At 38.8% G+C, this 218,399-nt stretch overlaps 15 protein-coding genes, 1 long non-coding RNA gene and 2 pseudogenes across 26 annotated transcripts in view; 11 read left to right on the plus strand and 7 right to left on the minus strand.

Annotated features, from left to right (window-relative positions):
• LOC110061734 (uncharacterized) overlaps nt 1-1,705 on the plus strand; it is a 10,828-nt gene extending 9,123 nt beyond the window's left edge. For both annotated transcript variants that reach the window (XM_089298120.1, XM_089298125.1), the window contains exons 21-23: nt 71-337; nt 517-571; nt 1,015-1,705. In XM_089298120.1, coding sequence (XP_089154246.1) covers nt 71-337; nt 517-571; nt 1,015-1,148 — 456 coding nt within the window. In that variant the 3' untranslated portion in view covers nt 1,149-1,705. The remainder of the gene's footprint in view (nt 1-70; nt 338-516; nt 572-1,014) is intronic.
• Nucleotides 1,706-3,588: 1,883 nt separating this feature from the next.
• On the plus strand, nt 3,589-17,472 carry LOC110061774 (NACHT domain- and WD repeat-containing protein 1-like). The gene is made up of 15 exons (XM_020768623.2): nt 3,589-3,765; nt 5,281-5,407; nt 5,551-5,789; nt 6,269-6,354; nt 6,632-6,748; nt 7,281-7,617; nt 8,027-8,208; nt 8,544-8,852; nt 9,008-9,232; nt 9,484-9,696; nt 10,110-10,353; nt 10,801-11,820; nt 12,253-13,501; nt 14,038-14,195; nt 14,522-17,472. Exons 2-15 carry the CDS (start codon nt 5,340-5,342, stop codon nt 15,100-15,102), a joined length of 5,028 nt encoding a protein of 1,675 aa, XP_020624282.2. The 5' UTR covers nt 3,589-3,765; nt 5,281-5,339; the 3' UTR covers nt 15,103-17,472.
• Nucleotides 17,473-17,860: 388 nt separating this feature from the next.
• On the plus strand, nt 17,861-20,656 carry LOC110061773 (uncharacterized). Its single transcript, XM_020768621.2, has one exon. It carries the CDS (start codon nt 18,759-18,761, stop codon nt 19,260-19,262), a length of 504 nt encoding a protein of 167 aa, XP_020624280.1. The 5' UTR covers nt 17,861-18,758; the 3' UTR covers nt 19,263-20,656.
• A 5,449-nt stretch (nt 20,657-26,105) lies between these two features.
• LOC110061748 (fibroblast growth factor receptor 3-like) lies at nt 26,106-28,752 on the plus strand. The gene is given in 4 exon segments (XM_089288263.1): nt 26,106-26,166; nt 27,238-27,519; nt 27,522-27,559; nt 28,555-28,752. Coding segments are annotated over 4 exon segments (579 nt in total).
• An 11,125-nt stretch (nt 28,753-39,877) lies between these two features.
• On the minus strand, nt 39,878-60,205 carry LOC110061814 (uncharacterized). Of its 5 annotated transcripts, none has more exons than XM_089298173.1 (6): nt 59,961-60,205; nt 56,824-56,876; nt 55,707-55,759; nt 53,291-53,343; nt 45,092-45,169; nt 39,878-42,755 (listed from the first exon to the last, which is right to left on the minus strand). In XM_089298173.1, exons 5-6 carry the CDS (start codon nt 45,115-45,117, stop codon nt 40,676-40,678), a joined length of 2,106 nt encoding a protein of 701 aa, XP_089154299.1. In that variant the 5' UTR covers nt 45,118-45,169; nt 53,291-53,343; nt 55,707-55,759; nt 56,824-56,876; nt 59,961-60,205; the 3' UTR covers nt 39,878-40,675. The 5 variants fall into 5 exon arrangements, with proteins under 5 accessions (XP_089154299.1, XP_089154311.1, XP_089154316.1 ...); XM_089298185.1 differs by lacking the exon at nt 59,961-60,205 and adding an exon at nt 56,968-57,000; XM_089298190.1 differs by lacking the exon at nt 55,707-55,759.
• Nucleotides 48,131-48,777, minus strand: LOC149118563 (uncharacterized). The gene is made up of 2 exons (XM_089288332.1): nt 48,756-48,777; nt 48,131-48,648 (listed from the first exon to the last, which is right to left on the minus strand). Exons 1-2 carry the CDS (start codon nt 48,775-48,777, stop codon nt 48,131-48,133), a joined length of 540 nt encoding a protein of 179 aa, XP_089144458.1.
• Nucleotides 60,206-66,488: 6,283 nt separating the features above from the next.
• Nucleotides 66,489-68,422, minus strand: LOC110061799 (uncharacterized). Its single transcript, XM_020768655.2, has one exon. It carries the CDS (start codon nt 68,213-68,215, stop codon nt 67,295-67,297), a length of 921 nt encoding a protein of 306 aa, XP_020624314.2. The 5' UTR covers nt 68,216-68,422; the 3' UTR covers nt 66,489-67,294.
• Nucleotides 68,423-69,392: 970 nt separating this feature from the next.
• On the plus strand, nt 69,393-70,970 carry LOC110061800 (uncharacterized). Its single transcript, XM_020768656.2, has one exon. The coding sequence runs from the start codon at nt 69,789-69,791 to the stop codon at nt 70,311-70,313; it is 525 nt and encodes a 174-aa protein (XP_020624315.1). The 5' UTR covers nt 69,393-69,788; the 3' UTR covers nt 70,314-70,970.
• A 2,975-nt stretch (nt 70,971-73,945) lies between these two features.
• On the plus strand, nt 73,946-76,938 carry LOC149118564 (uncharacterized). The gene is made up of 2 exons (XM_089298212.1): nt 73,946-75,236; nt 76,241-76,938. The coding sequence occupies exons 1-2, from the start codon at nt 74,976-74,978 to the stop codon at nt 76,292-76,294; spliced, it is 315 nt and encodes a 104-aa protein (XP_089154338.1). The 5' UTR covers nt 73,946-74,975; the 3' UTR covers nt 76,295-76,938.
• Nucleotides 76,939-78,873: 1,935 nt separating this feature from the next.
• On the plus strand, nt 78,874-80,247 carry LOC149118565 (uncharacterized). Its single transcript, XR_016209897.1, has 2 exons — nt 78,874-79,365; nt 79,985-80,247. It is a non-coding gene; the product is annotated as an uncharacterized LOC149118565 (long non-coding RNA).
• A 2,326-nt stretch (nt 80,248-82,573) lies between these two features.
• On the minus strand, nt 82,574-101,661 carry LOC110043161 (tumor susceptibility gene 101 protein-like). Of its 3 annotated transcripts, XM_089298230.1 has the most exons (12): nt 101,502-101,661; nt 99,891-99,975; nt 98,277-98,342; nt 95,468-95,631; nt 94,605-94,845; nt 93,810-94,120; nt 93,311-93,403; nt 92,479-92,615; nt 91,209-91,311; nt 88,012-90,672; nt 84,103-86,920; nt 82,574-83,320 (listed from the first exon to the last, which is right to left on the minus strand). In XM_089298230.1, the coding sequence occupies exons 1-10, from the start codon at nt 101,538-101,540 to the stop codon at nt 90,580-90,582; spliced, it is 1,332 nt and encodes a 443-aa protein (XP_089154356.1). In that variant the 5' UTR covers nt 101,541-101,661; the 3' UTR covers nt 82,574-83,320; nt 84,103-86,920; nt 88,012-90,579. The 3 variants fall into 3 exon arrangements, with proteins under 3 accessions (XP_089154356.1, XP_089154363.1, XP_089154351.1); XM_089298237.1 differs by having other exon boundaries at nt 84,122-90,672; XM_089298225.1 differs by having other exon boundaries at nt 84,103-90,672.
• Nucleotides 101,662-102,146: 485 nt separating this feature from the next.
• On the plus strand, nt 102,147-117,016 carry LOC110061789 (TBC1 domain family member 15-like). The gene is made up of 15 exons (XM_089298244.1): nt 102,147-102,375; nt 102,510-102,608; nt 104,328-104,439; nt 105,447-105,660; nt 105,798-105,909; nt 106,683-106,898; nt 107,759-107,887; nt 108,818-108,921; nt 109,667-109,761; nt 110,296-110,412; nt 111,234-111,334; nt 111,866-111,965; nt 113,072-113,169; nt 113,631-113,747; nt 114,780-117,016. Exons 1-15 carry the CDS (start codon nt 102,310-102,312, stop codon nt 115,224-115,226), a joined length of 2,127 nt encoding a protein of 708 aa, XP_089154370.1. The 5' UTR covers nt 102,147-102,309; the 3' UTR covers nt 115,227-117,016.
• A 2,884-nt stretch (nt 117,017-119,900) lies between these two features.
• LOC110041421 (uncharacterized) lies at nt 119,901-144,029 on the minus strand (annotated as a pseudogene). Its single transcript, XR_016209900.1, has 4 exons — nt 143,889-144,029; nt 123,046-123,130; nt 121,006-121,038; nt 119,901-120,805 (listed from the first exon to the last, which is right to left on the minus strand). The product of XR_016209900.1 is annotated as an uncharacterized LOC110041421 (transcript).
• On the plus strand, nt 125,395-130,768 carry LOC110061769 (ATP-dependent helicase wrn-1-like; annotated as a pseudogene). The gene is made up of 3 exons (XR_016206827.1): nt 125,395-125,406; nt 126,240-128,611; nt 129,784-130,768. The product of XR_016206827.1 is annotated as an ATP-dependent helicase wrn-1-like (transcript).
• A 1,022-nt stretch (nt 144,030-145,051) lies between the features above and the next one.
• LOC110061805 (EF-hand calcium-binding domain-containing protein 6-like) lies at nt 145,052-164,436 on the plus strand. Its single transcript, XM_089298262.1, has 24 exons — nt 145,052-145,895; nt 148,400-148,476; nt 149,259-149,356; nt 149,451-149,525; nt 149,776-149,842; nt 150,620-150,834; nt 152,250-152,387; nt 153,228-153,301; nt 153,458-153,648; nt 153,760-153,825; nt 154,135-154,217; nt 154,691-154,801; nt 156,338-156,448; nt 157,174-157,356; nt 157,850-158,033; nt 158,368-158,421; nt 158,526-158,596; nt 159,010-159,161; nt 160,048-160,277; nt 160,433-160,519; nt 160,772-160,857; nt 160,954-161,053; nt 161,266-161,334; nt 162,455-164,436. The coding sequence occupies exons 1-24, from the start codon at nt 145,652-145,654 to the stop codon at nt 162,668-162,670; spliced, it is 2,982 nt and encodes a 993-aa protein (XP_089154388.1). The 5' UTR covers nt 145,052-145,651; the 3' UTR covers nt 162,671-164,436.
• Nucleotides 164,437-166,141: 1,705 nt separating this feature from the next.
• LOC110061795 (adhesion G protein-coupled receptor L3-like) lies at nt 166,142-186,370 on the minus strand. The gene is made up of 24 exons (XM_020768648.2): nt 181,998-186,370; nt 181,568-181,644; nt 181,431-181,476; nt 180,417-180,718; nt 179,936-180,071; nt 179,072-179,320; nt 178,152-178,189; nt 177,335-177,538; nt 176,407-176,593; nt 175,923-176,075; nt 175,623-175,713; nt 175,356-175,458; nt 174,927-174,979; nt 174,483-174,612; nt 174,279-174,382; nt 171,673-171,778; nt 170,917-171,067; nt 170,069-170,135; nt 169,911-169,977; nt 168,992-169,077; nt 168,192-168,318; nt 167,924-167,965; nt 167,403-167,522; nt 166,142-167,301 (listed from the first exon to the last, which is right to left on the minus strand). Exons 2-24 carry the CDS (start codon nt 181,616-181,618, stop codon nt 167,119-167,121), a joined length of 2,796 nt encoding a protein of 931 aa, XP_020624307.2. The 5' UTR covers nt 181,619-181,644; nt 181,998-186,370; the 3' UTR covers nt 166,142-167,118.
• Nucleotides 186,371-191,105: 4,735 nt separating this feature from the next.
• Nucleotides 191,106-207,911, plus strand: LOC110061771 (TPR repeat-containing protein DDB_G0287407-like). Its single transcript, XM_020768618.2, has 27 exons — nt 191,106-191,472; nt 192,978-193,235; nt 193,547-193,720; nt 193,890-194,033; nt 194,197-194,479; nt 194,629-194,736; nt 195,296-195,543; nt 195,762-195,923; nt 196,457-196,561; nt 196,948-197,015; nt 197,137-197,221; nt 197,338-197,477; nt 197,708-197,819; nt 198,178-198,314; nt 198,607-198,766; nt 199,528-199,623; nt 200,096-200,250; nt 200,458-200,551; nt 201,376-201,531; nt 202,599-202,717; nt 203,084-203,225; nt 203,722-203,833; nt 204,351-204,472; nt 205,507-205,628; nt 205,806-206,013; nt 206,291-206,515; nt 207,145-207,911. Exons 1-27 carry the CDS (start codon nt 191,467-191,469, stop codon nt 207,178-207,180), a joined length of 3,777 nt encoding a protein of 1,258 aa, XP_020624277.2. The 5' UTR covers nt 191,106-191,466; the 3' UTR covers nt 207,181-207,911.
• Nucleotides 207,042-216,603, minus strand: LOC110061788 (neuropeptide FF receptor 2-like). 2 transcript variants are annotated; one of them, XM_089298281.1, is made up of 5 exons: nt 215,176-216,603; nt 211,287-211,475; nt 210,470-210,914; nt 209,872-210,030; nt 207,042-208,166 (listed from the first exon to the last, which is right to left on the minus strand). In XM_089298281.1, the coding sequence occupies exons 1-5, from the start codon at nt 215,357-215,359 to the stop codon at nt 208,064-208,066; spliced, it is 1,080 nt and encodes a 359-aa protein (XP_089154407.1). In that variant the 5' UTR covers nt 215,360-216,603; the 3' UTR covers nt 207,042-208,063. The 2 variants fall into 2 exon arrangements, with proteins under 2 accessions (XP_089154407.1, XP_089154409.1); XM_089298283.1 differs by lacking the exon at nt 207,042-208,166 and adding an exon at nt 208,317-208,682 and having other exon boundaries at nt 209,873-210,030.
• Nucleotides 216,604-218,399: the final 1,796 nt, after the last annotated feature.

The raw sequence follows: 218,399 nt of genomic DNA on the forward strand, positions 1-218,399 counted from the left end.
ACAGAAGTGTCCCTGCTTATGCTCATTAGTGGTTAATGAAAGTGTTCTTACAAAATATTGACATTTTCAGCAAGATGCGCGTGACAGAGAGGAGGCTGAGGAGGAGGAAGCGCGCCGTCAGGAGGAAGAAGCGCGCAATCAAGAGGAAGAGGCACGACGTCGGGCGGAGGAAGAGGCTCGGCGACGGGAAGAAGCTGAACAACAAGAAGAGTATGAAGAAGCCGAACCAGAACCGGAAGCAGTATACGAGGAAGCAGGTGAACCAACCATGCAAGAGTCTGAGCCCACAGATTTGTATGAGGAAGTTACTCAGCCGCAGGAAACTACTCAGGAAGAGGTACATCTTGACACCACTGTCCATGTTTTTCATTGGATGTTATTTCTTTATTTTGAATATTCAGGATTGTAGGGTTATTTAGAATCGCTCTTCCAAGTATTGTCTCCCATCCTCCAGTGAAGGCCACGTCATTCATAAACCCCAGCATCCAAAAGAACTATCTCTTGTTGTTTTTGCAGGCTGAAGAACGCGGTACCGGGAAGAGTGCGACAGCATTGTACGACTATCAAGCAAGTAAGTTTCCATTGATGTTCTTCGTATCCATAACGAAATAGTGTTTCTTATAAGGTAAGGTAGGTTTGTTTCTTCCGTTCAGTGGGCTGCCGACAGCTGTCTGCATCGGCTAAACAGGCCAATTATCCCTGTTGCCAAATAAATATTGTGGTCAGGTTTCTATGGGGAGCAGGGATGGCGCAGCGAGAGCGCTCGCTTCCCACCAATGTGGCCTGAGTTTGATTCCGGCCCGGGGCCATATGTGGGTCGAGTTTATTGTTGTTTTTCGCGCCTTTCCTTTGTTGTTTCTCGCGTTTTTCTCCCGGTTCTTCGGTTTTTCGCCCTCCACAAAAACCAACATCTCAAAATTCCAGTTGGACCAGGATATAGATGATGTATCTTCCTGTCTAAATATATCGATTTAAATGCTCAATAAGGAGTGACTCTTGTGATTTATTTCCTAGCTGCGGAGGACGAGATAACATTTGATCCCGGTGACATCATCACCGACATTGAGGAAGTAGATGAGGGATGGTGGATGGGCTCGTGTCATGGCGCTCGAGGTCTCTTCCCTTCTAATTATGTAGAACTTAATTAGAAATTTCCTTCGCTCAGAAGCATTGTTAAATCCGCTGAAAGAAAAAGCAGTCTAAGATGGTTGAACTTTCATTAGGGATGATTTTGCTATTTAATGGACTAAAGATTTTGAAACTAAAACAAAATGAAAGTTGGAACTATGACTAGTCAACGATTACACGGGTTTGTCTGTTGAAACCCACACATCACAACACGGATGCATAATTCGGGAACCTTCAGTGCACAATGAAAAGTTCTCCTGTAATCATTCTGGCAGAGTACTAGCATTGCCAGAATTACGACGAGCATATTTTTCGCTCTATCCATAGACAGGTATTTTTAAACGTGGCGTATCGTAATAATATATTGAATAAGGATTCATTAGTGCTGCATATGGCTGCTTAGAATGTACTTTTTAATAAGTAGGACAGTAGTTAGATCTAATTGGTAAAGTAAAAAACCGCGTCGTTACTGGTGATATCAATTGTCAATAATCGGTTCGCAGAATAGAGTAATAATTAACTACGATATTTTGTAACGGCGATAAGTTTTTTTTTGTAATAAAAGAATGAATCACTTGGTTTGTCTCATGGTATCTATCACATCCTCTGAGACCTGGGCATGTGGCAATGAAAGTTGAAGCGATGGAAACAAAATCAGCTTACTGAAAAAAAGTGCAGTGAAATCCCGATTTTTCGAACCTCCAAGGGAAACGAAAATTGGTTCGAAAACTCGGGATAAAAATATAGTGTTCGACTGAGGAGAGGGAAACGACTTTTGGTTCGAGTTATCGGGAGGAGGGTTCGAGAAATCAGATCGCGATTCCACTGTAGATAAATACTTCATGTTAAGGGTTGAACAGTGCGGTCCTAATTGGGGATACAGTAAATATTGCAGATTGATCGGAAGGCTAACCAGTTGGTAGTTTACAAAGTCAAACACTTGGCTCTACTAGGACTTCTGTTGCCCAGCTATAAGCGAATATTGCATGGCTGGTCGATACTGGCTGTAAAGTCTAATGCTCCACCTTGCGTCGGAATTATTCCTATTAAGATGTGAAGAAACCAGGACGACCGGCTACACACACAGGAACAGATAGAGATGTTCCTCCCCCACTCCTACCCCACTCCTCTTTACAATGGATTATACCCATGTCACCAGTGTGTCAAATATTCAGTTGTTACTCAAGAGTTACCGAAATTTTTGTTGTTTACATGAGACCATGAGATTGTAAGAAATTTGCATATATTGCTCTACAATGCAGAGTTCACACCATTATATTTCTAGTGCTGTTGTCCACCAGCTAGACTTGCGTATGGCCTTACAACCTCCCGATCTCCCAATCAAGAATGGAAGTCCGGCTGTCAGAAAGATGACTGCTACTTTGTACTGCAAAGAGCTCAAGTGAAGGTACAAACAACATGATTGAAAGGAAAGAAGAGAGGTGGACGAAGAGCTCGAATATGCCCCTGAGCCAAACCCTATTCGATAGGGAATCTCGTCCCGGTATCCTGCATTGTTGTCAGAGGTAAAGGTTAAAATTATTTCTGTTTGGTGACCGCATATACCGCATTCGAAAATAATTCCACAGAGCAAGGGTTTGTGTCAGAACTTCAGCCAGTTTGTGGATCACCGTCTCACGAGGAATGATTCGCTTAGTCAGCTGGAAAAACATTATGCTCGAATTATACGGGGAATTTCGTTTTCTAGTTAATCGACCAACAGGTTGAACGAATTGACGAATCAAGAAATCAGAACTAATTACTTTCTTGCTCTGGTCTAGAAGAGTGTCAGGATGGAGTTTAACCGATAGCTGTATGAGAATTTGAACTGTCACCTGAAAAATGATGCGGTTTTTTTTTTTTTTTTCAATGATTTCTTGATTCTCGGATTTGCAAAATTTGCTGATAGCTAAGCAAGAGCCGAATGGTTCGTAGGTCATCGGCTGAGAAGATCTCATCCTCAGTGGGAAAACAGGTGTGAGTCCACAGTTCTGTCAGAGAGTTTTACTAAGGAACAGCCCGAGATAAATAAATACCACATGCTTGCTTTTCTTATATGCAATTATTTTCGTTATTAACATATGCGCGAGAGAGTTTTACATAAGTAAATTATAAACCATTTCAAAATATTGCCCGTTCTCTGAGTCTCTTACCATCCTATCAAAAACCAATGTTTTTCACCTTTTTTATATTAAAATAACAATCTAAATCAGTATGTCACTACTTCTCTATACTTTTTTCAACGGGAAAGTGATGAAGAATTATGTGCTTTTTACTACATTACTTTCACTGAAGGTTGACCTCACTCACAATGTACAAAAACTATCAAAAATTTTAATACGAGTAGCTTTAGCGATCCAAAATTTCTTTGTATAATTAATTCAGCACCACAGGCCTCTTGCGTCAAAATACCTTCAGTACGTGATAAACACTTGATATTGCCAAGCAACAGGTCTTGTGTTCAGAAGTAATCTGACATGCATATATTTGCATAACGCGAGCGCTCGAATTGAATAGGCCTGAATGCAGTGGATTACTATATACTACGCATATGAAATGCTGTACTACTCCGGTACAGGCGGAGGGCTGGACGAACAGTTAAAGATCTGAACACCCGATGGACATCGACGCCTTCTGGTAAGAGATTTACTTGTAAAAATTAGATTATTCATTCAGTGTCACTTCTCATTGTCTGTTTAGTGGTTGATCAGTGTATTTACATTTAGCTTTACATGTTTAATAGAATAACCGGTCGTTCCCAAAACCCATTGGCATCGGTAGGAAGGTGAAGATGTTATTAGGACACACAAAATCTAAATACACACGATCATACATATGCTAGATCGTGACACGGGGCATGCAGTGCAACTCCAACCACCCGTAACGCCCAGATACATCTATACTAATATTACATCTTATCACCTCTCTCGGCCCTGTCAGCTTTCTGAAATGTCTTGAAATCATGCCCGTTTCCCCTGATAACTGTCAGTGCTGACTTAACGTGCGTAAATAAAACACTTCATCGAAGGCAAGCAATAACAAAAAATGAGACCATTTTTATTTTTTCCGCAACGGCAGCGGTCCAAATATTTCCTTTATGTTATTTACTCGCGTAAAATCTCGTCCACTTTAAGGGTGCTCAGAGTACGCGAACAAACAGAAAAATAGTAGAATGGCATTCAATATTTATGTAGAGTGTTTACACGTCCCTCCTCCGCACCTCCCACCTACCCGTTGATTTTCACGATATTTTATACGCCTTAAAACAATACATATAACTCAAAACCTGGTGGATATCAGAAAGCATTTGAAGTAATATACAGGCTTATATTAAACACTGGACAGCTACGCAAGATCGGCTCTTGCTTATTTAGAGTTCTCATTCCTGCGGACAAAATGATGCATAACGGAATGGTAACCCCGGGTGTAACAAACAAGGTAAATTGTCACGGCGGTCAGTTTGCATCATCTCTTTTTGTGATCAAGAGTTTGATTTGCATGAAAATGAAGTCAGATGAAAACTCATTTGTGCTCGATGTTTCGCCCGAAGTTCTATAACCTGCCCGGGAAAGTGATACTTTAACAGTAAAGCAGGATATGGCTGTCTCGACAATTGATATTCATAATGGTATATTTGTTACTGTTTTTTTGCTGTTGTTTAAGGGACCCTAGTCAGCCTCCGTCATTTTCGATGCCATCGAAATTATTGCCGGATATGTCATGGTGAAGCGAAATCTTATTGCTTTACTCTAAGTTGTGTTCCTGAAAGTGTGTTTAATTATCTTTTGTTCTTTTACAATGATTTCCTTCTCCGAATAAAATATAATAGCCAAACTCCCACATGTAAACAAAACCAAAGGTATGACTGACTAAGGCCGTTTAAGTGGACTGAGACAAAGTTGAGGTGCACAGCAAGGAGCATACCATCCAGCTAGTAGGATGAGAGTAAATAAAGGAATAAAAAGAATGAACTGTTCACCTGTGACTCTTTCTAAAGCCAAAGAAATTTTTGTAAATCGCGAGGGATACAAAGCAACGCCAATACCACTTTTTCAGTTCATCTTGACAAACCACTTAGCATACAAATAATTTTATAAACGCTTTTGTACGATAAAAACAATACGTTAGTAAGTTTGTCCTTCTTCTCTTCAGAACTTTTCAGTGAGAGAAAAAGTATGTATTGCCTCATATTGATATAAGGAACACTTCAGATGGGTGCAGTGTGTACGAAATCTCTGAAGCAGATTAAGCTTGAAAATGCACCTGTCATCACTACAAGGTTGGCCGTTTTCATTTGTTTTTAAAAAAGAGTTCAATAGTCACATTGATTTCCCAACTTAAAACTTCATTTTTTTTTCTCGGACATAAATCTGTTAAATCGTTCACTTACGAACGTCATTTGGGTTTATCTATTTCCCCTAGGGTGTCAGTTGATTCTGACAGCAGAACAAATGAAGACTCGACCTTGTCACCAGGCTCAGTCATATTTGATGACAGTCCATCCTCAGGCTCCAGGGTTTCCTCGGCAGCTACAAAGAGCACTTTACACCAGTTTCCCGAACTTTCGGCTCGGCATAGGAGAGTCATGCGTGGAGACTTGGAACAACGTTTAACTGCTAAGGCCAAGATCATTCGGATATTTACCAGCTCTACGTTTACAGGTTCATTCTTCTGACATCAGATATCTATATATTTAGATTGAAAATTATTTATCTATTTATTTTGTCTACTTCCACGAGCAGGAAATGCAGAATAATGATTTCTCTGTAGGATGTGGACTTAAGCGGCAATCATTGGAAATCTTCAAAAAAACATGACTCAGCCACTGGCCGAAGTGTTTACAATAGAGGATTCAGTGGCGGATCTAAGGGAGGTGCCCGGGGTTCCCAGTTCCCCCTCCCCGTTATTTTGGGTAAAAAAGAAGAAATCACAGAAGGAAGAAAAGCCGGCAGGGTAAGCAAAACAAAACCGCCCCCCGTCCCCACCTTTGCTCAAGGTCTGGATCCGCCACTGGGATTTACATCAGAAAGGAGGCAAAATGGAAGACTATTTTGCCCCAGAAATTTCTTAACTCGAAGCAAGGTGGCAAAGTAGAGATGAATTCATTTTTGCGAAACTTTGATATGGTTTAAATATTTAGACATGGCGGCTGAAAGAAATGCCTTGATGGAGAGGATCTACCCAAGACTGAAGGAGTTTGCACAGGAGAAAGGTTACGAGTTTCAGGTCGGTCGAAACGACGGGAACTTCTTCTTATTTACCTAATTTTGTTCCCGCTGACATTCCTTGTGTTTTGGACACTGGCACGGTAACAGTCTTGTTCAAAGCGTTAGCTAACAAACCATGTAAATCGATAGTTTGACCTTTTTTTGTGTTTTGAGACTACGTAGTTGCTACTTTCTTTTTAAGCGTCTTCAGTAGCTCTTCCAGTCACTTCATTTTATGAAGGTGGTTGACGGCATCATCAGTAATTGGTTGTTGTGCATTCGTATTCTGTAATCAGGTGGTTGACATGCGTTGGGGAGTACGTGATGAGTCCACAGATGATCATTCTACACTAGAGCTGTGTTTAAAGGAACTTAAGGCGTGTCAGGACCTTTCCACTGGACCTAATTTTGTGGTAAATAGACTAAATTTGCTTCGTTATTGAAGGCCGTCGAAAAGGGTGCCCTTTTAGATAGCCCTACATGTCCTGTATCTTCTGGCGAGGCCAACTCTTAGACGCTCAGCAACTGGTACTACAGCTAGAGGCTTTTGGGACAAAATAAATAACGTCCTCGATTAGAGATGCACATTATTTGTCTAGTATATAGCGTTAAGTCAGTACTTTTTCATCGAGTTTTTGACTCCTTTTCCCCATTTTTTAAACAAATTTTGACAAAGATTCTTCAAATGACACACAGTCAAGTAAAAGCGCGCATTCAACAAGTCAGCCTTTAGCCTCATTGCGTTAGAAGAAAGCCACCGGCTTGAAGGATTTCTACTCTCCTCAGAGGACCATAGCTGTAACGTTCGTTCATTTGGTCCTTGAGAAGGGAAATTATTCTTTACAAAGTTTTGTCTGTTGTGTATATAACTTATCGTTTTGCGACTGAAGTTTTCGCTCCCCCTTGCCCTTCAAGACCCTGAAATGTTTTTGCTATTTTTATCAGACCTTTCTGGGCCAAAAGTATGGTTTTCGTCCGCTTCCATCCAAAATACCTTCCACTGAATTTGAGAAACTCCTCAGCAACATGACAGACCAGGAGGAGAAAGCAGTTTTGGAGACGTGGTTCAAATGTGATATGAACGCAGTACCGCCAACCTATGTCCTTCAGCCAGTAAGCTCTCACATCCCTGACCACCTCTGTCGCGATGCTAAACAAAGGAAACTTGCACTACAGCAGTGGAGTCAAATTTTTGCGCAGATTCAAAACATCCTCAGGCGAGAAGCTAGAAAGATGTTTGAAGATCAAGAAGAAGAGTGGCTGCACAAGTATTTCATGTCAGGTAACACGCCCTGCGTTGGAGATAAGGCAGCATTTTTTTTTTTTATTTTTTATGAACTATCCTACTTACATTTGTACAATGTGGGTTCCAATTTGCTTGATCAAATTGGACGATACGAAATGGAGAAAAAAGTTTTTACTTTTTTACCTCAACTCACGGCTGCGACAAAGCTACAAACTATATTATTTATTTGCAAGATACTACAATAACATAATATCCTTAACACGGTGTTTAAAAGTGAAAATTACGTTTTCCTTTTACTGTTTCTTTTTTTCTTTTTTTCGTAAAACACGATTGGCTGATTATCGTTTTTCCATAAGGTATGAAGTACGTTGTTTGCTGGTTACAAAAGGCTGGCACGAGCATTCATAGAGAAAGGTAACCCCAGTACATTCTGTATATCTTTTAGTGACAGAAAGTGAGATCCGCCATGGTGTCCTGGGCGAACCACATCCAGAGGAACAATGCTTGTGGATCAGCAGGAATATCCAGGATCTTAAGAACCATTTACAAAATGAAAACGTTCAGTACTTCATTGATATTAACGCAGACACAAAAGAGATTGACACTGATGCTCAACAACTATTGCAGGTACTGTGACCAGATTTATCCTAACCCTAAGTCTCATAAGAACACACGCGATAATCATCTTTTTTGATAAAGCTAAGGAGATAAAAAATACAATGACACAAGAAAACCTTCCAGATTAAAAGTTAAAGGTTTCGCATGAGGTTAGGAGAACTGAAAAAAAAAAAAAGGGTTTATCTGCAGGCTTTACCTTTCTGTAGCCAGTAACGATTTGGGAGTTTCCTGTCTGTGGTAATAACCACGGGTTCTAAAGTGTTCTTTTCGGCAGAAAAGAAGCCCGGTGTTAGGTCCTTGCTCATCCAGCTTATTTTTTATCCTTATTCGTTTATCTTATCTAGAAACTGATGGAAGTCGTTACAAACGTCGTTCCTACTTCAAATATCAGGAAATTTGAGATTAAATGGAGCACACAGGGAATATGTCCTTCCATGGTGCCTGAGCATGCCGGCTATATAGATGATTTGTGCAGAGAGGTTGAGTTTCTAATGAAAGAAAAGATTACTAATTCCATACAGAAGAGAATCAAAGCTGATGTTAGCGATCCACTGTATGAGGAAGTCGTTCAACATTTGTTGTTTTGTCAAACCAAGTGTGACACGTTCTACGGAAGAAAAGAAATCTTGAGCCGATGCAATGCTTACATTCAGGTAAATGCATGTATTTTTTTAACTAGCAAGAGAGGACTAGATTTACATTATGAATTTCGATTGTTACACTGATTGCACCCGAAAAGTCCGTCACTTTCAGGAAATCTTCTCAGGTTACTTGCTGCAGTGTTTCTAGTGTTTCTTTTTTTTTCTAGAATGATGCGCGTCGTCCTCTTGTAATTCACGGGCAGTCAGGCTGTGGCAAGACTTCGGTGATGTCCATGATTGCAAAAGAATCGTGTCAAAGTTTCAGCCAATCAAACATCGTCATTCGATATATCGGAACCACTCCGAATTCCTCGCAAGTTCGTCTACTGCTTCACAGTGTCTGTCACCAAATCTGCACTATCTATGGTCGTGACTCTACCAAAGTCAGAAAGGTTTGTATGTATGTAGTTGGGTTATCTGCCCAGAGCCTTCCTCTTTCTAAACTGCACTGCGCAGGTAAACGGGTAGCTGGCATTGTCAGGGGGCAAGTCAATCTACAAAACAAGTTAGAGGGGAAGTAAAGACATTTTAGTTTTCATGGCGATGAAACTGCCGAGTATTATTAGCTTTTAAAGGAAAAGATAACGATACAACGTCTAAGATGGCTATACAACGTCTAACCATTCTGCTTTCAATTTTACAGGAGATGAAGGAACTTCAGGAAGATTTCGCCAGTTGCCTTCATTTTGCCAGTGCAGAAGAGCCGCTGTTTATTTTTCTTGATTCTCTTGATCAATTTGGTCCTGAGGATAATGCCAGACAACTTGCGTGGTTGCCTACAGTTCTCCCTAGCAACGTTAAGCTAGTTGTTTCTACATTACCCAATAGTGAATACGAGTGCTTCCCAATTCTACAGGTTCGTAAAGAATTTGTTTCGTATTGAAATTTTAACATTTTTGCTTCTAAAAGAGCCCAAATTCAAACTTGAAAGAAAATTTCCATTTTATTTTGCAAAATCAATAGTTCAACAAATCAGAACACAGCAACTGCTCTTCAGTTTTCTCCTCCAAAGGACTCACCCGGTGTTAGATTCATTTGTTGAAGTTTAACCCTAGGAATGAACGTATCACTTCAGGATATAGAGGATGAACAGGTTGGGCTTGTACTTCTTTATAGTAGGAAAAAAAGCTGTTCTGACATTATTCGTGTTGAGGAGCAAATGGACATACTGACCGTTCAGCCTCGAATGGCCGCAGCTATTCATCTTTCAAGTTGATTAGTATCAGTATTGAAAGTAGCTTGTATTTTTTTGTCTTTCTCTTTTTGTAGTCATTATTTTCTGAAGAAGACTTTGTAGAAGTTCCCAAGTTGCCAGAAGATGACGCATTTCAAATTCTAAGTAACTGGCTGAGTATTGCTGGAAGAACCCTCTCGCCATCGCAGGAAGCCATCATCAATGACGCGCTTCAAAAGTGTTCCCTTCCAATCTTCATAAGAGTCGCGTATGACGAAGCCATAAGATGGAAGTCCTACTCTCTACCCAGCGAGACTGTACTTCAAGACACAGTTAGAGGTGAATGAAATTGATTATCTTTAGCACATAGATCTATACAAACATCGTAGCAGCCTTATTTTCCTCAGTCCCAGGTGATAAACATTGGCAACGGAAGTCCTACTCTCTACCCAGCGAGACTGTACTTCAAGACACAGTTAGAGGTGAATGAAATTGACTATCTTTAGCACATAGATCTATACAAACATCGTAGCAGCCTTATTTTCCTCAGTCCCAGGTGATAAACATTGGCAACAATGGGACTTCAGTGACAAACATGTTAAACAAAAGTTATCATGTGCAGCCTGTTGCAATGAAAGTTATCTTTTAAAAACCATCCCTTTTCATCTCAAAATTTCGACGGCTTCTGAGGAATTAAGCAGTAAAAAGAGTCTCAAAAATTGATTGATGTTTCAAACAAGAGACCGAATCACATTTTCAAACCTGCTTTTTATTGGTATTTTTCAGGCGCTGTCAACGCATTGTTCGAGAGGGTCGAACTTCAACATGGAAGAGTCTTGGTACGTCATGCTCTTGCGTACATAACTGCTGCAAAGAGTGGCCTGACTGGTACTGAAATAGAGGATTTGCTGTCATGCGACGATCACGTGTTGGATGACGTGTATCAGTACTGGACACCACCAATTAGGCGCATCCCTCCACTGCTCTGGGTCCGAATAAGGGGCGACTTGGCAGGTTATCTAGTGGACCGAGGAGCAGACGGCGCGACTGTGATCACATGGTATCACCGACAATTTATTGAGGCTGCAAGGGTTCGATACCTATCATCAGATGAGGAAAGAACATTCACTCATCAGGCGCTGAGCAATTATTTTCTAGGTGTGTGGGCTAACGGAAGAAAGAAGCCCTACAGGACTGCTAAGGGAGAGGAATTGGAAGCTGACCGCTTTGTGTCCCATCAGCCGTGGAGATTCGAAGGAAGCACAAAGGCAAAGAATTATAACTATCGTAAGATAAACGAACTACCGTACCATTTAGTGCTGTGTAATGACACAGAAACACTGAAAGGGGAAGTCTTGTGTAACTTCACGTTTCTTCTCACGTGTTTGGAGTCATGCTCTCTCCGAGATCTTATAGACGAATTTGATTTTGCTCTTGAGAAAATTGCCGATAAGGATATTCAACTTGTTAAAGAAGCTCTTCAACTATCAACATTTGCTCTTCTTCAGCATCCTGCTCAGTTATCGTCTCAGCTACTCGGGCGCATTCAAACTTCGGACTCGGATCATATCAAGGTTTTGTTGAAACAGGCTCAAAACTCCTGGCAACCCTGTTTGTTGCCAAGTTCCGTTTGCTTAACATCACCCGGTGGACCGTTGGTACACTCGATGTCAGGACACCAGAAACCATCGTCCGCTCTCAGTGCTAGTGCAGATGGCAAATTTATTGCAAGTGCCTCTACTGACACAACTTGTACAATATGGGACGTCAATTCAGGAAGATTAGTACGGACTTTGGAAGGAGTAGGTAAGAGATAGGCATTTACTCTTCTCTGCGTTTACATTTATACCAAAAGCTTTTGAAATTGAGTTTTTCATTCCTTTGATCTGCTAATTATTTTTAAGCTTTGTTACCCCCCCCCCCCCCCTTTCCAACCCTAGTTGTCAAAATGAAGCTGTAAAGGAGATCTCTCGGTCTCCTCACTTAGTTCTTCTTGGAAGGTGGCAACGTCTGTGGTTGTTAGAACAATAAACTAGCAATAGATCACACCAATTCCCCGACTCTGAAACGCAACAGTGGTGCCCTGTAGTGTTCTAAGACAGTTACTGAACGTTGCTTGAGATAAAACATGTTTATTCCATTTTACAGCTAAACAATCAGGAAACGGTGTCAACAAGATACACTAATCAACGTTTTACCAGGTATACGCGTCATGTATCTTTTTTTGTCATCTTTCAGGTGATGATGTCTGGTTCGTGGTGATATCTCCAGACAATTCAACGGTTGTGACTTCGCAAACCGGTTCCATATCGGCTTGGAGGCTTTCTAATGGCAAGCGGGTGTTTTCCGTTGAGGAGCGTGGATTAACAGCTGCACCGATATGTGTGTTTGAGAAGGATAATACAGTTTTACTTGCTTCGATCATCAAGCAAAATGTCAAAATATATAACCTGCAGACAGGGCATCTTTTTCAAGAGCTTCATGACGAAAAGTTACAAAAGCACAATGCCATGTCGTCGCCCTTATTCATGTGTTCACTTGAGCACCACAGTGTTCTCTACGCGGGAAGAGACAATGTATCCTCAGCCTCTCCCTTCAGAGGCTGGATCAGAGCTGCACATTTAGACACTGGAGAAGTCGTTGAGAGGTTGCAAGTCAGTCCTAACAATGTGGTACATTTCATTGGCGTCACAGAGCCCGATAAGCTGCTTCTAGTTTTGAGTGAAGGAGCCCAGGATCGAAGGAAGGGAGAAGCAGTGCAGACAAAGTTTTTCAAACTGGAACTTTGGAATATTACACAGAAGATTCTATTTCGCAAGCTTGCAGACCTCCCTGATAAGGTGCGATGCTATGCATTGTCCTCGGACAAGTGTAAAGTTTTGACGTTGGGAAATTCAAGGTTTTTAGCCAATGCCAACGTTTTCCGAGCTGAAGTGAAAATGTTTGACTTGAAATCGGGTGACATCATCCAGCGTATGCTGACTTACCCAAGCACTATTCATTTAATGGAATTTATAGACTCAAACCACGTTATTACTGCATCACGTGACAAGATTGTTCGACTCTGGGATTTGGAAAGAAATGTCACTTCACCGAGTGAAGGGAGTGAAGAGGAAGCAGAGCTGGAAATTGTCGACCTGAGTGGGTATCATGCCATCTGCTGGGAGAAAAACGGAATACGTCTGGTAGATCTTCAAGCTAGACGCTTCGTCCAGTTCAGGAATGGTTTACAGCCTCAAATGGCATTTGTAAACGACAGCGAAGTCATCCTTGCATCTTCTGGGAAGTTGCATCTCTTCGACATGAACCAAAGGCAAAGAATTCGTCAATTTGACGGAGACGTCTACCAAGCAGGGCTAACGAACAGCATTTTCGTTTACAAACAAGCTCAGCTGATTGCAGTGTCTTGTGATCAGCGATCTCTGTGCGTGTTCGACATCAGCAGTGGTAGAAGAATAGCGCAGATGCAATGTGAACACGTCCGAAGGTGAGTGCTTAATTCAGTTTTCAAAGCTTTATTACCAATATCTTCTGCTGGTTAGGCTTTATGTAAGCGTCAGCTAACTATAGCATTCCCTTTCTTGTAACAAGAGCTAAAATAGGGTATGTATGATCATGAAGTGGAATTGAATACCAGTGTTGCTCTGGCCTTATGGCTTTGATAAAGGGGACCAGGTTTCAGCCCTGGCGGCGTCACTGAGATGAATACTTGGACGAGACACACGGCACTCTCACAGTCTCTCTTCATCCAGGTGCATATACGGTATAATGAACTAAGCATCCCATTCAAGGGGGAGCTTAGATACTCCTAGTCAGTTGATGCGACAGCTCCAGTAGTAGGTGAATCTTTGGCTAGACGCAGTGAAATACCAACACGACACAGTTACCTGATTTTACAGATAAAATTGCGTAATTGGAAATGATCGATATCAGCATGATTGTTGGTATCGTTTGGCTCGTTAAACGTTCCCTAAAGAATCGGAACATTAGCCTTTTGATCTTAATTTGTCTTTTACGTTTCAGGCTTGTACACACTCTAAATGGTGAAATCTGTGTTTGTGGGCACAGTATAAACTATGAGGACGAGGCCAAATGTCGTTACTTTTACTCCGTGTGGGATCTGAATGAAAAGACGTGCATCCGCGAGATTGATGTAGAGGAATCAGAAGCAGACTTCTACGGTGAGTTTGGGCGTGTCCCGATAGATATGAATGGCTAGGATGATTTAAGATACGCCACTCAATTTCTGTGATTTTGACTGTTATTTCGTACAGCTGTCTTTGAGAACTAAATTCTTAACTTAATAAGAAAACCTGTTCGTATTCTTAATGCTAATACGTGCTCGGAGGAATGAAAAAAAGCTTTTTACTCAATCAGATATGACACTTGTTCTCAGCCAGCCAAGACAAGCACAGTATGCAATGCAAACGGTATCACTCTCTATCAAATGAAAAGTTAAGTTCCTTATCTTTTTTCTATGGTTTTAACGATCTTCTTGCTTTTCTAGAAATGCAGTTGGCTAAAGATGGACACCACCTGTCAGATATTCTCTACGACATTGGCGTGAAGTTGTACCGCGCAGTCGTGTATGATCTGAAGACGGGGAAACTTTTATTCATCTCAGAAACGGAGCACCATGTTCATTCATCAGCGATCATTTCTGAAACAAGTACCCTACTTCTGGGCCTGTTTGATGGCACCATGGAACTCTACAACATAGAAAGAGGGACATGCTTACACAGGCTCAAGCAAGCACATCTTGGAGCGATCCATCGGGTATACACCACCGATGATGGATCAGTTGCTATGACAACTGCAGGGGGCTTAGACTCGAAGGATCGCTCGATCCGCTTTTGGAGAATGAGAAAAAACAGAATTACACTGTTAACAGTGTTCACTCCTGACGCAAAAGTGTCGTCGATGAACCTCTCAGGCGATGGCCATCTTGTAGCTCTGGAAATAACAGAGGTAGTCCCTTTTGTTCTTGTTAGAGAAACGAATAGAGAGACACTGCGATTTAACGATTTGGAACGATTTACTTGCAGCTTCACTGTAGATTTGTTTGACTTTAAGGTTCTTCATTCATAGTTTGTCAGCCCATAGTTAATGGTGGGAAATTGTCAAGAAGGCTGGCAAAAATCAAAGAAGCAAAAAAACCAGGCTAAGATTTATGTTGGAAGGCCCTTGACCCTGCACATCTTTTGTCTTACGCTCATAAACCATGCATAAATTACATAACCGCAATGCTTCTATTGGTTAGTTGTATGAGGACACATAACCACCTATTGTCTTTGCCAGATTTAGTGCAGGGTCAACCCCCAAAATAACCAACTAAAATATACAACAAAGAATTTTGCCACGTTTTCTAACCATTTCTATCTTTTAACTATGGTCAGCCGTAGATATCTTTTAGCAGGTGGCAATTAAGGTGCCAAGTCGTCTTATGAGTTAAGTCCTCTTTCTACATGAGCATTTTTAAGATACAGACATGTGGTACGATTTCTTCCTGGAAATTGTTGCATGCGACATCCTTACGGAATCCCTATTTAATCATTTCGGTTTGTAAAGGACCCTACCTGTAGTCGATAATAAGACTCTTCATTTTTTAAGGATATTCTGTTCCAACATTAGCAAGTAACATTATAGTTTCAATGATACATTGTGGTTAAATGAGTTTATAAAGCTTTCTAGTTTACAGGACGTTTGACTCCACAGCACTATGATTGTAAAGTACAAATTGCATTTTGGTCCCAAAAGGTGTGAACTGATATGGAATGTACTATCCTTTTTTAGTACAATTCCACTAGTATACTAATGCAAATGCTGCAATCTGATTGCCTGAGCTACTCGTTTACTATCATCCATTAGTGTGCAGTGGCTGGACGTCGTCTGCAAAAAGAGACTTTTTTTCGTTTTTGCGGCGAATTTACGGAGGAATATTTAGATACAAATCGATAAATAAATTCCCGAGAAGACTAAAAGAAAGACATTCACGGTTTCTTGACTAGAAAATGTAAGTAAGAATTCTGCTAAAACAATTATTACGATTCCTTCTCGATTTCTATGGGGTGATATAGTTGATTCGGCCTTCGCCTCATCAACTTCACCTCGTAGAAATCTCGAGCTCATAATCTAAGCAGAGTGGCCGGTCTAAGCAAGTCGCGTGCGACGTTTGGAAGAAAAAGTCATAACTCTTGAACAGGCCCTCAGCCGAAAGTTTGTAAAAAAAAATCCCGAAATATATGTAAAATAGTTAGACAATATTTTTAATATATATATTTTCAATCATAGGAAATTTTCCTAAAATAAGCTTTATCGCTATTTATTAAGAGAATTGTATAATTTTTTAAACTACCCTACGCTAAAACTTTAAAGTTTTGTAGACAATAAAAGTGTTATTTTTAAACCCCTTTTGAACATCTCAGGTATTTACCAAAACATACGAACTTGCTGTTGTTTGAAGTCAGGGCACCCGAATTTTAATATGTGTTCCTATTTTCACTATTAATAATGACTAGAATACGTCTTATGTACATGGCATTGAGTTCTTTGAGGAGTTTTCACTTTTCAAAATGTTTTATAATGGAAAGCGCTTTATTTTTTATTGATATGGTTAAAAACGTCGTCAACACTGACAATATCTAAACCTGAACAAACCATAATAGCTTATATCTGCCGGGCCCGAAGCTTCTTTTTCAGACATACATTAACGGCGAGACAAAGCAAAGATTAAGCTCTTGCGCAAGAAAGGTACATTAACATCTGGGCCCAACTTGTAAAATAAATGTAAAATAGTATTCAAGCCTAATGGCCTGTTGGGTTTAAAACATAATTTTCGTCTCGGCTGATGTTTCCGTATACGGTCACACCGGTAAACAAGAGTTATAAAAGTTCTACCGAGCAGTGTAATTAACAAACACCTTCGAAAAAAAGTGAATTGAATTTATGAATATCTGTAGGGATTATGAACGGTGCGATAAAAATCCCAATGATGATATTTATAAAAAGTAAAATAAAACAATGGATTAGGAATAAACCGAACCATTAATGAAAAGTGAAGATAGCAAATAATGAGTCGGGTATATCCACTGCCCTTGAAATCATTGAACAAAACGCAATTACATGGTCTTACATTACTCTTACTCGGACGATATAAAACCAGATACGCTGACTGCTGAGTCTTCGAAGGGGGTTTTGAACCAAAATACAATACAATTTTGAGTTTAAATTCAGATTATGCTCAGCTAGACGGCAGTTTATATTTTTGTGTGGACATTTCAGTGCAAATGTTTAATGACTAATTCACTGCATTTTTTCTTTTTAGCGCTAGATATTAAAATAGTATTTTTCAATATTTTACCAGAAGATTCACCTCTCAGCTTAACTGACTGATAAGTTTTTCACTTTTAGGAGAAAATTAATGAAATGAAGTGAAATAAAATTTGCTTCATCGGTAAAGATGGTCATACTTCTTTTCAGTAAATTTTGTCTTTCATTGTTCAGGCTCAAAAGCCTGGTGGGAACTTGCTGACTTGAAAACCGAGTAAACGTTCTGCTATGACAATGAGAAATTTGCATTCTTCCTTATCCGCGAGTAACATAAGCTAAACGCCAGTTAGTGAGCATTTATTCTGACAAATCCGTCACAATAACAAAACATTTAAAGCAGGTGAAACTATACAATGACCAGTTTTTCATTGTAAAGAAATTTCACAAGAGAAAACAAAAGTGTACTTCTGCCATACAACCAAGTAAGGATTTGAATATGATCGCTTCTGAAACTGGCTAAGGTTTTTAAAGAAAAAAAAAAACATATCTTCTTGCTTCACAGTAGATTTTTCTTCAATGTCGATGCGACTAAACTGGCTATTGCAAACCCTGTTTTGTGTGCCAGTTTCATTTAAAAATGCTGCTAAACTGAGGCGAAACTTTCTCCATGTGATGGTTAATTTGTGTGAATAATATATGAGACACAATCGCGAAAAACAAACAACGGTTTATAATTTCGGATGCAAAAACGTGGGAAATCTTAAATAATCCCCAAAATAACCTGCTCCGAACCACAAGACTTACAACCGAGGCTGGCATGCGACATAGTCAATATAAATTATCTAGCGTCACCCAAATCATCATTCACTTAGTCTTTAAGAAGCTAATTTATCTGTGATACTCGGCCAGCGAGAACAAGACAAAGACGGTCAGAAAGCGGACTCTAAACAATAGAGATGGTCAGCCAATAACACTGTTGCTTCAAGCAGATGTTTAGCTAATGACTCGATTCGACTTTCCTTGTTGTGTTTCAAACAGGTACCATATGTTTCGCGGTTACTTTTTCTCATGGAATACAACGATAACAACGTGCTAGCGATGTCCACCTCGACACACGCGAGCAGATTTGTACAACAGGAGCAACAAACTACGGTACAATTCGCCGTCGAGCAAGTCGTCAGTGGAAAATTGCAGTGGAGTGAGCCGCTAGTCAAAAATTGTTGACTTCTTACTTTCTGTTTACAGTGTTGATCTTGTCGCACAGTGGTAAACTTTAGGCATATGTATAATAGCTGAATTTCAAACACAGCATCCCTTACCTCGTGGTTTATAAAACAGCAGCTAAAGACAAGAGATAAGTTTATCATATCTAACAGTAAGAGGGAGGACTACTTTGCCTAAAGTACTCTCTCTGAGTTTCAGCTGATAACCGAAAGTTTCAACTATACTGCGGATTTATAGTTCGTATTTGTAATATGGCTCTGCGATTTGGAAACACTACGAGGCTTCATCACATTGACTTTCCAGCAGCTTCTACAGAAAGTGGGAGCCAGACCTGGGAACAAACGGTTCCAAAGACTCATTCAGAATTGAAACCAGCTCCTCAAGGTAATCAGACACATAAAACAGGGAAGGTTAACGTGCGAATCCGCAAAAGACAAGAAAAGGAAAGCACCAGAAAGGCTCGGCAGGACAGGAGTACGCAATCTGCGTCTTCAACAGAACTAAAAAGCGAAATCTTAAACAACAGTGGCAGTTGTGGATTCACCCAAGAGGTTCCAATTCCCAACCGGACGACTTTCAGCGCTATAACTCAACAATCCACGGCGATGTGCTATATGAATTTAACTGTGGAGTGGGACGTTTTAGACTCGTTCTCGGAGTTTGCGACGTTTTTAGAGTTACAAAATCCTATCTGTCCCGCGCATCTTATTGACACTCCAGAGAAGCTTCTAAGTGTTTTGTCGTGCGAGCTTTAAACATGACTGTATTCGGCCTGATAAGTGCGTTTGGTGGTTTTCAAAACATTTGTCAAAGAACAAAAAGACTTGGGTCAACGGTGAAAACCGTCTGAAGTCTGCAATCAATTCCGGTTGGAATAATAAGACAGAAAATCGAAATAAAACGACCTTCACCTTTAATATATTTATTTAAATGCCCTGTTGACAAAGAAAGCAAGCGAAATGTTATTTCTGTTTTCTCCAAATTAAACGAAGTTCTCCTTCACTGACTAACAACAGCGTGGCCTGATCTAAGTTTATATTAACGAAGCGCTTAATTCTAAAAACGGTTTATCGTATATTAGGCTTAGTAATTTTGCATAGATCTGATTGCCAGTGAATATTTAAACCATTTGTAATTAAGCAAACAACTTGTGTTAACGATGGTCGAACATCAAGCGAGCAAAAACGGCATACTGAATCTAGCCTACACACTTGTCCTTGATCACAGTCGAGCTCGGCGCACGCTCGAGTTTGCGGTCAAAGTGTCGCGTGTGTTTTTCTCTTTGAAAATATCGTACACCATTAACTTTAACGCGCAAGATGATAAAAATCTCTTTTGAGATACCACTTTCTTGTGAAGTCATTAATATTCCTCTATGCTTGCCACCTGTACAGGAGATATTCACCTACTGTATTTGATCTACAGTTAAAAAGTGACGAAATATCTTTGTTCGTTTAACATACTTTTGCTGATCTTGGTTCCATTTAAGTCTCTGATTTCTCATCTCTACTTGATTGTGATTTTTTTTTTGAGTAGCTCTTGCTTTCAGTTCGACTGCCAAAAAGCACATCATACTTGTAAATATCCGAGGAACTGACTGACTAATCGTACAGAGGAAACTAGAAGAACTAATTGTCTACAGAATCGTGAACCGTTTGACGTCTGTGAAACACCTAAGAAACACCCATGAAAGTTCCATGCGTGAAAGTGTGAATTTAGTTCAACGCTCTTATTAGGATATCTTAGCAACTTTTTATACTCTAACTACGAGTATATATGACATATTAAAATTGTATTTAAGGCATGGTAATCACATTGACGTGTACATACTCTTTAACTCCTTTGTAGCTACCACTACAAAGGTGTTAAAACTTGTCCAAAATAAACGTTTTCGTTATAATAAATCACAAATTCGTAGAAAATGATCGAGCCTCATTCGATGCTTCCGTATGGTTTTCGTGTTTTAGGATTCATCATCTTGAGTTTTTTTTAATTTCTTATTTTTTTAAATGATTCGACTTTACTGCCATTGAGTTTACTCGCTGCGTGTTTTAATCATATTTATAGGTCTCATCCACGCGGGCCATTTTGTGAGAGGAAATTAAAAATCAAACCAGAGTTTTATTAAAGATTGTAGTCTAGCATAGCATATCTTTTTATCTGTTATATTTTGATGATCGATGATAACAGTATTTTTCTAGCCCTCAAAAGGAGCCTTACACTGAGAGCACATTGATGTGCGCGGATGATTTCTTGAGCTTGTTAACGCGACATAACCATGAGTGTGGTAAAAAAAAAAAAAAAAAAAAAAAAAAAAACAGGAGCGGGTAATTTAACCAAAGTAAAAGACCCTGTGGGCATTATATCAATTTAAAATCGGTCGTCAATGCAGCTCTTTTCTTCATTTTGGACCGGAAAACTCCTTGACTTGCGCGCATGCAGCAAGACAATGGCCAGCTGATTCCCCAATAGATGTTTATCCAGCCTTCCTGTTTTTGACACAATGGCAACCTCATGATCATGGATTCATGCTAATGGAAGTCCTAAAGAAAGTTTTTGTTTTTAGTCTTTTAATAATCGCGATTTGCATAATATTGAACCCAACTATGATATCGCAGCGAATATCAAAATTAATGACTTCTGGTTGATAAGAAGCAAAACCGTCTATGGTAGTTTTCAGAAAAAAAGGACACTTTTTTTTGAGAAAATAGATTATTTATCTTAGCGTTCAGAAGAAGACCGATGGCTTCGTTAGTATTCCAGTGCAGAGAAAGATAATATTTCCGCAGAAGCGCACTTTGGGAATGTAGAGTTTTTATCTTAGATTTCATTAGGAGACCGAATGCTTCGTCAGTATTCCAAGGTAGAAATCTTGCCGCCGAAAGAAGCGCAATTTGAGACAGTGGATTTTTTATCTGAATGTTCGGCAGAAGATCGAGGGTTTGTTAGTATTTCAGTGATGATGTTGCCTCGTCTTTTTTCGAAAAATTAGCGTAGTACACTAGTAAAATTGGCTAAGTAAAGTAAACAAAACAAAATGAACATCTATCATATTTTTTCCTCTATAATTTCGTTTTTAATTTCGTCTATCACCGAAGAAGAATGCCGATATTACAATACTAATAATACACACGAAAAAATTACTCGATTCTGATTGGCTAAGAGCAGTGCAGTTCAAGTGTAACACCAGTGCAAATTACACATCGAAATTCTGGATTTTGATTGACTGAAAGAAAATAGGAACTTTTCTAAGAAAATGATATCACGTAAAATGATGACGAAAATTTTGTGCTGAAACTTTGAAAAAAATTTTCTCAAATGAGAAAAAATGGCTTCAAGAAAGGTCTTCCGGCACTTCCTCCGCACGAATTTTTTCACGTTTATATTATTAATAAGTAATCATACGGTTTTTCTCGTTCAATTTGGAGGTAATTTGCACTTGCGAGTTTTTCAAAAAGTTGAAATTACACTCGCCGAAGCGGCTCGTGCAATTTCTGCTTTTTGAAAAACTCACTCGTGCAAAGTAATTCCAAATTGAACTCGAAACCGTATGATTACCTATACAAAACGAGCTGAATTGCTTTTAATTGAATGGTCAACGCTTTACATGTTGAACCAACACTTCTCCTATATAGATTTGAGCGACGCGAAAGGAGTTGCCCGTGTGAGGAAAAGCCTCAAGTGAAATTTTATTTTAACCACCTCTAATTGTTGCTATTTTGAGATGAATGAACGTTTCCAATTATTGTTCCCTCATAACTGTTTTGATCATCCGGAACTATTGTTTCCGAATTGTTCGTGATTAAACTGGTACGCTAGGTGTATTTTTAACTTTTTGGGACTTAAAAATCGTTTGTTTCCGCTAAAGTACCCAAAATTAGCTACACTGCAAAACATCATTATCAGATATTTAGTAAACACGTCGGTGATTCATGCTTGCGAACGGAAACTTCCACGCCCAACAGGTCAACAATCTGCAAAGAAAACAAGGAAACCTCATTTTTCCGTGTAAAGAATCAGTTACTTTGTCCGATACTGAAATCGCTGGTTTTGACTGTCAAGTCAAAATAAGTATGATGGTAACCATTCAATGAGTTAGGCCAGGAATCTGATATGGGATAGATGACTGATATATAAAGAACCTCGCCAAGAATTTAGTCTCTTCAATTTTTTATACTTGAGTTATTCGGAGAAACATTGATGTTAATTTAGGCACCATCCACATGTATCCGGATGTTTTTAAATCCGCAACTTTTTCTTTCCGGATTCAAAAATTTCCCCTTCCACACGTAGCGTATTCAAATCGAATTCGCCTGTCCACACGCATCCGATGGTATCCGAATTCACTCTAGAGAAACTAGGCCTACACGTTGTGCCGGCATATTGGTTTATTATTCGGTAAGAGACTGGACACGATTTTACTACGTTATCGGATTCAAAAAATATCCGGATTCAAAGTCCACACGTTATCGGATTCGTTGCGATTTATTTTTCCACTCTGGAGAGCCGATTAAAAATATCCGGATTCGCTGTGGAATTCGCCGGATGCGTGTGGACGGAAGCCGTATCCGGAAAGAAAAAGTTGCGGATTCAAAAATATTCGGATACGTATGCACGGGGCTTTATGGAGCTCCCGGCCCCAGCATCCCCAGGGGGCTATGGCTAAAAGTAAATTTAAAGAGCTTTGCACGGAGACGAGAAGTTGGTGTCTCTCGGAGAGCACCAGCATGGCGGCCGTAATGTAACAAAAACATCTGTTTTGCTATTAAAACGAAACGCTATTGCTTTAGCCCCTTCATTGAAATTAATACTTCAGTTAATCCAAGGACTGTTAAGTTAGCAAAAATTTAAAGGATTAGTCATCTTTTGACCTACGCGACAGCCTTATCGGGTTTAATTTTAATGCAATTTTTAAAGCTTTGAAATTCACATGTGCTCAGTTAAAAAAAGCAAACCCTGTCGAAAGGACATAATATCTGAGAGGGCGATATATCTAATGAAACTAAAGCCTGGTTCATACTGTGACATAAGCATAAGTACAAGCATGAACATAAGCATAAGCACACGCATAAGCATAAGCAGTGTAAACCGGGAGTGACATAACCATAAGCATAAGAAAAAGGAATCTTTTCCATTTTCTTACGCTTATGCTTATGCCTATGTCGCTAAAATAAGTTTGTAAACCGGGTGTAACGTGAGCATAAGCAAAATCCCAAGGAGCATCTGTGTTTGATGCCAGCGGATATTCAAGTTAATAGTGTCCAATGCTACTCCACGGTCCAAAATGGCGTCTGAGAGTACTGTTCGCAATTATCCCTGCCTCTAGGATGAATCCTCAGATGATTTCAAGGAAACAAATAAAAAAAGCTTTGCCCGAAAGATGTTGCAGAAGCGGTTGGTGTTAGCACTGGTAAGTGAACATTATTCAGGTGTGTTCTTGCCAGGGTCATTTGAAATGCAAGTTTTCACATCAGTAACTTGCCCTCTCCCACAGTCTTCAGAAATCTCAGAAATAAATACAGCCGTGATATGAAGAAAATCGAGGGTGAAAAAGTATCTGACGCAGGCACCGATGAAGTTACACAAGCCGTGAAAACGTGAAGCCATTTTGGCTCGTCCCATACTTCCGCGGCTTCATTCTGGAGCTCATTGCACTTGCGTCTGTCACTTTCCTTGTGCTTATGCAACAAGTTAAGTGTGCACGTTCGTCATGCTTATGTTTATGCTTGTGATTATGCTTATGTCGCAGTGTAAACCAGGTTTTTAAAACCTTTGGAGACAAGATAACCACATGCATGCATAGAAATGCAACTCTTTTTTCATGGTCAACCCGGTTAGCGGCATGGATCACGGGTGCGTGTTCAATGTGATTATATCATGGCTTGCTTTCCCTCTTCTGTAGTAGGATCAAATGCAATCCGAAAGTCTGATGAACCGCCACTAAGTACAGGTGCCCTGGTGGGAATTTCCATCGGTGTGAGTCTTGTGGTGCTTGCCGTGTTGATAATTTACTTGGTGTTGTATCGCTGACAGAAGAAGCAGATCGATGAGCAAAAGGAAATATACTTCCTGAGGCAATCAGAGTACCAGGTATTTTGCAAAGAAACTTGTAATTTAGCTTACTGCAAATTTACGAGTTTCTAATTCAACATCAGTTCCATTTCTCCGTATGGAGAGTGGGAAATGTTTCTTCTCCGGGACACTCTGTCAGCCAACGCTAGCCCTGCCTCTACCCAAGAATAGCAACCCATCGCCATTCGTTCCTTCTCCACCATCCAACGCCATGTTTCTCTGGGCCTTCCTCTCTTCCGCTTTCTTCCGGTGCCTACGTCAGCTTCTAGTTACCTGGTATATATACCAGCGTCTTCCTCCCGGACTTCGCTGATCGGTCTTTCAGTTTTAAATAAAGCTTTTGTTATTATTATTATTATTATTATTATTATTATTATGATATATCCGTTTTTGTTTGTTGGCCTGTATGCACTGACGTATTTTCACGAAAAATCTGAATGTACCATGTAAGATGGAAACACGGGGCCTGGCTACAACGTAAAAAAATGGTTTTTTGGTGAGGAACACGAAAGATCGTTTGAATATGTCAGCATAGTGAAATAAAGTCATTTATCGCACTATTGATAGAATGGCAAATGAAGAAATGTATAGAAAAAATTGTATATTTAGTATTTGTATTGATAGAGTATATACAGATAAAGTAAATGTGGAGTCTCGAAAACAGAAATTCAAAGGTTAACCCATACACTCATATAAGCCATTTCTTCTCACTCTATTCTCGCACGAGAACATATGGATTAGGAGTTTGACCTGCTTCCAACGTGATGGCTTCAAGGTTTAGTTGATAGAGCATCGCACAAGTACATGAGCATAAGGGGCCGTAGCCTAAAAAAATTATAACTGAGGCAATGTCAATGGTTTAATTCTCTTTCTTGGTATTTAGAGTGTCTGTGATGGCTGTAAACAACAAAAACAATAGATTGAGACAAGTGCCTCGGTTTACCTGTTACTAGCTCATCCCTAGACATGTATGCACTACAGATTTCGTGGGTTGAAATCCTGTCGAAGCGCCAAGGCTCCTTTGAAGTTGGGCTAAAGACACTATTGAGTCAATTCTGTTCTTCTCACACAGTATTACTTTACAACTTGAACTCGTGGAATGCTCTTTCTGCAGCTAATTCTAAACAAGATAACGATTCTTTTGTGTTCAAATTGGCCCAGATCGCAGCCTCTTGGAACAATGTAACGATCTCCCGTACGACCCAGACTCGGACTTCCCAGAGGAGAGACTCATACTGGGGGATGTCCTCGGCGCTGGGACCTTCGGACAAGTTGTCCGAGCGGAAGCTTTCGACATCCTAACCCTCAATCCACGAGACAAGAGTGCAGAGTCCTTCAAACGACGCTCAAAGATCCGCAGGTCGTCAAGAGCCAAGGACCTCAAGTAGGAAGATATTGGTGGGAGATGGAAGAACATAAAGGTGCCTGTCGCAGTGAAAACCTTGAAAGGTGACGGTCAGCGTTTGGGATTTTAAGGTTCCTTGTTAAACATGTAGCTCAGTTATAAGTTCAAGAATCAAGTGATGATGGATGGCTTCACCGAACAGAATGCCTGGACATCATTAATGATACACAACCGAAGAAGCGGTAAATTCGAATACGAACGTTTGTTGAAAAGGTCAGAATAAGAGAAGAAAGGGCCCAAACTGGCCAAGTTGGGTTGACAAAAATCGCATTTCAGATTTCCTGAAGTTCTGACAGTGTCTTCAGTAAACGGCTTTGAAAGAATAATGATTGTTAATTAAACTACAAGTTGAGCCTGAAATGAAGGATATTTGTAAAGTATAGGCAGTTGAACGCACGCAACAGCGGATCTTTTTAATATGCAAGCCATTTTTAACATCGATTTATTGCAAAATTGAATGCCTAATGAATTAAGTTCCTGCGTGGAGAGTGCAACTTATCATAATACTTCTTCTGCAACTTATCGTATTGGAGGATTACCAACATCAACGTACAAAGGGAAGTTCATTAAAGCCAAGTACATGCAGCTTTTTTTTTCATCAACCTAGAGTATTCTACAACGACTACTTTAGACTACGAGTAGTCCCTCTTTCGCTTAGTCCGTCGTGCGAGACGCGAAAAAAAAACCGCGAGAAAAAAATGGCCGCGCGAAATCCTAGCCTCCAGGATTTCGCGCGGTTATTTTTTTCTCGCGGTTTTCTTTCGCGTCACGCACGACGGACTAAGCGAAAGAGGGACTACTGAGGCCCCGTCCACACAATGCCAGAGGAATTTGAAACTGGAGCTTTATTTCTCTGGTTAGGCCTACCGTCCACACTAATCCGTCACGAAAACGGAGCTTTTTGAAAACGCCCTTCAAACCGAAGGAATTTGAAAACGCCGGCTTTGCGTTTTAGCGCGGACAGAAAACATTTTGAAGCGAAGCTTTTCGAAGACCATAATGTGCGATGGTCATGTTATTTCCCTGCCCGAGGTTTACACACAAATCCAAAATGACCGGTGATTAATGCGTTTCAAATTACTCCGGCGTAATATGAACGCAAAACATTTGATGCGTTTTCAGAGTGAAACCTCCGTTTTCAACATTCTCCGGCTTAGTGTGGACGGGGCCTGTTGCAAACGGATCTTTTCTGAACGATTTGACACAGGTAGCACTTTTCTCTCGTCAGTTACTTTCTCTCCTAATCTTCTGAGCTTCCTTTTCCTTTTCAGAGGGTGCTACTGAAGCGGAGTGCAAGGACTTGGCCTCAGAACTAAAGATTCTGATCCACCTTGGTCAGCACAAGAACATCATCAATCTGCTGGGAGCCTGCACGCGGGGAAAGCGACTGATGGTGATCATGGAATTTGCCCCTCATGGCAGCTTGCTATCTTTTCTTCGAACAAAGAGGGACATTTACGAACCCGATTGGATCAAGACAACCAATGATCCAGAGAAAGAGTTCACTTAAGTTGATCTGGTGATGATCGGTTATCAGTCAGCCGAGGCATGGCATTCCGGCTGGCATCCAAGAAGGTAAGTAACAAGTTTCAAGTCGCTTGTTAAGATTCTTGACAACATTAATGTAAATTACATTGTTCCGTTGGTTTTCAAATCTCTCAGCGGATCCAAAACAGGACAAGGCGCGTGAAACGTGAAAGATTTATCTTCCTCTCAGATTAGCTTCCTTTGCGACTGAATATGAAATGGAAAAAACGATATTCAAAGGGGCATTGTGAGCCTTGTTTCGCAGTAGTAGGGAGCTTAAGCAACGAGGACGGCGACCTCGAGGACGACGCCTGCTAAAAAAATGAATTTATATTCTATCAGCGAAATTCGCATCTGTCTAGATCTGTCCAGTTCGCCAATGGCTCTAAAAACATGCTCATGCTAAATATGTAATGACAGCATTCAATTCCACGTGGAAAAACGGAAAATTAGCCGTCTTCGCTCGCGTTCCTCAGGCAACGCAGAACTTGGTCATTTCACGTTCTTGTTTTCCAGAGGACGGCAAAGAAATGTTCAAAGGTTTATAACGCACGTGCACAGCCATTGTTTTGCTCATTAAACCTTTTGTTTGGTGACGTTCCCATTGCCGTCGTCGTCGTGATTTGCTTAAGCACCCTAGTGGTAGCTCGGAGTAAAACTGGACAGTATAATATGACTTACATATAGCAAGTTTTGAGGATGAGGTAGAAGAAGTTGATCCTGTGTACATCGTGATTTCCTTTTTGACCTTCTAATTTGCTATCTCTCCTTGCTCTCAGTTTTCGGGTAGCCCTGGTTTTGTCTCGAGAGAAAGTTTTGCTCTTTTAAAAGGAGTTTTCATGTCGAAATTTACTCACTCTGGATTTCAACTGGATACTCAATAGTTACAGCACTGTAAGTTACGTACTAGTTTTACTCCCCTGAGCCTAAAAAGATTTATGCAATCAGTCTCCACACAATACATAAAGACTAGGACCGTCACCAGTTAGGAGAATTTGATTATTGAATTTGTACTGACATAAACTGCGCATCTTCCTCTTCAGTGTGTTCATAGAGACTTAGCTGCAAGGAACATTTTGGTCAGTGACGATTATGTCATGAAGATAGCTGACTTTGGTTTGGCCAGAGACATTTACAAAAATGATCTTTATGTGGAGAAGGCGCAAGGTTTGCTTCCTGTAAAATGGATGGCTCCTGAGTCACTCTTTGACAGAGTTTATACAGAGAAAACTGATGTGTAAGTTTTCAAGTTCAGTGCTTTCAAAAAGCATGCAGTTGTCTCCATTAAGGTTACTGTAGACTTTACGAGGTGCCTTCCGGAAAATACTTTCTTTGCGCGCTGCTTTAAAGGAAACCACGGTTAACTATATATCATTGTAAAGCTAATAAACTGTAGATTCCGAAAATAACAAAATATTGTGCTAGTTTTGTTTTGGTAGGCAAGCGCAAGCCTTTAAACGCGAAAATGACCGCACTTGCTAAACTGAATTACCAGCCGTTGTGTTACCGCGGACATCAAAGCAGATTGGACAATATCACTCGGGAGATGATGGGCTAACAAAGCGTGCGAGGCTTTTTCGATATTTCTGTTGGTTGCTTAGCAAATCCCTTTTGAAGCTGGACAATACAGAATTTTCGGACTGCTGCTACTCAGTGGGACGTCACAGGAAAGATATTTCGACTTTCGTAAAAACCTCATACATTTTGGTGCGCTAATATCTGAGGAATGTTCTGGCCAAGTTTCGGAAAAATCCGATAAATCTACATACCCCGTTAATTCAGTTGAATAGTGGTAATTCGTGCAAAAATAAACCTCGAGTTTTCGGCCTCGAAAGAAATTCACAGTTTTTTCACCTCACTGAAGCGGTTGTCAACGGGGTCATGCCGCCAACCAATGAAGCGCAACTTAGAACTCCCTGGCGAGTCTCGTGACAAAGAAGGTTACAGGAACGCTTTCCAAGAAATGTACAATGTTTATATTCACTGTAAATTTTACATCGGTAAAGCGATGTCTGCCGTGAAACATTCAGCAGTTAAAAAACCAAATCAGCAGATAAATGAAAAAGATGGAGAAAAGAAAAGGAGAAACGATAGTGGAATAGTGAACAGGCCCATTCGGCGAGGCGAGCCGAGTGCGGATATTTATACATTAACAACTAAATGCGTAATTTATAAGTCTGTTTGTTGTACTAGAATATGGAAAAACACTCTTTGAAGCAAAGGAAAGGAGCGTCTGAAGAGGCTGCCATGTCAGATATCAGCGATTAAAATTTCGCCGGTAATTCCGCGGCAAACACCTTCTGTGCCAGAAGAGGGCAGCGACTAACTCATTAGCTTCGATTTGCGCTTGCGCTCAAATTTAGTCACGCGAAGACGTGCAAAATCTTAAGAGACGAAAATAATCAACAAAAGCGAAGATTTCTGTGCGAGAATTTGCAAGTTTAAACAAAGGAAATCGAGACCGTTACGGATATCTGATCTTAATTAGGGTAGATTTTGACATTTACTCTTGGAGGTACCCCCTACCCTGGCCTGCCCACTGAGCAGCTGTTTGACTACCTGAGTGAAGAAAAGCGGATGGGGAACCCAGCCAAGTGTCCGTTGGAATTGTACACTATTATGAGGGACTGCTGGTTTCATGAACCGGACCAGAGACCACACTTTATGACCCTGAACGAACGGCGGGGCAAGATCTTGGAGCGAAACATGACAACGGTACAGGACTATCTTCCCTTTTTCTCTCCGTTTAACGTCGTCCGACTGACCCAAAAGTCTTGCTCCTAACATTCTTTTAAGAACGTAATATTTATTATTATTATTATTATTATTATTATTATTATTATTAGTCTAAAACTTAAACATTGTTTGTGCAGTTGCACGTTTTTTACCACAGTTCACGTCCATGTTGATTTTATTTCTTCGTCTTGTTGTTTCCAGTCCAGTCTCGTCTTTTGTTTTTGGCGTTTATTTTTTCACTCCGACTGAAAGAAAGATTCCTTGAAGATAAGAAAATGCCTTGGAATTTGACCTAATGTCTCTGTATGTCTGTCTATGTTACAGGAGAATCCATACCTAGCGCTTCAGATGGACGACGATGATGGAGCTGCCAGTCAGGGCTACTATCTCCAACCATGTGATTCTGGCCTCAGGGACTCCAAGAATCATTTTACAAATAAATTCGGAATGTTTCTTGTTTGGGAGTGCACCCTAGTCATGATGTCAGTAGTAGTTTTACTAGTTCTTCGCGGAGTCAGAACCTCGCGCCTCCCGTAACCTGCTCTCCCGCTTCCCGTACCTTTATCTCCCGCCTCCCGCCCTTTTCCGTGCTGCTCCTGTCCCCTGTAAATTGGCAGAGTCAAAACACATTCTAGTCATTTAGCTTCGCAATTCTTAAGAGTCCCTGTCCATAAAAATGGAAAATAACTCGGCAAGGATCGAAAATTCGATTTCGCTCATATTTTTATGGTAGATAGGCTAGGGCTTGACAAAAACTACTGGATAGCTTTTTTGGCAAAATATCCTTTTATTTCAAAGAAATATGCAAATTACCAAATTCCGTTAAAATCGTCATTTGACGCACCATTTTATTAAACAAGTTTGAGAGCCTCGCATGCAAAACCACATCATTCTTCCGTCTTTAAAACACTCAAATATTTTTGTGCAATGTCTAAATGTGTACTGGGTTGATTTTAGGGAATGTTGTGTTGTGTGTTTGGGTGCAAAATAATTAAATTTCGAAGACATGTATTTCATTCACTTAAAAGTACTTCGTGAATATAATTAATTTTCACCAAGTGCGAAACCTTCAAATAGACCAAGTTTCTGGTGGTTGAATCGCAGAAGGATGGTCTACAGATTCCTGTAAAAGTTTCTTTGGGCAAATGATTGTGAGCAACGCGAGAGCTTTTCAAAGTACGTCAAAAATGCAAATATTTGACCACCGTCGTCAAATTTCAATTTACGGGTTAGACGTATATTTTAGCATGGGCCATATGACTTGACCTATGTTAAGCTGAAATAGACACAGAACTGATAATTTCGAAATGTTCTAACCTTATTTGCTGTAAAAAGCAGGTCCAAAGCCGATTTGACGTGTTTCTCTCACCATTCGTCGCACATAAAGCAGATGTTTGCTTTTGTTTACACAAGGTTAACGTCCTATGCACATCACCTACTGTCAACCTATTATTGGTCGAATACTATGAATCTGTGACCATCTTTCTGCGCATATGAACATTACTGCATCTAAGTCTAAAACGGCTGAGTCATTTGTAGATAGTTTCTTGCTTTGCGCTGCACAAAAATATTGCGTTTGATCGATTGCTGACCATTGCTGATAAGCGTGTCGGCACAGTACAATCTTACAGCCGTTATTGTTCGTCACGCAATGCTGTCACGGCATATGCTGCACATTTTGATCTATTTTGTATAGAGTACTCTCAGGATAAGTGAAGCAATTTAATCATTGTTCATCTGTTTTTTCATATATATAATAATATATGTGTGTATTTATTTAATCGTATTCTACAGTGTACGTGGCCTCGGTCCAAATCACGTTTGTTGTACGTTCTGATGTTTCAGACAACAGCTGATAAAGCTAGTGTCTGTACTCCCTAGGATTTTAAGAAAATCGCCATAAAAAAATTATAGATTAATGAAGCAAGAACTAGCTGAAATAAAAATAGGAAATCACAACGTGTCTAATTCGTGAGAAAAACAGACTAAATTTAATTAGTAATTACGTGAGTGAATGGCCCTGGCCATGCCATTTTATTTGGCGTATTTTGTTTGCTTAGCGGCGAGGCATTGGTATGTAACAGAAAATAGAGGACTGTTGTCAATACAGTCCAAAATTATCGTCAGTAAAATATTGTAAATAAAACACCTATTGACCGGTTACCAGGGGTGGGGGGGGGGGTACTTTGGGAATTTCTGGGTGGGGATGTGTCGCTGGGACCCTGGAACCCTTAGCCTATACCAGAGCTAGTTCAGCTGAATTTTGCTACCCTATACTAGAGTAAACTCCCCAAATCCCCCCATCTATCAACACTGTTGAGGCTGATTTGCCTAAATTTAAACTTACCGATTTGATTTGTTTTATATTTTTGAGTGGCAATTCCTGGTTTCCTTACTCAAGATAAAATCTTCAACCAACCAGTCAGTTTTGTGAAAAATGATACCCTACTCTAGACCCAAACGCTCTGATTTATATACCCTATCCTAGGGTAAACTGCTTGAAAACCATACCCTTCACAGCGGCACATACCTATATCACCCATATATGGCAGTGTCCCCCCCCCCCCCGGGACCGGTTACCTCCACGGCCATCATTTGGTCATTCCGATAAGGGTTTCATTATTGTCTTTACCCCTATTAAGCGGCCACCCAAAATTTAAGAACTTTGTTTTGGAAAGGGCGATGGCAGATAAGAGTCTGAAATTGAAGGTGCATGACGAGTGATAATTCAAACACACGTCTATCATGATTGTATTGAATTGACTCCATGTTCACCAAGAAATTTAAAGCCCGATAGTGAAAAATTAAATATTCAAGGTACACCAACCTCTATTTAAGCGGCTAGCCCCATTAAGCGGTCACCACCCATTTCCCCGAGGGTAGCCAACTGTATTACATGTAAACCAAAAATAATTGCATAGCGCGAAAAGACCTAGGTATGAGTTTAGCGTTACAGTATTACGCAGGGGCATGTAGGTAGCGGTGGTCGAGTAAAAGATAACAACGGGTGCAATGGTAAATTATTCATTCTTTTCATTTCTTAATTTAATCTCTTCCTACTCGACACGATTGTGTGCTCCCAGTGATTCCAAGCCTTAAGGAGCCTTACGTATTAGGATAGAAATTGTCCCACCCCTACCCCTTAAAATGGGATGACAGATTTGCGTGACGAACAAGGAACCGCTGCAAGCAAGGATTCAAGCCATCAAACCATGATGATCAAACATAATATTTTAGTGTAGTGCAAAGCAAGCAACTATCTACGAATGACTTAGCCGTTTTTGACTTAGATGCAGTGGTGATCATATGTGTCTAACGAGGCTCACAGATTCATGGTATTTGACCGTTAAAGAAGTTGACAGTTGGCGATGTACATCGGACATTATGTAAACAAAAGCAAACTTCTGTTTTATGTGCGACGAATGGTGAGAGAAACACGTCAAATCGGCTTTGGACCTGCCTTTCACAGCAAATGAGGTTAGAACATTTCGAAATTATCAGCTCTGTGTCTATTTCAACTTAACATAGGTCAAGTCATGTGGCGCATGCTAAAATATACGTCTAACCCGTAAATTGAAATTTAACGACGGATGGTCAAATATTTACATTTTTGACGTACTTTGAAAAGCTCTCGCGTCGCTCACAATGATTTGCCCAAAGACTTTTTTACAGGAATCTGTAGACCATCCTTCTGCAATTCAACCACCAGAAACTTGGTCCATTTGAAGGTTTCGTACGTGGTGAAAATTAATTATATTCACGAAGTACTGTTAAGTGAATGAAATACATGTCTTCGAAATTTAATTATTGTGCACCCAAAAAGATAACGCAACATTCCCTAAAATCAACCCAGTACACATTTAGACATTGCATAAAAATATTTGAGTGTTTTAAAGACGGAAGAATGATGTGGTTTTGCATGCGAGGCTCTCAAACTTGTTTAATAAAATGGTGCGTCAAATGACGATTTTAATGATATTTGGTAATTTGCATATTTCTTTGAAATAAAAGGATATTTTGCCAAAAAAAACTATCCAGTAGTTTTTGTCATGTCCTAGCCTATCTACCATAAGAATATGAGCGAAATCGAATTTTCGACCCTTGCCGCGAAATTAAGAATTTGTCTGATTTTTACGGGCAGGCATCTTAATTTCCTTTGTTTTTAAATAATTTAACAAGATTACCGCTGCCATATGTTTCAATGAATGAGTTGCCAGTAATCGGATACCCGTGTTTGCGCAAAGAACTTTAGGATCGTCAGGGGGCAAACATTGCAAGTCGCTAGAAGGAAATGTATGGCAAAAAGTTGTTTTGACGCCCAAAAACATGGTTTTGGGGAGAGATCAACGCTTTTTCGCCGTTGTTTTATCGCAAATGGATTTTGGCAATGTTGATACATGGAAAATGTAAGATTTTGTTTGAATAACCGTGAAATAAGTGAAATTAAACTCCCTTTTGCTTGCGTGAGGTTTATTGTGAAATACATTGAAGAGAATATTGAAAATTTCAATACACGCCTGATCTCGAGAGGCTACCCGGAGCAAATGGTAGAAAAGACACTCCGAGAAGTTAAATATAAAGACAGAAAAAAGCTGTAAAACAGAAATCGAAAATTGCAGAAGGAACTACTACCCTTTGTGTCGGGCAATTTCACTCAACCGTCAATACCAAACTTTGGAAAGCATAATCACGCACAAATGGCACTTTTAAATACAAATACTCAGAGATGTATTCAAGGAGCCACCCTTGATCTGTTATAGAAAAGGAAAATCACTGAAATACGTGCTTGTAAAAGTAAAACAAAGGCTTTGAGCAACACAGCAGCCACACAGCATGAGTCACGCGGACTCATTTGTCATTAAATCAACCCCAGACAGTACAATGATCGCGACCGGGCTTATTTCCGGTATTATTTGTATGACTGAGCTTTCAAATAAGCCAAAAGTAGCCTGTACACAACTTAAAAGGCCTTACTGGGTTATTTCCTCTCGATTTTCACCTAATTAATTTTGTAATATTTTCAGACCATTACGCGATGTAAATTTCACAATTAAACCTCACGCAAGCAACGGAGTTTATCGGTAGGTTTTATCACATATTTCACGGTTATTCAAACAAAAACTTACATAGTCCACATATCAACATTGCCCAAATCCATTCGCGATAAAAACGACGGCGAAAAAGCGTTGATCTCTCTCAAAAATCATTTTCTTGTACCTCGAAACAACTTTTCGCCATACATTTCCTTCCAGCGACTAGCAGTGTTTGCCCCCTGACGATCCCAGAGTTCTTCGCGCAAACACGGGTATCCGATTACTGGCAACTCATTCATTCAATGAAGTTTTGACCTACTTGTTTATCTTCTGTGAGTTTCACCATTTCAGTCCATTTTCATCGGCTCTTCAGATTTGTTTCTGAAGTCCGTTCTGATTCACGGTCGTAAGGAGCAAGCTTCCAAGAAGGTCTTCCATGCACGGACCTTTCACTGCCGCACCGAAAAATACTGAAACCTAATAAAATTGTCTTGGACGACATTGATTTGAGATCGCCTGCTCGTCTCACCTTTTTGCAATTTGACAGCTTACGCGACACATGTGCACTCATGCCGCTCGACATTTCATGACCTATGACGTAACCACTGTAAACGGGTTTACTATTTGACCGGAAGTAAGCCTGTTTTTCAGCCCAAGGGCAAATTTTCATTTGCTTGTTTGCTCAGAAGTGACTGAGAAGACGTTAAATGCAAGTCAAATATATTTTGGGTTCTTGTTTTTGAAAGTATTCTAACGCATTGTTGAATTAAAAAAAATTAGCGTTTCGCATTTCTCTCCCGCTTCCCGCCCTTTCCTCTCCCACCTCCCGTACCCCTCCTGCCCCCTATTCTCCCGGGCTTCCACCCCCCTGTTCCCCCCCCCCCTCACATTAGCTGGTTTGTTGAAAATAGCGGAACCGGAAATGCCCCTACGGTCATTTAATATGCAAAACGATGTCATGTGACGAAAATTCATTCGAGCATGACAAGGAAACAAGCAGTTCTGAAGTCACAACGAAAACAGTCTACTTCATGCATAAAAGTTCCATTCTCGTCGCCTGAATCAATTCAAAGTTACCCGCAAAAAGAAAATAACAACAACCTCAATAACCCATCGGAGATGGGGGCGGCTCAGTGTTTTAGGGGTCAAAAACCAGTTTTGTTACAACTTAGGGTCCACAGGGAGGTCTTTTGCAGTACCTTTTAGGGTGTTGAGCCGAAAAAATATGACAGGACCTTAAGTGTTGTTTTAGAATCGGTACCTCTTAGGGATAGAAAAAAATTCAAGCCATGCCCATGAAACAGGATTTTGGTCCCAAGAGGGGAGGGGGGAGGGTAATATAGGTATGTGTGGTCTATCTTTTTCAGGTGGCTCGAATATGCTGATCATCATTCAGAAACTGTAATTAGTAGTTTTTCGGCATTAATATTAAATAATAAATGATTGAAATAGGGATCAGGTTTACTAAAGGCATCTTCAGTCAATCAATACCAGTTGGTTGACCCTCGATCAACCCCCAGTCAATACTTGATTGACGCTGGAGCAATACCTCAGTTGACACTCAATCGACACTCGATCAAGTGTTGATTGAGATGTGGATTGAGTGTTGATCGATGGTCAATCGCGGGTATCAGCTGACACTCAACCACAGATACCTATAGTGCACATGATCCAGAAATAGCATCGACTGAAAACTTGGAACCCATGACCCTCCATGATCTTGCCAGAAACTCTAACCACTGAGCTACTGGAGATTCTATGGTGAGCAAGGGTGAAATGTGGTTCCAAAAATTTTGCTCTGAGTAAAATACAGAAATAAATAAATAAATAACACAGAGACAAGGGGTACTTACCATTTACATGGGAAAACTGGAAATTCCAGTTGGAAAATCAAATGGTTTGCACCCTTCTGTTTGGGAAGCTTTGGAAAGTATGGGCTGTGATTTGAGGTGATGCTATTTTCCTGCTCTTTTAAGTCTCTCTAGCTGATGTGGATATACTTTATAGTGATTCCCTCTCCCACAACGTCGCATTTAACTGTTTAATGTTTATACCTGAAATTTCCAGCTGGATGGTTTTTGTAAATGGTAAGCACCCCTACAGTAGTGAAAAGTTTGTCCAGTATCATTTATCCTTATTTACATAATTAATAATTAATTATTATACCTTTCTTAAAAACAATAATAATATTAGTGTCTGTCACTTGCTTCAAATAATCCTTGTTTAGGTTGCTCCACATTTTTACACCACAATAATGTAAGGAAGCTGGCAACTGGCAGCAATTCTACAAGATGGAATATTAAGGCTGCCCCAACACAAACTTTAGTGCTTGCAATGCTTAAAGTGCTTCTAAAACATTTCCTATTTCTTACCAGGTAGAAAATAGAATTGACAATTTAGTCTATGTGTTGAGTCTTGTATCATGGAAAAAAAAATTCACTTTGAGACATGAGATCTCATATAAGGTGAGATCTCTTTGTTTGGTTAGATTGGTTATCAATTAGTTCTTATTAACCAAGCAGGAGGTCTGTATGGGAGAATCTTGACCGAGGTTGTGAGTACAGACCGAGGTCAAGATTCTCCCATACAGACCGACTTAGCTTGTTTAATAAGATGTTTATTGTATGGCAAAGAAGAAAACTTTAATTCGTTCAATAGAACTGGTTTGCTTGCAAACGGAGATGGGCTTAACTTAAACCTGCCAAAATTTGCTCATCCTCTTTACTTTTTTTTTTTTTGTCGTCAGGCTTTTTGGCACTTCCATAAATGATTGAGAAGAAAACAAAAGAAAACGGTGAACATTTTTGTATTTTAGTTTGGTACTTTTTCAATGCAAAATGAAACCGGTCTAGATGCCGGTCTAGATGGGAAAATCTAGACCGCAGTCAATATCGATTTCAGCCAATCAAATTCGTGAATTCGGTAGTTCCCAGTCCTTGTGAGACACAGCCATATAATAATAATATATAGTACTTTTGCAACATGTACCTGAACTAGGAATAATCATAATTTCCTCAAATGTGATGGGTGCATAAACTGCTGTATTTTGCACTAATTAATCTGCAAAGTTGTAACTGGACAGCTGGCTGTAATCGGACACCTGTTATCAGACAGTTACATGAGCCAATGATTTTAAGTCCTCCACTAAATCCACCAATCACAACATTGATTACAATCACTATGGTAACCAATTTACAAGACTGACTTTGTAAAATTGTGGAGGTTTAGTCTTCAGTGACTGTTTTGAACGAAACTAAACAGCCATTTTGCAAGCTATTTTCCATATTTTTCATTATATTTTAAAATGACTATGAAAAGCTCTTTTTCAATTGAAAATTTTACTTTTGTGGAAAATTATAATTGTTACGATTAATTGGTAACAGGACATCATGTCGTCCAATTCAGTCTGTAATCATACTCGTGATTAACAAATTAGACTCCCGCTTCGCAGTCGTCCAATTTTGTTAATCACTCGTATGATTACAGAATGAATTGGACTTCAGTCAGTCCTATTACCATTATTAATAAGACACAAATCTAGCAAAAATGAATTGAACAGGAAAGTGGTTGTATCACTGTTGACTTGTTCAGCTGTTTCAAGAATCTTTTGTTGCATGGATGTGACGAGATAACCTAGCACTGCCTGGGGTATCTTGTTGAAGAATTTTCATTTGTGGGGGAGGGATCCAAATGAATTTCTTTCCACTGCATGCACCAGACTTCAATCTTTGACCATTTAGCTTTGGGCTATTTAGCTCTAATTTGTTATTTTGGAAATGGATGAGACACGGTGGTCTCAATGAAATTCAATTCAATTTTAATTCAAACTCTCACAAATGGTTGGTGCTCTGGACTGTACATCAAGCAGTCTCATTTGGTTTGTTCTTGGGCAAGACACTTGACTCTCCCAGTGCGTCTCACCACCCAGATGTACAATTGGTACTTGGTGAATTCAATGCTGGGGGCTAAATACTGTGTAGTAGACCAGCATCCCATCTAGGACTGCAAGGAGAGCTCAGGAGAAATACTCTTTCTCATACTACTCTTCCAACACCAGCATAAGCTGCAGTGTTTTGAATAGAATCACTTGGCTGGGCACAGATTCTACCTTACCTTCACTGTCAAATGTCTCCCCTAGTAGGGTTGAAACTTTTTTGAAAAAATTTGATTACTTATTTTTAAATGTGTAGGTTGTAAAATATCTATTAGGCCATGAGGCCACCTACTAGTCCATGCAAGCACTTACAACTGTTGTGGCTTGCCAAAAGAGTTTTGCTATTCAAGTTTGCTACCACCTTCTACCAATAGACCCTCTATAACGATGGCATCACAAATCCACTCAAAGATGACTTTGAACAGAAAGTCAGCATAGACCGGTACTCGAACCCAGGGCCTTCATGGACTCCATGGAGTAATGTTGTAATCAGCTGGGCTATTATGTGTTACAAACCTACACAGTAACTAAATATACATAAACGTATCTGGTTTGCTAGTATGCTGAGCTTGAAGGTTTTTGTCCTACTAATGCACAAAAGACATGCTTTGAAAGCATGAATTTTTTTATACGTTTATATGTACCTATGAGGAATTGAACTGCTAAAAAGAAATGTTGACTTTTATTGATTTATTATTAGTTCATTATTGCAACAAAGTGACTAAATCTGCTATGATCATACTGTTAATCTTCTTACTTAAATTTTACTCACAATTTGTTGTCACATAGTGTAAGCTCTTAGGCAAACAAAATAAGCAAGTACACATGGATAAAAGAGAAATAATAAAAAAGCCAGTTTCTAAAAGCTTATGGTGATTGAAATAGGCTAAAAGCATAGGGTTTGATGTTTTCCATATCACGAAGGCTATGATTAGTAACAATATTGTCAAAATTGAAATAGTGCAAAAAGTGCAGCTCGTTATTCGGCAAACTTTATAAGCTTTACATGCTAATTATACACTTACTAAATTTTTGATACTGCAGTGGTGGTAGAATTTCAAATAAAAAAAGCTACAGGTATAACAGTGAGTACATAAATAATTCAAACTTTTACTGCATGTTAATATCATCTATCATCTACTGTAGTTGGCTAGCAAAAAAAACATGGAAGATTTTTTCAGTTTTCATAGATCTTGAAGCAATGCAGATAAGAATAGTCTCCAATGCTGAATTGAATGAAGCAACTTTTATAGTAAGAATGCATCTCAAGCACTGATGCTTTAAAGTAGCAAGGATTAAACTTTCTTGAAACTAGAAATGCGCCTAATATAAACTTTCTGATGGTACGTACTAGTACTTAATGCTGACTTGGTGATAATTTTGTCCAAAAATTGCCAGTAATAATTGAAAATTGATAATGAACCACGCTTCCCTCTTATGCTGGATTTTATGTCTTCACTCTTAGTTTTGTAAAAAAGCCCCGACAATGCGAAGTGAAGGTTTTTGCTCACCAGGAGCATGTCTGGCTTTTACCGGTGCAACAGGATCTTTGCCAGCGAGCACCTCTCTTTTGTACTTGCCAGCCAACCGTATTGCATATCTGGCTTTTACCGGTGCAACAAGATCTTTGCCAGCGAACACCTCTCTTTTGTACTTGCCAGTCAACCCATCCTTGTGCACAAGGTGCACCTCTAGGTTCTGGGCGTCGTATGCAGCTCTGTCATCTGCTCTGATTGGAATGGAGATGTGAGCCATACTGCGTCCCTGGCAGTTAGCACAGTTGCTTCTGTTCCACCTGGACAGAACACCACCCTGTCCCAGATAGTAGAGCTTTCCAGAGGCTCTGTAGAACACTTGCACAAGGAAAGATCCTGAAATCTTGTCCTTGTTGACATCCTTGACCTGAACAAAATTTTGGAAGTTGATAGGCACTTCCCCAGTTGTAATCTTGTCCTTGTCGACATCCTTCTTCAGAACAAAATTTTGGAAGTTGATAGGCACTCCCCCGATTGTATTGTCGGTAGGAACAGTTGGGCATATGGCGATGTGACAACCAGGAAAAGCTTGAGGTGCCTGCATTGCGGAGACAGCAGATGAAGTGAACTGAGTACGGTCAAATATCATTTGGAGGCGTTGGCGACCAGTTGCGGCAGGGGCAGTGGGAAGTATGTTTAAGGTTTCCTCTCCCAGCTTATCAAGAATGTCCTGCCAGGGTGTGCTTGGCTTATCTAGCAGGAAGACTTTCTTCACTTCTTCAGGTTCAGGCCAGGTAGCTTGATCCAGCGAGCCAATGGAGTAATCATAATCAAGCTGAGAGACAATGTCGATGCAATCCCTGGATGTTCGAGGGACACCGTACTCATCTTGAAACGGGTAAAGAATGGTCTTCTCGTTTAGCTTTTGGCCCCATGTCTGGTTGGGAGTAGCACCTTGGTTGCTGTTCGAGATGCCTTGGTCCTTTTCATCACTGTTGTCAATGGTGAATGTGAACGGATCTGTCTTCTTATGCTTCTTCTGCCAGATCCAAAGCATGCGATCAATGTTGCAGTGATGCAAGAAGAAAACTGGGTCGAATGAAGCCACCTCATTTGCACCCATGTCACCATTTGCTCCCTCAATTGGACCATTCCAGCTGATGTTGCCCTGGGCATCCTGTTTGACGCTTCCATCTTCATTAGTGTCCGGTTGTGTGAATCCACCTATGGCCAAATGTAGGTCATTATGTGGCTGCTCAAGTGAAACATCAGGACTATGAACAGATGACGTGTTTGAGAATGGATTGTAATCTGTTGTATCAAGGCAATCTTCCAACTGCTTGGCAACACCTCTACGATTTCTACCACCATTATTTAGCCAGCCGATGATGTTTGCTTGCAAAAGGGATTGCGGTGTTTCATTTCTCCCATCGATCTTGTCGTTGTGATCTAAAGCGGCCGCCTTAGCTTCATCAGGACTTCGGATGCCCGAGTATGGATACCTGCAGGTGTCATAGCCAGCTTCTTTCTCATAAAACTGGCTATTTGCATCATTGGTTGAAACAACATCTTTGATGGGCAAGGGCAGCTTGAATTTGAACAGGGGATTTGGCACATACTCTCCATCAATGTACACATACTCGGCTGTGACTATGTGGGGCAGACCCTCCGACTTGCTTTCTTTGCTTGATGCATCCCAGTAGTGCAATGCCACTCGTTCTTTCCCCCTTTCCAGTACTGACTGCAGTGCCCGTTCTAAACGAAGGCAATAAAATCGGTGCCAAAATGGGAAGAGAACATTGCCATGTTGGCAGTAGCCACCCCACGTTGTCGGTTTTTGATCCTCATCCTTACCAGTGCCACTGGAGTTCTCCTCACTCTCATCCCCACCCAGTGCAACTCGACGGTGTTTGAATGGCATGCCATGGTATGATGCTATTGACCAGAATGAGTTCGGATTACTTGGTGGCAGTTCCTGAATTAGTTTCCATGCCTTGAGAAAGTCATTCCTCTTCTCAGCATTACATTTCTTATCTAGTTCACGAAGAGACAGGCGAATAACATTTCTGTAAGAGAAATGGAAAGTCAAAGTGAGGATAATAGGTACTTGTTTTCTCAACTGATAGTAAAGTGCTCATGCAAAGATGAATTCAGTGGCTCAACTCATTGTATGGCAAATTACTCTGAGCATCAATATTTGAGCAACTGAAAGCATGTATTCAATCACACAGGGTTAGATAAGATGGCACCAGAGTGATTGAGTGGTCAAACGATTGGCAGTAAGAATGTTTTTAACATATGTAGACATCGCCCTTTTTTTTCGCGAGGATTGGTCAACACAGTAAAAAAATATAAGTGCTGTTTGATCATCAAACATATGCACATAACGGGAGTTTGTATGATTTTTTAACACCAGGAAAAAAATACATCAACATTAATAAAAGATCCAAAAAGCATTGGGGGAATAATGGAAGATGATGCTGGATTGCCCAAATGGTCAAGCAATGGTCGCACATCGTTGCACACAATGGTCCTGGGCAATGCTCAGCGTGCTAGGCAATGCCAGGCAATGCCAAGCATTGCCTTGAGCATTGCAAGCATTTACTAAATTCTGGTCAGAGTATAGCTCTGAGCAATGCTCAGCGCTGTCTGAAGCATCAACATTTCCACTGATTTTAACCTGTGCTTCAGTCAATGCTTGACATAACACCAAGCATTACTTTAACCTTGGTGTCTTAATCTTCTGGTTGGTTTGCCTTCTACACTTCTCCGAGCATTGACAAGCATTGACTTTCTACTGCTCCCCACCATCAAGTACACAGCATGCTTGCCAATGTTCTGAGCATCAGAGGTGTGCGACAGACAAGCTTTACCTGCCTGTGTCCAGCCAAACACTCAAACTGTCCATCTGTGTCCGACCAAATGATTTAGTCTAATATTTTCGTCTATCTATAGCTGTCTATGCATTTCACATGTCCGTCCATACCCTCCCACATAATTTTGCAGTCTGGTCTGTCTATGTCCGTCCAATACATATCCTATGTCCATCCATGTCTGTCCTGCATATTTCCATCAGCATTTGTTGTCTGCCCATTTCTGTTCAATACATTTTTAATGTTTGTCCATGTCTGCCCGGCTAATTGTCATCGGCATTTTTTGTCTGTCTGTGCATGTTTCAAATGACCAATTTGTCTGTCCATGCCCGTCTGGATGGGCAGATAGACGTCTGTTGCACACCTCTGCTAGGCATTGAAAAGCATTACCAAACGTTGACAAGCACATAATGTTATTTGTGAGTGTCCAATTTTCCTGGTGTAACAAAAACCCCTTCCTCCCACCCTGATTAGACAACCCCCTTCCCAAGTCCATCTTTGTTCTTGTGCTACACCTTAGCCGATTCTCCACATTCACACAGAAAAAAAAATTAATTCAAAATGTCTTCCTGTTTCATGCACCTGGCTCCTAGCTTGCATCTTATCCAAGTGTTATTGCCAATTAAATAAAACACACAAATGCTGCTCATAACAGGTATAAGAAAAAACATTGAAAAAAGACTGTAGCATTCCTCCATCTTGCCTCTGCATAGGCCACCATGTTGATCTTATGACCATCATATCTAAATGCTTGGAGTAGTGCATACATTTTGCTACCTATCTAACAAAGGAATTTGAAAAAGTTTCAAACTAGTGAGTGAGGAATGAGCATTATTTTGTGCATCCTATGCAATCCTTGAGCATTTACTTCAGTGAGTGCAATTGGTGGATCAAAGTTGCAGAGCCAAACAAAGGTGGGGTAGGGAAGGGGGGTTTTAAGGTATGGTAGGAGGAAAGGATTTTTGTTACACCCAAAAAATTGATTAGTCCCAAATAACATTATATGCTTGTCAATGCTGGCAGTTTTGGCCAAAAGGTTGTGTACATGGCTGTGTGGAGCAGTAGAAAGTGTAGAAGGTCATGGAATCACGAGATTGAAACACCTACGCTAAAGTGAAAGTAATGCTCATAGCAATATCAAGCATTGACTGAAGCACCGGCGAAAATCAGTGGAAATTTTGATGATTAAGACAGTGATGAGCACTGCTCAGAGGATTACTCTGTGCAAAGGTCAATGCTCTGTGCAGTATTGACAGCAATGGACAGCAATTACTCGCAACTGAAGCATTGCTGAGCATTGCCCAGAAACATTTCCCAGGACCATTGCGTGACCATTGCATGAACACTGAGCGACCATTATGCCACATTGGGGAAACCTGATAGTGCAAGGCTCTTGATTGGTTGGTTTGTGCTGGATTTTTTCGTTGTGTAGGTGAATGTGTACAAGCTATTGGCACACAGGTTCAATGGTGTAAACTAAATGTACAATAAAGAAATCAGAATCAACATCAAATTAGCCCAATACTCACGCTTTCTTTTTATCACTGCTTGACATGTCGCTTCAAGTTTCGTGACCTTCTGGTGCAGCCTCTACATTGAAATATGCCCTGCAAAAGAAAAATTACTATTTTCAGTTCGCCTCTCTGTTTGTTTTAGTACTCTATTGATATATTGAGACACATAATGCAATTTGCATACACAAACATAAAAAAATGTTAGTGCTTTCAATCAGCACTCATGTATGTACATGTAGCTGCTGAAAAGTAGTTTACAAACACACCGAAACAAAAATCACGGCACAAAACTAAAAGTCGACTTTGTGTGACCATTCCAATTGGTGAGAGCAGCTTCATCTTTGTTAAGAAGAAAACATGTCTGAAAAATATTTGCACAAAAGCCCAGGAATATTTTTCACACAGAACCACCAGTATTTTGCAGTCTGTTCTCATCTGTTTTCAAACCTGCGATTGTTATGAAATTATGAGCTGGTTAAAAAAGTGGTGCAAAATCTGGCTAACTCAGAAAATTAAATTCCTGGTAAAATGTTCTAATTAGCATAACTAACTAGCTTTCCTTTGCACAAACATTGTTTTATACTGATTCGCCATCTCATTTTGCTAAAAAAGTATTGCCAAATTTAATTTGATGACAATATTATTCACGTCATCAGAAAATGAACTTGTTCCTGTGCAGTTATTAAGTAGCTCTAGAAACCCATCAACATGTTGATTTGGAGGTTGATAAATGCATCCAATAATCTAAAACTGCAAGTTGATGAAGATGTACTCCGGCATCATACGCCATGTGAATACAGATAAAAATAGCAGATTTATAATGGGAGAAGAGGGTGGACGATTGCACTCATTCTAGGACTTTTACCGATGCCACATTCTTAGGCAATTTACATAATTATGAGCCTTGCAGCCGTTCCAGAGACTAACCCAACAATGTAAGTCACTGAAGGCAAAATGTCCCTGGAGTAAAGATCCTGAAGGATGCTCCTAAGGAGAAATCTTGATCTCTTGAGTAGGTCTATTTTTTTGGCAAAGGCTTTTTGAATTCCAACAAGTGCCAATCTCGTACCCAGAGTCCTCTTTGGTCAGCGAGCAGTCGCCCGGAGAGACTCTGGGAAAATGGACTCAATTTTACCAGAAACTGTGGTAATCGAGTCTTAGTGAGCATGGTTGAAAACGGGAAACGGAAGTTGTTGTGTTAAATGGCATGTTGTTTTTCAAGATTTATTTTTGAAAAGTTCATGGCTAGGAAAAACAAAAGTGGTAAAAATGAGCACAGCCATTCAGATAAAAAAGGTAAAACTGAAAGAAGGTTTTTTTACATTTCAAATCTCCCTCCTAGGCCATCGATACAGTTGGTTCCAGCTCTGATTTGGCTAAGTTGCTGTCAGACACCTATTGTTATGCAGGTCACCCATGAGAAAGTAAAATACAATTATTTTCACTTTCCTAGAGTCCCTTCCAGGGCACCACCTGCTGACCAAAGAGCTTGAGGACTCCAACTACGAGAGGGAGCCAGATTTGTTTTGCATTTACTATCATCCCTAGGAGGCATGACTCGGCCATTTTAATTTCAGAGCTACCAATGTTCTACCAATGTAGATCGATGGCATATGATCCAGATGGCTTCTGGTCATTCACACTTTTTTCACTTTTGCTGGGGTGGGGATGGAGCCAATTGATTAGACACCATTCATACATTTCGTAGTATGCTGTGTAGTATTGTATGTTAGCACTGGGCTCTAGGCCCATTGCATGCTGGGCCGACGCAGGTCCGGTTACCATTGTCGTTGTAGTTTCGTAGCAAGTATGGCAGCCATAGTCTATTAAATTGGTGACGAGGAGCAACGAACAATGCCAGACAAAGCTGACACTAGTTAGAAAGGAAAGTCAGGAGTTCTTGCCAGCGTACGAGCAAGCGTGGGTGCTTTCAGTATGAGTGGTGAACCAGGGCTACGCAAGAAAACATGGAAGTTATGGAAAGACCACTTCGAACGAGCCACTCGATGGATGGCAGTCAATGATACCGACAAGTTAGACTTACTGTTATTAGTAGGAGGAGAAGAGCCCCAGAAGCTACTCCATTTCCCGAACAGCCCACAGATTACAAATTGCACATCGAACTGCGGACCAACACTTCAAGGAATATCGCAACAACACTTTGGAGTTGTACAAGTGGTTCAACACAGAATGGTCACCCGACATGTACTTTGATGACTTCAAGACGAAGTGCAGAGAGCAAGCGCTTCATTGCGATTTCCCCATCACACTGGACAACGCAATCATCATGATGACTGCGGTCAAAACCAGCAACGTCGAGCTTTGGAATGAAATAATTTGGAAAAATGGAGACTTGAAATCAGTAAGAGAAACAGTTAAAGCTTTTGAGATAGCAAGTGAAGGCAGTCAGATGATGAAAAGCGCAGAGGAAGAAAAAAGCCAAGATAAGGGCGATCCAGGGTTAAAACGAGTTGACACACCAGGACGGTTCAGCATGAGAAATAAAGGGCCAAGCCATACCGCTGACCATTCGCAGGCACAGGCCAGACCGCCTTGCTCCAAGTGCGGGAATGAGGCACATGCCAACAAGGATCCATGCCCAGCTACTGGAAGGAGATGCCTCAAGTGTGGGCGTCTGAATCACTTTGCCCGCATGTGCAAGGGTGCAGCCAACGACAGGAAAGACAAGCGAACCAACGCAGTGGAGTGTGAGCAGCAGACCAACAAACACCGTGGGTCTCAAGAAGAGGGGTTTTTAGAAGATGTGTACTTGTACCAGCTGCAGGAAGGAAAATCACAGAATCCAACTGTCGCCATTCACGTCAATGGCATTCCCATCAGTTTACACTTGGACACGCAGGCCGACATCACAGTAGTTACTGAAAAGCACTATGGAAAGCTTCAGGCCAACTGTCCCCTACAGCAAACCAGTGTAGCGATCAGGAGCTACTCTGGAGAAGGGAAAGGCCCGGTGCTACCCGTGGTTGGAAAATTCACCGCAACACTTGCTCGAGGAGAAAAGGAGATAGCAGAGCCAGTGTATGTAGTTAAGGGTCAAGGCGACACAGCACTGCTAAGCTGTGGGACCGTTGAACGTATGGGTCTTGTGGAGTACCACCTGGACCTGACCACGAGCACACCACTGCCAATCATGGGGGAGACATGGCAAGTGACCGTTGACCTCCGAGCTGTGAAGTTCTTTGGAAAGGTGTTCTCAAGTGAAGGAATATCACCAGACCCAGATAAAGTAGCAGCCCTGAACGCAGCAGGTCCCCCACAGTCAGCAGCAGAAGTACACTCCTTTCTATTCTTTGCTGGAGCAAACACAGACTTCATGGAGGGATTTGCACAGGCCACTGCACCGCTGAGAGAGCTACTCAGGGTGAATGCTAAGTTCCAGTGGACACCAGAGTGCCAAAGGTCATTTGATCGGGTCTGGGAAATGCTGACAGACGACACAGTGATGGCATACTTTGATCCACAACGGAAGACAAGGCTGAAGACTGATGCAGGACCAGGTGGAATGGCAGCCACCACGAAGCAGTATGACCCCGAGGCCAAGCAATGGTGACCTGTCACTTATCGATCAAGAGCATTCACTGACACTGAGAGCAGATACTCACAGCTAGAGAAGGAAGCCAAAGCTGTGGAGTGGGGTATCTTTGCCAATCAGATATACCTTTATGGCATGGGAGACACATTTGAGGTTGACACTGACCACAAACCACTGGTACCGCTGCTTTCAGGCTACAGGACAACTGCACCACTCTGTTTAGAGAGGATACGTGTCTGCCTACGAGGCTTCAACTATCGCCTCAATTGTGTACCTGGAAAGAAGGAGGGAGCAGAGAATAATGAAGCAGACTACCATTCACGGCATCCAGAGCCACTGGCTATGCAAAAGAGCCAGGCCAATAAAACCCAAGCAGAATTTGAGCTAAGAGAGACAGCGGAAGAGTTCAAGAAGGATATCATTGCTATTGTGAAATCTTCAGTGCCTGAAGCAGTCACCTGGCAGGACCTGCTTGAAGAAACGCATTCAGACACTGAACTGTCGGACTTGAAGGAAGCCATAGCTAGAGGATACTTCACGGCGCAAGAGAAGAGAGCGCTTGGGCAGCAGTACGACTCCATTTTCACCGAGTTGGCTGTTTTAGGAGGGCTGGTAGTCCAAGGTCCAAGAATTGTAGTTCCCAGGACTCTCTGGAATAAGGTAGTCAAGCTTGCGCACGAAGGCCACCAAGGTATCACCAAGACCAAGGAGTACCTGTGTACCAGAGTGTGGTTTCAAGGGCTAGACAAAATGGTGGAGGCACACATCCAGCACTGCCACCTGTGCCAAGTGGTAAACGTGTCACCGGAGCGAGAGCCCTTACGCATGACACCCATGCCCAGTGAGCTTTGGAAAGATGTTGCTGTAAACTTCTGGGGCCCCATCCATGCTGGAGAGTATCTGCTGGTTATGGTGTGCAGGCAGTCTAGATGGGCGGAAGTAGAATTTGTCACCTCCACCAGTGCCAGGGCTGTGATACCAAAGATGGATAAAACCTTTGCCTCGTTGGGCATACCAGTGTCGGTAAGCAGTGACAATGGACCTCCGTTCAATTGCCAGGACTTCAGTGACTTCAGCAAGTACTTGGGCTTTCGTCATGAGCGAAAGACGCCACTGAATCCACAAGCCAATGCAGAGGCTGAGCAGTTCATGAGAGTACTGAAGAAGCTGTACCAAATAAGCAAGTTGACGGGATCAAATTTCAAGCAGGAGGTATACCGATTCCTTTGTGCCTACAGAGCGACTTCTCATTGCACCACTAAAATTGCTCCGGCAGATCTGATGTATCCCAGTTGCAATTTCCACACCAGGCTTCCCATTGGAGTAATTCCTCGTAAACATAACTTTGAAGAACTGTTCCAGAGGGATCTTGAGAAGAAAATGCAAATGAAAGGGTATGCAGACAACAAAAGGTATGTCAAACCTTCTGAAATACAGGTGGGAGACTTTGTACTAGTCCAAAAGGAGGCAATCAACAAGGCCACACCTGCCTATGAGGCAGAACCATTACGGATGCAGTGCAGGAAAGGCACCAGGGTGGTAGCCAAAAGGCCAGATGGCAGCTCCATCACAAGGACCACAGCTCAATTTAAGAAAGTTCCCTTCAGATCGATTGAGGAAGCCCACAGGTGGTCCAGTGCAGAATGGCCAGCAGAGCCTGTCAATGAGTCACCACCAAGCACTGGAGAAGATGGGCCCTCTGGTTTGGAGCAGACTGATGGAAGCATGATTGGGACGGGCGCCAATGAGTCCATCCCTGTCGATGCTGCCTTAGCAGCCGGGTTGACATCACCACTTGCCCAGGATCAGGGACCAAGGAGAAGTGAGAGGCACCGAAAAGACACTGATATGTATTAAAAGGAAAAGTACCCAGACTCCCAGCTATAATGCTGAAGTTAGATAACTGTTCCGGGTCTATAATGGACTTTAGACACTGACTTCTTTCATGATAAGTTGTTGTTTTTTTTTCTGGGTGTCACCCCATGGAACTATCTGTAAGCAAGGGGGGAATGTAGTATCGTATGTTAGGACTGGGCTTTAGGCCTATTGCATGCTGGGCCAACGCAGGCCCGGTTACTGTTGTCGTTGTAGTTTCGTAGCTAGTATGGAAGCCATAGTCTATTAAATGCTGTATTCAGTTGCGCGATAGCCTTCTTTGCAGATTGATTTATCCAATAAATCGTCATCGAATCATCCACAACATACCCAGGTGTTTGCCAGAAAAAAAGTGGTAATGTAAAACACGCGACTCACCTCTCTCTGGTAGGGTAGTCTGTGTAGGTTGCCCCAAAATGCGTGGGGTACTCAAGAAACAAATTATTCCCATCAAGAGTCCCATTCAAATTACAAAGACTTCTTTTCAGTCCTGTTGTTAAGGTTTAAAGTTTGTTTTTTTTTATATTTGGAATACCCAAAAGATCCTCGAATGCTCATTTTATCCATTTACAGACCAGTGATTGATACAATTCAGTCTTGTTTCGTATCAACTCTGACACAAGAAATTGATGGTAATTGATTGATTCACTCCCTTGTTTCTTTCTGTTTTTTGTTTGTTTGTTTGTTTTTCTTTTGCATTTTATTCCTTTTACAAGAGATGTAAAGTTGGTCAAGTTGGTCATGGTTCCAGTTATAACAAGATCTGTCAGAAAACATCCATATTTTTCATAGTCCTTATTTTATAACCTTCAAATCGATGTAAGGTTGCCACAGTTTGTTAACATAAGTGCACAAATGAATGATTGATATGGAAATTGTTAACCCCGGTTGATAAAATGAAGAGATGATATTTTTCCAATAGTGACTCAGACATACTTGGAAATATCTGAGTGCTCCTTTGCACTTCGCTTTTTTCCGAGCAGTCCTGAATCCTGAGTCACAGCAGAAAAAAATATCACCTCTTTATTTCTGACATTGTTAAATTTCTAAGAAAGAGATTCAGTCAAAGAACAAGTCATGTCAACGACAAAGGCACTTTTTACGCAAGGACGCCTTGAATCCCACTGATGATTTGACCATGTTCTCAAATTATGGCATCATCATCTACAACACACCGAGGGTCAAGAACAGAACTCTGGAAATATTCAGGCACTCGTACGATTGTCATTTAAGTCTTAAATAAGTATATTATACAATGCTCTTAAGAAGCTGTCCAAGAAAAATTCAGTAGTATAGAAGTTGAGGGTACAAATGTAAATTTTTTTAATTTTCACTCGTACAATCAACTTCAATACTACTTTCCATTTTATGGAATTTTTTCAATGATTCCACAGAATTTTACAATCTACATGTTTCCAAATTCTGGAAAACTATATGGAATCATAATACTGCTTCATGAGGGGGGTATTAATGCATGATTCCACACAAAAGCAATGCTTCATGAGGCGGTCTCCGGTGTGATTTCATAGTGTGACATTTGTTGAAAAACAAGAAAAAAGTAGCAGTGTGGCTTTCTCACAAGCAGGAAGTTATAAGATGGGATTTTTCCCTAATTTTAAATACAGTTTTTGAACCAATCATGAAGCTCACATTTTTCCTTCACAATTGTGAAATTTTTCAGTGAAAAAATTTTTATTTGTGACGTCTAAATTGAAGGGGGTTTATCAAGCATGATCTCTTCGTGTGACAACATTATCAGGTTTTTATGTTTTTGAAACATTACATTTTATTACAAGTCAGGTTCCATACATTTTATAATTTTCTGGAAATTCAAAAATGGGGGGTAAAAAAGCAATGGTTCATGAGTTGGCCTCATGGCGTGGTAGCAACATAAAAATATTATCTTATTCAACAGTATATGAACAGTGAAATAGCTAAAGTAATGAAGGAATCAATGATCATTTTACTTGAAAAAAAAAATGAATAGACACGAAATATAAAAGGCTTAATTTTAGTGTAATGCTCAACAATAGTTATTCTAATGAAATTATTCACGATGAACTCAAGGATGTGGATCAGATTTTTTGCTTGCTTTGAGATAACAAAATTAGTGAAAGCAACTCATATAAGGAATCATGCCGTGAAAATATTCAACTTGAGGAAAACTATATGAAGATCCTCAAAAATATATAGTATATGAACAGTGAAATACCTAAAGTAATGAAGGAATCAATGGTCATTTTACTTGAAATAAAACAAATTGATGCGAAATATAAAAGGCTTAATTTTAGTATTATGTTCAACAATAGTTATTCTAATGAAATTATACACAATGAACTCAAGGATGTGGATAAGATTTTTTGCTTCCTTTGACACAACAAAATTGGTGAAAGCAACTCATATAAGAAACCATGATCTGAAAATAATTTGAGGAAAAATATGAGGTTGTTTGTGAAAATGTGGTTCAGTAGACAGATATTGAATAGCTCCAAAGAAGTTTATAACTGCCTTTAGAAACCAAGCATCTCAAAAATTAATGACCAAAATTGTGTTGTGATTAGCTTGCCTAGCGTCACGGTCACATAATGCGACTCTTCTGGAAAATTCAATTCATCGAACAAGAGTGAAGAAGGCTAAGGCTTCATCCTCGAAAAGCCAAACTTACAGCAACTCCAGATTCGTCCATAAGAATGCAAACACATCCCTTGCGGCTAAAGTATTCCGAATAGATTCTACTTTTGCATACTGCAAAAATTTGATCCTTCCTCTATTGGTAAAATGATTACCTTCAATTGTGTCGTCTTGTTTCCAGCCTCAATTTCTGATGTGAACTGTAGATCTAAGAATAAAGATGAGCAAAATAAATTCAATACAACGTTTTGATGTCAAGTAATAACGAAAAAACTTACAGCGACTACTTTATACAAATGGAGGGTGATAGAGTAAATTAGCATATCCAGTGTTCTATTTCACACGTAAGCATCTTTAAAATGTTAAGTAAATACTTTTGCGTGGATAGAGTGCAATTGCATGTTCAGGCTTGGCTTCTTTAATTTTATAGATAACACCTCATTAATTAAACAACGCAATCGGACCACAATAATCAAGGCGATTTGTTGTGGGCAGCCTGTAGGATAATGGATACAGCGATAAAACAGAGAGCCTTAAACCCTTGATTGATCAAGCCCCGCTAGAATCACAAGGCAGTGTTTTTATAATTATAATAACCTCTTAACTACTATCTTTGGGTTTACTCTACAACTAATATGAGTTCTGGAAAACGTAGGAAATGCTGGCGTACCCCATCTACAATCAATAACAGATCGTCTGTAGGTGAGTTAACCAAGGTGTAGGCGAGAATGAGTGTAGCTGACTTGACCGGATACCTTCCTTAATTACAAGTGAACTACCAAGACTAAATACGATCGCTCTCTGTGCATTCCCTGTAACCAAACTAACCTACCAAATGAAAATTAACGCTTTTTGAAGGCGCTTTGCTTAATTCCTGTGCAAAAAAGAACTGGTGATTGCATAACTATGGGTCAGAGCCTGTGTGGTATGCTTGTTGTGAACAATACATCTTTGTTTGAGTAATTACATGTATTGTGAAGCAAGATTCCACCAACATTATGGGTTAAACGAAGATGCAGTGGTGGTTAGGAAATTCAGTAAAACTACGGAAAATCTCAGAAAACAATGTAATGTTGAACTAGTGAATGATGAAAAGAAACTATTAAAATAAGCCTCAAAACTGACTTATATTAGCAGTAAAATATTCAATGAAAATCTGGTGACAGTGCATAAGATCAAAGAATTTTTAACTCTCAAAACACCTGCTTATGTAGGAATGTGTATTCTTGATCTTTCCGAGACATTGATGTATGATTTTCACCACAACTATATTAAGTCCAAGTATGGTGACAAAGCTAACTTGCTATTCACAGACACCGACTCATTAACATACGAAATCGAAGCTGATGATGTGTATCAAGACTTCTGGTAAGATAATGATAAATTCGACAATAACGACTATCAAGAAGATAGCCCTTACTTTAATAAAACCAACAAAAAAGTAATTGGCAAATTCAAAGAGGAGGCTGCTGGTGTTCCAATAACTGAATTCATTGGTTTGAGAAGTAAACTGTATTCATATGTAAAAGACAATGACAAAGGCAGTAAAAACAGCTAAAGGAATAAAAGAAGAATGTCATCAAAAAGAATGTCAAACATGAAGACTATAAAGACATGCTAGTTCATGCGAAACAAATGCATCATACGATGAAAACTATCCAAAGCAATAATCATCAACTAGGAAGCTATGAGCTTAATAAAGTATCACTAAGCTGCTTCGACAACAAACGATACAAGTTTACTAGAGGATGGCAGAAATTCATTCGCTTATGGCCGTTACAAAATCCAACTGTAAATGAACTTCACACAAAACAAAATTTCACTCAAAAAATTTCACAATTGTGAAGTGAAAATGTGAGCTTTCTGATTGGTTCAAAAAGTATTTAAAATTAGGGAAAAATCCCATATTACAAGTTCCTGTTTTTCTAAAAATCCCACGCAATGCAAATATTTCCTGTTTTTCCAAGAATGTCATGCTGTGGAGATCACGCTACAGAGAGAGATGCCGGGAAACCCCCTCATGAAGCAGTGCTTTTTTACCCCCCTTGAATCTTGAGCAGTTTTCATAAAATGGGAAAAATAGATGGTTTCGGATTATTCATAATATTTAAACGTACTTTTTAGTTTACGAAACATATAGATTACAAAAATTTTGGAAACATATAGATTGCAAATTTCTTTTGATTCCCACAAAATTATTTCCATGAAATGGAAAGCACTATTGAAGTTACGTTTGTACCCTCAACTTCTATACCACCAAATTCCCAAACATTTTTTTAGAAATGTAGAAGTTTATATAAGTGCCTTTAGAAACCAAGCGTCTCAAAAATTAATGACTGATATTGTGTTTGCCATGGGTCGATGTCACATAATGCGACTCTTCTGGAAAATTCAATTCATCGAACAAGGGAAAAGAGGGCTAAGGCTTCATCCACGAAAAGCCAAACTTACAGCAACTCCAGATTCGTTCATAAGAATCCAAACACATCCCTCGCAGCTAAAGTATTCGGAATAGGTTCTATTTTTACATACTGCATAATTTGATCCTTCCTCTATTCGTGAAATGATTACCTTTGATTGTGTTGTCTTATTTCCAGCCTCAATTTCTGATGTAAATTGTAGATCTAAGAATAAAGACGAGCAAAATAAATTTAATACAACGTTTCGATGTCAAGTAATAACGAAAAAACTTACAGCAACTAAAACAAAGCTTACTGAGTACAGCACGTCACCGAAAGGAAGTGCTCTTACAAAGAACAACGGTGCATTTATACCTAGACATGATTACGGGTGTGACCAATAGAAAGCTGCCATGATGCAGATCATATTGTGATAAGACTAGACAATCTTTCACAACACTTGACACTATAACACACTTAAGGATCTCACTTGATCTCTGCGGGGGCAAAGCATAATTTGACAGCGTTCTTACATAGTTAAATACAATAAACAACTGTTTCCGAGGTTTGTATGTCACGCTCCATTAACTGCATGTTACTGCTTGTGCCGTACAACTTTCTTTATACAAATTACAACTTTCTTTATACAAATTAAAGGGTGATAGAGTAAATTAGCATTTAGTGTTGTACTTCACGCGTAAGCATGTTAAAAATGTTAAGCAAATACTTTTGCGTGGATAGAGTGCGATTGCGTGTTCAGGCTTGGCTTCTTCAATTTTATAGATAACATCTCATTAATTAAACAACGCAATCAGACCACAATAATCAAGGCAGTTTGTTGTGGGCAGCCTGTGGGATAATGGATACAGCGATAAAACAGAAAGCCTTAAACCCTTGATTGATCAAGCCCCGCTAGAATCACAAGGCAGCGTTTTTATAATTATAACCTCTTGACTACTATCCTTGGGTTTACTCTACAACTAATATGAGTTCTGGAAAACATAGGAAACGCTGGCGTACCCCATCTACAATCAATAACAGATCGTCTGTAGGCGAGTTAACCAGGGTGTAGGCGAGATTGAATGTAGGCAACTCGACCGGATACCTTCCTTAATTACAAGTGAACTACCAAGACTAAATACAATCGCTCTCTGTGCATTCCCTGTGACCAAACTAACCTACCGAATGAAAATTAATGCTTTTTGAAGCCGCTTTGCTAAATTCCTGTGCAGAAAAGAACAGTTACTGGTGACTGCATAACTATGCATGACGCCGCGTGAAATGATTACCTTTGATTGTGTTGTCTTGTTTCCAGCCTCAATTTATGATGTAAATTGTAGATCTAAGAATAAAGACGAGCAAAATAAATTTAATACAACATTTCGATGTCAAGTTATAACGAAAAAACTTACAGCAACTGAAACAAAGCTTACTGAGTACAGCACGTCACCGAAGGGAAGTGCTCTTACAATGAACAATGGTGCATTTATACCTAGACATGATTACGGGTGTAATCAATAGAAAGCTGGCATGATTACCTTTTTAAGCTTTTTAATTTTTTAAACATTTTAGCGTATCTTTTAAAGTAGTTAGTTTTTATAGATATATATTATTTATACATGCTCTTTTTATTTTACGTTATACAGGGCCCCCGTTGATACCAGTCCTGCGACTGAAGGGGTCACCCTGTTTAAATATCGATTATTATTATTATTATTATTATTATTATTATTATTATTATTATTATTATGCAGATCATATTGTGATAAGACTAGACAATCTTTCACAACACTTGACACTATAACACACTCAAGGATCTCACTCGATCTCTGCGGGGGCAAAGCATAATTTGACAGCGTTCTTACATAGTTAAATACAATAAACAACTGTTTCCGAGGTAAGAGCAAAACTATAAAGGGGTCATATATTACATGGTACAAAAGTTTCCATTGTTAGAAGTTGTGCAGGCCTGTCACTCCTTGCTAATTCCTACCTTGCTTAAAACCACAAATTGCTTGCTGTTCTGATCATATACAATATCAACCATCAGTGCCCAACCTCAAAAATGTTTTAATGGAAAAATGGCACTTGATACAAAATCAGCCTTCTCTACGGCAAATTTTCAAAGAGCCACCACTAATATCGTATAAAAGAGGTAAATCCCTAAAAGACATACTCGTAAGAGCAAAACTATAAAGGGGTCATATATTACATGGTACAAAAGTTTCCATTGTTAGAAGTTGTGCAGGCCTGTCACTCCTTGCTAATTCCTACTTGCTTAAAACCACAAATTGCTTGCTGTTCTGATCATATACAATATCAACCATCAGTGCCCAACCTCAAAAATGTTTTAATGGAAAAATGGCACTTGATACAAAATCAGCCTTCTCTACGGCAAATTTTCAAAGAGCCACCACTAATATCGTATAAAAGAGGTAAATCCCTAAAAGACATACTCGTAAGAGCAAAACTATAAAGGGGTCATATATTACATGGTACAAAAGTTTCCATTGTTAGAAGTTGTGCAGGCCTGTCACTCCTTGCTAATTCCTACTTGCTTAAAACCACAAATTGCTTGCTGTTCTGATCATATACAATATCAACCATCAGTGCCCAACCTCAAAAATGTTTTAATGGAAAAATGGCACTTGATACAAAATCAGCCTTCTCTACGGCAAATTTTCAAAGAGCCACCACTAATATCGTATAAAAGAGGTAAATCCCTAAAAGACATACTCGTAAGAGCAAAACTATAAAGGGGTCATATATTACATGGTACAAAAGTTTCCATTGTTAGAAGTTGTGCAGGCCTGTCACTCCTTGCTAATTCCTACTAAACCCTTGATTGATCAAGCCCCGCTAGAATCACAAGGCAGCATTTTTATAATTATAACCTCTTAACTACTATCCTTGGGTTTACTCTACAACTAATATGAGTTCTGGAAAACATAGGAAATGCTGGCGTACCCCATCTACAATCAATAACAGATCGTCTGTAGGCGAGTTAACCAGGGTGTAGGCGAGATTGAATGTAGGCAACTCGACCGGATACCTTCCTTAATTACAAGTGAACTACCAAGACTAAATACAATCGCTCTCTGTGCATTCCCTGTGACCAAACTAACCTACCGAATGAAAATTAACGCTTTTTGAAGCCGCTTTGCTAAATTCCTGTGCAGAAAAGAACAGTTACTGGTGACTGCATAACTATGCATGACGCCGCGTGATATGCTCGTTGTGAACAACACATCTTTGTTTGAGTAATTACATGTATTGTGAAGCAAGATTCCACCAACATTATGAGTCAAACGAAGATCCAGTGGTGGTTAGGAAATTCAGTAAAACTATGAAAAACCTCAGAAAACAATGTAATGTTGAACTAGTGACTGATGAAAAGAAACTATAAAAATTAGCCTCAAAACTGACTTATATTAGCAGTAAAATATTCAATGAAAATCTGGTAACAGTGCATAAGATCAAAGAATTTTTAACTCTCAAAACACCTGCTTATGTAGGAATGTGTATTCTTGATCTTTCCGAGACATTGATGTATGATTTTCACCACAACTATATTAAGTCCAAGTATTGTGACAAAGCTAAATTACTATTCACAGACACCGACTCATTAACATACAAAATCAAAGCTGATGATGTGTATCAAGACTTCTGGTAAGATAATGATAAATTCGACAATAACAACTATCAAGAAGATAGCCCTTACTTTGGTAAAACCAACAAAAAAGTAATAGGCAAATTCAAAGAGGAAGCTGCTGGTGTTCCAATAACTGAATTCGTTGGTTTGAGAAGTAAACTGTATTCATATGTAAAAGACAATGACAAAGGCAGTAAAAACAGCTAAAGGAATAAAAGAAGAATGTCATCAAAAAGAATGTCAAACATGAAGACTATAAAGACATGCTAGTTCATGCGAAGCAAATGCATCATACGATGAAAACTATCCAAAGCAGTAATCATCAACTTGGAAGCTATGAGCTTAATAAAGTATCACTAAGCTGCTTCGACGACAAACGATACAAGTTTACTAGAGGATGGCAGAAATTCATTCGCTTATGGCCATTATAAAATCCAACTGTAAATGAACTTCACACAAAACAAAATTTCACTAAAAAACTTTCACAATTGTGAAGTGAAAATGTGAGCTTTTTGATTGGTTCAAAAAGTATTTAAAATTAGGGAAAAATCCCATATTACAAGTTCCTGTTTTTCTAAAAATCCCACGCAATGCAAATATTTCCTGTTTTTCCAAGAATGTCACGCTGTGGAGATCACGCTACAGAGAGAGATGCCAGGAGACCCCCTCATGAAGCAGTGCGGAGTGCCATGCATAATTCGATAGCGTTCTTACATAGTTTTAAAAAAGAGGGAAAAGAGGGCTAAGGCTTCATCCGCGAAAAGCCAAACTTACAGCAACTCCAGATTCGTTCATAAGAATCCAAACATCCTTTGCAGCTAAAGTATTCGGAATAGATTCTCTTTTTCCATACTGCATAATTTGATCCTTCTTCTATTCGTAAAATGATTATCTTCGATTGTGTCGTCTTGTCTCCAATCCAGTGTCGTCTTGTTTCGATTAGTCTGCGATGCAGGGGTATTTTGGCTAGCGATCGAGCGAATTTTGACCAAGCGAGCGCCATCTTGGATTCAAACTCGGAAGAGGATTGGGGAGAGACGAAAAGGTGTCCTAGGGAGTGAGTGTTAGGATGAAGGAGGAGTAACCGGGGAGGGTGAGGGGAAGAAAAAATCAGAAAAATTTTTGTTTTTTAAAAATTTTTTCCTCTTCTTCCCAACTCCTTCCGCCCACTTTTTCTAAACCAACATGGCGGCGAATCTACTCGATCGCGAGTTTATACCGCTATAATTCGTGAAGAAACGGAAAACGCCTGCACTGCAGGCTACGTTTCAATGTCATGTAATAACGAAAAAACTTACAGCGACTAAAACAAAGCTTACTGAGGACAGCACGCCACCGAAGGGAAGTGCCCTTACAATGAATAATGGTGCATTTATACCTAGACATGATTATAGGTGTAACCAATAGAAAGCTGCCATGATCCAGATCATATTGTGATAAGACCAGACAATCTTTCGCAACACTTGGCACAATAACGCATTCAAGGATCTCACTCGATCTCTGCGGGCGCCATGCATAATTCGATAGCGTTCTTACATAGTTTTAACCATGTAAGAACGTTAACATTAATTGGGCACGCCGGGATACAATAAACAACTGTTTCCGAGGTTTGCATGTCACGCTCCATTAACTGCGTTTTACTGCTTGTGCCGTAAAACTTTCTTATACAAATGAAAGGGTGATAGTGTCATAGAGTAAATTAGCATATCCAGTGTGGTACTTCACGCGTAAGCATGTTTAAAATGTTAAGTAAATACTTTCGCGCGGGTAGAGTGAGATTGCGTGTTCAGGCTTGGCTTCTTCAATTTTATAGACAACAACGCAATCGGACCACAATAATCAAGGCGATTTGTTGTGGAAAAGCCTGTGGGATAATGAATTCAGCGATAAAACAGAAAGCCTTAAACCCTTGATTGATCAAGCCCCGCTAGAATCACAAGGCAACGTTTTTATAATTATAACCTCTTAACTACTATCCTTGGGTTTACTTTGCAGCTAATATGAGTTCTGGAAAACGTAGGAAACGCTGGCGTACCCCATCTACAATCAATAACAGATCGTCTGTAGGCGAGTTAACCAAGGTGGTGTAGGCGAGATTGAACGTAGGCAACTTGACCGGATACCTTCCTTAACTGAAATAGAAGTGAGCTTCCAAGACTAAACTGATACGCTAGCTGTATTTTTAACTTTTTGGGACTTTTAAAGTACCCAAAATTAGCCACACTGCAAAGCATCATTATCAGATATTTAGTAAACACGTCGGTGATTCATGGTTGCAAACGGAAATTTCCATGCCCAACAGGTCAACAATCTGCAAAGAAAACAAGGAAGCCTCATTTTTCCGTGTAAAGAATCAGTTACTTTGTCCGATACTGAAATCGCTGGTTTTGACTGTCAAGTCAAAATAAGTATGATGGTAACCATTCAATGAGTTAGGTCAGGAATGTGATATGGGATAGATGACTGATATATAAACAACCTCGCCAAGAATTTAGTCTGTTCAATTTTTTATACGTGAGTTATTCGGAGAAACATTGATCCTAATTTAGGCACCGTCCACATGTATCCGGATGTTTTTAAATCCGCAACTTTTTCTTTCCGGATTCAAAAATTTCCCCTTCCACACGTAGCGTATTCAAATCGAATTCGCCTGTCCACATGGATCCGATGGTATCCGAATTCACTCTAGAGAAACTAGGCCTACACGTTGTGCCGGCATATTGGTTTATTATTCGGTAAGAGACTGGACACGATTTTACTACGTTATCAGATTCAAAAAATATCCGGATTCAAAGTCCACACGTTATCGGATTCGTTGCGATTTATTTTTTCCACTCTGGAGAGCCGATTAAAAATATCCGAATTCGCTGTGGAATTCGCCGGATGCGTGTGGACGGAAGCCGTATCCGGAAAGAAAAAGTTGCGGATTCAAAAATATTCGGATACGTGTGCACGGGCCTTATGGAGCTCCCGGCCCCAGCATCCCCAGGGGGCTATGGCTAAAAGTAAATTTAAAGAGCTTTGCACGGAGACGAGAAGTTGGTGTCTCTCGGAGGGCACCAGCATGGCGACCGTAATGTAACAAAAACATCTGTTTTGCTATTAAAACGAAACGCTATTGCTCTAGCCCCTTCATTGAAATTAATACTTCAGTTAATCCAAGGACTGTTAAGTTAGCAAAAATTTAAAGGATTAGTCATCTTTTGACCTACGCGACAGCCTTATCGGGTTTAATTTTAATGCAATTTTTAAAGCTTTGAAATTCACATGTGCTCAGTTAAAAAAAGCAAACCCTGTCGAAAGGACATAATATCTGAGAGGGCGATATATCTAATGAAACTAAAGCCTGGTTTATACTGTGACATAAGCATAAGTACAAACATGAACATAAGCATAAGCATACGCATAAGCATAAGCAGTGTAAACCGGGAGTGACATAAGCATAAGCATAAGAAACAGGGATGTTTTCCATTTTCTTACGCTTATGCTTATGCTTACGTCGCTAAAGTAAGTTTGTAAACCGGGTGTAACGTGAGCATAAGCAAAATCCCAAGGAGCATCTGTGTTTGATGCCAGCGGATATTCAAGTTAATAGTGTCCAGTGCTACTCCAAGGTCCAAAATGGCGTCTGAGAGTACTGTTCGCAATGATCCCTGCCTCTAGGATGAATCCTCAGATGATTTCAAGGAAACAAACGAAAAAAGCTTTGTCCGAAAGATGTTGCAGAAGCGGTTGGTGTTAGCACTGGTAGGTGAACATTATTCAGGTGTGTTCTTGCCAGGGTCATTTGAAATGCAAGTTTTAACATCAGTAAATTGCCCTCTCCCACACTCTTCAGAAATCTCAGAAATAAATACAGCCGTGATAAGAAGAAAATCGAGGGTGAAAAACAATCTGGCGGAGGCACCGATGAAGTTACACAAGCGGTGAAAACGTGAAGCCATTTTGAAACGTGGCTCGTCCCATACTTTCGCGGCTTCATTCTGGAGCTCATTGCGCTTGCATATGTCACTTTCCTTGTGCTTATGCAACAAGTTAAGTGTGAACGTTCGTCATGCTTATGTTTATGCTTGTGATTATGCTTATGTCGCAGTGTAAACCAGGCTTTTAAAACCTTTGGAGACAAGATAACCACATGCATGCATAGAAATAGAAACCCATGTAACTCTTTTTTCATGGTCAACCTGGTTAGCGGCATGGATCGCTGGCGCGTGTGCTAAACGACGACGTCACACAACACGGGTGGCCATCTAGCTAATACCAAGTCATGCAGTCTTAGTTTACAGCATATGTCTTTGATATTGGACATCCATGTTATGGTCAATTGCTGGTTTTCAGTGTCACGCCATTTAAAATAGATCAAAATAAAAATCAAAACAGAATCTGGGAAATGAAAGAGAGTAAATATGCAAAGACTTTCGCCAAGATTCTGGTCACAGCAATTTTTCTTATGCAAGATATGCGGAGAAATTTTTACCCAAATTTATAGAGATTTGTATGGAGACGCCATGCTGGTGCCCATCCGTATGGGTACCACCATGACGGCCGGAAACCAACAGAAACATCTGTCACTGGGTTTTGCTACAAAAGCGTGAATTTATCCCTCGAGGAACTCTAAAACATTAAAATAATACTTTTTCTAAGACATGAACTGTTCAGATAGCCAAATTCCCCGAAATAAGTCACTTTTTTAACCATCATGACAGCTCTCTAGGTCGTCATGTAAATGCTGCGTCACGCAAAAGCTTAGAAATTCAAGCGTAATGTATCACAAAACCAAGAACCCATTCGGAGCGAAAATTTGTATGAATTCTACTTTTCAGCTGCTCTTATACATCTTGAAGGAAAATCTCAGGAAAATCAATAGTTTTGTAGTTGGAATTTTAGTGACGTCATGTGAAAACCAGCTATTGACACCTGTTATGTTAAAGCAAGCTATCCACTGACCAGTATCAGGTGACCATATCGCAGGCTCAGGTTAGGAACTCATCGGGGTCATGTTTTTTTGTTATTGACCGCTGATCAAGTACTGACTATCGATAGGATCGCGGGCTGATGTCAGGTTTATTTGGGCGTCGATGAGGGCCAGGCTTTTCGGAAGGGGATTAACGCTAACCCAGGATTAAAAGTTAACCGAAGTATAATTTTTTCTTGGATACAACTGTTTTTCACTGCTTTTGAGTCATGGGCTTGGTTTGTGGTTCAGTTGAGATCATTCAAACTCAAAACAGAAGGCCAAACAACATAAACAGAAAACCTCACAAAAACTCATCAACCTTGCAAAACTCAAATCAAAACTCTCGCTTATCCTGTGTTAGCTTAATCAGTCTTTAAACAACCCGACCCAGGAGCTCTGCTTTTAGGCTTGGCTAAATCCAGAAATGATCTATCCACAAAAAAAATCCCAAGCTAACTACATAAAATGTTATTAGACCACAAAAATTTCAAGATTGCGGCCATAGTACACAAACATGTCCGTTCTTTGAACTTCATCCTCTTTTCACCCCTTAAAGAGATGGGATTCTAATATTGAGAGATGAAGTTTCAGGCGACAGTAGACTGTCTTGATGTAAAGAAAAAACTACCAAAATACTAAGAAAAACGTTATTAGACTTGAGATGTTGGGCTTCGTTTCATGAAGACGGCCATATTAGATCAACATGGAAAAAAGGATGATGTGAAACATCGGTTGTTGTTTGTACTTCATCCTCTTTTCAACCCGTTGAAGAGATGGGATCCTACCATCCAGAGACGAAGTTTTACGTCGAATTTTTTTTTCGTGATATCGAAACAAAAACTACCAAGGTACTACATAAAAACTTATTAGACCAGAAAAGTTGCACTTCCTTTCAAGATGGCGGCCGTAGACATGACTGTTGTTTGACATCACCCTCTTTTTAATCCGTGAAAGAGATGGGATTCTAATATCGAGAGATAAAGTTTCAGGCGATTGTAGACTCTGCTGATGTAAAGACAAAAACTAGCAAGGAGCTAGGAACAACGTTCTTAGACCTGAGATGTTGGACTTTGAGATGGCGGCTATATTAGCGGAGCTCCGTTGGCCCGAAGAGCCGCCAAGCTTAGCACCATAACTATAGTAACAGAACCATATGCATGCATAGAAAGAGAGATCCATGCAACTCTTTTTTCATGGTCAACAAGGCTAGCGGCATGGATCGCGGGCGCGTGCGCCTAACTACGACGACGACGTCGCGCATACTCCAGCTAATACGAAGTCTTGGTTTACAGCGTACGTCTTTGATATTTGACATCCATGTTATGGTCAATAAGCACCTGTCAAAACAAGGTATCCGCCGACCAGTATCATGTGACCATATAGCGGGCTCAGGTTTATGGCTCATCAAGGTCATGTGGTTTCGTAAGTTAACCGCTGGCCAAGTACATGTTTTCGATTGGGTTGCGGTCTCATATCAAGTTAATTTGTTGTAATTAGGCCTGGGTTGTTCGGAAATTGGGTTAACGCTAACCCAGGATTAAAAGTTAACCAAAGTATAAATTTACCGTCTATACAAGTGTTTTTCACTGCTTTAGGGGTAGGGCTTGAGATTATTCAAAATCAAAACAGAAGGTCAGAAATATAAACAGAAAACCTTACCGCTAAGTTACAAAACTCAAATCAAAATTATCGCTTATCCTGGCTTAGCTTAATCGGGTTTAGAACAAAGCTGCCCAGGAGCTCCGCTTTTAGGCTTGGCTAAATCTATATATTATTTCCGAATATGATAGCGTCATATGTCCGGCAATACAAACATTCTACCTACATACATACATACATACGGGCTAAGTGATACATCATGAGACGTGATTGCCATCAATGACCCGGTTTTGGGATAGAAGTATTTTCGTGTTGAGATCTTAAAGGAGCTCAGTCTCGAGATTTTGATTTATTTTGGCCACGTTATCTTTAAATTGAAGGAAACCTGAAAATAGAATTTTTCTGAGATGGAGAAAAGCCAAAGAGATAATAATCTATAGAGGAACAAGGATGGTTAAGGATGGAGAAGATTAACACGGTTACGAACAATGTACTTGAATGATTTAGAGTAAACTTTTCAAGATGGGCAAACCGTAATGTGGCTCCTTAGAAGTGCGGATACGAAAATTTCTGGTCTCGTGTTATTTTTTGCAAGACTCTTCTTGTCACCGTAGATAAATCGGGGAAATGGCAAGCACATGGTTTGCTTGAACATGTTACCTGCACACAACATGGAAGTGGGTTGACATAACCATTGTTGACTCCTCCTCATGAACCAGTGCAACTCAATATGATTGAAACAAGAATACAAGGAGAGGAGATAGAAAAATTTTATTTGCCGGCAATATTTTATGTCATGTTAACTCTCCGAAATGTTTCTGATCTGTAGTAATTGGAGGGGGTTGACATAACCATCATTGGCTCCTCCCCAATAACCAGTGTAACTCAATATTATTGTAACAGAAATTCAAGGAGAGAAAATACAAAAATTCTATTTGCAGGCAATACACATATTCTATATTAACTCTCCGAAATGTTTCTGATCTGTAGTAACTGGTATTCCTCCAGTTATCAAAGCCCAAGCCCAATCACTCAATCCGGGAATGCCCAATGGCACATAGGGCCTCAATAAGGATCCGAGCTGTACCATAAACACTAGCGCGTCAAGACTCGCCCAGGCTATCGATCATTCTGTCGAAAAGTGATCAAAATGATAACAACGAACGTAAAACTTTTGCCAATCAATGAAAACCACAAGAGATCTTGATAACCACTAATCCTATAATCTTTTAAGTTGTTTTGATGAAATGAAAGTGTATGTTAAACCACTAATCCTATAATCTTTTAAGTTGTTTTGGTGAAATGAAGGTGTATGTTAAGCCTTAATCCCTTAATATACATATTGAACATTTAAAAGTCATTTATGATTTAGGTGCAGTGCTATAAATAAACCGCCTTTAGTTTTGCGTGTGAGGAGTTGAGGTACAAGGAAGAAGCTGAAAGCACCTTCAAAATACAGTTTACATATGTGATCATTGACATCATGTAATCGAAGCAAAAGGAAAATCTACAATTAAAACGTGGCACCACTTGACAAGGCTTACTAGTGGACTTAGCTTCGGACATCATCTTTCCACCTCTTTGCTTTTTCCGTCTTTTCTTTCAATTGTTTTATCTGTTTTTCTCTGGCTTCTATTTTTTTCATCAGATCGGTATTTTCCTTTAATTGTTTTTGGTAAAGAGTCTCGACTTGTGTCCTTTCCTCTTCTGTATTCTCCAAGGTTTTGTCTTTTAAAGCGAGAGCTTCGTTCATTTTTTTCATTATCAGCTTATATTCTATGAGCTTTTCGTCCCTTTCTCTTCTTAAAGTCTCCACTACACGGGCGATGTCTCCTTCTTTTTTATTTCTCTCCCTGATGTATCTATTTCTTTTTTCAATCTTTTCCTTAAGATTTCCAATCAGATCATGGGCTTCTTGTAATGTCTGTCTTGATGCCACGTTGTCATACTCTAGCTTTCCTATTTCTTTCTTTTGACGATAAATTAAGCTGAGGTTTTGGCGAAACAGTTTACCTTGAGGAGTATCGGTGTCCTCAAGAGAAGACGGCATGCCGGGTTCGGTAAAGGACCTTGCTCGCTGTCGTATAAGCGGCATTCTTGGCAGTTCGGTCGTCGTGAGTTGATTTGCCTGATTGCGATAAGGATGATCTAAAGAAGCAGTGTTTAATTCTAGAGATTTGCTCGCATTCTTTGGAAGTTTCATGTCATCTTTGCCGTGACTCTGATCTTTAGGCCGCCTGGTTTTGGTTGCTGTAGATGTGTCGGGAAGAGCAACTTTCCTGTGATCTGCACTTTTCACATTAATTATCTCTGGTTCGACCCACTCGATGCCGTCCGCAACTTCCCACATCAAACTTTTCTCGAGGTAAGTCTTACTTTCTGTTGGTCTGTCCTTAGATAAGAAGTCACTAACTTTGTAATTGTCCTCTTGCTTTACAAAGGGCAAAGAAGTTACCATTTCCTCTGTTGCCATATTGGAATCGCTTGATGATGATTTACAACACGTTGTTAAATACTGCCTGAATTTATAAATAGCAGCAGGTAAGCGCTGTTTATGTGTAGTGACCTTTACGCAGTCACTCGATAATTGAAATCCAGTTATGAATCGATATGAACACTCATTTCGTGGCTGTTTGGTCCGTGTTGTAACACTGCAAGCAATTTTCACTTTCTGTTCTACGTTGGCAACGCCACAAAAAGACAATAATGTTTACTTCTTAAGAAAATATCGCATGTAATTAACACGTATAGACGTCAATTTATTGAGCAGGGCATCACAAAAGAATTAATTTCACTCCAAAAGCTTCAAAAGAATGACAAGTCAGTTTGAGTGATATGAGATTTGTTGTCATTTTGTAGCCAACACGATAAATGTTCGTAACTGTTATTATCTTGAAATCGTACTTCACCGGCTATCAGGTTGACAAATCTCGTGTCAATGTCCACCTTATTGGTATTCGTAAATTGGGGCACGACTAGCATGCAACAACGATGTTCAGTCTTACTCGAGTCTTAGTCACGTCTTAAGCTTACACAAAACGAAGCTGTAGCATTTCATAACACTCTAGTGTGGTTGGGCTCAATAACTCCAAGGTGAAATCAACCTGTCTCGTCAAACAAATACTTTATTTAACACCAGACGTATTGATTGCATAATTTAAATTCCGTTATGTTATATGCCCCCCAGTAAGCCGCGGAGCTGATTGGCTGGTCAAATGTTACAATCGTTTTTATCAGGAAATGTTAAGCGAAACGTGCTGCTATACACACTCCAAAACTGTTCAGTACTTTGTACAAGAAGTCATACATTCAAAACGCTTTATATGTACGTTTTGCACAGTTTACATGAGACACCAAATCAACTCCGCAAGCCGAAACAAAACTCACGTGTACGATATGAACTTTTTAATTAACGTTCAATTATGGAAACTTTTGTTAGTCACAGCAACGTACAAACGAAAACAAATTACCCAAACGTTGTTAACAACAGGGATAGTGGTAAACCAAGCTCGGGAAGAATAACACTTTCTCGCGGACTAGAATAACAGATGATGATGTTTCGACTAAATGGAAGGCAAGTTCAACAAACACATCAGCTATATTGTTTGTATATTTATCTATATTTATATTGTTTGTATATTTATTGTTTGTATATTCGTCATGGGAGAATTAACATGGTGTCATGGCATTGTGGAAAAACAAACACATGGCACAAACTAAGAGCTTTTCTCCGGGGATTAAGATTTTGTAGGGACAGCTGTAGAGAGTGTTTTGTAGTCCAATAAGAAGATTTAAGTGTGAGCTAATGGACCATTTATTGCAGTTGTAAGTGGAATGACTTTATAGATTCTTTTCTGCAGTCGTTGGTGATAAGGAGTCCTGAAATCAGAGGTCAACGCACAATATAGCAATATATCACTGGTCAGTAGCAAGGTTTTACGAACGAAGCTGCTGAGAAACCACAACCTCCCGACTTTATAAACGAAAACAAAAAGCTGTGAATGCTTTTCTAAAAACCACTAGAGCTTTTGTCATGAATTAAAACGATGAAGAAAACAACATTGAGTCAGCAGCATAGAATAATGAAAGAAAATGGTGACACACTGCTTTCACTTGAGAAGAGTAAAGTCGACATCATGAACGAAGTCGCCAGGGCGTACCACGAAATAGATGAACTGAAAGCAAAGCTCGCCAAGAAAAACAACGCATTAAAGAACTCCCAAGACTTCCAAGACACTCTCTCGCTTCAGGCAGAGAAACTGAGATTTGAAAAGGAGCAGCTCAATCAAAGATGCGAGAACGCGATCCAAGAAATGATGGATCGTTTGCGTGTTAAAGAGGCTGTCATCGGACTGGTGAGGGAGGAGATTGAGAAATACATCAAACTGCGGCAGGAGGTCATGCATAGGAATGAAGTGCTAAGGGAACGGTTGGAAAAACGGGAGAAAATAGCCACTGGATTAAAGACAAAATTGACAATGCTAAGTAGTTGGACAGTGCGAACTACAAGCAGTGCGCAACTCAGTATGGGCAATCAATCGCCAAGTGTACATTCGAAAAGTCCAAAGTAAGCTTTGATGCTGGCATCAAAGCCAGCAAACCAGTTTTAACAGGTTTACTCACCGACCAGCCCGTTCAGGGTCTCCCGCTCAACTTCAGAAGTTACAAGAATGAGACGAAATCGAAGCTTTCCCCTAAGCGTTCAATTGTTGATCCAGTCTAACTGAGTGACTATAAAACGAAAGCGTCCCAGACAATGTACAATTAATGATGAGTACTGAGAGTGGATCAACTAATGCCCGGGTATTTGACGCCGATATTTAAACAAGAGAATAATACATACGTACAGTCTCTCAACGTCTAGATGATACATTAACGGACAGTGTATGGCTAGACAGGATGTAACCAGTTGATTTGGATCCAAAATAAAGCATTTGTACCACCTAATGAACCGTTTATAACACTTCCCATCGTAGACTACATAAAGTGTTCGTGAATCAACGTAAGACATCCTGATAATACGTTTTAGCATATCAAAGTTAGAGACAATAATTGTCAAGAACTCCGTCGTTCCTAGGTAAATTTATACTGATTTTTCGTTGGCTTAATTACCATGTTTGCGTCAATTTTCACGCCTCGACACGTTTGTCGACTCGCTAATCGGCCGAATCAAACCTTTCTGACGAAATAATTTATTGATCATTAAAACAGAGATTGAGTTCACTCCATGTTTTAACACTGATTTAGAGCGGCGTGGGATAAAGATGTTTTATTGACAATTCAAGGGTGCAATAAAATCGCATAGCAACCAATGGGCAAAAACAAAACGCCATGACGTACGAGGAAGTTGTAAAAACGAAGGAAGTCATATGACTCTGACGTCGCATTATCATTCGACTGTCGTGAGAAATCTATACTTAGGACAAATGAAACATCACTTTTATAATTGTATTTTTATGTTATCACGGGATCTCCGTCTTAAGATCATTTAAGATGCAGATAATGACAGTTCAATTAACTGTGGAGCCCACTCTCTAAGCACCTGTCTGGGAATAACTCCGCCCGCCATTCTCGCCCCCTCGGGGTTTAGGCTCTATCCATTCTACGCGCTTTATTTCTCCGGTTAGGCCTTTCATCCACAATAATCCGTCACGAAAAACGGAGTTTTTCGAAAACGCTCTTCAAAACGGAGGAATTTGAAAAACGCCGGCTTTGCGTCTTAGTGTGGACGGAAAACATTTTGAAAACGAAGCTTTTCGTAAACGATGACGTAACGATAATCACGTGATTTCCCTGCCCGAGCTTTACTCAAACACAAATGCAAAATGACCGCTGATTGTTGTGTTTTCAATTTCCTCGGAGTATGAGCGTAGGCTGTGTTGTGTCTTTTTGTGTGTGTGAAATTATTTTGGTGTTCTGATGGAAGAGAGTCATCCTGTCTCGAGTTAAAATACAAAATGGAAAATTACTGCGCTGAGATACACATCATGCACAGGACTGAAACTGAAATGTTCATTATGAAAAAAAATAAAACTCTCCTGGTCACTAGACGGAAACACTCATTATTAATATTGAATTTAAACTGCCATTCGTCTTAAATCGGAATTATACACGAAGAAAAACAAGAAATGCTGCATAGGCCGTGCAGTCCAGTATTTTTTCATGTCTTCTAAAGTTGAGTGAATTTCAATTGGAATTTTGTGCAACTCAATCAACAAAAATTTGCACGACTCATACTCTCTTAAAAGGTGTTACTTACATTGGATATTGCATTTGTTTTTAAGATTTCACGTATTTCAACATTCTTTGAGTCACATAAGTGCAATTTGCAATATTGGCTGTACAAACGGAAAATGTTTTAAAGGAACTGGCGAGGACACTGTTATGAAGTTGACGAGAACTGAAAACTCTGGGCTATTATAGCTCTTCAAACTATTGTTCCAAAAGATTTTCAGGGTTGTGCCACTCACTGTTATCTAATACGGTAATTAAAAATCAAAACAATGGCATCTGGTCAAACACGAGAAACACAAACAGCGAAATAAACCAATCAGAACACAAAACAAAGGCATGCAACCAGTGCCAAGCGCAGGAAAACGTGAGCCGGAAAAACGTGGCAGTTATGACTCCTTAAATTGTAAAGCTAAAATAGGTAAGGTACTGAGACTGCATACGAGCCAAGTGGACCTTCAGGCCGGAGCTTATCCCGGTTTCTCTAGCATGAAGCGACCAGGAAGATCTCTACTTCACCATAGATTGGATGCTAGTTCATCACAAGGTTACACCCTGTTCCCTGCATTAAAATCTCCGGTACCCATTTATACACTTGGTTGGTGAGAGGCACTGTGAGAGTTAAGTGTCCTGTCCATAGTGTCTTGTTCAAGAACACAACTAAATGTCTCCAGCCAGGGCTCGCACCTGGACCGCTCGATGCGGAGTCGAGCGCGCTAACCATGAGGCCACCGCGCCTCCTAAAATTAAATTATAGAGCATGTAGAATTTAGCCAGACCAAGTATCACAAAACACTAATCACAGAGCTCAGTGAGCAAAAGAGGAGGAATATTTTGACTACTCCCCTCACGCGGGAATTACGAAACAAAAGTGAAGTGACACTGATTCACATTGTCTATGTTCGGATATATTCGAAAATTTGGGTAGTTCTGCAAACTGTGAGTTACTAAGTATAATATAAGTCATATAAAATATTCTGGTAGAAGCACGTTTCATTCCCGCTGTTTTTTCCTATTTTGAGAGAACTGTGGAATATTACCGTTCAAACCACCAGTAATAACAGTTACCTACGCATCTCCAAGTCGGTAAACAGTATTCGCGGTGGGTGGATACTAGGTGACTTTTTTCGCGTTCTAGCACTTTCTATGACGTTATCATCAAATATTATTACACGCAGGAAACAGTATTTGAATCTTTGCGAATTAAGTTATTGATTTGGTGATTAATGAAGTCAAGTCTGTAGACATTTCGTTTTTTGAACTGCTTGGTACATGTAGGAGGAATAAAAGGCTTTTTCGTAAATATTTCAAACTCACTGTCATTATTACACGATTGACCACAAGACGTCATCACGGTTTTTGTAATATTCCGCTGTCTTGTTTGAAGAATGGCTGATGATCAAGATACCGTACCGCCCAAATCAACGCGCCTTTCGTGACTTTTGGTAGTTTCCGAGTTCAATTGTCTCACATCATTTAACACCTTAGTTTGAATTGCCTGAAGTTTGGAAAAAAAAAAAAAACTTTGCACTAGTATATAGATATCAACGATCCAGACATATAATAGTTGTACAGAATGACAAACGTTGACGACAACTACTTGGAAATGTTCTTTTAGTCCATAAGAGAAAGTTATTCATTAAAAAAATCCCAGATCAACCTGTTATTTTACGTCATGATATTGCTACTGTAATTTTACTTTGAAAAAGGAATTTAATGATAGATGACATTATGATGTCACAGATGTTTCTCAAAGGTATATCTTTCTTCTGACCAAAAACTGCTTTCTACAGAGGTAAACCTGCAGGGAAGAAATAAAACATTTCTTGAGTAGTTGTAATTTTCTCTGAGTTTCTGTTGACCTTATTGGCGCCGTGTTTCAGAGGGCCTGACAATGCCTTGTTGCATACTTAGAATTCATTTCTTTGAGAGCACGGACCGCAATTCCGCTCTCTCAAAAAGCAGTGTTATTATAATACTCTATCGTGTTCGAGCACATAAAGGAAATGATAATGACGATGATTGCGGTGCAGACAGTGGAGTGTTTTTGACCTTCTTGTACTTTGGAACCGCCCTTGGCTGTCTGTTGTTCTGAAAACAAACTTAGCACCCACGGATTCACGAATTTGGCAACTTCAGCAGAGCTGAGTGGGGATGAAGCAAGCGAATAATCGACGAAGTCATTCTAAAGGAAGAGAGCAGTTATTTTAATAGGCTAGTTAAGCCCGTTTCTTCCTTTTCATAAGTGTACGGAAGTTATCTCAAGGGAGATGACGGTGTTTTGTTTTTTTAAAAGTATGCCTGTAACGTGATCACTAACAACAACTTTTCATTTGTAAAACTGGGCTTCCAAAAAAAGAAAATTTTAGTGAGATAAAAGAAACTTAACCATCGCATTTTTTGTGTTTCTATTGACATATAAAGAAGTTGGCTTGTATAGCCTGAATACCTCAGAGTTCTGCATCAGCAAACACCTTCAAGGTCTCAAGTTTATTAACACTTTGTAAACACTACATCACAACACAGTTCATTGGCGATTACCAAGAGATTTATTATCCTTTTAACAAGGTGTTGACAATATTTCATAAAAATACACTTAGGCAAATTGTTAAAATTACAGAGCTGTTAGAAGAATTCTATCGAAAACAACATCGAAATAAACGCTACAAATCGAGTTGTTTGCCTCAAGGCTCTTAAATATATTATCCTTTTAGTCTCTTCATGGCATACCTGAAATTCCTTGATAATTTCACTTGTGACGCTATAATGCTCTATTTCCCACCGCATACATCAGTCCAACCAGGTAATTGTGGCGGTAGAAAGAAAGTTCCCAGCGGTCAACAAACACACTTACCACTGGCAGCAATATTCTTAATAGCGGTCCATTAAGACGGAATCACAGCTTAAATAACAAAGCAAAGAAGTGGCAAGGCAATTGCTTCTATTGAACATTGTGCGGAACCGTGTCCGTCGTTTTGACCGTCGTTGTTCAACTCCTCGCCATGAAGACGTCTACGCTGCTACTCGTTTTTGCGTCAGTCATTCTGATATTGTTGTCGTTCCCTGAAGAAAGTCACGGTGTCATTTTCGTTCTTACTCACGGCAAAGTAAGAGACCTCCAACGGAAGGGACACGACCGAAAGCTGAAAAGGCGCGGAGAAAAAAAGCGAAGGAACAGGAATCGCAAGAGGAAACAACAAAAGCAGTTAGAGAGAAAGAAGCGTAAGGAACTCAAACGGTGGTTAGCACGGTTTTCAAAGAAAGTAAGTAGCGAGTCTGGTGTGTAGACATAAGACTTACAGCATAATAAAGAGAATAATTAATTCAGAACTAGAAGGCTAATACAGCTAAGTGACTGTTCCGTTTATGAGCGTCGATAATGAACTGTTTATCACGTCTAGGATGAAATCGGTGTTACACTCAAATTTACTTTTAGTTTTTTTTTGCACTGATTGGAGAGATCAGCTTGAAAGTGACATCTTTTTCGCTGTGAAAGACTTAGCTCTAACCCAATGTGCATCTCATTGCTTACGGGATTATGGAAATTTTATCGATACTTTCGGCCCATGCGGAATAATAACTACTTCGAACGCCTCGCAGCTCAAGACAAGTTGTTAATCGTCTTATCAAGCTGGATGTTCGCAACTGTTAGAACACGGAAACAAACAAACATAACTCAAACAACGTCGGCTTTAGCTTTTTATGACAAAGCGAAGTAAATTCATATAACACGTTATCTTCTGTAATAACTCAAGCGGCAGGTAAACATCTATGGAATGAACAGACAAGAAAGAACAGTAATTTATAAGTCACCCAGTTGTTCGAGAACTTAAGAATGAAAGCAGTCGGTTCCCATAAAAAGTTATATTTTAAGTGAGTTTCAAGCGATTCACAAGCAATCACTCAATGATCTAAAAGATAAAGCAGCATTACAGCATTGTTCACAGTTCGCTGCTCGTGGCTCGCTGAAAAATTCAATAATATCTAAACAAAAAGTTTAAAAATAAATCTGTCAATACGTTGCACAGGCACGTGCAGGTGGACACCTCGTTAACTTTAACACACAGACAAGTTCAATCGTGGGGTAACTGTTGTCATGAATAATCCTTTCTTTTAAGGAGAAACGTCATGGGGCCAACCTCTGTTTCTTCCTTTTCAAGATGTATCTTATTTTGTTTTTATTATTGTATCTTGAATAAAACATTATGTTATGTTATGTTATGCTATGTTATGTTATGTTAAATGTGTCAGTTCTGCTATTTTTCAGGACAAAAACACGGATCATGGAGACCGTGGTGTCAAAACGAAACGCATATGGTAATCCTTGGACAAAGCTGAACGACAAGCCATGCAGTTAGCACTGATACCCTGAAAGCCGAGCCATATTGCCTTGGATATATCTTATCGGAACTGACGGTATGGTACCGCGCTGAGGAAATCACCCTGACATCCTACAAATCAAGACACAAGATCCGCAAGATTGTTACGTAGAAAGTTTGTTAGGTAGAGGATTGCATCTGTGCCATGACGCAAGAGCAATCTCGTAAAGAGAACCAGACTTTGACAGTTGGAGAGACTTGAATATAGATAAAATCATAATATTGGCTCTCCTAGACGTGATGTGAAAAGCCGTTACTAACTCACGAGCTCGCGGTCGATGAAATAAATAACGTTGTGCCTAATATCTTGGTGCTAAAAAAAAAAAATAAATAATAATAATAATAATTAGCGCAAATCTCTATCGATTACAGAGTCAGTTAATTTATCTTGTTCATCTATAAATACGTAAAACGTTTAATCATTGAATACGTCTCGAAGCCGTTCAACAATATTTTTTGTCACAGATATAAGTACACCTTTTTACAAACTGCGTACGCAGATTGGTTATTTTTGACGCTTGGGTTATTCAGTGGCGAAACTGAACCCATACATAAATAAAGGTATTGGCAATTGACTTGCAGACAAGTGAGTCTCTCATTGATTTTCAGTTAAGATCTTTAGTGTACTTTCAATGACTCTTAAAATCAATATATACGAAGGACAAGTAGCCATTAACTAAGACATTTAATTGACACGTCCTCTCCGTCGGCCCGTCTATGTTATTTGTTAACTCTGAAAAGAAGTGAAGAGCTCACGGTATGCATATTAATCAAACTGGTGCGTCAGTACATACCATGGTCGATCAAATACTTTTCAAGTTTACTTTTAAAGTTTTGACTCACCAGGAGAGATAGTTTGGCTTTTGTTAACCCGTTTTATACTGAACCAAGGATCCCCTAGCGTGAATCACAGAAAGTACCGGCAATGCAGAACGGTCGAGAAGTTTGAGATTAAGCTCGGAATAGTTAAGTACCTAACGACAATCAAGATGCTAATTTGGGTCTGAGCAAACTGTTTAGGAATACGAGGAACAATATTACTTCCACCAAGGTTAAGAGGAATTTTCTACATCAGATCATTTTCTCTGTTGCTTCAATGTCCGTTTCCTGATTGAGTTAGAATTTTCGCGGAGGTCATGCACCGAAGTTCCATATACGTCGTGGCTTTAATTGCGGGCGATGAAAGTGATGCAGAACTGTACTCTTTCCAGCACAATCATTTATTCGCAATGATTTCCGAGGGCTCTGGTTATTTAACCAGAACCCCACACTTGAACTACAAACCGCATAAAGAATGTTCTTTTAACTACAAGATTTTGACTTTGCTGAGTGTTGGTTGTTACAAGTTCGCTTTACGTCCGCCCTGCGAAGTGCAAAGGTAAAAACATCATAAATGATTGCTCTTTATTCGTCAAAGGTACAAAAGTCTTTCAATACCGGAAGCCTGTAGGTAAAGAATATCGTATAGTGCAATGAGAACATCCAATATGTGGAAGAAGCATCTGTTGGATTTCCAATTTTAACTATTACGTTTAGCGAAACCAATCGTTCTCTTACAATCGACGGCGGAAATGCGACATCAACAAAATAATGCTCTTCAAATAAGTGAACTTTTTATACAACGTACGAGCAAAATACTTTAAATTCTTTCTCATGCAGTTGATTAAAAATTCAATAACTTTGTTTTTCCAAACAGAAGAGACTCTTCCAGCAAACGCTCACGCAAAGCCTCAAAACGTTATTTTTGCATATAGAAGCGACCAGTAATCTCCATAGTAATTCATGCTACTTTTTGAGCTTTCGTTCTGTTCAGCTTTTTCAGATGCTAGACAAATTGCAAAAGTCACAAGAAACTTAAAAAACCTGACGTCAATCGGTTCCAAATGACCTAGTAATTCATTTTTTTTTGCGCTGTATTAAAGCATTTGCTGATTTTATTGGCCTTTTCGCATCACGTGACTATAACACTACATAAGTTGCATCACTCCAAAAAGTGGGTTGTACCTTAACCTAGCTTAAAATTATGAATGAAAAAGATACGAGGTTAATAAAACTGCTATAAATGTAACACTGCCTTCTGGTATTCATATTTATATTTGTTGTTTACAGATTCGGCACAAGTAATTTGCTAGTACGTGTCTTCTCTTAAAAATGCACTGATGAAAAGTGATAAATGAACCTACAAATGACATTTTCTGCATTTCTTAAATAGTTGGTCCTTCATATAACTCATAAATGAAATGTGTTTCTACTTTAAAAGCATTTTTAAAATGCATGTTATGAACCTCTAAGTGCTCATCGGTCAGATTTAAGATGAAGCACCATTTATGTCGAGAAGCTTTTTCTTTTTTTCATGACTGAACGCTCGTGTAAGTTCGTTATGGACCAACAACTTTTCCTTGACTACGACAAGCTTTGATGTTTGTGACTTCCTATTTGTTCAAAGGTTACGTTTTCAGCAAAGTTTTGTGTTGATGTCACCTTTTGTTTGAACGTTTGATAACAAAAAGTTGTTTTGAATCTTCATAGCGAGAAGCATAAAGGTGTTTTCAGGCGCCCTAGGGCGGTTTGATACTCAAATGAGTTCCATGAATACTGAAGAGGCTTTCCACGTTGCTTTGTCATGTTGATTGTCTATTTTGAGGATCAGGAGGCGTGTTTATGTAATTGATGTCATACTTGTGTGAATTGCTGGGTTTATAAGGACTCTGTTTGCAGCATACAAGTCATATTTGACACTGAAGTGAAAATGAGAGCAAGTACAATTCTGGTGGCGTCCTATACCCTTTTTCTCATCATGGCCTCACTCTGCAACACGGGTGAAGGATTTGCTTTAACACTTTCATCAAGACGAGAACAGCTAAAGGTTGCCAAAAAGAGGCAGGAATTAGCGGAGGAAGATAGGTTGCGTAAAAGGCTACGGAAACTAGAGAACCGGGAAACAGAGCTGAACAGAAAAGTGACAGATCTAAAGAAGATGTTAAAAAAATACAAATCAACGCATAGAACTAAGGTGAGCATTTTTCTTAAAAAATCCCTACGCATTTAACATTTGGCTCTTCCTCAACCATACCGATGCATTGCAAAACACTGGGCTTCGGGAGTGCTAGAGAAGCAAGAAACAAAATCTAACGGATATTGTCACTGAATAGCAAGGCGGGAGAACTTCGTTGTTTAGGATTTGCACATAGAATAACACGGGTTAATGGAGATGAGCGCGTGCGGTAAAACCTGCCTACCACGCAGGCAACACGTGAAAAACGTGTTTTATAGGATTCGTGAACCAGCCTTTTAATCAAAAAATGTGGCAAACCTCTTCGTATTGATGCTTTCATCAGTTACTGTAGATGCAAAAATTAACGTATACTTCATTGCGTTAACTGCCTGCCCAAGCTTTACATTGCTGTCCATACGGACTGCGGGGTCTTTTCATTTGGCAGTGTTGGTATATTTTAACACACTAAAATGTGGTTCAACCGCAATAACGAGACATCAATTACAAATTACTTCTGAAGTTCCGATACAACGCGGTATATCGATTAGTGACTGTCGTATTGCTCACTGTTATTCGATAGGAAAAAAGATTTCGTGGTCATTCATTAATGCTGAATTTTCCTTTTTTTAAAAAACAGACGAAAAGTGGGAGACTATCTGGAGTGGACTCATGAGTTCAAAGCCGTGATCAAGAGTTTACTATTACGGGAAACAGATCAGCAAAATGAAGACTGAAGAAACATGCGAGCGGTTCCGTTGTATTCATTTTGTACATTCCAAAGAACAGTGCCACGTCTTACATAATTGAAACATTATTTAACAGTATATTTATAACAGAGCCTTTCATGTGACAGAATAACAGATTAATATATCTATTTATAATAAAGACGTATTTTTTCAAGGATGCTGTTATTATGCTTACACGCATGAACGATACTTTTAATTAGGGGAAGAAATTAATTGTAACAAAATGTCAGCCACTAAAAATAATTGTTACAGAAAATAACCCTTACAATTCATTACAGTGCAAAACTTAAGTAAAAATCTCCCGGAGTTGCGTCAGTTGCGTCAGCTTCTCATAATTGAGATCCAAACTTTAAAGCTATGAGCTTGTGGGATCGCGCTTACACAGCAAATGCTAAAGGAGTATAACACAGTTTAGCTATTGATGTGGTGTGGAGAAGCTGAATTAACAACTTCATTATGGAAAAGAGAGCTAGCAAGTGTATATATTATACAAGTAAATGTATGAAAGATCATATACTTGAACTGCGGATAAAGATATGAAGACAAGATTGATCATCGCAGTTATGTACACAGCTAAAGCAGCTGTGAAATTAAACCCCGGAAAAATATCCAGGCTTGAACGGGATTCGAACCCATGACCTCTGCGATACCGGTGCAGTGCTCTACCGACTGAGCTATCAAGCCTACTGGAGCCTTATTTTGCTTATTTCGGCCATGACATGTCATGCTAACGGTTACCTGATCTCTGACCTATTTTTCTCTCTCACGTAACCATGGAAACCATGGTTACAAGTGGAGATATTGGTACGTGGAAGGCCAGCGCAAAAATAGATCTGGGGTTGCGGCCAGATGAAAGCAATTCCCAGTGTCTTGACCTACGTAATAGGGATGTGAGGTTCATTGTTCATTTTAGGAAATAGAATTGGACAATACTCACCCCAATCAAGAAAGGATGAGGTCATCTTCTTTTGCGCCAATGAATTCCGAAATTGGACAATTAGGGACAATTACGTTAGCCAATGACGTGTAATTTATATTGCGCATGCCGGGACTGTCCAATGTGGCAGGATGTAGATAGTTACTTAATAGGATTTAAGGTTATCATCATTTATCATTTCTCGCGCATAATACGTCCGGTATACGATTTACTGCGTGAAATGATGCAGCAGATAAATAGGAAAAACAAATTAAGTGATTAAGTGGCCGGAGTTGCATAAGGGTATAAATTGAACTAGCGTAATGTCCGCGTTAGAGAAGCATGCCGTGTACTTTTTTTGCAGGTTTATCGACCAAGCCGCAGGCTACCTGTTTTTTCTCACGTCGCTTTGGGAACATTTAACTGAAATGTTCTCCAGTCTTGAAAGGAAAAGAGATTTCTTGAGCGGGAGATTTCTTGAGCGGTCCATCTTAGCGGTCCGTGTTGCAAAATTCCGACCACCAAAGAAACAGATCAAAATCTCGGACCAGTTCAGTCATATAATAAGGAACTATACTGAACTACGCTCTAACATCTAGTAGAGTCCATTCACCTTGTCTCTACTGCTCCGCTGGTCGCTAACTTTTAGTGGCAGAAATTACTCCACGCTTTTTGAAAGCTCCCTCACCCTATACTCAGTGGAGAGAGTGTGTACTGTGATCAACTGAGGCGGCCAACTCGAATAGGGCAAGTCAGCTAAAAGCTTGTATCATTTGCCCTACCTATTTTTGGAGATTATTTTCTCCACAGAAACAAATTAAAAAAGCGGCTAGTAAGGAAAAAAACTAAATGTCTTCACATGCAAAAAAAAAAAAAAATTATAATCATTGTCCATAATTCCGTTTCTTAAACGGAGGGGAATGTTGCTGTTACAGGTCAAGTTGTTAAGACAGTTTATTTGAATTTTGTCGTAGTTGGACAAGAAACTATGTTCATGTATGAGCTAAACAGTTTTCTCAAAAATAATTCCTTTCCATCCACATTCTGAGCAATAATGCGATAACGTGCTTTTGAGCGATAATGCGGCGGCCATGCTGTCAAATTGAGCACCCACTCATTTACTTTCAGAAATAGCTCGAGTGTCCATCTTGAAAGCTAAAGGAGTGTCTGAAAGTCCACCAGTCCAGACAAGCAAAACTCCGGCGGATCGATAGAGATGCCCAAATTAGGGAATTTGCCACACTGTATGACCGCAACCAGCTGCTGGTGAGCGAGGTCAGGCATATTCCGCTTTTGGAGACGCAAACAATCTCTGAAATGTATGGAAATAGACATGTATACTTTAGTGTTAGTTGGCGGCATCCCGCTGCCCCGATGGAGTGCGCGAGGTATATTGATTCTTGGCACAAGAAGAGGCGGCTTGAACGTCATTTTCAAGGCTGTTTGCCTGTTTTCGGTTAAGATCGTTTCATGATAAGATCTCGAGAGGTACTCCAGGCGAAGAGGAGAAGGGGGCGTGATCAGAGAAAGAGCGAGCTGTGTGTTTACGGACAACAAGCAAACCTGGTGTTTAAGTTGTCTTTATTGCTTCTTAATAGCTCCGACTACCGCGCTTTGACATTTGCCCCTTTTCCTTCTAATGACATATTAAGTGGCTATTGCTTTGTAGTTCTCTCACAAGTAGCATCTATTTCTTTGTCGTGATTCTATTTACGCTTTATCGTTTATTTAAGTCTCAACTGGAAAAGATGACGAAAACTAAAACGACAACAGACAGTCTGTGACGTCATCATCGCCGTGTTTGTTGTCCTCATCAAGTGATTTTTGGTTTATTTTTTACCGTCTTCTCTTACATATTCTATCAACATGGCGGACACGTCCCTGTCGATTGAATCTTTAGGATTGGTGGCAACCCATCAATGTGGTTGAGATAACTTTCGAACATTTTCCGGTCGGGAAATATCAATACATGTACGCCCCTTTTTGTGTGAAAATCTATCCGATGTCTGACCACAAGTTAGTACAGCTTGAGAAAAGAACTATTTCATAGCGTTCCCAGGCAAATCTTCTATAAATAGCTAACAACAATATTGTCTTGACGTAATACCTAATTTACACCTCTAATGAAATTCATATTTCAAGTTGACTTCTTTATTTCTTAAAGTGTTCCTCTGGTGCCGATGGCGCGCGGTAAACAAACATCATTTTGAAAGGCATCAGACCAAGACCTCTTCTTCTATGTTCTTTCGCGTCTGTTTGTTTCAAAATGCCCACCAGTCCGGTTAGCAGAGTTATCCGCTTTCCTTGTTCTCTGTTGCAACGAACAAACAGCAGTAGAATGTAAGCTGGTGTATGTAGTAGTTGCACAAACAATATTGGTGTTTATCACGTGGATGTGTGTGTGTACATGTGTGTGCGGCGTCTCTATGCAAGCGGTCATGCATGCATAAGGTTAGGACGATTGATTTACGACCACTTTAGCTTGTTTGTCGGGTTTGTCAAATGCATTAAAGTTCGCGTGATCTCAGTGCAAAAAAAAGAAAAAAAAACTAAATAAACGAATCGTGTTTTTCAGTTGAGATGAATCCAAATGAATTGAAGCAATCTAGCACCTGGTGATTTAAGGAGCAAATTTTGAAGACTGACAAGTTGGTAATAGTTGTAGCTTTTCATAAAATTACACTGCTTCTTTGTCTAAAGCCCCATTTGTCCAAAAATGTGCGGAATACTCTTCTGGCGGGCGTGAGAACTTCATTTAAAATGCCCGACATTGTTCAGTTTGGATTATACGTCGGTTGCCAAGGTCGGTGGAATCTGCGTTGTGTTTGTAAGATTCTGTAGATCCAGCGACTAATCTACTTTAAAATTGTTTACCTTCAGCACCCTCTTATGTGAAAAACAAATAAAGCAAACAAGAATGGAGATTAACGCTAATATCAATTTCTCGACGACAGATTTTTCTTGCGATCCCACACTCAATGTCTATTAGTAATACTTCCTCGACGTAAGGCACAGACCTGAGACACAGAAAACTTGACGAAATTATCGAAAGCATAAGTCGAGATACTTCAATTACGTAAACTACTTTCTTACTTAACATCATCCTTTTTACCCAGTGTTGCAGCCACCTCTCTTTCTTCTGTTTTTTCTCCCTAAAGTTGGACGTGTCATGTTGAGGTGTTGTGGAGACGACTGGCTCTTCGATACGTTGTCCGGTCAAGACTATGATGATCTTTCTCCCGTCTCCTTGCTCTATCTGCTGGCCAATGGCGATAATCCCCAGTAATGCTTGCAAAAGGACAATCGATTTAATGGACTTCATGGCGCTGCAATATGTTTAGTTTGAGCTTATCTTTAACGTTCGCTGCTGTCAAGCCCCGGCTTTATATTTATCAGCACACTTACCGGAAATGGTTAACGAAGAATGAAAGCCCGCACTGTACTTACAACCATGGCCAATCAGACAAAAAGGATTTTAATTGCTTTACTGTTAATGAGCTTTAATGAGATCCGCCTGTTTTCAAGTCTGCTCTAGCCAAGGTGTGGGTACTATGACCCTGTTGCACCGTGTCTTCGCTTCACGTGTCTCCTCGTTTTCCGGGTATGTTCTGCCTTGGATGCCATTGCGTTTCTAAGGATTCTACGACTCTTCGACTCTTGTTTTGAGCATTGACCTCAACGGGATCAGTTCGTAGTCTTATTTCACACTGCTCATCGTAGAAAATATAACATTGGCTTTATTACACAAGAGACTCAAACATCACAATAAACGGACCGACGTGTCAACACGGTACTCAACGGGAAAACGAGAATCATACAGGAATTGTGATCATGATTCTTCCAGAATGCAAAAAAAGAACTACAAAAGTATCTCTGACAGACGAAATTCAGAATTAGGCGCTAGAGGAAAGGATTAAAAACGTCTGCTAAAAAAAAAATCTAAGAGACTGGAAAATCTACGCCTGTTGTCACAGTCGACTGGCACCGCCTTCAGGCACTTTCTTCTTAAAATGGCAAGTACATCCGATCGGTTAAAGATCTCTGGACAAACTTCCCATAGAAACAAAACAAAAGTCAACCGCAAAAGTCAGCATATTTTTTTATAGGCTTTGTCCTGACATAACCCCCTTTACGGGCGTTGGAACTTGAAATTAGCTTTCCAGACAGATTTCTAAGCTAGACCTCGTGACTTAAAAACTCTTCTCAGTTGTAATCTCCAGTATTTTGTTAAGAACCTTTAATGAGTGGCTCCGCATCCGAAGATACCAAGAGAAGTAGGGGGGTAATTCTGACTCAATTCTCTTTCACATACAATTAGTAATTGCCAAAATTAGTTGAAAATCATTCGAGCGAATGAAAACTAAGTTTATACCAATGATAAAATTTTTGATTTACCAGACAGCCTATTATTTCGATCACGTTTGTCTTAATCTTGTTGTGCCATAATAAAAAAGGAGCTTGACCACAAAGTGAGTGACCTTTCAACTGAACGCCCAAGTGCTGTTTTTAAAGTAAACGTTGTTCACCTGTCCACTGTACATGTCAAATGGAAACCTGCATCGTTACATTCATGAGTTTTTTCCATTATTGAAGAGGTATGGAAAAGAAAAAAAAAAATAGTTCAAAAGTTAGAAAAGATTGTCTCCTCATGAAACTACTACAGCGAACGGAACGTTGATCGCACTGAACTGCACCATGGGGAAACTAGATGGTGCCAAGTTCCAAGATGCACAGGAATTTCCTGAACAGGTTTATTACCAATGTGGGTCGGAAAGTCGCTAAGTAAATTTGGGCGATATAACGCGATTTGGAAGACTTAAAGCGATCTATGAAAAACTGGAGGGAAGTCGTGGTGTTAGGCTACCCAGAAAAGCGACTACTGGCAAATGGGCGACTAAGGCGATTTGAGGACCTAAAGTAGGCGTACCTGAGCAGCCAAAGTCGTTTCGTTCAATTAAGTTGGTAGGCGTGCGAGACTTCGGGTTTTGGTAATTGATTTCATTAAATGATCTTTTTCAATCTTCAATATGGGAACTGAACCCCGAAAGAACGATGAACAATACGTGTGAATATGCAATACATGAGCTAAGATTATGGTTCTACACTAAACTGCAATCTACGATTGTCTTTGCATGACCCTCCCTTTACATCATGATGCAAGGGCAACACTATTTATTTCCTTTCATTGTTTGCCAATATTTCAATTTTAATTTTTTTAAGAGAATCTTATAACACTATTAATGAAAAGTTTTAGGTAGAGTTAATACGGTGTTCCCAATTAGCCCACATGGGCTAAATACATTGACACTTAAATAAAGTTCTTACTTACTTACTTACTTACTTACTTACTTGATTACTATTCTACGAAAAACCCACCCATTTACTCAGTTAACCGTTTGAATAAACTGATGAAGTAGAAACAACTGCCGTAAATATATAGGCTAAGAAAACTGGAAATAGCGACCAGAAAATGCAGTAGATCTTACAGACAATGAGAGATTAGTGTCTAAATACATTGACACTTCAATAAAGCTGTTATTATCTGAAGAAATGGTTGCAAGGGTTATTATACGGATCTTTCACGAGTCACCCGAGCGATCAGATGTTAGGAAAGCTTATCAGGCATAAAAAGCCTATAAATTTTACTTGCTGGATAGAAAGCAATTAAAGTGGTGGAAATAAAGTACCGTTAGGAAATCTTATCGGGATTTAATTGGTTTCTACACTGCATCCATGTTTGTGCCATTAGGAGAACACGAAAGCACCCAATAGCATTTTCGTCAATTACTAAACATCTCAGCCCGATTTTTGATAGTAGAATCATAGCTACCCTGTAATTATGTATACAGAAAATTATGAACTTGATCATGGCTTCTGCATATTTTCCCCTTCGTTAAATTGTTTCTTCGTCCTATCGGGTGGAAAGTTAAAATTAGCGATAAAAACCACTTTTAAACAAGATTAAGTACTTAGTGCTGATCACTAGACGGAGATTACTGATTAACGTGGATAGCGATCAGCTGGTTGAGGATCGGAAATATACCCGTAAACTTGCTGATTTTACTCGCTGGATGGAAAGCAACGAAGGGTGGAGATTAAGTGCCACCTTTTAGCTTTAGGAAATCTTCTTTGGAGGGTGTTGTTTCCTAAATTTCTGCATTTTTCCCCTTCATCAAATTGTTTCTTCGTTCCGACCTCAGATGGGAATTTACAACTAGGATTAAAAACCGCCTTTAAACAAGATTAGTGCTGGATTAACGCTAATCGGCAACAACCGGGGCCAAATGGCCACCTGAGGAGTTCATCGTGGGCAAGAACTGTCTGGAAGAGTTACGGAGAAGACAAAACAGTCGATGGACGGGAAGTAATCACTAGTCTATATCATAACATTGCTTACAATTGCAAGTTAAACAATATTGGCCAACAGACATCTTTCCCGTGGCAGTGCATGCAGCAAAGAAATGGTGCTACACCTGATTTCCGAAACTAGTTAAAGAAAGTCAGTAAATTAAATCACAAATTGAGCTGTGCAATGAAGCAGTCTCTGCTGGAAGCTTCACGAGCTGCAAATAGTCGTCAGTACGTGGACAATGATTGTAGGTGGACAATTTTATTGTTTTCATAATGTCCCCCAAAAAACACGGAATTGCTAGAATTTCTTCAGTTCCCTGCGGCCAGAGGGCTAAAGGAATCTAACTTTGCGTCTAGATCATATTACTTTAAGTCCTTTATAGTCGTACTGTAGGTGTGTACGAGAAAAAAAAAATATGTATGAAAATAAAATAACCAAAGGACGGATTTCAGGTTACTGGTTTTTCCCACCTGAACCAATTCCGCCAACACAGTGCGGCGAGTCAAAGCGATTTTTCCTCGAGGAGGTAAATTCAATTTTATTGTATTGATCTTCTGATGAAAGTAACAAGATATTCCTTTCCAAACTTTATAGTGACCGAATAGATGAAGTAAAAAACACACAATAATCAGGTTAATAGTTTTCCCCACCTGTCGTGTTCTCCAGGTTACAGCGGCAAGTCCAAAGGATTCTTTCTCGTGATTTCATCCCGTCTGTCACTACAGTTGATATGTCTGTGGTTCAAAGAATCCCGCAGTTCAAGTATGTTAAATTCACTTTAAAACAAGCTCTTTCCGTTGACTATTGAAACATAGTTGCAATTTTATCGATTGGTGTTGGGTTTGAATGATAATACTGGTTCTTCTCATTCACATTAGGGCTTAGCCTGCTGCCGCATTTTAATGCCACATAAATTGAAAGAAAACTGAAAGGAGAAGTGGTCGAAAAACCGGTAGGCAAATATCCACTATTTTCCTGTATTGAATGCCATTCTCCATGGAAAGTTAATTTCATGCTTCGCCGCTCGCACGTGTGCTCCCCACACGTGAGCCTACTAGCAGACTTATTATGAACGTTTCGCTTTTTTTGGTGGATGCAGTTAGCAGGGTTGAGAATATCTACAGACTTAAATCTCCGAGATGAGACTTCATACCACTCATAGTCGAAATAGTGTACTATGCATTTCAACACTGAGGAATGGACTCGCAAAGTAACTGTAAAAATTGTGCAGACGAAAACATTGTACATTAAATCATTAGCATTTTCATGGCTGCAACTAGCCACTACTTATCTTGGGTGCCTTTCTTTGCGCGGCTTTCGATTCCCATCAAGTACGACCGTTACTGATAAAATACGTTCCACCTTTCCTGAGAATGTTCTTTTTTAAGTATTGGCGAGTTATATCTCGTTTTGTTTATGACGCGTACTGATTTTAAACGATTTTGAAACCTGTCTGATCGAAGTCCTCGAGACAGGACAATGTGGCGTGACTTGAAGACTACAAACTAGCATTTTGCACCTGAATGCTGTGAAATCGTTTATAGCAGGATACCAGTTGGCTACTTTCCTTTAGCCAACGAAGCAACACAGTGAAACACACCCTTTATCAAGCGGAGACGTCTGGTCCTCAGCACCATGTACCTTTCCACAATACAACGAACCTCTATTCAGAACACACCTCTAATGAGCAGAGGACACCAAAATGAACAATTTCGGCAATCAGTCTACTGCTATAAACCGGACATCCGACTGAATCAAATACAAACCAGTACTGGATTAGGTCTTTACCTAAGGCTGCTCTTTACCATTTCTTGGTCATTTTTAAACTCTTTTGCTTGAATGTCAATACAGTGAATGGTTACCAGCAAGGATTGCAAGTCAGCGCAGGCCTTTTCACAAATATCACGTAAAATCGCCCACATATCTTTCCAGAAATTCTCAAAATTTTTTCTAAAAATCGCCACAAATGTTCTAAATATCTCGAAAAACTCTCCGAATATCTCTTATGTTAGTTTTAAAATGAACAGATGTTGGATCACTTAGGCAAAAATTTTCAACATTTTCTTGCAGCAGTAAAAGGAATAGCGGATGACCTCATCTTCGTCTCTTGAGGAAGAGGATTCACGCGCTTCGATGTTGCCAGCATCCGCCATTTTGGAAAATTGCGGCTTTTGAGCTTTTAGTGATCTAAGCTTACATGTATTGGAATATATGTTTCAAGATAATAATTGAGGAAAAAACACAAGGCTCTGTCGAAAATAAGCTATTCATATTTCTAAATATCCCAAAGTTCTCTAAATGTCCTAATATTTTCTTAATATCTCAGAGCCTTCTAAATATCCCAACAAATATCCGGATATCTGTGGAAAGACCTAAGTCAGTGCATACATTCATCAACTGCACAAACAGAAGTACCGTCTGGTCACCGTCTGATCACTCACTGGACTTGAAATACCAATAAGAAGCACGACATCACTAGTATGCATTTTACTGAGTACAATTCACAGAGCATTACTCCATTTTTACAACCAGAAATATAAAACAGATCTATTCCTTGCAATCAGTACAATGCCACCTTCACCAAAGTTGAGGTCATCCCTAACAGTTCTCACAGAATCACATGCACTAAGTAAAGCATGTGGCAACTTTCAGGACGTGTTCACTGCTTTTCACAAAGAACGCAAACACTTTGAGTACTTAAGAAATACCTACTAAAAACGGTACTTGTTTCCCTATGAGCTTTTCTGGAATTGCTTCAGTTTGCAGATAAATTTCGTTGATAATTCTCTTCAACGCTGGGTAAAGAGCGCTGTGCAGATAGAAGGAAGTGAAGCAGACTAAATGGTGCTTAGATCGAGACAATTGCTCTTGGTGTGCATTTTCTAAATTCTACGAAACACTCATTAGCATATGGTATAGGAACTAGTTTAAACGCGATACAGATATAACCTTTCAGACTTGTCTTATTCTTCTTCACTAATAGTGAAGGAGAATAAGAGAGGTCCCCCTCTCCCTCTGCCGCTTAGAAAAGACTGACACTCAGTCAGCAGCATTTACGAAATCATTTACATAAAAAGAAACATTCAGATAACTTGCCACATTTAGTGGAAAATATGTGCTTGAAAGAGACAAAGGAAAGAAAAGTGGAAATAAAAACTACGTATCGCCGTTCTAGGAAATGATCGCGGTTTTGTCCGAGACAAAATCTACAGATCAGTTTATCCAGCAACTTCCTTCAAACCAGCCGTTTTTCTTGCTTTGTACAGAAGGGCTCGCAACATAAACTGTTTCCGCGATAATGTCCTTACGTGCTGCAAGAGAAAACAATAACAACAGTGAGACAAACTACCAAAGCATCAATGGAAATAGACGAAAGAAGCTGTTATGCTGATGTCAGTAAGTCTAGTAGTGTGAGAAATATAATTCACCGCGTTGTACGTGGTGGGACTATGTAGGTCAGTGCAGTAATGAACGAAATGTAAGTAGCGTATATGACGTAACAACTGAAGTAATGTACAGCATTGGAGTAACGTTTTATAATGTAGTGCAAGGTTAATAAAACAGAGTACAGATAAGTTTGTAACAAAGTAATTAATTAGAAGTAAGTTACATATGCGGAATTGTAATGTAAAGTATTGCAAGCAATGTTACGTACGTTTAAGTCATGTAAGTAAGTGTTGCGTGTGTTTAAATAAGTGTGTTAATATAATGCGTGTTGCTATTCTGCCATAATTAACTAGAATGTCTCCTACTCAACACACTATTTTTTGCAGTTCTTAAAAAAGGTAATTTCTGTGGTGTTGCAGGTATTTGATTTAAACACTGTAATCATATATTGATGAGTTACCTTGAGAAAAAGTTCTAAATCTATTGCCTCTTTTCTTAACGATTCACTGAGATAATAAATTGTATCTTCCACAGCATTTTCTTCTGCAAACAGATTGAGAATTCTGGCGAAACAACAGAGGAACAAAATCAACATTAAGAGATTGTTTGTTACAACAAGCATGTAATATGTTGAGGAGTCGAGGATGTGCAGGTAATAATATATAAATAGAGGATATTACACGTTGGCTCGAAGATATGAATTTTATGTTCTCGTGGCAAGAACAATATCTCACGAGTGAGCTTCGCTCACTCGTGAGATATTGTTCTTGCCACGAGAACATAAAATTCATATCTTCGAGCCAACGTGTAATGTTCTTTTTATTATAAGGAGAAACCAATTCAACAAAAGCAAAAGGCGGGAATCGTGACTTCATTGAACGATACGACACTCACAAAGGTGACATACGGAAAATACACCACTCGGGTCCCGGATGAAGTGGCGTATGGAATCTACGAGTGGTTTAGTTGCCAGTAAAACACACTTCTCCATATAATAATGCTTGATATATTCACCATCCACGAGTGTATCATGACCTCGCAACGGGACCAGTTCCCAGTTGGTTTGTTACATATATATATAGTTTAACTCAGTTGGTATCTAACACTGCTCCGGTATCGAACAGGCTGAGTTCGAGTTCCCATCAAGCCTAAATCTTTTTCAGGCATTCATTTTGCGTACATAACTGGCGTTCTCTCATGTTTCTAAGTGATTCCAGTTTTACTTGTGAAAGAGTAACAACACCTCTGGCCAGGCTCATAAACTTGCAATTCACGTCAATTAAAGGACAGTCACCACTAAAAAAATTACATGCTATCAATCAATGGCAGTGCCTTTGAATGGTCATAACTCTGATACCTCATCCAAGTGCAGTCAAGAAGAAATCATATTTCTACATCTGGATGCAGCGCTCTGCAAGATGTCGGACGAATTATCTTGGCTTTACCTCATGTGCCGGGCACAGATGAGATAAATTAATAGAAACAAGAGACTAGAAATAATACTGCACCAAAATACAACGACTCACAAACAATTGCACAACAATACATGATCTCATTTGTGTCCGTCACCTGCGTAAGGAGCCACCATCCTGAACGCACTTCTAAATACAGCAAATTACATGTATATAAATATCACACACAGGACATGTATGTACAGGTGACCGACAGCAAGGACATGTTAATCAAACAAAGGCATCGTGACCATTCGTTAAATTATTGATTACACTTACTGATTGTAGAGAGGGGCGGTGGTCACCACAGCTTCATCAATATTAAGGTTATCAGAATTGGCTTCTAACTTGGTCACCACCTCAGAAATCTCTTCATTTTTTTGCGTTAACAGCTTGATATCATTGTCCACATCAGCCTGAGGAAAAAAGAGCATTGTAGAAAAATAAATGAATAAAAAAGAAAAGTAAAAAAAAGAAAAAAGTAAAGAAAAATAAATGAATAAAAAAAATACAGTGAAATGTTGCATACGGTGTACTGTAAGTGTCCATCCATTTTGTGAGTCCCTTAGTGGGGTGTGAGAGACACGTTATTTTCCCCTAATGGTATCCGCTGAAAGTGTGGGTTGGAGCCCTGGCCAAGGACGTTGTGGTCTATTCATACACAAGACATAAAGTGCTAAAATGTGTAGTGGGAGTCTGTCTGGGTAACTTAACAAAATGTTTGAGTAACCATTGATGGACTTACATCCCAGCCAGGGAAGCAGAAATTTGTCCACTTCGGCCTTACCTGAACGAGAAGACTTTTTTTAAATTTATGCGACATGTTCTCCTCATAATATGGTGGTAAACAGGGAAATTTAGGACCATTTGGAATTGTTTGATAACAGTGGTGGTCACTAAAGTATGTTTGTCTCTGGTAATCTTGCATCATAGGCTGGCAAGGCATGCAGAGAAATTAATGACTGTCTCATTTAATAATTTAGATTGCTGCTCAAGGCAAGTGAGCTTTTGAGTTATGCAAGTATTCTAATCCCAAGAGAAGAGTTCCAAGGATGCTTTAAGCTGTTAAAATATTTTAATTTACCTCTTTGAATTCTGTTGAGTCATTTACCTGTTCTCTTTCAAGTTTCTGAAGAATATCCTGTAGCTTTTCACTTCCTTGTTTTAACTCGTGTTGTGTTCTGTTCAGCTCATCTAGTTCAATCTGTCAAAGAAATGGCAAGGAAGATATCTAGGGGTTATTTACTACCTACTGTCTGTTAAACTGTCTCAGAGCAACACATAACACAACAAAGTCTAGTGCGGTGATGAGGTTAACAAAAAATCAATGACTTGCTAAATAAAAGAATTGCTATACATATCACCAAATATGTTGTAAACACTAAGCTAAAACTGAACACAATTTAATAACGCATTAATGAACATGTAACTAGGAATAAATGTGATTACTTCTGAAATAAATGATTGCCAAGAATAAATATAGCACTGCATGACTTCATGATGTGGGATTGACAACAAAACTGAAAAAGTCTACGCACGCTTTGCTGTGCTCAACTGACAAGCAAAATTAGACAATAATGCACACAAATAGAAAGTATTTTGATCATAACCTGTGCTTGTTCAAACAGTGCTCTTGTACGTCTTTTAATTTTATCCTCCACAGCAGACCGGAGTGAAGCTTTGATGTCATCTTCATTTAAATTGCTACTTGAGGTGGTTGACATTTCCGTTGTGACCTGATTAGCTTGAGTTGCGGGAGGAATGCTGGCTGGACCATGGAAAGATGATTGTGTGTTTGGAGGATAAGTTGAGTGATTAGTCACTGGGTATGGGGGATTAGATGAACCCATGCTGGCCCCACCATGAGAGGGATAGGGTGGATAAGGGGGTCTGTTACCACCTGTTCCCCCAGGGCTGCTACCTGCACAAACAGAAACAAAATCAATCAATTACTCAGTCAGTCAATCAATAATAAATAAGACTGTTGATCGATCAATCAATCAATCAATCAATCAATCAATCAATCAATCAGTCAGTCAGTCAGTCAGTCAGTCAGTCAATCAGTCAATCAGTCAGTCAGTCAGTCAGTCAGTCAATCAATCAATCAATTGGTCAGACAGACAGTCAAAAATAGATCAGACTGTCAGGTCAGTCAGTCAGTCAGTCAGTCAGTCAGTCAGTCAGCAAGCCATCAGTCAGTCAGTCTGTCTGTCCTTCTGTCTGTCCATCTGTCCGACCATCTATCCGTTCATTGGTCAGTTAGTCAGTTGGTCAGTCAGCCTATCAATTACTCCAATACCATAACTAGAAAAGCATATTACCCAGTCTTCAGTACCTCATCATCAGTATGTAGGCAAAGAAATTTTAAATATATTGCCAAACACCAAATGTCTTTTTGCACTTGCCTGGCATCGGCATTTGTGTTGGCATTGGCATTCTTGCAGGCCCTCCTACAGGGTAGGGCAGTGACCCAGCTTGATTAGAAGGAGGGTAACCTGGGGGATATTGAGGAGGGTACCCTGGTTGTTGTGGTCTGTTGTAATTAGAAGGCTGTGGTGGTGTTGGTGTACTCTTTGCATAGACTGGTGATTGTGCTGCAAAAATGCCACAGAGAGTCTGAAGTAAGGCAGCAAGATCAGATCTGGGCTGAAAAAAAAAAAAAAGAAACAAAAAATGTGCTGTTAGTTACTTTACATGTGCACTGTAAAAAATGTACAGTACTTGCCTAAATGAACACTTACAAAAATTAACAAAAAAAAAAAAAAAAATTGAAATCTGTGTGGAAATGATGCAACAAAAATGAATAGCAATATGTATACAAATGTCCATGTACCTTAAGGGTAAATGTATATTGTCATGATTAATGGATTCAATAAACATTCATTTTGCTATTCAAAAACAAATAGCAATACGTATGCAAATGTACATGTACCTTGAGGGTAAAGGTATATTGTCATGATTAATGGATATCAATAAACATTGATTCGTTTTTTAAAATAACTCCAACCATCTTGCAATGAGTAACACAAGTTTGGAGTTTATTCTAGGTGTTTATTCTAAGTTTATTCGTAGTGTTGTCTTGCATATCATTCATAGAAAAAAGGATGATTCCTGAATGAATGACTTTCTAAATCCTTGAGAGTTTCAAGTTTCACTTTAAGAGATTAAATTAACTTGCATAAATGCACATTTGATAGTCCACATTGCTTTGTTTCCTGAAGTTGCATTTATAATTTTTAGCTGGGTGAAACAACAAGAATCAACGTACATAATTCCACTCATGTAAAAATGGATGATAAACTCTTCCATTAGTGTCGACATGTTGAGATGCCTTGATAGCCATTGCGCTTGTTGGCCTAACAAACACTAGTGGTGGAACATAAGGATGCTTCTCCTGTAACCAGACACACACTGGAATATTGTATGTCACACCTGCAACAAAGAAAAATTTGCTCATTTTATGCACTTGATGCCTGCTGAATAAAGCTACAACTTGGCTATCAAAGGCTGAGCTCTGTTTGTGAAATTTTTTAACCAGCAAAGGTGCAACTCAAAAGCAAACTGTTTCCAAAACCGTTTGTTTACGACATCACATACACCATGTATGTGACATCAAATGAAACCTTCGATAGAGTGCAGCACAATTCAACATCAGCTGCCTGAGACATTGGACCCCAACCCCCCTCGGTTAAAACAAGATAAAAACGAAAACAAATAAGAACGAAGACGTCCGCTTTGCTCCAAGTAAAAGAAAAGAGCAGCTATTGTGTAAAACTCTTTATCAATAAAGGGCAAAATTACTGAGCGCTGATTGGTCGAGAGAGAGGGCATTTTTTCTTAATCGAGGGCATTTTTAGTAATCAAGAGAAGGCATGATTACCTGTTGACGATTGGTTAATCCGTTGCATAGCAACCGTTCGTTATCTTGAAATTTGTTGCCAAGTTTTTGTTGCAACAATGGCTTGTCGTTTTATTGAAGCGGACGACGAATTAATTGAACTTTTGAAATGCGAAAGTGAAAACAAAAACACAAAACGAAGCACAGACTATTGGAAAGGAATTTTTGAAAAGTGGGCGAAAACTAGGGGAAAGGAGGAACAGCTAGAAAGCTACGACATCCGAGAATTGAATGAAGCACTCGTGCAATTCTATGCTGAGCTGAGAAAAGAAAACGGCCAAGACTACGAGCCAGACTCGCTAAAGGTAATGCAGGCGGCTTTAGATAGACATTTAAGAAGCCAAAATTATCCGAAGTCTATCCTGAGGGATACAGAGTTCCTATCTTCGAGGAAAGTGTTGGAAGGGAAGGCGAGAAAGTTGCGCGAACAAGGCATGGGAAAACGACCCAACAAAGCAAAAAGCCTGACGAAGGAAGAAGAGGAGATACTATTGCCCTCGTCGCTTTGCGACTCGGGCAATTTTGGAAAATTTTGAAAACACTCGTGCAATTAATCCTTAATAGTACTCGGCCTCATGTGATTACCTATACTAATTCATGAAACATATAAATCCCTTTATTGCAATTTCAGAGCTACATTGGTGTACCATAATGATTCGATTTAGCATCCTTCTTTCAATAAGCACCCCGTTTCTAATATGTGCTTCTCCTCAAGTATGTTTTTTTGTAGTAAGCACCCCTATATCAATAAGTGCCGGGCCCTTTAGCACCCCCATAGCAAAAGTGACATTCAAGGCATTGAATGAATAAACTGATTCAACGAATGAATTATGAAGTCTGCTTTCTCATCTGAACGTAATATTAACATGTGACTATCAGAGTCTCTGTTGTTACAGTTCTGGAGCGAAAATATCTGTTGTTTTTCCACTTAATAAGTATCTCACCACATTCAGACATGTATGATAAAAAAGAAATAAGTGCCCCTTCTCCAATAAGTGCCCTCTCTACAATTACTAAAAGTAACTTAGTGCCCTGGGCACTAAATTGTATCATTATGGTAAAGTGTATAGCTAACAAAATACCCAGCTCATATTGTATATATTTGCCACAGTGTAAAATTATGCAACTTAATAACCAGTACAGGTATGACACAGTTTTTGAATCAGTACATTATTTTGTCAAATTGAGTGTTGGTGACCAGATGTTTACATTACTTTCCTACTACATCAATTACATTTCTAAATAATACATTACCACATCACTATGTAACTACATTACTACATTGCTGTATTACTACATTACTACACATGACCAGATGTTAAGAACTGATCATCAGTGAGTGATTCACCTTTTCTTCCATCAACATTTTAGCTTCAAAGACAAATCAACCTTACTTGTGGATGAAAGATATGATTCATGGACCAGAATACATATAACAAAACAAACCGGCAAATCCTTCAATTGCCAGCAGGATCACCATGTTTGATTCAGCAGCTTCTTTATTAAGAGGTATTACAGGTGAACAAAAAAACATGTGTCAGGGCCTGATATGATGACCAACCGGCAATGTGGCAGAGCGCAGAAATGATTCCAATATGTCTGTTGACCGCACAAAGCCTTAGCTTGGTGCAAAAAATTGCATAGACATGAAACTAGATAAGGAAGGAGAGGAAACACAGAAAAAGTAACTGAAGCTGCTCAAATTCTTATTGATCATTGTTTTGCAATGTTGTTTTTATGTGTTCTTTCTTTAAAATTTTACCATCGTATATAAGCTTCTTCATACATAAACTTAGAATTATGTCAAAGGTTGTGTACATCAGGAAAATACTGAAGAAGACCAAAAATAGTTGAAGAAATGGCGACCAAAAAATTACAATCAAGCAACCAAAATTTTGAGATTAGTCGCCAGTTGGCACCTTTACAAAAGTTAATTTCAAGCCCTGGAAGCCGAGAGAAGAAAAATTTAGCTGACAGATGCAAATGTTGTGTACAATTGAATTATGTGAATAATCTTTCTAGACATTTGAATTAAGTGACAATGTTTTGTTTACGTATATTTTTTTTAAATTACGGTTTTATAACCTCCAATTGTGGCAACTTACCTTTATACTGTAGATAGTGTGAGAACAATGTACAGGAACATGGCATTAAAAAAGATTTTGGCTTTTAATCTTACCTCTGATTACGACTGGAAGTGTTCCATTCAGGGCTAGTAAGTCCACTTCTCGCCCATCGTTGTGTGCTGGAGAACAAATCAAGTTTGTTGTTTAAACTCTTACAAGCTATAACTTTAGTCACAAGGGTTGGAAAAATTAATTTTATTTGCATTTTGCCCCTTCCCACCCCTGTGCAATGTTGACCAAACACAAGTTTGCATTTTGCCATTTTCCAACATTGAAAAGGGGAATGGGGGTGCTACATGTAACACTTGTTCAGTAGGTATAGTGGTTATGATTTCAGGTTTTTGTGCATTTTCCAACACAATCTGTCCATGGTTGTACTACAGAATGTACATCCTAGTTTATTTAAATATTACATGACCATGTGTAACCATGAATTGTACACTACATGACGTATGCTTTTCGCATGTGCTCAACTCATTTGTTTTCTATTCTCTTCTTCTAAGACCCTACACTGTAGCCTGATGACATAATCAATTTACCATTTCTTTATTAGAATTTCCATGTAAGCCTCTGTCTGAATTTGTGAGTATTGTCCACTATATACAAGTATGTATAATTGAAACAGTGTATGTTTAGAATTCTCTACAAGATAATTTTTTACAAGATCTTCACTAGAGATTATGTTATAACATATCTGTAGTTCTAGCTGATACATAATTTTTCAGCTCTGTAAATGAAGTTCTTTCCATCAGTTTGGTAATCATCAGAACAAAGACACTTGTCTACACTGTAAGTCTACATGATGTGTATTTGAAACCTCCGGTTGATTAATTGGAGAAATAAAAGTGGTATTTTTTTGGATGATACGGACTAAGTACGGATGCCTTACTGCTTAGCAATATAAATGTTGTTGTTAATTTTTGATCTCAGTTTTTGATTTCAACTATAGGTGGTTTGCTTTCTTCTAGTTACTTCACTTTTATTTCAAATAATATTATATTTAATTTATCCGTGGTTATAGTTATATTATCTACTAGTGATAAATTGAAAAAAAGTTAACTAACTAGATAGAAAAAAACAAGAAAAAAAAAATAACCACATAATTATAACTTGACATCAAAAAATCAAAAATTAACTACCGTATTTACTCGTGTATAAGTCGACCTTTTATGACCAAAAAATCATCCCAAAAAATCGCCCTCGACTTATACACGAGTCATACACAAAGACCTGACCAAGCAATCCAAGAAATTAGCATAACAATTGCCTGAAGTCTGTCAGGAAAACCGAGTTTACAAAACCAGTTCTAATTGTGCTCGAGTTTTGTCAGTTTTCGGCACTTTTCGTCACGAGTAAATACGGTACCATATTGTTAAACAAAATTAATACAACCTGTTCAATAAGTCCTGCATGTTTAGCATACCACTCGCATATTGTAAGCTACTGTACCGTTACTTACTATGTGCAACCTTTGTTTCTTCAACCTATTAGGGAGAATGTTGGTTTGGTTTGCTTCATTCAGTTTTTACTTCCAAGACCTTGAGCCATTAAATACTCCCTTGAAAAGTTATTACAATTTGCTCTACAAGTACTATGCAGATAATTGTTACATTGTAAATGATCAGCTCATAGAACTTCAGCATATCAATATATGCAATCACACTTACTAAACTTTTGCAGTTCTGGTATTAAGTTGGAGTAGTGATGCAGTGCTCTTGCAACATCTTTGAGACAGAGTTCTGCATGCTGATACTGAAGATCCAAACAAAAATACAAACAAACAAAAAAATGAGAATTCATAAACATGTAATTTGTCTGGCTTACATACATATTGGAGGATGATGTAAACGGCTAAAAACTACTATGAAAACTGCTTGGTCAACTGCAAAATTTCATCGAGAATATCACTTCCTATCATTATATGACATCTCTATTCTAATAAGGATTTGTACTACAATATGCGTTTACATATGTATTGTATTACACGTTCAATACTACACATTTAATATGCGTCTATCTTCCAACATTAGCACCTAGAGTACTAAGATTGGTAATGGCAGGGCTTGAAAAAATGCCTCTGGTCATCTGAGACAAGTAGATTTTCTTGCCAGCCCAGTAACTTTATATCATCACCTGCCCAATGGGCAAGTGCCCAGGCAAGTCATCTGCCAACTAAATAAAAACAAATTTAAAGTAAACTATGACTTGCCCAGGAGAAGCAAAATTTAAGAGCTGCTTGTCCAAAGGGCAAGCTGGAATTCAAGTTTTTCTTTAGACCTGAACGGCCTGTCTTGTTTTTATTGAAATTCACCTTTGTTGACACCATCATCATGGGGTTATTGACTTTCTTCTTACAGCCTCGACAACATGCATTATGCCCAAGTGAGATTGGACAAGCAGGGGTGTAGCAACCATATACACACATGTGCATCTGGCAGATATAGTACTACCCAATGGATTAATATTGACAAAATAAAACATGCTTTCTACTGGAGAATGATTCATCTGGTGGATACATGTAGCAATAATAAAAGCCTTAAAGCTATTTTTTTTTTCCTGGTTTGTTTGTTTTTAAGAGTAAATTTGAACCCAAGTGCGATAAAACCAAAGTTTTTGGTTTGTGTAGTAATACATGTACATGTACATGTATGTGTATAAAGAATCAATCAGTAAGCAAATAATAAATAAATAAATGAATAAAATAAACAAATTAACAACAAGAAATAAACTAGCACTGTGTCCCGGGTTAGTGCCCTGCCAACAAATACCAAGCATCCAAATGTTTATTTTACCGTTTGTGATATGCAAATCAAATCGCCACAGCATTAACTAAGGACAATTTTGATAAAATTACAAAATCAAGAACGGAATGTCTCAGCAAGTATTCGAAAAATGACCAAAGATATTGAAACAGTTTATTTAATAAATTGAAGGAGTGAAGATCTGTTATTCTATTCTGAGCTTCTCACAAGATGCTCGACCCTGAGCTTTTCTCGGAACCCAGATGAAGGAAGAAAGCACCATCGAACACGGTAACGTCATTTGGGTCAGCCGGTTACTTTCTTTGTCGCTTCAGAGGTTCATGAAATATTTCTCACTTCAAGCAAGTATTTCACCGAGGTCCCAGAGGTTTACTTCCCTCCTTCTTCACAGCGACTACACATTCACGGTTCTTGATGGATTATCATTGAGAATTTTGGAAGAAAGAACGGACAAGGAAAAACCTCTGGGGCTGGTTTTAAGTTCAGCTGCTTCGAAATTTAGAGATTGGTACTGACCTTTACGAGCTTACTCCTCAACAGCGCATCAAATGACATTTTTAACTTCAGCAAGCCGACTTAGAAGGCATTGGTTAAGGACGATATACTCTACAGCAAACACCCATGGTAAATTACATTTAGCTTCGTCGACTGTCACATACCATTCTTCATGTATGTGACACCAATGCCACACATACTCATCTGGCTCCCAGATCGCCCTGCATGCTGATGACGGTTATCGTTATTTTTAGTGTCATACATCACGTAATGTCATGTCCTCAGGTCACATCACTACTATTCTTGATCATCTTTGATCTTTTTTCAGCAAATTAAATACTCTTAAATAAGGCTATTACAAATTCTGCAACATATATTCGAGTGAGTTGCAGACTACCCCATGCTAGAAGAAAAAGAAAAAACAACAAGCTTTATAATAACCAAATTTTCGTGCCCATTTGAAATTGTATAAATCTATAGGCCTCAAATTAAATTCTGTTTATATTTCAGACCTTCGGACCGGAGCGTTGAAGTATAACTTAGGCTCAGTTGCGTTTGACACTGTTCATGTTTTTGTTCGAACTTCTTTCAACTTCTTTCTTCTACTTTCCCTGAACACTCACAGTGCAGAGCTAGAGGACGTCTTTGCAGTTGTGAGCCGGCAAGAGTCTGGGGACGAGTGGCTAAGATTTCTGTTTCGGTTTGTGTGCAGTCTTATTTTAACAATTACGCACCATCATGGACCTTCTTAATCTCTCATTTTAATCACAGATAGTCACGTTACTTAAAGAGCGTCACTGTTGATGTGAACTTAACATATTTTCGAGACATGGCGGCTGCAAGTTCTGCGTCCTGTGAACGGCAACCTGTACAGACAGCAGTAGATGAAGACAAGGTCAGTGACTTGTAAAGCTTGTAACACTCTGGTACAATCGGCAGCCATAACAGATCATAAGAGTTCTTTGGAACAATTATACATTCAAGTATGGTAAAATGTGATCATAAATGTGGTTTGTGGATCGTATTCAGGTAGTTTACATTCAGGATGGTGTGTTTGTTCACACTGCTGTGTCCATCGCCACACAAAGTGCAAACATCATCCCTGGAAGAGTCACGATTATCGAAAAGGTAAGTCTTAAATGACGAATTTTCTGAAAAAATACGCAGATCGGTTAATGGCACTGTTTTAGTGGAAAAAAATAGACCAAAGGGTCCACATTGAGGGAAACTGCATCCATCTTTCTAATGTGGTGGGGAACCTGAGCGTGTCACAGCCATCTTGTATGTGTCAAGAAAAAGTAGGCCCTTTGCACGATCCGGTCACTTAATTATGCTGGGACACAAGTTACACAGTGGGACTTTCAAAACAAAAGAAAGTTGGGCTGGACTGGTATGAGTTCCTTTGTTTTGGAAGTCCTACTGTGTAACTTGCATCCCAGCATAATTAATTCTGTACCATGTGACCTGATTGCACGAAGGGCCTATTTAATTGATGTACTTCATTACTGCGCTTTTCAATAACATGTGGACTATAAAATTCAAAGGTCAACTGACAAATGCGTTTTTCGCTACTGTCAATCAAATGTTTGGCGGCTCCTCCCAGCTTCCAACTACTGCCAAGCACTGTTTTGTTGTCTGCACTGCGCTCAACGATTTGATTACCGTGTGCTCAGCAATAGTCGGAAGCTGGGAGGAGCTACCGAACATTTGATCGATGGTAGTGAAAAAACGCATTCATCAGTTGAACTTTGAATTTTAGAGTCCGCATGTTATTGAAAAGTGCAGTAATTGCCTTTATATGCATGGTGCTTTGTGGGTAGAGGCTATGTCATACCTGCCATCTCTCATGCCTTAAGGCCTGGCTAAACTAGGAAACATTGCTACATAAACATTGTTGCGGAGGCAAATGTTTCCCAGTTTAGCTGTGTGGGAAACATATGTGGCAGAAACAAATTTTGCTGCTCAGAAACAAAAAGATGTTTTTGCCTCAAGTCAAAAAACATTTTTGCTTCCCGGATACAAATTTTGCTTCTGAAACATATGTTTCCCAGTTTAGCCACCATAAAAACAATATTGACTAGGTTTCAGTGCTACTCGTTAAAAATGTTTCCCAGCAACGGCGAGCATATGTCAATGACTCATTGCGAGGTTAAAGTAGAAGAGCCACAAGCATGTCACAGAAAAGGGAAGGGAAAGAAGGAAAAGAATTGGAAGAACGAGGAGAGGGAGTTACTTATTGCCTTGTATGAGGACAGAGCCTGTTTGTGGGATGTAGCTCGTGAAGACTGCACAGATGTCAGAGAAATATGATATCACAGTGGACTATTACAAAAGCAAATGGAAAATTCAGAGATCGCAATTTATGAGGGAACAAGCCCTGGAACAAAAAGGAAGTCTCCCCAGACTTCTTTGAAAGTCTGTTTTTTTTTTATAACTCGCTGCATGACCCTTTGTTTTCTAAAACAATGTTTCCTTGTTTAGCCACCAGGGCAGCAACACATTTTGTTTGCTTCCCACTAATTTAGCCAGCCCAGAGACATAACAAGAAACAATGTTTCCGTAACAATGTTTCCTGGTTTAGCCAGGCCTTTAGGCCCTGTTAAAAGGCAGGTAGGGTAACCCAAGTGCTTGGGTTACCAAGCTTTAGTTACGAAATTCTGAACATTGTAACAGTGTGATTTAATATTGCCCAGTGGCTTTGGAAGTTTTGTTTGCTTTTGTGATAAATCATTTAAAAATGCTTGAGTGATACGTTAAAACAGTAAAAGTGATATTGAAAAGATTAAAAGTTGTAAATCAGCAAGATGAGTAATTGAGGATTCTTTATACCCATTTTCATTAATTCAGCAAAATGGCAGTTTTGTGGATTGGTCGCCTGTTGTTAATGAAGAAGAAGAATTTGAACTTGAGTCAAGTGACTATTCTGAGTGGGACCTTGTGACTCAAAGCAAAGAGCAAGGTACGTGTATTTTATTATGCATCTGGATTCCTTTCTAATTTTAATATTTTAATTACTACGATTATCAGTTGAGTAAGGCAGTAGGGAAGTTTGGTTACGAAGTTTTGGCCCTAAAATTATGGTGTTGTCAAGGGCAACTTACCTCGTTTCCATTGGTAACAATATCAACGGCTGTGCATCACCTGTCGCGTCGCCTACAATTTCGTGCGCTTTGCTGCCAATGATGTCAAAGGCCAACAAGTTGCCAATGGATACGGAGCCAGTTGCTCGTGACAACAACAAGATTTTTACGTTAAAACTTGGTGACCGAACTTTCGTCCCGCCTTACTCAACTGATAATCGTAGTATATAAACAGCAGTGTTATAACCAAAGGCATGCTACAGCATGAGCACTGTATTCATATCGATCTGCTATTGAATTACTATCAAGATGAATCAGATCATGCAGCTCCAGCACTAATGCCTCCTTTCAGAGAATTCTCCATCATATCTAATGAATAATAATGATACGTGAGGAGGATAATAATAATAATAATAATAATAATAATAATGATAGGTCATGCTAGCTAGTTATGCAACACGTTTGAGTGGTAGTTAGTCCGTAGTTTTTGTTTCGATTAAGAAGATATGTCAAATACTGTTTCATCTGCTATCCAAACACCTCTAATCTCGTCAAAAACACTCTGCTGCATGTTATATTTTCAACTGTCTCTCTTCTTGGTGTTTGGATATCCCAATGAAACACTATACTGTCTCTCGTGTTTGATATATTACTTCAAGATCGTGTATGATTTAATTCATGAGAAGAGTAAAAGAAGAATATTCTTGACTTACAGTGTATGATTGATCTGAAGCTAATTTAGACTGACATGCATAAACCCATATTTCTTGAAATGCTTTAGATGTTCAGAAAACTTTTACCAATTATGTGTTTGTTTTCCTAGTACATGTATGTAGGTGCAGTATGTGCTATTAAATAAAACCCTTGTCTGAATGCTTTTTTACAGGTGCAAGTGCTCATAAGAAGAAAAGAAGGTCCAAATATGCCATTCATTTCAACACAGCAGACTTGCACTCCATCAGACGCTCAGACCCTAAGCTGACCTGGTCTTATGCTGTATTTATTTTAAAAGATGGCAACACTCTGCCAGCCCTTCATTTTCACTCTGGGGGCATAAGTGAAATGATCCGTCGACTGCAGAGATACATCTGGCTAACAAAGTGAGTAGCCATTTCATCACAAGGTTCTGGGCAACTAGTTCGAAATTGTTTTGAGCTAACATACATTTTAAACTATAACATAGTATGTACTTGTATCTGTTTTTAATGATGGATTTTGTGTTTGCCTTTCTCATCAGATCACCCTACAACACTAAGTTATTTGTTGTGGCAGAGGAACACAGTGCATTAAAGCAGTCGCTTGATCAACTTAATTTGTTCTCTGAAGACAATCCACCTTCTGCTGCTCCTGTAAGAATGCCTTCAGTGTTTGAAATTTAGAGTCTCTTTTAAAATGCTGTAAACAATGCCTTTTCTAATAAGAGAAGATTTAGATAAACATTTCAGAATGCTGTCTTGAGGATGGAGAAATTTTGTTCATTAGTAATTTCACTAGTTTTAATTCTAAAATACATTTTGTGTAACTTATTGTATTGTGAAGTTACACTGTAGCTGACAGTACAACAATACACATTCCCTCTGTTAATTCATTCACTAGCCTTTTGATCAATGTTGAATACCGGTTACACCTGTCTAGAAATTTAGAGTGGAAATATACATGTAGTGTTACTATGTACAGTGTATTTTGTACAGCACAGTGTATGACACTTTGCATGGCATAGAAAGGATGCTTTGTCTAAAGTCAGGTGTTATGTTCCAAATGTGTTTGCATTACTTTTGTGCAGAACTATATGTGTCAGTCTTGCAATTGTAAATAGGACAAATAAGTATGCACACACTGGAGCAATCAAATTTGCCATGTACCGGTACTTGACTGTACTTGTCACTGTTTCTGTTTGAAATCGAATTCAGTAGTGTAGTCTCATAAGAAATACTGAGATGAAATCCTACAATTTACATTTTATATTTTGTGAAAAAAAATTGATAAGAGTTATGTACAATAAATACACTTCCCCATGATCATTTTACAGTCTCGTACTTACTACTTCATTGATTAAAAAAAATGAATTTGCATTGTACTGCTGATCAATAACCTTTTGTAATTGCTCGTGATTGATTCGTAGTGGCAAAGATTCATTCACAGTGCATATTATGATGGCATGGACGCTTTGTCAAAAGTGACGCGGTATGTTCGAGATGTGTATGAAGGCTTACAGCAGGGAACAGAAAATCCTCAAGGAGACGACCAGCTGGGTAGCAGTCAGAAGAGAGAAGCAGAGTTTGAAGACCTTGGAGATGTTTCATGTACTAACCACTCTGCTACATCAATACCAAATAAGGTACCAAGTTTGTAGTATTTACATGTACTTAAAATGGCTTGCTCCGTAAGTGGGCAAGATGAACAGAATCCTGTGCTGTGATTGACTACCTGAGCAGGCAAGGTGGTGTTATCCTACCTGCTCGGAATTAACCATTGGGTCCGACAAGAAAATAGCATTCAGACTTTTCCATAATAACGAATCCTTTAATTGACCAAGCCTGTTTGGTCAAGATGGCTAGATATTGGCCTCCTTCATGTTATGGACCTTGGCTGTCTTGGTACATAAACACACAAAAAAGAACTTGGCCAATATTCAGCAGTCTTGTTCTCATGCTTGGTTAATGACCCTTATTTACATCTAGTGCTTTTTGAGCCCTTGCACTTAACTCCAGTTTCTGTGCCATGACTGGTACGTCCACAGGATGGGTTGGTACCCCCATCAGAGGGCACTCCCCACCATTATATCAAGTTACCCAGAGAATTTACCCCTTTATACTTTGCAGGAGGCAACTGGTGGCCTAATGGTTAGTGCACGCTGGATTCTGGATTGAGCGATCTGGGTTCGAGCCTTGGTCAGGTTCATCTCTACCCAGATGTATAAATTAATGAGTACTGGCAAAGTCAATGTTGGGGTAACCTTTGTTATGGTCTAGCATCCCATCCAAGGGGTAGTAGTCTTGGCTGAAATCATTGTCTTGTGGCCATGGACAAGACATTTTACTTTGTTCTTTCACAGCACTTGCTCCCCTCAGTGTACAAATTGTTCCAAATTGAATTTCTTGCTAAAATAAACTCAAGGTATTAGAGTACCGTAATTAGCCTGTTTTATCTGCTTAAGGATCATTTTGTGATATTTTGTACATAATTTTATGTCTGCAGCGAGATCTTGGTGAATTTCCAGAAGTAGCACGTGGTGAACCCATGCGACTGAATGAATGGCAGTCATTCTTGGATGATGCAGGACGAGTCACTGATGTCAAGAAGCTACATGATAGAATTTTCCGAGGGGTATGTGCTGTTTTCTAATCTCATAATTTTTCTCATAACAGTGTGATCTTATTAATTTGTTTTGTAATTAATTTTAGTGTCACTGACAAGCACCCAGGAGCATCATACACTTCAGAATAACTGCAGAAATTGTCGCACACTGATTAGCTAATTTTCATTGTGAATAAGCGGACAGACTATGCGATGTTGTTATAATCTATGCGATCTATGCGAAGAAGTTGACTTTGTTGTTGTAAAAAAAATTGACCTCAGTTTTTCATGCGTATGTCTTGTTATTGACAATGAATTTTGTCATAACATCGTCAAAGTAGTCTACAGCTACTTTGACAATGTTATGATGAAATTCATGATCAATTACAAGAAAGATGCATGGAAAACTGATGTCAATTTGTTAAATAGCTTATGGGAATGCAATTTTACATATATGTCTCTGAAGCTGTAGTGACTCCTTAGCATGCATTGCATGCCCATAATTTTTATTATTATGATGATTATGATGATGATGATGATGATGATGATTAATGAAGAATTTTAATGAGCCCAATAAAATTATTATAATTAAATTAAAAAATATTATTTTTTAATTCATTTTTTTTTAATTACATTACTCAACATTCATTTCATTACGTTTAAAAGGAAAAACCTTTATGCCGTTTAGTTAATGCCCTGACTGTGTACATGTAGGTATTATTTTGTGTTGACTAGTAAAAGTTGTTCTGTACACCTGGCAGTGCATGTTGTCAGTATCATTGTTACAGTAACACTGACAACATACATTGTCAGGTAATAAATGGCTACTGAAAAATCGGATGTCCTTTGCCATAGGATGAAAGGGTGAAACACTTTTTAATTCTACACATATAATTTAGAGGATTATTGTCATTTGGCTTTTCTGTTTTGGGTGTGACGTATCATTAAATACTTTTCCAGGGTGTTGATGATTTGATACGTAAAGCAGTTTGGCAGTATCTCTTGGGGTACAAGAAGTATGGCTATACATCACAGTCACAGCAAGCCCTCTTCAAAAGAAAAGAGTAAGTGCATAGTTTTGGGAGATGGTACATGTAGTCTGAGGCACACTTTAGGTGACTAATTCCTGCATCATGTCTGAGTTATTACATATATATCAACTGATATATTCAAGAGAAAATATCCTTCTACCTCTACAAGTACCTTTATAGTATTTATACTGTATAATGCACATGCTAAGCTGCAGGGCTGTACCTGTTTCCTTGATCTTCACACTTGTAACAAACTTGTTGGTTTGTGTGTGAATTGTACGAACAACAAGCAAGGTCACCCGTGACATTATGGGCCCATTGAAGCATACTCAGCTGTAACATGTATTACTGCAGGTTAAGGCTGTCAATGACTGCCCCGAGCTGTTATTGAACATAAAATTTAGTCTAATTTTTAACACCAAGTTAGGGTCTACAGCTGCCAGACAGGCCCTGACGAAAGTTGAATTTTTATGTAGTGTACTGCTATCAAGAACTGTTGTACAGCTTGAATAGATTTTGTGATCTGTGGTCTCTATGTGCTGTTTGATGACTGATTCATGATCAGTAATGGTAAAAAACGTTGAAGTCTGGACCATCTCTTCTGCTTGCTTTAAATCTGAATTAAAAGAAAGCTCAGGTTGCCCTCATCAATATACGTTATGTATGTGAGAAGACTCATAAAAACCATGACATTTTTCTTTTTAAATTTTTATCTGGACTTGATCAAGATGTTTATTAAGAGCTTTATTTTTTGTATCCCATTTGTTTGTACTTCTAGAGATGAATATCGAAGCATGAAGTGGCAGTGGCAGTCCATGACAAAAACACAAGAAAAGAACTTTTCTGAATTTAGAGAAAGAAAGCATCTGATAGGTAAGGACAAAATACTGTATATAGGCAAAATATTATAAGTATGTTCTTGGTCATCAGTTGTGTTAGTTAACTCTTTTATTAGTATTAAAATATCCAGGAATGATAAACATCAAACTTATCCTTGTGATATCAAAATTTATGATCTTAAGTAGATAGGTAGTGAGAATTAAGAAGATCATCCACTAGAGGTGAATGTTGAAATATACCACTAAATAACATGACTGCAATGTGATTTACAACTGTATCGGTCTTAAATGGACTGGCAATACCCCTACTTTGAACAGTCAATGTTAAAAATTGTTATAATCACTCCCTTAACATAACAGGTTACTATGGAAACTATATATCATAGTGCTGTTCATTTTTGAATAATACACATTTTTATTGTGCAGAATAATAAGATATACATTATTACAATCACAAATAATAATTATTTAGAAATTAAATTAAATGTATTACATCTATCACAGTACACTAAAATTTGTATATCTCATGTAAGATACACGAAATAGGATTTCTTGACTGCTTTCACAGACAAAGATGTAGCAAGAACCGACCGATTACATGTATTCTATTCAGAAGCAAACCACTCTAATGTGAAGAAACTCTATGACATACTTTTAACTTACTGCATGTATAATTTTGATCTTGGTAAGTACAATGATTTACTCACAGTTAGATAAGTAGGTGAAGTTCTATTTTGTCCCCCAAACACCTACTCTATAATAATAATAACTCTAGCCTGTGTGACAGGTGTTCAAAGTGGATTGAGAGGGGAAATGAGAAGGGCTTCATGCTTATCATTTACCCGTCTCCCTCTCATTTAAATGCCTGCCTGCAAACTACCTCTTCTCCTTAAAGTCTCATTCTGTTTCCTGTTTGGTGTTCTCTGCAAAGCAAATGGTTACCCAAGAATAGCTACAACAGGGCAAAATCAAAGGACTTATCAAAAGGTTTTTAGAGTAGCCACACCCAACGTCTCATTGTTAAGTGTCCCTGAAAAGGCATTGCATAGGAATAATTCCTAGAGGGCTTATTTTGCTAAGGGGTACAAGTTTTTTGTTAGTAATATAGAATTTGAAGATACGTAATCAAACAGGTATGTAACGATCTGAAAAGTGCTAAAAATTGTCATTGATGTCACAAATGTACATGTAAACTGAAGGAACAGTGAATCTCAATCCCTGATAATATAAGTAGGGCTGTCATTGAGTTTTGAGTGAACTGTAGCCTTGATTGTCACACCTGAAACAAACTTGTTACCTCATGGGTGAATTGTATCAACTATAGTCCAGTTCACCCATAACATCAAGGCCCCATCAAACATACTCGGCCATAGCAGGTGTTACAGGTTACGGTCCTTAATGACAGTCCTGATAACTACTCAACAAGTCATTTATAGAATGATAAATAAGCAGAGTTTTTCCCTGTTAGATCCTTTCCATTTATCCACTTGCAAACTTGTTTCCTAGGCTATGTGCAAGGCATGAGTGATCTTCTTTCTCCAATATTGTTTCTCATGGAGGATGAAGTTGAGGCTTTTTGGTGTTTTGCTGGTTTCATGGAAAAATTGGTAAGAAACCTGCACAGTCAGAAGGCTCATTGGTAAAAAATATATTAGTTGTTTCATGATTCAGCTCTACTTATTGGTATTTTAACACTTTTAAACCAGCTTGTGAGTATTTTCACAGGTTTTATATGTGCATAGGTCGGGTCAATAGTGGCAATGGTATAAAAACAATATCCTCCCTTTGTTGCCAAAATATGCTCAAATATTTGTCCATGAACATTATTTGTTCTGGGAAGCAAACAGTTCTGAGAGCGAAGCTTGAGGACACTGGGAGCTCTGAGGAACAGATAATGTCCAAGGACAGATATCCAAGCATATTTTTGAAGTCAAATGGAGGCTATTGTGTTTGTTATCCTTCAAATATTTTTTGCAACATTTGAAATTTGGGGAATATCACTCGGATATTCCCTAGTTTTAACTGGGGTATATTCAGTCACATGATGTGTTTAAACCAATTGCGTGCAAGCTAAAATAATAATGGATTTTAAGATGTAATAACCATTTCGGTCTGGTTTTTCTTCTGTCTCCTGCTAGGCTCATAATTTTGATGTGAATCAAGAAGGAATGAAAGCACAGCTCCATCAGCTCAGTGTATTACTCAAGTTTGTTGATCCTCATTTCTACACCTATCTTGGTAATTAACTCAACTGATGTTAAAGTGTTTTTCCTTAGTTCAACACATTAATTTTTCTCCGTTTGCACAATTCATTCTGCATTGCTAAATAAAGCAATTTATTGATCTTTGAAAAAAAAAAATTAGTTGGAAGGTGCGTTTATCATTAATTTGTGATTGAAAGAAGAGAAGAGGGAAGTGTTGGAAACATCAGAAATTTTAGGTTGGTTTTCACTAGTGACGGAGTCTGAGTTGGATTCATAAGGGTGCTTACGACATAGTGAAAAGCGGAGTGATAAGTGATGACGGAATCGGAGTCAGAAGAATCAGAACGTTTCCGTCGCTTATGAGCCAGTGAAAACTATATTGGCAGAGTCGGAAGCAGAAGCGGAAGAACAAACCAATCATAAGACCCAGAATCGAGTATTGTGATTGGTTTGTTCTTCTGCTTTAGCTTCTAACTCTGACAATCTACTTTTCACTGAATCATAAGCGGAGTCATAAGCGGAATCAGTCTTCTACTTCCGGCTCCATCACTTTGATTTTCGCTGATTTGATCGTATCGCTCTGCGCTTCTGATTACAACTCCGACTACGACTCTATCACTAGTGAAAACCAGCCTTTAGAGTTCTCCTTATTATTCACCTTGGCAAAGCTACATGTAAGAAGCATAGCTAAATCCCGGCATAACCGAGATATCTACCCAGAGTGTGGTGTTATTTATGGGTAAATTTCTTTAAGAAATAACTTACACCAAGAATCCATAGAAACTGTGTAGCATCTATTCAGACAGTGTGCATGCTGATGTAAAGTACATTTATCCCGCGTGTTCTTGTCCTGGCTCATACTTCCCGCGGGAACGAAAATCTGAAAAATTTAGTTCAATCTAGAGGCAACCTGAATCTGATTTTTGATGGCTTATTCAAGCTTGAATCGATTGCTGTAGTTTAGTAAGATTCAAAGGAAACCCACAAAACCAAATTCAGAAACTCATTCGTTCAGGTTACAACGTGAAGTCAGAATGAATAGGACAGAAAGCGCGTCTTCGATTGTTGTCAGTTACACTGCACTTAGCCTGAACTGCTTTGTACATTAAATCTCACACTTCAAATCTTGTTTTTACATAGAAAATCACGACTCTGGTAACCTGTACTTCTGCTTCAGATGGCTTCTTATTTGCTTTAAGCGTGAGTTCTCCTTTCCTGATATCATGACATTATGGGAGGTAAGCCTGTGCATTTATCCTTGTGTACCGTATTTTACTACTTAAGAACATTTGTTGAGTTTGTTGTTGTACAAACAATTATCCGGCCGTGAATATCACTCGATTGACCAGAGGAATTGTTTCATTATTCAACAATTTGCCAAATGAATCAATCCAAGAGAGGTTGAAGAGTGGAAGAGTTAATCCTCCATACAGGCCTTGTTGCTAAGGTAATCCTTCTAAAGTTATTTTTAGTTCACCCCGGAGGAGGGTCTAGAAATAGCCAATCCGGTGACGCCATTATATTTCTAACGTGGAAATTCCAAGCGGCTTCAGACGCATTTTTATCCTCCAAGAAAACATCTGCGCGATCCGTTTGGTACCATTTTCTGCATTTTCTTACCCTAACCTTGTCACCGATACTCAAGATGTCATTACGATGAGGTGATGGTTCACGACCATGCCATTATTTTATTTCTTAGACATTGTGGTCACAGAGACTGTCCCCAAATTATCACTTGATGGTTTGCTTAGCCATTTTGGACAGACACCGTCATGTTATTATGGAGAATGGTTTTGGATTTACAGATATACTTAAGGTGCGTGAAATATTGACAAATCATAACGTTATTAGGTATTTCTGGGCTTTCTTCACTGGGCGCAGAGGAAGGAGGCATTACCGGCCTCCTCGTCTCTAAAGACAAAGAATATGTACCCAGTTAAGCTGAACATTGCCTGTTGTGGTTATCAAGGGGGTCAATTGTGCCATTTACTGAGTTCGAGGTCCGTACTTAGCTCTTATTAACCTAGCAGGAGGTCTGCCTGAGAGAATCTTGACCGAGGTCGTGAGTGCAGACCGAACGCGCTAAAGTCTGTACACACGACCGAGGTCAAGATTCTCCCATACAGACCGACTAAGCTAGGTTAATGGGATGTTTATTATATGGTGCAGACAAGAACAATTTAATTCGTTTAATGTAACTGGTTTGTGCTAACTGGCATTTTGCTTGCGAACGGCGATGAGCTGAATTTAATTCTGCCAAAGTTTGCTCGTCCTCTTTACTTTTTTTTTTTTTTTCTCATCAGGCTTTTTGGCACTTCCATAATAAATATTGTTAGATGAAAATAATCAATGACTTTGCATTTTAGTTAGCAACTTTTTCACTGCAAAACAACACCGTCTAGATACCGGTCTAGATTTCAGCCAATCAAATTCGTGAATTTGGTAGTTCCCAGTCCTTGTGAGACAGAGCCATATAATAATGTAAGTTACGGACCTAGTTTTCCCCTTTGATCACAGAAGGCGTCAAATTATGGTAATAACTGAACATCAGTGACACACTCGCCTAATGGCTCGTGTACCACCTTTTTGTTCTTGTTACATTTTGGCGTCATCTGTGATCCGTACTGAACTGACCCACGACAACATGGAATCTATTTGTTAATTTAGTTAGACCCGAAGTTTTTTCTGATGGACGTTTATCTCATTCACACCTTTTGGTGTGGCACTAGCAGTAAATCTTGCCTTGCGGGTGGGAGTGAAAGGCGCGCTTCTGTTTCTAGCATGGTTTATAGCGTCCTCTTCTTCTGTGTGTTTTACCAACACATGATGAATTTCTTTGTCTTTACAGTACATAAACGATCTGGCATACAACATCGACGTTCAAGAAGTGTTAATCAGAGCTGAACAGATCTGTCTTCAACTGCACGCTTATCCTGATACGCCCGAGGAAGTGAAAGCCATACTGACTGGCAAGAACGAGGCTATGATGACTCCAAATGTCGAAAAGCCCGATCCCCTCCTGATGGCACACAGCAGACATGTTGTTAATTTGCTAGAAGGTTGTGGATTAAGCAAGAGCAACCGGCCTTTCCAAACTTCTTTTAGCTCTGAAGTATCCTCTCAAGAAGTAGATTTGGACAAGGAAGGTACGAGCGGCGACAATCAGACGGAAATGAATGATTTGGACAATACTCGTTCTGGTTCACACAGAACTGGTGATTCAAACGAGAATCGGATCAATGACTCTGATGATGAAATCGTGGTGCTGTCGGAAGAGGCACAGAATATATTTTAGTTACTGATAATTCGAATAGGGCAGTTTTCAAATGAGTGCCATCAAACCAAAACTAAAGCGATTATTCTCGCCAATCACAAAGGACACATAAAATTCAGTGCAACAATCAGAACTCGAAGTAAATGCATATGTAGCTAACGCGAAGAGTTGGAAAACAAGTGCGACCGAGTCACGAGTCACGATTGGTTTTGTTTTTACATCTGATTGGATGAAAAGTGGTAATTCAAAACCAAAGTAACTACGAATTACTTTCGACACTCAGGTGAAAACAACTTAAATTTGTAAGCGGGGAAATGCAATGAATATTTGTAACAAATGCAATTGCTAAGAAGTGCTGATGAGAATATGGTATGGACAAAGCATGGACAAGAAGTGCTACTTTGAAAGAAAGCATATATTTAGAAAGCATGTGCATATCGTAGACACATTTATACCGCACCATACAATAAAAGAAAAGGGAAGCCGTTGCATGCTCGACGGCATTACACCCAAACGTCCCATCGTGCGCTGCACTCAGTGTGTTGACCACTGTATTTTTTTATGGTATGGTATAAAATAGTTATGCAACACTATCTGGTGGCATACCATGGAATATCCCACTCTTCACATAAAAATACAAGTGACTGGTGGGATATTCCATGGTGTACCTAGAGAAAGTGTTACATAACTAGTATATATCATTCATACTATAAGTAAACGTCTTTTATTAGTTTTGAAAGATGCTGCTAAAAGGGCGTAGTTTTTATTTTCCCATTTTTTCTATAGTGCGGGAAGAAATGCAAAAAGAAACTGCTCGTAGTTTCGTATTCATTACGGCGGAGTATGACATTAAGAGAAAATTTCACCATATTATTTTAACCCAACACAGTCAATTGACGTTCCAACGTTCACACTCAAGACTACGATTTGGTGTCAGAATAACGATAGTGTAACAGCTGTTTTGTTGAGGGACGTATGTATATGTTGGCAGGTGTTGTCTGTAGTTTGGGAGGCTCCATAATTTAAAGACTCAGTGTTGACCATAACGCTTTCCACGCATCTGTTATTGTTTTGGTTTACATAATAGCGAGGTTTCTATTGTTTTCCAATGCTCACAGCGCGCAATGCATCCTGGCCAAACCATACTTTACTTATGTTTTTGTTGAACAAATGTAGGAAAAAGGAGCAATTCTGAATTGAGGATACTTATTGAACACCTTAATTTTTAAAAACTACAAATATTTTTTGAGTTTCTGATATCTTAACACTCCCAAAGATAATCCTATTTATGTCAACGGGAGTGCAAGGTGCGTTCCTTTGGGACGATCTGGATCAGGGTCAGTGATCCAAGATCACTCAGACCATGGTGCATCAAAGGCACCGATAAATCCGTGACCAGAGTGGATTCATCAATTTTTTTGAGGCACCATGATCTGAATGATCTTGGATCACTGATCCAGATCATCCCAAAGGAACGCACCCCAACGTTCATATGCAGTCCGCGGACCTGCGGACCCTTTGCGCCGTAGTTAGTCTGAAATGCGTTCAGAATAGCCTGTTTTCAGTTAGGCCTTAATAATGAAACGGTTGCACGGCTTATACTTAAAACACAGTGCGCAGTATGCAGCAAGATACTCTCCAAACCCGTAGCAAGCACCACCTGTATTTTTTTCTAAGTCACGAGCATTGATTTAACCTGTTATTTATTGTTTTCACAACCGATACATTAACTCGTTCCGTAGTAGAGGACGCATTCTACAAATGTCACACACCGATTACATATATGAAATAAATGTTATATTTACATGGAAGGACGTCTCTACGATAAATCCACAAAGGTTTTCTGAAATATTGTATATATTTGTCCTTAGACATTATCTGTTCTTCAAAGCTCACAGAACTGCTTCTCGGAACAGATTACGTCCGCGGACAAGTATCCATGCATATTTCGCGCCAAATGGAGGCTATTTTTTTTTTTATCTAAAACACTAACTGCGCCGTTTAATAACACGCAAACTCTGAAGTTCAGAACCTAACTGAGGATTGCTTCTTCGCGGCCGTCAATCACAAGACGAAAATAGACGAACCTGAAAAAAAAAAAACGGATCGATATCTACCCATCACAATTCACAGAAGTCACCTTTTGAACTCTCTGGAGCGAAGCTGTTCGCTCAGGTGATTTCCGGCAGCAACAGCTAGACGGGGTTTCACGTGTTATTGCAAGGCATAGTATAATATTCTGATTTGTTCTGATTAGCAGTCGACGAATCGGAGAGTGGAGCGAGCCAAGTACATAAGAAAGGGGTGAGCTGGGGGGGGGGGGGGGGGGTGCTGTTTTCGTCGATTTCCCACGTTTCCGTCCGGTAGGTACCCTGTTCATAGGTCATTCATTCGCTCTAGTGACTTGATTGAGTCAGTAGTCCAATCTGATTCGGTGGATCGAATGACTCCCTTTATGTGTATAAAACCTTTGGTCCAGGTTATATTCTCTTCCTCCCTAAACTCCAAATTACTTTGGAGTTAACTTTCCCTTTTCGAGCTTCAAATATTAGCTCTGCGTTGCGCAGCATTGGGTTCGCAAATGTACCCTTAGTAACTCGTACTTGTTCCAAGGTATCGTCACTTTTCTGGTGGAGCATTGAGACCAGTCTCGACCTTTCGTTAATGTGTTAAAGGGGTTCTTCATATAATTAAATGACTGACTGATATTTTGTTCGGGGCAGAATAAATTGGCCGTAATAACGAGGTGGCTGTATTTAATTAACGGGCTGGCCGTAAGGCGGGGTTCCACTCCGTTCCACTGTAGGGTTTACTAGGAACAGGTCGTGGAATGAGAACTACTGTTCTCGTTCAGAAAACCTTCATAGAATTGAGCGATAGTCACATAAGATAATACAATAGACACTTGATGATTTAAAATCACTTGGTTTTATTTCAGAAGTTCCCAAGGAAGCATCAGCTATCTGCAAAATAACAGAAGAAATATGATATTAAATGTCATAAGTGAAACAAAGGAAAGAAGTATTGTTCATCGTTGTTTGACTCTTTGGTCATTTGACCATGTTGGGGGCAGAGAACATTCAAAGCAAATAATTATAAAAAACTGAGCTACTACGCGCGCTCTCATTGGTCGATAGGTACGGTTTTTAGATGAGAGTATGTAAACACGGTTGTGACGTTTTAGATTCGCGCGTATTTTTGAGAATTATTTTATGAAAGCAGTAGAGCACTTTTTCCGGGTTTACATAGCCTCATTTAAACACTCGGGGGGCTGGGAGAATTCTCCAAAGTCATGCAAACCCGAGACGCAGTCGAGGGTTTGCATAACTGTATCGAATTCTCCCAACCCTCTTCGTGTTTAAATGAGGGTATGTAAACACGAAAAAAGCGCTCTATTGCCTAACCTGTTGGAAGAGGATAATACATGGGCGCGTGTAGATATGGAATATCTCTTCGAGGGTTCAACTCGATATCTCACGAGTGAGCCCAGCGAACGAGTGACGGATACAAAGTTGAACAGAAGCGATAGAGGATACTACAAGGCCGCGCGGAGATACGAAATTTCTCTGCGAGTGTTTAACTCCATATCTTGTGAGTGAGCGCAAAACTTGGAGTCTCTGTTTTTAAGTTTTTCGTCTTCTTGCCTTCTTGTCAGTCATGTTGTATCTCATGACGTATTATGTAATGTAGGGAATTCTGGGAGAATGAAGATGTCCATTTGAGATTAGCACGTGGTTTATTTTATTGAAGACTTTGGTCTTGTTATTGACCTTTAAAATACTAAATTGGCAACAAGGACACACCATCATTTCATCGCGCATCGTGGGGTTGGTCTGACGTCGGGTGGGATAGAGAGCAACTACTCGCTAATACTCCTTGCCAGACGCATTCCATGAGAGAATCTTTAAGGATGCGTCCCTTACAACACGACATTGTTTCTCCACATTCTCTCCTGAAAGAATGAACAAATTCGAACTTGTTCCTCACAGCCTTGAATCGTGCTCATTTCCTAACCTTCCTACATATCTGTTTGCAGGCGGTATTTGAGATGCATTTTTAAATTCATCTCTGGATTTTCCAATCACTGTACATGAGTAGCTATTTTTTTATGTCATACTTTAGGATCTCTGAATGAGATTTCGCGCGGGTGGAGTATATTGTTGTTTGCAAGCTATCCACCGCATAAAACGCTATCTAGTGGATCCGGGTTTAAAAGCAACTGCAACGACGCGCCCGCGAGAATTAAGGTGGCTCTGTAACCATGGTTACATACGAGCTCTCACAGACATCTGCTGTGTAAGGTGATTGCAGGCGCACAGGATAATCGATCATGTTGTTAAGGCAAAACTATACAATTTTTCAGGTCATTTGCAAGATATTGACGTTCGACTCTTGCGGAATTCGTCTTTTAACCATGGCTAACTTTCTCATATGGCACAGCTCTCATGAAGCAGCTAGAGGCTCGAGGGGCGAGGAACAGGGGGTTAAATCTCCCTTCTCCCTACGTTTTGTGCCAATTTTTCCCCTCTCCGTACTTTAATTATTCCATAAATTTATTTCCCATCCAGGTCCATCCAGTTCTCCCTATACTCCCAGCATTTCCTTTCCCGGATACAGGCTTCAGTCTTCCGTACAAGTCACCAAATCTCCCGGACAATACGAATGAAATCGCATAAAATACAGTTGTCAGACAGATTTTGGCCGATTTCTGGCATTGTTTTTTTTTTTATTCGAGCAAGCAAAGCGGATTACATAAAGAATTCCATCATTGTTTCAAGCACATTTTGCTACAAAAAACAATAAAACAAATCCCCCTTACTGGTATCCCTTAATTATACGGCTTCTCTGATGCTGTGAATTCAAATTCTTGTCACTGTTAACGCTTAAGTCTATATCTCTCCGTCATTTAACCCTTAACTGTGTGCACGCTAACTATTTGATTGTCGAGACCTTGTATCTCATATTTTCTGACAAGTGCCTTTTTCAGGCTAAGCGTCTTGTAGGATAGTGACTTCGATGGACTTGATTCCAGTTTTCTCGTGTGCGTCATTCTTATATACTTCGAGCGTGAGTCCTTTGTTGAGCATCAGTCGCTTTGTGAAGGTAGTGGTCTTAACGAAGCCTCCGTCAAGCGCAGTGTAGCACGAGCCTCAGCGTTCATCCAGCTTCAGAGTGATCACAAACTGACCGGGGTAGAATGAGTCGCTTACTTTGGGTGAGGAAGAGTTGATCCATCCACTTCTACTCAAAGACGTACCAGAGGTACCCTCGAACCCATGACACGGGCTGCTGAGGCGATGATCAGCTTTATTTCTCGTAGTAATCCCGACAACACTTATCCCGTCTGACCCACCATATGAAATATCACTGTCTTGTGTTGTCCCGATACTGACGTCATGTGAAACCACAATTTTAACGGTCAGCGGGGAGGAATATTGCAAGACACCAGCAGGAATCATGGGAACTTTAAGGAGAGCGGCGTTAGCTACTGAGCCTGCGTTGAATGTCAGCTGTTCAGTGGTTTTCGTATAGGAACTGTCAATATAGGACGCATGCTCCTCCAGCCAGGTTGGAGTCATGGTTTGATGATAAATCACCTTCTGCAAAACGATTTTGTAAACAAGGCTATCAGAAATTAGCCAATTAAAGAACATAAATCATTGAAGTTTCTTGACATGATAGGAAAGTATCAAGTATGAAATGAAGTTGTGAACACAGAGCATATAATTTTCGAGCAGCCTGTTCGTGGACAAATTCGTTGAGTTAAGTGACTAGATAGCTGATAAACCGTGTTACTCACCTGCGCCTTGTTAGAGTCCGCTGAAAACGCTGACTGCAATAAAATAAAGAAGTAATTTTAGAGCTGTGAGCACAGAAATTGAACACACCTCCACTCCAGTATGAAGCATCTTTCCAGTAATATTACAAAGTACAATGTTAGGATAAGCACAATGCCTGTAAAACCCAAATACTAATATTTTGTGTATATTGAGCGCGTATTAAAACATCTTAAATGAAACATCTAAGCGCTGCGCTTAATAAAGGCAAAAATTACTTGTCAGGATATTTTAGTAACATTGTCCTTTTTGTCATAACTAGAATAACAGCTGAACCTCAGATTTTGCTTCTGTCATTTATATTCAACTGGTAATTTAATTGTAGCTCTTATTCTTTCATTTTATGCAATGTTTCTCTCACTTGCTCAATATGTTCCCAAGTTTCATATGCATAAGTAAGGTCAATAGTTAATTTTTTGGAACCTGAAACTGAATCTGCATGCCTTTCCTATGACTAAATTCAGTCTCTATGTCCGAAAAAAGGCCTGTTTGGATAATTTTTGACTATCTGCAGTATAAACCTAAGATTCCTTTGGCTAATAGCCACTTACTGATTATTTTTATACGGAAAGTTGCGCTCTGTATGTAGCGAATATTATTATTAGGTTAAGTTTGTGAATAACGCGATGTATGGTTACGTTCACTAGTTTGGTACTTTTTTCATAACCGAAGTAAAAAGAAACGAACCTTCCGATAACTCGAACGAAAAGTCGTTTCCCTTCCCGCAGTCGAACATTATAATTTACCCCGATTCTCGAACTGCTCGATTTTCAAGCGAATTTTGGGTTTCAGTGGAGGTTTGAAAAATCGGGATTCCACTTTAGCTTGATACAAAAGTGCTTGATAACAAGTAATTTTCAAATGCGCATTGATTTACCGGGCTGAGTAATGCAACCAGACATAGACTTGTCAGCAACGAAGTGGTTGAATCGAGTGGAGAGAACTTCATCGTGGATTTCTTCGATTCTTGAAAACTGCGCTGAAAAACTTACGCTCCGCCAACACTCGCGACAAAGTCAGAAAACAAAATGACGAGGCCCCTTGAGCACTTCCTAATTTATTGAAATGTTGAACACGAACATTTTCGAGCCACATAAATGTTTACAATTAACTGCGTCTTGAGAAAAACAGCAATTCAACAGTAAGTCTGCTTAATGCGCCTTCCTTTACCCTGAAGGCAGTCGTTATATTTCATTTTTATCCTGAAATTAGTTTAGGAAGAGTAATTTGTCTATCGCATTTTTCTCAGTACTGTCTTGAGTCGTGTTCGCCTTTCGCTGCTTATTACGCATGGAAGACAAGCCTATTGTCTATAAAATCAGTGTTGTGTCTATGTAAAATTAATTGAGACCATGACGTATTTTTCAACCTCGATTCATCTCATCAGCTAATCGATAATAAAAACACTAGACGCTCTAAGAGCGTTTCCTCGGGCTTAGTGCCGCACGTAAGCGTATTGAACACAATTAAAACTTTACATTGTGTCTAGATACCCGGCAGCCGGGAAGTGTTTTCAGAAAACTAGATACCCGGCAGTCTGAAATTATTATAGAATTTCCACGAAATAAAATGACTTAGAATAGTAGATCTTTGTTTAGAAATGTCAAGCGATTTCAAGTAATATTTTGGCTTTGTAGTTGAGGAAATTTTCGAGCCTGGACATACTATATAATGCGTAAGATCTCGATGTTTTGACATTTAGTCCACAATGAAAATATTTGTTCAGAAATGCCAAGTGACTCTGAGTAATGTTTTGGTTTTGTAGTGGACGAATTCTCCCAGCCATACTACAAAAATCTTGACTCACGGGCAAGGTTGTTCAAAACACTAGCTACCCGGCGGTCAAAACTTCATAGATGATCAATTTCCACAAAAATTATTGATATTATTTGAAACCTCCTGAGAGTATTTGAGTATTTTGATCTTTGGTCATAAACACGTTGTCCGAACTTTGTGTGACTCACGGGCAGGGAGGTAAAAAAAAAAAAAAAAACTGTACATACCCGCAGTCAGAAATTCCTTCCGTTTTTCCACCGAAATGTCCGTTCGAACCTGCTGAGAATGCTCGATCTCTTCGTCAGGATTAAACTACAAGATACAAGATACAAAGATGGAGCTTATTTTATACTTAATACTGGTAGTACAAAATACGCTCCTACTGTAGGGTGTGAACAACAAAACACTCGCAAGAAATACGTGTAGGATATGACTAAAATCCTGCGATTGAAAATGTGCAATGTAATATAAGCGGGGCTATGGATTTAACGTTAAATCCGTGAGTCCCAAACTGCATTGAATTCACACTTTCTCGGTATGAAAGCACATAACAGACCATAACATGACGAAAGTTGCGTGACATGAGTGACGGCGGATGTACTATTCTAAGAATTGAATGAATTATTCCGTGGAAATTCTATGATAATTTCAGACTGCTAGGTAAGCTTATCTTGCTTTTTGAAAACATTTCTCAGCTGCCGGGTATAAACAAACAAAAGAATTAGGAAACTTTTAAACACAAAGAGTTACGCTTAAATATTTAATATTCAAGAAGTTGCTTCGTTGAGTATCCTTTTCATCCAATTGCATGTTGTTTGCCTCATCTTCCAAGTTCTGCTTACGACGATTCTTTGATTTTGCAACATCCGAGTGTTTCGTCTCAGCAACATAATTTGTTTTTTGTCTGCGTTTTCGTAGTTTGAACTCGTAAATGGCTCCTTTGTTATCTCGTGAGAACGAGCATGAACTTTGCTTATCCGGCAGGCGCGGGCCAAACGGTTACGAAAACGATCGATAACTTCTTCGAGTCTTTCCCACACTTTCTTCACAAAACACAGCATTCTGAAAATCAACTTATTGTCGTTCACGAAGACATTCTCATCCCCAGATTCCACGCACTACGCTAGGAACGCCTGGGACCATGACCTCCCAATAAGACGAGTGACGACGAAAGGCTTGCAGTTTTTGACTCGGGCTTTCCTTCGGAAGCCCGAGTAATTAGCAGACATGAGTTGAAAACTTGGTTTTGTAGCTTTATCAAGAAATTAAGAAATTAATAATTTCTCTAAATTTCGTTTATCACGTTTGAGTGTATTATGAATGATAGGTTGCAAGTAAATACATGAGCATTCTTGAGTCGAGTTAACTTAAAATGAAATAACTTTTTGTTGATACGTGTGGGGTCATCGCTTCAATGAGACACAATAGATGAATATAAAGCGGTTGCGTGAAATTTCTGTTCATTTAGATCGTTGCAGAATTAGAGTTGACATTCGGAGTGAATACCAGCATGTTAGACACCTTTAGATCCAACTTCACTCAAGTTGCAGAGCAACTCATTGAAATGGCAAAGACCAAAGATAGAAAAAAAAAAGAGTGGAGTGCAACTGTATTTAAAATTCTTGAAGGAAGATTCGAATGATGATTTCGATGATGATGATGCAAATAATACTCCAGGTAAGAGAACCATTATGCGACTGAATTAAAATAAAGCATGTGTGTTAGTCTTGAAAACACTTTTATCTCATGACAAATGCAAAATGTACCTAATTCAGGTTCCTTACAGGTACCTTTCATTACTTTGAACTTTTAGAATCCCAAGAAATTTGATGGCAGAAGCAAAAGATGGATTTTAGCAATAGTAGCTACATGTAGACCCAGATCGTTTGCTTGGTTGGTCGGTCGGTCAGTTTTAGACTTTTTGTTGTAATACCACTGGGCAGGTATAATGGCAGATATAAGTCAGCTGGCAATCGTATTCTGTAATCGACCGCTGAAAACATGGACATCAAGAATGGGAAATATATTTCAATAGAAACAGCGGCTGCTCAAATTTTCTAAATGTATGCCACAAAATCAAAAGCAAAATTCTGTTTAAGAAATCCAGTCGTGGCTCACAGAGCTCTTTGGTCTCGAGTGTCATTCTGATGTCTTTTGATGTTTACTCAACGTTAGATACTGTAGCCTTACGTGGTCTCATCATCATCATCATCATCATCATCATCATCATCATTATCATTATTACTACTATTATTATTATTATTATTATTATTATTATTATTATTATTATTATATATTTTTCATTTCCCATATTTTTTAGATGAAAAAGCAGAGGTTGCCAAGGCAGTCCTTCCATTTTTATTAAACCCAGCTGCCAAAGCAGGACTATCTCAGAAGCAGGACTTTGTTTACTTCATTCCTGTAAGTAAATGACCAAGTACTGTATTAGCTCAAGGGTTTAAATTGCTTGGTCAAAGTTAAATGCCAATTTGTTCCAATTAAAAGCTCAAAAACACCTCTTGCTTCGGGAGAAGGTTTGGTGCAATGCTAAGAGGGCTCACCTCCCATGAGGGGTAATGATAGGCCCAGTATTGCACTAGTCTAATAATTTGAGTTCTCAAGGCACAGGCTTATCCTCTCTTTGTGTGGTCACAGCCTCTACCACATTATTATTCAAAACATTGTAAATGTTCAAGCTTCCAAAAATTGAATTTTACAGCTGTGTATTTGAGATTAAATGCTAAAAAAATGTTTTTGCACAGTTTAAGTTTGTTTCTACGCAGGCAGGAATTGTGGCGAATTTCAGTGAAAATTGCATAAATTGTTCCATTTAAATCAGCAAATTTCGTCGTGTCCAAACACGACATACAATTCAAAACCAGCGTGAAAGGCAGCCATAATGGAAAAATCTGAGATCGAGGCTGATTCATACACTTGAGGCTGATTCATACATTAACATGACTTAACTTTGGTTATCCTTTGATTACGCGTTTGGTTCGACTCATGTGAAGATCGACGTTTGACCCAAAGTCGGTCTTCAGGCGTTATTAGCGGCTGGCCAGGCGCGAAGAACGCCTCAGCCACTCCAAATAAAATCAGTCGAACTTAATTAGGTCAAACGCCGAACTTCACATGAGCCAAATTGGTTGAATTGAATTCGGCTAATGTGAAGTACGGCGTTTGACCCGGGCCTTATAGATCATGGGTAACATTTATATTTGAGTTATATATCCTTTACTTTTTTTAATTGTCATTTTCCTGTGTCGGTGAATAATTATGCACAAACGTGACATAAAGTAAATTAGCCAATAATTACTGATTAATTATCACTTATTTATATTCACATGGTGATATTCATGTCACACTTTTTTCAGGGGATTGGTAGTCATGGCCAAGCTCCCTTCCGCACTGAGAATTCTAGACAGCCAGCTCAAAGGTAAGGAAAGAAATCATTAAGATGTCAAATATGACTGCTGTCAAAACCATTAGGATCCCACTTGACAAAAGAAATGTCAAATACATTGTTGAAAAAGCTAAGAGTGAACTACAGGATAGCTTTGGTTGGCTTTTCAAAGATATGGTAAATGATGTGCATCCTAAAAAAACAATAATTTTCTGTCAGTCATTAAAAATATATGGAGACAATTATGAATCCTTTTAACTACTTTTTCCATGCAAAAGTGAAGTGGCCATGTATCACTCAAAGACCCCCCCCCCCCCCCCCCCAAGACATCAAGGATAATGTTGTCTCTGATTTCATGTCTCACAATGGAAGCATACGTTGGTAATAGCAACTAGTGCCCAGGAATGGGGGTTAACATACCCAACATCAAAAAGGTTGTTATTTTTGGAGAGGCAGAGATCATGGAATCCTACCCTCAAGAAGTTGGAATGGGTGGAAGGAATGGTTCTGATGTTTTGTCCATGAATGCATACCACTTATGTCTCTGTACGTGATCCCACAATGAGGGCATTCGTCAAAAACAAAGTTTAATGTACGCATGTGGAAGTACTACAGTTTTTTAATGGGAAGATAAAAAACCTTCCATACTGCAGAGTGCTGTGATGTGTACAGTAAACAATGTGATTGTGGAGACTGCCCAGAAGAAATGTTTAAGATTTGAACTGATCTTAACAACTGTCCATGTACTTTAGGAAGGCAAGTTAACATGGATGAAAGAGGGACATTCACATAGGTGTTAAAGGGTTTAGCTGTGACCTGTAAAGCCAGGTGACAGGCTTGAAAGTGTTTGTGTTTAGGATGTGTTTAATGGTGCCATTATTTCAGATTTAGCTGCAGACCTAGAGTATTTATTTACAGTTGCTTACATTTTGAAAATGAAAAGCTTGCTGCAAATATATTGCTTGTTGTAGGTTATTATTTAATGATGTAGAAAAGACAACACACCTTAAAGAAAAGCACCATTTTTTCCAAAACTTTCTTTTTCTCCATAATTCTGTCTAATTGACCTATCCAAGTCTCTAAGGAGCAAACTTGCACCTGTCATGTACTGGGGCACCTTCCAGATCAAGTACAAGAACACAGACCCCTGATTTTACATTTCAGCTTTGTGCTCAAAACTATGATTAGCCATCTAAAGCGTCTGTTTCATGGCCCATGAGGGACGATTGCACAGATAGTACAAAAATCTACTGTTGGCATTAAACTCTGGTTCAATGATAAGGAAGGAGACAAAAGAGCCACCAGAAGTCAGAACTTTATTGAGGAGAACACCATGCCAAAGAAGGATAAGAGTCTTCACAAAATTGGAGACAAATGTTGTTTCTTTCTGTCTTTCAAGAACAACCCCAAATTGTCAAACAGAGTAGTCCAGTACCTTGAGTAGTCCAGTCCCTGGAAGAGGGAAAAGAGAAAAGCTGTAGTTACATTATACAGTTCCAAGAAGATGGCAATGATGAATTTGGAATTGTGCAGTACTACTTTTATGCCAGGAACACTGGGTTTGCTTTCATTCACAAGTTTGAAAAGGAAGAAAACATCTGTTCATGAGAGCTTGATGATCCAGGATGATCCAATGATTAAGTCATTTATTGACAAGGGTGTTCTTTGAAAGCACTTTCAGGCTGTAAAGGAGACTTCGCCAGATACTTGTATTCCTTGCAGATGTGCGTTTGTATCTTCAAAAAGACCTGGTGTAAGTGGCTATTATGCCTGTTTTAAAGTACTACCAACATGACTAAGCTACAGAAATGACTTCGACATTACCTCCCAAAATTGCCCTCTGAAAATATTTAGGGTATAGGACCAGAAGAATTGGTTGTTTTGTGTTCTCTATTTTGTTTTGTTTGGAATTGACATTTGTTACGATTTTTGTTTTATTAGTCACATAGTATTTACTGTTCCAGGATGTTCTGGCATTGACCAAGGTAAATAATTTTCCTTCTCCCAAACCTAAGTTAAATGGCATTAATAAATATATATAAGTTTGAAATTTGACAAGCTAATTGATGAGCTTTTATCATTCAGTAGATTATTTCTGAATTCACAGGAGTTAGAAAGAGAAAAAGGGAATCAGCAGGTCACTAGAAAATATATCACTATGCAAGGTAAAGATTTTACAATTATCATTTAAAACACCGACATAAATTTAAGTATTCAATTAATATACATACATTTTTTGAATAACTTTTATTAGAAAATTCCGAGCTACTTGCATGGGGCTTGGGTTCATTGGTGATGCCCAAGACACCCAAAGTACAACAGAGTGGACTATCATTCTGCCGGGACTGAAGTTGTAACAGACTTGGAAGATGATCTCTTCTTTCTTGATGGTGAGTGAGCAACTAATTGTCAGCGTAAATATATTATATTTTGTGATTAAGTTCAGGTTTAAGGCAATTAATCCACAAAGTTGCCATACTTTTTTTTCTCTGTTGATTATTAACTGACACTTTGAAACATGTTTGACACGCAAGCCCAAACAATAAGTCCACAGCCGCACTGCAACAAAGATGACTGCAGCTGTGACGAGGCGAGCATTTTCATCACCCCTATACCGCGTGGCTTTAAGGGACTAACATCCCTGCAACCTGACGACTGCGCAATCTCAGACCAACTCCTTCGCAGTTGCACCACTCGAAAATGCAAGCTAGAGCTAGAAGATTAAACTGTTTATAGAGAGAATTGAAGAAGTGGCACTGCAAGCAAGGGTGGTAATCAAAAATGAAACGATCTGCTGAAATGGCACTGAAAAGATTAACAAAGTCCAAGAAAAAGAAAAAGGAAAGTTGGCTAAAAAAAAAAATAAATAAAGATCCAATACTATAAGATGGAGGTTTTGGAAAGCAAAAACACCTTTAACATAAAATCAAATTCTGTAATTTCAATAATTTTCTTTGGTACAATCAAAGGTTGTTGTTTCACTGAGTCTCTGCCAGACATTTCAAACATTGGACTGAGTCAGTGACAAGTTGTTTCCTTGGCAAACTTCAATTTCCTTGGGAAACCAAAGTAGAAGAAAGAACATTTCTGCAAAAGTTAGAGAGTAAGTCTTAAAGAAGAAGGCAGTACAGATAGATAAGAAACTGACACCCAATGAAGGTGGACATTTCATCAATTCTGACAATTTATCAGTCTTTGAAGTGTTTTGTAACCAAAGCACAGCCTTTGGCAGTGGACAGTGTTTCGGAAGAGACAGGATGGCTCAGTAGGTTTCTACCTCAACTGGAATGACTACAATTGTGTCGTTGGTAATCTGAGTGGTGAAATTTTGGTCAACCTGGGCAAGATTTAAGGCCTGACCTTAAATAATGATAGCATGCCCTTTCTGATATAGAAGACATACCCATGAATACTTCATATTCTATAAGAGCAAATTTATCAGAGACTGGAAGATGCTCATTTGTGGCAGTCCCACTGGTTGACCAATCATTGCCCTAGACTTGAGTTGTTTCTCCTGTTGTAGTACTTTTGATTTTTAATGATTTACTTTTGGGTTTTTCAGGTTTGGTGGTAATTGCGGTTTGCGAATCTCTCTTTTTATACAAGGAGCAGCTCTCAGATGTCTAGAGTAATCTACAAAGCCTTTTGCCTGGACTGCAGTGCTATATTGGCAAAAAAAAGAACCTACTAGATCAGATGAGAGCTTACCAGAGCACCTGAGAGACCTCTACATCTAAAGCATCGCCAAAGGCATCAATTATATAACCTCTTGCCAAATTTCAAGACATTTCTAGAGGACCTCATTGGTCTGAACTGGGCAGGTGTTACCAAACACAAACTGAGTACAGGTGATGCCTTTTTCTTGAATGTCAGCACCCTAAGAGACTACCCTTTGCAAAGGGTGATATGGCTTTCAAAGCTGTTGACGAGATGCATACATTCACAAGGCATAATTGAACCCTGTGCCAGTCCCTGCGTTTTACCAGTGGTCATGGTGAAGAAAAAGGATGGCAGAAGCAGATTTTGCATTGACTACCGAAAGTTAAATGACCGACAAAGGAGTCGTATTGTTTGCAATTAAGGAGAGCCATTAAATTTCCCAACACACCGGTTCAACTCCAGAAGCTGTTTGCTTTCATACCCACATGGTCCATTGGAGCATATCACTGAAGATTTTCAAGAGACTTGATTTGTGATGTATTTTCATTTTTGTAACATTTATGTATAGCTATGGAAGTGCTTCTGCAGGACTTTTAAAAATCAGCTGTAAATATGTAGTTTTATCGTCTTCAAAACTCTTGATGTACGATGACACAGATATTGAGTAAATATTAATTTATGCATTCATAATCATTTCTGTTAAATGTGTGGTTCCCGTGGGGTAGTATATTTTTATTACGGCATATTTTTCTAATTAAGAAAATATAACTATTAAACAAAATGCCTCTACTCATGCAGGATTGATGACAAATCTTTCTATTTACTCAGTGCCTCGGATGAAAGCACTCGTTGGCAGACATCACCCAAACTCACTAAAAAAAGGAAAATTTTTTGATGTCAACAGAAGGGCCGTTTGGCATTCAATTGAATCAAGGATGGGCTATGAGGGGCTTTCCTCATTCGGTGCAATGATAAACATACCTTGCCTTTCAAGAGCTGCTTATTACAATAGCTGTTTACTACAGTGACCAAGTCACAAAACGTCTGAAATCCAGTGTATACAACTTCTTTTCTTTCATCAACCTCAAGATCATATTCCAAAACATGTACCGCATCAAATCTTGCATTCCACGCAAAGATCACTTGAACCAATCAGGGTGGTCCAAAGTCATCTGTAAAGCTGGTTGCTGGGACTGTGATGAATTTTATGTTGGCAAAACAAAATGAAGACTTCACGACAGAAAACAGAACATTTCAAGACCCTCACTGACTGTTCATTCAAGAGCTAAAGCCTTCCCTCAATGTCAGTGTCAGTATTGAGAAGTTGTTACTTTACTAGCTGTTACTCCTCATGATGTCTAGACAGGTTAACATACTGCTGCAGATCATTTTTCTCAGTCTTGGTTCCTGACCTCTAATATTTCACAATAAATTGTGATAGTCACTTTTGAAAATGTATGTACACTAGTATATGAAACGTCAAATTCTGTATTAAAATGCGCTGGAATACAATCTCTATCCCTCCTGTTTGTTATATTCTTAATCATGCTTACAACAAGCAAGTGTATGTAATTTTGGAAGATCAGGTAAAAGGCTCTGGCAGCAAGTGATGGAAGAAAACGGTTAGCCAGACAGCACCGCAATTATTGTTTCTGCTGTTACCTTTAATGGTACATGGGCCAAGATAGGCTTCACTTCATTAACAGGTGATTTTTGGCATCTCTGTGGACACTGGTGAGGTCTTAGACTACCATGTGATGTCCAAGCCTTGCCATAAGCTGGTTTTAACAGCACTCCAACAGGGACGAATTCAAGCATATCCACAATTCACAACATGAAACCAGAAATAGCTTTCCTACTTTTCAAGGACTTTGCTGATTTCCCCAGTACCAAAATTTCTGATGTTCTGGCTTTTGGCTGGAAGGTCTGTATCATTTTTTTGCAATTTCTCTCTTAGTATTAAAAAAGGAAATTCTCTACCATATCCTTGATCAGTGCAAATGAAACATATTTTTATGAAAGTCTAAAAAAAGGTTGAAAAGGAAATCGTTATGAACTCTTTTGTGAGAATTAATAATTCCATGAGACTATGTTAAACTATGCCTGTTTTCCAAATTATATTTATATACGTGAAACACTCACCTGTGAATTGAGTTAAATGAATAATACTAACTAAATTTATGCTAATTACTGTGCAAAACCTGATTTAGAGACAAAATGTAAACAATATTGAACAGAGAGTTTCGTTATTGCAGGTAATGGTTAAGGCTTCAATGAGTGGAGAAAGTTAATGCTTTTTTACTGACAAAAGTCTGTGGATGCTTGAAACAGTTTCAGCACATAAATGTTGCTGCAGGCATGATTTTCTCAAAAATGCGACAGGCAACGGTATCTACCAGGCATATGATTAAGTGGTTAAATGTAATTTGATGGAGTCACCAGTCGAAAGTGGAGGCTCTCAGGAATACAAGAATATTTCAGCCTGGTTGGGGCAGTTTTCCAACATCAACTGACATGCAATTTAGAATTAAATTCAATAGCACTTCTAGAGAAGTGGAAGACTGACCCATCAATAGATGTACAGCTTCCCCATGGAAAGTATCTTTGACAACAATTCTCTTTTAATAAACATAAAATACAAACCATCAAAAAGTTTTGGTGTGTAATGATACCACTCCTGTCAGGCAACTCTGTTAATGTTTAAAATTGTGCTTATTAAATTCATGACTTTGAAGTAATCTGGAGAATTCCTTCTCCGATAATATGGGTGTGGAATGTATAAATGTCTCAGTTGCTTATGGCCTGCTCATCACCTTTTGTCGTGAAACGTGCTTGCGTATAATTTGAAATAACTACAAGAATGTTAGCTTATGTTGCCGACAATGAAATAAAGAATTATCTAGAGAAATTGTGGGTGCAAATTTGGTTTCGAACATCCTGTGACATAGAGGAATGTGTGACACTTGGTTGTAATTTAGTGAACAGAGTTGTTAATCAGATTAGCCCGAGTGAAAACTAAAGCCAAGTCATGCAATAGAAAATGCAATAGGATCTTAGAAAACCACAAATAAGTATTAAGAATATAATGGCTTTATGTAGTTTAGGCGTGTATTTCCGTTGTAATAACCAATAAATAGAATCGCTATCTTGTAACTGACAGAATGAGAATGAATAGAGATCGATTGAATGTAGAATGTGTGGATCGTAAATAAACGTAAGAAAACAGAACGATGCAGTTCGATTGATTGCTGAACCAGCGGAACGCAGAGATTCCCTTAACGCTGTGGAGAATTCTGCAACATCTTTGTATCAGACAAGCATGTCTCCTTTGCCAGCCACTAGAAAACATTCTTTGGCTAAGCACTGAGTACTGCTTTGTACATGTATTGTCAAGGTTATAGGTTTTGTGTTTCGTTTCTCTAACAAGACTACTTCTTGGTGGGTTCTTTAAACTGTTTTATATGCATCTAAATTTTTTTGGCCTATGCATTAACAAAATTATTTTGCCACAATCAGATCATTTTATCAACCCATCCTGGTTCAAGAACAGGCTCTACATTATTTATATAATACCACCGTCCCGGTTATTTCTGTGCAATAATCTTAGGTATTATCTTTTTGGCTATTTAAAAAATATCTTTTTTCTACAATCATATTACTCTATTTTTATTATTTGAGTAATATAATTGATATGTTGTGTCAATTGTTTGTACATGTCAGTGACCAACATGAAAGCCAATGCTACTTTGGTCACTGAGCACATTTCATTTTGGCTATATACTGTTATATTTCTTTTCTCTTTTTAATTAATGTAATTTCTGTAAATACTGTTAAAGTTATAATTTTTGTAAATAGTGCAAAACAATAAAAATCTGAATCTGAATCTTAGTTATCTACCTATTAAATAGGGGTGTAACGATTCATATTTTTTGTGATTCGATTCAATTTTGATTAGCGCCTTTTGATTTTGATTACTTCAATTCGATTATGCAAAATATTATTTTCTAATTCTTACAACATTAAACACAATGTAAACAACATACAACCCTAAACCCTCAATTTCAGGATAGAATGAGTGTGTTGCACATGGGTTGCCTAATTTGGAAATTCTCAAGGGGTGGTAGAAGGGCAACATTTTTACCAAGCAATACAAAATGACGTACAAACTGCAAACGTCTTTACTCGTCAATCAAAAACGCACATTTTGAAAGAGTTCTCGATTCTGATTTCACAATATAATAACTCACTGGGGGCACCCTGGTAAAGGTATACAAAAAATCGAATCAAAATAGAAACGTGGAATCAAAGAATCGTGAATCGAACCGAATGGTCATAATCACGATTAATCGGGAATTTGATTAATTGTTACACCACTACTATTAAATACAAAACCGAGGTTACTTTCTTGTCAATTTATAGTTAACTCCTCAAATTGTATAGCACTATCTGCTTATTTTGGGCAGCTGGTACTTAATTCTCTAATTCTAATAAGATGGCAATTTTCTGCCCATTTATATTTTTTTTGGCACAATTAAATGTTGTTGTTCCACTAAGTCTCTGCCAGACATTTCTAACATCAGACTGAGACAGTGACATGTTGTTCCCTTGATAAAATTCAATTTTCTTGGGAAACACACAGAGAAGAAAGAACATGTCTGCAAAAGTTAGAGAGAAAATACTAGAGTAAAAACCAGTAAGGATGGAGAAGAAACTGACACTCAATGAAAGTGTACACTTCATCAATTCTGACCATTTGTCAGCCTTTCAAGCACTCTGCAACCAAAGCACAGCCCTTGGACAGTGTTTCAGAAAAGACAGGACGGCTCAGTAGATTTCTACCTCAACTGGAATGACTACAATTGTGGTTTCCGTAATCTGAGTGGATAGTGCGAATGCAAATATCTTGCCAATGCCTGGAAGATGCTTTGTAGAATTGTAGAAGAAGGTATTGGCCTTCATACGATACCTTTCTTTGGCAATAGTTGCTCTGAAGTGAAGAAAAGACGGAACAGATGGGTCAACTTCGTAAAAGCAAAACACGTGAAGTGGGAGCCATCAAAAAATGCCATTTTATGTTCCCACCACTTCACACCTGACAACTTTGATCGAAGGTTTCTTAGTCAACCGGGACAAAACTCAGCCTCTGAAACAAAGTACCAGGGGTTTAGCTTTCATGTAAACTGTCACTTCGTCTTTGAGTTTTATTCAGAAATACTTGTTTTCTCAATAAATAATATATAATAACCACGCAGTAAGCAATTCATTTTGGGTGCTAACAGATGGTAAAAGAGGCGATCCTCGTAGGAGGTTTGAGTTGTTGAAATGTATTACACTTAATCATTGTTCAGGATCCATAGTTGTATTACACAGGTAGAGTTACGTATCTGGTCACATGTCCTTCAATTTGATTGACAGATTAGTCATGTGCAATAGAGAACTTGCAATTTTTTGGAATGTGAGTGAAAGGTAGAGGTTGTTCAAAGATTATTATCACCTAGATTGATCGATTGTTTGGGATTGCATTCTTGTGATTCTGAAAATCTACAAGAAGAAAATAAAAGATTGTAAATTAAGTCCTCAGATGGTACAGATTCCATCACAAACTTCTGCTACACAACAATAACAACTTTGCAGATGCACTTGACAACACTTTTGCACAGGCTCTTTGGCCAACAAAAGAAAGTTTCCTGGAAAGTGAACCAGTTTAAAAATGGGGATGGAGAGATTTGCAGCAAGAGGATTACGAAACAATTGATTTGTGTTAAATCTCAGGAGGAAAATACAGCATGTTGATCATCTTGACATTGGGAGCGTAGCGCGGCATCCGATTCTCTGTCGGATTCCAAAAAATTGCAGAAGAGCTTCAAGAAAAATGCCTGTTACCTTGAAGCAATTGGAGCAGAGATACAAATTGGCTTGCGACAGAATAAGAGACTGCAAAAAGTATACCATCGAGAACTTTGCTACAACCATTCACAGGGATTTTCAACAGCTTTACCAAAACATAAATGAATCATACCTTGAAGAGCGAGAAGTTTGTATAGAGAAAGTTGAAGAAATGGCACTGCAAGCAAGGGTGGTGATCAAAAATGAAAAGATTGACAAAATACAAGAAAAAGATGAAAAATTGGCCACAAAAAGCAAGATTCGACAATAAAAGATTAAGCTTTGAAATGCAAAAGACACCTTTGACCACAATCCTTTTTTCAATTAACATAAACTCTAATACACTAGTTTCAATAATTTTTTTGGTACAATCAAAAGTTGTTTCACTGACTCCCTGCCAGACATTTCTAACATTAGACTGATCATGAGTCAGTGACAAGTTGCTCCCTTGACAAACTTCAATTTCTTTGAGAAAACATCATAGAAGAAAGTGTTGGAAATTGTGCAGAGTATTGTTATCATTTGTTGCTTTTGTTGTAATTAACGTGATTTAGCTCTGTTTTGATTAAGAGCAATGTAATATGAGAAAGTGTTACGTGACAGACAACGCGTGGGAATCTGATAACCTTGAACTTTGGACCCTTTAAATTGAAACCCAAACCAAATGACTGACAGCGATAGGAGAGACAATAGAAAAGGAGAATAAATGAGAAGGGACCTTCGTAATCTTGAGCTTGAGAGAGAGAGAGAGATCTTCTCCATTGATTAATAAAGTAGAAATCAGGATTTTGTGTGAGTGTGTTGGTGGTTCAATCTTGGAGGCAATTCCCAACAAAAGTACATGTCTGCAAAACTTAGTAAGAACGTTTAAAAAAAGAAGCCAGTAAAGACAGATAAGGAACTGACATTCAATGAATGTGTACACTCCATCAATCCTGACAATTTGTCAGTCTTTGAAGTGTTTTGTAACCAAAGCATAGCCCTTGGCATTGGACAGTGTTTCAGAAGAGACAGGATGGCTCAGTAGATTTCTACCTCAAGTGGGATGACTACAATTCAGTAATCTGAGTTGTGAAATTTTGGTCACACAGGACAAGATTCATGGCCTGACCTAAGATCATGATAACATGCTATTTCTGATTCAGAGGACATTCCCATGAATACTTCATATTTGAAGTATAAAATGTTACAAGAGGTCTGCAGCATTTTCAGACTCATCAGAGACTGGTAGATGCTTGCTTGTGGTGGTCCTGCTAGTTGACCAATCATCACGCTTGGCTTGAGTTGTTTCTTCAAGGTGCAGTGTTGTTTGAGTTTTAATAATTTTGGTTTTTATTGACTCCTTTTTGCTTTCTGAGGTTTGTGAATTTTAGTCTTGACTTGATCAATTTGAATGTCCTTGATGTAGTAGAAAGTATCCTGAATGATTGCAAATGCCTTCTTGCCTGAGATGTGGTTTGAACTGGGAAGACACTTTCATTGAAGGGAGGGAAAAAACCTAAGGCAAATAATTCAGTTAAAAGTTCTGAGCATGAGTACAATTCAGCAGTGTTGTATTACCATTGTTGTTGATATTCTCGGGAGAAGTGAAAAGAGGTTGAGGCAGGATCAAAAGAGAGGGGGGACACTTGACTTGAATGTAATGTACATGTGCCATATGAAGCATGCTACAGTTACAGGCCAAAACCAATTATCGCCAAAATGAAGATATCCTTTGAAGGAAGCTTTTCCCGTTCATTCCTAATTATAATCCACACCAATTGGTGGAAGGTACAGTACTATGCCATTTCCAAGGCACCTTTTCCTTTATTTCCATGTGATGTTTCACATGAAAATGAGTATAAGTTGAATGAAAATGAAAGTGCAAGTGAAACACACTTTTATTTGAATGGTTTTACAGAGAGACTTATCTCTGTTATATCACTTTGTAAAGTCATTTAACTGTTTACCTAGCAAATAGCAATGCCTGTATCAAGTCAGTGTTTTGTCCTAGGTGTCATTACTTCATTAATTTTTTTACCAGTTTTGTCCCTTTCATAATCCATAGGCTCTCTGTTAGTCCAACTCATTCCAACAAGCTCTTCTAAAAACAATAAAATGAAATCAAGGAAATTCTGCATTGAAGCCCTCTCCCTGTGGCTCAAAGCCTGAAATGTTTGATTCACACCCTTCTTACAACATGTAACTTCCTGCATTTGGCCCCAGACCTGCTTGTCTACCAGGATCAGGTCTGCAGATACGGCCTTGTGCCATATGGCAGCCTCCAGCAACTCCGTCCCAGGATCTAAGGTTAACGAGCAGCTGTACAATGACACCCTAAAGGAAGAGACCCACCCTTATGTCATAGTTATGGCCATCACACCCTAGCCTGCACTGTACAGTCCAAGCCTAACCAACCCTTCTGATCCTCAACAGCCTACTCGTCCCTCCCTGCCTGGCCCCTCTCCAAGCCCTACCACTTCCTCAAAACAGCCGCCTTGTCCCCAACAGCTCCAGCCCACTGCCATCTGCTGTGACTTCAACGGACGCCTTTGCCACTAGCCAAGCAGTCAATTCCAGGACATTTGCAACAAGCCAGACTGTGGAAGCAACCACCTGGATCACAGTACCCCAAAGGAATCATGTCATCAGAACATTTTCACTCAGTCCCCCTACAACTCCTATAACATTTTTTTAATGACAGGAATTTTTAAAGGTACCATAAGAAGGTGAGACATTTTATAAGTATTAGCATTTTTGGTAGGCAGAAAATGATCTTAAATGTAGGTTTGCATTAAACATATTTTATTTCTCCTCTTGTTGCGTCCATGTTTCAGTTATCACAAAGTACTCAGCCCTTCTTTAGTACACCACTGGCAAACAAAGTAGTTTTTCCCAAGAAAGAGCAGCATCAGAGAGAAGAGGGGAAGGTGGATGCAATGTGGTTGACTCTACTCAGTTCCCAAACCAATTATTGTCTGGGGCTACCGGTAATGGCACATGTCCAAACAGGTGAAAGCAAAGGCACTCATTCACCTTGTACACGTCATGGTGGATGTTCATCAAGGGTAGATGTACTATGGGTTTCTCAAAATATGTCTAAACATTCATCAAGCCCTGTTTAGTGTGCCCTATGGTTTTTGCCAAGATCAGCTACAAATTTACCAATGTACAACTAAGAAATTAACAAACTCCTAAAAAGTGGGGGCAAAATGTTTTTCACACTGTAAAGAGTGCATAGATCATTGTAAAGGGAACTTGACAAGTGTATAGATCAGTAAAAGCACTTTTTTTTTCTTTCTGTTGGCCCCCTTTTAATGTAAATTTTGATATTAAAATGCAATATCTGGCTATCAGTAATCGCACATTCATGATTACTGTTTGGGTGTTTAGATGCTCTTATGTAAATTTTCATTTTACACTAACAAGAGCACAACAAGTAGGAGTGGCAATTGTACCCATTGGGTTATTTAAACACACAACAGTGTACATGTATGTGTGTGAATATTTTAGTATGTATGTTAAGCTCTTGGATTGGCAAACTAGGCTTGTACAGTAGTTTAAAGAAACATAGCAACAATGATTGGCATGAAGGTAAGCAATGACATTTACTTTTTACTTTTTTCCTTTAACTGGGTGATGTTTCTAAACTACAGTTGGTTAAAAAAAACTAATTTACATTATTTTTTTATCACTTTAGGTAACGAAGCTATCTTCAAATACCACAAACCACGTCCCAAAACTCCAGCAGGCTACCGCTCAAAGGACTAACAGAAAAGTTTCTAAGCAAATTAAGCCAAAACCATTTTTCTAAGTTCTGCAATCATGATGAAATGAATTGGAGAAATCAAAGAAAGATGTTTCTGGGTGAAATGGTTCCTGTGTATGTGTAACAGTCTAGCCCTGATGCATTTTGGTGTGATTGTGATCTGTTGGTTCCTGCCAACTACAAGAACTCAATGCATCTGTTTGTGGAGGACACATATTTCCCGTCATTTTTGTTTTTGTTTTGTTTTTTGTTTTTAAACAATAAACAAAGTAAACATATTTCCCTTCATCCTATACCCCTACCAAGAGGTGAGGAGAGCTGAAAGAATAGGCAAAATTGGCAGTTCAGTTTAATCCATATTTGCTTCTTAATTTCTTAGATGGTAAAACTGCGGAAGTTGTTCTTAAATGCCAAAGTATTTATGTAGCCCCTCATTTGAAGTAAACTCTGTCAGTCATGGATAGCAAATTTCCTAAGGTGATTTCTTTATTAGACAGAAGTCATTATCCCTCAGACTGACAGCATTTTGAGGGCAAGATTTTAAAAAGAGTAGCACATCCTTTCAACAGCATTAACAATGGTTATTCCAAAGACCCCTTCATGTTAAGTCAAGAATATGCCTCGGCAATTATTGACAAACTCATTAAAAATGGAGTCATACAGTGTACAAAAAAGAAATGAAATTGAAGAAGAAAAACCTGATGAAAAGAAACGTCACAATTCCATAACTTTTAAGGAGGGGAAGATTAGCAAGGGGCATACATAGAATTCTGTGTGTTGATTTTAAAGTCCAAGAGCAGATTTCCAGTTGTTTGTTTCCAAATTTTTCACAGGTCCAGGCCACCATTCACAACTCCAGAAACCTATCTGCTCTTGCATAAGATAAGTAAGGTAGTTCAGCTGAAATATATTCACACAAGGTCTTCCTAGATGTGTCGAACATGATTTACCCCTTGTGCCTAGTTTTTGTAAATCATTTGCACAGGAGTTTAAAGTGCCCCATTTTAAGTGTGCTGTGCATACAGGTAAAAATCCCATTACCATACAGAGAGAATAACAGTTATGTTAAATGTGCAGATGGAGTGTTTGGCGAGTTGGCTGACGTGCCAAAGGCTTGTTTTGAGTATAGAGCAGGATACCTAGTACAGATAGCTGCAGACAGAGTTGAAGGTGTTAGAGCCAAAACTCTGATATTAAATTTTGTGAAATCTTGAAAGTCCAGGAGGCACAAGTGCACTTAGCTAATAACAGAAAGCAAAAACTTGTCAAAGAGGTTAACGAAGAGAAAGCAAATAGTAAACACCTGATACACAAAAGCCCCCCAAAATTGAGGAGGCATACCAAAGCTGAAGAAGCCGGCCAAGAAACTGTCTTTAAAAAGGACTGAACTTTTTTAATGAGGAACATAAATTGCTTTTTTTAGCACCCAAGAAAGTTTCTTTAAACTACTCGGTTATCTCTTCATTTATGTCAAAGACGATGGTAATTTAGCTTTGTGGTTTGGTTTCTTTTGTATTTTTGCTGACAATAAAGATGTTGGGCTATAAAAAAAAATGTCTGCTTTTGTTGCATTGTCTTGCATAACGGGTATACAAGCGAACAAATAACTACTGCATTTAGAGATAATATGAACACTATGCCTGGGCTCTGTTCATACTAAAGCAGGGTGTAAATTTGCATTTCATGGGCACAAGAAAAAGTCACATGCAGAAGCAGGGTGCCACCTGATTACACATGGTCTGCATGTTTTGAGTGCTCCCTGTTACATTGATTTTACTGAGCACTTGTTGCTTGCACTGATTTTATAATATTGAGCCTCTGCTGCATATATTACTTTCAAATATTACAAGGCCCTGTTCCTTGAACATGTACAGCTGCACCTAAGTTTGATAGATACTTAAGTACTGCTAGTAAAGGTATAATCACACTGGTATATCAAGCATGCATTAGACTTTTAGTATATTCACTGCAACAGCCAGCAATCGCAAGCAGTATCGGCGTTTTGACAATTTTTTTTTTCAATATTATTTACCGATTCATTGTTATCCTTGAGTCCTGTGGATCAAGTTTGACGGTATAAGTATCGAAGACCAGAAGCAAGAGGATAAAAGGATCTCCAAATGCTCTGGAAGTAAAATTCCACGTAGCATTCACACTTTTGGTGTGCCAGGACCTCATTGCCCATGTACGCAAGGCCTCCTAGCTACGGATTTGCCAACCAGCCCTGAATTAAAGAAGTCACTAGGTGTGGAAAAGGAACTCGTCAGCACAGCAGCGGGTGAGGCTGGTTTTCATACATGTAGCAATATTACCGTTGATGAGGAAGCTACAGGGCAAGTGAAATTGAAGCAGCTCCACATTGCGGAACAGGTGCTACAGAAGAAGGCCGGAGTTGCTATGCTTAAAAAAGCCATCAAAGAAGCTGAACAGCGCCTTGCTACTCTTGCTGAGAGCTTGCAACCGAGCCCCACCACAGCCACTCATAAGAGTCTGCCGTTTGTGCAATCAACCGGGTTTGGGACTTGCTAACACAAGCAAACAAGGGCCCCCACAGCTGCCACTGGACGCACTCCTCGCTGGTGCCCAAACAAGCGTGAGCAACAAGGTAGCCATGACATCTGGCCAAGCAAATAAAAACAGCACTAGTGGCTCTTCTCGAAGTCTCCAACATTCACCAGGTGGCCCAGTCCATTTGCCACAAGCCCAGCAAGAGCCGTTGGTGTTCCTGAAGCCAGCACATTTATCAAAGGGTGAGCATGTTTTAGTTTCTTATGGGCCCAAAAAGCCCAAGTTGGAAAATATAACCATGGCACAATGGGTAGACAGCAACACCTGCATATTTTTTACCTTATTAAAATTAGGCAAGCTGTTATCCCCCAGGATGTGTAGCATTACTTAGCATAATTATACCATCAAAATTATGGAACTGAGTTTTACGTTCAGCAACATAGGTATACATGTATAGGTTTGATGACAAATTTTGCCAACTTCAGGCTATTTATAGTTCTGTTTCGATGTCAGTCTGACATCACTAACAAGTCACATGAAAAGCATGCACTTGTCCATCTAGCCATTGTATTCCTTGTTATCTATAGTGTAGCCATTAACATGCCCTTTGATCACTCCTTTATTCTCAGACTCAATTGCTTTCCAGTGAAGTATATTGTACTTCACTTGTTCCAGTGAAGTATCACAGTGCAGAATAGTACTCTGGTGTAAGTATTACTCACAACAAATGTTGCTTTTCTTATTGTTACAATATCTTTACCAAGAATATGTTATCAAGGATTGACCAAAACATAGGAGCCACGGCAGACTTGCTAAAAAAGCAATGTGCTACAGCTGTATGTTACCACAATCAGCGGCCCCTCAAAATGATCAGGCATTGTTCAATGTGAAGGCTACCAGCCAGAAGAGGGCCCAGAGCCTATCCAAAAGCAACAATGCAGGCGACAAACTCAGTGTCCATACAACTTCTGCTAATGAGCTTAATCTGCTCATGGAAAAAATCAACAAACCCGCCACCTTGTCCACTGGGAATTTTTGGGGCAAATTTCACTAGAAAACGGTCAGTAAAAAATGGCTGATATCATGGGAATTTTCCGGACTAGTTTGGTGGAAAGTAATTGGTTTTGCACTGATTTGACGAATGTCTTTAACAAAAAACAACAAAAAACAGACAGCAATTTTGTCATTTTGTTGGGAAAATGATAAGTGTTGGTCTATGCAATAACAAGAGCAACAGAAAGACCGACTACTTAATGGTAAATGTTGCCTTTCAAAAACTGGCGATTTTGAGGAAAATTTGAGCATCTCGTTTGGACAATCATACATATTTGATTTACATGTATGTTTGACCACAAAGTTCTTTTAACAGAGATCATCATTTGCTCTTCTATTAACAATACGCTCAAGAAATGCACCAATGGGAAAGCTTTTTACATCACGGCCACTGCCCAGTTTTTCATAACATTAATCATAAGAATGCGTGCTAGTTTTGGGACGTTGTTTACTCACTGCAATGACAAAGTTTCAAGATAAAGTTGCAAGTTTACGGCAAGTAAACAGCCCTAACAGCCAAAATAAGTTTCAAATATGTTGTACTGACATGTATTTGGTAAGATTTCTAGCAAATTTCGCAGTATTTTGTGATCTTCTGAATAATTTTCACAGATTTACTTGAAATTTGAGGCTCCATGACTGTGCGAAATTTCAGAACTGCTGTTGTCAGCAGTCCTCACCTTATGCAACAATTTCCTAATGCCCTCAGGCAACGATAGAAAAATTCTTAAAGATGCCATCAATATACTCGCATTTCTTGGCCATGCATTTCACAACTTATATGTCTTCCATCATGAACAAATCAAACTTACATGCTACGGGCAATTCCTAAGCCAGACTTTCCTGAGGTATGCCTTGTCCATGACTGCTCACACCCCCATGGCCATGGCCTCAATGGCTACATGACTCCTTGCTCCTTTACCTTCCGAACCCTTGATGATGTTATAAAATTGCTATAGCCCAACTATTTCATGGCCAAAGTCAACCTTCCCTCCGCTTATAGCTCAGTCCTGATCCATCCTAGTAACTTTACAGCTACAGGTCTCAAATGGCAGTTCTCTGATGACAAAGGGTTTGCCTACTTTTACAACACTCGCTTACCAAATCTTTGCCTGAAATAGGCCTAATTATCAAGAAATTTGTGCTTACAGGTATACGGTGAGATCCTGATATATCTACTTATTTACACATACTTTATCTGGTGAAGCACCCACTATAATGAACAATATTCTTTAGGCTAGCAAATGTTACAGTAAAATGCATGGAACAAAACCACCGATATAAAGAACGTTGGGGCTTAATTTTACAATACCCAACAACTAATCTGCATCTTAGTGATTGACAACAGTTTCTATTGCTTCAAATCGGCCCTAGCTTAAAAAGTTCTGGTTAGCTCTTCGGTTGTTTTCAGGTATTCCAGCCCTAGTATAAACAAGTCACTGTTTTGACCCCCTGCGAGCAGAGTAGTTTTGATCTTTCCCCAGACAAGTCGCCTTCATCTTTCCCCACTTATCTCGGAAAGATCGATCGAAGCCACTCGGCTCGCAGGGTAGGTTTCAACGAACACAATCCAGAAATCTTAACGGAATATTCAGTGAACTCGTGTCCCTGAAAAGTAAGGAAATATGTAACAACGCATTATTTATACACTGTACCTATGTTATTTCGACATCCAGCTGGGCAGAAAGCCAGAAATGCTTCTCTTTACAATACAATTTAGTCGCACTTGACCACACCACTCTAACAGATCAGCTGCCGCCGCTGATCGCTACCATGTGACCAAAGAGTGTGACTTTTAAAACTTGAGCCCTCGGTCCTTTAGAGGAAAAGTTCCAAAGTTCGGTAAACATGTGGTGTAACAGAAGGGTGGTGTAACCATCAAAATGGACTAATGGTGGAGCCTGAGCTGTGGTGATAAGGGCAAGCAGGAATGCAATCTCGAGGCCGCTGAAAAAATAATGTTTATTTTATGCAGCTAACAGGAGGCCTTGTCCATACCAAAACCCTGTAAAAGAAAAGTGATAAATCCATTTAATTATTTGTCTTGACTGCAGTCTCCTTGTGTCTACTCGTACAATGAAAAAGATGGCGAACTTTTATCGGCAAGGTACAAGGACAGCAAGGATTGATGGCTGAATATAACAACTCGACCAACCAACCACCAACTCCATTTTGCTATAGCGATGAGCCGGGAATTTTGTGGTTCGGTTGATTCGCCTTATGGAACATGACATGGAACATGCAGAACATTCCATTCCCATTAATGAAACATTCTTTGCAGGATAAAATAGATATTTCCTCGAATTTTTCTATCTGTTCAAAAATAAGACCAATTTATGCATTAGCTATGACTGGAGTCACCTTTCCTGAGGTACATTGTTGGTGATCGTGTTGCGTGACCTTTTCTGGTTCACTGATCATGCTCCCAGTGTGAATATTCAAGACTGGTTACCATGGATTTGGGCTTTTTGCGGTGTTACACACAGTCGGGAAATTTTGGCCTTGGCTTCTACTCGAAGTCAAAAAGTCATGTAAAAACTCATAATGCGACCAAAATGAGACAATTTTCGAGAGTATGGCTAGCGTAATTGCTTCTCCAAGGCAAGAATTTCCCAAAAAGTTACCGGCTCTTCCAGTAATCGAACATCCCGCTTTGCGAAAGTCAGAAGACAACAATGCTGATTTACAAATCCGTGGAAGCTCCCGTGAAGAAAGCAAAGCATTTTTGGAAGAACTAGACGATGCTCTTCCGCCGTTAAATAGAAGAATAAAACAGAAAGCTCTGCAGGGACATTCCCGGCTGTTGACATGGCCATTAGGTAAGTACTGAGAGAGAATCAAAATACATGTAAGATCCCCATTTTCTATTACAAGTCAGCGTTTCGCTTGAGTGTAATTAACGATATGCACACAGTAGCTGAGGTAATTTATCACTCCTTCTAAATGGCACAACAAACCTTTTTTTTTTGTATCTTTCTCTGCATTATTTGAGTGCTGCATTTAAGTTCTGATAAATGTTATTTTCTTGGCCCTGATTCGATGATTCTAAATATTATCAATGATACAATATACGGTATAAACTATATGTATGTTATTGAATCTCATCGAGAAGGAGGTGCGTGGATGTTTAATTTATATAAATTAATCGGAACGCTTAACTGTTATTTCATCTGTTTTAGTTACATTAGAAAGAAAACTGCTTGTTGATTGTGTATTCATTCATTCTCCCAGATTATTAACGATATAAATTTGCTACATTGTATAATCTCATCTTTCTGCACTTGCATGCAAAGAATTAAATCTTCTAACCTAAATTATAAGGCATTAGAATGTTTAATATAGAGATTTATCCAAGCCTAAAAGAAGAGCTCCTGGGCCAGGTTGTTCAAAGCCCGATGAAGCTAACCCAGGATAAGCGAGAATTTTGATTTGAGTGTTGTAACTTTGTATTGAGGTTTTCTGTATAATTATAATTTGTTTGGCCTTCTGTTTTGAGTTTGAATAATCTCAAACTAGACAAAACAAAAGCAGTGAACAACCTTTGTATAAAAGAAATATTTATACTTCGGTTAACTTTTAATCCTGAGTCAGCATTAAATGGAATTACTGTAAATAATGTAGTTAAATTTTAGTCTCTTTTTATTGTAAATATCAAATTTAGGTTTTTAAATTTTATAATTTATTTTATTTATTTTATGTGTCCCCTATTAGTAGAGGGTTTATTATCCTCAGCTAGAATGTATTTGACACATTAATAAAGTTAAAAAAAAAAAAAATGGTCAGCAAACGACCAGGCCCTGATTAAAAGTTAACCTGACATCAGCCCACGATCCAATTGAAACCCAGTACTTGGTCAGCGGTCAACTTAAAAAAAACACATGTAACCTCGATGAGCGCTAAACTTGAGCCTGCAATACAGCCATGTGATACTGGTCAGCAGATACCTTGTTTTGACAGGTGTCAATTGACCATAACGTGGCTATCCAGTATCAAAGAAGGACACTATAAACCAAGGCTGCATGTGCTATTAGCTGGAATATGGCCACCATCCTACGTGACTCCATCATCCCTATCATCGCTATCATCACTGGTGTCATGCATATGCACCCACAAGTAACACTGCTAGCCATAACCATGAGAAAATCAATTTAAGGGTGTCCTTTTCTCTCTTCATGTTTCCTTCATGAGTATGGTGCTTGGCTCTGGAACTCTGCTGTAAATGGTGGCTGAGTATGAGTATGGTGCTGGCCTCTGGAGCTGTGCTATAAGTGGTGGCTAATTTTCAGTTTCATTTGAATATTTGTTTAAATGCCAGTAAACTTATCCATTTCCCTGATGTTCTTTACGAGTGCACAGAATAATGTGGGGAGGGGGGCACTCCCAGAAAAAATTGGTGGGGGTTTTCTGCCCACTTCCCAAAATCCTTACCCTATTTATAACCAAAATCTGCGATTTTCCCCACCCTATTTATTACCAGACCAACAATTCAATACTCTATATATGACCGTTGTGGCTGACACAGTTGTCCTAAACATAATTTTTGAAGGGCTTTTGTTAATGGTCCTATCGATAATGATGAGAAAGTAGGTTCTTCTGAACAAAATATGCAATTCAAGTCCAGAGTACAAAAACCATACCCTATTTGAGACCGTTGTGACCAAAATTGATACCCTACATGTATTTATGACTAAAACGGCTGGAAAACCATACCCTTTGGTGCCGCACATACCTACACAGCCCATATAAGGGAGTACCCCCCATATGCATTATCCAATCTAGCCTCCAGGCCCCAGTTGTTCAAAGGCTGGATAATTCTATCCACCGGATAAATCACTATCCAGTGGATAAGTGTTAACAAAACAAAGTACGCTATTCACTGGATAGTGATTTACCATTGAATAGCGTTATCCACCTTTCGCACATCCTGGGCTAGTTGTTTAACTGTGAGACAGCAAAAAGTCCCTGAATTTTGGATAAGGCCGCAAATCAGAGAATTACATTGGAACTCTGTAAATAATTTTGAATGCTAAAAAAAATGACAGAAGTATTTTCCTCTGGGCTTTAGTCGTAAGAAAGTAAAGGGCCAGGGGGGACTTTTGAACTGACAGATGTCAAAAGATATTTTGCCCAGTGTGGTCCTCTATTTCTTCTCTTAGGGCTATACTGTACCGTAAGAGAAATTCAAGTGCACTTCTATCACTCTGAATTATTAAGTTAACAGACTTAGTCATCCGATTTCCAGCTGACATGTACTTCATATTATTTTGACTGAATTTCTTATAAAAATAGCAAATGACTGAAACAATTTTTCTTGTGTTCGAAGGGCAAGGAAGAGGCAAGACCAATGGCAATAGTGGTCCAACATTGGAAACACCTTCACACAAACGTACACCTGAAGAGGTAACTTTTAAGCTTGTGGTTGGACCTCACTCTAAAAATGTAAAAAGTTATGATTTCGATAGACATAGTACGAACACCATGCTATGCTAGTGGATACAGTGTTATGAGAACATACATGTCATATTCACTTGCTATTGTTTTGAAACTTGAATAGCTTCTTGTTCTTGTGTAACTTGGTCATAATGAACTCATTATTTTGTACTTTTATTTATCGAGATGATTACACTGTACATGTAATTCCCCGTAACATAAGGTTTTGTAAGACATTTTTCTATGACATTAAGAGACATCGAAACTTCATTTGGTTGTAACTACATAGCCCAATTTGGTTTTAAAACCAGTTGTTTGATGATCATGAAATTTTGTTACATTATAGTTTTGATTAATTGGTAGCAGTACTGTGTGATATCTGATTCTGTTTGCTGTTTTGTCCAAATCAGAGTGGTGGTACAGGGCATGCTTAAAGCAGAAAATGGCATTACAGTAAGCCTAAGTAGTGTTCAAGTTTGCTTAAATATCACTCAGACTCAACAGTTGTGTTAGCTCTTGATAACCATTACAGACATCACATTGACTCTTACTCATAGTGCTATTTTGTCATTTCGCCATTTTGTGTTTTAAACACGCCCAGTGATGTACACATTCATTTGATTTTGTTTTAGCAAAATTTCTCATAATGTAACATGCACGTGGCAAGTTGTACTCCACTGCACTGGATCCATGCAATTCTATTGGCTTTATATACTCATTTACAGACATGTTTGCTAATTCTTTTACTTCAGCTTGAAGATCTCATCCGGGAAAAGCTATTGACAAGAATTAATGGCTTGCGCCAATCTTTTCGTTCCAATGACCCCATGGGTAAAGGAAATGTATCCAGGTATTTGTCTTTTTCATCCTCTGGTTTTGCGTGTTACCGTATTTAATTTTCTTTTGATATACATGTACTAGAAACTTTTTTCCTCTATTCACAGGGAAGCACTTGTTACAATTCTGTATCATCTGTGTGGCTATCTTACATCTGAACAGATAAATGGTCTTCTAAAGAGGTGATTGTTTATTATGTGTTTGTTTATTATTACAATTATGCATGTCATGTTAAAATTGTTACTGATGGCTAATTAACCCTATTAATGCATACTGGATTGTATTACCTTACAGTTCATCTAACTTAACAATAGACAAAACTCCAAAGTGTTGCGGTCATGGTTTATTATCATTATCATTATCGTTATTATTATCATTATCATTATCATTATCATTATCATCATTATTATTATTATTATGTGTCTTCTATAGGCTTGGACTGGATACACAGAGTACAATCTCATTTGATGCCTTTGTCAACCACTTTCAGAATAATGAGGTTGGTGTTAATGTACTGAAAACAACTTTTTAGTTTGAAGTCATATCGTCCTTAATTATTTTGTGCCATTTGTAATAGGCATACAGGTCACTTACCTGAAATGGGTGGGTTGTGAAGTGATTCATATATGTCAAACACGAGACAGTGTTTCATTGGGATAACCAAATACCTCGAAGAGAGTTGAAAATACAATATGTAGCAGAGTATTTTGACAAAATTTGAGGTGTTTGAATAGCCGATGAAACACTGTCTCGAGTGTTTGATATATCTTTTCAATCAAAGCAAAAACTAAGGAGTGAACGGAGAAGTAAAATCGTCAAAATCTATGCTAATGAAGACTGGGTATCCAAACCTCCTTCATGGTCGTGATTTTCTTTGTTTTAACTTAATAAATTGTTAATGAGTTTGAGAAATATAAACCTGGATAATGCATGTATTTGTAATCAACTTATTAACTAAAGCCTCTTAATACAAGCTATGCAACATTGAATTGAATTAAATTGAATTGAATTTACATTGGTGTTCATATTCAGTTAGAACTGGTATTAATATTGTGACAGAAAAACACTCAGTCTGGCAATTTTACAAATTAAGATCATGTTGAAATTAGCTTTTCTTAATATCTTTCTTATGTGCACTCTTTAGGTATATGTTGTAGTTCTTGCTAAGAATTTACCATTACATGCAGAACAACATTACAGAGTGAATTAATATCAGTGAAATGATTTACTTGTACATGTAATTGTTATTAATGTCTCAATCAATATTGTTCTTCAGTCACTCACCAAGGAATGGGTGGATCCAGTGCTCAGACCAACTTCACACTCCAGCAGTCTCATGAAACTTCCAGCTAACAGGTTACGTCAGAGGCAGAGAGAAATTGCTTTGGAACAAAAGCAGGCTGCACTTAAACAAGGACGGAAGAAGACTCCACCTAAATTCTTTTCTGCTCTGGAGGTTTTTCCTCAGCTTAAGGGGAGAGCCCAGCAAGGGTGAGATTTTTAGACTATAGATTATATCAATGCTCCTCTCTGGTAGTCTTCTTTGCAGCCATTGTTTGAAAATTATGCAGGCAAATGCACAACATTTTTTTTCTTCACTGTTTGGCTTTTCATAAGTCAGAATTTTGAAATTATCTTCCTATTCCCCAACTGGCATTAATGGGACCTAAAACTCTTGAAACAACTCCACCTTAAATTGTTGTGAGGGATCAAAAAGAACAATCTGCTTGCCAACCCAAAAAGCCCAAAATAATTGTGAATGTAATTGAAGGCTTTCGTGCAAAAAGGGCGTACATGTACGTATGTAGCATTTTGGGTTGATTTATATTTTTTGCAGGATCGAGCTAATTTTTGGCAGACTGACTTGTTTTGACATGAAAAGCATCGTTGCATAATTGTTTTTGTTGATTTGCGCTTCATTTTCGAGAAATAACGTATGCAAAAAACTCAGTTTTCCATGGGTATCTTTTGGAGATCTTTTTTTCAGCAAAAAACAAAAGAAACCTTTGTTTTGCTAAATGATGAAGTCACCAAAGCGTGGTATTTGCCACTAGTTTTATTATTTATATAATTATACAATTCTCTTACTGTTGCTTCATTAGCACAAGCAGATAAGGCGCTGAACAGGCCACATCCAAGTTTGTTTTGTCGTGACACCAGTTCGATACGAGGCTGGTTGATTTTTTTTCCAGTCTATTTCTCTACTTCTTTCAAAAGTCAAAACATCTATTTAAAAAAAATCGTGCTGTGGAAGCCACTAAACGTAACCGTTTAAGTCTGCGCTGCGTCAAAATCCACCTTCAAAGGATTCACTCCAAAAGATGCCACTCGCAAAGCTGAGTTTTTTTTGCATAGGTTATTTCTCAAAAATGAAGCACAAATCAACAAAAACAATTATGCAATGATGCTTTTCATGTCAAAACAAGTCAGTCTGCCAAAAATTAGCTCGATCCTGCAAAAAATAAAAATCGACCCAAAATGCTACATATGCCCTTTTTGCACGAAAGCCTTCAATTGTTAATGAGAGGTGCTAAAATTCTCATCTGCCTCAATTTGATACACTACAGTACCTGAGTTTTATGTATGTGTACTCTATGTACAGTGTAGATGCCACCTACACTACATTTACATTTGGTACAAGTACACTGTATGTCCTTCACAGCTTTTATCACAATATATAATACATCTTCTCTACTGATCTACATGTAGTAAAGAGACAAACCATTATTTCAAGTGTAAAAATAACTGTTGCCATGTTGGTATTGTAATATATTAATAAAACTATATAATTATTTATATTTTAAATTGCATGTACAGCTACTGCTATTTACGTGTACATGTATAATCAAAATTTTCAGGATACTAGGATTTTACACTGTTAAGGACCTGCATATATTCTTTTTCAGGAGGTTGGCATATGCAAAAATACTTCCTCCATCTTGCTTTGATGTTGATGGCATGGTGCTTAAGCCCCAATTGAGGACTGCTCTACATGTTTTAGGCTACCAGATGTATGAAGAAGAATTTGATAAAGTCTGGGACAGGTAAGTGCATGTTTGCATTCACTGTACAAATACGTAGAGGAGGTTGCATCACAGGAGTGTTGTTTGTGCAGAGAACTAGGTAATATAGCATCACTGGCACGCAAATGCATGGAGATTGAGATATAACTATAAAGCATGTTCAGGACCTAACGCATTATGATTTATCTAGTTGAAACTGAAGATTCCTTTGTACTAGTTCCCGTATTACACAAAAACTACTGTTATCTTCAAAAGCACAGTGCAACTGTCTGCTTCCATGGACATGCATTGCACTATTTGACTGTTGATCATGACTCACTCTAGAGGTACATGTACATGTAGTAAAGGGTACCTAGAAAAGGTCAGAGTATCATTGTACCTAACAAACTTCTGATCTGATCTTGAAATCTTGAATTACATTGAGATCTTTCACAAAGTCTTGTTTTGGTTTTGGTTTTGGTTTTGGTTTAATTTGGAGAATATAGTGAATAATTGTCATTTCATAGTCTTGGATTTTGATTTTACCATTGTCACCCTGTTCTCTGACAGACTGGTATGTACATGTACATTGCAACTAAAAACACGTTTTTTAACTACTATCACGTGTAATTTCACATATTTGATTAATGTGCATGTATTGTTAACCTGGGCTCCCACTGAGCTGTATGGAATATGTGCCACTCTTGACCCTCTTTGTTTTGTTTTGCTGTACTAACAGTAGATCTTTTACTATTGCTTGTATATAGTTGTCATGTTGCGTGTCTTAATCAGTCACAAGTCATTAGCTTTACTTTTAAATTAATTGACCTCAGTCTGTAATTGTGAACTTTTTTTCCTTTTCTCTTTTTTTTTTTTTTGTAGATTTGATAGAACTGGTCTTGGAGCTGTGGATTCTGTGTGTTTTTTCAGAACACTTGGGTTAAACCCCTTCTATGGTAATAACATTATATTTTCACTGTTGTAGAGCTATCAGTTATGGTTACCGTAGCAATCGTTTTCTGTAGTACATGTAGCTGTAATTAAAAATGAAAAGGAAATTTGGCATTGTTGAGATGGTAACGTTCAATGTTTTTTGTATGGTTTTATTTTAGGACATCCTAAGAAGGTCAAACAATGTCCCAAATCTAAACCTGAGGAGGAAGAAGAAATTCCTGCTGAGAAAGAAAAAGATGTTGAACAAGAGCTTAAACCTCCTTCACATTCAGGCCATGAAAAAGACCAGCAGCTGACGAAAGAGAGTGTCACTGCACTGGAGAATGTTATGACCTTGTTTTCTGCAAAGGTTAGATGAGAATAAATCAACTCATGGTGAATTCACCCTGCCTTCATACTCCAGACTGAGACATGTCAGTACTTACAGGTAGTAATATTATTTTTGTTAATAATCTTTCAGTTCAAAGAAGGCTACAGCCGAGTGCTCAGTTCATTCCACAAGTATGATCCTGAGGATACTGGGCAGGTACCTTGCAGTTAATTGTGTAGACACTAATTTTATATTTTAACTCTATTTGGCTCTGGGATTGTAACTGACTTACTGTACAGTGGGAACCTGCCTTACTGCCACCCCATTCATACGGCCACCTCGTTATTACGGCCACTTTATTCTGGCCTGGAAAAAAAGTCCAGTCAGTAATATTCTTATTTAATGAACCACTGAAATATTGCCACCAACTAATATGCTGGATTTTTGTGGCCTTTTGGTGCCTGGATTACTGGGTTTCCACTGTACTAGTATGTATTGTTACATGACTGTATGTTGTTTCTTCAGATAAGCAAGTCCGACTTCCGTAAAGCATTGTCTGAGTATCATCTGCAGCTTGGGCCAGTTGAAGCTGAGCACTTTCTTCAAAGGTAAGCATTATTGTTCATAAAGATTTAGGATGAACAAAACGAAATAAATTGTTCTTCTTAGTATTTATACCCCAGTCTGCAGCAACATATACTGTACACAAACATAAAACATTTAATTAAGCTGTAAGATTAATTGTAGAGTTTACCATTTTGAACTTTCCACTTTACTGAACATGACTAGAAAAATAAAGTATAAACGTTTTTTGACATTTTATTCGTTTGCATGTATAGCATATCGATCATGTTTTTAAACGCTGTTTTTACAATGTAGTTTCCATCAGTCCCCTTCTAGCAGATTAAACTAGCCTGCTTTACGAGACTTGCGTTTTATCGAACGGGTCCTTACAACTTGTTCTTTGCTCCCTTACATGGTACAGTCAAAAAAGTGTAAGAAGACCTCAAATAGGCTCCAGGATACCTAAATTTTTACAGCTACATGTAACTAAGACTTGCTTTTGTTTATCTTCCTGTAGGTGTGGCATGCGAGATTATAACATGGTGCCTTACAAGAAGCTTATGGACTTTTATTTGGATCGATCAGAGGAAGGAAAGTTACAAGCCGTGCTTGAGGACCCAAAGCACAGGTAGAGAACAGTACCTAGTGCTTAGATATTAGACCTTATATTTATGACAAGTTGGCTGTAGCAGAGAAATTTTGGTTCCTTCCTGGAGAGGATCGATGGCACTTGTTAATTTGCAACAGCGTACACTTGTGGTATGCACAGAAAGACTCATGCCAACTCGAACCTGGGGTCCGTTTCTCGAAGGTCCCGAAAAGTTTTCGCACCCGGAAAGCCATAGCAAAATCTCAAACCTGATGATTACAGAGCTGTTTTATTAACATATTCTCAATATGAACAGAGTTTCCCTTCATATCACAAGTTTCAGGCGTGCACACCTCTCTGTTTTTAGATACAGATTAACTAAAAATGGCTTTGCGGGCTCGAAAAGGTTTTCGGGGCTTTTGAGAAACGGGCCCCTGATCTAGTGCGCATAGTGTGATCGTCTGTGTGAGGGTAGTTCTGAAAAGAACTGCTGTTTGTGACTGACGTTTGGACAACCTGAGTGGAGGGTATCTTGATATTAGCGGAGCTCCGGCGGCCCGAAGGGCCGCTGAGCGGAGCCCCATACTCATATAGGAAAGAACAGGAAACCCATGAGTTAATTTTCTCATGGTTATCATGGCTAACGGTATTGCTCGTGGGCGCGTACGCACGACGGCGACGACGACGACGACGACGGAGTCGCGCAACATGGCGGCCATGCTCCAAATAAAAGGTTGAGAGACATGCAGCCTTGATTTACCATGATGTGTACTTCTTTGATATTGGACATCCATGTTATGATCAATTGACACCTGTCAAAAAAAGGTATCCGCTGACCAATATCACGTGACCATATCGCGGGCTCAAGTTTACAGCTTAGTTTACAGTCGCGTCTTTTTTTGAAGTTGACCGCTGACCAAGTGCTGGTTTTTCTATTGGATCGCGGGCTTAGCTCAGGTTAACTTGTTGAAAACAGTGCAGGATTGTTCGGAAGCCGGTTAACGCTAACCCAGGATTAAAAGTTAACCGAATTATAACTTTTTGTTCTATACAAGTGTTTTTTGCTGCTTTGTTTTGTGTTTAGAGTGATTATTAAAACTCAAAACAGAAGGCCAAACAATATACAGAAAACCTCAACGCAAAGTTACAAAACTCAAATCAAAATTCTAGTTACCTTTTCCTGGGTATTTGGCTCGGAACAACCCGGCCCAGGAGCCACGCTTTTAGGCTGGCCTAAATCTTTATATTAAGTCGGTCTGTTTGAGGCCCGTGTTTTGGTTTTGTTTATGTCGTGAATAAGTTGTAATAGCAAAATAAGATTTCATCTTCTAACTAACAGTTTGGTAATTATTAGTTTAGTTGACAGCTAACGTAATCTCGTAGACAACAGCACTACTAGTCGGTGTGGATCCCGCCGGTGTCTTGATGGCCCTACACAAGCAGACCTTCTGACGCGAGGAATGAATAATAATTTCGTGCTATCTTAATAACAAACAAACCTTGTTGTGCTCGGCTCGTATGCTGTCACCCCACAATGTATTTACTGAAACATTTTCTTTGTCAATTTAAACACAGGTTCAATCGCAGCAGGGACTCAGCTATTGGCAACACAACTGCATTCGATGCAGAGGCCCGGTTACTGGATCTACTACAAGCAGACTTTTTAGCCTTGCTAGGAGCATTCAAGTAAGAAATCTCAAATTGACTTATTGGACTAACTAATGTAATTAAGCTTAACTTATTTTCGCTAGTTGAACGCAAGAAACCAAAAGACCTTCTTATGGTACTCTCTCGCTCTGTCTTGGTATTCTCAACTGGACACTTGTTCCGGTTTATTAGCCTGAGAATTTGGAAACGATAATCTCTGGACTACTGCGGCCATATAACACTTTCACTTTAATTCAGCAAAACTGAAAATAATTTAACTCTGTAATTCGTGCACCGAGAAAGGTCTTGACTTGTATTTTTTTTTTTTTTTTTTTTTTTTTTTTCACTTTTTGTTTTGGTTATGATCTATTAAGAGATCTCCAAAAGACACCACCAGTAGAGAACTTAGCCGTTTCTTTTTCTTTTCTGTTTTAAGAAAACGTTTTTTTTTTCTTGGAATCGAAGCGCAAACCATCGAAAAAATACAAGCGGTGTTCACCACAATCAGCGCCACATGCAAAATTCAGAATTTTTCTGCGCAAATTTACTTTTTTTTCTTTTAGCAAAAATCGCTTCAATCGTGGGTTATTGTATTGTGCTGTAATGTAAAATGTTCATGTACATGTATACTGAATATGAAACTGTGGGTCTGGAAAAGTATGACATTCTGTCGAAACTATTAACAGAGATATTTTTAATGCGTACACCATAGCCGTCCATTTAGCGTAACCTAATTCTGATCACTGTGTTGTTTATTGTTGCAGACAGCTTGACAGAGATAATTTAGGGGTTGTTAAGCGGTACCAGTTTAAAGATTTGTTAGAAGCTCGCTTTAAAACGAAGGTTAGCGACGAGGAGTTAGCGTCAGTGGTACGTCCTTTGCTGGAAGACTCCAACCTTAGTCTGATTCCTTACGCTCGGTTTCTTGAGCTCTTCAGTTCACCAAGGTACGTTATTGTTAGTATGCTTGGCATTCCGATCAGCCAATGTAAACCTGAGCGTGAAAATCCCAGTAAATCTTACGCCCTCTCGTAGCAATGAAGCCTAGTTATGCTACGGGATTTTGGAGGAAGCGAGCAAACGATCATTACTTGTCCAGCGAAACGTTGGAATAAAATGTTGTAAGACGGGGCGACTAAATGATCAGACAGGTTCATACAACACGATACTTGATGAAAATATTTCGTCGCTTGGTCGTGGCTTCCTTGACTGTTAGATTCCACAGTTGTTGTTATTGTTGTTTTCTGAGAACAACCTGCGCATTTTCGTATTACCATGGCGCCAGGCAACTTTCTGAATTGTACTCAGTTATGGAAACGTGGTAATAGAAAAATAATCTCTATGAAGAAAATTCTACATTTGCACGGCAAATGGTTTTATGGTTATGAAGGCAAACTGGTCGCGTGGTTTGATGTTTAACTCTCCGACTTGTCTCTACAGAGAAAACAAGGAGGTTTCTATCGGTGCGAAAGTACCGAGCCCGCCAGTAGGCAGCGGCAGACCTGCTACTTCACCTAAGGAAATGAGTTCCCCGAGAAGACCTGCGTCGCGAAAGGGACTGGAAAGGAGCGCTACACAAACAGAGATAATCAAGAAAGAATCCCAACCCAGGAGTGTTCATTTGGTTAGTAAATAGACCGCTGTGAAAAACTTGTACTGAGTGTTGTTGTGCATGTGTGTTTAGTTTTAATATTTCCTGGTGACATACAGTACCACACATGGATTAATTGACTGGTGATTGTCATGCATGAGTGGTATTTTAAGGAACGAAAGGAGTACAAAATGCATGAAATCTTTTTGGAATTGTACATGAACAGTTCGTGTCGTGTTGGTATTGAAGCGCTCTCTATCCTCACTAAACCATCGTCAAAAACGATTCCTGTTGTAAATTGAGATCTTTATGAACATGCGTTTTAACATAGCGTGGCAATAATGTGTGCGTAATTTTATCCTTGCAGTTGTTTGGTTTAATTCGGGAGCTGCTTACCGATAAATTCCAACTCATTCACAAGGTTTGTTTGTTTAAATTTTATTTGCATTGTGTTGAGATTATTTTTACTGTTTTAGTTTTCAGTATGATGGTTTTAAGGAACGTGTTTTTTCTTCTTCTTTTTAGGCCTTTCAAGGGATGGATCAACTTAGAAAAGGATATTTATCGAAAGGAATGTTTTTACGGTTGTTCGAAAGGTAAATACGTACCACAAACTCATGTGTATGTACTTACGCCGTTCTCGTTGCTTACAGTATGTACCTACATCATGTATTGCATGAATTATCTGAATGCGAGGTCCACACTGGCCCGATGTAGTAACTTTGATACGGTGGTCTAGTATGTAACTGGTGGTCTTATGAAAATCAGCCATGCCCCTCAGTGATATGAGTTTCTATCAAACCCCAAGATGAAAAACACATTTGTGCTTCTTTTGTCTTTGTTGAAAAGATTTAACATTGTAGCTGCCTTCAGTTAAGGGTAGCCTACATGGAAATACAGACGTCCACTGTTTCATTTGGTTCAAGTGGAAACGTCTCTTCGAATAGGCAATACATTCGTTCTGTGCACGCGCATGTCTGACTTCTGACTGTACCGTTCAATTTTTCAGATACGAACTCAAATTAACATCACCAGAAGTTGATTTACTGTGGTTCAAGTTACCAATTGAAAAGGATGGCACTGTCAGCTTTGAAGAACTAGTACAGTACTGTTTCCTGAATTTCAACGTGGCTGCGCCTGGCGGAGAGGAGGCTGGATCTGGTAAGTTACTGCCGTGGAAACATTTTTCTTGTGACATACTGAGCACACTTCGTGTACAGTGTACATGATGTCCAGTTAAATTACATTTTCACCCAAAGCAGAATAATATAAAAGTAAGATTGAGGAAAAATTCTGTCTAGAAACCCTCTGTATTCTTAGACTTACCACAAGTCAACTTCTCTTTAGTGGTGAACATGAGTCTTCTTAGTGCGGAACATGAGTGACGGATTCAAGGTTCCTTGGTCGTTTTCTGCCAGACTTCCAAAATTTGAAAACGTACTGTATGAAAGTCTGCTGTCTTTGTAGCGGCAACTGTCGAAAGCTCCCCGCACAAGTACACATTTCCAGTTTTGTTTGAAATCGTGGGAAGCGAGAGCCAATAAACCATATTCGTATTCTCGGTATTGGACTGGAACTAGCTTGCAACTGAGGCTATGCTGGGAGTCTTTTCAAATGCAAATGAAATAAATCCTTTTTTAATGATATTCCCCCGCATGAGCCTCAATTGCTAGCTAGTTCCAGTCCAATACCAAGAATATTAATATCACTTATTACTAGCGTGGTTTCAAATCTTTGTTGCTCGTGACATTACATAGTTGTAAGTTGTTTATTCAATAGATCCTTTTCATAAATGGCCGCCAAATATAAATTCTTTTGTAAGTATTAAAATTAGCCTGACTAACCTCGTTTTTGAGTAGATAATTCAAAAGAATTTTTACTCCCAAACGAGTTTAGTGAGGCTAATTTAAATGCACACAAAAGAATTTTAAATTGGCAGCCATTTATGAAAAGGGTCTATATTTACTTTCTCACTAGTATTTCTTGGTTATGAAATGGAGGACGATATGTCATGTACCAGTTACTAAATGCTATACTGTTTTGTTAGGAAATCTGTCTCGTGTCCTGCAAGACTATGCCAAGTCAGTCATACACAATCGATTACAGCCTGTCGCTGAAGAAAAAGAGGCTGAACCTGAGCCCCTTCCCACCCCACCCTCCCTTGTGCCTGACGAAGACCAAGCAGGGTCCCCTACTGAAGATAAAACATCTCTTCCACCTCTGAAGACGCAAACCAAAACTTCTGTGGAAGTCATTTTAAGGAAGATAAAATCCCAGGTACATCATCTATTGTAATCTATTCACAAACATTCGTGTTTGTCCTATACCGGGAACTGTTTGCATGAAAACTTTTCGAGCAAATGTAAAGACACTTTTTTCATATCATGTTCTAAATTGTCATTATTGCTGACTTGGTGTGCCATAATGTCTAGGTGTGCTCTCAGTGGAGTGAAATTCGGAATGCCTTCGTTGCGGTGGACATAGAAGGAGCTGCCACGGTGGATTTCAATGATTTTAAGGTAATTGGAAGCATAAAATGTTCCTCTCTCCGCATTTTACATCGGTCTTTGTGTCCATTATAAGGCAATAGATCAGCTAATGCAAATATTTTGCCTGGGAATTTTGAACGAGGAGAAACGTGATAAGAAATCAGAGTTTAGATACAGTAAGATGGTAAAAGTCTTGTTTCTCGAAAATCGTAGGCAATTTAAAAACACGTTGAGGATACTGCTCGCTTAAAGACTAATTAATATCAATTCGTTTGCCAACAGGGCGTTTTAAGAAGATTTTGCAAGGATATTACACACGAAGAATGCCACAGCCTTTGTTTAAAGTTTGACCGAAGGAAAAACGCCCGGTAAGAACTCTTTTACGGGGATTTTTGTTTCACTACAAAAGTATTGATTAGACAAAGAAACTGTGAATAATACAACTCGCCGTACCTTCTCTTTAGGGTGTGGTACCTGGAATTCCTGAAGCAATTTCTTCCCACAATGCCTGTAAAAATTAACGACTTAGTTCCCATGTCACAGACGTTCAAATATCGGACCAAGGTAAGTTTGGAAATGAGCTAACAGCATAGGGCTTTGGGCTTTCGGACAACGTTAGTACGCCATTTTTCGGTTTTCTGAAATGATGTTGAATTGAATTGAGGTTGACAATATTACATTAGTTTTAATTTTGTTTTATTGTTTTATGATGAGTTTTCATTCGCCGAAGCGGCGTTGTAGGTCACTTATGGCTTTATTTCTCATTTCGAACGTAGGCGGCGTGGTCGGACAGCAAAAGAGCTCACGAAGCGCTCGATGCAGTTGTTGGTAAAATTCGAAACCAGGTGAGCTAGCTCTCACGTGAATTAACTAATAACGTGTATATGGGACAATTTTGAGGTGCTGACGACCAGTCTGCTTTACGGTTTTCCTTCCTAATTTGGGAAAAGCATTCATTCAGTTATTTCAATGTTGGTTCACTTGTGCACCTTGATAGGTTGATAATGGTTAGACATTCAAGTCTTCTCGGATAAGGACGATAAACCGTAGGTCCCGTCTCACAGCACTTCACTGATCTGGTTCTTGTGGGACGTTAAAGAACGCATGACACTGTTCGAACAGAATAGGGGACGTAGAACCCGGTGTCATGGTCTATCTGACTTGTGTCGGTCATTGGTCTGGGGTGGGTAAGGTGAGATCATACATGGACTGAAGTGGCTGCAAAGTGCGCCTTCATATGCTGACGTCCGATCTCACCTCTCTGGTTCCTCCGCAATTCAGCCTCTGGCTGCAAGGGAGGAAATTGGCACCAACTATCTATCTATCTATCTATCTATCTATCTATCTATCTATCTATCTATCTATCTATCTATCTATCTATCGATCGATCGATCGATCGATCGATCGATCGATCGATCTATCTATCTGTCTGTCTGTCTGTCTGTCTGTCTATCTATCTATCTATCTATCGATCTATCTATCTGTCTGTCTATCTGTCTATCTGTCTGTCTGTCTGTCTATCTGTCGATCTGTTTATCTGTCGATCTGTCGATCTGTCTATCTGTCTATCTATCTATCTATCTATCTATCTATCTATCTATCTATCCGATAGGCGTCGACGTGCGTAGACCTTTCTTATGGATTCGATATTCGCTGTAGCTGAGTGGTGTAGCAGCGTGTTCCGGTGAAGTTCCAAAAAGATCTCACAACACTCCTTATGCAGAGAGAAAGTTGGGGCAGTTATAACTACAGGCATTGCTTCGTTCTCCTTGCGTTGATTTGATTCATTAATTCTGAGAATATAGTGATAGAATAAGATAAACCCAATATTCCGTGGTTAATAGTTTTATATCTCTTTTGTTTATTTCCTTGAAAATCTATTGCATTGAAAAACCCGATGTAAGTCAATATAAGATCCACTTGCGTTGGTTTGCGTGCTTTTTACTAAGCTCTTTATTTCTACAGATGATTTCAGACTTCAAGGCACTCAGGAGAGCCTTCAAAAAGTTGGACCAATTGGGCGATGGCTTTGTGTCCGTCACAGATTTCAAGGCTGCCATGAGCAGGTTCAGCTTTCCTTTGAACGAGGAAGATTTCTTTCATATATTCTCAGTCTTTGATGAAAACATGGAGGGAAAAATCTCGTATGTGGATTTCATGAGGCGTTCATTGAGCGAGTAAAGAATGAAAAGTGTAATTAGGTATTTGTTTGATACGTCTTTGTCAGTCCAATTGCGTTTGCTGTTTCAAACACTTCAGCTCCTGTCATATTCACCGCGTTAGAAGAGAGTTGTATGCTGCCGAGAAAGCAGATATGCCACAAACATTGTAAATATATAGGTGCCAATGTACAGTCGTGAAAAGAAAACAATTATTTAGGAATCCCGCAAAATATTCTGGGGGCTCTAAGATTCCGTGATACTGATGTTCAGCGACGTGATTTATGATACAACAACAACTTTGTTTGTACTCAGCTAGAAGCTCTGGTAGATACTTCGACAATACAGCAAGTTCCCCACTCAATTGAATTTTATATAATAAGTCAAACCGTTCTTGTATACTTATGGTCAACTGGAGGACAGACGCATAGATGGCGTCACTAACATTTCTTTTTGTTTCTTTACTATATAAAACAAATAGATTCCATGTTGCAGTGTGTCTGTTCAGTAATTGATCACAGAGAATGTCAAAATGTGGTAAGAACATCAGTGACACACTCGGCTATCGTCGCTATCGCCTCGTGTGCCCCGTTTTTGTTCTTCCCCATTTTGACGTCATCTGTGATCAATTTCTGAACAGACCTACGGCAACATGGAATCTATCTGTTAAAGTGACGGACCGTATCACCCAGGTCATGACTCTAATCCCGTGAATGTCTTAGTTTATTTGCCGCCTTCCTTGTCAGTCTTAGTACAAGTAATCTGTCTGTTTGATCAGCAGCTGGAGATTTATTGTATGCGTGAGCAGACTGGACGTTTTAGTAATTTCCACGAATGGCTGCCTCAGCGACGCGTGGAAATTAGAAAAAGTCTGATCTGTTCACTTGTGTGAACTGTTTCGAGAAAAAGACCGATTTCCTTCTAATAATACGGCAACCGTAAATACAAGCTTTAATGACGGTACGCGCGGAGCCAAGTTTCGGTTGTTGTTGCTTTGTTTTGTTTTTTTGCGTTTTTGTTTACTGCTGTCTTTTTCATAGGCAGTTTTTTGTTTGTTTAACACGGCAACCTGGTTAAACCTGAAAGTTTTATCTGGGGCACATTCGCTTTCATTGTCAAGAGCTCAACTTCATTGCTCAAATGCGACAGATACGATTTGAATTTAGTTGTTCAGCTATCGATGCAATTAAAGATAAATTGATCCAATCAGAAGCGAGTATTTACGGTAGCATTATTAATTACAATGTCGTCATGCATGGTGGTCAAAATTGCTTTGTAACTGTGTAACTTGCCTGATGTCGTGCTGTTAAGGTCGTCAGTAATCAAATATTCTTGAGCATTTTATCAATATCATGCCCTAATACCAACTTGTACTTGTGTCGGGTGCGGAAAACACCGAGTGTGCTAAAAACGCTTGGTTTCGTCTTTTCTCCTGATTGGTAAATAAACAACAGTATTTTGCTCTGATTGGTTAAGACACATCACATGAATTTGTTTTAACCCATTGCAAGGTTAAGCAAACTCAAAGCCAAGGCAAACTTAACTTTGCCGAGTAATTGAAGACCGCTCGCCGGCTGTTATTCATGTTGAGATGACTGGGACGCTATATAATCTTAAATAGTGTAGTTAGCTGTGTATTTATTCACAGAAGGTAGAATACATAAACTATATCTATAGTAAGTTTTAATGTGCTGATATGAAGGTTTTGGCATTCATCATTGTTGTAAATTGTGTGATATTTTAATGGTACTAATTTATTTGTGTAATAAAGGTAATTTAGCATGAAAATTGTTCCTGGTGCATGGAACTTGAGGCATGTTCCCTTCCCTCTCTGATGTTTAAGAAACGTTGGTTAATACTTCAATGATTTAACTGTTGATGCAAAAGTAATAATTATAAACGGAGGCTGATTGGCCACGTTAGACAAGAGAATGGCTTGTAAGCACGAAACAGTGCCGTAATAAGCTTTACGAAGTGTTTGTCAGTGTGAAGAGGAACTTGCCTATAAACTGCCAGACATCAGATATTTTCCCAGAAGTACGAGCTTATGCGAAAATTTGGCGATTTCGACAGCTTTTAATTTGGTCACCCCGATCCAGATATACTCACATTGGGTGAATCTTCCAATTTGGTGATGCAGAACCCTGCGTAGCATTCGATTCCGGGGAGCCAGACCAACAAAGAAGAGCACGATAAATTCTTTGATGAAGATTACTTTGTTGTTCAACTCCAACTGAACCGACTGCTACACAGATTACAGGCCACCTTTCATTTGACGTACTACTGCTCGTATCCAGCAGGACCTTTAACGCAAGAATGAGTTACTGTTTAAATTGAACCAATCACATCTAACAGAAGCATATCACCTATGCTTCTGCATCTAACTGTAATGTACAGATTTAGCCAAGCCTAAAAGCGGAGCTCCTGGTCCGCTTTGCTCAAAACCCGATTAAGCTAACCCAGGATAAGCGAGAATTTTGATTTGAGTTTTGTAACTGCGTTGAGGTTTTCTGTTTATATTATTGGCCTTCTGTTTTGATTTTGAATAATGTCAAACTACACCAGGAGCCCTGACCCTAAAGTAGTGAAAAACACTTGTATAGAACATGAATTTATACTTCGGTTAACTTTTTATCCTAGGTTAGCGTTAACCCAATTTCCGAACAACCCGGCCCTGATTACAACAAATTAAACTGACATGAGCCCGAGATCCAATCGAAAACAAGTATTTGATCAGGGGTCAACTTTAAAAAAACACACGATCTCGATGAGCTTTAAACCTGAGCCCGCGATATGGTCACGTGATACTGGTCAGCGGATGCCCTGTTTTGACAGGTGTCAATTGACCATAACATAGATGTCAAATATCAAAGACGTACGCTGTAAACCAAGACTTGTTTGTATTAGCTGGAGTATGGCCGTCATGTTGGGCGACGTCGTCGTCGTCGTTGGGCGCACGCGCCCACGATCCATGGCGCTAGTCATTTGAACCATGAGACAAGAGTTGCATATGGGTTTCTGTTTCTATGCATGCATGCATGTGGTTCTGTTCCTATAGTTATGGTGCTCCGCCTGCTCCGCTATGATATTAGGGCAAGAATGGGGAGCAGGGATGGCGCAGTAGTGAGATCGCTCCGTACCAACGTGGCTTGGGTTCGATTCCGGCACGGAGCCACACGTGGGTCGAGTTTGTTGTTGGTTCTCGCCTTGCTCCGAGGGTTTTTCTCCGGGTTCTCGGGGTTCTGTAACTCGATAACCTCGCGGTTCTATTAGCCTTCATGCACAAACTATAGACCATTGTCACCTTTAATTGTTATATATGTATCTTTTTTTCTTTTTTTATGCTAATATTGTAATTTCAAAACTGTAAGTGCAAAATAAAGTGAAGTTGAAGTTGAAGTTGAAGTTCCTCCCTCCACAAAAACCAACACTACAAATTTCAATTCGACCAGGATAGGATTCGACCATGAAAACCAGCTAAGGTTGATGTGGCTTCCTCTGTAAATTTGTAATTTATTTATTTATTTTGTTTATAATTAAACATATCTGTGAAAATGTACAAGGCATATTTATTCCTCGATTTATATTTTATTCTGTTTCTCTTTTTGTCGTCGGCACAACCGCTGGTTTTAGTCCATTTTCGATTTGTGTTGCAGTTGGCCCGGTGACTCATCTTTGCCGATTTCTTCGAAACGTTTGATCAGAAACCAACTGTTTCATCCTTGCCTATTTTGGGTCCGCTGTTATGAACACCTAAGTGAAATGTCCCTAGTTCTTCCCTTAGTAGGCTTATGCGTATTGCCGTGCTGCTATTTTACTGAAAATACTTTTAAATGGAAACAAATGTTTCCAATTAGTAATAAAAAACGGTAGTAAAAAAATTGCTTTCTAGACAAAATCTAACTAGTTACCAGGTTCGGTGAAGCCGCAACGCGATTGTTACAACGAGACTAAGGCTTGAAAGAGAGTTGAGAGGCTTTTGCTTATAGCACTTGCGTTTGTCTCAGCTCTGTTGTCATGACTGCACGTTAAAATGACAGTCAACAAGGGATGGACCATCATTTTTCTTGAAGAGGGTCTTGCGAATGAAAAGTGACAAACTGATCGTGCAAAAGGAGCCACCTAAAAGAAGCATATGGGGCAAATCGAAACAAAAATTCTAGCAGGATCTGACACTCCAAGAAAGTTCGTAGCCAGAAATGTTCTTTATTAAAATATAAAAAATAAAATAAAATTTAAAAAAAGGAAAAGAAATGTTCTCCAACTCACCCTACCCCGTCAAAAAAATGATGGTCCATTCCTAAGAACTGAAGAAAATCCTACGCAGTCTAAAGTAATATTAAACCAATAAGAACTGAAGAAACTGGCGCCCAACTCCATTCTTGTCCTTGCCTGTTTCGTTAACTAAATATCGTTGTCTATAATAATCCAATAATTTTTATTCTTCATGAGGTATTTTGTGTTCTAGGTTTATAATGATGTTTTTCCCCAAGCGACTTTCGACGGAAATTCCGGTTGGTAAACTTTGTTGACCGCACCGTTATTATCTTGGGATTTCTGGGTGACTTCAGTCAAACGAACAGTTTGTACTACTTTGATACGGTGATCAACCACTGTAGTCCCGGGTACTGAAAAAGCTTCTTTCGGCGAGAGCTGTGACAAATATAGACAAAGGGAAATACATTTTGAGTACCGAGAGATGTTTTCTGCTATTGTCAATTATGCAATTCTTGAAACAAAGGTTGTGTTCTTACTCTGTGTGGTTTTTGGTGGTCTTCTGGCGTTTGGGCGTTCGACCGAGCCTTGCTGACTATTCTGGTCACTTGCTGGGTAATTCGTCTCCTTCTCAAGATATTTCTGAAGCCGGCCTTGACCTAAAATGTCAAATGATACTTATAAACACGTTTGTACACTATAATCTCTTTAATTTAGAGGTTGGCATGAGAGCAATGATATTATATTCTACACGTTAAGTACCAAGACTCAGATGAAGAAGGTGAATCGACGTTACGCCAAGAAGCACTTAAGTTAGTTGAGTAAATACATTTTTTACCGACCCAATCCTGATTCGTGGAGGAAATACGCTGCATTTCCTCTTTCAGAACCCTTTATCATCTTTTCAGTTCTTCCCTCATAGTGGCAAGAGGGAAAGAACAAAGGTCCTTTGAGCACGGTTGCCGGAAACATATATATCGTGTTTCATTGACTTTCTACATTCAGAGGTTTGTACCTAGCTCAGTTACATCGGGGTTACATTGTAATCTAACGTAAATACCTCTTCGTGAACGACACACTGGGAAAAAAAGAGAAACACTCCCTACGATAAAAAGAGAAAGAGAAAGGTATGGTTAAAAATAACTGCGACATCGTACAGCAAACAAACAAAAATGCTTTACAGGGTAATACAGACAGCATGTACGTATACTAGAGTGAGTTGGGTAAAACCACGAAAACTGGCCATGTAGATCAATAAACCCTAGTTCGTAAAATACTTTGAGTTCCACCAGGTTCTCTTACCGAGCTACCAAATATTTCAAACTTACTTGAAGTGAGTTCAATCCAACAAAGAGATATTGAAACACTATTGTGTCCTGATTGACGGCCAAAAGTCCAAAGAACCAACTCAGCCCGAGCAGAGGTACCATCAATAACGAGGCGCGAACAGTAACTCTGAGGAGAAATAACAAATGTTACATGATGATCTAAACTTGTAGTTATACTTGTGTACATTTTTTTGTTTGGGCTTTGTTGAAGATTGCATTGCATGTGTGAACTAAAAAAAAATACAGAAAAGATAAGAAAAAGAAAGGACAGAACAAAAGAGGCCATAGAAGAAAGGTCGTCGACGTAAATCGTGGCCGAAGACTCTAGAGAAGGAGATGAAGAACTGGGTCTGGAAAAAAAAACTGTGGCGATTGACAGGGCAGCTTGGTAGCAACAATGCACAACTCAGTTCTTCAGTAAATGAGTGGTGGGCAATGATGGTCAGCTGGGTGGAATCTAATACCATCAGCTCCTGATGCCATACATGGCTTCTCTCTCCACGTTGCGCTGCCGTTCGCACCAATACCGACACACGTCTTAACACCATTTGAATGCTTGGGCATATATAGATGTCCGAAATTAGAAACATACCACTTCTTTATTACTCTAATACGCAAGTTTAAAGATATTATGATTCTAAAGATGTTCCGAGGCTTAGGAGAATAAAGCAAAAGAAATTCATAATTAATCCTTCAGCCAAGGGTGATTCCTTTTGCCATTTTCTCTATGCTTCATCACAAGTTAAAAATTCCATCCTGATTTGAACATTTGCCAATTAAAAGAGATCGCGTATACAAACCGTATTTTTTTCCAATCGCTATGTTTCGAAAATATTCTCGTCTTCGTCAATCTGTACAGAACAAATGCCAGTACGATTATGTTCACCTGTGAAGAGATAGGAGAGTTACAACTTCACTTTAACGTGAATTCAAATACCGATTCTTAACTGCGCGAATCTATCATAAGACCAACGTGATAAGAGCAGTGTTAACCTAATATGGACACCAAAATCTGCTACACTCATAACCAGGTTAGCTTTATGTAAAAAGGGTTATCTAAGGACAGAAATTGGACTCAAGTTGGCCACTGTTCTCAAGTCTGGATGGCTTTGATAGGTGTAACACGGTCAACTGCGGTGGGTAGCGACTCAGTTCATCAGATGCAATATTAGTCTGTTTCAAGCACTAAGATTGTGATACAACAACAGAAAATGGGTAACGAAATATAAGATTGTATGTCTCTTCTTTATTGCTATCTCGATTGTCACTTTGAGAGAGAAGTAACTTTCCCCACAACCCCACTCTTAATATAAGAACCTGGATACATTACATACATCTTTTCTCAAAAGAAACAAATCACTGTGACAGGAGCCAGTTGTTCGAAGGGTTTATAACGCTATCCAGCGGATAAATCTCTATTCAGTGGATGAGTGGTGACAAGACAAACTACGCTATCCACTGGATAACGATTTATCCGCTAGATAGCGTTATACACCCTTTGAACAACTGGGGCCAGGTGTCTATTCATTCCGCTTATTATTTTCCGTAGTGAGGAGGCTATGATGATAAGTTATTTTTATCGCAAATATACGTATATATCAAATATGATAAATTTACAGCAAACTGAATATTCTGAGGAGGAACTACATCTTGATTACCGATGGGGCCTTCAAAACATATTTTAAAGGAATTCACACAAAAGGAAGATAAAGCACCAACCGAGACAATAGCACTAACAGGGCCAATGAACGACCATATTGTACCAGATGATACGGATAGCCAGCAACTGCAAGAAAAGGAAGGCAAGAATGAACTCCACCTCTTGGAGAAAAGGTACCTATGGCATCACCGCTATTCAGAAGAAACGCATATCTTACTGTTTCAGGGTTCCATACTCGTTGAACATCGCCGCAAAAGTACTTCCAACTATGACCAATGGTAGACCTAAGGAAAAAATGGGAAAGAAACTTGTTATGTATGTCAATCATGTTTCCATCAATGATGACACATAATAGCGCTGTTTCCCGGTGGTTCAAAGAATCGCTCACGATGACATGCTTTGTAACATAAGTGTAAGCTCTCTTTGCAACCCGAAAAGAGCGACCAAAGTACGGCTGTGAAGCAAGGATCCTTTCACTTGGTACAACTGGAAATCGTGACGTACACGGTTGGGCTCTTTCATTAATTATTAACAATTTCGCTAAAATCACCGCAGGCAAGGTACTACCTTTCTTGTATGTTATTGCAATTGAATAAATCACCAGTTTTGTCTCGAACGGTGACACAAAATGCATGGAAGTGTCGATTAGCGTGTTCATCTACGCAGGACTTCAAAGAAATATGTCTTATGCTTCTTAGAGCAGTTTTTAATTGGGTGTCGTAATCACTCTCGCCAATCACAAAGGACAGACAATCCAGTAAACCAATCAAACCTCGAAAGTAATTAAATGTAACTGATGCAAAGCGCAGGAAAACAATTGCGAGTGAATCACAGTTGGTTTTGGTTTTACCTCTGATTGGATGAAAAAGTTTTTTAAGCCAATCGTGTTGCGTAGTTGATGCAAAACCAATTAATTTTCGACACTCTAATGAAAACCACTCTAAACAGGGTATGGAATTTACTTTATCCTCGCCCCTTAAAAAAGCTTCTATTTTGTTTCAATCTTAATTCTCATGTAATCAAGATTTATTGAATTTCAGATTCGATTTATTAAAAGTCTCTTACCATACGCTAAAGCATAAGCTACTCGTAATTTGTTTATTGGTTTGAAAACCGTTTTCACTCTCGATAGGAGATGAATTCCTTCCACCAGCATCCACATGAAAGAGGCCAGGAAAAAGAAATGAATGCTAACTGCAACAATGCTACATATCATCTGCAAAGAGAAACTCAACATGTTAATGCACCAGAAAATCTCAGAAATAAATAATTTTCGAGGGATGTGGTTCTATTCATTCTTTCATTCATTCATTCATTCATTCATTCATTCATTCATTCATTCATTCATTCATTCATTCATTCATTCGTTTGTTCGTTCGTTCGTTCGTTCGTTCGTTCGTTCATTCATTGAACATTATTAGCTCGAGGAAAAGAAACAGTTGTGGAAAGTGTCGAGGACACGTTTGAACCAAGTATTATTTATTTGAACGGTTTCACGGTAGTACTTTCTTGATGGAAGACCTTCTTCCTCCCCATCTCCCCAATCGTCCTTTGTTAAACGTATACTGACGCTTTCCTATTCTAGGAAATTTTATTTCTGGTGGGCAACATTAAAACTGGCGCGATCAGTTTGCTTTTCATGCTACTACTGGCTGCATGCTACTTCAGCGTTTTCAAAGTCTTTGGACAAAAAGATCACCAGCGTTGACCTCGGTGTTAGTAATAGACGAAAAATCATGAAAAAGTACAAGCCAGCATTGACATAAGATTTTACTCTTCTGTTCGCAGCTGACTAGGATGAGACAACAATCGGTCTTTTACCTTGTGACCAGCTGCATTTTCCACTCCAATTAGAAACACTAGATGACCAACTGCAAGGCATCCAACTAAGTTGATATGGATTTTAGCTTTAGTTTCCTTAACTTTCCTGAAACAATTGAAGAATTACTGAATAGCTTTCTCGTTTAGCTTAGCACTTTTATCCATGCTTTTTGTCCTTGTGGGTGGGGCAAAGAACCTAGTGGTTCATCCATATCCCACCACTGACTGCGGTATCTCAGTGCATTGTAAGGAAAAGGTAGTATGTCTGCTCTTTTCATTGGATCTGGCTCTCAGAGGGGTGGGGATGGGAGAAGCAACTGGCTCTAAAAGAAGACATTGACGTAGCGGTAACGGGTACCTGACAGCTACAGAAAATCATAATCAGGATGACCATTAAGTATTCGCTCGGACAGCTCTGTGATCGTGAAAAGTTTTTGTGGTGATGACAAATTTTTGTTAACGCCATTCTTGACACTTGATTGATTGGAAGAATTGCCTGGCATCGCTATGTCACTGTTTCTGTCAGGTTTTGCTTTCCCCGCCCTTTAATCTAAGAAACCGAAAAGACTACGTACAAAGACAGCTCATTTCTCCTTTAGTCACTCACGAGAATACAAATAAGGGCACAGATGCTGTGAAATAACTTTTCAATCGTGCGTGATATTGCAATGAACGAAAACGCATCACACATTCTTTCAGTAGGGCCTTTTACTGGGTTGTTTGTTGTAAAACTCCTCTGTGCCAATTACAACTAACTGCATGCATGCCCTCTCAGCGTGCGCGGAACAAACCACTCATTTTCAGTCGATTCATGCGCAAGCGGTTGCACGGCAAGTTTTATTTCCTTCCATTTCAACAACTATTCATCGGAATCATCGCCACACCAAACCAGCAAAAGGAGTGACACAGGTAAACGAGAGAAGATACAATCCAGTTCAATACGGTTTCAGACGAAATTGACTTCAAGCCTTATTGCAGTGTGAGTGCAATTTTGAAATTTGAAATTTCATTTGTCATCGTACTCTTCTCAGAAACTTTGAATAATCATCTATGAGGTCGAAATTTGAGTAATTATAAATTGAACTTTTACCGTGGTACAAAAACTCGTCGGCGCATTGAACAGTTATTCTATACGTCCGAGTTTCTACGAAGTAATAAAAAATAGATATGGACATCTCAGTTTGGTCTACATGAAGTAATCGTATGAAAAGGCGCCAAAATGTGGACGCGGTGTACACTTGAGTTCATCAATGAAACGTGGGAGATTGAAGGCGAGCAAGAAAGAATTTTCTCCCGAAATATTATTCCCACAAACTCCTCGAAAGTCTTCAATACGGTGGGAAAATGTTACAAACGAAGAAAGTTTTACACGAAGATCCGAAGTAAAAGGATTGCTGAAAAATATTTCAAATGAAGCAAGGGTTTACTTGTTGAAACATCAGCTCAGTGTTGAAACGATACAAATCTCTGAATAGATCAAGTTAACAGATGCCACTACAGCATAAAAGGGCAAGACCCAAATACAAGGTAACAGAATTTGATGAAACTGCTATATAGCTTAATTTTATGCCGAAAATCCATTTTCCCTTTCTTCTTTGCTGTTTACCTTCGGCTTCGCCATTCAGTTGCCTTTGTTGTACATGTGCAAGCTTACATGTTTCTCATCAAACAGTACGAAGCTGAGGCCCGGTTCATACGTCGCATTTCTGCCGTGTCGAATTCAATTCAACGAATTAAATTCGACAGAAATTCGACGTCTGAATCGGCTGCCGCATTTCTGCCGCACGTTCGACTGGTCTTGTCGCATTATCCGACAGAAATGCGACACCGATTCAGACGTCGAATTTCTGCCGTGTCGAATCTAATGCATACATTATGTTAATGTTTAAGCATGCGTAAGTGTTTTCCCGCCAAAGAAAAAGAAGAAACTTGGCCATTCTTGACAATGCAACCTGAACATATTGCAACACATACTGCTCCGTTGTCAGCCTTCTCCTTCTCGTTCTATTGGCGGACAATTTTTTGCAAACTTTAAGTCCTTCGTCGCTCAGTATTTTCGTCCGCCATATTGAACACTGTACGTTTAAAACATTTTCCGCTGGCCGACATACGCGACGGTATAAATTCTGAATTAAGTGCGACACAAGTGCGACACAAGTGCGACGTATGAATCCACAGTCGCATTTCTGCCGCACTTAATTGAATTGAATTCGACACGGCAGAAATGCGACGTATGAACTGGGCCTGAGTTGATTATGTGACTTGCTGTGGCTTTTTGTAGTATTTGGGATGACATTTTTCATTATTTCCTGAATTTCTTTGGTAAAAAGCTCACCAAATGTGCTGTTTTCAGCCTTTTTTTTTCTGACAGAAGGTCAAGGGTTGCTTCCTTTCGGCGAAATAGCTTCAAGCACAAAGTGACACAAGCTGGCCCCATTTCCACCGGAATTTTCAACATTTTGTTTAGGCTATCGTTTGCACATTTGTCCCAAAAAGCTGCGTTTTCTTTCATTCATGAAATCTTAGTTGAAACTCTTAAAATGCAAATACATTATCCGAGATTGAGATTATAATCATTATGGCAACTTTTATTTTTGATTACTTACGCCAACAGGATGAATGCCAACAAGCAGAGTATCTCTGCAGCCAATGACAGCGAACATCCCAGGTAGGTCATCCATTTCAGAACATGTTTGTGTATCCCTTGGGTCTGTGGTAAAGTATCATGAAAAACATAAGCCTTCTCTGCTGAAAATTAAAGCAGGGGTTGTAAAAAAAATAGCAATACTGCTCAAAAGTGCTACACTCACTTGATAGTCTGGATTCACTTGAACAAGTAAAGCAAAGTTGGTCAGATGTGTACACTGACACGTAACTTGTGACGTGTTGGTTGACAGCACAATACATCCGTCAGTTGACCAGGCTCCGTTTGGTGTCTCACTAAAGATTTAGAGTCAGGGAAAGATTTAGAGTCAGGGATTCAAAATAAAGGGAATTAATTCTTGCTCCATAGAATCTTCATACTGAGAAACCTCATAGCATTCATTGAATAATTCGGCTGCATGAAAATCAGGCATTATCTCGCTGAGATGACCAGGTCTCTCATGTCAATCTTGTGGCCGGTGATATGCATGGATTCTATAAGATATATTGTGAACGGAAGCGACAAAAATAATCACTGAATGGAATTAGAGCTCTTGATAAAACTATTTTTTGTTACATGCCTGGTGTATTTTCAAAACGTTATAACTTACTCAATACTAAAGTTCCAAAATCCACAGTGAAAATTTTTCACTTTCCCTGGCTTCTGTAGAGAAAAAAATTGTAGTCATGTGCAGTGCTTATCTCCCGCTATGTTTCTGACCTTTAAGCAAATAATATGGCTCATTAATGAAAAAATTTTGAGCCCACTTCGATTAACAATTTTTATCAAAACGCCTCTTGCTTTTTTTTTTTTTTTAACACTAGCTTGCTTGTAACTTAAGGCTTCTTCGCCAATGAGATCTTGTTTTTGCTAATATCTAAAACCCATTCCAGGTCTAAAGGTACATCGCTTATATTGGGACACTCTTGTAGTAGAAATTTGTTAGAAATAGAAAGTTTCAATTATGTCACCTTAATAATTTTATTAAAGCACTCCAAGTGTAAAACATTTGAGTGCAAAATGTACATTTTTTACTTACCCGTGAAAATGGCTTAAAAGTCAAGACAACAGGGTTTTCGTTAGAAATTAACCCATCAGGTTTCACAGTCAACGACATAACGCGGCTGTCCACCTTGACAGTCCTACACACAGGAAAAAAAATGCATTCAGTCAACAACGTCAGGCCACCACTGTGTAACAGCAGCAGCAGTACCAAAAAAAACAAAACAAAACAAAAAACAAACAATAACAACAACAACAAAACAACAACAACATCAACATTATGAACTTGAGAAGTACTTCTTACTCTAGCTTGACGTTTCCCTTGGTTGAATCAACAGCAAATATCCTGTGCGCGTTTTTGTATGAAACAAATGACAATTGCCATCGCTGATTTTCTGTGTATACAAGGGAAATAAGTTCAGGACCACTGCAATAAGTATCAATTAAGTGCTTTAATGACCTTTTTAGATAACGTACAGTAGGAAATGGTAAGTTATTCCCTACATGTATTCTTACGATATGAAACTAACACGCGCTGATTACGTTAAACCATGTCGAATTGTTTTCCTTCTGGAAGTTGAGCGATATTTTTTATGAAGCTTACCGTCCAATAACGATTCAGGAATTATAGCACTGTCCATAACGTTGCTTGATGCGTTACAAGAGTAGGATGAATCATTGTCTGGGTTGCATCCTTGAATGGAAGACAACGTTATTGGAAAGGATCTCTTGTCGACACATGACTTCGCAATAAATTCTGCAAAACGAGAAATTAATTCATGTCAAATGATTTTCTTACTTAGCAATTGTTCCATCTTTATGTTTCAGTTCTTTTTAGTATTTATATATTCATATATTTGCGCCTTTGTCATTTTAGCGTTCTGATAGTAAATCAAATGATAACCAGTGAACAACTTGTAGAAATCATTGTTAAACGTGGAAATCAAACAATTTATCTAGAGAGTCATTCGCTTTATTGAAGGCTCTCTATTTATTTATGAGTGATGTATGATGACAAATCCATGGGTTTCAGTTTGAAGCTAAAAGTGAAGATTATTGACAATTAACGTAATTACAAAATTACTTACTGATGTTCGAGAAGGAAAATGTCCTTTTATTTTCCGTTTCATTGTCACAATCCAGATACTTGGTAAATGCTACACCAAATTCCTCTACTACCTTCAATAGCCTACTCAAAGTTGTAGAATTCTGAAGATTTCTCCAGGTTGGAATATTGGTTTCGTTAAATAATGTGCTTGAGAGCCCTAGATATGTCTACCAAAAAGGAAAATAAAACAAGAAATTTGAAAACACTAAGGTGGAATAATAGTGCACATCGTCATTATTGAAGAATTAAAAAAAATCGGTTTATCGCTTTTAAAGGCTGGTTTTCACTAGTCGTAAGAGGGCTTCCGATCCAGTGAAAATCGAAAATCGGAGTCATAAGCGGAGTCATAAGCTCGACGGAATCGGAGTCGGAAGAATCAGAATGTTTCCATTTCTTCCGATTCCGTGTGCGACTCCGTCGCTTATGATCTCTTGAAAACTAGATTGTCGGAGTCGGAAGTAGAAGTGCAAGAATCAACTACAATTTACAAGGCCTGGAATCGAGCATTGTGATTGGTTTTTTCTTCCGCTTCTGCTTCCGACTCTGTCAATGTAGTTTTCACTGAATCATAAGCGACGGAATCATAAGCAGGATCGGTGTTTTGCTTTTAAGATCTGGTGTGTATTTCACTAGATCGTATCGCTCTACGCTTATGCAATTGTAATGCGCTTTTGACTATTTTTATGGAAAAAGCGCAATATAAGCAATAAATGTTTGTGTTGTTGTTGAATATGACTCCGACTACGGCTCCGACGCTAGTATTGAAAACCAGCCTTAAGCCACCCCGCTCGCTCCCCAAGACAGTTTTTATTTTCGAAGATGGTTATTTCGTTTCTATTTCATCAAATGGCGATTAAATGGCGACGCTTAGTCGTGAAATATCAATGTCCTTTTTTGAATCTATATACCTTGGCAAACAGGTCTCTGTTTTGTTGAGTAGCATTCCTTAAGAGCTCGTTTGGTGTCACATTCTCAAGAAGCCTCACTACGTCGAGAATGTCCTCTGAAGACATTTGAGCTGTTGTTTCGTAAGCGTTTGTCAACTGAGAAAAGTCTGCTATGTACTCTGAGATATTCAGCTTCTCTTCTCTTTCATTTTCTCGCTGTGCAGGCTGCAAGCAAATACCGTGCATGTACAATTACGTTATATCATTGGTGAGGTGTTAAACACTACTGAGACAATTTTACTTTTCCTTGCTTAAAATTGTGATAAGTAAGAACTCTTGGTAATTAGTTATCAACTGGGTACGAGGGTCGTACTGGGAGAATATAGTGGAAGGTTTCTCTGCTGAAAACCCATTACTCACTACTCTTAGGAAAAATACCGCCAAAAATATTTAGATAATCCCAGTGCGCGTCTTACCAGGCTCTGGCCAGATAATATTCTTGAAGTATCGGCCAGTTTTGAAAAATTTTTAAAATTAAAAAATGTTACCACGACTCTGCGGTTATCCGCATGATGAACACAGTTCCTGCCTACATGTGGTATGCAATCACTTCTGATATTTTTTTCGATTGTCAGTGACACACAGCGCTATAGCTAAAGCACGAAAGTCTCAGATCAAAATTCCCTTCCCTTGTTTTCTTTTTTGCAGCATGGTGATAATAAAAATGTTATTGGCAATTTGTGCTTTCTTGGTTTCTTCGCTGGCATACCTAACCATCTTTCAGTCAAAACTCCTAAAAACATTCCGTTTTGATCGACTTTCTGATTTAGTCACTTACCGAACAACACTCGATTGTCCTGGAGGAGGTCTTTGTACCTAGGAAAATGCATGAATAAGTGCAGTTAAATTCACCATAAAAGCATTTACTTAGAATAGAACAATAACTCCTTATTTTTCCCTTGAGATGTTTTATTGTGAGCCTATAAACATTTGTGAATCTATAATTTATCTACCACAAGAGAGGGTATTTGAACATCAGGTTTTGACGAGCATCAAATTAAAAATTAAGAAAAAAACAAAGAAACGACTGTTTAAAGTCTCCTGGTGAAACAAAGAAGACGACGTTTAAACTGACAAGAAAGGTTTACAAGAATACAAGATCCAGATCATCTCAAAGGATATTGCCAGTCAACTCTCGTTATCCGAGATAGAACTCAATTTGTGTCGTGTGATCGATAGGGTGAGGGCAGTTCTGAAAGGAACTGTTGTTGTTGACTGACGTTTCGAAACCTAAGCGTAAGCTATGTTCAGAGTAAAGTGAAATGTGCCTGTCAGTTGATGATGCTATAAGTTTGGTCCGTTGAAACTAATTGGTCAGTTAGTGAGTCATAAGCCGGTTCTCTTTTAGTATATAAGTTGCTGGTAGTTGTTGAGATCTCTTAAGAGGTGTATGTTCTCGGTTTCCAGAGTCAATCGTTCAGAAAATTGTTTGTGCTGTAGGTGAAGCCTTGAGCAAAGTCCTAGTCGAAGCAAATGCAATCTGTGGTGTGAAATAAATGTTCAGCAATGTGATTGTTCACATCGCCATTCTCGTCGGTCGTATATAGGAAGCCTTGCAGTCTTAACGTTGGATCTTATATTTAGAGAACGACTGAAAAAACAACCAAACAAAGAAATAGGCAAACAGAAAAGCGAAAGCAAATCAAAAAACTATTCTGAAAAGCTGATATCATATATGTTAACGTTAAGAATTCTTACAAGTTTTTGATACTTGTTGCAGCTGAAAATGCCTGAGTACGTAGCAAGAACTTTTCAGTGTGTCATTGTAGCCGCTGAAATCTGACTTCAGGGCTGATTCATAATAACATCGCCACAGCTTGATTGGTGAACTTTTGCCCCTGTCAAATCTGGCTCTAAGGTCACCGGAACATCTTGCGTTGGACACATTGTTACGAAGTGGTCCATTCCTACACCACAGATCCAGTCGCCTTTCTGAGCTTTTGCATGCTGTTATACGGAGAAACAAGCGTTAATATAAACAATCTTTTTTTTTAAAGTCTACTAGACCTCCAGGACCAAAACAAATTTAGCTTAAACAATATTCTAACTGATTCTGTGACATCAAGCTGTTTCCGAGCTTACAAAGCAGCCGCAAGGAACATCTTTGCAATCACCCTTGCATCATTATTGAGAAAACTACGCTCCAGTATTGGAATAAAAATGCTACCATCGCATCCAGTGTCGAATATTTTTTTTCAGTACAAAGGACGCCGAGAAGCATGACTATGTCGTCATTTCGACACGCCATTGGCTATGCTTTTAAATAAAAGATAACCCTACAACCAGGAAGAGCACATAAATGCTATTTACAGTTCGAACCTTGTGTTGGACAATGTTTCAAAGCTTAGAACCTCTGTTGGGAGGAAATATCACTGTATTTTTAAGAATATGTTGTTGAAAAATTCTGCACGTCTTGTAATTTTTAGTCTTTTCCAATCTTGGCCAATGAGGTCTATCCACTAACAGCGAAAGAACTTTAACCAATTGCCTTAGAACGGCAATGAAAATTACATTAAATTATTTTAAAAGAAGCTCTCTATGTTAACATAAAACAAAACTTACAAGCAATATTTCCTTGTATGTTGAACTGAAGACAACTCCCCTTATCCCATTTCACAGGATAGAAACGAATATACTTTGTTGTCAGATGGAGATGGTGTAAAGATATGTTACATTTGTTCCCAGCTCCTTGAAACACCTGAAATATGAGGAAAGATTTTGTAAGTTATTCACTGTAGGGCCGACAGCCTTGCACCATATATAATACAATTTAAAAGGGGTCGGAAGGAGAAAAACTCGGTGGCAAAGCGGTTTGCTTACTTCGTTGAAAGACTGAATGAAAATCATTTCATTCAATTTTCATTTAGATGATAATTCTTTAAGTTGAAGGCGGGTGGGGGCGGGGGGGGGGGGGGGAGCGGTATAGTACTTGTTGTTTATCGTCAAAGAAGACAGAGAAGTGAACTCACTATATCCACCTACTCTGAAGGCAGGCATTCTGACCAGTAGGAACGAACTATAAACATTACAAAAAAACAATTACCTTCACTTTTCCCATCTCACGGTAGTAGTCCCAGAAGTGTCCATTATAAGAAACTTTAATCTTGAAGTTTGTGTCTGTAAGTCTTGAAATGTCCGTCCACGTGGTGACCGCGCACACATCGTAAAAATATTTCAACTTTATCTCAAGATATTGGTTTGAAGACGAACGTGAAGGGCACAAAGTTGTGTCGAGAACAATACGTCTTTGGAAACTTCCTCTTCCTTTAGCACCAACTGACGTGACTTCATCTAATATGACGGAACTGTTTGTTGTTAAGGGGTTTGACTTACAAGCATAAAGATCTGTAAAACAGAGAAGCTCTAATGTCTTAGTATAATGAACTTTTTATGGACCACTCCATGAAGTGTATGCGAAAGCACAAGTTAGTGAGGAAAGCAGTGACTTACGTATAACCACAAGCCCAAGCATGGGAAAATCGAACATGACTACAGCTAAACTTTTAATTGATAACTTTCGGAGTATCAAAGGCTTGCTAAAGTGTCTTAGTTTCTGATGGTTTTGCAAGTGACTGTGATATATTGACTGCAAAAAAAGAAAAAAAAATGGTGTTCTTCGCGATATCTTTCATAAAAGCTTTCAACAACTCGACATCAGCACGACTACGCTTTGAAAAAATGTTTAAAAGTTATTGAAGAAGCATGGATGATATTAATATTAAGTAATGAGCAATGTTTCAGTAATAATCCTTTCCTCCAACGTCGAATCCGAGGCGAAACGTATGTTCTTAAATGTTTATCGCTTGTTGACGAATTGAAACTATGCCAGTGTCTAAAACATGTATACCACGTCTGTTTCATAAGTGTGTAATTTATGATTTCTTATTTGCAGTGAACTCGTAGCCAACAATATTTTTTGTACTCGGATTTGGAACGTGATTCTTTAAAAAAGTTTTTTTCCTGCGTCTGAGGTTTAAAATTAATTTACCAAGACGCTTGGATTTATTATTTCTACACCTTTTATTGTTTCTTTTTGCCCTGCAGCAAATTACTTTACCTCCAGGCTGTGGCGTCGCTCCTTGTTTACATACTGCCTCTTCCTCCTGCAGAAAGAAACCATTGACTCTTAAAACTGTTTTTTGCATGGTTAAAAACTGACCATTTGGCTTAAATGTCAAAACAAAGCCATCTTACACTCCAATTTGTTGCAAAAATAAACATTATAAGCCACTTTAGTGCGCCCATCGTTCTCCTTTAGTTCCGCCTCAGCACTAAAAAAGAAAAAGACTGACGGTTGGTTGATCATATTAATGATAGTTTACCGGAATATTAGCCTGCATATTGCGGTCTATTTTTGTCCTCAGAATTTGTCTTAAAGATTTCCGCAATAGGATATACATTTTTGTTAGCGATTTGGCCATGTCCTTGTAAATTTTCACCTGAGAAACGACAAGCATTAGACACTCTTGGATCAGACTGCGTAACCATCTTAGCATAATTTCTTTCTGTTTTGGGAATTATGAAGAGGAAGAACTCACAGGACTCATAGCTCAATCAACATCATTAAACCTTAAAATACTTAGTCGGTTTCTCGCCAAAAATAATAAGCGAGGAACAACCTAACCTGAAGATGCAAGTAAGGGCTCGGATCTTCTGAATCAGAATGAATGGAACGGGAAGTAATACAGTTTAAGATCTAATTAATTGCGTGCGGAAACATTCTAGTGAGAAATGAGTCACGTATTCGTTATTCATGATAACTATCACGTCCGTGTAAAGCACATATATACTCTAGACTAAGCCCAGTCTTATCATCAGATTGCATAAGAACGAGCGCGCACCAGACTATAAATCAATTGTTAATGTAAAATGATCTGACTACAATGGCTCTTAGCATCTGAGAAGATTAAACAATGCAGTTGATGGGGAAATATGTTCGGGAAAAAATTCACTTTCCTTCACATCTAGCGGAGGTCGTATTGATTTTCTTTTGAAATAAAACCGTAAACTTCATTGTCTTATTTCGAAGTAAACGGGAGATAAATTTAATGGCAAAGACATAGGCCGTAAAGAAAACTAAATGGCGAAAATTTTATAACTGCTATTGTTACCACTTTTTATCCATATGTCAAAGTAATGGATAAGTAATGGATTTTTAACCGCACATGACAAATTTCGAATTCGTGCCTTTCATACGCATTATACTCCCTGCTTCCTGCTGAAATTGTTAGAAGAAACAAAAAAAAGAGAAAAAATAAAACCAAACGTAAGTTTGTTCTTCATTTTTCTCTACGCCATAGGTAAAAGTTCCTGTCATTTAAATCTTCTCTGATCAATTTTAAAGCTTAAAAGCTTACCATATATGCAAATTACTCTTCTTTAATGCCATCTAAGTATTTTTTGTTGGAAGTCATCAATAACTACATGACAGAATTTCACGAATAAACAACTTGAGAGTAAATAGAGGCATTGGATATTTGCATCGTCATTGTTAACCTAACCGCGTTTCTTTTGAATTTTTGGCAGTTTTGGCAGTTTTTAAAAGAAATAATTAAAAAATAAGAACATTCTCAAATATTTGTCATTGGAAAACACTAGAAGTGAATTTTGTCTTTTTCCTTGTCTAGCCTTGTGTTTGCTTTTTACGAGTAGTTACGTAACATATCCAAACTTAAACATTATATTTGACAGAAAGAGATGAAAAATATACTGCATTTGCATATAAACTGTAGTGCTAGCAACACTGATCTTCGTACTAACTGAATAAGTGAACTTACCCATCACCTCTCTCACCCGCAGGTTTTCACCTTGCTAGCACCAAAAGGTGTTACGACACTTCACTCTTGGCTCATATGATTTTGCATTATGCATATAGTAGATTTTATGTCAAACGCAGATGTAATTAATTGTCTGTATCCTGCCAAATGCTATTTTAGTATTTATGCAAAAGAAACATTTAGAGCATAAAGTGGTTGAGTATTAAGAATTCACTGCAACAAATAACTTTCATCCATAATCTAGAAGTTCAGAACATCGAACTAAGTCAAAGAATCGTATACAACAAAATAATTCCGAAAAGCGTGATGAGTTGCTTTTGAGAGATAGATTGCCAACTTTATCCCAGGTATCAGATTGGAAAGATTGAACGCGAACGGCTTCCGGATGTCGTAAACTGGGTCCGTTTCTTGCGCTGCAAAGATTTAGATTGCCATACATACATACTTAGCAAAACAACTTAAGCACTTGCCACTTGTCTACAGCTTCGGCCTGCGCGGCAAAAATGACTAACATCTCCTAAACATAACTTGTTTGCTTATGCAAATCAGTACTTAGTTACTTTTTGGACTTTTAGCCTTCGCCGAATATAAATTTAAGCACCCACATTAATATTTTTTATTCCTCGCAGATGAAGGAAGATTTAATCTGCGTTATCTCGAAAGAAACCTTTACACCAATATTTTCCATTAATGAAGATATCAAAATACCCCTGAAGAAATATTCTCTATACTGAGAAATATACTAAACAATGAGAGAAAAAGCTACTCGAAAGTAAAAATTCCCAGTTCTTCAAACAGAAGTCGAACCCAGTCTGATAACTCACCAAAAAGTCACCGGTTACCCGTGAAAGCTACGCGTATGCCTTCATCCGTACAGCTATTATCTTAAAAAACCTCGATACTTCAAGGTTACTCCACCAACTAGCAGAAACATTGAATTGAATGGCAGGCGTTTGTGAGAAATATGTTTATTTTTCTGACGTTACCTCTGTTTTGACGATCGAGGAAGCCCCTCAATAATACCAAGCCGTACTTCTTTTGATTTCGTGACTTTTGGTGATTTCAGTGACAAATGTTACCAAATACGTTTAGTGGAACAAATTATATATAAAGATGACCAATATACTAACAATACATTTCACTTCATTTTTCACGTAAGTGAAAGACAAAAAGATAAAAAGACACGATAAAAAGGTGTTATATAGCAATGTAACGAATTCTTTTACCCCTGTAAATGAAGCGGATCAATACAAAACCCAAACGGTTAGCACGTAATGTATAGTCGCATGTACATTATGTTTGTCATTGGGATTTCACTACAGCATATCTTCTTACCTACCAGTAGCTTTCCACACATGACATTAAAATGCTCTCATTATGTGGGGTATTTCATTGCTAAATTTTTTTTCTGTTTCGGTTGTAATCTTATAAGACTAATACGGAATTTTCACTAGTAAGTCAATGAGCTTAATAAATAATAATAATAATAATAATAATAACAACAACAACAACAACAACAACAACAATAATAATAATAATAATAATAATAATAACAATAACATTTGTAATGCGCAAATTTCATAAAATGTTCAAATGCGCATATGCGCAGTAGTCTCCATTTGGTACGAAAATGTGCTAGGATATTTGTCCGTGGACATCTGTTCCGAAAAGCGAACAGTTTTCCGATAGCGTGAGCTTTGAGGAACAGACAATGTCCAAAGACAAATATCCGTGCACATTATCGCGCCGAATGGAGGCTATTGTGTTTATTATCCTTCAAATATTTTTTGCAACACGCGCAGTTTTGAAAATTGGGGAATATATTCCCCAGTTTTAGCTAGGGCAGTTTTAGTCAAGTAACGTGTTCAGACTAATCGAGCGCGAGCGAAAATATTTGATCGATTATAATAATAAATATACAGAAGTTCAATAACTAATATTTTCCTCAGCGGAAATAATCCGGAAATAATCCGGAAAGAGTCCGGCGATGGAAAGGAAAAATTATACGATAAACAAATAAAGAAGTAAAGAAGTAAGAAATAAAAGAGAGAACGAAAGGTCAAATGATTGAAAGAGAGAGAAAGAGAGAAAAAAGGAAAGAATTGAATGAATGAGCGAATGCACTAATTAGTGAATGCACTAATAAGTGAATGAACAAAGAAATAAATAGCCAAATAAACTGATAAACTGATCGCCAGAAATGATAAATAATGGAGAGCGAAGGATTTAATGAATCAAAGGGACACAGTCAGCTTTAGGACCGCGCTGACCTGGACACTAGTTTTCTCACTTTGAAAAAAGTTCATCTCAACCTGAAATCAAAGTACATTTAGAAATCTGCTTCAATCTTCGCAGTGGTTTGCTTGATTTTCAATCGTTTACTGAAAAACCTGTTTTTGAGTGTACTTTTGCTCATCCTATGATATTATTTTTATCATATTTGGTTAAAAACAGTATGGATTGCGTCTCTGAAATGGCATCTAATGCGCATGTGTGCCAGCTGACTGCACAATTTTCAGTGGATGTCCACGAAAACGTGCTAAGCTCAAGTGCCTACGGCCAGGATCCTCCACAATTGCTTGACGTACGACGACAGAATGTTCGCAGGAAATGATATATATATATATAAAAATCGTCACCTTTATTATTCCGTGACTTCAGTAACTCGCCTTAACTGAATCCAATTGATACATATTAGAAATACGTGTTTTGCAGTAACTCGCCAAGGGGAGTGGGCAGAGTTTCTCAGGTTCTTCGATCTTTTAATTTGCTCTCAGTTCCATTGAATCTACTCATATAAAGATGCTTGCAAACAAAGCCAAAAAGTGCACCATTATAAGCCTTGGTCGTTCTAGATCTTTTTTCCTAGAGTGACATATTCGGGGCATTACTACACAATGAAATAGGAATCTTTGTTGAACTATATGACACGAGGGAAGTGAAAAAAGTGACAAATTATTTGGGGCTTGAGAGAGTTTCTCCGAGGAATTAAGAGTATTTCTGAGTGTCAAATAGATCTCTATAATAGATATACCAAAATGAGACAATGTAAACAACATGTAGACCTCGAATATTCGTAATGTGCAGTTTTTTCTTTGGCCAGTTCACATACAAATCTTACTACGTCGGCTCTGAATTTACGGGCAGCAAATTAGAATAAAAATAAGTGTGCTTAAAGAAATACGTTGTTCCTCTAACAATCTGGTAGAAACTAAACCAATACATACCCTGCCTTGGAGAACGGCGAGAATGACTTTTCCTAATCGAATGAAGAGGATTAAGGTAACAAATAGGAGATATTCAAAATTATTTCCGGGCCGGCACGTCACGTACTGTATGTCGTTTTCATGTCTTGCAATTGCAAAAGACTGATGGGATAGCTTTCAGAGTAAACCTAGAGGGAGACTTTCACCTGAAAGTTATCAACAATTGTCATTGTTATTAAACAACATAATAGCAATTAACTCCTCTCTATAAATTTGGATTTATGAATAAATTTATTCACATTTCGCCTTTAATTGTCATCTCTACCACCTTATGAACTTTGTTTAGTCATCATATAGGTAAGGAGTTTATCATTCTTTCATTTACGAAGAGCGTGGAACAACAAGTTTTAAATGGCAATCCTGAAAGCTACGCTTGTATATTTCTGATTGTGAAAGGTGAAATTTGTTAAACAGTAGAAAATGAGCTGATATAATTTTTATTATTTCGAGCCCATACCATCTGAGAATCCCTGAGGCGATATTAGAAAATTAAAATCATCAGGAAATCCGACGGATTTAGACAAATTATAAAAGACTCTTATCCTCATTCTGGTGCGTGCTAATTCAAAAAAAAAAAAATGAATAACAGTCTAATGAAAAATTAACACGACGTAAAACTAGATGAATCTGTAAAACAATCTGATACAATATACTACTGGTAAGAATTTTTTTGAAAACATACACCTAGAAGTAGTCCATATTCCCAAGAATTATTCTTGCAGAGCTAGATGAGAAGTTCGAGTTCCTCAGAGAAACGATAATACAGAATATCAGTAGCTTTATGTGAAAGATTTTTCTGTGAAACCTAACATGAAACATTCATTAACTGTAAAGACAATGTACATACCTCCACCAATGAGCAATGATCTTAAAACAAACCTGATAAGTTAAAACAGCAGAGCTCGAGGTGGTACCTGGACTTGTATGTCTTCTGGATCATATGTGGTCTGTAATCACAATTATTTTTTCCAAGGTATTCCATTGCAGGATCTCTTTGTTTTTTTGAAGCCACTGATTTATATCAGTACTTTAAAACTATAAAAATCGTATTCACGTTGCCCGCTGGCCTGCCAAATAAATTTATTTTTCCGTCTCGGTGTATTTGACTGTCTGTCTGTAATGATATTCTCAACGTGTTGTTATTAAAAACAATAAGATTTTGTCCTTCGTAAGTCAGTTAATTTCATTCACTGGGCTAAGTACAACTTTGCAGCGTTTTCATAAAAAGAAGTAAAACCTAAAACAATTGCTTTCAGTTTCAGTGAAAGGCCACTCGCCCTTCATCGAGACTGCTAACAGATTCATGGAGCAAATATGTTAATTTTTCATTGAACTTTCTCAAGTATTGTTGACAGATTTATCTGTTATCAGCAAAATATCAATAATGTGATTAATTACCAGTTTTTGATCATTTACACTATCTGTAAAGGCGATTTAAAAATATTGACGAAGTCAACATATTCAAAATTCCGGCCACGTTTCCCCACCAGAGCAAACAAATGTAGGCTGTCACACGCAACCAATTTAAATTGAATTCAAAGTCGAATAAAAGAACAACGACATAATAACTTCAAATTTAAACTGCACGTTAGCTGGGTTTTAAACTTAATACACTTATTAAGTAACAACTCTAAAGGCGACCAGTACATTTGAGAATAATGTATATCAATGTTTCCGTGAACAGTTAGCAGTCTTAGCATGTCAGTTTCAACAATCCAGTTCCACTTTCCCGCTGGAAAATTGCACTTTGTGGGACCATGCCAGCAAGGTAAATTTATTTCAAGTCACGTTCATTCGCTTAGTACATAAAAAAGAGCCCTGCAGGAAGCTCTTGAAAATCCCGCTAGATTGGTTGACTCGAATTAATTTATGCTGCGCAGTGGTCCATATAAACTTAAGGCGACAGGTGTTATATCAAGCTCTGCTTTTGAAGTGCCTCCAACTATTCAGAAATTCGAGATAGCTCTGTAAATTGAATTTGGTTACCGAAACAGAAACTCTTGATGTGTCAAAATTTGTATTTTTCAGATAATGCACTGCTCTAATAACCTTATGTTGTAGTCCAGTTAATGCGTGAATGATCATTCTTGCCAGTTTTGCTGGGGACGATCATATTCTTTTGAATAACACATAATAACAACTTCAAAACGTTTTCTTTCTTAATGTTAAATTAAATCATTTTTTGTAGAGTCTGATGAGTTTTTATAAATGATTTCGTATACACTTATACCGAAGTAAGGCCTTTTGATATGTTCTAGTTCAGATTCAATGCCGTTGATCCAATTTCGATGCTTTCTCTGCCCCGAAGAGGCAGGGACTTTAAGATTCAGGACACGACGGCTTTTAGAACGCAGTGACCGATCAAAGACTGGAACTAGAACGCCGTTGTTAGCAAAGGAAAAATAACATTAAGTTTTGCCACGCGATGCGCACAACGCCATCGCTGCGGTATTACAAGAAAAAAAATTGTAAAACCCAAAAATAGGGGCGATTTTCCGGGTGGAAAAGGAGGATTTTTCTTAACTTGAAGACCCTCTGACTTGAAATGTTTGTGTACTCTAAGTGGTCACAAACTTTCATTTATTTGCATTTATCAAAGCTTATTATTCTTTGCTCGATGTTTGATGTTTTCTTGCTTTTATTACTTCCCCTCGTGCAACTTTCCTTTGGTGTATAAGCTCTCAACACAGGGTAAGTCTGGTCGCTTGTCCTGAAACATAACCGACAAAAATACAGTGTAAGAATAGGATCGTATCACAGGTTTGCGGCGCCTTCGCGAGACAAGTGAGCTTCGGCGAAACATCGACAGGTGTTTTTTATCGGCTAATACACGGGTCAAATTTCGGTAACGATGTGTGTAAAAGACAACGAAACTGATCGCAACCAGTTGCATTCAGAATTATGAGATTTCATACATGTTATAAGCGATAAACTTTAATACTTGATATCGACGGTTGGGTCGACGATGCCATATTTTTGATGCTTTAGACATCTATAAACAATGTCGGAAAAAAAAATCAGAATCTTGAAATTTTTGCAATCTAAATCAGCCGCAAACTACCTACTTGATTGGAAGATATAAATCTTAAATGTTTAGGAGAATATAACAAGATTTTCTTTGACACAAGAATGATTAATTCTCCCGTTTTGTACACAACGCCAACATTCAAAAACTCACGTTCTCGACGCGACGTGACTCCAGTGGGACGACGGCTTAGGCATGCGCAGTGTGCATCTTGCTTGAAAATTTACTTCCGCCGGCATCATAGAGCCGTCGCGTCCTAAATGTCCCTATTATAGAAGGGAGGGCGCGCCGGAAGTGATGAAAGAAGGAAGAAGGAGCTTCGTTGTTTAAAGAGAGAAAGACAGAAATTAGATAAGTGCATAGACCAAACCTAGAAATGCGCGGTTCTATGGCTATCCTGTTGCATCCTACAGGATTCGAATGCATTTCCGCTAGTCTAAATAGTTTTAGTAGAATTCTAATTGAATACTAATGCAAATGCTACAATCTGATTGACTGAGTGATCGAACACTATCAGCCATAAGTATAATTTCAGAGTTGAACAAAGAGTATCCAGCAATCTGATTGGTTGAGCGATTCCTTATATGACGTTATATCACCGCTCCAGGCGGTGAGTATAACGGTGAATATAACCAATGTTCACCTCGCCTTCGGCGAATAATTGTTAATTACTGTGCAGTGGCTATGAAATGGCGACGTGTGCTTCGTTTTTCTAAAGTTTTGAAGGAACCTTTTGATGCAAATGGAAATTATATGCCTGAGAAGACTAAAAGAAGAACGTTTACGGACTCTTGACTTAAAAAAAAAAATGGAAATTATTAAAAAAGGATGATGCTCGCAGACAAAACTGAAATTTCAGTAGAATTGATCTTTCTAAGGCGCGAAATTTAAAATAATACACCTAGAAATAATTGGAAACCCTCATCTATAGTAAATTTCAGTTAAATTCTACTAAAACAGATCATTCGCTCTCGATTTTAATGAGGTGGTGGTTGATGAGGCCGAAGGCTCATCATCACATAGAATTCTAGAGCTCAGTATAGTAATCTAACTGTTAAATAACATACTGCAGTGGTTATTTTCAAATACTTTTGCTTTTGCAGATTTTATCTCCCTACCATAATCGCGCACGCATTTTTTTTATCCCAGTAGTTCTTTTTCCTGGATTAACGTTACCTCATTTTCTTGTCAATTGGCTGTATCACCCAGTTGCCATCGTTACGTCATCGTCTAGCAAAATATAACCCAAATAGCATGAATGAAAGCGGAAAATCCCTTGACAAAAAAGAGAGACAACAAAACACTGATAAATGAAGGGTCCGGACAAAGGACGGTGACGTCAAATGGTAGCCAATGATATCCAAAAACATTTATTAGGTATTTTACCCTGAGACATTAGATCTTTTAAGTAATGCAGGATTAGTCTTAACTGAACATCACAACCCTCAAAAGACGAAATTAACAATTGATAAACGCCTGCGTGTGGACGTGCGGAAAATGTCACTTTTTCTCGTGAAAAGACGCCGCACGTAGACAATTGTTATACTACATTTATTCAATTAATGATGCCGGGATTAAATTTTTAAATTCTAAGAAATATGCAGAAAACGTATGTCTTCTTTATCAACCCTTCCTTTCACAGCAAGCGTACCAGGGTGAAGGTAATTCTTGAAACTTCCATATTAACATGCAAATTTGAATCGTTTTCGATGCGTGACATCTCCTCCTCCCGCGCTGATTACCATTCTTCTTCTGTTTGAACATCTTTCAAACGACACAGATTGTCAATCTTTTCAGTCACTCTTACATTTCGTGGTGAATACTGGCTTTGAGCGGTCAGAAAGCTACACGAGTACATATGTAGAATAATTGTGGGTGGACGTAGCTTCCACTCTGATTAACTTTATCACGCTACATTACGGTACATGGTATCAACATATTGACTCAAGTGGGACCAGTCGACTGTATCGATCGCTAATCTGTCCATTGAAATTAACGAGTTGATGTGAATTACAAGCGAATGCAATGAAGGTTGGTGGAATTTAACTCTGTTTCCACATTAGTATTGTCATTCTCACTGTATCCTGCCGGAGTAGTTCCGAGGATGCTACATTGCAATCATGCAGTCCATTGATGGACTACTGACACATGTACATGTTGGTGTCACACATTTTCGACTGGCAAAGCATTTCTGGTGGTTTCTAAATCCCTTCAATTCTTTCAAAGATCCACTTGTGCCTTTGGAACTGCTCAAGGCTAATCAGTTCCATATCAACATCACTCGTTGTGAATGACGTAAAACTCATTGTTGTCATACATGTCTGTGTTATTTTAAAGATATTCGAGGTGAAATGTTCGATGAACAAGCAACAAATGGGTTTTTTTTGTTGGCACACGCCTTTTTATAATATTATTGCTCAATCCCAGATAGTTAGCGGTAATTTCTACTTATGGTCGCCTAGTTTCAAATTTAACCTCAGCCATGTGTGACTTGCGTGACTGTCTTTATGCAAACTGTTACCATAGTTACAGCAGGCAGAATCGTTTACTTTTTGTTTTGATTACCATAAACTTAAATTTCACAATTGAAAGTGAACTTAAACCTGAATTATGTCATTCAGTCATTTTCCTTTTCTACGATCGATTTAGCCGTACGATGATATCACTATTAAGCTCAGGGATAATGCAAGAAAAATTTAACAACGAGAAAAAAAATATTTTAGCTTATTTATCATTTACCTAACTTTGGAATTTGGAGGACTTTTAGGCACAACGTCTCTGTGCCATGAAAACGGGCCTTCACAGAAAAGCGATATCAGATGTTTTGGTAATGGAAGTATAAAACTGTGGAATTGTAGTAGTTGTGAAACAGACACACTGACTTATCAGAGAGCCCTAAGCGGTAAAACTCCTAATCGTATCTATAACAAAATCCTCATCATGATTGGTTCTCTGCGCGCCTATTTGTCACGTAATCGGCGCGCGATCACGCGGGTGTCCAATTTGAACTTTTTGTTATTGGATACCTGTAATTGGATACCCATGTGATTCGCACGTCAATTACGCGCGCTTTAATGGCTTCCTTTGCAATGTTTCGTTCAGTTTTCAAAACTTAGGAAAAGCGCTACATGCGTTTTCGCTCAAAAGAAGCTCTCATAAGACATTTTTAACTCCGAAATTTGTTATAGATTCGATTAATTAGTGATTGGACCTCGTGTCGTACAATTCAGGTACAATTCGTTTTCGTAATTTCAAATTACTTGCGCGATTACTCCCTGAATTGTACTCTACTCGGTCCAATTACTATAACTAATACCGGCGGGGGCAGTTTGTGTTACCAATTGCTGTAAAACGTAAGCCTACCTTGGTAAATAAAGTAAAAAAAATGCAAAAGCACAAACAAACAAACAAACAAACAAACAAACAAAAACACGCCCACACCAGAAACAGGGTCACGAGTTGTGCTGACCTACATGTAGCATATGATAACGGAGTCCAAGGCTTCCAAGTAATTTTACCATGATTCTCTCTTGAAGGCTAATTTAAAACAGCAACGTAAGACAGCCCGAGTGTTCTTTAGTTCGCCATTTGGTGGACTGGAAGAGGAGAGAGAAGAATTAACGAAGAAATACTGGCCTCAGTTGGTTTCTATGTGTAAAAGAGCCGGATACGAGTTTGTGCCTGTTGACATGAGATGGGGAATAACATCCGAGATGTCGTCTAATGCTGCTACAATCGAGATTTGCCTACGAGAAATGGATCGATCTGATATGATAGTGGGTTTCTTTGGACAGGTAAGATGGGCAAAATCGTATCGTTTATATAAGAGAAGAGATTGTAAAATATAATATTAAGAGTTAGTTTGTTACTGTTGTTATCCACTGATAAAACAATCTTTGTTAATCGCCACCAAATTAACAATGCACGGCTTGTAGAGCCAGAAATACAAGAAGAAAGGTAGCCTGACGATTACAATTGACTAAAAACAATCGACCCCTGTTTTGATTGGCTCATTGCGTTGCATGCGGTTGTTGTCCTTTTATGATATGAATTGTGGTTACTTTGGCCTTGGATGTACGGCTACAATATTCGTTTTGTTGTTTAGAGATATGGTTGGCATGGATTGGACAACCTTTTACAGAAAAGCTTTGATGTCGCAGCTGTGAAATATCCTTGGGTTAACGACTATCGTGAGAAAGCTGTGACTGAGTTAGAGTTCTTACAAGGCCATCTGAGAAACCCTGGAAAGAGAGCAGCTTGCTTCTTCTTTAGAGATAAGGTAAAAAAATATATATATTGGCATACTTCAAATTTGAAATTGTCCTTTCCATGAACTGTCGTTATTTGGTTTCGAGGAGTAGTTGGCGATGTCTTTCCAATCCAGACAACCCGAATCAAAATGGACACACGTGCAGGAGTCGTACTAAACCTGATCATTAATATTGTAGTCTTACGACGATATGAAATTGAAGTTAGCCGAAGAAGCTGAAGACGAAAGACAGGCACGGAAGTTCCGGTCATCAACCGATGGCCCTAAGGCTGCCAAGTACTTAGAGGACTTGAAACGAAGAGTCTACGAAACCAAAGATAAAGTGAGTAATAAAACAAAGCTTTAATTTTTCTTCATGGTTTAACCAGTGAGAGGGGATAGCCAACCCACAAAGAGAAATAAAAGAAGAAATGGATCGGTCTGATATGATCAGCCTGATATTCTTCTTGATAAATATAACTGCGCCCATGGTTCCTTTTTCATAGTGTTTAGCTGTCCACATGAACTACAAAAATCCACAAGAAGGGGCCCGATTAATGTACGAGGCAATAGAGAAGTATCTGCAAGAAGTAATGTTAGCTCGCCCTGTTCAGAAGTTGTCAGCTTTGGAGGAGGAGCGTGCCCACCATGATGCGTTTAGAGTCAGTAGGCTTGCCATGGGTGGCGTTTTTGTGGGCGGGGATGACTACTTAAGTCGACTTGACAACCACGTCAAGTCTCAAAGCATAGAGGAAAGTCCTAAACATCTGGTTGTAACTGGGGATGCTGGTAAGATAATGTAATGAATTTTTGCTTTTTTCGATTTACGTAACATTTTTCATTGTCTTTGTAATGCTTGACACATCCGTACCCAAGGGTCTCTAAGTTCCATCCGTGAAATGGCACAAAAGTTGAACAATCCACATATTACCTTTCAGGGTCTGGAAAATCATGTTTGCTAGGAACCTGGTCCTTGCATCACCAAGAGAAATTTCCCAACGACGCTGTGGTGTATCACTTTGCGGGTAGTTCTAGTGATAGTACTGGTAAGCAATTCAGTTTTTTTTGTCGCCATTAACAAATTATTAAAGCCTGTTCATCTGCTAAACCAACAACAACTTCAGCAATAACAACAACAAAAAAACATTCTGCATGAACTTCCTGATAATTCCAGACGAACATTTCATATAACTGTAATTAACAATTATTCCACGAGCCCACGCTGGATATGACATGGTAGATAGTCAAAGATGCTATAACCATCTCATATCCAGCAAGCGTGAGTGGAATAATTGTTTTATTAAAAACGCCCCAATGATATAGAAAACTAGAATAAAATAAAATAAGAACGCCCGAGAAATTACGCATACGCTAACCATATTCGTAGAGCATGGTATAATTCTTCATATATCATGATGGCTAAGCCAATGAAAACTCGTAATTTGCATCATCCAATCGTCTAGTTTTTAACATGATAGTTGTATTAGGATAAACGAACTGTTATTTTCATTAAATTCATTCTCGCATTCAACGCTTATGTCATTATTTTTTGATGTCTATTTAACCAACGAATCGAAAATTGATCAACAATTGATCTCTTCTTAGTGCCGAGGAAGATATTAAAGCGTCTTCTGGAGGAACTAAACGGTTGGTTCAAACAGAAGACACAGACTAACCAACAGGAACTCGGGGGGCAACCACAGTCAACAGAACCGGGTAATATTAATGAAGACGTTCTTGGTCTCATTCGAAACCTGTCAGAAATGGTGCAGAGGATCACCCGAGCCGGCTTTCGCAGTGTAATTATTATTGATGCTCTGAACAAAGTAGACGACACTGGAAAAACAGCGAAGGTAATATATATATTTATAAAAAAAAAAATGTTTGTGCGGTCTCCCATTCAAGGAATAGAGAAACTACCAATACTGATGATATGGTGATTTGCAAGCATGAAAAATATCTCAATTCCTATCGATTTTCTACAACCTAACAAGACAGAATGGCCGATAAGCACAATGATAATCCTAGTTAATACTAGAGTTATAATATCGTTTTGTTTTCTTCATCGTAGACCTTATATTGGTTGCCAAAGGTACTGCCTCCAAAAGCCCACCTTCTAGTGTCTGTAATTTCTACAGACGGTCCAAAGGTGACTGAATTGACTGAAGACAGAGGCTACTCTGTTATTAACATGATGCCATTGAAGGAGAAGGAAAGAGAAGATATTGCATTGGTAAGATAACCAGTGCGTAATTGAAACCTCCTTCTTGTGTTGCTGTTGTTCACAGTCAAGTTAAACACGATCTCAATGCAACGAGCTTATTTAAGTACAGTGCAGACTACTTTAAGCCCTTTTGTTCCCATTAATGATCAATCGTTGAAGAAGGAAAGAGAAGATTTTGCGTCGGTAAGATAACCAATGCGTAATCGAAACCTCTTTCTTGTGTTCCTGCTGTTCATTATCAAGTTAAACACGACCTCAATGCAACGAGCTTATTCAAGTACAGACTACTTTAAGCCCTATTCCCATTAATGATCAATCGTTAAATTCCTTTCAATTAAAGACATTGTCAAAAAAAAAATAAAAAGAAGAACGGTCATTAACGAGAGAATCTGGATTTAGTATATCACCGCCTGGCCTCTCGTTATTTACATTAAAATAAGCTGATAGAAATAAGTATAGAGACTGTAGAAAGGTTAAGTAGATAAACCTGAAATGGAAGAAAAAAATTATGTATTCCCTATCTCGGTTCTTGTTTCAAACAGGCAACACTGAAAGTCCGTGGAAAAGCCTTATCAACAGAGCAAAAAGCGAAAGTTGTGGGAAAGACGCAAACGGGAAATCCTCTCTATCTTAAAATATTACTGGAGGTAAGTGCTTTGTTCGCAACGTCATCTATATTTTTGGTTGTTAGAACGTAGTCAGTAATTTGGTCATTTGACTGTTGATACCTACGATGTACGGAAACGAATGAATATGTGCTTGTGACGTATGGAGAGGATTGAATACAAATGATAGAAACGATTGATTGCATATGCTTGTATGATTGAATCAATGAACGAACGAACGAATTATTAAAAGGGTGGATGACGAACCATTGCCAATACCACGATTCTCCTCAGGAACATAATTATGTCATTTCTCCCCAACAAAACTGGTACATTTAAACCGGTTAATTAAAAGAGACTTACGTATACAAGTACACATATTAGTTATTTCTCACTGATGTATTTGGTATAATTTTCCTTTTATTCAGGAATTATGCAGCTTTGGAGAGTTCTTTCAACTTGATGCCTATCTTGATGGACTTCTTGAGACGAACGAGTAAACGATGTCATTGTCTATGCCATCCATGTTATATTTTTTGCACTTGCTGTTACATTTTTCATACTCTTTCCTAATACACTTTACGCTTTTTCTCTATGTCTGTTTTCTTTTGTTGTAGCACTAAAGAGCTTTTTCTTAAATTTCTTCAACGTTTGGAAGCGGATTATATCCCTAGAGAATTTGAAGGAAATTTGATTAAAGATGTGAGTACAACTGAGTTTCCCGTCCGTTAAATACGAATGACTAAGAACTCTGCCTGAATGTATAAACATAAACAGTAAATTCGATCTAAAAAGTTGATGGTTATTATTATTTTCAGGTCATGTGTTGCATTTTGGTGGCTCGACAAGGAATGTCTGAGAAAGAACTGAAGTCGATTCTTCATATAACCGACCAAATGTGGTCTGTTCTCTACTTCGCAGTAGAAGAGTTCATTTTGGAGCGGACTGGGCTTTACGGGTAAAGATTAGTTTATAAGGAGTATTTTGGCCTTATTAGTTGTACTGACAATTTCCAAGTTTTTTTCCTCTTTGTTAACTGTGAAAGCACTCAATTGAAAATGAATTTAAACCAGGACTCGGTCTCAAACAAGAATGACAGGAACTCGAAATTGGCCTATTTCATGTGAACATGGAGAAGCCTACATAGAAAAAAAAAATGAGTTCATCACATTGACATCTTGCTTTCAGGTTTTCACATGACGAATTATCTGCCGCGGTAAAAGAGCAATACTGCCAGGACGAGGCAACTATCAGGCATTATATCATGTTAGAGGTGGAATATTTTGAAGCGCGATTGAAGGTTAGAATTAGCATGTCAAACGAGATCAAAACAAAACTTTTTTAACTAACTAAATCAGTAGACAAAGTGTTTTTCAAATAACGTGTAGATTAACTAGTGGAGTTAGCCGACGAGTAATTAGCAAACTTTTGAAATAATATCGACTATTATTGTTATTAAAAGTTTCTTTGAAATGGTAGCTGTTAAAATAACAGATCAGACATTGTTTCTTTGCAACTACTTCTGAGTTTTTGGCGATGAACATTGTGGGTTGTATTTTGCGCTGCTTTTGCTCAATTCATGACTGACTGTCAACCCAAATAAGAACCCTGTCATAGCCTTGCCAGCTATTGCCTGTTATTTTCGTCTTTCATAAAAGGAGAGAGATTTGGTTTACGACACTAACATTCCAAAGCGCGTCTGCATGGAACTACCGTGGCTTCTGGCAAAATCTGGAGACATAGATCGACTTGTTAAGTGTCTCACGACTGCTTCAATCTTCTGGTCACTCTACAGGTTTGCATAATCTTTTACATATAAGTTTGTTGTGCAAGGTACATTGCATCCTTAATTATGTTCATCCCATCCCACAAAGATCACTTTAGGATCAGTAACGTTAAACAAGTATGCACAATATTACGGAAATATATTTTCACGAACATTATTTAAGACGTTTCCGCTGAGTTGACAATATATATTACAAATAAGGACACAGTGCAGATATTTCATATTTCTGATCAAATGAAAACGCGCTTCACAGTTTTTGTTTTATTTAATAAGTCTTACATTTGTTGTTCTTCAATTTCAGTGATGAGAACAAGTATGACTTAGTAAACTACTGGAACGCAACTGGGTTAACAGGGGAAGAAATAACTGCTTTGTATCAAAAGACAGTTGATGATCAGCTGACAATACTCTATATCAGAGAACGAGAGAAAGGAGGAGAAACTATCAATGCTGTCAAAAAGGTAAACTGGACAATTTGTGAGTCATACATTTCCTGTTCTGTTCCATCCGTTGTTTAAATAACCGTCCTTTTTCCTTTTGTGGTGAAATGTTTCTAATATAACTTTGTACTTGAATGATCGAGAAGAATAGGCAGCTGGGTTAGTTTCAGCGAGAGAAGCTCAAGGCTGGACAATGCTTTTTCCTAGTGTTACGATTATCAGTTTTATTTATAGTTTCAAGAGCTGTAACTTTGATTTCTTATATCTCTGGATGAGATTGGACAAATGGGCGAACAAATGATTGTATTGCCTCGTATCAGAGACAGCAAGAAAGAAGAGTCAGCCTATGTCTAGTTCATATTATAATTAAGAGAGCTCTAATCTCTATCATGATGTTGGAATTCATTCGTTGCAGTTGGAATGGTTATGCGGTGGGGATTTCTTATCTTGGGTTCCCGGTGGCAGGAAATTGAATGCTCGAGAAGAATGGCAAGCTGGGTTAACTTCAGCGTGAAAAGGCTGAACAACGTTTTTCCCGGTCTTACGATTATCAGTTTTATTTATAGTATCAATTTTGTAATTGATGATCAAGCTCTTAAAAAAGCTTAATTTGAGAAATGGCGGTTTTCTCATGATTCTTTCTACTCGTGTATTACCACAAGCACGATGATACTAAGTCTCCTATTTGGAGGCTTTGACTTTATTTACCTCTATAGAATGTAATGTATATGACAAAATCTCAAGTGAAAATGACGATGTCTATGCTAACTCTAAATTTGCAGCTAGCCCGCTTAGTCTTCCAGATGTCCCAGTTCCAAAGTGTTGCAGGACATATGACAGCAGTTGAACCACTACTCAAGAGAGCTTTAGACTTAGAGGTAGGTGATTCATTTCTTTTTGGTATATAATTAAGAAAAGGGCCACTGTGAGGCCATGCCGTGAATTGTAAATTTTTTGTTCATTTTCCTGGTCAACAAGCAGAACAGGTGCCTTCTTCATCTGGAAAATCTTTGTCTGTTATGAAAACGGCACAGTTGATTTTATTAAGGCTATGCTCATTGAGTGCCAATAAATTGAAAGTTTCATAAAAAAAACGCCATTGAAAGCTTACTTTAACTCCGAGGTTTCCCTTTAATGTTTTATCATATGGTTGTTATGTTTTATGATTGTTGTAATTTTAGTGATATCAACTGAGCTAGATATATAAGTTTGATATTCATAGCTCTGATATTATCTTATGTAATAGTAACGAAAGTAAAGCTATTTCTACGTGTGTTTTTGAGGAGGTTTTCATGAACTCAAGTGCGAATGGTGGATATTGAAGTGTGTCCTTCAATGTATTTTTGGTAGAAGTCAGTATATTCAGAAGAACAAATCCGCAGTGATTCGGATGTAGCTGAGCACTACACGGAGGTGGCCAATGCGCTTGCGTGCCTTTATGTGGATACTGAACGCTTCGATGATGCCGAACCACTGCATAGGGAGGTTCTTGAGCTGGATGAAAAGTAAGACAGAACTTTAAAGTAACTATACTTGATGACTGGTGTTTTATCATGGACTATTTCTTCTTCAAACTATTTGACATGATGAAATTGTTTGTACCATTAAGGGTCACAAAACCTGTTGGACCCTTATGTTTTATTGCACAGATTAACAGGAAACTTGTTATTTGTTATGAATAAAATACTATATTTCTCTGACGGCTGAATCAGGTTCGCAGATCAGAGAGAGCGAGGTTGGTCCAAAGTAGCGACTACATTAAACGGTCTTGGTGTGTTATATTACAAGACAAACAAATTTGACGAGGTAAAGCTAGTCATTCTTCGTTAATTGTTCAGGCTGCAAATTTTATGTTTGATAGTAATAATGATAATAAATTTGCGCGCAAATGGTTCTCAAATGTGAGACCCACTGCAACTATATTAAAAGGAACTGAGCCGTAAAGTTTTTTCAAGTTTCTTGTTTTAACACTTCTGTGTTACTTTTACCACAACATGCATGTTAAGCCCACTATCAACTCATTCACTAATTCCACCAACTTAATTCTAATTCTAAACTAATTCCACGTGACTTACTTTTTGTGTGCTATTAACAAGCAGCAATTTTAAGATTTAACTTCAGCTTCAGTAAACGCCCGCATATAAGGACAACCAGGCTGAAAGTTTGCCAATAAAGCATCATATATATAGGAACCAACTCAGCCTGATAAATAAAACATGCTCTTATATAAAAAGAAAGTAAATGCCAGAATAAGAAAGCAATTGTATTAAAGTACTTAATTGTTAATGTTTACTTATATTATAGTAATAGTATTTATTGATTTTTTTTTATTTGGAATGCATTTTTTTAGTGTAAGTATAAAAAAATGGAAGTTAATTAAACCTCTAGTAATTTATAATGTATAGTATATCTGAACAAATTTTAAGGACATTTTAAGAACATATTCAGGCTGATTTCTCACTGACCACCCGGTAAATAAGACCCTGATCAGCCTGTACCCCTTATATGCGAGTGTTTACTGTACTTTCTTGGGACTATTTTACACAAACCCGAACCTGGGGACACATGAGCCGTCTCAAGGTATGCTGGGGGTACCAGCGCTCTAGTTTAATTTGATGCCTTTGTTTTAGGCTTTGGAATATTACAACCGATGTCTTGAGCTTCATCGTCGAACCTTGCCACCCACTCACCATTTAATTCCAGACACACTTAACAACATTGGTGCTTTGTATAAGTCCATGCTACGCTGGGAGGATTGTGCTAGAGTTCTCGAGGAAGCTCTACAGGTGATAACTATAGAAAAAAGCCGTTACGAAAATTGCAAATGCAAGTTATGAAGTAAAATTGGGCACAACATCAACTTCACATCCATAAGCTTATGGAGACAGCATTGATCATGATCAATGATCATGGTGGTCATATACACAACGTAAGCAGCTGTGGAATTAAAACCTGAAAAAAAACATTCAGGCTTGAACGGGATTTGAGGCCATGACCTCTGCGATACCGGTGCAGTGCTGCACGAACTATCAAGCCAACTGGGAGCTGGTCGCGTTATGAGCTCTTAATATACCCATAGACGGTATTTTACGAACAGGTATATAACGAACTCGCAACGTGACCAGCTCCCACTTGGCTTGATAGCACAGTTGGTAGAGCACTGCACCGGTATCGCAGAGCCTGATTTTTTTCAGGCTTTAATTTCACAGCTGCTTAAGTTGTATATAACTGCGATGATCATTGATGCCTTCATATCTTTCTCCGCAGTTCAAATATATGATCTTTCTTATATTCACTGTTATAATCCATCATATATTTTCGCTCGCGCGCGATTGGTCTAAACACGTCACGTGACCGAATATTCCCCAGCTAAAACTGAGGAATATTCGAAAATATTCCCCAATTTTCAAAACTGTGCGCGTTGCGAAAAACATTTGAAGAATGATAAACACAATAGCCTCCACTTGGGGCGAAAATATGCTCTGCTATTCATCCGTGGACATTATCTGTTCCTCGAAGCTCATAGTTTTCCTCGAGCTACGCTCTCGGAAAACTGTTCGCTTCTCGTAACAGATAATGTCCTCGGACAAATATCCTAGCATATTTTCGCGCCAAGTGGAGGCTATGTTAATATATCCGTAGGCTTGTAACAAGCCATATAACAACTGGGTCAAGCAAATCGTACGTACCGCCTTATTAAGCAAAAGTAAAACGCTGAGGTTATTTTACATGTGGCGTTTTAAGTATAAGGAGTCTTCTTGTGTCCCGGTTTTTTTGTCCAGAGTTACGCTTTCTCAATTTTAAGATAAAATATGTCCATCTATGCAACTGCTCATACTAAGTTACCCTCAAGGCCTACGAAGAAGCATACTTTGGCCAACTTCCGCCGGATGTGGGTGGCACACTGCTGAACCTTGGAATGGCTTATTACAGGACACACGACGCCAGCAAAGCAGAGCCATTATACCTCAGGTAAAGAAGAAACTTATCAGCATTTTAAACGTTGAGATTTTATGAATTAGTCAGTGAGAGAATAACTTTGTTTCCAATAATTAAAAAAAAAAAACAAAACAAAACAAAAAAACAGGAATTCAGTCATGGAGCCAATTCACGTTATTAAAGTAATTGCAACTTGTAAGAAGAAAATTCGCCTGATTTGTCTAAGTGGGGCAGATTGACAGTCTTGAAAAAACCTTCATGTGGGAAAAAATACTTTCCGGGACATTCCCTCTGTTGACTGAATACACGTTCGTTGAACCTGTCTGCCGAACTTACGCAGGGCTAGTTTGTCAGGATGGGCTTATTACAATTTGAAGTAACTATAATAATTTCTTGCAGAGCCCTGGACATTCGTACCAAAGCATATGGCCCGGACCATCATGATGTTGGTCAGACATTGCTAAGCTATTCTGCATTCTTGCTCCCTGTGGACGCAAAAAAATCAGCGGACGCCGCAAAACGAGCAGTTGAAATTATGGAGGTACAAATAGCTATTAGACGTGTGTTCAAGTAGCATGCACACCTGTTCTGAGGGTCGGGGGGTGGGTTTAGAGTCATAATATTCTAGTTGCCAATAATGTCACCAGTTGCGGTAATCCAAATCATTTAAAGCCTGATCTCTGGGTAGCAGATCGTTTTATCAAAAACAAATTCAGTCACGCCAGTTTTCAGCAGGCTAAAATGGTGCTTATTAGTGTGATTATAGGCTTGCCTTGCACAACTGAAACAACAGGTTTTTTTCTCTGGCGACTGTATTTTCGGTTGAACGGACATTTGAACTGCACTGGGCGGGGAACACTATGAAAAACGAGGGAAATCGTCAACCCTCCTTATGGACGCTTCTATAATAGGGACACCTCTACATCAAGAGTAGTTCTCTCGCTCAAACACCTTTATAATACGTACATCAGGCTCAAAAATATGAACACCTTCCTTTGGTACATGTATTTAAGCGGTTTGACTATATTTGTTTGTAGAAATCGTTAGGACCAGAGCACATAAACACACTGAACGCTCAGGAGAATGCAGCGATAGCCCTCGCCAAGGAGGGAAAGTTTGATGAGGCTCATCCATTCTTCAAGAAATCAGGTTTGATATTTGCTATGTAGCGTTTCTTTGACCTCTATGCTGTATGGTTTTAGTACTTCATTCACTGGGCCTACTACACGTTAAATAAATCGAATTTCATTTGTTGTAGTTACAGTAATACACCGGTAAGGCGGTTGTTGTTGGGTTAAAAATTCATTTGTGGATTCCCAACATCAGGAGCAAATGCAGATTCCTAACCCTATACCAGGCGAACTAATCCTTATTACACCAGTTAAACCGAGCTTCTAGCTTTCAAGTTCCATATTTTTACCACGCAAAGTGAAATAACACATGAAAGAAACGTATAAGGCGAAGAAGAATATCGAAGGCTTAAAATCTACAACGTACTAATTCCTTAAACGGGTCAGACCATGTAATGGGCAAAACTTCAATGAGATTCGGTGTTCACTTGAAACCCAGCTGACGCAGCTACTCGAAAAGACACTAGTGTGTTCATCATCATCACCTCCCAAAAATATGGCCTGCTCATCAAATGCCTTTCTCTTGTTTATGTTAGGAGTGATTCGACATGAGAAAGGTCAAATGAATTCATCGATTCCAATTTTGAATTCTGTCATGGCTGATTACTACCTCAATAACGGTCACAATGAGGAGGCGAGGCAGTTGTTTGAGAGACTGGTGAGTGGAACCTGGCATTTGGCAACAGAATAGATATTTACATAATAACTGGCATGCAATCTTTCTTATATTTACAAGTTGATTATTGTTATAATGTTGATTATGTTTCCGTATTCATTTTCGTTAAGTGTCTATGTTTCCGCACGGTAGGGAATCCCGACCATTTAGTATTTTTTATTCGGTTTTACACCAAGAAGGGGAAAAAAGAGGCAAAAAACAACTGGAAAAACAGCTTTACAAAAACTTACAAACTACTTACAAATAAGCAAAAGAAAGTAAATAACATAATCAAAGAAAACTCGCATTCATTCTCAAACACGCACACACATCGAGGCGACTACTTAACAATTAGACCCGTAGCCCGCAAGGGCTACGGGTCAATAGCCCATTCGGCTTCGCCTCATGGGCTATTGACCCGTGGCCCTTGAGGGCGAAGGGTCTAATTGTTTTAGTATCACCCAACTAGTCGGACAGAAAAGGTAATAATAAAGTTAGCAAATGCAAGTTGAAGAAATATTTATTTGGGAATAAAACGAAAGAAAGCGTCAGGCTCGATGGCGCCAATTTCGCTACTCGATGACTATTACTAATAGTCCCCTGGTAGCGTAGCCAATCAAAATGCAGGATTTGCATTAGTCCACTAGTTGGGTGATACTAAAGCACGATAATACGATCTTAAGTGATTATGATTACAAAGGACAAAATAATGCAGGTACAGTGTGACTAACTAGAAAAAAGCATGAATAAGCTTTTCCTATTTCTTGAAGAGGGGGAGTAGCTTGTCTCTTTTGCGAGCGACGTGTTGCTCAATTTTTATATGCGTTCAACCCGTTTTTCTTTAACCGGTCTTACTTCGCAGAATTCGATAAATTGCATCCCAAAAGGAATGGACTGTTCAACAGCGTATCTGGAATTCGGAAGTGCTTAAAAAAACTTAATTATAACTTGAAGGAAAGTCTCCGAATATGTTCTGAAAGTTAAAACACTTAGTTATACATTAGATTGAGCCTTTTGCTTGCTCTGCCGATTTCTAGGTAGGAACAGATTTCGCGACGGACAGAGATTTTGCTGCTCTGGACTTTTTGGACGATGAACTACTGGGAGAAAATAGACCTGAGAGGCCGTATGAGGAAACGGTGGATTATGGTCTGGAAAAGTAAGTTACGTATATTTGAACATTTCGCAGCATCTTGAACCACGAATCAAACAAAAACGGGTGCTGCGGTAAAATTTGATAAAAAATAAATATCAAAATACAATCTTTCAGTCTACCTGCGGTTGAGGAAAGGTTCTATGATTAATTCAATTAATTCAAATGTATTTTTTCTTGTAGATTTCCATCTAGCTCAATGATTTTCGGGAGAAAGCTCCCCAAGCTCGCCGAAACCGGAGACTCCCAAAGGACGCTGAAAATTTTAGAAAAAGGTGGTTTTGGTCCAGAGAAGTACAATGAATCATATCAGAGTTTTGTCGCGAAAAATCACAGACAAGAAGGTCTTGATATAATAAAGACTGCACATGAGAAATTTCCGAATGACCCAGTAAGTTGCAATCATCGTTTTCAAAGGTGAAATATCAGCAAGAATGTTATAATTTTTCGAAATAAGTCTGACATTTTACAGTACAAACCTCTATTAAAACATAAGTATATACAGCCTGTTAAGCCAATTTATCGCTAAACTCTACAAAATGTGGGCCGAGGGACCATTAGTGTCTTGATCACTTTTCACGAATAAAAAAGATGGGATCAAACATACCAGCTTAAAAAACAGCCAAAATTACCGAGCTTGTTTTAAAATCATTTCTGTCTGCTTAAAGGTCATTCTTCACAACTTGGCATCATGCCTTGCATTCTACAAGGACTATGTCAAGGCCTGTACATACTTCAAGAAGCTGCTGGATTTAGAACCAGAGAACACGGAAGTTATGGGTAGCTATGGACGTGTATTAGCGATGGCAGGAGAAGTCGACGACTCTAAGAAAATACTGGAAAATGCGTTGCATCTTGCAGAGGAAAGACACGAAGAACAACTTATAGAGCAGGTGTGCATAAAGAAAATACAGCGTGTTAAACGTTATCTATGTGCTCACGTATTTTACATAATTTATAGCACAACTGATGCATCAAATGCGTCAAATGTAATAACCATGATTTGAGCATCGTTTGTAAAACAAATTGTGGCAAAGTATTGACTTTTAGAACTCAGACGGTTTGAAATAAGGTGCCTTGTCGCGATAACGTCTTTGCAGTCCGTTCTGGAGCCAAAAGGAGCCCATTTTTTCGGTTACGTCGCGTATTGCTTATACAACTCAAGTTACCGGCCCCCCAGTGTTTTAACATCTTGTCTTGACGGTTTTTCGGTACGTTGGACCTGGGTAGAGAGAGGAAGAGAAATATGCTTTGGGACCACTGTCATGGCAAGACCACAACACACAATGAACTGCTAACGCTCGAATCCAGGCCAATCGATCCTGATTCTGAGGACACCGCGGCCTATCGCAAAGCACTATTTTAGTGTTCTATTTACTGGCGCTATCTTCTGCACCTAAGTTACTAATGACTAATTAATGGCGTTGAGATTTTTAGTTTGGGGTGAATTACTGAAGTAACAAATATAATTACAATAAAATAATAAGAGAGAAATGTCGATTGTATTTCTTTTCTTTTTCAGTTTAAGTCGTACCTGAATCTGTTAAACGAAACGTAGGCGTCGTAATCAAGGTCTACCAGAACACTTGGTATTCGATGGTATGGAGTCTCCTGACTATCCAACTGTTCGCAAATATTGTTATGTTGGAAAAAGATGATTACTTATTGTATGTAACACTAGTCAAGAGTAGGACTAAGAAATATAATGTAACATAAACTCCGAAAACTTTTTTGCAAACTTTCCAGTAGGAGCAAGGCTACTGACTGCAGAAAACAATGAACGTGACATTTCGCTTCTCATTACAGGACCTTTATCGAACATACAGAAAGTAATGATAAGTCAACTTAAATAAAGGGCCACAAGCCAAGGCCTCCGCCTCTTTGTATCGCGTCCAATCTAATGAAAGATCATTTCCTGAGAAATACATGTATGGTCATGTAGTTCAGGTGCTGATCACCGCTGGAGCCAATATAGTGCTCTACAATGAAGGAGCTATTGTAACAATATGTATGTTAATTACAATGCCACAAGATAAAATTAGTGACAATAAGTAGATTTTCCCCTGCGCACTTTGACCATTAAATTTCACAGTTTTAAAATTAATGATTCAATTAGTTTGTCACTTCTGGTAGAAGGCTGCTGGGTCAGCAAGCATTTACAGGAAAATACGTTTTCAATCATCAACTTGAGCCAATGCTCGGCGGATAGAAGGAAATGGTCAAATGTATATATACGAGTATTATAAACACAAAACGTTTCTATGTAAATAAAACTGTTGTAAAAAACCATTTGGTTAAATAAATTTTAACTGGCTTTTTTACTCATCATCTGTCGGAAGTAGACACTGAAAAGGACAACGACGTCCTAAATAGTAAAACAAAGAGCTAAGGCATCAGTGTGAAGGAAAATGTTGCAGAAGTCTGGAGTCAAGGATCGAGATTCATCTCACATCTTCATCACATGATGTGCTAGGCTTCTTCTGACACCAAGGGACCAGAGAAACTGGGTAAGGCAGACACTCCCGTGGAGACCCGTACGTAAACCTGAACGGAGAAACATCGTTAGCAAATCACTGTTGGCAAAAGGTTCTACTCATGAGACTGACTCATATACCCTTCTATTCCGTGAGAAGTCAGCAGGTGTAACTTAATTATTTCTTATACGAAGGAAATGTTTTATTTTGTCAACTGGATTTAAAATCAGACGTGAGATAAAGATCAACTTATGAACTGTTATTGCTGTAACATTTAGCAGACACTTAAGCAACGCTGCCTCACATTGAAGGGCTATAGACTCAATGAGTATATTATAAGGCTTCGCACTCAGATGTCGGCAAAGAGAAAAAAAATTCTCTTTACGTTAAATTTCAATAACACCTATATCCAAGGGGGGTTGCATCACTTTGCAGGACTGGGAATGAACGCACACAATAAGAAACGGAGCCTGGTGCCCTTTTAATCCTCCATCTTGCACTGATCTTCATATCCAGACGGAAATTGACTGGGAAACTGTACTTCGCTCACCTGTGATGTTTGAAACGGCGCTGGCGAATGCATACCCAGTGAATGACGTAAAACGTTTGCATGTATGAGCGTATGCACGTATGAGCTCAATGACGTATTGGTATAACAATGCAAAGAAGAAGAAAACCCCTCTTTTTTTTCTTTTATTTAATTGATAATTTAATAATTTTATCACAAGGAGACACTTGGGAGAATGATTAATGATTTCCCTTGAGGTCAGTTTTTCGTCTGCTGTTCCAAGTTCTCCTTTAGCTAAACTTTCAGGAAGTGCGTTGGTTTTTTTAATTGCAGTAAGCAACATCGGTATTCCCCACAAAGCGTTTCCCACTTTATGTTATAAGTACATGGGACACAACAGGATGAAAATGCTAAGTTCACTAAAACGCAGGGATTTTGTCTACGTTCTTCAAACTTCAGAGCTTCGGATAGCCTGCGTAATGGTTCTCAAGTAACCCTTTTTGAACTTTAGAAAATTACTTACAGCACATGAAAACCCTAACCCTAACCCAACCGATATCATATATCTCATAGTTAAGATTTAGCTGGCTCTGTTACTTTAAATTTCCTTCTTAAAACACTTCTTTTCGAAGATGAAAGTTCAAAATTGTTTTAGATTCCTAAGAAAGTGATATTGAATCAATGGTACTCATGGAGTAATAAGATTTAAAAATACTGAAATGTGTTACTATTCAAGCTAGCTTATTCACGGCTTAGCAAACATTTTGTAATTCAATGAGTGGGTTTTTCTTTCTAGCTCTAAAAAACATCCTTCGTATGATTATACATGGAAAATGAATGTTGCATGCTTTAAAGGTAATTATAGTCGTTTTAGGAAAAGCATGAAAAAAACACAGTATGACAAAATATTCAAATCAAGTCTTTGTGTAATTAGTTTGTTTTCTTTGGAGATCGTAAGCAGTCGACTAGGTGGCACTGTCAACCCTTCAGTACAAGAAAGAGAACTGGCTTAATCACAAAACAAAAGCCCAAAACTTACCTCAAATGCTTTACGAGATGCTTAACATACATTCATAAAATCAAGCTTTTAAAATTCTAAATGACAGATTTAGCAACTACGAATCTTCTTCAGCTTTCACCGAAGTACTGATATGTGAAACTAGAAGTGATCGTAAACTTATCTATGTTGGAGTTTGACTCACAAGCAAGCTAAACATCTGACATACAGACAGTAGTTCTATGATAAGAAGTTTGTGTGTACAATGACCTTGAGGACTTGGAATCTTTACCCCAGATTCGACAGCACGGCACAAGGCGGGCGAATCCTCTACGAAACTGGTCACTTAGAAAACCGTACAATACGGGATTCACTGCACTGTTAGAGTACACCAACACGTGGCAATAGGACATCAAAATCCAGATTCCCCTTGGAATAAGAAAAATATTTTATTACTGCTTTAAAGATAAAAAAGAACAATTGACATGACTTGAAAACATTGACTTATAACTTTTACAGCTTTGTTTCTGAGAGTGACTGCTCGGCTAAGTGTTTAAAAGCGTTGTAGTCAGTGACTGATTATCGCGAATTCCTCGCACTTAATGTTTTTACTTTTGTCGACAGACCTACACTGCCTGGTTTACAATTGAATTTCCCCACCCATAACCATCTCGACAAAAAGGAGAGAGAGAGTGAAAGAAGTGAGCGAATTTTCAAACGTCATCCGTGATTGTATGATAACAATGGGATAAAAAAGGAAACGTTTATAACACTATGACAGCAACCAAACGTGATCCAGCAAATTACGCACTAGAATAAAGGATAAGTATAAAAAAAGAATACTTAAACTCGTGATCGATATACTTACTTATATTCCCTCCCATCTCCAAATTCATACCACAGGTATGTGATATGGTATGGCAAAAAACACAGGAAGTAGAAGACCACCACGACTATCAACATTCGTACCACCTTCCCTTTGGCTTTTGCTGTCCTAAATCCCTCACTGTCGGAAGTTTCCCTTGCTGCTTTGTTAAGCTTCATTACAATAACCGTATATAACACGGCTATCGTAGGCAACGGTATAGCGTACGTTAGGCAAAATGATAACACAGTATATACGTCTCGAAATGTCTCACTAGGCCAGCCACCCTCTGAACATAAGGGACCACCTTTGGTCTCCTGTAAATGCATGACGGCGAGAATAGGAAGGCCAACTAGAAATGCAATCAGCCACACCACAGCGATAATAAAACGGACCTGATAAATTGATATGCGGGGCTCATAGGGATAAGCTATCGCTCGGAAACGATCTGAAAGGAAGAACAAGTACAATCTTTATTTGATGTTATTCTAAACTATTATGCGTCATTTAATTCTGGACTCGACTGAACAATCATTATCAAATGGAATACTCTTGTATCTAACTCCAGGATACCCCTTGTATCCTTTCCTACCTCGAGAAAAACTCCGTCACATTGTTTGAGTGTAAATGAGGGGAATCCTATACTGTATGCTTTTACGTTGGGTGGTTCGTCAGGCCTCGTTTTTCCTTTTGCACGAGGTGTAACAATATATCCAACAGTATAGATTTTCCATCCAGATGGCCCCAAACTCTCCGAGAGATATTTTTTAGAAACTTGGGCAAGATCTGTCGATAATTTTATTCAGTCACCAGCACTTACCAAGACTTATAGCTGCTAATGTTCCTATTGAAGCCATGACAGATATTGCCTGTGTGGTTGGAATAATCTTGCACAAAGCGTAACCAAACGGCCAGTGAGCAAATTCAAAATAAAGAACCGTGAAAGGAATGCATAAGATACCCACGCTCAAGTCTGCCACAGCCAGGTTTGCTATGAGATATCCTGTAACTGAGAAAGAGTACAACATATGTGAATCACATTATTTGCAGAAAATTTCGGACGATTTTAGTTTCGGTCAAAAGAAGTGTCCGAAAATAAAACCGTCCAAAATTTTTAAGCGTCCGAATTTTCAAGAGTCCAAAATATTCACAGTACAGTTTGAAACTTTAAGTAGCTCCAAAGCTCTTAGTTTCCTTGATGGAACAAACTCTAGTTGAGACACGGCTTGACATACGTAATGGCTTGATAGAATTTGTGTTATTTTCTCGTCGGTGAATCTGTACAACCTTGAAGATGCAGTTAAGCTATCATTATCCCAGATGTTGTTTCAGTCTAATTCGAGTTTTGTGGCCATAAATTTACCTTAAAGGTTAAAAATGTTTCAGCAAAGTGTCCGAAATTTTTGTCCGAAAATTGTTCGAAATGAGATAAAAAGTGCCCGAAAATTAATCGTCCGAAATTTTAACGTCCGAAATTTTTTTGCAAGTACTGTAATGTATGAAGATAGGCACAATTGTAATCCTAAGCCAGGGCATCATTTCCAATATCGACAATAATATGGTGACATTTTTATGTGTATTTTCACCCGTAGGCGACAGGGGTAAAGAGTAAAACCATGCACTAGAACGAGAACTGATAGCCCAGACAATATAATATCCCGTCAAGTCAAAACGTATTTAAGAAATGGCGGCAGTCAGGCACAGAAAATGGAAAGCTCATATTAAAGAAAATGTGCTGTATGTCCAATTTATTCCACACTTTTGCCCTTTTCATGCATATCAGAAAGCAGCTGTGCCAGCGTTCACACCCGAGATATCTTAAGACTATGTTTAATTGCAAAGCTAAACAATGATGCTTAGTCTTTATATAAATTTGGAAACGGAACACAAAACGCATGTCAAATCCGATGAGGCAAAGTGAAGATATAGAAACTAAAACATAAATTGAAAAGTAGTAAACTTTGAAAATGGTTCAGGATGAAAGGAAATGTACTGGTACTCCGTTTAATGGCCACACACTAATACTTCTTTAAAACCTTTCAAGGTAGAAACACGGTTGATATACTTTTAGGCGTTTTGTTAATGACTTGTTCAGACCGCTTACTGAAAGACCACGTTAATATATTGAGTCACCTTTTATGGTATAAATTCCACATTTACACCTTTATTTTCTTCTTGATAATCCAGTCAAGATGGCGTCGATGCATCTTAGTTCCTTCTCTGTTTTTTGATATTAGTTGCATTTTGGAATGTTTCTTTATTTGCTGTATTTCGGTTTTCCTTTTAACGATGGCTTGGTTAATTAACTTAACAAGTCAAGAACAATTTTCTTTGATAGAGCCATCTGTCGGGTTCCGAGTGCGGGGTACACCACCTCGATAATCACGTCGTAATAATGGCGTATCAGACAAAAAAGGTCACAGTACAGTTTAAACAATAAAGTATAGTATAACTTAAACAGAACATCGCTTTGAATTGAAGCCTTGTGCTCTCGGGTGACATGTCTTCTAAGACGTCACAAATGGTGCCATACCTCATATACAATGGCTCTTGCCAGTGAGCACGAGAGAAATTCAATATATTGTACAAATGCAAACCTTGCGACTGATAGCGCTACGTGCCCGCTGGCCGTAACCTCTAGGTCCACGTTACACATTTCTAATTAAGTTTGCTAGTAAAAGTATTTTCTTCCCGTATTATTCCCGTTATGGGTAACCTTTTTGATTTAGATATATATATCCTGTGCAAAATGTAATTAGCACCTCGGCCGGCCTGAGGTTAATTAAAAGTCAATAAAATTATCCATAATAAACCACTTTGTACGTAATGGATCAACGATTACCTCGAGCAGTTATGTGCCATAAATTGATTAATGTTTAGAAGTGAGGAAAGACGTTAATGATGACATTTACCGTCGGTCTCATCAAAGAATGGACAGCATCTCTTAAGTGCCATAATGCAAGGCAATTAAGTTCAACTGAGGGTAGCGCTGAGAAACGTTCATTTGCATTTAACCCGTTGGCTCCGATAAAGTGCTTTATTAAACTAAGGTCATGGGACAGCTCAAAACTATGTGAGCGAATCCTGGCTTTGCGCCTTGGAATGTCACGAAATTACAAATGGTGAAAGTTTTTCTGGATTTCGAGGGAATTTAACACCGTCCAGTATCAAGCCCTTTCGAGACTCTGTTTACCCGCATAATGTTTACGCATGTCCTGAAGCAGATAAACCACAAAACGTTTACAAGCTCAAAAGAATGGAAAATGTCAAATCTTTACACTGAAATTTACAGATTTACGGCTATGGAAAATACCTTTCCATAGCCGCGCATATCTTAGATTTTTTGTTTCATACCACAATGAAGTGATGAAGTAATGCGAAGTTTTTCGTCTCCTCGAAACGCGTCTTCAGTCATTAGTCAATGCATTATTTCAAGACATAATTTCAAAGTTAATACAATCTTTGACAATGAGTCACAAATGCAGCCATTTTTCTTGTTACCAATCAGGTTTCAAACTTAGGAGGTGTGCACATCAAATGAACTGGAACCCTATCTTGTAAGGTATCAAAACAAGCGCGTGTTTAAATTGCTAGAAAGGTCAGCGAATATAGTTTGTTGATATACTATCATCCATTCCTAACTGAGAGGGTTCAGATGTAATTTCTCGTGACTGACTAAAATAATAAGGAGAAAAACATGGAAAATTTACAATGTTTTCACCTGCAGCCAAGCTGTAAAACGGAATACCTTCTAAATGCTCTCGGATGTTGTTAGGTCATCAAATACAATTATTGAATAAGCTGTTGTCAAAATTTTCAAGCAGTGTCATTCATACAATCAGGTGGAGTCTTCTCAACAACAATGGCTGTATTAAAGCTAGTTTTTACTCCTGAGCCAAGAACAAATCGCAAGTGAAAATTCATGAAAAAGCTACGCTCAGGTAGTTCTACAGACTTGTGGAATTTTTCTATGAAGTCTGTTCAATAAACGTCTTTCCACAGAGTTGAGTATATAAACACTTGACCTCAGTCGGGTTATGACTTCTCTCGTCTGAGATTTCTTAATTTATTGGATAAGCTCGAATAGTCCGAGCTCGCTTTACCAACAACTGATCTATAAGGCTGATGTATGTTTCGTAAGTTGGCAGCAGTCCTAAGCGAAGCACAACGATAAAAATAAACAGCAAAGAACGCATTATATTTTAATAGTTTACAAATGAATATTTCCTGATCTTAGTTTGATAATCTGCAATCAATTCCTTCCTTATTACGTTCTATTAGTGGCTTTTTTAAAAGGCATTGAAGCGATTATCTCCTAAAGATGCACCACCTTCCCTGTGGTTTTACTCTGCCGTGTAAAACCGCTTACAGCATCACAGGAAAAGACTCTTTTAATGTTATCACGAATCTACCTATACCTCACGCATACAACGCACAAAGCAACCGAAAATAGAAGGTAAGCGCTCAAGTTACCAATTGCTGGATTTAAGGACTTTTTGATCATGAAAACAACCTAAACAATAGGCAATAATTTATATTTTGATTGAAATAGTGTTAATGTAGGCAACACATTGTAAGTAAATGTGTTCATCGGTTTCACACATTTTTAAGTGGCTCGATAACGTCTTCGCTATCTATGACGTGGCCGGAATACGCACCAATTTGACATACAGTTAGGATAGATTTATAACTTTGTCAGTTTCACTTACCGGAATGTAGTTCTCGTATCTTGTAGACAACAGCGAGGACAGAGACATTGCCAGTGATGGTGACGAGAAATATGATTACATACACAATTAACCGAAAGATATTCGACGCCAGTGGCTCTGAAGTCGCTTGTACATTAGATGTATTGGCAGTGGCAAGTAGGTCTGTTACATTCGTGGGTTCCATCACATCACAAGCTCTTTAAAATAGTAAACCACACACGCCCTGCTCAACCGTGCTACACAGATATCAAAATTGCCCCTTGGTTATGTCAAACCAACGTCGACCTTTTTGGACTTCTGGAAACAATATAACTAAAACTTGGTATAATGTTGGTTTTAAATAACAATTCCCATTCCTGGGTCGGAAATCGCCTCATGGGCTTTAATTTCGTTCTGTCCAGTGCTTAAAAGGTGTCCACTAAGCCGTATCCCGCCGACTCTTGTGTTGACTTTTCATTACAAATCCTTCATAAGCCTAATATTTATTCAGTTGACTTTTCTTTTATCCTGGAATCCGCTGGTGAAGTAATTAGGTCGCCATAATGAGCTTTCCGGTGTGATCGAGAACCAGAAATATCTCTGAAGTAATTAACACCTCACTAAGGCATTCAGTCGACGCGTCGTCTTCCCTGTTTTTGAAGTAAATAACTAGAAGCTGTCAACAAAGGTCTTTTCTCCAAGAAGCAATTTCCTCTCTAATGTAAAAAAAACCGACACTCCCAGTCAACCACACGCGTGACGATGTCTTGTGAATGACGCAGGATAATTCCGGCTATTAAAAGATTGGAAGTACCGAGGAGAAAATGATACAGCCAAAAACCTGTCCGAAGCTTCTTTGGCTGTTAAGTACTTGTTTGCGCATCCAATGTGAACTCCACGTATACAAATGCCCTTTGCTATAAAGTTACACTGTATGTATGACATGCCAAGCATGCCATTTGAATGCCCCAAATATAAATTGCCACAGCTAGAACTTTGTTTTCACCACTTTGTGAAACGAGGACAGTAGTTGAATAAGGCCCATCGGTGATGTACAGCTAACTTTGCTCAAAAATGAGCATTTGACAGAACTACGCCGTACAGAAAGAAAAATTGATTAACCGATGCTAAAGAACCATATTATGGTCTCTTGCCGATGCTGATTCGCTGTCATACGTTTTCACCAAGACTGCTGACGATCATGAGGAAGACGAGTGATGTCGCAGAAGACACTTAGCTGTTGCCTCCTCGGCTCCTCAGCTCCACCGAAAGTGCGAATGGAAACTATTTCGCTCACATTTCGATGATCGCCAGTTCCCACTCAATTATCTTTTTACTCGCTTGGCTGCTTACTTGTGGGCATAGGAAAATAAGGTTGCTTGCAGTCTGGTAAAATATAGTTAAGAAGACTTTCTGGATATACCGAAGTTACAAATATAAGGTCTTCAAGGACCAGAGTACAAATGTAGTCAGTGACACGACCCTTTTATTGGATTGAAATGAAGCTTAATTAATTAGAAAAATAAATAAAGAAATGGGCTCGTTCCCCACCACACGGCTGGTAATCAAGCCTTCCTGCATGTCTTGTGCAAGCAGTACTTTAATTTTTTATGCAATATGATGTTTTTAAAATAAATGGGTAAAATTTTATGTATGATTTTTTTACAGCATATGTTGTCGAATTTTTTAGTTATTCATCGTCCTGCGCATTTTCCATGATTTACATGCCGCTTATCCTGGTGTTACTCAATTAGCAACTAACGCTAAGCTATTTATCTTCATACGTAGACATGCTATGGAGATTTCCCGAATCCAATTTTACGTTGACTAAAGGCTGGTTTCCATATGATCGCAGACGATCGCAGACGATCGCGGATCGCAAATCGCAGATCGCAGACGATCGCAAAGAGAGTTGTTTCCATATGATCGCAGACGATCGCAGACGATCGCGGATCGCAAATCGCAGATCGCAGACGATCGCAAAGAGAGTTGTTTCCATATAATCGCAGACGATCGCAAGCGATCGCAGAGCCGACTGTTGCATACATTTCGGACAGCGGAACTGTCAAAATTACACGCGTGTTGTGCTGGCGGGAAATCGCAGCAAACAATATGGCGGACGTCGAGGAGGAAATTTTGCTGCAAACAAATTTATTTCTTCGTTTAGTCAACCTATTTTGAAATTCTCTTGGCACTGCATCTCGCCCCGATCCAGAAGGTAGCGTTTTCAATCGCTTCAGATAATGACCATACGCAGTTCTTATGTTGCGGAATTTGACCTCCGCCTCAGCCGCCGATAAATTAAATTTCTCCCCGATTTTTTCCCAGCAGTTAGCCTTTTCGTTTTTGTCTTTGAAATCTTTACTGTTGCGGTGGTAAACCCAATGATATCGCGCAACTTCCTCCATAAATTTCTCGTTACTAAAGTTACCTTGTTCAACGCCAGCCATGTTTACAACAAATAAGCGGTTGCTTTGTTGCAAAGAAGCGTTGAATCATGGGTCAGAATTCAAAATATTATGGGATACGTTTCGATCGCAGATCGCAGAACTTTGGTTTCCATATCATCGTACGATCGCAATTGATCGCAGACGATCGCAGACGATCGCAGAAGTGTGTTTTCATATGATTGCAGACGATCGCAGAACATTTTGCGATCTGCGATCCGCGATCCGCGATCGTCTGCGATCATATGGAAACCAGCCTTAAGGTTGAGGAACTAAGAGGCCCCTGAAATTTCAGGCAAAGTAGCGGTGTCAACTCACATGTGTATATTTCTTTGTTCTTACTTTAAGTTTTGTTACGTTTGCCTTTAGTCAGCCGTCAGTTGCCATGATGCCATGACACACGATATAACAGTTACAAGAGACTATGATCTATCATAGTCTCTTCTCAGTTACCGGATAACCCTATGGAAATGTTTACTTTGAAAGTCTCAAGCTCCTCGAGGAGTGTCATATTCTGAGCCTGATTACTTCTCTGGAGTTTAGTCAAGACTTCCTTTTGTCGCACTTGCTGCCTATGATTCTTTACTTGGTGCTGGCATTTTGCAAGGTTTTCCCTTGATCATTGATACCTGTTTGCCCATCTGCGTAAAGGGAGGCACTGTGTCCGGTTCAACGGCTCTGCCTATGGAACTCTCGACCTCAAACGCTCTACCATAGACGAATGCACTGCTTAGTTTTTGAAATCAAAATTTATAGAATCCATCTTAAAACAGCTTACCAGAACATCGAATCAAACCC

The sequence above is a fragment of the Orbicella faveolata genome, unplaced genomic scaffold (assembly GCF_042242905.1).
Source record: "Orbicella faveolata isolate gen_17 unplaced genomic scaffold, um_ofav_v1 contig_1, whole genome shotgun sequence".
Taxonomy (NCBI): domain Eukaryota; kingdom Metazoa; phylum Cnidaria; class Anthozoa; order Scleractinia; family Merulinidae; genus Orbicella; species Orbicella faveolata.

Bases quoted from the DNA above. Each gene is read 5' to 3' on its own strand.
- LOC110061774 (XM_020768623.2), top strand. From the start codon at position 5,340: ATGGGTGCAGTGTGTACGAAATCTCTGAAGCAGATTAAGCTTGAAAAT. The intron at 6,355-6,631 runs GTCGGTCGAAAC...TTCTGTAATCAG, and splicing joins AGAAAGGTTACGAGTTTCAG to GTGGTTGACATGCGTTGGGG. The intron at 8,209-8,543 runs GTACTGTGACCA...TATCTTATCTAG, and splicing joins ATGCTCAACAACTATTGCAG to AAACTGATGGAAGTCGTTAC.
- LOC110061773 (XM_020768621.2), top strand. From the start codon at position 18,759: ATGGCTCTGCGATTTGGAAACACTACGAGGCTTCATCACATTGACTTT.
- LOC110061814 (XM_089298190.1), bottom strand. From the start codon at position 45,117: ATGTCAAGCAGTGATAAAAAGAAAGC. The intron at 42,756-45,091 runs GTGAGTATTGGG...TTTCTCTTACAG, and splicing joins AGCAGTGATAAAAAGAAAGC to AAATGTTATTCGCCTGTCTC.
- LOC149118563 (XM_089288332.1), bottom strand. From the start codon at position 48,777: ATGTGTCTCCCATGCCATAAAG. The intron at 48,649-48,755 runs GTATATCTGATT...GATAAGTGACAG, and splicing joins GTGTCTCCCATGCCATAAAG to GTCACCATTGCTTGGCCTCG.
- LOC110061799 (XM_020768655.2), bottom strand. From the start codon at position 68,215: ATGGCAACAGAGGAAATGGTAACTTCTTTGCCCTTTGTAAAGCAAGAG.
- LOC110061800 (XM_020768656.2), top strand. From the start codon at position 69,789: ATGAAGAAAACAACATTGAGTCAGCAGCATAGAATAATGAAAGAAAAT.
- LOC149118564 (XM_089298212.1), top strand. From the start codon at position 74,976: ATGAAGACGTCTACGCTGCTACTCGTTTTTGCGTCAGTCATTCTGATA. The intron at 75,237-76,240 runs GTAAGTAGCGAG...GCTATTTTTCAG, and splicing joins TAGCACGGTTTTCAAAGAAA to GACAAAAACACGGATCATGG.
- LOC110043161 (XM_089298230.1), bottom strand. From the start codon at position 101,540: ATGTCATTTGATGCGCTGTTGAGGAGTAAGCTCGTAAAG. The intron at 95,632-98,276 runs GTAAGATTAAAA...TCTTTGTTGCAG, and splicing joins ACTTCCAGTCGTAATCAGAG to GTGTGACATACAATATTCCA. The intron at 92,616-93,310 runs GTAAATGACTCA...TTTTTTCCTCAG, and splicing joins AGAAACTTGAAAGAGAACAG to GCTGATGTGGACAATGATAT.
- LOC110061789 (XM_089298244.1), top strand. From the start codon at position 102,310: ATGGCGGCTGCAAGTTCTGCGTCCTGTGAACGGCAACCTGTACAGACA. The intron at 105,661-105,797 runs GTGAGTAGCCAT...CTTTCTCATCAG, and splicing joins AGATACATCTGGCTAACAAA to ATCACCCTACAACACTAAGT. The intron at 107,888-108,817 runs GTATGTGCTGTT...ATACTTTTCCAG, and splicing joins ATGATAGAATTTTCCGAGGG to GGTGTTGATGATTTGATACG.
- LOC110061805 (XM_089298262.1), top strand. From the start codon at position 145,652: ATGGCTAGCGTAATTGCTTCTCCAAGGCAAGAATTTCCCAAAAAGTTA. The intron at 154,802-156,337 runs GTAGAGAACAGT...ATTTAAACACAG, and splicing joins CTTGAGGACCCAAAGCACAG to GTTCAATCGCAGCAGGGACT. The intron at 158,422-158,525 runs GTTTGTTTGTTT...TCTTCTTTTTAG, and splicing joins AATTCCAACTCATTCACAAG to GCCTTTCAAGGGATGGATCA.
- LOC110061795 (XM_020768648.2), bottom strand. From the start codon at position 181,618: ATGGGCGCACTAAAGTGGCTTATAATGTTTATTTTTGCAACAAATTGG. The intron at 181,477-181,567 runs GTAAGATGGCTT...TTCTTTCTGCAG, and splicing joins TTTTTGCAACAAATTGGAGT to GAGGAAGAGGCAGTATGTAA. The intron at 169,978-170,068 runs GTAAGATATGCG...CTTTTCTTGCAG, and splicing joins GAGTATGGAACCCTGAAACA to TTGCTGGCTATCCGTATCAT.
- LOC110061771 (XM_020768618.2), top strand. The intron at 197,820-198,177 runs GTTAGAATTAGC...CTTTCATAAAAG, and splicing joins ATTTTGAAGCGCGATTGAAG to GAGAGAGATTTGGTTTACGA. The intron at 198,767-199,527 runs GTAAACTGGACA...CTAAATTTGCAG, and splicing joins CTATCAATGCTGTCAAAAAG to CTAGCCCGCTTAGTCTTCCA.
- LOC110061788 (XM_089298281.1), bottom strand. From the start codon at position 215,359: ATGGAACCCACGAATGTAACAGACCTACTTGCCACTGCCAATACATCT. The intron at 211,476-215,175 runs GTAAGTGAAACT...ACTCTTTCTCAG, and splicing joins GATACGAGAACTACATTCCG to TTACAGGATATCTCATAGCA. The intron at 210,915-211,286 runs GTAAGTGCTGGT...TCTTCCTTTCAG, and splicing joins ATTAGCAGCTATAAGTCTTG to ATCGTTTCCGAGCGATAGCT.